Below are 259,636 nucleotides of genomic sequence, written 5' to 3'. Positions count from 1 at the left end.
GGCCCAGGGTCGCCCCGCTGAGGTGCCGCCGTTCCCGCAGACCCTCGGCTGCTCCGCCCCGACCTCCTACCTTGGCTGGGACGAAGCGCAGCGCTGCCTCCGCTGATGGCTGGAACCCAAATTCACCACCTTTAAGCCCCAAAACGCAGTCCTCGGGGCAGCCCGGTCTGGTTTCCCGTTCAAGCTGGCAGTGCGTGGGTGCCACAAGCCAGCTCACCCCCCGGGACAAGTCCAGCCCTGGTGCCTCCTGGGGGTGCTGGATTAAGCAGCGCTGTGTTGACAAGGGAGATTAAAATAATTTAAGGGAGGGGGAGATCAAGTGTGTTGGTCTTCAACAAATATACCAGACTCCAGTTTTCAATCTGGTGTGACTTTGTACTTTAGACATGAGGAAAATTTGGGGCTGTTTGGGCTTAAGTGGGTAGCCAGGGCATCAGCTGGTCTCAGAGCAGCAGTTTGCACAATACACATGATCCTGGCAAAAAGCTGAACTGAGTCTGGAAAACTGTGGCTTCGAGCCTCAGGTGGTTCAGCAGCAGGGCTGCCCGTGCCTTCCGACATGATGATTTTTGAATGACCCTGAGTTGACATTTTCAAGGCACACTGAAGACAGAGAACTGCTATCCTGCATCCAGAAAATTGCTGTATTTACCAAAGCAGCCAGGCTGCAGGCAGCACGGCCAGGTTGATCCTGAGTAGGGCGAGCACGGTGCTGTCTGTACGCCACCAAGCCAGTCTCTGGTGCTTCATGATTAATTGGGGTGAACATCCCCTATGTGACCTGCAGGGAGCACAAGGCAAAGCCGCCACAGCCGGACCTGGCTTGGCCAGCTCCCACAAGGGCTGGAACTGGCACCAGGAGCGGGGCTGGGCCAGCAGCAGCCTACGTGCAGATTGCCAGAGCTGGAGAAATATCACTTGACATATATATGCCTTTACGGAGGCAGCTCCAAAACCCAGGTCTGACTGGGTTTGGGTTGTCAGGGTATTTAAAAGCCCACCCCACCTTTCTCCCTGAACAGGAGGTCACAGGTTTGGGACTCAGATAATTTTAGTACTTTTTCCCAGTCTTTGACTGGCCTTTGCATAACTGTAAACAGTTTAATTCACTTCTCCTCACCCTGCCATAAAACAGGGATGCTGTGACTCCGGTGGGATCATCCTTCTTTGGAAGGACTCTGCCCTGGGATAGCAAACACAGCCTGGGGTGTGTCATCTCCACACCAGATCCGAATTTTTCTCCCTGCAAACCCCAGCCACCCTCAGTTCAGATTTTTTTCCTGCGCTGTGGGAACACTGTGAGCAGGATCTCTTTAAAAGCAAGTGCGTAGGCGTGTTAAGACAGAGGATAAAAGATCACATGTCCATCCTGAAGGTAAATGTAGGTGTTCAGAGAACTCCCTAGTGAATTGGGCTGAGCTCTGTCCCCAGCACAGGACCCCCAAGCCAAATCAGCCTACTCTGCTCATGGGCTGTGCTTGCAGGAAACATGAGCAAGTTTGGGGAGAAACAAGCAAGTTTAGGGAAAAATAAGCAGGTTGGATGTTGCAGGGGAAAAAAAGCAAGGTGAGTGTTCAGAGGATGTTTGCAGCTGATTTTCTGTCTGCCCTGCAGGTCTTTGCTGCATCTGGCTTGCAACAGAGCAGGGCAGGCTCTCACCCTTACCTCTGCTAGGGAAAGCAGAGCAACACCGTGTCCACTGGTGCCCGTGGCTGCCCGGCTTTCACCTGGCTGAGCTTGTTTCCGCATGCTACCACCACACAACACCTCTGCCTGGGAAATCCCAGTGCTGAGCTCCTGCTTGGGGATGGGCATCATTTCTGTTCCCAAAAAAAGGCTGGCATCACTCCATGTGTCACCTGACCTGCTGCCTACCTGGGCATGGTCACCAGCATCATTGCCACGAGTCCCCAGAAGCCTCACATCCCCGGTATTTAATAACTTCCATGCAAGAAAACCTGCTGAATGTGGGTTCTCAGCCTTGCATCACCCAGGGGACTGCAACTCTTGCTGGGGGGTGTTTGGCTCCTGCTTTGCAATGAAGGTCTCCTGAGAGCTGAGCTGACACGTTGTTGTATTTGGGGCCATCTCCTGCACGCAAACGCGGCAGGGATGCAGGTGACAGCTGTAGGTATGAGATGAGGCTCCTGGTCCCTGTTACTGCTCATTGCAGCTCCTGCCCAGTCATTGCATCACAGCCTCTTTCAATCTCAGCCACCAGCAGCAACGCACCCAACCCTCTCCAGAGCATCCCAGGAGAGGATTTTTGCCCATTGTAACCTCTGAATCACTTCTTCCTCCACCTCAGCAGCCTGGGTCAGGTGCACAGGCTTACCCCTGCCCCTTAAGCTGGGGAGGCAAACCCCCTTCATCCATCCACGCCTGTGCACAAACTCCTCCACGCTCCTTTGCATCCCAAGGTCACCTCCAAATTTGACTTCCAGTTAGCGTAGATGTTTAACTCCCGTCCAGTTTTGCAAGTAATTCTTGTGCATAGCCCCAGCGAGCACAAATTGCAGTGTCAGCTCCTAACTTGGGAGGAATTTATCCTCCGTGTTCCCAAAAGAAACAGCTCCTTGGCCAGAGGAGCTCCAGTTCCTCCCCTTTCCCTCCTGCCCCTAACATGACCAGGACCGCCATGATCCAGCTCTGCTCCTCTCCCGCATTGCTGGTTTGTCATACCCCATCCGTGCTGTGCTTTCGCTGCTCCCCAAACGTGACTCTGCCCAACACCTCCAGGTGCTGTGGGCATACCTGCTGTGTCAGGCTCCCCTCTGGTTTAAGGCGAGGGTAATTACAGCCCTATGCAGGATTTTTAGGAAGGCTGGGAAAACCTGTTTGGTCATTCTTGGCCCCAAGGTCATGTCCCTGTGCTGCCTGAGAGCAACAGGGGAGGAGGGACTCAGCCACTTGGGGAATAAAAGGCAGGTCCAGGGCAAGTCGCTGGGGTGCACCACAGTGCAAATCCCTCAGCGTACCCCCTTAGCCCCTGCCGTCCCTGGGACGGGGTGTAATGCCCAACTGGGGTGGCAGAAGGGGGCTCAGGGTCTGGCCTTGGCAGGGCCTGGATAACAGGGCAACACCTGGAGGCTCCCCAGCCTCCTGCCACCCCCAGCACCCTGCATCTCCCCACTTCCAGGCGAAAGCACTCACCCCATAGCCTCCAGGACAGGAGTCCTGCACACGGGTGGACACACAGTCAGATATATGTGCATACATGCATATATGCACACACAAACACAAATATAAACATACTACTGCACGTGCACACACACATAGAAGCGTATGCCCCACCACACGCCTATACCCCTAGATACACATGCACACGCATGCCCACACACATGCACACATAAACACACACATGTAGCTACACACATACATGCCTGTACGTACACATATATATAAACACATACGTATACACACGCATGCGTGCACACACCCACCCCGCCTACACAACCCTACATATACATATGCACATATACAGATGTGCATGCACACATGCACAAACATACATACACACACAGGTACGCACACATACACACACAGGCATGCACGTACACACGAACCTACATATGCACATCTACGGATGCAGGCACACACATGCTCAGAGCCAGAGCGAGAAGCTGCCAGCTCTGCTGCAGCCAAGACGTCCTGGGAACTTGGGGGCACTGGGGGTAGTTTAGCAGGGCCGGGGGGACTGGGGCAGGTTGGCTCCTGGATGCGGCACCCCAGGGCAGCTGGCAGCCCTGTCAGCCCTGCCGCAGGGAGCAGGGCCAGTGATGCCTTTCCCAGAACAGGTTATTTAATAAAGTATTTCAGCACCTAGTGAGTCATTAATTGCACCCCATCCTACAATGCTAATATTACTACTACTAATAATAATAAAAAAAAATTTTACAGCATTCCACACCCTGCACCCGCCCTTGCAGGCATCACGCACCTCCCACCATCCCACTTTGCCCAAATAGCTGCGGCATGGCCCCAGCCATCTGCCCACTGCCAGGCTCCTGCCTCCAGCCACAGATCACTCCGACTGCCTGGAGACCCCTGGGGAATCATAGAATCATTTAGGCAGGAAAAGACCTTAAAAGATCATTGAGTCCAGCTGTAAACCTAACACCGCCAAGTCCACCACTAAACCATGTCCATAAGTGCCACGTCTACACGTCTTTTCAATACCTCCAGGGATGGTGACTCCACTGCCTCTCTGGGCAGCCTGTTCTGATGCCTGAGCAGACTTTCAGTCCAGAAATTTTTCCTACTATCCAATCTAAACCTCCCCTGATGTATCCTGAGGCGATTTCCTATTGTCCTATCACTTGTTACTTGGGGGAAGAGACCAACACCCACCTCACTTCAACCTATTTTTAGGTAGTTGTAGAGAGATAAGGTCTCCCTTCAGCCTCCTTTTCTCCAATTTAAACAACCCCCAGCTCCGTCAGCCACTCCTCACAGGACTTGTGCTCTAGACCTTTCACTAGCCTTGTTCCTTTTCTTTGGACAATCTCTCTTGTAGTGAGGGGCCCAAAACTGAACACAGCATTCGAGGTGCGGCCTCACCAGTGCTGAGCACAGGGGCACGATCACTGCCCTGCTCCTGCTGGCCACACTATTACTGATACAAGCCAGGATGCTGTTGGCCTTCTTGGCCACCTGGGCACACTGCTGGCTCATGTTCAGCCGGCTGTCAGCCAGCACACCCAATATAAAGCAAGTACTGAGAGGATACTGCCTGTGAAAAGTGAAGAAGATCATCTGCACATTGTGAACACCATTACATTAAAAGGTCTTAAAAGGATAGTCCTGTTTTTTCAGTTGTAGCAAGCGCTTGTAATTTCAGCTTAAGTCCTCTGATTCAGAGGAATCCTTCTCCTGACTCCATCCCCAGGAATCCAGGGTTTCCCAGCCCAGGTGAAGCCATTCCCAGGCAGGTTCTCACCAAGGGTGAGGATCCCCAAACTCTGTTTACCAGCATCTTCTCAGCATGACAACCCAGGGCTCCTGCTTTCCCAAGAGGTGCAGATGGATGGCAAGCCAGTATCAATGCACCCATAGGAAAATCCCGCAGCAATACCAGCTATCCAGACACCACCATCAAAATGCAACAGTGGCCTCTTACAAATGGCAGAAGTCCCCAAAATAACATGCATACTTCCTTTAAAACATCTACGTCATGGTAAAGAAACCACAACACAGCCCCTAACTACTGTCATGTAGACAGCCAAGCAACCCAAATACCTGACACTGTGTCCTGCACAGTCAACCCCAAATCCTAGAAGGTCCATGACCACCAACCCTGCAGACCATGCAAATGGAAATCACACGTGGGCACAGATCCTGCCACCCCACACTGACATGAGTTGGTATGACAGTCGGTGCTCAAAATATCTCCCATGAGATAACAGCACTGGTGGGACCAACATGCTGCAGCTGAGTTTTCTTCCCTCTCCATTGGGCTATTTCTGTTTCCATCTCTTCCTCACTTGGTTCACCCATGCTGGTGGAGCAGGGCTGTCTTTTCCCCCGGAATGCAAGGAGTGCCAGGGGTGGTGGTAAACCACTGGTGGGGATCGCTGGTGTCCCGAAAAGGAGGAGTTGTAGAAGAAAAAGGGGGTTGCTGCTCCCCACATTCCCTTAACGCTTGGCAAAACAAAAAGCCTGCTGGTGATTTGCAGACATGGTTCCCACATTTTTTTGTTTCGAGGGGACCCAAGTGCCTTCAGCCTGCCACAGTTGTTTGCAAACAAGGTGCTAGATCCCAGCCCAGCAACCTCCTACCCGCAGGTTCAGACCTTTGAACCTGCTGAGTTGGAGTGTTGGGAGGTGCAGGGCTGCTCAGTGCTGCCTTTCCTAGGAGCATCTCTCAAAAACCCAAGTACCTCCAAACCTCATCCCAGTGCAGCGCTGGTGCCCCCAGCTGCACAGCTCAAACTGCTGTGCACGAGTGCACACCCACACGCACACCTACGAGCACACACATCCTTGCTTCCTCTGCTCCCGTCCCAGGCATGAAGCCACTGGCATCACGCACAGCCAAGCAGGAAGGGGCTGCAGTCAGATGGGGCTGCCGAGCAGGTTTAGCTGTCACATTGACCCCAGCTTGTGCTGCATCCGTCCTCCTTCCACACCTCCTCATCCCACCCCGGGGTCTTCCCACAAATGCCGCTGCTGCAGAAATGCTCCAGTTCAACAGCAGCTGTGAGGAACTAAAACTTGAGCTAAAACCTCAGTATGTCCCCAGGCTTGGCATCACCTATGAATGTCTCATGCTTCCCCACAGGCAAAGCCAGCTCCTGCCTGGGCTCTCCCCACTAGACCTTTGCATCCATCTCTAATGCTCCTTGGCCACCCCATGGCCCCAGCAGGTTTTTTTCCCAAGCTCCCCAAAACTTGATCTCAGCAATAGTGCCTGGAGCAAGGCAGACCTCGCACAGTCCAGCCATGTGAGGAAAGCCATTGCCTGGCCGATCCCTCCCAGCAGCTTTACCTACATTTGATGGGGTTTCTTGCTTCTCCTGGAGAGAGGGAGTTCTGTCCCACCACGGCAGAATCTGCATTTCATTGCAGGATTAAATAGTTCCTCCCTTTGGTTTCTAAAGTACTTTCAAGTGCTTCAAATTCTCACATATTTAAACATGATAGAGTCATTTGTAACTCCCAGACAAAAATAACCTGGTACAAAGAGCAATGGCACAAGAAAGCACTCCAGTAATGTTTGACTGTCCATCCCCAGTAGGGCCATATCACAGAAACGAGTAGCTAATGAGCAATCCTCATGATGGCCAAGAAAGGGGTGCCCTCATCAAAGCAAAGAAATAGGGTAAAATAGATATTTCTAGCCACTGGAGCTCTGAACAAAACCCCAAGGGCTTCACCACCAGCTTGAGGCAGCCATCCAGCATGTTCCTGGCAGCCACTGAAAGAAGTCCTGAGAGAGCTGGAGCTCAGGTCCTGGCTCAGACACTGCCAGCTTCTTGCCCGTGGGGTGGGGTCAGTGGGATGCGAAGGTCCCTCCCAGTGCTCAGGGAGTACCCAGGCAATGCCACTTTGATTAAAACAAGCCTCAGTCATCACTTGTTGCTTGGATGGATGATGGTTTGTCTTACCTGTCTGCATGGGCACGGAGCAGCCACTTGCATCCCCACGCCAGTGGCAGAGCTGACTCTGGAATTTTACAAGGGTAAAGCTGAGGTTCATGGGATGGTATGACAGCTGGAGCCCTCTTTGGTGGGTTGTATGCTGGGAGGGTATTATATGCTCTGCCTTAGGAAAAAAAAAAAAAAGTCTAAAAGGTGAAAAATTCAAAGAGGACTAAACCAATCCATACATATAGGTCAGGGGCAGAGAGGGAGTGACTGATTTTGACTGTCCAAAGTCAGTGGCTCTGGCAGCTTTATCTCAAAACTGTGGCAACCTGAATTACATGAAGAGAACTAATGGGAAGATTATATGCTTTATAATGTGCTAGCAGTGTTTTACCTCCTTTTAAATTACCTATTTGCTTTTTGCATAGATTGTTTTGTGCCCTTATTTTTATTTTCTGGTCGCTTTTGTTTGCTTTCTGCAACAGGCTAGAGAGCAAATTTATCTGATTTCCTGGCTGTTGCTGTGGGCTTTTCACATAGCAACAAGGAAGAGAAAGCTTTTTCTTTCTTTTCTGATAGTAAGAAGCAACCTGCAGCCTCGAAAAATCACACTGGAGACACTGAGGAAGCAGAAAAACTCTGTCCCCTTTTCTCTTGCAATCGTGCGATGTTTTATCAGCAATGATTGGTTCACCTTGTCTGTCCCACCAAAACAGCCCTCAGCAATCTCCCTGCAGCAGAACAGTCCTCTGTTTCCCCCCAAAAAATAAATACTCAGTCTCCAGGGCAGCTCCTGAGACTAGATGGAGTGGAGACAGCCAGGAACATGCAAATGCAGTGTTTATTTATTCATGGCTTAAACCTACGAGCACCAAACTGCCTGGCAATGCAATGCTGTCCCTCCCTCCCTTTGAGCAAAACCCAACCTGTGTGACACTGGGCAAATATCAGCAGAGGTGATGATAATGATGATGATGACTTGATTAATTGAAATCTTCAGGCACAGCTGGCTCAGATCTAACAGCTTTGGACCTTTTTTAATTTGTCCCAGCCCCCCCATCCCAGTGACTCCTCAAGTTAGGTATGGTTCATCCTTGTTCACCTGATGGGGAAACTGAGGCAGAGCAGTGGTGGGGTTTGCCAGGGTGCAGGAAAGCTGAGTCAGAGCTGACATGGGCATTCAGGAAACTCTCTCACAGTTCTCCATTTTGCTCTTGCTTCCCACAGAAACAGAGATTATGCAACTGTGTTGTCTGTCAGATCCCTCCTCGTTGGTGGTTTTTAACCCACGGGGGCAGGTTAACCTCCAGAGGTAGGTGTTTCAAAGATATTTTGTGGAATTAGGCAGCTCAGCTGGGAAGAGAAGAAAGACCTGTCTTATTCCACTGGAGGAAGGTATCAGGGTGCACTGAACTGCATTACTAGCCACCCGAGACTCCACACAAGAGGGTGCTACCAGCAACCAGCTTCAACGCTCTGCCTCTCCAGGAACATCTTGCAAAAATCTTACCCTGTGGGTGTTAAGGCTGTTCTCCTAGGCCTCCTTCTCCACAGAGGTGAGTCCCAAGTGTGTGGTGTCATGCCGCAGGTGCTTTGGGACTGAAAGGACAGAGAGGATGGGGCGGGTTGACCCTGGCTGGACATCAGATGCCAACAAGTTACTCTATCACTCCCCTCCTCAGCAGGACAGGCCAGGGGGAGAAAATGAGATGGGGAAAAAAATCCCGTCGTGGTCCAAGATAAGGGGAGTTTAATAAAAGCAAAAGCAAAGGCCGCACGTGGAAGCAAAAGAACTTTGGTCAGTTTGGGCCAGCTGTCCTTGCTATGTCCCCTCACAAGATCTTGCTCACCCCCAGCCTACTGGTGGTGGTGGAATGTTGGACAGACAGCCTTGATGCTGTGCAAGGACTGCTCAGCAGCAGCCAAAACACTGGTGCGTTATCAAAACCTTTCTAGCTACCAAAAGCACTGCACTATGAGGGCTGCTCTGGGGAAAATTTACTTCATATCAGCTAGACCAAATACAACCTTCACCCCTTATTCCATACCATTTGTGTCATGCTCAGGTCCCACATAATTTAATACATATATATTTTTTTTCTAACCATTCCATTATATTTGATTCTCATTACTGAAATTCCTTCTTACCAACACTTACAACTTAAACTACGTACTCAAACCATATTTATAGCCAACGTACAGGTTTCTACATTTTCATTAACTTCTGTCCCCTGTCCTTTAACATCTCCCATTCCATGGGCTTCCTTCACTCCTCCAGATGTCCACAAACAGGATATGACTTGGGCCACCACTGTCAAGATGTGTGTTCAGGACAGGAGAAGCAGTATGTTTGATTGTTGGGCATCGTTGCACTCCTCTCGTTCCTTGTGAAACTCATTCTTTGTCAGTTCAGATCATTCCTGCTACCTTACTTCCTACAACACACAACTCACATCACAGATTATTTTTTCCCCCAGTTGCTCTGGAACACAAACCAGAGCTGTCATCTGCTGGGGTCAGAGATGGTTTCCCCATCAGGAAAGACCCCTTTGAGGTCTACATGAGGGTCCTTCCACCAGAACAAGAACTAGTCACCAGCTTTGGGGAATCTGGGCAAATCTGCTTTGCTGCTCTTTAGCCTGGTTTGACCTCAAAGGGTAGGAGTAACCTGCCCTTGCTTAGACATCTGCAAGAGACATGCCTTGAGATGAGTCAGTGGAACACCGGGTGAGGCCAGCAGCCTCCTGAAGGCTGCATAGGAATCTGAGGGCTTTGTGCTGTCTAATGTCCACGTGGATCAAAAAAGCCCGAATGCCCAGACCCAGGGGTCACAGGCACGCTTGAAACTCCCAGCTGGATGCTCTCACTTGGATACTCCATCCTGCCCTGCTGTGGCTTACCAGTCATGAGCAGAAGGCTTCCTTGCTCCCCAGGTGATAAGCCTCTGTCCTGAAACAGGCTGGTTATTGCACCCAAGTTTTATAGTGGAGATAAATGACTATGCTGTCATTTGGGATTTCCTTTACTTCCCCTGTGCCTAATGTAGGCGGAAACACAAAGAGACAGAACTCCTAGGCAGCAGATCTTGCAGTCTGGGTGAGGATAGCAGCAGTACCCACAAGAGAAAATACAGGCACGGGACAATTTGTAGTCAACTGGGAGACGTTGGACATCTCACTTTGGGCCATTTTCCTTTGATTTGTCTTTTAAACAGTCTGGGAGGAGGTGCACCCAAGACTCATTGTACTTACTATGAAAGGGATGGAAGCAAAAGGGAAATAACTTTCAGATGGTCATAAGACTATAAGGTCTTTGCATCCATAAAGGGAACAGCTGTTCAGGCTGTTCTGTCCCCAAAAGACATCTACGGGAAATCTTATGGTAGAACCTGTAAAATTACAAAGGGCAGAGTGTGATTGGATAGAAAAGAACCACTCATCATCTTCTCCACCATGAGGATGAGGGCATTAAAAAAACTAGCAAGTGGCAAGATCAAAACAAACCAAAGGAAATGATTCTGTACCCAAACAGGTCATTAGATTGAGCAGCTGTTTGCCACAGGATGTTGCAAATTATTAAAATTTATTCGGCTTCAAAAATAACTAAACAAACTCATGGGAGAGAAATCTACTGAAAACTATTAAATACAAGGTCACCTCTGACTCAGGGAGTCTGAGTCAGAAAAAAAATTTTGGAGGTCAAGGAAATACTCTGGGCAAGAATCACCTGTCCTTATGCCCTTCCAAGGGTGAATTTCCATGAAGAGAGATGCACAGCTGGATGGGCAATTGGGGGCCATTTCTATATTTAAGAATATAGAAGCACCCAGCACTGAAATGTGGTGTCAAACGTGGTAAGTTTGTTACCCACCTGCATGAATCTGCCCCAGGATCTCGCTGCTGTGCTGTGCAAAGCATATCCTGGAGCCATGGGGTGCAAGGGGGGACTTGTGGCACCCAGCAGGTGGGGAAAGGAGATAGTGCCCAGCAGGGCCTGTGCAGGCAGGTTCCTGGAATAGGGTGGCAGTGGGGAAATCGCTCAGTGCAGTACCTTGATAGAGCACCAGCTGCTGGCTCTCAAGCCCAGAAACTAAGCCTGAAGACCATGAGATAAGGCAAGGGAAGAAGGAAGCCAGCCCATGACCTGGCAGTGAGAATTTCCAAATCTTCTTTTTCATTCCTGTGACGCAGGAAAACAAGATAAAAAGGAAACTATTCAAAGCAATTAGTACATACCCTGAGCAGGCACAGCCCAACCTGGCTGCCCCAGACCTGGCTGCAGGGTCAGGCTCTGAAGTTGTGAGCAGGGTATGGCATGTGCAATATCTTCACAGTCTTCATGACCAAGATGCCCTGAGATTTGGATGGTGAAAGCACAAGCAGGAACTGGATTCAGAGACACCTCAGTGGATGGTAGTACTTTTCCATCTTTTGGGCTACTCTCACATCTGTGTCTGTGAAAGAGACAAGTTCATTGCCCCCCAAAACAGCCTCCAAGTCTTCATTACCCCGATATTACCATACATCCACTGAATGGAAAGAATATTATCTTCACACCAAGGGCTTTGCAAAGTGTTACCATCTCTCTGTCTGTGTGCAAAGTGCCTCCTGTTAAACCAGTGTCAGCATTAGCAGTGAGCCTCGAAGTCCTCAGTCTCGCTCTGCAGCCATCTCCAATGTTAACAAAATGCTGCTGGCTGCATCATGCACCAGACACGCACAAAATACATAAGGGAGAAGCCTCTTGTTTTCTCCTGCCTTGCCAAGCCTTTGGAAATACCTCAGCGAATGAGAGCAGCCATGAGTGTCACAGGTTATATGTATTTCCATGTCCTGTGTTCTGATAAAATATTACTTGAATGTTTTTTATTATTTATTAATCATCAGAATATTAAGAGTAACAGAAGCACATGTACAATGAAACGGTATTTCATTGTGCTATTTTATCAAATCCTTCAGCAGCTTTTGCAAATTTTTAGACAGCAAGTACATGTGAAAGAAGCATATATCTATATATATTTCATGTATGTGAAAGAAGTGATGTTGCTGAGTGTAAACAAAAAGGAGTGTAGGGCAGCAGAATCAATGGGACAATATATTTACATATATGAGAACAAAACCAGGAGAACGTCCTATGATCAAGTCAAGCTGAACTGGAGACATCTCTGGAAGGAACAGCTTTACACTGTTAGAGGACGAGCTAGGCATGAAGTTACAAACCCTCCCTTCTAATTTCTTTTGCTCATAAGTGATCAGGTAAATGAAAATATGTCTCACTCTAGGGCAAAACTCTGCATTACTGAAGCTGAGCATGTGTTCTGCTGCCAAGGGAAGGATCTGAGCACCCTGGCAATGCTCACCAGCACTGTACTTAAAGAAAGAAAAAAGAGAAATATATTAAAAATGCATGCTAAGAGAAGAACATTCTTGAGATGGAGAAAAGCTTTTTTCCAAGTTGTGTGGCCTTCACAGTATTTTGGCTGCTTCTTTGCAAAGGGAAGGATTTGCTCCCTGTAAGGTGCTTGCTACTTCCTCCAGTTTCCATTTCACAGCTCCTGCTTCATATATTTTCTCTGTTGAGAGAAATGATTTCAGGCCTCTACTCCATGGGGCTTCCCTGCTTTGCCCTGCTCGCTCGCCTTTCACACCAGAGGGGCAGCTGGAAGAGGGAAATAGCAAAAACTTGCCCTTTTTGGTCCTTCCCAACAGCCAGCAAGTACATTCAGCTTTTCTTCCTCCCCAGGGTGAGAGCAAGGAACAGTCCTTTGATTGTCTCAGAGATACAGAGCATGCAGACCAGACAGGACCAGGCTGCAGCCAGCTTACCCAGCTGGATGCCTGCAGCACCAGTGAATACGTTGCCCTCTCCCGCCCATTTCCCACCCCGTACCAGAGACAATAACAAGAGCATTGACTTGTGTTGGCTTTTAAACTCCTTCCCTCCTACTCTTCCAGACCCTGAGGACATCCATGCAAAGACAAAACAAAAGCATTTGGGATAAAATCCACAGCTGATAATTTGGGCAGCATCAGAGCCTTCTCCACCTTTATAATTGGGAATCTTCTGCAGGGGGTACTGGCCCTGATGCACACCCAGATGCAAGCGTGCAGCCTGCCACTGGCTCCCTTTGCACTCTGCCAGCCCTTGTATCAACAGCCATGGTTCAGAGAAGAGGAAAAATCCATCTACAGGCCAAGCAGAGGATTCTGAGATGTGCTAAATGGCAAAGGCACATGGGATGTACCAAACCCACCATTCATTGAGAGGTTCAAGTTGGTGTGGCCAAGGGGTTTCCTGCAGGATGGAGAAGCATGCGGGTGATAAATGGAAATCTCTTGGCAGGTCAACAAGCCTGGAGGAGACTTACGTGGCCCTGCGGGCAGCTGTAGGTGGGGATCGAGATGGTGGCACAGCAAAGCACTGAGGAACAGCACCTGTAGGGCACAGCCACCCTCTGCCTCATCCACAGCCCCACCAGGGACCCCATTGCAGGGCTGAGCCCTCCAGCCACAGCTACAAAAACTAGGAACAGACGTACGGGGGTTGCCCCTAGGTCTGCAACAGGATGCCGGTGGAGCAAGGAGGACCTGCAAGGGCTGGAGGGAACATGGGTGCAGGGGAGCTGGTAGGGTCCAGGGGCCGACGTTCAACCTCCAGCTATTGCCTAGGTGCCCATCCCTCCACAAGCCTCTGTTCTCCATGACAGTGCATGAGCACTGCTCTCCCACATGGACAATGCTGGAGGCTTTCTGCCTTGTGAGATCAGACCAGTGGTTTTCTGGCTGTTTTTCCCAGACCCCTTAGAAGCTCTTCCCAGATTTCCATGGGATGGCAAGCCCTGGGGTAGAACTGACTGTGCTGCTCCATGCATTCTGGCCCAGGCAGTGAGGCTTCTCCAGACTTGTTCATGTCTGGGAAATTTGCATTAATTACCCTCCTGGTGATTCAGGCTCCTACAGAAAAGTTCAGCCTCCTCCTCACCACACTCAGGTACACAGGGCAGTTTGCAGGGCTGGTAAAATGGTTCTCCACTCTATCCAGCCCAATGATGCTAAGCAGGGCTTCACACCCACCACAGTGTGGTTTCCAGAGCTCATAGCCTACCTGTGCATACAGAGGAGTGAGACACTGCATCTGCCACATGAGCTTTGCAAGCATTTTTGCAGAGGAACATCTCATTTTTAGGACACCCAAGATGGAGGCTGTAAGGGAACGTCTCCCGCCCCAACCCCTCTCTGGACCTTCTCACCCAAGGGAGTCTCTCTGCCATTCAGCCACCGAAGCCTGTTGCCTGTGTCTGGCACTTGGTGCTTACACTGCAGTTTGGTTTCCTTCCTCTGAATCTGTCATATTTACTGTGGGAAGGGTCATGAAAAGGCCAAATTCAGACTCAGCAAAACAAGGTCCAGCTCAACTCACTTGGCCCTCCCTCTGTTTCCTAATGGAAAATCTTCTTTGTGGTCAGTTTTCAAGGCCCTGGGCAGGACGTGAGCTCTGCATCTTCAGCTAAGCCTAATTGGCCATGTATTTTAATTGAGCTACGGGGAGAAGATGACTGCATCGCTGCTGGAGACCAGACCACAGAGACCACCAGAGTTACAGCAGCAAGTAAGAGCACTCGTAAGCTCAGCTAGTAGCGGCTGATAATGTGCTGGAAGTGAAAGGTCTCAGCTCAGCACAGATCATGGTGTTGATGTGCACCCAGTCACTGAACCAGGAGCAATGTGAGACCCTGAGGAGCTTTCTCCTCCCCCTTGCTCTGCAAAATACTGTCACTTCTCACCATGGCTTCTGCCCAAATACAGGGAGCTGGCTGGTCTGAAGGTAAAACCAGGGTCTGATGGAGCCACTCAGGAGTGCACCAGGCAGCTGCTCTGTGGGCTGCAGATCCTTCACCCCGCTGCCAGTGCCTGCCTAACCCAGATGGCTCATCCCCAGGAATAGGGACAGCCAGGAGTCCCTGCTTGATGGTCACCCACTCTCAAGGGAAGGACAGTCCTGCAGAGTAGACAATGCAGCAGAGGTGAAGGTGAGAAGCTGTAGATGTCAGCTTAGGCTGGTGCCTCTCCCAGAGTGCACCCAGGGTCCTATGCCAGCTCATACCAGTGATGCTGGTATGAAACACCATCTCAGCCATGCCATAATGCTCAAGACGGGTGTCTTGTGCCTCAAGAATAACCTAAAATGCCAGTCCTCAAAACAGAAACTACGTCTGGGACCAAAGCCTATGGATATCTCAGTTACATACCCATCAATAAAGCATTATGTCCCCCAGATCACTGCTTTGGAAGGTGACAACAGTCACTTCATGCTTCAACAGAAATCAGTTCAGGAGTCCCTGAGGACCATAGCATTTACCACCACTGCTGTGTGCAGCTGGAGGCCTGTCCCCATAACTGGCAGGTTGAACAGGCTCAGATATTTCTGCTCACTGAGACCAGAACAGGAGGTGTAAGATGACCTGAACAGTTGGTTACACAAACTGTTTGCAAACCACTGTCTGACAGGCATAAAGTCACAGCCGTCACATTCCCAGGCCCTGGAATCACACCTGAAATAGCACAGAGCCATAGAATGTCTTGACTTGGAAGGGACCCACAGGGATCATCGAGTCCAACTCCTGTCCCTACACAGGACAACCCCAAAATTCACACCATGTGTCTGAGGGCATTGTCCAAATTCTTCTTGAATATTGTCAGGCTTGGTGCCGTGACTGCCTCCTGAGGGAGCCTGTTCCAGTGCTCCACCCCACTCTGCGTGAAGAACCTTTTCCTAATATTCAACCTAAACCTCCCCAGGCACATCTTCCTGCCATTCCCTCAGGTCCTATCATCGGTCACCAGAGAGAAGAGATCAGCACCTCCCCTTGTGAGGAAGCTGCAGGCCGTGATGACGTCTGCCCTCAGTCTCCTCTTCTCCAGGCTGAACAAACCAAGTGACTTTAGATGCTCCTCATATGGCTTCCCCTCTAAACCCTTCACAAACTTCGTAGCCCTCCTCTGGACACTCTCTAGTAGCTTTGTATCCTCAGCGTACTGTGGGACCCAAAACTGCACCCAGCACTTGAGGTGAGGCCGCACCAGAGCAGAGCAGAGCGGGACAATCCCCTAGCTCCACTGGCTGCAATGCGGGGCTTGATGCACCCCAGGGCAGTTGGCCCTCTTGGCTACCAGGGCACACTGTTGGCTCATGTTCAACCTGCTGTCGACCAGAACCCCCAGGTCCCTCTCTGCAGAGCTGCTCTCCAGCTTCTTGCTCCCCAGTCTGTATGTACATCCAGGGTTGCTGGGCCCCAGGTGCAAAATCCGGCACTTGCCCTTACTAAACTTCATACGGTTGGTGATTGCCCCGCTCTCCAGTCTGTTCAGATCCCTCTGCATGGCCTCTCTGCCCTCGAGAGTGTCAACAGCTCCTCCCAGTTTTGTGTCATCAGCAAACTTAATTCCTATTCCTTCCAGTCCTGCCTCCAAGCCATTTATGAAGACACTAAAGAATACCCGCCCCAAGATAGATCCCTGCAGAACCCTGCTAGTGACTGGCCACCAGCCCCATGTAACCCCATTTACTACGACCCTTTGAGCCCGGCCCATCAGCCAATTGCTCACCCACTGCGTCACGTGTTTATCCAGCTGTCTGCTGGACATTTTGTCCCGCAGGATACTGTGAGAGACAGTATCGAAAGCTTTACTGAAATCCAAAAAGGTCACATTGACTGGCTTCCCTTGGTCAGCTAGGTGGGTGACCTTGTCATAGAAAGAAATTAAGTTTGTTAAACAGGACTTTCCCCTTGTAAACCCATGCTGGCTGGGACCAATGACTGAGTTGTCTTTCAGGTGTTTTTCAAAAACGCCCAGATTAATCATCTTCGTAATTCTGCCAGGCACAGAAGTGAGACTGATGGGCCTGTAGTTACCGGGGTCATCCATCTTGCCCTTCTTGAAGACTGGGACAACATTTGCCAGCTTCCAGTCAACTGGGACCTCTCCAGATTCCCAAGAGCATTGAAAGGTCATTGAGAGAGGTCTCGCTATGACACCAGACAGCTCTTTAAGTACCCTTGGATGAATCCCATCAGGCCCCATTGACTTACAGGGATCCAGCTGGAACAGCAGTCCTGCACAGGTTCGGGGTTTATTGGGAGTTTATCATTCCCACAGTCATGGTTCTCTAGCCCAGTGTTAAAGACGAAGGCGAAGAAAGTATTAAATGCCTCTGCTTTGTCTGTGTTCCTGCTTGTGAGGCAACCGTTCTTATCAAGCAATGGGCCAATGTTATTTCTGTCCTGCCTTTTGCCATCAATGTGTTTTTAAAAGCCCTTCTTATTGTCCTTCCTTCACAGTACTGGCCAGCTTCAACCCCAACTGAGCTTTAGCCACATGTATTTCCTCCCTACAATGGTGAACAGCATGTCTGTAGTGCTTCCGTGTCATCTGACCTTGTTTCCACTGGCCAAATACTTTCTTTTTTTGCCTTATTTGTAGAAGATCCCTGCACAGCCAAGCCAGCCTTCTTCCTTGCCTGCTTGACTTCCTACACTTTGGGATTGCCTGATCCTGTACTTTTAGGAGGTAGTACTTAAAAAATGACCGGCACTGATGGACTCCAGCACCTTCAGAAATGTTTCCCCAGGGGACCTTAATAACTAGTTCCCTAAGCCACCTGAAGACTGCTCTCCTCATATCCAGGGTCATGCTGGCAGTTTTCCTCCTGTTACAATAGATTTTAAACTTGACTGCTTCATGGTCCCTGTGGCCAAGGCAGCCACCAATCACCACTTCACCTATGAGACTCGCTCTGTTAATAAGGAGCAAATCGAGGAAGGCACCTTTCCTGGTCTGTTCCCTTAATACCTTTACCAAGAAGTCATCGTCCAGATGGCTTAAGAATCTTCTGGACCTGTTTGTCTCACCCGTGTGGTATTCCCAGTTGACATCTGCTAAGTTGAAGTCCCCCATAAGGACAAGGGCAGCTGTCTTAGAGGCATCCTTTAGTTCCTTAGAATAGCTGATCAGTATCATCATCCTGGCTGGGTGGCCTACAGTAGACTCCCATGCCAACACCTGCTTTATTTGTCTGTCCCTTAATCCTTACACAGAGGCTCTCAACTGTGCCACCACCAACTGCAAACTTGGTGCATTCCAGCTCCTCCGCTACATAAAATGCCACCCCACCACCTCACCTGCCCTGCCTGTCCCTCCTGAAAAGCCTGTAACCATCCATCATGGCACAACAGTCACAGGACTCATCCCGCCAGGTTTCACTTATGCCAGTGATGTCATATCTCTGGGACTGGGCCAAGGCTTCCAGCTCCTCTTGCTTGTTTCTCATGCTGCATGCATTTGTGCGGAAACACTTCAAGTGCAGTTCATTGTGCCCATCGCCACATGGAGCAGTCTGAAGAGTCTCACTAGCACGCAGCTCCACAAACTTTGGTGTGCCACCCTGTTGCTCATCACTTACTGGCCTGGTATTTTCCCTTTCCCCCTTCCAGTCTAGTATAAAGGTCTATCAATCAGCCCTGCTAGCTCCTGAGCAAAAAGCCCTTTCCCCTTCTGAGAAAGGTGCATCCCATTGGATGTCAGTAGACCTGGTGACAAATAGACCATCCCAAGAAAAAAACAGTTCTGCTGAACCACCAGCCTTGGAGTCACGTATTGATCAGCTGTGTCTGCCTGTTCCATTCAGTATTCTTCCCTGCTACTGAAAGGTTTGAAGAAAAAATCCTACCCAAGCACCTGATCCTTTAACCAACCACCCCAAGGCTCTGAAATCCCTTTTGATAGCCTTTGGGCTTCTCTTTGCTACCTTTCTCTTCTGACATGAAGAACCAATAGTGGGTAATAATCTGAGAACCTGACTGGAGTAGGGAGTTCCCTAGTGACATCTCTTACCTTGGCACCAGGGACGCAGCAGGCTTCCATGTGGGTTGGGTCCAGACCCTCTGTTCCCCTCAGAAGGGAGTCACCTATGACAACTAAACTTCTTTTTTTCTTAACATGAGTGGTTGTGATACAGGGGGTGGGCTGCCTAGACGACCACTCCATCCCAGAAGGACCTTTGTCCACATCATCAGCTGTCTGCCCATCCAGTTGCAGGGCCTCATACCTGTTGTGTACAGGCACCTGGGAAGGCAAGGCCGGTCTCCTGGGTCCCCTCCTTCTGCCTGGTGGTGAGTGGGTAGGGGCCCTTCGTCTCTTGTGGCATGGTTGGATGGTGCATCTGTGTCAGGAATGGTAGAGTACCGTTCCACCAGTCAATCTCCTTCTCTGACTGCCTGATACTCCTCAGCCTGGATACCTCCTCCTGAAGCTCTGCCACTGGGCTGAGCAGCAACTTTACCTGGGCACATCTCCCCCTCCAGGTGAGCTCAGCATTGCCATCAGATACTGACCTGAAACACAGGCACACCCTGCAGCCCAGGACCTGGATGGCTGCATATTCCCTTGAAAACTCTGTTTGGGTGGCTGCATCAGTTCTTGCAGCTGGAGGGGCCACAAGGGGTGCTGAGGGCACAGCTCTTGGCCAGGTGGGTACCATAGCTCCTGTTGTTCTCAGCTCCTTGCGAGTGTCTTGCAGCCTCCGTTTGAAGTGGTGGGGCCCTCCCTGCATGTCCTGCCTGTGTGAACTGCCACGCCACGCACTGGTTGATGCACCACACCCTGCCTGCCCATCCTGTTCACCACACTCCTGGTCGTCTGTTGCAACGTGCTTACAATTTATTCATCGGCTGAATGACAGCAGCAGGCGGCATTTTGATGGCACTCTTTTATCAAACCCCTGTGATGGACTTCATCCATTTTAAAAGAGCAAACTAGAGTAGAAAGGCAAACAAACAAAAAAGACTACTTTATTCCATTCAAATTTAAACAAGCAAAAAGGGCAAATAAAAATAAGGTTAAAGAATAACATTAAAGGTATTTTTTTCTCTTCATTTTTCTTCTGCTTTGTCCTGAATCTTCCAAATTTTGCATTTCTCTGCTGGTGGCTACTTTGATGGCGTAGGCTTCCTGTAACCCAGATGCTGCCAAATGATGCTCAAAAGCATCTTTTCATCCCTGTGATGACTTCTGCCTGAGGATCACCTTGCCCATTTTTAGGTGAAAGAAAGCCAAAAGGTGAATTTTGGACAGACCTTTTCCTCAGAAATTCACAGTCACTTTCCTTGAGCACTTGGATGCTCTGATCCCCAAATATAGGAACATGCATAGGTGCCAAAGTAAAGGCGAGAACTCTTGTACGCCCACTCTCTTTTTTGGGAGGTGAGGATAACCTTGTGCAGTATTGCTGCATTGATTGCTTGGGCAGCAGAGCAGTGAATTGCACTTTGATTTCCCTCACTGAATGCTTGGGGAGTTTTTTGGGGGAAATCCTTCCTTCGCAACAGGGTATTAGCGCCTGGGCTGAGATCCATCACCATGGTGGTTTTCTGCCCTCTGGTCTAGGACCAAGGTATCTTGTGTAAAAAAGAAGAGTCCCCTCATTCCTCTGTCACTGGTTCCTCCAGTTCTGAGAAACCAGCCTGCAAAGCCCCAAGTGGTGTTTCCCCTCAACCCACAGGCAGCATGTGCAGCTGCAGTGGGAACGATGCGCTGCCAACACCAGTTTGGCCTTGGCTGGAGATTTACATGCAGCATGGGCAATGGCTCTCCAGGAAGAAGATGGAGGAAATAATCCTGGCCCCTCTCTCTGTCTTCCATATCCCCATAGTGGTCCAGACAAGAAGAAATGGGACAACATTCGGGCTGGGGATGCACCTAACAGCAATCTAACAGGGAGGTGAGCTGAGCCCAGAGACACTTTGACTTAGCAAATCTCTACTTTGGGCAGTTTGAAGGACAAATATTGAAGAACTACTTAGGCAAATATGCCTTGGGCTGCTTAGGACAAGCTGATACTGCCTTGGGGCAGGAGGGTGATGAGGTGGACCTCCAGATGTCCTGCTCTGCTTCAGTACAACCCAAGGAACAGCTGTCAGTGGTTTGAGTTACAGGGAGCTTTGGGTGGGGCTGTAAGCACTATAGGAGAGCTGAGCAGGGTTCCTACCCCCTGCCTGATCTTCTCCATCACAGGGGCATCCATCTGATGTGCCAGGGGTTGAGAGATGGTGTTAAAGTCCAGCACAGAGTCCCCCGGATCCCTGCTGATGCCTTGCCAGAGCAGAGGAGCAGGGAGGAGGCAACAGAAGAGGACATGATCATGTCTTTTAGCTCAGGCTAGTCCAGTTTCCTAAAGAAAGGAGCAGATGTCTCACCCTTCGAGACACTCAGGAAACAAATTGGATAAAGCACTGAAGAATATCATGTGAGATGATGATGCCCTAAGAACAGAGTAGCAGAGGTGGGACCTGCCCCATCTTCCCACCTCTTGTCCCCTCTCTCTGGCAGGTCATGGGACAGTAACTCTAATGTGACACTGAGATGGCATTTGCATTTTCAAAGCTTCTGCTGTTGCTAAGCAGAGGAGTTAACTCTCAGTTTGTCGTCCTTCATGAACATGGCTCTTAGGAAGGAGGAAAGAGAAGAGAAAGAGAGATATTAAAAATAGATGATGAGAACAAATCAGAAAGGACTGGAAGAGAAGGTTTCACCTCAGATTTACATAAGGCACTGGTGGCATCTTGAGGTCCAGTTTACAGTGACAAGTTCCACTGCTGTGGGCTTGATTAATGGCACGTGTAGCCTTCTCCTCTCCTGGTGAGAATTTTCCTTCCTGGAGCCACACATTCCTACACCAGACACTATTTCTCATTCTTTGAGCTGAAAGAACAAACTGATTCCTTCAGGTGAAAAAAAAATGGAGATGAAGAGGGAACAATATGGTTTGTGGCAGAGCACACCTGTTGTGGTTTAACCCCAGCTGGCAACTCAGCACTACACAGCTGCTACTCATTCCCTGCCCCGTGGGATGGGGGAGAGAATTGGAAGAGAAAGAGTGAGAAAACACGGGGGCTGAGATAAAGACAGTTTAATAGGTAAAGCAAAAGCCACACATGCAACCAAAGCAAAACAAGGAATTCATTCACTCCTTCCCATGGGCAGGCAGGTGTTCAGCCATCTCCAGGAAAGCAGGGCTCCATCACACATAACAGTTACTTGCGAAGACAAACACCATCACTCTGGACACCTCCCCTCTCCTTCCTTCTTCTTCCCCCAGCTTTATATGCTGAGCATGACATTTTATGGTATGGAATAGCCCTTTGGCCAGTTTGGATCAGCTGTCCTAGCTGTGTCCCCTTCCAGCTTCTTGTGCACCTGGCAGAGCACAGGAAGCTGAAAAAGCCCTTAACTAGCGTAAGCACTACTTAGTAACAACTGAAACATCTCCAAATTTCCAACACTGTTTTTAGACAAGTCCAAAACATAGACCCCTACTATCTACTAAGAAGAAAATTAACCCTGTCCCAGCCAAAACTAGGACAAGACCCCACAGAGAGCCCTGCTTGCAAGCAGGCAGTGACCATCCATGGGAGAGCAGCTAAAGGAGGAAGAGGACAAGGCTTCATCCTTTTATTGCATTATATCAGCCCTGATTAGGGGGGAGAAATGCCATATAGTAAATCAAAAAGTTACATCAGCTGCAGGGCAGCGTGGGCTAGGGGAAGGGGACACCAGGCAGAGTAGCTGAGCCTCTCCAATAGCATGGGTGGAAATGCAGGCGGGAGCCTCGTAGGGGGCAAAGTGCTCTGTTGCTTCAATGGTTTCTATTTTCTGTGAGCAGTGGATGTTTTGGGGGGGGGGGAGGCGGGAAGTTGTGGGGAAAATGACCAATATTATCCCTAAAAGCAAGCCTGATGGAAAAATTTCAGCCAACCCTATTCAATACACCAGGGCTTTCTTGCATGATTACCTCTTTCGTTAACATTTGAGACAGGCAGCAGGTGAAGATAAGTCCTGAATAGTTCCAAACTTTGCTTCTCCCATCTCTCCCAGCGTTAGGCTGGTTCAGGCAAAGCCTGCGCTGGAGGCTAGCTGCAAGGAAAGGTGTTTAGATTACCATGGAGACAGGGGCAGCACAATCCCAAAAGGGCTCAGCTCCCACCTGTTGAATCAACCCAACATTTTCCTCTGAGCCTGGGCAAAGCCATGTATCACCAGTGAGATGGGATGCCACGTTAATGGAGCAGAGCAGGCAGGTCCCTGCTGGCTGGCATCGAAGAGGAAGGTCACAGCATGGCATTCCATGTTGGATGTCTTATTAGACTCATTAGCAATGAAAATGGGGCACATGGGGGGGCAGCTGGAAGTGGGCACTTGGGCTGGGTCATTTGGGAATGATGGTGGCCATGACATTAAACCTGGGTGTTTGGGAGGTGGGGATGGAGGTGTGAATGGGGCTGATAAGGCTTGCTGAGCAATGAAACGTGGGCAGCTGGGACTGGGCTCTTGGCAAGAATTGGGATGAAGCCAAAGACTAACTGCTGACCCCTGTTGTGGGGCTGGGCAGGACACGGTGGGCAGAGGTGGAATGCTCTTTCTCTCCTGGAGGAAGCACTGCTGAAAGCATTGTGTCTGGAACCCTCCCAGATGTGGCTCAGATGTTGAGGTACTGAGAAGGGTGGCCGTACCCAACAGTGACATAAGAACCTGCCACCCAGGAAGCCTGGCACCAAAGCCAGACCTTGGCTCCCACCCACATGCCATGGCAGTCAACTTGATCCTGTATTGCTAAAACATCGTATCTGTCAACCCAAGTCATAAATAAGAAGAACATGGGTCTGAGCTCTGGCTAGAAAACACACTCAGCACGGTACAGCCCAGCTACCAAGAAGTTCTTCCAACAAACAACGTTTTGGCCATGCAAGTGTTTGTGATCCAGCCCTCCAGTGCCCAGGCTGAGGATGTGAGAGCAGAATTAAGCAGCTTTCTGTAAGTCTGAGCTCACTCTAGGGTGGTAAGGAGTGAGCAATGGCAGCTGACCTGTGCCTGTATGTACAGGAACACATGCTTTTTTGCAGCACAGCCAGGCAAGCTGGCAATGGATGAGGGATATTCCTCCAGATTATTCACATCGCAGTGAATGAGAGCTCATCCCAGCTCACAGAAAATCCATGCCAGTCTCCGAAATGACAGTTTCTGGGGTGAGGTGGGGTTTTGCCTGTGCCCCTGACATGTCAAGCTGGAGTATTTAGAGTCATAGAATCATTTAAGTTGGAAAGGACCTTTAAGATCATCCAAGTCCAACCAAGTACAGCCTGGAGGCAGTCACAAGCCCTGGAACTGGTACCAGTGCTGGTTCTGGAGCATCTTTGGAGGGGGTGATGGGGACCTCCTTGGGGAGAGTCTAAGAGGCAGGAGGAGGGCAAGCAGACCAGTCGCAGGGATGAGCAGGAGGATGCCATGCTTACTGCCAGGCTGACACCAAATTTGTCCTGGTAACAGCTGGTGCTTGGGGAAAACTGTCTGCCTCCTGCTCTTCTCCCTGGGCAAGGCTCTGGAGAAGGAGCGGTGGCTGCCAAGTGCCAGGTAGAGACTTCACAGTCCATCTGCAGCACAGGCTGCCCCAGACACACAATTCCCCACTAATGGAAGGAGCCCCTGCTGTTGGTCCTGTGCCTTTAGGAAAGTCCATGGCTCTGGAAAAGGCAGATCGGTCTAACCAACCCAACCTTTGCCCACAGGGCTGTCCTTGGGATGCGAAAGCAGTGCGTGATGATGGAGGCACATGTCCTAGTTTTAGCTGGGATAAAGTTCATTTTCCTCCTAGTAGCTGGCACAGTGCTATGTTTTGGATTTAGTATGAGAATAATGCTGACAACAAACTGTTTTGGTTGTTGCTAAGTCCTGCTTGTACTAGTCAAGGACTTTTCAGCTTTCCATGCTCTGCCGGGTGCACAAGAAGCAGGAGAGGAGGGGACACAGCTGGGACTCCTGACCCAAACTGGCCAAAGGGATATTCCATGCCACAGGACATCCTGCTCAGTGTATGAACTGGGGGGAGTTGGCCGGGGGGCAGCAGTTGCTGCCTGGGGACAGGCTGGGCATCAGTCAGCTGGTGGTGAGCAATTTCATTGTGCATCACTTGCTTTGTATATTATTATTATTATTATTATTATTATTATTATTATTGTTTACTACTACTACTATTTTACTTTTTTTATGACAGTTGTGGTTTAACCCCAGTCAGCAACCAAGACCCACACAGCCGCTCACTCCCTCCCCAAACAGTGGGATGGGGAAGAGAATTGGAAGAGTAAAAGTGAGAAAACTCATGGGTTGAGATAAGAACAGTTTAATAATTGAAGTAAAGTAAAAAACGCACTTGGCAGAGCATGGGAAGCTGGAAAGTCCTTGACTAGTGCAAGCACTAGTTAGCAACAAGGGGCAACAAGGGAGGGGGTCAAGGCTGCACAAGGATGTAGGGATGATGGGACACATCATCCAACCTGTTTGTCCAGGGAGCAGTGGACTAAGCCCTGCCATGTGCAGAAGGATGAAAGAAATGCCAGGAAGAAATGGTTTAAGGTATCTTAAACAGGGGGTGCCCAGCGAATCCCATTCCTTTCTACGTCGTAACTGTGGCACTATTTTAGGGTCTACATAAATGTCCTGCCTCTCTGAATGTCGCTGAGTGGTTGGACAGAGTAGCACCAGGCAGCAGTGAGTCCCACAGTCTAACGAAGTAAGTATTCCCTGTTATTAGTTCCTACTTTCTGGACAGTCCCTGTTGACTCTCCCCTTGTTCTTGCTGTCTGTGATCTCTTTGTTCATTTAATTAGTCTCTAAACACTCCTCAACCCCTCTCTATACAGCAGCACCTCAGGGTCTTTTCCCATTTCATTCCTGGACTCCATGTAATCCAATGCCACAGATTTGTGTTAACACCTTACACAATTTTTGTTTGACCACAAGTCCACAGACAGCAGAAATTTCTTTCAAGTAACTCTGACACTGTGGGGGAGACTTTACAATTAATTCAGAGCTCATCACTGCCGATTAGTTATCTAAATTATTCCTGTTAGAACCACATTAATTCTTTAATTCAATACCTCAGCTTTCCTGCCAGGGCCATTACATCCTTATCGTTTCTCCTCTCCTGGCTGAGGTAAGATGCCCAGCTTGCAAGAGCATCCATGCTGGGGATTGCCCAAGCGGCTGGTGGTCCTGCATGCTGACTGATGGGCAGGAGCATGCATTCGTTTGCTGACATGAAACCCAGAGTTGCACCATCTGGAGCTGTGCTATGCTGTTTGTCCTCCTCCCGGATAATTGCTTTGCTATTTTTCTTACAAATAATATTTGCGTTACTCATTACAGACTTGCTAAGGAGCAGGTGCTTGCTCACATTCACAAGTCGATGTACCCTGCAAACATTTTTCCGACCTAACCAGGTCTGGGAACGGGAGGAGGGATTGAAACTGCCTGTAGCAGCTCGCACATCCACGGAGCCCATGAAAATAACACCCGCGGGGGCGGTATGTGAGGGGTAACCGCCTGTTCCTCTCCTAGCGCCGCTTGGGTGTTGCTGCGGGATTTTTAGGGGACGCTGGGACGCAAGGTGGCTCCTCAAAACCCATCCTTTGTACAAAACCGGCTCTTTTTTGACCGTGGGTGCCGGTCAGCGCAGCGCCGTGGGCCGGCCGTGCCCCCGCCTTCCTCCGACCCACTCGCAACCCAGCACGTGGCCTCTCTCTCCCCCGCCCCACCGAGGGGCTGGCATGCTCACGCTCCCGCCCCGCGCCGTAGCAACACCGCGCTGACGACAGCGGACGCTGCCCTTTTAAGCGCTCCGGTAGGGGCGGGGCGTGCAGCGGGGAGGTCAGGCGGGGCGCGGGTGCGTGGGCGTGGCTTTCCGTGCGGCGGGGCGTGGCGCGGCGTGGCGCGCTGAGGTCAGCGGCGAGCGGGGCGCCGTCACAAAAGGAAGTGGCGGCGGCGGCGGCGGCGGCGGCGGCCGTCAGCGCGGGGAGGGGCGGGGGCCCGCGGGGCAGCGCGGCGGGATCGGGAGCGGCGGGACGGGGACGGGGAGCGGGAGTGGCGGGAGCGGGACCGGCACCGGGAGCGGCGGTGGCGGCGGGGGCCGCGCCGCGCCATGGCCCAGCAGCAGATGAGCAGCTCGCAGAAGGCGCTGATGCTGGAGCTGAAGTCGCTGCAGGAGGAGCCGGTGGAGGGCTTCCGCATCACCCTGGTGGACGAGTCCGACCTCTACAACTGGGAGGTGGCGATTTTCGGGCCCCCGAACACCCTCTACGAGGGCGGGTACTTCAAGGTACGGCCTTTCCCCGCTGGGCCGGGCCTCCCGCCGCCGCCGCGGTCCCGGGGAGCCGCCGTGGGGCCTGCGCCCCCCCACAGCCCCGTTCCCGGCCTGCCGGGCCTCTCCGCAGGCTCTGAGGGGCGCCGGCGGGCGCTGCCAGCCCCCGCCGGAGCGGGAGGGAGGAGTGGGGCTCGGCCCCGCGGGTGGTGCCCCGCGGCTGCCCCTTCTCCCGCTGGGGCTGGCGGGGCCTAGCGGACCCCGCTCCCGGCGGAGAGGGGCTCTGGGGAGAGGGGCCGCCCCTCGTCGGTTGGCCCCGGCCCCGGGGAACGGCGGGTGCCCCGTGGCGGGGCGCAGATCCTGCCTTTCCACCCCACGCCGTCCGCTCGCTCGGGTCTGTTGTAGGTTTAGCCCCACGTAAGGGGCTTCCCAGCCGTCCCTCGATCGCTTCCGTCGGCACACTGGAGCATCCTGAGTAGGATGACTAATTCAGGGTAAAGACTCTGTTTTCCTCAAAGCTGCTAGGTGTTTCAGGGCTGTTTTTCGCGATTTCCTTCCCCACTCCCCATTTTCCTTTTCTTCTTCTCCAAACTTTTAGAGGGCATCCTTTAGAGGGCTACGGCAACGCTTAATTGTTGAAGGTAGATAAATTCTTTCAATTCCTCTCTCAACCTTCCTGTTAATCCAAAAAAACTTTTGTGGTTGTTATTTCCCCTCTTGTAAATACAGTAAGTGACAAATCTAGTGCTGCTGTCCCAGAAAGGAACTGAAGGGAGCAGACTTAAATTCTCAAAACAGCTGGAGGAGTAGGAGGAGGAGGCGTTGCACATTTTGCTTAAAAGAAGCAATTAAGAAAACCTTGGTGCCTGCAGAAGGTATGTCTCATTGGGCATATCCCTTAGCACTTGATGTCTGCTTTCTCTCTGGCAAAATATTGTCCCCTTTGGCTTGCTTCTCCCAGGAGTTAGCGTTTTAGTGGTGGCTCCTGCATCTCCCTCTTCATGCCCTTTGGCTTCTGTCAAACTGAAAAAAAATTTTGGATGATCTCTTTGCTTGGCTAACATGCATCTTTGGTGCCTTTTGGCCTCTCCAGGTCAAGGTTTAAGTGCTTTGTTCCACACAATCAAAATAACCTGTAGCTTGGGGAGTAATAGATTTGAGTCACGTTCTGTTTGGCCTCATTGTTTTGAAGGCAGGGAAGGCTTTGGCACAAGGCTTGCCTTTTGTAATGAGTTGGCGAGCTTACTCATGTAGGTGTGATAGGTATATTCTTAGACTCACCTCCATTACTACTTATTCAGGAAGTTACTCTAGTCTTGGGTTGGTAACTGGGTCATTTTTACATCTGAATGGTTTGGTGACCTCTTCCTGCACTTACATTACTCATCCATTCTTTTTAAAGAAATCACAATGGGTCAAATATTTTTTTGTTTGGTTGGGGAGCTCTCTGGACTGTATGTTTGTAATTGTTCCTCGAAATACGCTGAGGCAGCCTGTGAAATAATCTGGGGATGTGTGTTAACAAGTGTAGATTTAGGCAGCCTTGCAAGCTGCCTTGCCTCTGTGTTATGAATCTTTTTTGGTATTTGATGTTCTTGAGCTGTTGTGTGTTTGTTCTAAATTCTTCTGAAAATCGTGATACATTTTGAGCATGGGAGACTAGGGTTTCATGATGCCTTCACCCTTCCACAGCAGAGGGATTCCCTTCAAGCAGCACGGCTGGAGTCTGCCGTATGTAGCTTCTGTCTCCTCTTTTCCTCATGAGGAGCCATGCATAGTTTTTTTTGTTTTGGTAGTGCTTGATTTTTGGTTATGTATCCTCAGTTCTCAGCTACTGGAATAAATCATCTTAGACCCTCATTCTATCCCAAGGGAGAAGGAGTCCTGTTGTCCTGAGGAGTGATGTTCTTGGCTTTCTTTGTATTGGACCTTCAGGCAAACCTTTAGATGGGTTAGACTTGGCTTACTGAATCATTTAGAGATAAGATTAATACCCCAAACTTTATTTGGTGGGATGACTTCTGTGATATATTCATAGTACATGTAAGGTGAGCTCTAGTTCAAAACAGGATCTGATCTATTTTTCAGGTTTATAGGCCTGATGAAATATCTAGCTTCAACTTGGTTTGTCTTTCTAGTTTTCTCCGATTAGGTAAGTGGGATTAGAAATATGCCATTATAGGATGGAACTTTTTAAAAAACATTGTGGTGATGAGTTTGGCAATTTTCTTTGACTTGAAGTGTGGTTTGAGGAGGAAAAGTACAAAGACTTCTAGTTAAGCTCAGGTATAAATAGTTTGAGGAAAACGTGTGCTTAATGTGACCTTAATAAAGAAAGCATTAATGGTGTTTGTTTGGGAATACAAATGCTTGATTTGTGCTCATGGAGCTCTTGGAGCTGGTAACATCAGCTTTTGGCACTTTGTTTATTCTTGGAGAAATATGACCCTTCTCTCTGGGCTGTTGAACTCGCTGAATAAACTGAAATGAGGAAACTGTTCTTTTTGCACCTCCATGACAGGAGCTACTGCTGTTAAAAGCTGGTTCAACATTTCAGCAGATTCTGGTTTCAGTTGCTCATCCTGTAAGGCTAGCATTTGGTAAACTGAAGCAGAAAAAAAGGTCCCTCTGGATGTTTGTTTAAATGGTAGGTTATCAATACCTTAGTGCTGGCTATAATGAATTCAGGGAGTTCTTAAAAATTCAAGCACAGCATCTAAGCATATTTTATCGACTGATATAACATGCACAGATCTGCTGCAGTACTTCACAGTTTTGGGCCTCCCAGCTAGATGGAAAGGGCAGTGGCCTTCAGAAGCAGCTGCGTTGTGAAGAGCAGCTTGAATCAGCGAAGGATAGGAGCAGTCCTGAACTGCAAGCCCCTGCTGTATGATCAGCTCAAGGTGCGCATCTGTAGTCGAGGTCATATCAACCTTCGCCTTAACTAGTGACTTTACATAGCTATGCAGTATGACAGTGAATGATGTTCAGGGCAACTCTTCACTTAAGTTCCAGATAACGACCCTCAAGGAAGGACTTGAGCTATTCCATGTGCTCTTTATGTCTCATTCCTTGCTGGCAAGGCAAAAGTAGTTCAGGGTCAGTGCCGTTAAGTCTTCCAGAGAGGTCCAGTAATAGGAGCAGATGTTTGACCCTCAGCTGCTGCCAGCAAGAAATTGCCAGTTTGACTAAAGTTTCTGGCAGAATCTGTTGTGTTGGGCTACAGGTATTTGATTGTAATAGGTGAACTTCATTTTTGGTCCCTCACTCATTCGGAGTTTAAGGGTGAAAGGCAGGTAGACCTTGTGTGTTTAAGATGTTGATTTGCTCACAGCTGGTTCAGTCAGTGAGTTTTTTTGAGTGACAAAGGGAATATTTTTTCCTCAGAATGAAATGCACCACGTCCCAGTCTTAGATAGTTCCAGTTGCTTCTTTCTTAGGTCAGCTGGGAAGGATATGGTGTGACAAGACAGGTCTTTAGATCTGACAACACTGGGCTGTGGGGTAGTTCTGAAGAGCTCTGGAAACAACGTGAATGTGTTGGGTTTTTTTCTGGTTTTGCAGGCAGTGCATGAGCAGTAGAGAATGAGATTGTGCTGTAACCTGCAGAACTACGTGCGAGCGGTTCATCGATGCCACCTTTATGCCATAGATATCTTCTGTTCAGCTGAGCGAGTTCTTCGCTACATGGCAGGAGAACGTCACCTTTAATTTTGGCAGCTGATACTTCCATGGGGATCACAGCAACAAAGGTTATTAAGCTGTAACCTGGTGATGATAGGTGCTAGTTGGGATAGATGTCAATGCCTGAGGGTTGTGCATGGTGAAACTTTGCCGATCTCAGTTGACTGTTGATTGGTCTCTCTGTCTGCCCTGAAATCCAGTGTCTTTACTTCTATGCTTGGGCCTTCAGAGCCTGGGTGTTGATAAACCTCTCCTGAATGCTTTGATCAAGTGATGTTTTCAGGATACTCGCAGAACTCTCAGGAAGTGTTTCCTGATGACTTAAAGCTCTGTGTGTTTGTTGCAATTGCACCTTAGTGTCACAGCTTTTGATGGTTTTTAAAAAAGGAATTTTTTCTCATTTTTATAGTTGAAGGGTATTCTTGTGCTGGGAGCCAACCTTTCAGGGAAGGTGAGAGCGAGAAATTATACAAATAACTCCATTATTAAACACATAGTGCTGCCCAGAAGCATGGTTTGACCAAGTATGCTGTGTCAAGAAGTGTATTTAATGTAGTGCAAAAGTCAATATTAAAACTCCTTCTGAGGTAGTTTAGGCTGGGTAGATAAAAATGGATACACCTAACATGAAAGGAAACAAGAAAAATTAACTGCATTGTTAGAGCTGTTATTTGATAGTTCTTAAGGCAACTTAATTTGTAAAGTATTTTGCTACTGAAGAAGCAAGTCTTGACACATAAGGTGGAGGGGGGGAAAGAAAAGCATTATGCGTAGTTTTCTCAAGTAATTTGGGGGCTAAATACTTGTCAAGGCATTGTTTTCCTTGCTTTTTGTAACTCATTAACTGTGTGCTGTTTAGGGCTCTGTATTACTGGATCTCAGCTTCTTCCAAGTGATTTGTTGTGATTTCAAAGCTATTTGCAGCATGTGGGAATAATTTTTTTTCTCAGAGCAGGAAATCCGTATGTTGCTTACTTGCAGGTAACTGATGGCAAGAATGAACCCCATGTTTAAAAGTTAGGTATTGTAGGCTACTTCCCAGAAAGCTTAAAATTAAGCAAATAGAAGTTTCTTAAGCACTTAGAATTATGTAACTGGTAGAACATTTAACTCCACAAAAATATTCCTTGGTGTCAAAAGCTGCCTTCCGCAGGCCTCTGCGTTGCAAGGTGCTACAGAGCTTCTTTCTCAGTGTACTTAATCTTCTATTTTTTCTTGCCTTTAGGTATCATTGATGCTAATAAGCACAGGTTTGATGCTGCAAAGGGATATGGAACTGGGGTGAATAGAGCCTGGAGTTGCTTGCTCTGGGTCTGAAGAGCTCCTGTTCAGAGCAGGCTATTTCCAAAGCAAAAGAGCTGCTAAGCTGTCTGCAGGCAGGGAAGCAAGAAACCTCTTCTGACGTTGGTTCACTGATCGTAAGCATGGTTATGCTCTCTGACTTGCAGGCCTGGGGACTACCTGATTGACCCTCGCTCTGCTGTTGCATATAGTTTTTTGGATGTCTACCTTTATGGGTCCCACAGAACCCCCCCAGACAACTCACCAAGCCTGTAGTCTGTTTTGGACGGCAGTCTGTCCTCAGGAGGAAATGGGCAAGGTACTGATGGTAGCCAACTCCCAGTCCTTTCCCTAGGGCTCCTCAGATCTTATATGACACAGATTATGTTTGCTAAAAGCAGAGATAGTGTTTTTCAGTTCTGATACTGCCTGAAAATACAAGATCATGTGCAATTAGGTCCTGTTCTTGTATGGCAAGAGGAGAGCTGTAGCACAGCCCACCTGTGCCATTAGAATAAAAATGGAAAGCTTTCTACTTGGAAAGATTGAGCACAGTTGGCTTGCATAATTTTTCCATTGTTTGGCTCTATTTTCATGAGTTTGCACAGAATGAACCTTGGATAAGGTAAAATACAACATGCATTTTTTTTCCTTGGGTAACAGTGCAAAGAGCTGTGGCTCCTGAAATGTCTTGCTGATCTAGTTCATATTATAGGAATCAGTGGAAGTTTTTTACTCTACAGTGTTAGAAGGGTGTTGTTCTTTTTTTTGTGTGTGTGTAAATCCTTAAGATCTTCAGTATTGTGATGCTATGCCAGTTACTGAGCGTGGGATCACATCTGTAACTTTTCAAAAGCTCAAACATGTTTTTACCGCTCTGTTTCTGAAGTCATGCTTAGGCTGCCTGCTATTTTACATAGTGATTTATTCATACTGGGTGTCTTCTCTTTAACAGCATTTTAGGTCTACTGTATGATGCTCATTTTGCATCTAGAGGGTAGGAAATGCCAGAAAAATATACTTGCAGAGCCATAACTCTGATCTTTGACTTGAAGCTTGGCTGTGCAGTTTATGGCCATCATCAGTGTTCAGTAGTGAACAGTATGGACTAAAAGGTGGACATGATAGGTTGAAGTGTAGCTGAGTTAAAGTTGGAAATGTAGCAGTGTTACAGCTGGACTGCAGTGTGGATGGGTAGAGGTTATGTGACTCATAATACAGCAGGTCCTTGTACAACTTGGGCTGCACCTGATCAGACATGTGCATACACGTGCATGTGCAAAAAAATAGCTTGCTATTTCCAGAGTGCTACTGCATTTTTAAAACCTTAGTGTTTGATCCAGCATCATGAATTAGAGGAATTGCAGTTAGTCTTACTAAGCTTTTATGGTAGCGACTTACAGAGAATGTCTCATCTCACTGGGCCAGTTTTATAGTAATAACTTTGGCATTGTTTACCCTCCTGTGAAGCACTAGTAGCCAAGATGACCGACCTGATTGATTGTCCATCTCCACACTTGCTGTAATATTTAAAATGCATAAATATTTGCCCAAAGTGGCCTACAAATAGGAGAAAAATTATAAAGCTGCTGAATTGGGGTACATGTAGGATATTATGAAGTCTTGCTTGACTTGAACAAATATAACCTTAAGACTTCCTGGGTGTTTGTCTTTTTTTAATGAAGGCTATCACCTGGAGAGCAAGAGGAACATAAAGGCACTGTCTGAAGTGGGTGAAACTCTCAGATATAATAGTATTAGTGATTAACCATGAGAAGGCTGCCTGGCAGGCAGGCTGTATCTTACTCAAAGTTTTAGCACTAAAGCATGACATGATGTGCTCCCATTGGTCTGTTTTGTTGCCTTAAAATTATGCAAGTAATATAGAAATTCAGGTAAAGAGCTTTTGCTTGGGAGATGAAACTTAAGATGATGGTAGTAGGGACGTGTTTGCAATAGGTATGTGACTCTTCCCCAAGTTAAGGTATGTATCCTAGTTAAAGTATTTAAAACTTATCTTTTAATGTTCATTGTAGCAAAATATTTGGAGGGGTTGAGATGTACAACCCTTTGCCAGAGTGTAAGGACCAGTGTTTAGCCAGTTGTGCCACTTGGGTTAATTCTTGTGCAATAGACACTTGTCCATCGTGCTAAAATTCTTTATTTTAAATTAATCCTTAGACATCTCTGCAGCTAGAAATATTTTGCTGTCAGACCTAGGCAAAGGCTGAAATTATAATCTCTTTTGCAGCACCCTCTTTGTCCTTGTCAAAACAGAAGTCATACGATGGAGTAGCTTAAAATACGTACTGTGAAGAGGCATGTGTTCTTGCATGAAGTCTGCTTGTATAAGCCTCTAATTCATGGATGTAAACTACACTGGTGTGCAAGTGTTTGTTTATCTTGTCTGGAATAACTACCTCTAAAAGCACTCACCTTTGTTTAAAGAATGGGCTTCTTAACAACATATTGAAGAAAACTGAATTTCATCTCAGTGCTTCTCTTGCAGAACAGTAACTGTACCCACACTTAGTAGCTCAATGCCTTTCAGTGGTGCAGTAAGCAGCATAACTTGAGAGGCTAGCGCCTCTTCTGTACCTTTTAAATCTCTTGTAGCTGTTATCTAAATATCTTCTAACTTGTCATTCATGTGGTAACAAAATACCCATACCCAAGTGTTTCAGGTGAAGGTGTGTAGCAGCTTTTGGTTAAGGTGACAGAAAAGGCCTGGTAATTCTTAATGATATTGCCACTTCAGTGGGATCTCTGCCTAATGTAATTTTTTGTTGTGGCCACATTACTCAAAAAGCTAAGCGAAAAAGGCACTGAGGCTCAGCTCTTGTTGAAAACTTAGTGTTCAAATTCAGTGGATGATGGTAATGTTTCTTCTCTTGTATACATCTGTGTCAAGTGGCTCTTTCTTGAGACAACCACAGTCATGTTTAAACAATTCTCTGTAGAGGACCTGTTGTCACTTCTTTGTGTAAAGAACTTTTAAATGAAACTAGGCATTTTATATTGCTGTATGATCTCCATTGGAGCATATAAAAATGAAAGCTTTGAGACCAACGTATGGAATGATTTCCATTTCTCAGTGTCTGCCAGAAACCTGAAAGCTTATGTGCTTCAAAACTTGACTAATATGCTTTCTGTGAAATTTAACTGATTTCTGTCCATACACACACACACCCCCCCCGCCCTGCTGCTGGTAGCAGTATTTGATTTGTGTGGAAGATGCTTGGCTGCCTTTGGCCTGAAATACAGTAATAGCAGCACTTCTCAGGGAAGCTGGATAGGTGGGGTAGACTTCACTGAGGCTGTGAACATTTGGGCTTTTACATCTTCTAATTGGTTGGATTATTTTTGAAAATTTGTTAATACTGAAGTTTGTTTTGACCCTTGGAGGTTTATGGGCAGACTCCTCAGGAGCTGAAGACCAGCCTCAGCAGGGTCATTGTGACACATCACTCTGGAGATCAGTTTTAAACGGCAATAACAGCTGAGTTCATGGTCTTGAACCCATTATCATCCATGGCTATTCTCCAGTTGGAAAGAGCTATATTGGCTGCTACTAAGGAGGGATGGGGTAAGAAGGTTGCTGGTCTTGGCCACTTTCTTCTAGATGTTATGGAGTAAGTCTTGCTTCTGGTTCTGTTAGAGGTGATACTCTGATTTCACTGATTTGAAGCAGTCCACTTAATGTTCAACTTGGACAAATCATTGTTAATTTTAATCCAGTTGTCAGACTTATCCTTTGCCTACTAAGTATGTAGTTGTTCACTTTGGTTCATGTCTGGCATGAGTGATACGCTTATCCTGGGGCTCTTCAACTGGGAACTGTATTTTGTCTGCAAGGGACAACTACGTAACATGCTGGCAAACAACAAAAGCTGTGAAGAGCTGTGCTGCTTAATGGTAATGTCCATGGAGACCACAGTTGGCCTGGCGGCTCTAGGTATGTGGTTCCTACCTTATCCAGGGAGTTGCCTGCTGGGAGTTACAAGTATGTTGTGAAGTGGTTGATCATGTCAGATTGGGGTAAGGTTGTGAGTAACCATCCCAAAGCATGGCATTGCCAGTTTCACAACCTCATGGGGGTGCAGCGACATGTCACATGGGGATATCTTCAGTAATCTTCATTATATGCACCATACATGAGATCTTACCTGCTGTCCAGGTAGGTAATGCTGCTGTGGAGTCAGCTCTCTGCAATGGCAGAGGCATGGAGGAAGGCTCTAGTATGCTTGGCCACAAAAGACCTGTCATTGTTACACTACCAGGTCTGTTCATCTGTCTTGGGGTTTCTGGGAATCCCAGCCTGTCTCAGGTACATCTTTCTTCCTAGCCTGGACTGACTGTACTTTGGGTAATGAATGAGGGCTGACATAGGGTCACCACGTGTGACCTGACTAGAGCTCCTGGTGTCTTAGCCTTGTTCTGTTTCATCTTCCCCTCTGCAGCTATCAGCTTTGAGCACGTGGATGACTTTCACCTATTTCCAAGAGAACAGTGAAGTATTTTTTGACCAGCCTACTCCTAACCAAAATTTCTAAGATGGCTATTTTCTGCTATTAAAACAAAAGTAAGCTTGCTAGGGAGGGCCTGTGAGTTATACTTCAGCAAAGCTCTGGATTGAGGTTAGTGGATACAAAGAAAGCCTGAGCTGTTGGAAGGCTGCATCAGTTCTGTATCTTTAACTCTTTTATGCACCAATTTATTTGTGATCTCTTAGCTGTTTGTTCAGCATGCATTAGTTCATAGCTGGTGGTATAAGTTTTGGGGTTTCTCATCCCTTCTCTTGTTAAGGATAGAGCAGGCTTTCTACTCTAGAAAGAATAGGTGCAGTATGTTTCCTGGAACAAACTCTTCATAAACAGTCGGTTTTGCATTGTTGTCATCTAAACTCTATTGCAGATCTCTTTATAGTAAAAAAAAAAAAATTACTGTGAAGGAAGTGTTTTATGGTAGATGAGCATGATAGCACTGGGAAGGAGATTCCCTATTCTCAGAAGGGACTTCGGTTTTGTTAGACTGAAGTTTTATGTACACAACTCATGCAACTGCAGTAATGCAGGAAAACTGAGGATGACAGAATTTAGGCTGAGCCCAAAGCCTACTATTAACACTTGGTTGGCGTGTTGAATTTGGATCTTAATTTGCAGATTAATAACTAGGTGATGTCAACTTGAAATAAGAGGGTTATGGGAAAACAGCATCTTCCTTCCAAGAAAGGTTTGTGTCTATTTGCCAGATGCTGATATAGTCAACCAAATTCTGTCTTCTGCTAGGTAGCAGCCAACAGGCTCTCTTTGGTACATGTTTAGTTGAGCTTAGTTTGGTAAAGCTGTTAAATATTGCTGCGTCGCATTTACCCTGAACGTTAATTGCTATGATCTGATGTTAGACTGGGTGAAAGGGATGCACAATCCAGAATTCATCATCTGTTAGGCCCTTTGTGTGGGTGAAGCATGGCACTTGTCGAGAATAATCTGTGGATGCTACGCAAACAGGATGAGAGCGCCAATGCAATGCTTTGTTCTAGATCTGTTGGTGAATGTAAGAGGTGCTCAGCTGAAGGACATAGGGCTAAGATTGGAAGAGTCATGTAGACATGTGGGGGCTTTGTACACCTTTGATTAAATGTAAGGTAGGGCCAAGATGTTCTTTGACAACAATAAAAGGCAGTATAATTTACTGAACAAGATAGGGACTAAAAGTCTTATCTGTAATGAGTTTGTATTCATCATCCTGGATAGATTAACATTTTTATATAAAATGGGTATATCTTATAATAGCACTGTTGACTAAATCTGTAGGTAGAAAGCGTTTTGCTTTTTATAAATGGCACATGGGAAAGCTTTCTTCCAAAACAAATTCAACTTGTATGTTTACAAGTACAGTATTTAAATTTGGAATAGCTCAAGAAATTGTCAAGTGAATAGCTTTCAGGCTGCTTAAGCGCAAAAGCAAAAAGATTTTTGGAATAAGAACTTCTGCTTATGTCTGATTTTCAAAAATAAAAACCTGAGCAGTTTCCTGAAGCACTCCAGCATAGATCCTGATGTACTGACAAGTCGCACTCCTCTGCACAGACTTTGTCCATGAGGCAGCTGCGGCAATTCTCTAAGAGCAAAAAATAAAGCTGGGGTTGTGTAACCTGGGGGAGGAGGGGGACATTCCTGGTGTTGAAGAGAAAGCCATCAAGTCAAGGCCTGGATATGTAGGCTTGCTGGGGGAGACATATGCTATGCAGACTTCACAAATAGTTCTCAGAAAGAGAGTATCAGGGACAATCTGAGTAAACTTGCTCATTGGAGGAGGCAAAGCTATGCCTTGGCTGCCTCGCTGTTTGAAATGTCAGAGGGATCTGCGCTGATTTCAGAGCTACCCAGCTTTTTTTACCTCCTACCTCTGGGATTTCTTTCTTGTACCATCTTAATTGCTCCAGCTCTTGTGCTCTTCTACTACAGCCACCACGGGTCTTCTCTCCTGTGCTTTGAAGATTAGGTTCAAAATAAAGCCTCTCAGCATAGTGAAACCAGCATGCAGGATTTGATGTTAAGCATGGAAGTGTGGAATGATTTGCAGCTCCACAGCATGGCCAGGGAGAGAGCCTGGTGTAACGCTTCATGGAGCCAATGCGTTCGTAGGGCAAGATTTAGTTTTATTAAGTTAAGGTGAGGTTTAAAGTATATTACTGACATGCCTCTGAGTTCTGTTGTGCTTGTCACCTGAAGTGCCATTACCCAGGCTATGCCACAACACTGAGCTTAAAACACGTGGGCAGAAAGCCAAACTCTACACTTAGCAAGCACTTTAAATAGAAAACTACAGCACAACTGACCTGCAAGTACCTTTCCTTTTATAAGGGAAGCTGGGGTTCCTAACTGCCAGAGCCTTCTTTGCTTTCATTATAAGTGCATTGATAAATGCCATCATATAATGTTTATTTGCTAAAATGATGTTTGATCACAGCTTAATGTGATTGCCATTTAGAGTTTGAGTTTCAGGCAGAAAGTCTTTTCCTGCCCTAGGTTTGCTAACCTTGTATTAATAGGTATGGTGAAAGGAATACTCAGGGCTTTCTCCCGTGACGCTGTGTCAACATGGCAAACCACCAAAGCTCGCAGTACTAAACTGTTGAGATCATTTTATAGTGTTTAGGTATGTATGCATCGCAGCAATGGCACATGCGACCTGTCTCAGGCACAGTAGTTGTCTGGTAGCAACAGCATGATATTTAACACCAGTTATGAATTGACCCAGCTTAGGAGTTGATTTTGCAGCCCATGCTTAATCCCACATTGCCATGTTTAGACCGCTACCAGTAACTGTGCTAATGGATGCAAAGCTAGTACAGTTGCAGCTGTAAATCTGTGTGAGTCACGCTGTGAGGGCCATGAAGACATGAACTTGGGAAGCTGCTCAAATGGCTTCAAATGCTGACGGTACAAAGACACTGGTAGCTTTGGTGGTGGTAGAATTTAATCAGACCTGGCTTAACTGTTATGTCTTATCCCGTATTCTATAAGATGTAAATTCTGATCAAACCTCCTGTTGTGATTGACATTGTGATGCCTTCTTTTTTGGGTCTAAAATAGATGGATTGGGTGAAGGGGAGTGCTGTGCAGTGTCTTATTTTCCTACTTTTACTGTTGGATAACTCCTAGACTACTAGAAACTCTTTTGTATCTTCTGAGAAGTTTCATTAAGGTTGGAAAAGACCTCTAGGGTCAAGTCCAACCGTCAACCCAACACCACCATGTCTCCTAAACCATGACCTGAAGTGCCATGTCTACATGTTTTTTTGAACACCTCCAGGAATGGTGACTCCACCACCTCTCTGGGCAGCCTGTTCCAATGCCTGACCACTCTTTCAGTGAAGAAATTTTTCCTAGTATCCAATCTAAACCTCCCCTGATGTAACCTGAGGCCGTTTCCTCTCATTCTATTGCTTGTTATTTGGGAGAAGAGACCAACCCCCGCCTCGCTACAACCTCCTTTCAGGTAGTTGTAGAGAGCGATAAGGTGTCCCCTCAGCCTCCTTTTCTCCAGGCTAAACAAACCCAGTTCCCTCAGCTGTTCCTCCTAAGACCTGCTCTCTAGACCCTTCACCAGCTTCGTTGCCCTTCTCTGGACACGCTCCAGCACCTCGATGTCCTTTTTGTAGTGAGGGGCCCAAAACTGAACACAGTATTCAGGGTGCAGCCTCACCAGTGCCGAGTACAGGGCCATGACCACTGCCCTGCTCCTCCTGCCCACACTATTGCTAATACAAGCCAGGATGCTGTTGGCCTTCTTGGTCACCTGGGCACACTGCTGGCTCAAAGTTCAGCTGACTTCGCTGCTTGCAGAGCTCAGCTGAATTGGCCACCAGGTTTCAAGGCTGCCATGGCAGGAGAGTCTGACAGCTTAATCCTCACTTAGTTAAAAACACGCATATACTTATGTGGATTATCCACTTAATAGTTTGTGGGAGTTCTGTGATTTTTTTTTTTTTTAAAAAGACGCATATGGGTGTGCATTTCAAGGCCTAGCTGAGTTTGATAAATATTATAAGAAATATCGAGTCACTCTCTGCTTCTCTTGGTAACAGAAAACAAAATAGAAGGATGGTTCAGTGAGTTACTGAAAGCAACAGCATAGGCATGCATAAACCTGGTATGGATGTATATATCTGTGATTGCATCTTCCCCTTCATCACCTCACTGCCTTGGAATTTAAGCTATCGGACTTCTTCCAGCTTTACAGGAAGCCTTGCTTCTGAGGGTATAATTAAAACAAATCTGTTCCTATGAAAGCAACTTGAGATTCTCAGGACAGAAGATCTCAAAGGCTACTAAAAGTTTAAAAAAAGAGGAAAAAAAAGGAAAATCCAGATTTCAAAATTACTGTTTCTGGCAGCTGATTTCCTAGAAGTCATGGTGAACGGAAGGGAAGCCCAAGATAGATGAGCTGAGGTGCTGGTGTTGATGAAGCAGTTGTCTTGGCAACTGCAGGCACTTAAATATCTCTAGGAAAATAGCTAGCAAATGTTAAGATTGAGAAATGGCGACAGGTTGACAGAGAACCAGGAGCAGCGAGGAGCTTGTGGTTTACACAGGGAATTGATTTGACTACAATAGGAAGTTGCTGTTTTCAGTGGTGGGATTCTTGAGTGATGCAACCCTGATGGTTTTTCTCTTGTAATGACAGTGTGTCTGGCTGCCCTCTTGCTGCATGAAGCAAGATCCTTAGCAAGAAACACTGACCTCAGAGTATATTCATTGCCAGAACAGTGGCAGATGAATGTGGTGTGAATTCAGGTACTACTGGAGCACTTCATTTTGCAGCCCTAGAGTTTGATAGAGTCATACAAATATTGCAGAAAAGCCAGTGCAGAATAAACCCTGCACGCAAGCAGATATACTTGTGAGGATTGTATTCCATGTCAGAGCTAAACTGCAGAAGCTGCAACTGTGTCAGGGATTGTTTTGGGCCCTTGTAGTGCTTATGTGGTGAGAAATTGAGATGCATTACCGTGTGTGTTTTGCTAATCCTGAATGTGCATGCTGTTCTGTGGTTCTGTAGGTAAAACTATAAGTTTTAATCTTTTCCTTTTCTTATGGAGCACTTAATTCTCTTTCATGTTGGCACAAAAAGCAAACTCCAGAGAAAGCCTGACTGAATAAAATGAGCGGAGTTTGAGCCAATTGTTTCCTGCTGCCACAAGCATATTTGTAACTGCCAACTATGACAGGTATTTCTACAAGCACTGAATCTTAAGCAGAACACCAGGTGCTTGGAGAAGTTATGGAAAACTAACTGTTATGTTTTCTGCCTCTCATCTAATAGCTGGTTTCTGAGCTTCTTTTTGTGTAGTAACTTGTGCAAAGTTGTGGTCAGAAGCTTTGTTCAAATGCAAGTGGAAAACCCATAAGCTACTTCTTGCTGCAAAGGGCAGTAAGTGGTGAGAATTGGTGGTAGGATCAGCTTCTTATCACATTTTCCTCTTTTTTTCCTAGGAAGAATCCTAGTCTACATATAGAGGAACCGTTACTATAGATACACATTTTTTTTTTACCTAAACGTTTAAAAGGTAGCTGGCTCTACTGGTAGTGGTCAGGATGCTAGGCAGATTTGATGTTTCTGTGATGGAGACCCACTTTGGTACTTCAGTTATGTCATTCAAAGCTTCAGTCATTTGACCAGCTGTTTCTGCTTAGCCACTTGTTTTAGCACAGGCAAAAATCTTTTCTAACTTTCTGTACTAGCAATGTAAGCCAGTGTTACAATTAATAGTTGATTGGACTTCTGAAGCCTTGCCAAATTAGAGGGAAGTTTTGGTTGGTGAGTGACATCAGCTTCTGCAGTACTGAAATGTTAAAGTGAAAAACTGCGGTCCCTGGTGTAATGCAGATACTGATGGTGGGGTTTTCTATATTTGTGAGTTGCTTTTGCCAAAGGAGCAATGACAAAAATACCTTTTTAGGTCTTTCCCCCTTTCTAACTTATAAACTTTTACCTTGTCTCCCATCTACCTCTGACCCTTTAAGGTGTTCCTACACTGAAAGTTCTTATCTCATACAGGACTTCAGACTTCTTAAGGCTTCTGAAACTTCATCTGACACTGATCAGCAGATTAAGGTTCACAAATAATTTCTGGAAGTAGAGTGATACATTTTCAAAGTATTTCCTATCATGGGCAAAGAATATGTAATTACACAAGTGAGGGAGTATGGGATGAAACCTGGATCACCAGGTGTAAACTCTTCTGTACTTACAGTGGGCTGCTCTGCTGTTTGGATTTGCTGTTCTTTATCAGTATACTTTCAGTATTTTAACAGCAAAAAGTTCCAAAAAGGACTGGTACAATCAAAACCACCTTCTTGTCAAAATGAAGCTTGATATAGGGAGCTTTATAAAGTAGGCACATGAGTAGTCTGGGTTTTCTGAAGAGAACGTATGGTAGCTGACACTTCAGCTGGAGATGACTTGGTAATTACAGCTCCTTTGTCTGAATCCCTCTACCATTTCATGGGGCTAATGGCAAATTAAGCTGCTCTTTGTAGGTGCAAGGAAGGCATGCTGCTAAAAATATTTGGTTTCTGCATATTTTAAATACTCTATCAGACTTGCCCTGGGCCAAAAGCTTGGAGTCTAAGGTGTGAGGTGAAAGTGGTTGGTTAAACTCTTCTAAAATGAGTGAATAGTCCTACCACTGGTGACAGACGTCCTTCTGAATGGAGAAGGCTCTCGATTCTTTGGTTGATCTGTTTTAGGACAGAACAAGACAAGCCTGTTTTTAGAGACTTTTGGTTTTTTTTTTTTTCCTCTAGCTTCAGGTAGTAGCTGGTTACTGAAATCAGCAGAGTTGCTTACTTAAGTATTTCATTGTGGTGGTCTGAGTGTTTCATTGTGATGATTGGTCTTTGAGGGTGTGTCACATCAATTTCAGTGACTTAAATGTCTCAATCCTAGTTTAATGTATTGCAAGCATTTGTAAATATAAATCAGCTAAAGTTTGGCTTGAGTTGCTTTATTCCAAGATAAATGTAATATATAGTTGAACAAACTCACTAGAGAAGCTTGCACCTGAACAAGTGAGATCTAGTCTGATTTTGGTTTTTGTAGGCTGATCCTTGGTGCAATTTAGCTAACAGTTGCTAGAACAAGGGGCATGGTTTCTGCTGCTCTATGCTAAGCAAAACAATCAGAAAGAACAATTCATCTATGCGATAATGGCTGACTCATGCTACAAGGCTTGGTATTCCTTTAATCCTTTTATAAACTGTTTTATCCTAGGTAATGTAATTGTGGATGTTCTTATTGCCCATATAATGCCTAATCCCTTTTGAATTCTGATAAACTGTTGGCCTTAATGTTGCTTAGCAATAATTAGCAAAATACAGGTGGTTTGTGTATTGTTTAATTCTTGAGAAAACCTTTGAAATTTTGTTTGTGCTGACCTATTACGCTTTTATGGTGGTGATACTTCCACTGCTGAGCAGTGAGTGGGAACTCATTCAGATGAATACTTGCATCAGGCTGATTACCAGCCCTGAGCTTGCATCTTTTTCTTAAGCTTGTCTGCAAAACTCTGTGTTGTGTTCCCACTTGACATGGCAGGCTTGAAGAGTGCTTGATAGCCTCCTTCCCAAAGGATGGAGTATTTTGTAGACAGCTTCATATTCAAAGAAAACAAAGTATCTGTGTCCCTTTTTATGCAGATTTGTGAGTTGCAAGTTGTGGATCCCATTCTACTACTCTCAGTTTAACCATGCTCTTCTTACATTTGGCTATGATAAAGGAGGAATGGTAGTTAGCATTCAAACATTTCGGGTGTCTGATCTGGAGGTTGTTTAGCTTTGGTAAGATATGGGAGAGGCCTTCACTTTGTGATTTTGATTCCTTGTTCCTCTTTCCTCTGATGGATTTGTTCTAGGCAAATTTGGTTGTTCAAGGTCAAAGTTCTACTTAAGGAATAATATAGGCTTCTTAAATAAACCCTGCTGTGCTTCTGCTGCAATATTTTTATCCCATATGATATTGCCTTGTAACTCTGTCACAGTTCTAGCGCAATCTGTGGTAAGTAGGGTAAAGAGCTAAAATTGTGCAGAGGTGCCCGAAGTGTCAACAACTTCAGTACAGAGAGTGGTGTTACGGGAAGCCCCAATTATTTTAAGTGTCCAGCTTTGTAGTGGTAGTTGGAGGGGTTCTGCAATGTCTTGTCCAGGGCCTTCCCAAGGGCCTTTGGCTTGTGCAAGAAGTTTAATATATGGCTTAGCCAAAAGTACTGGCCAGCCTCGTCTTAATGCTTGGAGATGGGTTCAGTTCCCTCTTTACCTTGAAGAGACTAAGCCCATATCTCCTGGTTTGTTTTTTTTTGGGGGGTGGTGGTGGTGGGTGGTATTGTAGTCATCAGGCTATGAGTTTACTGAGGAATCCTCCTTTCCCTTGTTGAAACTTTTGCCTCCTGGGCTCTTGGCTGCATAGTGGGGTAGTGCCAAAACCCAGCCAGCAGTGAGGGAACACGCATCTGTAGGCTAAGGTGCTCAGCTGGAAGGAGGGATTGCTCCTGTTTATCAGCTCACTTTCCAGTGTGAAATATTTATAATCCTGACAGCTTTTTCCAAGCTCTGAGCTGTCAGCCTCCTTTTGTTTCTGGCTTGGGCTTTTGCATTCCTGTCTGGGCAGTGGCCTGATGCCAAGGCGAAAGCTGGAGAGCACTGTGCTGAATGCCCTTTAGGGTATGGCATCCACCCAGAAGGTGGAGGATGCAAGTTAAAGTGTCTTTGGGCCAAATGTCCCAGTGCCAGACGACTGAATAAGGTGTCCCAATTTAGCTTTTTTTTTTGAGGAAAATAGGAGAATCACTGAATGCATGGTAAGAGTGGTCATGTACAGGATTTCAGGCTCTGAATCAACCTCGTACACATACCTGCACGTGACTTTGATTTCAGTATTAAATTCCCAGAGTTCAAGACATGTCAAGGCATTTCCTTGTCAGTTCTGTTGGGTAGGTCACCAAGCTCTACTGAGAAGGAACATATGGAGAACGCTGGGTTTAGACCTGCAGTTTCCCAGGGTGGGTCCCTAGTGAGCACTGGCTCCTGAGATGCACTTTGCAAGCACCAGACTTGTCATGCTCACCCATGAAATACTTACCATGTCGCTCCTGTTCTAGCAGAGTCTAGAAAATCAAAAGATAAACTACTTGTAAGTAGCTATTAATTAATCTCTTCTGGAGGGTGCAGGATCCTTTCTTCTTGTTTAAACTTCTGTTCTTATCTTTTTACAGGGCACTTCTGTTACGTATGGATTAAGGAGGTAGCCTCAACCCGTACCTGTTCTGTGCTCGGTGCCTAATCATGTATATATGGGAGAAAATCTTTCAGTGTAACAGGAAGATTACTTTGATCCCTCCTTATAAATGCTTGTCATTGGCTGACTCTTCTTTTGCATATTCTTAGGGTTTTTTCTGGTGGAATTTTCTCATTAGTTTGCTGTAGTCGGTTGTCTTTTGGATGAAGCTGTGATTTTTAAAGACATCATTTCACATTGGAAGCAACTTTAATGTGCTATGATAACACATACAAGAATGTCAGATCAGTCAGGGTTTAATTTGCAAATTAAAAATGTTGCTGTTATGGCTTTTTGTGTTAAACTACTTGACTGTAAGGATAATGAACTAGTGATGCAGATCTCATTAATCCGATATTGCACTAGCTGTGTTTAAAGCTAACTGTTCACAGTAAAAAAGCAAATGAGCTATGTGTTACCTTAGATATAATTAGATATGCTGCCTTGTATGTTTATTTTGGAGATTAGAGCAGAAGCATGAAAAAACCCCTACAATACAGGCTGCAGTGCCCAGTGCAGAAGGATTGCACAATGAATTCAAGCTCTGCAGCACATATGGCTTAGTGCACAGTATGGGTTACCCTGCTTTGGATTTACTGAGAAAATTTGCTTTTTCTTTCCCTGCTGATAGGAGAATGACAGCCTTTTAATGCTGATGGCTGCAGCCAGTAAGATGGCCCTATGTGAAACATGAAATCTGGTGTCCACAGATATAGTACCCTGAAAGGTTGGGCAGCATTGCAGCAGGCACGAAGGAGCTTGTGTTGTGTATGTCATTGCTTGGATATTCCTGAGGTCACTTCCCCAGCATCTGACTCCTCGATTTTCCCTCAGAGGAAGATCGGGACTGTTGAGCCTGAAATGCTGTCCCACTTGCTGTTGTTACAGGCTGTAAACAGCCACTGTCTTCAACCTTTGTAACTCTGCAGGCTTTCTGTCTTGAAAAATGACATGACTTCACTGAGCAACACTAAACGATTATGTAGATATCTTCCAGAGATTTGTTTTGAAACACTCTGAAGCCATAAAATATACTGTATCTGCAGCAAAGCTGCCAGAATATTTGCTTCTAGCATGACAGCTTTCTTGCCAGCAGAACTACTTTTGCCTACAAAGCCTAAATTGTCTCAAAGGGTTTTGGTTGGTTGTTTTTGGTGTGGTGTTTTAAAAGCACCTGAAACTGATGTCGTAGCCAGTGTTGTAGCTGTTTGTTTCAGCAATGATTCTTCTTTTTCTGTTTTCATATGTTGATATTTGCTTTGCGTGATGCCCTGTTGGGAAGAGGCTAACTGAAAATATTGCAGAGTAACTTGAGCAGCAAACAATCTGGTATCAAATAGGCTAGTCTCTGCATGGTGAGAGTGGAGGAGCATACTTTGAAATTTGTCTCCTTTTGCAGAAGGCAATCAGTGCTGTTGGTGTGTTTTAGGGACAAGATATGTGTTACTGCTTGTGTCGTGTCCAGTACAATGAGGCTGCGACTTGCTAGGTGCTTGCAAATGTGCAAAGTGAGTGCAGCCCACAGGTGCAATAAGGGGTTTGTGGATACTAATGAGCTGCAAAAATGATGGGTACTGTACAGCTTGTGGCATGCAAACAGAAGTAAATTAGAGCTCTCTTGAAAGCCCAGTATACTCTGAAGGGTGGCAACAGGTGATTCCCCTCCCCCCCCCCCCCCCCCGCCCCGCTGTAACAAGGCTGTGTAAGAGCTAGTTTCTGGTGAATACTTGCTTCTTCTGCAGTCCCAAAGAGTTGAAGATGGGACTTTAATGACATGGTCTGTAGAAGTACCTGTGCTGCTGAAGCTGTAATTTTAAAATCTACATTGTAAATCAGGTGATCACTAAGTCTGGTCAAAAATTGCTGGCTTGGCTATCTTTATTACTAAACAAGCAAGTAGGTCACTGATTTAACTTGCTTAGATTATTTGTCCCTGCTGCCATTCCCCTGTACTACAGCTGCCGAGATACTGCTTGGGCATTAGGATGGGAAAGGAAGGAAAACCCTAGCTGTGTATTTTTTCTTCCCAGAGTAGAGAAGTACTAATAGAGTATACGTATGCATGTATGTATGCAGTCTTCAGATTATCAGTAGATTATTAACACATCAACCCCCAATTGACAGAATATAAAATTGTCCTGCCGTCAGTTTTCTACTAGGAGAGGTGTTTGTGCAGGATTTCAGCAGTAGCCAAAGGCTCCTGGTTGGGATTTTTCCTGCATGTGCAATCCCACACTTACTGAAACAACCAAGTAGCTGCTTGGTCTAAGTGTGTCCTGCCTCAACTGTTGACACTTAACGCCAGGAATAAATGTCTAAGTGGTCACTTCTCCAAAGTAAAGCATTTAAGTTAAAAATTAGGGACTTTCTGGCTAGTTTGTTACCTGGCTGCACAAATGGTGCTATGGTGCCAGGAGGGGTGGGAGGAGGAACCTCTGCTGTGACTTGTGCTGGTTTGTTCTTTACTTCTTGCTTAGGGCTTATAGTGTTGGCATGCTGAGGCATTTCTTAAGCTATAATACTGAGGATTTATCAGACCCATAGTTCAGTGGTAGGAAACAACAGTTTGTTTTTTTAGTTTTAGGGGGTTCAGATGCTAGTGACAATCAATACTTCTCACACTGTCATTATTCATCTGGTTCTTAGTAATCTGTTCGACATGGTAGTTCTGATTGCCACTTGTGTCCTAATGTGACAACACATTCACTGTGGTGCTTGACTGCGACCTGAGCTGTCCTGCTCAGTGTCCAGCTGTTAGCTGCTCTTACAGTACCTGCTAGCCCTCACTTTTTTTAAAGGCTATAAATCTAAACAAGCTCTTGGACTGTTTTGGCATGGAGCTTCCAGTGCTTTGCTGTTTCCCTTAGTGGTTGGTATACTGCAGCTGTTTGTGCGTAAGCATAGCTGTACATGTGAGCATTGTAATAGCTGCTACTTCAAATGTCTGTAGCGGTGGAGAGAAGGCATGTCGATAATAAGCAAGCTTGATACTGAGGAGATATGTGATGTTCTTCAAAGATAGCTGGGGAGGGAGAGCATATTTATTAATGGGAAAATATAGACACAAGTTCATGTTTCTAGAGATATTTTGAACTTAGTTCAGTAGAACTTTATCAGATAGCGGTGTGGAGACTTTCTATCATCATTTCTCCTGGACAAATGTAACAAGGAAGCTTACAAGGGTGCTGCCTGCTCTTTGCAATACCTTGTTGGAATTGAAAAATCTCTCCAACTGAGAAGTCCAAGCCATATCTTTAATCTCCTTTTAAAACTAGTTTCCATCTGTGTCCACCATCCAGTACTCCTTGAGCTTCCTCAGTGCTTTAATGAGTTCACTGTAACGTTTTCGGTTACATTGAAATGCCTCCTTGCTGTTGACAGGCTCTTCATGCTACAGCACAGCGAAGGTGACTGGATGGAAAATCAGCCTGAAAGAATCTCCAAAACTGGTTTTGGCACTAATATGTGATTGCTTCCAAACAGCTCATATTTTAATCAAGCTCTTGATATTTTAATTTTTGATCCTTCCCAGTACTGATTTATGGACTAAATCACAATTCATTATATCTGCTCAGTCCACTGTTTTGTCCCTCATACTGCCTGGTATGTTCTAATAAAAAACACGTAAGGCAGCTGGACTTGCATTGTGTATTTTGGTGGGGAGGAAGAGAGTGACAAAAAGGCTTTAAATATGATTTGGTCATACCTTGTAAATGTTTATATGCAGTTGTGTGAACAACTACTTTCAGTACCTCATCTGCCTGTGCTGTTAATGTGTAGAGTGGCAGCCTGTTCCCCAAAGGTGTACACTGGAGGCTCGCCTGGGGTCTCTGCAGAGCATTTTGGTTGAGAATACCCAGTACAACTTAGTACTTCTAATCTTTCCTGCTAGCAGGAAGATTATTCTCTGAATTTCTCACTTAATCTTGTAAATCTTATTCACCCACAGCCTTTTTTATTTTGCATTATAACAACTTGGTAAGCACCACTTGGACTGTGTAGCACATAGAAAAATAATGTTGTACTAAATACAGCTTTCTGAAGGCATCCTCTGAGAAGAATCCAGGAGTCTAAATGCTGACTTCTAGAGCGTGGGTAGTCTGTTTCGTGTCTTCTTTGCATCTTTCCTGTACAGATAAACACTTCAAGGCTATGAAGTGGCAGACTAAAACGTCACACATAGTACCTGAAATAATTTTGGATTTTAGACTATTCTAGAAGCCAATGATCTAATAGTTCAGTTGGAGGAGACCAGGGCTGTTAAGACATTGAAATTACAAACTAAACACTACCAGGTAGAAAACCTTCCAAGTGATGCTTTTTGATTACGTTTTAGGGAAGGGCTAAATGTGGTTAAGGAAGTTTTCTTGAGTTAGATGACAAGGAGTTGCTGGGGTCAGTTCCAAGGAAGGGAAACGAGTGATCATCTACCTTGTGATACCCTGGAATCCCAAGCTCCCTTACTTCATTCGGCAGCTCTGCAAGTGAGCTGGGTTTTATATTGATGTGTCTGCAAATCTCACGTAGTAAATGTCTGCTGACCTAACCAAAACATTTCTGAGAGGGGAGTGTCCTGACTCCCCAGACATACTGTGCTTCTGCATGTACAGTTCATGCTCCACATTTTATAGAGGAGCTGCTGCTCTGCTTCATAAACACTACTTAGCAGTTGTAGAAATGCTTGTTATTAGAGCTGGATTGCAGACATTTTTGCCATAGTACACAACTTGAACCAAGCAGCTGCAGCTGGTTTCCTGGGATACCCGAGAAGAAGCCATGAATGTATTAGATGTTGTTCCCCTTTTGCTCTTGGACTCATTGACTATGCTGTCCGTGTCTAATAAACTTACCTCGCAGGTTTGCTTGAAGTGTACAATATTTGGAAAGGATTAGAAAAATCATTATGATGTAGTTTATTTTGTAGCACATGAAGGTGAAGGCTGGTGATGCAGTCAAAAGTAGGCATTGTTATCATTCACTCTGGTTTCTACAGTAGATACAGGTCATCTACTTGTGTAGCTCTCAAGTATCCTGTCAGGAATCCTTCCTAACAATGCTGTGTATTAGTGTAAATACTGTCTGTCTTAAAATGAGGTATGGGGGATAACTTGTTGAGCACTCTGATTTTTGTTTAATATTCAGATGAGTTCTATGAATTCAATACTGATGCTGAAATATAGCAGGCTTTGACCTGAGCACTTAAAATGTTGGAATATCAAAAGGTCTCTTGAAGAAAAGTGATCTTTTTTTAGAGCTTCTCTTTCCACGTAGTGAATACTGAACAATAACCTTCAGAACAAAACTTCCATACTTTGTTACAGGTATTTGTAGGAAATCTCTTGCCGTTTGTATTCTGGTAAATTGCAAACTGTTTGATACAGACCCTTACCTTACTACTAAAACCTAATTTGGTTTGAACACATATACAATGTTGGTGATATTGATAATGGAGCAAGTGAAAAATACTCATGCCCAAGTCATCTCCATTTTACCAGTTGGAGAAAAATGGGCAGCCAATAACAGAAAAATAATGCAAATCAACTCTTGGCTGTGTGACTGGTGCTGTTGCAAGGGTTTTGGCCTTTATGGCAATGGGATATTCCCCAGAAACCATAGCCTGTTAGGGAGGGATGGAATCCACCTGTCTAGAAGGGGCAAGGCAATCTTTGTCAGCAGCTGGCCGACTTGAGGAAGTAGGCTTTAGACTGAAGGACTCGGGGTGGGCAGGGCCCAAAGTGGCAAGGCTAAAGGCAAGACATCCAATAGCGGAATAAGCCAGGCCAACCAGAGCAGTGACAAAGTTGTCTGAGCTGCCTCATGAGATGACAATCAGAAGACCAACCACCTCAAGGGTGTGCATGGCTATGGTGGATCCTTGTGCATCCCTCCAGGGAAACCTGTGTGCTCAAGTACCTCTCTGAAATGCCTGTACACCAATGCACGCAGCATGGGCAATCAACAGGAGGAACTAGAGATCGGTGTGTGGTCTCAGGGCCATGATCTGATTGCAGTTACAGAGGCATGGTGGGATAGCTCACATGACTGGAATGCTGTCATGGATGGGGACATACTTTTTAGGAAAGACAGGCCAGCAAGGCAAGGTGGGGCAGTTGCTCTTTATGTGGGGGAGCAACTGGAATGTATCAAGCTCTGCCTAGGGGTGAAGGAAGAATGAGTCAAGAGCTTATGGGTAAAAATTAAGGGGCAGGCAAACATGGATGATACTGTTGTGGGTGTTTGCTGCAGGCCACCTGATCAGGAAGAGGAAGTTTATGAGGCCTTCTACAGGCAGCTGGAAGTAGCCTCACAATCACAGGTCCTGGTCCTCATGGGGCACTTCAACCACCCTGATATCTGCTGGAAAAGCAACACAGCAAGGCATGCACAATCCAGGACGTTCCTGCAGAGCATCAGGGATAACTTTTTGACACAGGTGGTGGAGGAGCCAATGAGACAAGATGTGCTGCTGGGTCTTACTGATGACTCCTTGGCTCTCCAGTCGACAGATGAGCTCGTGGATGGGAATCAGGGAGTCTCTGTTGGTGTGATATTGCCGCACCACTGTTGTGGTGGCACCTGTTGTTCTTTGACCCTCAGCAACCCCACAACAGAAGGGTCCTTCAAGAGACCGGGCAAGGTAGACAGCTGTTTAATTTCCTCCATCTCCAAGGCAGCTACACCAAAAGCCCACCTGTACCCTTTTGGGTCCTTGAAATACCCTCTCCTGAGGCAGTCTATGCCAAGGATGCACGGAGCCTCTGGGCCAGTCACAGTGGGTTGCTTTTGCCACTCATTCCCAGTTAGGTGCACTTCGGCCTCCAATACAGTTAGCTCTTGGGATCCCCCTGTCACTCCAGCAATGCTGATGGGTTCTGCCCCTATACAGTTTGATGGCATTAGGGTGCATTGTGCACCAGTGTCCACTAAAGCCTTGCACTCCTGTGGGTCTGACGTGCCAGGCCATCGGATCCACACAGTCCAGTAAACCTGGTTTTCCCTTTCCTCCACCTGGCTGGAGGCAGGGCCCCTGGAGTCCTGATCATAGTGTTCATCACTGACTTCCTGTAACTACGAATCACAAGTGTGTCTATTAAGATCAGAGAGGAACTCTGCTTCTGCTCCTCTGTCTGGGGAATTGCTTACTGGAAACTGGAGCAGCAGCTTTTCTGGAGAAACCCCCCGCGGTGATTGTTTTCCCTTGCAGCTCATGTACCCATGCCTCTAGGGTCAAGGTAGGTTTTCCATCCCATTTCTTTGTCTTTTCTGTGGTCATGCAGGTAGTACCATAGGGTGGCTCATGGTGTGCATCCTTTCTTTTGAGCAAAGGGATGCTTACTCCTAATGGCTGAGATACTGGTCCATACTGGTGGGGAGTAGGACATGTCTTCTTTGAGTTGCTGGAACTCTGGGACAGTTTGTCCACAGCAGAGACGAGTGAGGACGAGATATGTGCTTTGTACTCCTGGAGTTTATCAATCAACTCCACCACTGTTCGTGCCTCATCCTCTCTCCAGGACACTACTGCCAATGAGTTTGCATACGAGGATGGTGCAGTCTGTACAAACTTCTGCCACATGGGTCGTGTGCACTGGGCTTCATCTGTGTCTTTGGATGACCGTTGATCGTCCAGGTCACTATAAATCACCTCAAGCATGGCTAGTTCCCTCAGGTACTGGATACCTTTCTCCATGGTCGTCCATTTTCCTAGGTGATATACAATATCTTCTTTGAAGGGGTACCTTTCTCTCACATCTGACAGGAGTCACCTTCAGAGGCTGAGGTCTTGTGTGTCTTTTCCAATTGCTTTGTCAATGCCCCCTTCCCTAGAGTGGTATCCCAGTTGTTTGGCTTCCTTCCCCTCTAATTCCAGGCTACTGGCCCCATTATCCCAGCATTGGAGCAGCAATGTGGCAATGTGCTCACCTGAACGACAGCCAAAATCTTTTCATATATCCTGCAACTCAAGGATAGGGATCGGGTAGTTTCCATTTCTTGTACAAGTTTTTCCTCTTCCTCCTCCTCTTCTTGTGATGGCCCTGGTTCTTCCTCATCTCTTTCTAAATGAGTTCACTTTCTCTTCCAAGATTTCTTCTTGAGTATAGGGGAGACTGATACTGGCACGGGTTGGTCCTCTCATTTAGCTGCAACACTTGTCACCAGGGTTTGAGTAGCTGCAGTGTCTGTCGTGGGGGTTTGAGTGGCTGCAGTGCTTGTCGCTTTCCTTGCCTCTGGATCTAAAAAGACAACGACCTTCTCTTCCCCTTGGGAGTACTGAATAGTGTTAAACAGGCCTCGATAGGCATGGGCCAGGCCCCAGCACATAGCAGTGATTTGTGTATCTCTGGAATTGCCTGGGTGACAGCATACTTCCTCCAAATAGTCTACTAATTTTTCAGGATTCTGCACTCGTTCAGGGGTGAAGTCCCACAACACTGAGGGTGCCCACTGTCTTAGGCATTTGCCCATACTATCCCACATACCCTGCCACGCATAGCTATCGAGCCTTGGGGCAGATCTCTGGATGATATTCTTAAAATCCTTATTAACCTTAGACAGAACTGAAACCATCTGCCAAAGCAATACCAACAGATGTATCTTAACTACCCAAGGACGTTCAAGATATTGAAAAGTTGTTGTAATGAAGGAGGAGACATTATATAACATGGGAGCTAAGGTGCCGTTCTGTATTTCCTCCATAAAAAAACCTCTCGGAGGAGGTAAAATTGCTAATTGTCTCCATGAGGCGGTAGCCGAACTACAGTAACAGCTTCTATGCAAGACTCAAATAACCAATAATGCTTAAGGCCAGGGTTTTAATAACAAATCTCCTAGGCAAAACATGTCTAATCACTGCAGAGCACAGCAAACTACAAAAACCAACAGCAATTTTTAACATGTACTTTATAATCAGCACCAGGACTGGACAAACTAATATTGAGAACAGATGAATCAATGCTGTGGCCAGCAGCTGTTATTATCTCAGACCCTTTGTGCCCCACGTTGGGCGCCAAAATGGACTGCGGTGGTTCAGCCTCAGTCGGCAACTAAACACCTGTGGGACGTGGGGGAGAACTGGAAGAGCAAAAGCACAAAACACCAACAAACTTGTGGGTTGAGATAAGCAGAGTTTAATTACAATAAAAAAGTAATGATTATGATAATAACAATAATGATAATATAATAAAATGGAACAGGGAAAAAAAAACAACAAACACAAACAATACAACCGCTCACTAATGCTGCCTGTCCCTGACCCGCGATTGCTGCCTCCCTCCCCCGGCCAGCCCCTCCCAGTTAACATCCTGGGCATGATGTTACGTGAAATGGAATATCCTTTTGGCCAGTTTGAATCTGCTCTTAGCTGTGCCCCTTCCCCTCCAGGCTTCTTGTGCACCAGGCAGTGCATGGGAAGTACTACCCAGCAACAATGAAAACATCTGTGGGTTATCAACATTGTTTTCATACTAAGTCCAAAGCACAGCACTATGCCAGCTGCACTGAAGAAAATTAACTCTATCCCCGCTAAAACCATGACACCTGGACTTCAGGAGAACTGCCTTTGGCCTCTTCAAAGATGTGCTTGGAGGAATCCCACGGGTTAGGGCTCTAGAAGGTGGGGGAGCCAAGAGAGCTAGTCAACATTTAAGTAACACTTTCTCCAAGATCAGTACATCCTTATGAGGAAGAAGTCAGGCAAAGGAGCCAGGAGACCTGCATGGATGAGCAAAGAGCTTCTAGAAAAAATGGTAGAAGGAGGTTTCCAGTATGTGGAAGAAGGGATTGGCCACTTGGTGAGGCATACAGGAACGTTGTCAGGGTACACAGAGATGCAATGAGGAAGGCCAAGGCCCACTTGGAACTCAGTCTGGCAACGGGTGTCAAGGATAACAAGAAGGGCTTCTCCAAATACATCAGTAGTGAAAGGAAGACTGGGGAAACTGCGGGCCCACTGCTGAATGTGATGGGTGCCCTAGTGAGGCAGGATGCAGAGGAGGCAAAATTACTGAATGCCTTCTTTGCCTTGGTCTTTATTGCTAAGGCTGGCCCTCAGGCATCCCAGCCCCTGGAGGAGAGAGAGACAATCTGGAGAAAGGAAGACCTCCCTTTGAGGAGGATTGAGTTAGAGATCACTTAGGAAAACTGGATCTCCACAAAAATTCATGGGCCCTGATGGGATGCATCCACGAGTGCTGAAGGAGCTGGCAGATGCTGTGGCTAAGCCACTCTCCATCATCTTTGAAAGGTCATGGAGGACAGGAGAGGTGCCCAAGGACTGGAGGGTAGCCAGTGTCACTCCAGTCATCAATAAGGGCAAGAAGGAGGACCTGGGAAATAATCACTTCCATCCCCAGAAAGGTGATGGAGCAGTTCATCCTGGAGGTCACTTCCAGGCATGTAGAGGAAAAGAAGGTTATGAGAAGTAGTCAACGTGGACTCAGCAAGGAGACATCATGCTTGACCAACTTGATAGCCTTCTATGATGGGGTGACTGGCTGGGTCGATGAAGAAAGATCAGTGGATGTGGTTTCCCTCGACTTCAGCAAGGCCTTTGACACTGTCTCCCATAGCATGCTCATAGACAAGCTAAGGAAGAATGGGTTGGATGAGTGGACAGTGAGGTGGATAGAGAACTGGCTCAATGACAGACTCAGAGGGTCGTGGTCAATGGAGCAGAGTCTGATTGGAGGCCCATAACTAGCGGTGTTCCCCAGGGGTCTGTGCTGGGTCCAGTCCTGTTCAACATATTCATCAATGACCTGAACGAAGGGACAGAACATCCCCTCAGCAAGTTTGCTGATGATACCAAGCTGGGAGGAGTGGCTGATACACCAGAAGGCTGTGCTGCCATCCAGTGAGACCTGGACAGGCTGGAGAGCTGGGCCAAGGGGAACCTCATGAAATTAAACAAGAGCAAGTGCAAGGTCCTGCACCTGGGGAGGAACAACCCCAGGCACCAGGACAGGTCGGGGGTGACCTGCTGGAAAACATCTCTGTTGATAAGGCCCCGGGATTGCTGGTGGGCAGCAAGGTGACCATGAGCCAGTACTGCGACCTTGTGGCCAAAAAGGCCAATGGTGTCCTGGGGTGCATTAAAAAGAGTGTGGCCAGCAGGTCAAGGGAGTTTATCCTCCCCTCTACTGCATCCTAGTGAGGCCACATCTGGAGTACTGTGTCCAGTTCTGGGCTCGCCAGTTCAAGAAAGACAGGGAACTACTGGAGAGAGTCCAGCGGAGAGCTACGAAGATGATGAGGGCCCTGGAGCATCTCTCATATGAGGAAAGGCTGGGAGACCTGTGTTTGTCCCGCCTGGAGAAGAGAAGACTGAGGGGGGATCTTATCAATGCTTATAAATATCTGAAGGGTGGGTGTCAAGAGGATGGGGCTGGACTTTTTTCAGTGGTGCCCAATGATAGGACAAGGTACAATGGGCACAAGTTGGAACATGGGAAGTTCTACCTGAGTACGAGGGAAAAACTTCTTTCCTGTGCGGGTGCCAGAGCTGTGGAACAGGCTGCCCAGGGAGGTTGTGATGTCTTTTGAATGGAGACGTTCAAACCCCACCTGGACACAGTCCTGTGCCCCTGCTCTGTGTGTACCTGCTCAAGCAGGGGGGTTGGATGAGATGATTTCCAGAGGTCCCTTCCAACCCCTCCCATTCTGTGAGTCTGTGACTACAGTTAATACGCTATAAAGTCCTTCAGCAGCAGTGTGGCTGAGAGATGAGGAGACTGAACATTGAGAAATCAGTAGCTGAGGGTACCCTGTTTGGGAGAGGGAAATCCTTGTTGAGAAAACGTTTTTCACTTCCTCTGATTCTAAATCTGACTTGAATCAAAACCATATATAATTGATGTTGTAGATACTATGTGTGGATTCTGCTACTTCCTGGGGTGGTAATGGCTTTGATTTCCGCTCCTCGGTTCATATGACAGCGGTTAAGGGAGCTGTCTTGCTCTCTGGCAGATTTCAGAAAGCACCACCTTTTGCTGACCTAAATGATGCCAAAGGTGATAATTAAGCTTTCTAAAAAGCTCTGAAGGCAGTCATATTAGAGTAGGTATTCATGACTGTACTATGGGTGGGTGCAAAGTGGGAGTTAAAAGGGATTCTCTTATATTTGTGTGATTGCTTAGCTACTGTTACACAGTAGCTAACATCTCCCTTTAGTAAGGAGACGTTCATAATACAGGTGTTGGATCTGGGTGTGTTCAGGTGCATTAAAGTGGTGTTTTTGTTTGTTTTTTTTTTTTAACCAGAGGATTGGAGGTTTTATTTTTTTACTCCAAGAATCTTGTCCATTTATAAGAGCAGCTTGAGGATTTTCTTTAACAAGTTCAAGATGGTAGTGCTTGTGTGAACATTAAAATGAATGCTGCTGGTGTTTCTTGTCCATGGGTTTGGTGCATAGGAAGAGATGCTGTGTTAACACGTGTCATTTTGTTGAACTGCTTTGTCCTCTAAAGGTCTGAGGGTTGTTGAGTTCAAGGTGCTTGGCATTAAAAAAAGTAACCTTGAGCTTGTTGGCTTTAAGGTTTGGGTAGCATGGTGTAAACTTCTGCTTCCAGTGGGACAGTTAAAGACTAAGTAGTTTTGGACGTAGTGCAGGACATTCTGTATTGTACCAGCGCTAACAATGTTGGATATAAATCAGCATAATGCTGAGCAGGCATGAATAATTTTAATGGTCAGATAGGCAGAGGTCTTCAGAGGCAGTTGTGCTGCTTGCTTGAGCTCTTCATGTGCTTGATGCAGGAAATGAGCGTGGTGGCATGGCCAAGGTCACTGGCTGTTGATCCTTCCTTGCAAGGGGTGTGTAAGTGTATTTTGCACCTATCACCCAAAACCCTGCCTTGGTGTACTTTATAGGCATTGATGGGGCTGTTCCTAAGAGGTGCATAATTGTTTCACAGGACCTGTTCAGGGTTGGAGGGATATGGAGGCAAACTGTACTTTTCTGGGAAACATGTAACCCTTTTCATACAGCAAGGGAGGCTCTTGGATCTGATACTCAACTTCCCACACTGCCTTCAGTGCCAGCTAAGGTTACTGCTGTTGCAGTCTCTGATGGAGACCATTTTGCTCGGCTGAAAATGCTTTTTGTTAGAGGCTATGAAAACTGGAACAAGATGGGGGTAGGAGTGACTGAGTGATAGTTCTAGTGGATAATGCTGAATGTCCAAGAATGGGAACAAAGGGAACTTAGTGGGTAGGGTTTTTTTTCTGGGAAAGCGCTTGGAATTGGTTCCTGGAGTTGTCCCCCATGCCACCACACTTGTAGTGCAGGTACTTCCTCCACATGTTTCTTGAAACTCCTTGCAGCATGACAGGGTGCATAACCTGATGCGTTTTGGTTTTTTTTGAGCTGTTGTGTTCCATTATTGCCCCTTGTATGGCTAGATACTTTTAAAACTGAAAACATAGGTATAGCAGAAGGCTTTTCTTCCAGCATGTAGCTGCTCCTGTACAGAAACACAGCTGAGAACCGCAGAGTGAAATAGCTAGAAGAAAGCAGTTGACTCCTGTCCGTCACCTTGCAGTGTTCTCCCATGTCAGTCAATGCTGTGATCTCCCCCAAAATCTGCCAGGACCTAGAGAGCTCTTAAGTGCATGTCATTGCATGCTTGCTCCACAGTGGCATCTGGAGAACCCTGGGGTTTTTTTCAGGAAATCAATTCCATGCAGAAATATAATTGGAACCAGGTAAAATTATAGCTATTTAGGCTACAAAGGGGGGCAATAAATTGTGTTTGACTTCCAATAAATTTGTACTAGAATTTTCATCCAGAGATCTAACAGAGCAGCATGGTTCATTACATTTATTTATAATTTAAATAATATTTGATGATGCTTAGCTTTTTATGTAGTATTTATTAGGCAGAGAATGCCTTAAGGTTATACTTCTTATTTTACTATATCCAGGTTTTCTAAAGCAAACCCTGACAAGTGGCAATTACTGTGAATGTACCGATCACATATCGATGGCTTTTAAGTTAGTTTGCAAACAGCTGTATAATTTTTGGTAGTATCTGAACAAGAAATTCAACGTCAATTCTGTTAATGATCTGATTTTGGGGAAATTTTACTCTGCATATGACATGGAGACATAAGGAAGATAGAGACCTATAGTTGTCAGACAAATCTTAAAGCTGCTAAGAAACAAATCTCTTAAATACTTGACAGCGTCTAGTCTGCAATTGTTGCAAAGTACCAAAACATCATCAATTTTTTCAGTGGCCGTACCTTTTAACTACCAATAAAATCTGGTTGTTTTGTTCAGTACCTGATGCCAGATGAGCCTTTAACTCCTTCAGTTCTTTAAGGGGTCTTGCTGGAACCTAAATGGTATGTGTGTGGATGCAAGCAAATCACCAAATGTGGTGTTTCTTTGCTTTTCTCTTGTGCTAGGCTAAAGAAAGCATTACATCAGAAATAATACTTATCAAAAAGTGTAATGCTTCAGGACTTCCTGAAAGAGTGAAGCTAGCTTTCCAGTTTTTATGTGCCTCATTGGTGTGGCTGCAACAGGTTGCAAGATTGGAGAAACTGCATAGTTAATGATACCTGCTCTTGGGCTTGCCGAATGGAGTGCAAACATAACTACTTCCAGTTGATACTGTCAAACAATGCTCATGCTCTGCGGAAGTCGTTTTCCAGCAGCAGAATGTTCTCCAGTCTTGGTACCTATGGAGGATACTACTCTAATATTTGTGTAAGGTTGTTCAAAGGGTGTGTTTCTGCAGTGCAAATCTTAAATATCCTTGCTTTCTCCGTGCATAGACACAATTTATTTAAAAAGAGTGGTCTACCTGTGTCAGTATGTAACTTGGTGCATAAATCAGGTACAAACACTGCTCCCTGTTCTAGGAGGCTTTCAGAACTCTACTTGGTTTATGTACTAAATGTTATTACCCGCAAGCTGAAGAGGGCAAGAAGCAAGCTGTTTTGTTCCATTATTTGAATCAAAGGAAGGTAAAACTTGTAGGTAGAGCACTATTTAAATTATCTTACTTGGTAAGTGTGTGTGTGTGGTTTTCAAAGGCTGATCACTGGTAACCTGACTAGGACTAATGCATCTGTAGGCTAGGGTGAATACCAGCAAGGCTGTTAGCCTATAGTTGAGCATTTGTTAATTCATAATCGCATCTACTTTATCACCACTAGAGGCTCCTCCAAGTCACACTTTGGGTACGTTTCTGTGTCAGGAAGCAGCTCATGCTTTAAGTAGCATCCAGATGTCTGATTCTGTCAGAGTAACACCTCTTCACAAACAATGAATTAATTTTTAAAATCAAAATAATCAGTTATCTTCTTGATGGTATAGTTAAATCTGAATCATCAATTTGAAATAGGTGCTGGTCATTAAAGGTTGGACTAGACGATCCCAGAGGTCCCTTCCAACCTGTGATTCTGTGATGTGGACGAGAAGCTTGTAGTGTTGCTTGCTAGTAACTGGAAAAAAACAAGCATGAAAATAGTTATAATAATGAGTGTGGTATTTTATCCCAGCATAGATAAGGCTATAATTAGCAACACTTCCATGTATGTCTGGGGTGAGTTTCCCATAACAGGGCTGTTCTTATGCTTGTATTCTCAAAACACTGTCAACTTTGGCTGCAAACTGATTATTACTGCACTGTAAGATGCCTATACCCTATCAAATTACAAAAGGTACAGTATGTCTGAAATACAGGTTCCTATCAAACAGCCTAACAACATTAAGGCGAAGCTTTCAAGAATTAAGGATTGATTAAGAATTAAGACAGGAACAAACATCATCATGGGATTGTGGCTAGCATACAAATAAGGATTCATTTTCTGTTCTTTGCCATTCCTGGGTTCTGGTAGCTTCATCTTATTCCATATACAAGCAAGCAAGTCCTGTGCTCAGGTCTTAAGTTTTTGCAGATGTGTGGGTATCATTTTAGTCCGAATGAACTAAGAGAGAATGCAGCTCCCAAACTGACCATGTGGATGCCACAATTTTTGAGCATGGTAGCATGCTGCAGCACTGGACTGGAGTTATTGGAGACATAGTGTGCATTTTTGTAGATTAAGCGTCAGTGATCTCTGTAGTCACAGATACTTATATGTGATGTTCCTATTATTTAGAAAGTGGGAGAGCTTTTAGATGAGTCTTTGCAGGAAAGCAACATGACTTGTTTCTGTGGAGGCTTCAAAATAACAAAGTGCTGTGGCATACACATGAGGACCTACTGGAAGGTTATTTTTTACTATCTGTTTCTCCAGCATTCAGCTGGTGTTCTTAAACTTCAACACCTCAAAAAGGAAGGGCGAAGCTGAAAAATAGGTTATTCAAAATTCACCAGAGGGTGGATACCGAAACGGTCTAAGTACAAAGTGATGTCTCACTGTAGAAAACTTGTTCTGTCTTGAAGTTCTATACTTTTTTTCTTGAGATATCACCTGTTCCTACAAATCTCTGTAGCTATAGATGCAGCATGTCTTGCAAGAGTTCCTACTGTCAGTCTGCTACGACAGTTTATCCTGTTGCTCAACTTAGACTGCTCTGGGTTTTTTTCCACTGTTGTGTTTGGAGGCTTTTCATCCACATTCCAGTTCTCGCTAAAAGCAGACTGCTGATCTATCATAGATCTTGTCATCTCTTCCCTGGTATGCCACTAATGGGTGGTTGCTTAACTTTAGAAGAAACTTGTGTGACAGATAAGTCAGATATGCCACTTCAAGAGTAATACCTATGACATGCTTAAATATAGGAAGAAAAATGAAGTGAGTTTTAATTTCCCCCCAGTTCGTTCTTCACACTGGTAGGCAATACTGCATATTGCTAGAGCTATTGAAGGGTTCCTTTTAGTTGCACAGTTGTACACGTTTCCTCTGACTTTCCTACAAGATCCAGCTTTCTCTGTCCAAATTAGATCCCTTGCCTGTATTCTTATCTTACCTTGGTCTCATGAAATTTCTATCTTGACCTTGAAATCCTCTTGACCTGCGGTAGCCTGAAGTGGCTCTTCCTAACTACTGCTTTTATCCTGTAGGTCTTCAAACTTAATGTAAATGGCTACGATTAATTAGATACAAGCTTCAATTTCAAGGATTTTCATTCATGTACTGAGCTTGGCTTGATTGCACTCATTCTGCTTTTATCAGAAATATAAAGGGTACCTTAAGTATCTGTGCTGCACTGCAGATGAATCAGCCTGCTTTGCACCCTTTTGCTGGCTCTTTCAGGAGTTATTTCAGCAAACTGAACATTCTGGTTTTATCTAGATGTCATATTGACATGCTGTGTAGTCATTGACATGGCAACTAGTTGGAACATAGGTAGAAATATCAATGCCAGCTTTCACTTCAGTGTTGTACTTTCTCTTGCATATCTATCTGGCCTGAAAGATGTCATTTTAAGTACCTGTTTATTAATGATGATCAGAAACGACTATTTTGTAGGTGGTTCTAGTCTAGCCATGTGTAATTAGCATTTTAAATGGAGCATGGTCGTACAGCAGGGAGATGACTTCCTGGTGATCTGCGGGAGATGAGGACTGTATGTGAAGGGACATGTTCTTCAGTAGCTGTTCCTTAGGGTCACGTTGGGAGTGTAAAGTCTATATGGCACCTAACGCAAGGCAACTTGAGATGCGGTTCAAACAACAGTAGTACTTCGGAGCCACTGAAGGCCAAAGCAGTTGAATATACTGTCCTTGTGGCTACAGCAGCAGTGTTGTCTGATCTACTTTTTTTTTTTTTTTTAAGCAGATGTTTAGTCTAAGAGTTAGTCGTCTTCCTGGTGTAATACAGCTGTTAAATGTGTTGGCAGGAGCTGGTACTGTGGCAAATTTGGGCTCTGCACTCACTGCCCAGCCCAGGCAAGAGTAGTTTGTAGTGTGAGAGGTAGCAGCTTAGTACTCAGCAGGCCTCAGTGTTTCCATTTTTGACTTAAGGTGGGTGTCTCTGTTTTGAAGTCATTAAGTGATTTAAACATATCATTTGACGGGGCTCCCTTTCCTTAGTAGGCCAAAGCTCAAATCGAGACTTTAGCACTTCAATAATATTGCAGAATCTGGTGGGGGACACACACACGTTGTCTTATTTTGAAAAACTAAATCTGAGATCTGAGTTAGAATTCGTCTTTCTTTAATTTTGATCTCTTGCAGTGCAGTTTACTGGCAACCAAGTCACTGCTGTTCGTGAGTAAAGCTACACTGATTGTAATGCTGTGAGCTCCAAATCATCTAAAGCATGAGACGGGTGAAAAGAGGTAGAGAGTGACAGAATGCTAAATGTCTCTTGAATTTGGCTCCTCGCTAGCAAAAAAAACACCCAAAACCTGTTATCGTAGAAACAATAACCTTAGGAGCAAGGATAGGTTCTTATTAGAACCCATAGAACTTATTCTAGCTTAAATTTTAAACTTGATTGGTTTGAAGCAGCCTGTGGTAATGGAGCTGATGATCATTATGCAATAATGTGAAAATATGCTTTTGTGCCTCAAATGTAGGCTTCTCACTAGCGAATATCTTCCAACAGAGTGCTGGTTCCAGCAGTGAACTGGTCGGTGAGGCAGCTTGCATAGGTGTATCAGACCTCACTGGCTCACACAGGATTATAGACACTTGCACACTGGGACTATGCATAATACACTGTGTCAGTATAGGATTATAAATCTAGGCTAATACAATGCTGATTGTGTCTCCACACTAGGAGATGGTGCCGCTGTACTTAGCAGTTTGGTTGCAAGCGGTACAGCCCAGCAGACTTGCTTATAACTGCTGAGTAAGTGCTACCCGTGTCTGCCTAGATTTACTGCCTGTGACCAGCTCCAAACAACAGGGCTCACAATCACCGATGCAGTGGCTGAAAAGTAAGTAGCAGGGCTGCATAGGTGCTTAGTTGGCTTCTGTGCGGCAGTCAGCGTAGGTGAGATTTCGACTGCACTTCCTAGGTGCCGCCGTTCAGTTTCTAGAAACCTATATTCCTTGCTTAAATAAAGGCTGTTATGCCAGCTTCAGAAGTCTTGTCAGAAGAACTGCTGCCTGCCGTGCTGAGAAAGGTGGAGTTGTGTAACACTGCAGCACAGTGCTATGGTTTACACTTAAAATGCTATAAATATTCCTTTCCCCTTGCTGCTTATGAAAGAGGTGACTGCATCAAGACCTGCCCAGTGTTTTTAGCAGAACATGTGAGTGGCTGTCCCTTGAGGAGAGCTTTCCTCTTGCATCCTGCCTGGCTTGTACATGAAGAGAATCAAGGCAGTTAGTCATTCACTGACTCATGAATGGTGCTTGTTTAAAGAAGTGTCTAAAAATAGTTAAAACAGGCTGAGGCAAAGGGTGTTTGTATACTGAGCTAGCTTGGACATTTTTTTACTCAGCAGCTGCAAACAGTATGGGTTGCTTCACCGAACAGCGAAGCAATCTGCTGTGTTTTGGTGAGTATGCAAATGGGGGAATGAATAGGTGAGTTCACGGAAACTCTCTCAAGCTTGATGCAAAATGCTATGAAGGTGGGATACGCTTTAGTTGTGTTCATTTGAATTTGAGCAAACTATAAAAATGACCAGGATGAGTTTGAAGTATATCATATCATACACTCACATGCTCTACCATTCCATAGACATGCCTGTATGTAAATCTGCTTCAAACATGTAAATTGCTTACCCAGGAAATGAAAATTTGAAACATGAGACTGAATAGGATGCTGAAGGTGTCATAGGCTAATGGAGTTCTTAATAAAAGGGACAATCTTCTGGTCCCTGAAGCCTAGCAAGTGGAGGCAGGTGCCCAGAGTGTCAACCCCCATACACATGTAACTGGAGGACTTCCACACAGGCTACCAGAGATGCCAGTAATGTAGCATGATATTTTGAATAAGCAGCTTCAAATATTCCCAGTAAACCTGTTATTTTTGCAAATAGAAAGACTTGGAAATTGCTTCTTCTGAAGTGGTCGCAAACTGTTTCTAGAATAACTGCACTAGCATTGAGCTTTACCGCTTCAGGTACCAGCATCCTCAGCTATACCTGGAGGAGGACTACTTCAAGTGCCAGCTTCTCCTCTAAAGCAGAGACATAAGAGGAGATGTATGATTTGGAATAAACTCTAAGTGTAGTATCTCCAAGTATCTTTGGCTCCTTCAGCAAATATTGGACACTATAGGCAGATAAGTTTCACACGTTTGGAATGATTCGTCCTATTTTGCCCAAATGGGGAAGTCAGTGTGTTTGTACAGATATAAATAAGAACTGAGTCATCTCTGTTTCTGCCCGGAAAATAGTCACACAGACTAGCCTCTCTGCATAACACATACCCAGTGAGCCTGATTTCAAGCCATACAACTCATGTAGAGTCTGTGAGCAACCAGAAGCCATCAGATCCAAGAGCTCAGTCTCAACACGAGGCATTCTGTGATGAAGCCTCCTCACATCTGGCCTGTCACAATCTCTAATATATTCAATCTTTATTTTTTTCTCTTAAAATCTGGCCTGATCCTGGAGTGAGGGTTGAGTCGGGGCAGAATCTAGTAATACTTCAGCATGGGAATTCCCAGGAAAATACAGAAACCTCAGTATGATGTTAGCTTTCTTGAATGGGAATCTGAAATTGCTTTACTGCTTGGCTCCTGTGGAACTGGTGGGCTTACCATATGAAAGAGAACAAAGTAGTTCTGTTTGGTGTTAGGCCTTACACAGCTGCTGGTAGTTGCCTTTTCTGTGATGAGATGGCAGACAAATGCAAAAACTGAGTGAAAATGGACAGGTTATAGAAGAAACACTTGGATGGCTCAGGATGCCACCGTTTCCAATTCAGTATCTCTTGCTGGATGCTACACCTCCTGCAGCTGTTGCAGTGATGTTTTCTGTAGCATCCTGTAAAGTCAAACTGATGGTAAAAGTAATGGAAGTGAACCTGGCTGCTGTTGGCCTTATGTAGGTGAGTGGTCCTGTAATCTCCTCCTTCATGTGAGCTCTGGGGGCTTTGCCCTGCAGTTTTGGATCAAAAACAACCTACCCAGAAGCCAATCCTTTTGTTTCTTTTGAGTAATAATGCTAGAGGGAAAGGTTTGGTTTCCAGGCACTGCTTGTTCTAATGTCATTTTTTCAGAGCAGTTTTATTTCTTCAGATCCCTTGAGAGATGGCCCAGGCAATAGGAAAGTGAATGTACAGGATAGCAGAAGCTTGGATGCAAACCAGCTTAACAGGGCAGTAGTGAATCCCCCCTCTTCATTCAGCCTAACCCTGGTTTCATGTCTGTTTTCAGTCCTGATTTCAAATCCAAGGAGCAAAGGTGTAATTTGTAACTTTGACCATTGTATTGCAGGCTTTCTGCTTCGGTCCAGGTTGGGTGACGTAGCAGCAGTCCCAGCTTTATGAGCCTAGCTATATGGACAGAAATATTTAATAACAATTTACTATTAAAAGAAGTTTTGGTAAAAGGAAACCTAGTTTATATCAGAGGAGTCTTCCATTGGAAATGACAGCTTTTAGTGATGCCCTAGATACCTAAATTAGGAAGTGTGTACAAGATATCATTTGGTGTGAAACAAGAATGGGCGCCTGCCTGTCAAACCAGTCTCTGATTTTTCTAAGTTAACCTCACTTCTTGACTTATCTTTGGCCTAATGGCTTGTGGCTGTATTTTCTTGCTTAGAATCTTCATGTCCTTTTTATGAGATCTAGTTCACTCTTCACATTCAGGTCTTTGCAATTAAAATTCCTTATGAAACAGCGTAGGTAAAACAGAATATAAGGGGTTTGCTGCTGTTAGTGTTCATATGGCCATCGCAGCAGCAAGGGATTGTTCAGGACTCGCATGAACTAATTTACCTGGTCACTCATCTTCTAACTTGGATCAGAGATGTGGCCCTAGTTCTCTCAAAGCAGAACGAATCTCAATAAGCATTGATATGTTGATGCTGGGAAATGAGGCCAGAACTGGGGCTAAATCACCAGGCTGGTGCCCAGCTCTGCTGCAAAAAATTACTTGTGTTCTAAGTCATAGTATCTGGAGCTGAAACAGCAATGATGGTCCTGCATTCATTTTTACCTTGTCAAATAGCTGACAGTGCAGTGTGCTTTAGCTTGAATGCTGTCTTACAATTCTGAAGCTGGATGGTATCAAGGTGCTTTAAACCTCATTGGTGTGAGAAACAGGCTGCTAGTACTTACTGCTGACCTCTACTGAATGTGTTTTCCAGCACGTAGTATTTAATTCTGCATATACTAATCCAGGCTTAATGTGGAAGAGGAGAATCCATTAGATGGATTGTATAAACGCTTGATGTGCTAGAAGCAGTAAAGGACTTCTGGGATTAGATAGTAACACTTAAGCCCCAGTAGTGGTCTGCAGTTCCTGTTCTTGTTGGCTTTCCTGTATGTTAAATGTACGGTGTTGTTAGCAGCACGATGGCAGGAGCCATTCATTAGGTGTGCAGCTACGAAAAATGATGATGTGCACAGCGAAGAGCCTGGTTATGCCTCTTTCTAAGAAAAATGAGGAGGCCTTGTGCTGTCTGCAAGAGCTGTAACTGTTACTGGGTCGGGGTGGGTGATCTGTAGGAGACCTTGGTGGTACCTGCACACTGAGTCAGTAGCAGCTTGTCTGTGGTCTGTCTGTAGCAGATAAACTATTTTATGCTTTTTTTTGTAATTAAAAACTTGACCACTTCCTTTGTATCTGATCTTAAATCATAGAGTTTGCAGAGGATGCTTAGTTTCACTGATGCTGTTTTCATAGGGCTTGCATTAAGCTTGTGATGTTTTAAAATAGAAAGTACCTTTAACTGGCACTTCCAGAAACACCGAGCAGCTGCAGTTTGGCCACCATAAAAGCTGCCAGTGTTCCTGATTTCCCCAAATCAGGTCAGCTGTGATGCTGGTGGCTTTCTAGGAAATGTGTGCTCTTCCCCCATTGCCTTTCTGCAGTGGGCAGATAGGATGAATTCACCATTCCTACCCTTGCTGCCTAAAAATCAGGGATCTAGGTTTTGTTGGATTGAGAGGAGTAGAAGAAGTCAGTGTCAGACTATAGAAGTACCGTATTCAGCTAGGCTGGAATAAATACTGAATTTCTAGACAGCTGAAGCTAGGAAGGAGTTCTGCTTGTGGTAGTGCTCCTCATTGAGAGGGAGATGATATTAATATGTAAGCATTGAGTCAAGTATATGGCAAGACCTCCAAAAACAAAGTTACTGTAGTAGTTATTCATAGCAACTGAGTCAGGACTTAATTCAGCAGTTGGTAGAAACATTAGGTTTGTATTTTGATAGCATGGTATTTAGTAAGACTTTATTTTTCTGGCTTACATATATTTCACTATGGCTTTACCTTATCCAAACAGAAGAAAAATAACAAACGTGAAGTGCAGTCACTAATGAGGATGCCAGGGAGCAAGGCAGTAAACTAGGAAACAAATAGACCATACTAGTAGCAATATTCTTAAAATGTGTCGTGGTGTAACTTAGTGATTGAAGTTCTTGTGCAATAGCTGTAAATTACTATAAAGGGCTGGATCTTCTGCCAGGCCGGTCTATTCAGTGTAACATCAGAGGAGTTTATACTTTTTTTAGGGACTATAAGTATGACTAGTTGTAAACTGGGGAAGGGGGGGAATGGGTTGTCTCCACCTTCCTGGCTGTGAGTACATTCAGTGGTGTCCAAGAGCCATGGTGAGCAGGCGCTAAAATCAGGACACTGAAATATGATTGTTTCAGTTCAGTTCAAGCTCAGCTAAGCAAGTCAGACATATGGTGAATGCAGTAATGGTTGGGTGCTTGTAGGTGGGGGACTGAGCTGCATCTTTAGTCCACATAAATTTAGTTTGGCTGTAATCGAGCTAACAACAAGCTGCCCTAACACTCTGCCACTCTCTAGCACCTAACAGTGCTTGGTTGAACTTACTAGGAATATGCTAAGATAACTGATTTGCCTTACATCAGTGAAATGGTAGGGGTGAAGCCTTTCTGAGCTACTGCTTCATTTAGAAAAGTTTATTGCCTAATTTGGTCTTTTTGTCTCTTAACATGTTTAGAATTGGCTTTTCTTGAAAACACTGACCTGTAATCATGGCTGTTGCTGCATCTTTGAAAGCAGTCTTGCAGTTTGTCTTTGGAAATTCTTGGCTTGCTTAATCCACTCAGAAACTTGAATAGCATTCAGTGAGAGCAGAGTGGGTTTACATAATTTCCTGTGATTTCTTTCACAGAAGAGATGCAGAGTAATTCTCTGGGACCTCTGTTTAATGCCCTGGAAGAGCATTTGGTTTCACTTCCAAATTCTGAATGATCTCAGCATAGAGACCTGAAAGTGATGCTTTTGTTTTTGTTTGGAAAAAACCCCTGCCTCTAATGTGGGTTTTCCTAGTTCGGTGGCTTTTGGCTCTGAAATCGGTCTGTAGAGAGGCTTTGCTTGCTGTATGCTCCAGTACAGCACCTCCATGTGCTAAACACTAACAGGTTAGTTAGAAATGGCTTATCAACAAGTAATGTGGCTCTGATTTCTGTAAACATGGGACTGACTACAGGCAAGCTTGGGTCTCAGCTGCTCCCATGTGAGAAGAAAAAGTTTCTGTAATTTCTTTCCAGTTGCATTTCCTGACACTAGAGCTCAAGAAGCATCCTTCATGTGGCAAAACACCAGCTTTAATTCCCTAAGGATTGTTATTGCAGGCAGGTAGCCTTTTTCTATCAAAAGAGTTGTGGCTGCAAAAAAGGATTTAGAAGCCTGAAACAGGCTTCCAGGATCCTGCAGCTTCTGCATCAGAGACCATAACTGGTGCTCCAGGCTCAGCATTTGAAGTGGTCTTCCTGAGACTAAACTCTCAGGGTTAGACAACTTGAGAGCAGAGGGCTTTTACTGAGCGGAATGAGACCTGCTTCCTCAGCTCCTTGACCATGAATGTGGGATATAAACACGGTAGTGCTGGTACACTACTGGCATTATGTTTTTTTGATTGCCTAGAAACTATACCTGTGTAGAATACACAGGTTCTGCCAAGAAATCTTGTAGCTAGCTCAGCCCTGAGTTTTGTTGTCTCTTGCATTTTTAATCTCAGTCCTTGGGCTGTTTTGTGTCTTAGATCTTGTGAAACTGCACGTAAGCACAGGAATGGGCTTTCTTGGGAAAACCCCAGTGGTCCGGGGGAGTCTGCAGCTATGCGATGCAAGCACTTGAGCTGAAGTGAATCTGCTCTGCCCTGGGTAGACCTCTGCTCTGCTCCCAGTGCAGGGTGGCATGATGTAGAGCCACGCGTGTCCTTGCTGCAGTAGCCGCTCTCTTCTGTGACACTGTGGTAACAAGAGGCATTTGCTTGCTCTTCTTGGAGCAGTGCTGTTCGTGTAACTGACCTTAAACCGTGGGTTAAGATTGTTGAAGAGGATCATAAATCTTCTGGTTGTGTGTGTGCCATGGCAAATGACTGTGGGATAAGGACTCGGTGCTGCTGTAATATCCCCACGTACAGTCAGTAACATGAGTGGGCAAGTGCAGAACATAAAGCCACATGAGATGCTGATTTTGTTTCACAAAGGTGAACAGAAAACCTTCTTTTCTTGGCTACCTGGCACTCTGGCCCCGTAAAATTTGGGTTGCAAGGCAAATCTATAAGTAAAACTGTAGCTAGTTACTTAATCACTCAGTAATCCAGTTTGTTTGGTTGCCTGCTTCTGTTTCTGGGAATAAAACTTCACATAGTCTGTCCTGTTGAATGAGGTCAGCACCCCGTGTCCAAGTGTCATGGTCAGATGCTTAAGTGGAAGGGGGGGTGACCTGGGATTCTGCTGTCGCCATGTGCACCTTGCTTTTGGCATCTCTTCTTGCATTATCAGTCTCATATGAGCCCAGCGCTGGTGCAGGGGCCAGGAGATGACCCTCTGAGATCCCATGCTAGACTGGTGGTGGGACTTTCTCAGTGGGTCGGGCAACGTCAAGGGAAGGGCTTGTGCTCCACAGTGCAGCAAGCAATGTGCAAGTCACACTGTTAGAGGGGAGTGTTTTGGTATTTAACCAGTCCAGATTCAGCCATCTTTCCTACCGGCTGGCCTTTCTGACTGCTGTGAATGGCAGGACAGTGCAGAGAAGTTAATAGCCAGTGCTGGGATCTCTGCAGTCTTCCCACAACTGACTCAGCTCTGAGAGCCTTGCCCCACAGCTGGCTGCTGATTTCCGAGGCACTGGAAGGAAATGTTTGCTGTCATTGCCCATTAATATTTGGTTCATCAAGTTGCACTGATGTATTAAACAGACACAGATGGTGTTCAGACTTAGGAAATGCTTGTGGTAGCAAGAAATGTAGTGTTAGTAACACAGGTAGATGGACCAGCTTATATCTTGCACAGAGGGGCAAAAAACCTTCAGATTTCAGTAGGGCAAGTATCTAACAACTTTTTTTTTCTGCACAGAAAGAGTAATTTAAAATATTTGTACTGGCAAATGTAAACCAGATCTCTTCAAATTAGCAGGCATTTTTAGTGTGCTTCTGAACCCAGAAAGACAGCAGCAGTATCTTGAGTTCTGGCTTTTTAAATCTATTTTACCCTGTTTAACAACAGTTGTTGGATAGTGCTTCTAAAATTTGGATGCAGTAGATGCCTTTTGGTTTTCTGAGCATTACCATCCCAGGTCAGTCCTGGTGTTTAGATTTCTCTTGTTCTGTTAGTGTTTTGCTCTGAAGAAATTGTGTAGTGTTATACTGTGGTGCAACATGGGAACTGGTATGTAAAATGAACAATTTAATGGCTTTAATTGCAATAGTTTTTTTCCAGTTTTTCACTGGAATGGTGGCTTGTTGATCTTTTTTTTTTGTTCTGTTTCATAACTAAAATATTTTGCTTTCTTCCAGGCTCACATTAAATTTCCTATTGACTATCCATATTCACCACCTACCTTCAGATTCCTGACCAAAATGTGGCACCCCAACATTTATGAGGTAAGGTGTTTTTCAAATAATAATTTTCTCAGGCATGTGAGAAGGCTTTTTACTTCCTTAAACTTCTGGAAGTACTGAAGGTAGTGAATGTCTCTAGCCATAACTAAAGTGGTTAGCCCTTGATGTTAAATACCAGCTTTATGGTTGAACAGTTAAATCTAAACATTGGCTCCATCCCTGCCTACAAGAACAGCATTTCCTACATCCTCCTCCCTGCAAGTGCAACAGGCAGCTCCAGCTGAAGTGCCATGCCATGAGTGTTGGCAATTTTAGGGTATTCCTGGATCAAGGCTAGTGGGGGGTGTGTCTCTTGCCCTACTGTGATACTTGAGCAACTAGTCATTGTTTGTACACAGTTCAAGTACACTTTAATTTAATTTGAGTATATCCTACGAAACTGTGTGCTGAGACAAGAAATAATGGCAAACAGTCTTCTGCAGCAGTCAGCCTACAAATGAAGGGATTTGGACTTGGGGTGCTCTGCAGAAAGAACCAGAGCTGGGCTGGAGTCCAGCTTCAGGAGTTGTCACCCTGGGACAGAGTGAACAGATAACTCCAGACTTGATGTCTGTTAGCCAGTTTGAAGTAGCCTTTAGTTCAGTGTGTGTATGGGTCACATTCAGAGGGTAGTGCTCTGGGCTGTCAGGTCCATAACTGGGTCATAGTACAACTACATAACAAGTCCAGAAGGGGAATGGTTTTATATAGAAGCAATCTGTTCAAAATTACTAAATTTCATAGAGCTGTATTTGAAAGCTGAAGGCCTGTTTTGGCTCAAAACTTGACTTCTAGTGGAGGCCAGTCAAATCCTTGCTAAATTTCTAGATATCCTAGACAAGTGTCACCCTGCTAGCATTAGTGGTTAAATAGTTTGAGGAGTGTAAAGACCTTTAAAAAGATTCCTGTTGGTGCAGCTCTGTCACCTTACAACAGGTCTTCCTGTGAGAGGCTCTGCAGGTTTCCTTTGGGCCCACTTCAAAACAGGAATATCACTTTTCTTCCTTGCTGTGAACGAACGATGGCTTCGGTTGATGCCTTGTGCTTGGGAGGCCCTTTTCTAATAAGTTGTTGCTCCTAAAGGTCCAGCCTGAAATGAGCGAGCTTCAAATGTCATGGTGAAAACCTGTACTGATGGCTTAGTAATAAACGGCCAAAAGCCTCTCCAAACTTCAGTGCAAAACAGGATGGTAATCAGCTTTAATTACTGGATACGCAGGAGGATTGTCCTAAGCTCAGGGACACCCTGAAATCACTCATCTGGCAGTCTTCCGTCTTGAGTTTTGACTTTGCACAGCATCTTGCACATAGCCAAGGATGGTGTTTCTCTTTAAGGCTCTGTTTCAGTTACATAGGAGTTTGATCTATAAATAAAGACAACTTGGAGACCTGCAGATTATTGCAGATCCATACTGTGGATGTTGATTCTGAATCCAGAAACTCTCATGCAGGAGGAGAGTGGGAAAAGGTTAGCAAAATGATATGTACAAAATGAGTCTTGGAAAGGATGTCTCCCAGTCCTGGTGGGAAAGATGAAAAATTGGCTCTAGAAACAACTGAAGGTAGGAGGAGAAACTAGCACAAAACTTGATGGGTGTATTTTGGGGTTACTCTTCAAATACTCCAGCTCTCAGCTTTGTACTTTGTATTTGTAGCAGTATTTCTTGGAGCTGAGGGAATCTAAAGCAGCTTGCAGGCTGTTTTGGAAACAACACTCAAGCAGTGAAGATGAGGCACTGGGATAACTCCAAACGAAACTGAGAATAAATCAGCAAAGGGCTTGAGGTTTGAGGGTTTGTCAGGAGGAGGGGAAAAAAAAAGTCTTTCACTGTAAAGAAGATGAAAGAAAGTACCAGTCTACAGAATCTGCTGGTGGGACCAGATGGAGAGGTTGGGGCTGATGTTCCAGTTCTGAGCAACAAGACCTGAGTAACTTCTGTGTCTTCTGCATCTCCAGCTTCCTTGGGTCATCTAATTGAATTTTGGTAAAACTGCATTCACTTGGGTTTTATTTTTATTACATAAGTTCCCAGTCCATATATATATAGCCTAATAGTATAGGTTGTTTCCCATTGGCAGGTGAATGCTCCATCCTCCTTGTTTATATCTTTCAAAAACTTATGTAGGGAAAGGCTCTCCCCTTGACTACACTGATCCCTAAAAGTTTGTGATGACCTCATCACACCCCATGACACCTTAACCCTTCCAGACTCTCTAATGCAGTGCTGCCCTGGTTGAATTTCCTAACATGTAACATTTACTGTTGCAAGAGGGAAGCTTCTCACATTCTTGCTTCCCTCTATATTTTCTATTGCCAAGTACCTGCTCGTCCACACACTGCTGACCTGATCAGTCAACAAACTTCACCCAAGTGCTGTGGTGCTCTCTCCTGGCCACCAGCACTGCCTTCTCCCAGGAGATGTGTAAACTCCTGGAAATTACTAATAAAACCAGAATAGGCTGTGAACATTATCTAACATTAGTATGGTTAACTTCACCTTAAAATGATAAATTTCTATGGTGCACAAGCCTGTTGGAGTCCTAAAAAAGAAACTGCCTTGTTACGGCAAACTATTCCAGCAACGTAAGTGCATGCTTTGGTATTCAGCGGCTCCAGGTGCTACGTTGTTGTGCGTAGTTGTGTTCTTGACAAAAGCCTGCTTCAGAATGATGAGGACTTGCTAGATTAGCATACCTGGCAGGGTTGATGAGCCGCTGAAATCTGGATACCGATCACAAGCCTCCAACGTTGAAGTAGAATCTTGTTTGGCTATAAAACAAATGCCTTTGTTAATCAAGGTGAGTTGAAATATTTGGGAGGCCCTTCAGGTGAGTTGCTGCTATCTGTAGCTGTGATCACTGGCTCGGGCTCAAAGGCATGGATGGTATCGCTGTGAGCGGTGCTGCTTTACGCTCTGGCTCCTGTATGTTTAGCAGAGTTGGAGGGTCCTCAGGATGTAGCTGAGACCAGGTGTGTGGGGAGCTGCCAGCCTGCAGTCTCAAACAAAACTGACCTGCTGCTCCTCTCTTGTTCCTGTCATCAACCTGTGCCTTGGATCAGGGTGACAAGGGGTAGTATGAGTGCTGGCCATCAGCTGAGGCTGTGCCACCTGAAGGTGTGCGGCTGCCTCAAGGAGGTTGTAAGTGATCCCAGCAGCCAGCTGCAAGAGGCAGCAAGCCAGCAGGGCCTGGAGAGGCCAGTATCTGCTGGCCAGCCTCAGGCCCCATCTGCACCTTCACCCCATCCTGCAGGAAGGCATTGGGACCCCATGAGTCCCTGGAGTCAACTTCAGTGGAGAATATCAGCTGTGCTGGGTACTGCTACAACATTCCTACAAAGCAATAATGTCAGAGTGCTGTTGCTGATGGAGAATTGGTTTTCCAGGCTTCTTAAAGTGTTTATAAATGGTAGGCATTATGGAACTTTAAATGTATATTCAGGCTGTAATGCTGGTGAGTAAAACACAGATTGAAGATTACATGGCTGTATGGCTTCCATATGCTGCCAAAATATTCTTCCTCTTGCATGCTGGAAGGGATTTTCAGTGAATCCTTCAGAGAGTATCTCCTGGTTTTTCACCTGATATTTCGAGCAGCTCTGTCCTAGGGGAGTGGCGTAAGCCTGCCCTGCTCCATCTGTTCAGCCTGCTTGTGTCCCGGGAGAAGCATTGTTTTGATACCTGAGCTAGCAGAGTGTGCTAAACCCTTCAATTCAAAAATTCCTGTAGCTAACTCAGCTACCTCTGGGAACAAAACTTTTTTTTAACCCTACTTTGGGTCTCCTGTGACCAAAGCTCATTTCTGTCACTGTGACAGTACTTGCTATCGGGAGAGCCATTTAGTTCTGTGTGACTTTATTACTGTTTTTGCTTGCTTTGCTACATTCTTTAAACCTCTTGAGATTATTTTATACTAATATGCAGACTAACTCTGTTTAGCAAGGGAAACTTTTGAACATATACAAACAATTGAGAATGGTTTCCAGTTCTTGCATAGTTTTACCTGAGGTGTTCATATCAACAGGGTTGAACTACTCAGAACATTAGCTAGATCAGTGGATTTGAGTTGTCAGACCTCTACTTCTATTCTCAGCTTTTGTTTCTGTCTTGCAGAATGGAGATGTATGTATTTCAATTCTTCACCCACCTGTAGATGACCCACAAAGTGGAGAGCTGCCATCTGAGAGGTGGAACCCTACCCAAAACGTCAGGTAACAGTGTGAATCCCTGATGCACAACGGTGCCCTCCAATGCCTGTTGTCTCTTTCAAAAACTAAGGCCTGTGTTGGGAGAGGTTTGGAAGGGAATTTAAGACTTTGAGGATTTTAGGGCTTCAGTCAAGTGGGAACCAGACTTATTAAGCTGCATAAAGCTACTGGAGTGCTGTGTGTCCTGATGCTGGGCTAACAATGTGGAGACTGACCTTATTCACAGTGTTTCATGTTCTTAAAGCAAATGTTCTCAAATGTTCTAGCATTTCCCAGTCCCTACTGTCCTACACCTTGGTTTTTCAAACTCCTCCAAGATACCACTAGTGGAAAAGAACGTTTTTGAGTATTCAGGCCCATTCAGGTAGGCATAATTCTACCTACTGCTTGCCTTCAGCAGTGTGCCAGGTGGCATTCTTCCTGCCAAAAAAATGGTTACTAACTGCCAGAGGCATTCAAGGCTAATGTCTCCACTTGTTGAAACACCAGCTGAAATTTCATTCTCATTACAAAACTCATCAAGTAGCAATTCACTCACCTATGCAGCTGGAGTAGTGAGTGACGTAGTGGAAAACCTTTAAAGTAAGGTGTTTCCTGTTCTAACTCCTTATTTGGATAATTAATCAGATTAAAGTTAAAGTAATTGCCTCTAGATTTTTAGCATATCATATGCGGATTATTGCTGCTTTCACAGTGGTTTATTAGATCTTGGTTCCCCAACTTGAAGTCTTAGTTATTTATTGATAAACCCAGTTAGGGATCTCAGCACACATAGAATCATAGAATGGTTAATGTTGGAAAAGACCCTTAAGATCATCAAGTCCAACCGCTAACCTATCACTGCCAAGTCCACCACTAAACCATATCCTCAAGCACCACATCTACCCTTCTTTTAAATACCTCCAGGGATGGAGACTCCACCACCTCCCTGGGCAGCCTGTTCCAATGCCTGACAACCCTTTCGGTGAAGAAGTTTTTCCTAATATCCAACATAAACTTCCCCTGGCGCAGCTTGAGGCCATTTCCTCTCGTCCTATCACTTGGTACTTGGGAGAAGAGACCAACCCCCACCTCACTACAACGTCCTTTCAGGTAGTTGTAGGGAGCGATAAGGTCTCCCATCAGCCTCCTCTTCTCCAGGCTAAACAACCTGGCTCTCTCAGCCGCTCCTCATGAGGGAGTGCAGTGATTTAGAAAAGGTTGTCTGGTAGTTTGACTCGTCTTTCATTTAACTTGGCATCCTGAAATTAATTTGAAAAGGGCCTTTTGTCAAAGCAAAGACCTACAAGGGGGATTTACTGGATTCTTGACCCTTGGAATAGGATTGTAACACACGCACTCTGCAAAGTGCGGAACTAGAGCTAACATGGCAAGAGACTAGGAATTGTAACAGTCAGGAAATTACAAGAAGTGGTGTTCCTCCTGGAATGTGTGCTTCAAGGTTAAAAAGGCTCAAGAGATATGGTATGTCTTACCTGTGTGAGGTCATGAAGGGCTGGGAATCTGACCTTCTGAGCTTGAGGTAAATGTTATCCAATCAATCTGAACCAAGTACAAGAGAGTGGGAAGCAACCTCTCAAAGTTCTAGTTCAGATTTTTTAAAAAATGAAAAAAGCTTAAATACTACTTTAAGCTATGTATTGCTGAGTTATGTTGACCGGTCCCTATGCTGACATGGCTATTAAACTTTTTTTTCATACGTCTGATATGGTTAGGACTAGGTGACAAGCCTCAATAGTTAGGAAACAGCTTGAGGCATTTATTACTTACATCACACAGACATTTTGAATATTGCATTATGTACAACTCTAAAGATTGACATGAAACTTCTCATGGTGCTAGGTCTCTGATTTCTGCTCTCCCTTACCACAGTGCAGTTTTTGGTGCTTACTCTCTTGGAACATGTTGGACTTAAGGGTGACATCTGGGGAGAAAACATTCCTCACCTGTATCAGCAAACAGAAATAAAACTTGTCCTTAACTGATAGCCTGCTACCAGCATCACCCGTTGGGCTAAGTGCCGATAGAAGCGCATCCTGCTGGGACCCCATCTGGCTTTGCAGAGCTCCAGAGTGTCGCATGGGAGGCGGCAGGGCTGAAGGTGTGGGAGGGGAGCATGCCTGTGATGAGCTGGATGTGTAACCTCGGGCTTCTCTTAGGTGCTGAATTTTGTAAATCCTGCTAAGTATTGACTGTTTACTACAGATGACTGTGGTTGATGTGTCTGAAGGGAGGAATGTCATTCTTCAACTTGGAGAGCAGCTGTGGTTCCAGCTCTAACAATGTCAAGCATGCTCATTAATTTTTTTAAACACTGTCAATATGGATTTTCCGATCACTCAGAGCTAGATGAGGCAGGCATAAGTAAATATGGCAGACATCCTGCGAGATGTGAAGGAATGCAGCTGTGATCTGTGTGGCAGAGAATACTGCTTTTCTTACATGTTGAGTCCTATAAAGCTGAGGAATTGGTGGTAGCACCTAGGGTTGAGGCTCTTTGATCATTTTACTTGCCCTTCTCCATATCTCCCATCTCCCTTCAGTCCTTTGAGGTGCACAGGACAGAACTCTGCACAATATCCAAGATGTTGATACACCTGTATCTTGCAAAGATAGGTGATGCCCTGTCTCAATATTGCCTTGTTTCCTGAGGATGCCCATTTTTGTTGGCTTTTTTGGCTGCCTAAAGTCTGGACAGTTTCTGCAACCAGCTTAATGCGCTAACGTGACTGTCAGTACAGCCTAAGCCAAAACTTTTTACTTTATACTGGAGAGCAAAAATATCCTAGGACAAATGTATACCTACCTCTAAAGGTGGCTCTGGGAGGCTACAATATGGGTAGAAGCTGGAACAGAAAAAAAAACAACAAACCTTTTCCAACAAAGTATATAATAGGATGTGCTGGTTGGGAGCCCCAGCCAGCCTTCATAATGTCTGTTTTGGATGAAATACATCTGTGTCTGAGGCTTCTGTTAATACGTGGAGAGAAAAAGGCACTTAACAGGTCTGCTTCCTTGAGCCTCTGCCAGCTGCTCTCCCTTGCTGGTAGAGGGGTGTAGAGAGACTCACTCTGAAGGCAACAGTGCCGTGAACACTTAAAACAGCTCACTGTTCCCCAGAATGTAGTGGGGGATGTAAGAAAGCAGAGGGCAGGCTTGAAATCCCCGCTCTTCATGTAATCAACTCGAATGAAACAACATACTAGAACAACCTTGCCTGAGAGAGAAACACGTCCCTGACAATATTGCAGAAGGTCAGTCTGTATCCAGTCCAGTGCAGTGAGGATGTTTTCAGTCCCACGTAGTTCAACTTTTTGTGATTTTGGTCCCGCCGGAACCCACGTGCTGAGATCCCTTCCTGTTACTGTACCTTGTCCACCTTGCTTACTCACAATAGCAGGGTTTAAGTCAGAGCAGGCTGTCCAGCTCTTAACACATTGGCAGTGATGGAGCTGATCTAACGTGCTGGTTGGGAATGAAGAGTGCACAGAGCCTCACCTCTAATAGACAGTTGCCTTTTGTGTTTAAGTAGCTTTGCAGTGACTTTGGAGTCTGGGTCACCACAGGGAAATCAGCTTCTCCTCATTTTGTTGATGGAAGTGTGGTAAAGTAGATGCTAAATCGAGACACAAATTCCTGTCCTTGACCTTCCCTAGACTTTGCTTGCTCTGATGTAAAGCTGCTGCAATGATGCTGGAGCTGACATGCTGGCTTTGCAGCCTGTTTGCTGAGAATCAGAGGCTTTTAAATGAATTCTTGAGATGAAGTAGAAGACTGTCTCTCTTCTGCCCATCAATCCAGTCTGACCAGTGTTTTCCAAAGCTGCTGCTCTCTTTTCCTACTCAATTATATAATTTGGAAAATAAATTGTGTAAGACTCTCCTGATAGCTGTGCTGAACAGTCTGGCCAGACACAAGTGTTTAGTTTCAAAACCTTTCAAGAAACTGAACATCCAAATGACCAAGCACTTCCTGGAATTGTGTCCTAGATGTATGCTCTGGTAGATGTGCTCAGCATGCGCTGCCCTGAATGTGCCCCTAAATCAATACAAGAACAGCTGGGGCTGTAGTCTTCTTTAATCAAGTTCTGCAAAGCAGTTGCCATATACTGCTGTATTTCAAGACTTATTCCATGTCTCGTCTGATAGGACCAGGACCATCTCGGACATGTGAAGCTATGGTGGTGGTAGCTACAGCCAGGTGGCTGGGTGTGTAGAGCTGCCTGATGTGACGCGCTGTTGGGTTTTGTGCTGGTTGTGGGTCTGTGTGAGGAGCAAAGGGCTGAACCTCTGAAGCACAAAGGGTTGTAGGAAATGCAGAAGGGTCTGGGTGAGGAAGGTGGTATTTGCCCCTGGTAAATGCTAGCAGAGTGGGGCAGCGAGCAGCTCTGTGCTCCTGCTAGAAATCCAGGAAGGCCCTCTGTCTGCTGCAGGTTACATGACTGGCTCATGCTGGCTTTGCTGAATACCAGCAGCCGAATGCTGCTGGACCCTTGGCGCCTTGCCTGGGTTTTGAAAAACATCTGCACTGTCTTCCCCTTGCTGTGCTCATATACTGTTACAGCAGCCTTAGCTGTGCATGGGCTGAGGGGAGACCCAGCCAGAGCTCTAACCTTCTAACAGCCAGCGGGGCAGGGAAGGCAGTGCAGCCTCATCTCATGGTCATGGGTCGTAGTGGTTGCCCTCCCTATGCAGGGGGCAGCCGGAGAGCCTGGCTTTCTGCTGGGGTGTCAAATATCACCAGGAACAGGCTCACCAAGCAGGTTTCCAGCCCTGCACCATCCGCGGGCAGTGTGGACAAGCTGAATTCAGGTCTGATCTGAGCTTTAGCTGCCACCCCTTCACAAGCATGTGCGTGGTCAGATCAGATCCTTGATGTTTGTACTGTGCCACCTTCCCTATGCTGATGGCTGGGATCTGAAGTTCATTTAACCTGCTCTCAATTCAACTGTTATCCTTAGCTATCCTTAGCTTGTTTTGACTTTAAACAAGTTTCTGATGTATCACGTAAAGAAGCTGTCAGCATCCAGAACCTGTGAATGCGTTAGCTCTGACTCTGCTGTTGTGGTTACCTTTTTCAGGACTATCTTATTGAGTGTAATCTCTTTGCTTAATGAGCCCAACACATTCTCTCCTGCTAATGTGGATGCATCAGTCATGTTCAGGAAATGGAGGGACAGTAAAGGAAAAGACAAGGAGTATGCTGAAATCATAAGGTAAGTTTCATAATGTGTGATGCTGTGCTGCCAGCCTCCTGCTTTGAATCCTATAGAACAGGCTGCTTGCAGAATTCGCTGTAACCAGCTTCTTGCTGGAGCTGCTTCTTTGGCAATGAATTTAACCATTTTATTCCAAGTCCACACTTTGGACCCTCTTCTTTTCAGCACACAGAAGCAGTGCACACTTCTGGAGCACGAGGACTGGGCTGATCTGTCTTTAAATTGTTCTTTTTTCAGACTAATCTGGCATGATGTTCTGCAAAACCTATTGACTGTTAGTAAATCCCAGCTGAAGTCCCTGCTTGCCTTTCAGTGCTGCCTGCGTTGCTTGGGATGTGATTGAAACTGACTGCATCCTACTAATTCTGTGCTTAATGCACTCACGAATCATAATCTTGTCCCTCCAATTCGGAGGAATATCAGCAGGATTTGGCAAGCATTTGCAAAGCTGGATTTGATTAGCTGGAAGCAGGGTTCAGTCTTGACTGTCCTTTGCTGAGAAGTTCATGGTTCATCAGGTGCTGTAGGGAGATGATGTAAACTTGAGCCAGGGTTGCTGCAGAGCAGTGGATGGGCAACCCATACTGCAGTGGGATTGCTGTCAGGCTTGGCTGGCAAAGGACCACATCTGCATTGACTCGGCTAGCTGCATGTGCAGGATATACCCCTGGTTGGAGCTACACAGGGTAGTCAGTCTGTCAAAGAGCCTCGCTGGGAGGTTATCTTAGTCCCCTCTGGCTCCCTTGGCCTCCGCGGAGCTGGATGTGCTCCATAAACAGAGTGTGGCAGACTGACAAGCAGGCGGGTGGGAGTGAAGGGGCAGGCTGCCATCTGCTCGCCTCCCGACAGGGAGGCAGCACAGGCCAACAACAGTTCACAGCCTGCGTGCTGCTGAGAGGCAGCAGCCACAGCCTGTCTTGAGGTGGTGGGAAACACTTGTCTCCTGCCAGCCGCAGGCAGCGCTGGGGTTGTCGCTGTGTCTCAGGCTGCAGCCACGTGCTCCAACTGCTCTTACCCTCCAGTGGGAGCTCAGAGCCGCCAAATGTTTGTGGGAATTGCAGTTCTGAGCACGCTGGGGAAGAGTCATCCATGGTGGAGTCAGTAAGTCATCTTAGGAAATCCCTGACCATCTCTTCTGCAGCAAATTTAATGATATTTGCTCTGAGCTCTGGCAGGTCTCTAATGTGCAGGCCTGTAGAACAACAGATTTCATATGTTGCTGAGAGCGCGTGTGCTGCTAACACTGTTGGAGTGCTCCCAAGCCTGGGGCTGCAGGAACTAAATCTGTTTCTAGTGCTGCTGTGGTGCTTCAGCCAAACGTCAGCTCTCCTGAGTCTGAGCTGCCCGAGGGCTGGGCTGGGGCTGGGGCTGGCCAGGAGGTGGGACTTGAGCCACGCTGCTGCTGGCGCGCGGCCCTGCTCACGCTGCTGTGTCCTCCTCCCTGCAGGAAACAGGTTCTGGCTACCAAAGCCGAGGCAGAGAAGGATGGTGTGAAGGTCCCCACTACGCTGGCAGAGTACTGCATCAAAACTAAAGTGCCTTCCAATGACAACAGTTCAGATTTGCTTTATGACGACTTGTACGATGACGACATTGATGATGAAGATGAGGAGGAGGAGGATGCCGACTGTTACGATGACGATGATTCTGGCAACGAGGAGTCGTGACCTGCTCCCTCTATGCCCCTGTACTGCCCTGCCGACTCAGGCCAGAAGGGAGCAGTGGTAACCTAGCAGCAGTCCAGCAAAAAAGTGTGGGGGGGGGATCAAAAAAAACTTTTTGTCTCCTGCTGTCTCCTGTTGTATGGATCTGTTCGCTCCTTTTTTATGGACCTCTTAGAGACCCTCCACAGAATGTCTGAATTCTTGCATTCTTAACCCTTTCATCACTGTATTACGATTTCTTTTTAAAAAAGAAACTCCCCTTTTCACTTCTACGAAACGCTCACAGCGAAACAGGTTTGCTCGCGTTTAGATTCTTGAATTAAATACAGTCTTGCATTGAGGTGTTTATTGTATTTAAAGCTGGAACAAATCCATTGGAAGCTGGGTTTTCAGGAGCTCAAGTGCTGCATTTACTGGGAAGAAAAAAAAATCCACACAAAGCAAATTGCCAAGGTTTAGCTGCTCCATTTAAAATAATAGCGTGTGTACATTCGTTTAGCTTTGTGGTGGTGGCTTTTCCTTTATAAGGTGTGGGGCGGAGAGTGTAAAGCTAATGTGTGTTGAGCTTGATGGGATGTTACTGAAAGGTACAGTATTCCTTTTCAGCCTACTCAAGTTAGGAAATAGCTGGCCCCTGGAGCCCCAGAGGGCACAGCCAGCTTTGTTGCTGAAAAAGGCTTGTGATATGAACCCTAAAATAAACACTTAACACTTCATGTCTGTACAACTGACCCCTGGGTTGCTATTTATTTTTTTTTTTTCAGACTAAGTTGAGGTTGAAAAAGTTCAGTTTAGCCGTGCTGCTGAAATCTGCTGCATGCTGCCCCTCTCCAGCAGGCCAGCATTCCTCCTGAACTGCTGTTTGGCAGTGGGAGAGTCCAATGGCCTCCTGCCCCAGTGCTCAATTCCTGCAGCCCAAATCCAGTACTGGCTTGAGCCCTCTTCCTGTTGGTTTTGTAGGTCACACACTGGTAAATGCAGCTCTGCTGCAGCCCTCTGGGCTCTGCAGGGTTGGCAAAAGTCAAAGCTGCCTTTGGTGCTTACCGGGGGTGGCCAGGCTGACCCTGTGCCCACAGTGGCTGCTGTGGCTGGGGCAGAGGGGGGATGTATGTGAGCCCTGCCTGGCTGGGGCATGGGTGAGTGTGTGCAGCCCCCCAGGAGGGGGTTACTCAGTGCTTTCAGGATGGAAGAGAAGGCCAGGGGCAAGGTTTGACAGGCTGTTGAGCAGCATGCTTCAGCCAGTGCACTGAGCTTACCCTCCTGCATGTTTTTGGCAGCTCTTGGCAGAGCTTAGGGCCTTCCCTTGTGGGCAGGGGGGATCCTGCATGCTTGTCTCTTCAGAACCTTCTTTCTCAGTCCCTCAGTACCCTCACCCTGTTGCAGTGTGCTCTTGTTCAGCTGTGGTGCAGTGGCCCAAATTCATCTTTCGCATGATCCCTTGATCAGCAGCCAGCCCAGCCCTCCTGTGCTGAGCCCTGGCACCTCCAACAGGAGCAGATCTGAGGCGCTGGCCCTGCTTGGGCAAGACCCGCCCCTGCCAGAGGGTACAGAGGCAGTTACCCTGGAAAGAGCTGTGGGCTTGGGCATTTCTTCATGCCTCCCCTTCATATATCTCAGGGCTTTCAATGGTACGTCACCAGCTGTGGTCCCTTGAGGGGTACTTGGTGGGAGTAAAATCTGTTCTGTGATCAGCTCTGTGTCTGTGTCCTGGGGCGAGAAGTGGGATAAGACTGAGCAAGCTTGAACTGTGCTGCCTGGAGGGAGAGGAGGGGAAGGCAGCCCTTGGGACAGGGAGGAAGGCTGGTGGGGCTCTGAAGTGAGCAAGGCAGATGTGTTTTCAAAATGTTGCTTGGCTGGGATTTGCTGGAGCAGGGCCAGTCCCTGCTCCTCTGCCCCAGGGTGTGCTGATGCTGCATCCCTCTGCCCCTGGCAGAGTAAAGGCAGCCCAAGTGGTGATACCTTGTCCCCCAGATCTCCCTCCACTGGTCTGCCCTCCTGCTTGCATGTTAGCTGGGGAGGCAGCTGGACCCCTCCTGAACTGTCCTACATGGGCTGCTTCAGCTCGCCATTCCAGCAAGGACTGACTCAGCCCCTGGCAGCAGGGCTCCCCTGCACCTAGTGATGGCGCGGGGCACCCTGCAGCTTCACTCCAGCCCTGGGAGGGCAGTGCCCTCAGGTGGCACATGGGTCCCTGGGCCTGGGGCTGCGGGACTGGTCTTGGGGCTGCACCAGGACAAGGGCACCAACCCACAGCTTTCAGGGGGCTGTTGGGGGGGGGCTTGAGGAGTAGCAACATCGCAATGCTGGCTGTGCTGATGAGTTGGTTTGAAATGAGGATACTGCATCTTTCAGGATTTCCCTTGTACTTTTGACCGTCTTCACTGTATACTCTCCAGTGACTTGTACTTTCAAGCTTGATGTTGTAAGATGCATTATCATGACTTTTCTGTTACCCTTTTTTAAAGACAAAAGCACCCTATTTTGAGAGCTCCTACAGTAACCAGACTAATTTCTCTTCCCCACTGTCCTGTGCAGTGTCATTGCTTGTTGACTTGCTGGTTTCCTTTTTTTTGAGCTACAAACTGAAGGTATAAGGGTTTTTTTTGAAACTATTTAAGAGATTGCAGGAAAATGTTTACCTGATCTGGGTATTCTGGATTTTTTTCTTAACCTTTTTCTCCTGTCTCAGCCAATATTAGCGTTTACATTTGCAACCACACACCCCTTCCAATGCAGTTTTCAACCATTCTGAAACCAGCAGGGTACACTAGATTTCTTAGTAGTTTTCTTAGCTGAAATCCCAGATGTTTTCCTTTTTTCTTCAGTATAATTTACCAGAAAGAATTAACTGATGCATTTTTGTGTTGTCTTCCCCTTCAGTAGTTATATTTTGTCTTTTCTGCACATCTGTCTACTAATAAAAAATGTGAAATGAAAATATCCCTGTACTGTTACTTCCCTGTTAATTGAGCTGCTTTATTTGCATGGGTTACTTAAAGCTTTGAATAACAGCTATTCACAACTTCTCCAGTATCATTGATGTAGCGGCACTAAGAATATTGGAAAAGAAGGCTGCGGTTTGACAGCAGCCTGCGTGAACCCAAGACTAAAGCGTGAACTGATTTAGAGAAGTGCTTTGGCAAAAGGCTACAGGCTTTGCAGTTATAGTTAGTCTTCATAACTGAGGAAGGGGGAGCTGGTGGGGGGCAAGGCGGTTCCTGGTCTCATGACCACAGCAGGGCTGCAGGACTTGGGCCAGAGCTGCTGCCACTGGGGGCTGGAGGTGCTGTGGGCGGCTGGTTCCCTGGCAGAGCATGAGCACAGCGCTCCTGAAATGGTCAGACAAGGCAGTGGGGGAGCTTGTGGGCTGCGGCAGGGGCTGTGACCTCATGTGGAAGGCTGGCAGAGGAATTGAGGTCCTCACTGCCAAGCCGCCAGGGTGCTTGCCCTGCCTGGCCCATGCTGTTCCCTGCAAGCGCAAGAGTGAGGTTTGTTTTTGCAGCGCTGCAGTCATGCTAAAATTAGCAGGACAAGTGTACAGGAGCTACATTTGGCATCGTTTGCAGCGCAGTGAACTGCTGAGTCAAATGTGGTTGTGGCCTCAATGCTTTGGCTTCACAGCTGTGCTGGAGGAATGCTGACAGTATTTCAGAGCCGCTTTCCCAAAGCAGCCTCCATAGCGGGAGTTGGAGGGTTGGTGATGTTTGGGCCACCTGATGTGGATGAGGAGTGCTTATAGCTCCTGCCTGGCTCCTGCAGGCCCAGGCTGCCCAGAGCAGCTCATAGTGTTTCATCCAGCAGTGTGGTACCAAAGGCAGGACAAATCTGCCAGCCTGTCCTGCACTGGATAAATGTTGTTGCCACTTGTGCAGGATGTATGGTTTTTTTGTTTACACCCCCTCCCCCCTTGGAGCTGCTCTGCAACAAACAAAGGCTCGGGGCTGCTGAGTGCTGGCACCAATGCTCATGTGTTGCCTTTTGCCACTTCCAACTGCTTCTGGACGCAGACATGCAAGCCAGGACTAACCTACCCCTGTGGGGCAGCACTGGGTTTCTATAAACAAGGAACTCGATGTGTGAAGAGGGCTGTGGGGGAAGTTTCTTTTTCAAAGAATAGCTCCTGTGAGGCAGCAGCTCTGACAGCGGGCAAACGAGGGTCCCTTGCTGTGGGCTCAGCTGACTGGTGCAGCCCCTTTACAGGCTGGCAGCAAGTCCCCCACCTGCAGAAACATTTTTGCCCTCCTTGACCTTCAGGCCCCAACGCCAGTGGCAGCAGGACAGCAGCTGCCGAGGGCTTGCAGCAGCAGCTGCTGAAGTCTGACCAGTATCAAAACTTGAGCTGGGGCAGAGGAGGGCCAGCACAGTTCATGTCATGCTACCCAGAGGCAGGGGAAGGGCTGGGTCACACACTGACTTCTTCCAAGCCACCTGGGTCCCAAAGGACCTGAGAGCTGGTAAAAGTGTGACTCTAAGAAAAGTGGTTCTCATGGTAGAAACAGGTATTTTTTTTCTTGTGGGTCTTGAAGCAGAATTGGGAAGTACAAAAAAGGCATTTTGTACTGCTGCATGGATGCAGATGGCTTCACTTTTACCCACCTCTTCTGCTGCTGAGGAGGATGAGGCTGGGACAGGAGCCAGTACTCAGGACTGACCTTCCTCCTGGTGGAGGCCATGGCCCTCATGGGAAAAGCAGGGCAAGGCAGTGCTGCAGCTGTGCTCCCTCCTTACCTCTGCCAGCTGCTCCGCAGGGACCCAGACCACAATGCCAGAGGAGACCAAAGGCAGATGTGATGCTTATGGCAGGAGGCAGGGTGCTGCCCTGGATCTCATCCCCACTGTACTGCTGTGCGCTCACCTTTGCCATGGTTCAGCTTCCCCAGCAGACCCATCTGCCGCTTTTACCCTCCCAGCTGAGCTTTTGTTGCAGGAGCAGGTGGAAAGGGACAGGCTGTAAAAGCAAAATTCTCCTGGAGCCTTTGAAAATGCAGACAAACAGCAGTGATATGCTCAGATCTTTATTAGGTGGGGGGAAGGGCTAGTAAGAAATTAAACTCCTAGAACATTCACTGCACTGGTGCAGGACAAGAAGGACCAGGAGTTGCCTTCAGGGTCTTTGTTTTAGAGTAAAGTTTAAATCCAGTAACTCTGGCTTTCCTGGGTAGGGTGGCTCAGGGCAAAAAGAGGTACAAGACACAGCTTATACTTTTATTTAAGAAACCGCTACATAGTTTTTGTCTCTAATGATGCAAAGGAGGTTCCAGGACACACTGAGCCATCTGAAGTCTCTCGCGAGAGAAACATACAAAGAAAAACCAAACAAACCCCCCCAACCAAAAAAGAAAACCCTGTCTTTTAAAATTTTTTTTATTATTATTCAAAAATTAAAAAACAAAAAGGTGAGGCTGCAGCTCAGGCCCACAGTGACCAAACTGTCCACGAGAGTTCATCTTCTACAGCAAGAGGGAGGGGGGAGACAAAAGAAAGGGGAAGGCCCACAAAACATTTTTTTTCCCCCTCTTTAAAGTAACAGCTATATTGGGGGATGGGGCAGAAATCAAACCAACAGAACACATCTTGATTCTTCTTTTTTTTTTTTTTTTTTGGGGGGGAGGCCTCCTTATTTGCCTGAATTTAGAACTGCATTAAATAAATGGGCTCCAGCTCCAAAAAAAAAAAATGGTGCAGTTTGTCTTTGACAGAGTTATAAAGCCCACAGAGCTTAAAAAACAAAAAGGAAGGATGCCCTGGTGCAAATGGGAAATGATTAATTAGTTTTCCTAAAAAGAAAATAAAACAGGCTGCAAGATGCAGAAAACCACATTTAGGCTCTATTACATTTACAAATACATACATAAATATATTACATACAACAGCAACTCAAAGAGGAAGCGGGCGAGTCACACAGAGGATGGCTGGCTGGCTGCAGTTCTCCCCGCACAGACATTTGGCTGAGCAGTTACTTCTCCTAATAATTCCAAGAATGGGCTTTGTCTTTTCTTCTTTTTCTCTTTTCTTTGTTTCTTTTGGGTTTTGTTTGGTTTTTTTTTTCCCCTCCTCCTCTCCTTTCATTTTCTCCCCCCTCCCCAGTTTCAGATTTAGTTTGTCCAGTATGGAGAAGTGCCATAGGCGGTTTTGGTAGCCTGAGACTTTTGCTGCATGGCGCTGGGTTGGTTGCGTTGGCCAGATCCACCCTAGAAATCAGAAAGGAAGGAGACATGGGCATCAGCAGTCCCAGCAAGATGAGCCCACCTGAACATCATCAGACCTGCTGCCCCCAGGGACAGCCCTGACACCCACCAACATAGCGATGCTCCCCCCTGAATGGATCTGTTTCTGCTCGGCAACGTTTCTGCATCTCACAACAAAGGATGAGCAGCCACTGAGACACCAAGCAGGGGCGTGGGGATGCACCATCCCACCGCCCCCCACCCAAGACAGGTTCACGCGCAAGGAGGGAGAGGCTCAGGATTGGGGACAGCAAAGGAGTTCCCTCAAGGTAAACAGAGGTGGTGCACCAGCCAAGGATGTCACACATTTGGAGAAAGAAGACATTTTCTATTTCTGGACTTTTAAGGCAGAACACTTTTTTTTTCAGGGAATGTTTATAGCGAGGAAGGAAATGCATCAGCTGGTGACACCAAATCAGAAATTGGAGCCAACAAGCAACGTGCAAGGGGATCCTTGATTCTTCCCCCAGAGCTACAGTACAAGTGCTTACACCCTGCTCTCCCACTGCAGCCAGGGGACAGCACCTCCTGCCTTGGCTTCACACATCACAGACAATCTCTCCACACCCCCATCAGGATGGCCTCTTCCCAGAATCACAGGCTGGCCGAGGCTGGCAGCGACCTCTCAAGGTATCTTGTCCAACCTCTCTGCTCAAGCAAGGTCACCTAGAGCCAGCTGCCTAGGACTGTGTCCAGACAGCTCCAAGGATGGACACTCCACAGCTTCCCTGGGCCACCCGTGCCAGTGCTTGGTCACCATCCCAGTAAAGTGTTTTCCTGATGTCTGGAGGGAACTTCTGTGTTTCAGTCTGTGCCAATTCCCTCTGATCCTGTCACTGGGCCTCACTGCAAGGAGCCTGGCTCCGTCCTCCTTGCATCCCCCCTTCAGGTATTTATATACATTAATGAGCTCCCCTCTCAGTCTTCTCTTCTCCAGGCTGAACTGTCCTAGCTTTCTCAGCCCTTCCACACAGGAGAGCTGCTCCAGTCCCTTCATCATCCTTGTGGCCCTCTGTTGGACCCTCCAGTACATTTATATCTCTCTTGTACTGGGGAGTCCAGAACTGGACACAGGACTTGAGCTGTCGCCTCACCAGTGCTGAGCAGACGGGAAGGCTCACCTCCCTTAACCTGCTGGCAGTACTTTGCTTAATGCGGACATGGGTAACACTGGCCGCCTTTGCAGCAAGGCATTGTTGCAGCCTTGTTGGCTCATGGTCAGCTTGGTACCCACCAGGACCCCCAGGGCCTTTTCATCCAAGCTGCTTTGGACCCCAGCATATATTGGTGCATGGGGTTGTTCCTCCCCAGGGGCAGGACTTTGCACGTTCCCTTCCTGAACTCCATATGGTTCCCTCCCCAAGCTGGTCAATGACATCAAGTCTGTCAGTCTGCAATCCTGGTCAAGACCCTTTCCCAGTGAGCAAAGCAAAAACCAGAAGGAAGCAAAAGCCTTCAAGACCCCCCAAGTGTGAGAGTGAGCAATCTGCCCTCAGGCACACTGCAGAGGCAGAAGGGCCCAGCTCACCTGCCCATCCTGCTGGAGATGGTGATGCAGCATCTGGGAATGAGGCTGCTGATGCGCAGGCAGGATATGGAGAAACGGGGCTGGAGCATAACCTGGGGCAGCACCAGGGTTCAGGGGCCCAGTCGATCCAAGAGCAGAGGGCAGGCTGAAAGGAGGTGGTGTGCCAGCGTGGAATCCCTGCTTGTCAAATGTCTGCATGAAAGGTGAGGGGGACAGGATCAGGGACTGGTGTGAGCAGCCCCACGGTGACCAGACAAGAACAAGAGCAGCCCAAACACACATCACCAGAACATTTCACCAACCCCATGAGCAAACCAAGTCACATCTGCAAGCACTTCAGCAGATGAATTTCAGCTCCTGTTTTCACCCATATTTCTGCACTAATGCTTTGATGTTTTATTTCCACAGCTACTGTGTTCCTTTCTTCTCTGACCTGTTTTTATTCAGTGGGACATGGGATGGCAGCAGCTGCCTGAAGACAGTCCATCACACATTGCAGGGCTCAGCCTGGAATTACTCAGCCTACCCAGAGCGGCCCAACCATAATGCAAGAAGAACTTGCAATAAGATTTTCCTGCCCGTGGCCAAAGCTTGATCCCTAATGTTAAGCATGTGGCCGATAACCAGCTTCCTACCTGTAAGCATGGATCACAGCCAGACACTAACTGCCCCAGCTCAGGGTGCAAAGAGGAGAAAACAGGAGCTGGACATCAGCCCAGTGCACACCACAGCTTGTCAAAGCACCTTCTGCTTCCCTGGAGGCTGTATGCTGAGCAACAGCTACAGGAGAGCATGGGATAGGGACCCTCAGGTGACTGGTCTCTCTGGTGAAGAGCAGCCAGCCTCTCAACTTACCTGCTTTGGGAGCTGTTTTGACTAAAATCATCAGCTTGTGTGGAGCAGTGCAGGCAGCCCCAGCAGAGTAGGGTGCTGCACCTACGCCAGCAGCAGCCATCGGGAGCTGACATGGCAGAAATGGTGGGACAGAGGTCAAGACTCCACTCCAACAGCAAACAGAGCCAGTGTGAGAAATGCCACAGCCTCCTGACCCAAGACTGACTGGCCATTGGCCTGATCTCAGGCCATGAAAGAGGAAGGTCCAGTGTTGCTCACCTGAGTCTTGTTATAGACTGAGCCACTGATATCAGGCACACCTGTGTTACTTGAGGTCACAGAAACACCTGGAAAACAAAAAAGCCACTGACAATGAGAAAGTCAACCACCACCCAGCATGAGCCCCATGCTTTGCCCCTGGCACCTCCAATGGCCTCAGTGGATGCACCTTTGTCTGCCGCTGCTGCACACACCACACACCCTGCTGCTGCTGCCTGCCAGCCCAGTGGGGTTCTCTGCGCTGTCAGACCCACAACACTGCCAGAAAAGACTCAATTCCCCAATCCTGCTGCAAAGCAGGAAACAAGCCTACTGGGATAAATCACGCACATCCACGACCCAGTGGTTACTACTTGGATTCAAATGCACTTGACCAGGCAACAGCTGGCTGCACTGAATACTCATTTAAGCTCATGAAAAGCCAGCTTTCCCCTAGGATTAGGGATGCATTTGGCTCCATTGCAGCATTCAAGGGCTTTCCAGCAGTGTACTGAGCAATGAGACTCAGCATCTGCTATACATTTAAGCCCTTGTCCTTTCACATCCTGCAGAAGGGTGAGCTCTGCAGTGCTCCTCTGCCCTGAGAGAATTAATACCATTGATTCAGGCTGGCTTCCATCTGGACCAGCTGGTGCCTCAACAGGCTCAGAAACACTCATTTACCAGTGAGGTGGCTCTCAAACCAGCCACTTATTCACCATCTTATAAAGACTGGCTCTAATAATTTCCCTTGGATGACAGTAAAACCTTTGACCAGTGAATCAGAGGGCTGGACTCAGAGGGTTTGCACTGCTCTAAGGTTGTACCTTTCCTAGGACATTGTTCCTTTTTGGATTGCTCCCCTGGAGAGGAGAGCGTGATCAGTTCTTGGCTGAAGCCAGTCCAGTTGGTGTTTCAAATGCACAGCAAATGCTTGGTATTTGCTTAAGCCCAAGGATGAACTAGTTAGTGCTAAGCAGTTCAGTATATATTTCTCAGGTCTAACCAGCACGTACAGAATAAAGCTTTCATTATAAGCTGTATAAATTCTTCAGCCTTTACAGTCACAAAGGAAACATTTCCAGGCATGAAACAACGCAATGAGTTACAGGGTGTACAAAAGCAGCTGAAACAACAACCCAGAGATATGTGAACTGCCCTGCTTGCCCCTAGCACATGGCTATCTCACGTGCCTACCAAGAAAATCAATATCTTGCCATCTTTTGGCAGAGGACCATTTCACCAGCAGTATGCAACTACTTAGGTTTCAAAAACATGGCATTGCTGCAGGACCACTGTTCTTCAGCAAAGAAAACTTAGGCAGAGGAAACAGCTCACCATTTCTTCCATGTATAATTGTGGACGAAACTGCGCATCAGCCACACAAATCCTTATGCAAAGTTCACCCATGAAGTTTAGAAGGAACACTTGGGCCATTAAAAAAGCATTTTGTATACGGGAGATGGAGAAACAGCTTGGATTGTGACCCTCTTTAGAGCTGGCTGCTGAGTTGACTGCACAGCAGTTTGCCCTACAAAATCGCACTCAAGAGCAACCTCAAGTCTCATGTGTTACCTTTCCCAGGTCCAGTGCCAGCAGATTTGTTTTGTGCTTGAGATGACCCACTGTAGCCTCCTTTGCTGTAATCTCCACCTGCCGTTCCCTGCGTTAAGTCATCATAGCCTGCCGGTGTGTACAAGACAAGGTGTTACAGTGTGCAAGCAGCTCTGCAGACGCTCACATGAAAAGCGCAGTGGCAAGCCTACCTCCTCCATAGCCGTGCTGCCCATAACCACTCGCTTGCTGGAAAGGAGTCGACGCGGTGTTCAGGTTGACTCCATGCTGTTTAGCAGATGCTGGAGGTACCTGGACAAAGGAAGGGAATGGAAGGCCTATTAACTAGGGAAGGACATAAAAAATCCAAGCTCCCTCTGCCATCTAGTGGGGAAGGCACCTTCACCTCACATGAGAAATTTAATCTGGAGTGGGGAGCACTGGGATGGCATAGGAAGTGACACTCACACTTACAGCAGTAACTTGCTGTAGTGGATTTGTGTAAGCCCCAGGTTTTCTGCTAGAGCCACCCCTCTGAATGCAGTACAACCCTCTGTCAGACCAGCCTGTGTATTTCTTTCACACAGTGAATGTAAACTGCAAGTTCTTACCTACAAACCCAAGAAGGAGCAACCACAGTGCTCTCCCTCCAGAATAAAATAAAACATCAATTCCTGCCTGAGGCTGTTTCATAAAACACTGTCCTACAGGGCCCTAAAACAGACTCATCTACCCTTCTGCCTGGAGTATCACCTCTTCCCAAATAACTTTTTTCCTCCTGAGACTACCAGCACTGCTCTCTACCTTAATGGGGTCTGCTCCATCCTCAGAAGGATTTTCTAGGCACTCTCAGCTCACTGACCCAGCTTTGGGTCTCTCCTTGATTCTCCACCCACTGGTAAGGGCTTTCAGGAACACTGATTCCATGAGCTGCAGCTGCCTGCTATTTACAGTAACCTCGGCAAGAGTCCATGAGTTCTGGCCTTTTAAATTCCCTGTTTTCTTGGGAACGAAACTGCAGCTATTTTCTCATGCTTGCACATTGTTGGAGATCCCTTGCAGACTGGGGATGACTCTACTCTTCTCATGCGACCTGACCTGAGCCCAGCTCTGGAGTCCCCAGTATAAGAAACACATGGACCTGTTAGAGCAGGTCCAGATGAGGGCCATAAAAATGATCTGAGGGCTGGAGGACCTCTCCTATGAAGCTGAGAGAGTTGGGGTTTTTCAGCCTAGAGAACAGAAGGTTGCAGGGAGACCTTACTGCTGCCTTTCAATACTTAAAAAGGGGCTTATAAGAAAGATGCAGAAAATCTTTTTACCAGGCCCTGTAGTGACAGGATAAAGGGCAATGGTTTTAAACTGAAAGAGGGTAGGTTTAGATTGGACATAAGGAAGAAATTTTTTATAACGAGGGTAGTGGAACACTGGAACAGGTTGCACAGAGTAGTTGTGAGCGCCCCACTACTGGAAGTGTTCAAGGTCAGGTGGGACAGGGCTTTGAGCACCCTGATCTAGTGAAGGCGTCCCTGCCCATAACAGATGGGTTGGACTAGATGATCTTTGAAGGTCCCTTCCAACCCAAACCATTCTATGACTCCCAGATGTAGAAACTTTGGGCTGAAGAGAGCAAAACCAGAGAGGCATGAAGGGAGGGTTACAGTTCAGGCTGTCACACTTACAAACATGGTTGGCCCATACTGGAATGCACTGGGTACGCCAGGCACACCAGCATAGTAAGGTAACCCAGTGTAGCTGTACCCTGGGGGCAGGGTCGGGTTGAGGAAGGGCTGCTGAGTTGTATGGTGAGTCTGTGTCTGGTTCTGCTGTGGCTGGGCAAGCGTGGTAGCAGGAGCAGGGGAGGCAGAATCCCCACGGCCAAATTTTGTTACATCACCTGCGGAAGAAAGAACTGATCAGAAAAAGCTATCAGAGCTACCCCAAAAGCGGAGGACTCAAAGGATTCAAATCCTCTGAATACAAGTAAACAACTACAGAAGAGAGCACACCCTACACTTGAAAGCCTGCAGTTGTTCATGGGAAGTGCTCTGCTGTTCTCTCTCTTCCTTGATGGCCACAGGGACATTACCTGATCATGGCACAGAACTCCATGCCTTGGCTAATCCATTGATAAAATGGATACCAGTACTTACCTATCTCACACAGTCTGAGGAGACTCATTACTATCAATCATTGCAATAAAATGTGCTAAAAGCAGAATTATGGTAAATAGCCAAAGAGCAAATGGTTGTTGGGTTAAAGTGTGACTCCCCTGGAGGTTAAACTGATTAGCTAAGCTTCATGGGCTGAAAGCAAGTTAGGTTTTACAGGCAGTGATAGGTATATTTTTGTCAATGTCTGTTTATAATCAAGCATGACTAGTTAGATGTCCGGTTCCTCACACCACCAAAGTTCTGGAGACAGTAGCTGAAGGCCAGGAAAGCAAGGCTTGCATCGTGGGCCACCTTATTGAAGAAGTAGGAAGGGAAATTTGGTTATTAAACCAAAAGCAGCCTCCCAGGAGAAGTGATTATGAAGCAGAAAACTCCTGAACACTTGCATTTTCTGGCAACCTACAGAGCATCATATTCACGTGTGTTTTAGGGAGGTGACATACATCAATCACATCTATCTCATTCCCAAGCAGTATTCCTTTTTGTTGGTTACCAATGACAACACTTAATATCATCATTATAGGAATTACAACACCTATGGCTACAGTTTTAAGCTGTAATCTGATGGCAGTGGGTGAAAAACACTGGCTGAAAATCCTGGATGGCATTCATGTCATCTTTGCACAATGACAATGGCAGAGCAAGAGTAGGAATGAGGAAGGGCTTCTTAAACCACACGCTTTGGGAATAAAGACCATTAGATTTGGAAAGGGTGAGGGAGAGCTTGCCAGATGCAGCTCCTGCTGGGAACACACATGTGCAAAAATAGCAGTAACAAAGTATGGGAAGCTGCTGAGAGGGGTCTATTCTGGCACTTACCATCCTTGTCTTTAAATAGCACTCACCTGAGTACGGGTTGTTAGCAAGGCTCCCATCTCTGCCTGTCAAGGTTGCAGGAGCAGGGAATGTAATTCCATAGTAATCCTTGGAAAGAGACAACATTATTAATAGTTGAAACCATAACAGAGCTGGACAGCTCTTATGAATCTTGTATTATACGCATAAGAAAATTTAAAAAGAAGGAACTAAAGGAAGTTTGGGTTGGAACTGACGTTATAGCTTATAGCAGAGCTGAAGATTTACCTCGATCCTCAACTTCAGAATAAACCTACTTTATAGACATCTTTAATGCTATATACAACTACTTAATCCCTTAGTGGTAGGCTAAAGGCAACCACTAAATACCTTCCCTTCCCAGCCCTCAGCTCTGAGCTGTCATCTTCCAGTGAGACTGTACCTGGAAGATTAATAGACCATGAGGGGCCGAAGACCTGGGGTCAGGCCAGGACTGTAATCACAATGTGAATGTAGTCTAAAGGTTTTAACCCTTGTACCATGGCTTGTTTTATAAAAGTGGAAACGTCAGCTAAGAAAACAGCACAAACATTTTAAAAAAACCATGGAGACAAAGAGTTACTTTTGGATGACTGGAAAATGTATTTAAACTATGTTACAGGAGAGCTCAGATCAGTAGTCTCTAAAGTGGGGTGTGCAAGACAATCCATTGGGGTGCATGAAGAAAGTGGTTTTGGTACCATTAATAAATAAAATACACAAAAAAAAGTTTTTGTTTAACCTTTCTCCCAATCTTTTCCAATTTTTATTTTTGTAAATGTTTTATAACATACCTGTTACAACTACAGTAGTATATGTATATAAAATATATTGGAGGTGAGTCCTCACAAAGTTTTTACTGGCGGGGTGTGTGATCAAAAAGGGTGGACACCACTGCCATAGATAATTTTCTAGGTCCTCTAGAGGAAGGTAAGACAGTCCTCACCCTGGAAAGCTTGCACTCTGAGACAACAGGACGTGCCAGCAAAACCAAAGCAGCATTTTGTGTTCAGTTTGGGAGACAAAGAGAAAAGTTTGACCTTCCCTATCTGGGTGAACCCCACATGTGGGGCTGGTACTCTGCTGTGCTGGTTTTGGCTGAGAAGGGGTTAATTCTCCTCACTGTGGGGGTCGGCTACCTTTCCAGCTTCCCGCGCTCTGCCATGTGCCGGGGGGGCTGGGAGGGGCGGGGCCATGGTGGGGGCGGCTGACCCCGACTGGCCAATGGCAGGTTCATTCCGTACCATGTGACACCGTGACCAGTATATTGAGGGGGGGGGCAGTGGCAGCGCGGGGGCGGCGCGGCGTCGGGTCGGCGGGCGGCGAGCAGCTGCGGCGCGGCGGTGCGGTTCATTTCGGCGGTTCATTCCCCCTCTCCCCTCCCTTCCCCCCTCCCCCGGGGCTTTGCACCTCTCGTTGTTCTCCTTTACATTGCATTTCTGTTGTTGTTTCTTTTAATTTTAAATATTAAACTGTTCTTATCCCAACCCACGAGCGTTACCCTTCTGATTCTTTCCCCCATCTACCGGTGGGGGAGTGAGCGAGTGGCTGTGTGGGGCTGAGCTGCCGGCTAAACCACGACATCTGCTAAGCATTTTTCCTCCTAATTCTCATGGTTTACTCCTCACCACTTCCAGTCCGTGAAGAATTAATGCTTTAACCACTAACATATCCATTTCCACACACTCTCCAACAGTGGAAAAACATCATCCATACCCCTCTCTGCAAATTCCCCAGCATTTCAGATGCTTTCTCAGAGTTGATGGGACCTTCCCCCTTGCTGCATTTCTGCGCGTCACCCTGCTGTTTCCTATACCCAGTCCTCCATCACTGAACATGAAATCATTCAGCAAAGATTGAGTATTACAGGTCCTTTCTGTAACTTGAAACAGTGCCATATTTCATCACCCTTTCCATCCCAGGTAATTCCACCTCATCAACTCAGGCATGAATCACTTAACAAAACACAACTGCATTCACATTAGAAGTTTTAGCAGGTTACTCAAAAGCAGTTCTCCTCTCTCCTTCTGAGGAAAATGCCACAAAAATCAGATTTGGAGAAGAGATCTGAACAGGATTCAGTGGATATGAACTGGAACTGACACACTTGCATTTTCCCCTAGACAAACTGAACAAAATAAAACTGAATTCGCAGGAGAACAGCAGCTGAGGATTGCAATTATTCCCACTGTCCCTCGGGAGGGGGAAAACCACATCAACACTGCATATCCCTATGCCATACACCTGTGCATACACACATTCAAAACAAAAACTCAAATACTTTTGTTCTTCAAACAACATGGATATTTCCTGACCTACAGAAGGCATGCAAGAGAAGGTGCTTAAAGTCAAAACTGAAATATCAGGAACAGACTCAAAAAGTGACACAGAATATGACTGAAAAATGGTAAGTGATCTGACATAATAGATTTCAGCTACACCAAGCAGCTTGCTAGGCACCACGCACACCAGCTTAGGCATCTGTAAGATCTCTGCTACACAGGCAGCTTGCAACAGACTATAGAAAAGACAGCATATCCCGATGTAATACACACACCAAAAAAAACCCACAGTGAGAATTTACAGCATCAATATGCACATTAATTCACCGAGTTAAACTAAAAAAGAACCCCCTCCCAAACCTCAGGAGAAAGCCCTATTCTCGCTGTCTCAGCAGCCACCGCTGCTTCTCGCTACTGGAAGCTTCCCAGGAAGCACTGATGTCTTGCACTTGGTACTCTGCCCACTTTCACTTTCTAGATGTAAGCAGACCAGCATGTCAAAGAAATATTCCAACCCACTCCTGCCTCCCAAATACCCAATGTTGCCTAATTTCTACAACAAATTCAAAACACAACAAGAAAACCAAAATCTAAAAATGACAATCATTACATGAAGAGTTGATGAAAAATCCTTCATAACATCGATGCATTTATTTCTAAATATGAACACACCAAGGACAAATAACTCGGGAGGTGGGGGGAATGACAGATGACCCCAAAAATATTCTGCAAGATATTTGCAGAGGGATGAAAAACTTGCACAAAACTTGGAGATGTCACAAAGAGAAAAAAAACCCAAACAACACACCACTAACTGACAAACTAAAAATATTTGTCAATAAGAAATAAAGGAAAACATACATTAACTCATATACAAATAATATCAGAGCATGAAATAAGAAAAATAGATATTGGTAGGCAGAGAAACTTGAAAATAAAAACCAAGAAAGAAAACCCCAAAATGGACAAAATTAAAACTCTGAAATGCAACCCCAGCACAGCTGCCCAGAAACCTCTACCGCCACACTTTCACATCCCCCACTGGACCCTAACAGCACAGGAGCCGGGCTGCCCCTGACAGCAGCCCTGGGAAAGAACCAGCTCCGGTACCCTAGAGCAGGGCTATCTCCCGCTCACACTTAGACAAGCACAACAAAAGCCCTCAGGAGAAAGTAAACGAAAAGCAAAACTGAAAATGGAAATAGGGAAATTCTGTCTAGATGATGATGATGAAAGGAAAGCTGCAGCACCACATAAAGCCCGCCGCCCGGCAGCACCCCAAGCACAGCGCCCACCCGCACCACCACCAAGCCTGAGCGGGCTCCTGCCCAGCACCACCCACGCACCACCCGCAGCCCCGCCATGGCCGCGCCCGCAACCCCACAGCCCCGCCTGCGCCACGGTGCCGCCGTGCTCCTGATCCTCCGCACGGCTCTCGCCACCGCCCTCGCCTGCCACCACCTCCGTCCCCGCGACGCCACCTTCCCCTGGGACAGCACCCACCTCCTCCAGGCCATGGCTCCCAGCCCCACACCGCCCTGCCACCACCTGCACGACCCCTTCCCCTTCCCCGACACCCTCCTCCACACCAACCACCCACAGCAAGCCGCCGCCGCCGCCCACCGCCTCCTCCAGCGCCTCTTCGACACCCTCAGCAGCCCGACCATCCCCCAACACTGGGACGCCCAGGCACGCCACCGCCTCCTCAACAGCCTCCAGCATTACAAACATGACTTGGAGCAATGCCTGACAGCCAGCAGCAAGCTCTTCCAAGGCCAAGGGCTCCGCAAGCTGCTGCTCAATGTCAACAAATACTTTGGGCGCATCCAGGACTTCCTCCGCACCCACAACCACAGCCCCTGCGCCTGGGACCACGTCCGCCTCGAAGCTCGCCTCTGTTTCCAACGTGTGGACATACTCATACGGCAAATGAAGAGCCGAGCCGCTCCTGCCCTCCACCAAAGCCACCCGCACCAAATGCCCATCCTGGGCCAGCGCCGGAAGCTGCTGATGCAGTGGAGGCAGCAGCAGCCGGGGGTGGGATTGCTCAGTGCTGCTCACACCTCTGCCCGTCAGGAGCCTGGGCTGATGGGGAAACGGGCATGACTGCAGCAAGGCTGGGGCCGGGCTGTGGCAGAACCTGCACACCCGCACCGTGGCCACCGCCTCATTGAGAAGGAAGGAGGAGGAATTTGCTTGCACGCTCGCAGACAGCTGTGAGGTGATGGGGAGAGGGCTGGTATTTATTACTCACAGCATTGTGTAGCCCATCAAGACCACAACCTCATCTGATGGAGGGGAAGGTCCCCATGGACACTGCAGGACTGTCACACCAACAACTATTTATCACAGAACTCTATTTATTTATTTATTTATACAGCTAGTTGTTTCTATATTTCTATATTTATTTATTTACTTGTTGGAAATAAAGACTTTTTGCAAAAAAAAAAAACAACCCAATAAGAAGAATAAAAGAAAAGAGGTCGTCATCATGCATATACCTGACAGGCAAGGACACGGCCTCTGTAGGCAGGCAGGGATGGGCCTCCCTCCTACAGCCCATCCCACCGATGCCTCCTGCCCCAGTTGAAGTGTTTGGAAAGCAGGCCACTCTCAGGGACCCACTATGGTCCTTCAAGCCTGTAGGCATCTCCCACTGATGCCAGACCCTCAGAGCACACACTCACCCAGACAACACGATGCCTGGCCTGCATGCTCCTCCTCTACCACCACCCAACCTTTCCCTTCCTAACCCGCTCCCACTGTCAAGACCTGAAAGCCACCTCCAAACAGTGCACGTTGACCTAGCCCTTATTCACCCCAACACATCATTAACAAACAATCATCCTACAAATACCACCACCCAACGTGGTCCAAATCAACCAGCACAGCCCCGCACAGCATACCCCATGAAGGAAACTGCCCATGCACCACCAGCACCAGCTGCTCCTTCATCCTCTATCCAGCACCCCAAAAATATCTGCCCTGGGTGCTTCACCCTCCCCAGGTAAGCCCAAGCAAGACAATACAAACGTTCAACAGCCTCAGCCTCCCCCTGAACAGGACAAAGAGGTTGTCCTCCATTCTCAGTCACATCACCTCCACCAGCACATCGCTACAAAGACACTGCTCTGTGCAAACACAAATGAGGACTACTTCTGCAGCTGGAGAGCAAGAAACCAAGTGGGACCAAATATATTCAGGTACACAGCAGGATCCCTCAAGATGTAACGTGCAGGTTGTACTATTGTCCTCCTGATGTTCCTTCTAACCAGAAATGACCTGTAATGCCAAGCATGGAGGACCTCATAGAATCATAGAATGTCCTGAGTTGGAAGGCACCCACAGGGATCATCGAGTCCAACTCCTGTCCCTGCACAGGACAACCCCAAAATTCACACCATGTGTCTGAGGGCATTGTCCAAATTCTTCTTGAATATTGTCAGGCTTGGTGCCGTGACTGCCTCCTGAGGGAGCCTGTTCCAGTGCTCCACCCCACTCTGCGTGAAGAACCTTTTCCTAATATTCAACCTAAACCTCCCCAGGCACATCTTCCTGCCATTCCCTCAGGTCCTATCACCGGTCACCAGAGAGAAGAGATCAGCACCTCCCCTTGTGAGGAAGCTGCAGGCCGCGATGACGTCTGCCCTCAGTCTCCTCTTCTCCAGGCTGAACAAACCAAGTGACTTTAGATGCTCCTCATATGGCTTCCCCTCTAAACCCTTCACAAACTTCGTAGCCCTCCTCTGGACACTCTCTAGTAGCTTTGTATCCTCAGCGTACTGTGGGACCCAAAACTGCACCCAGCACTTGAGGTGAGGCCGCACCAGAGCAGAGCAGAGCGGGACAATCCCCTAGCTCCACTGGCTGCAATGCGGGGCTTGATGCACCCCAGGGCAGTTGGCCCTCTTGGCTACCAGGGCACACTGTTGGCTCATGTTCAACCTGCTGTCGACCAGAACCCCCAGGTCCCTCTCTGCAGAGCTGCTCTCCAGCTTCTTGCTCCCCAGTCTGTATGTACATCCAGGGTTGCTGGGCCCCAGGTGCAAAATCCGGCACTTGCCCTTACTAAACTTCATACGGTTGGTGATTGCCCCGCTCTCCAGTCTGTTCAGATCCCTCTGCATGGCCTCTCTGCCCTCGAGAGTGTCAACAGCTCCTCCCAGTTTTGTGTCATCAGCAAACTTAATTCCTATTCCTTCCAGTCCTGCCTCCAAGCCATTTATGAAGACACTAAAGAATACCCGCCCCAAGATAGATCCCTGCAGAACCCTGCTAGTGACTGGCCACCAGCCCCATGTAACCCCATTTACTACGACCCTTTGAGCCCGGCCCATCAGCCAATTGCTCACCCACTGCGTCACGTGTTTATCCAGCTGTCTGCTGGACATTTTGTCCCGCAGGATACTGTGAGAGACAGTATCGAAAGCTTTACTGAAATCCAAAAAGGTCACATTGACTGGCTTCCCTTGGTCAGCTAGGTGGGTGACCTTGTCATAGAAAGAAATTAAGTTTGTTAAACAGGACTTTCCCCTTGTAAACCCATGCTGGCTGGGACCAATGACTGAGTTGTCTTTCAGGTGTTTTTCAAAAACGCCCAGATTAATCATCTTCGTAATTCTGCCAGGCACAGAAGTGAGACTGATGGGCCTGTAGTTACCGGGGTCATCCATCTTGCCCTTCTTGAAGACTGGGACAACATTTGCCAGCTTCCAGTCAACTGGGACCTCTCCAGATTCCCAAGAGCATTGAAAGGTCATTGAGAGAGGTCTCGCTATGACACCAGACAGCTCTTTAAGTACCCTTGGATGAATCCCATCAGGCCCCATTGACTTACAGGGATCCAGCTGGAACAGCAGTCCTGCACAGGTTCGGGGTTTATTGGGAGTTTATCATTCCCACAGTCATGGTTCTCTAGCCCAGTGTTGAAGACGAAGGCGAAGAAAGTATTAAATGCCTCTGCTTTGTCTGTGTTCCTGCTTGTGAGGCAACCGTTCTTATCAAGCAATGGGCCAATGTTATTTCTGTCCTGCCTTTTGCCATCAATGTGTTTTAAAAGCCCTTCTTATTGTCCTTCCTTCACAGTACTGGCCAGCTTCAACCCCAACTGAGCTTTAGCCACATGTATTTCCTCCCTACAATGGTGAGCAGCATCCCTATACCCTCCCATGTTGCCTGACCTTGCTTCCACTGGCCATACACTTTCTTTTTTTTGCCTTATTTCAAGAAGGATATCCCTGGTAAGTCAAGCCAGTATTTTGCCTTGCCTGCTTGACTTCCTTCTACACTTTGGAATTACCTGATTCTGTACTTTTAGGAGGCGGTACTTAAAAAGCAAACAGCACTGATGGACCCCAGCACCTTCGAAAGCTTTTTCCCAGGTTACCATGGGAAACCTCATTGGCTCAGTTTTCTCTGAGGTGGCTAAAGAAAGCAAATCCTCTTCAGACATCAACAGAGAAGGAGAGGTAACGACACATGCTAGAACACAGGGAATTAAAACATGAAAGAATAAACACATTGTTATTATCTTTACCACGAAGATGACACAACACCAGAAGAGAGATCGGGGAGGTTTGGAATGTCCATTCCTGGACACCACCTACCATAAGTACCAGACTGCACTTCAGACCTCCAGAGAAAAATAGACCATTGAAAAAAAGTTTAAAAAATTGAAAGAAATTATGCTTAAACAAAGATTAAAAAAAAAGGACAGGAACAAATCAGGAAGTTCCAGTACTTTGAGGGCATAACATAAGACACAACCATTTCACCAGGCAAGTAAGAGAATTGCAAAACTGGAATTCTTTGTACAGGACCTTTTATTCTGCACAACACAATGAGAGAGTATTCACATAAAATATCCAAAAAGGCAAAAAAAGCAAAAATCACTCTAGTAAAAAAAATTCTGGCTACATCTCCTTCATTATTCAATAACCACCAGTATAGAAAAGACTACTTATCCACCATCAGTATGAGGTTCAGACTAAGGAAAGAGAAGCAAAGGGATTGTACAACAGAAGTAAACAACAGAGCTGAAGCATGTACACGCATTGTCACTTCCTTAAATGACAGGGGGACTTAAAGAGCTCCTGAGAAATTAATAATATCACACATCTCCCATATTACATTCAAAAATCATGTATTGATATTAAAAAAAGATTAAAAACATAATGAAAGGAAAATATCCGAAAGCAATAATGGAGTACTACACAATGAAAAGAGATTTGAGCACAAAGAAAAATTTAAAAGAACACAACATGCAAGAGCGGTAACCCGGGAGAAGAAGGAGAAATGAAAAAAAAACCCACAACAACCCGACAAGGACCAAATATATTCCTACCCCAAAGGGGTATTACTTTCACATCCTACATTAAACCCAGAGAACTAACAACCTCCAGAGACACCCCTAGTCTAGGAACAAGAACAATCCATTGGGGGAGGAGGAAAACATCTCCACTCAACACCCACTCCAAGCCCTGCTCCAGACGGGGCTCCGCGCGTCCCGTGCCCACGCTTCTCTTTGCCGCCTCCCCAGGGAGGCCCTTTCCTCGACCTATTCCCACAACCTCTGACAGGGTGTAGCCGTCGTCATCAGGATCATCTCCTCGGCCCTGCTCTCCTCAACATTTTCCACCTTCCGTCCCGCTTTAGACCCACCCCTGACCAGCCCCGGAGCCCTCACTACGAGGGCGACACGGACCTGTTGGCTGGAGCGCGTCCCGAGGAGGGACACAAATACGACCCCAGGGCTGCAACACCCCTCCCACGAGGGAAGGCTGAGAGAGTTGCGCCTGTTCAGCCTGCAGAAGAGAAGGCTCCGGGGAGACCTTCTTGCCGCCTTTCAATACTTTGCAGGGGCTTAGAAGAAAGATGGGGACAGGCTTGCTGACAGGGCCTCTAGCCACGGGACAGGGCGTCGTGGTTTTAAACTCAAAGGCGCTACCATTCAGGCTAGATGCAAGGAAGACTTTTTTTACCCATGAGGGGGGCCAAACACTGCAACATGTTGCCCACAGAGGTGGTCGATGCCCCATCCCTGCAAACACTCACGGTCACGTTGGACGGGGCTCTGAGCCACCTCATCTAGTCCAAGATGCCCCTGCCCGTTCCCTGCGGGGGCTGGCCCAGGTCACCTTTGAAGGTCAACCCAAACCGTTCCATGATTCTACAGAGGAGAGGCACGGCACACATCCTCGCTCGGGTTAGGCTCAGCTCCGCTACTCTTGCCGCTACTTCAGGCATTCTCCACGACAACTCTCTCGGTGCGCTGCTTGAAAACACCTCGCAGCACCAGCCATTCTAGGGCAACGGGGACAAGGTCCAGCCACGGACCTCCAACTGCCTCCTCCAGAGGCAGCACCTAGCTACGCCACGTCATCGTGCACGTGCCAGCACCCCAACCACAGCGCCCACCAGCACAACGCTGACGGACAAGACCACGGCTCCCAGCCCGACACCGACACGCGCACCTTTCCCCCGCTCCAACAGCTTTCGGGAAACACGTGGCAGCATCTCTCACACAAGCAGAACGTGATCCTCGCTGCTGCAACGGACCCGAAAACCTCAGCGCGACTGCAGCCTCCACCTCCTCCTCCTCCCACTCAGTGCTCTACGGCTGCAGCAGCTGGCTCAGCTCCACCGCCAGGCGACTCTTGGACACCCCTCCTCTAGGGCCGCAGGGGCTCACGCCAGCCCAAACGCAACACCCTGCGCTTACGGGGGACATCATCTGCTTTGCTCTCCAGGCACCTCAGGCGAGAAGCCACAGAAAACACAAGACGACCCCTGCCACAGGGGCACGCGCGTGGGACCGCAGCCAGGGACCCAGCGCAGCACCAGCACCAGCACCAGCACCAGCACCAGCACGACGAGCAAAGCTCTTCCCTTCTTCCTCTTCCTTTTCCCTCAAGCCTTGCCGCCTGCCTTTCTTCCCCATTCTCATCAGCTTCTCACGCGGGAGCTGGGGCAGCTCCGTCCACCAACACACCCAATGCCCAAGTGCCCACACCCAGAGCCACCCCCAGGCCCTCGCTCCGGGAGGCGGCTCCCCAGGCTCTGCCAAGTGCCATCGCTTCACAACCCTTCTTCCCAACGCAAAAAGAAAAGACCAGCGGAGATGAAAACAAAGGCGAGCCACAAGCAAAAGGGAAACAGACCACAGCCAACACCAGGGCACTACAGACGGAAAACACGCTTGGGCAGGAAGGGAAACTTCAGCTCCACAAAAGACGCACCACAGCTCACCCTGCAGCACCAACACGGAAACCCTCACGCACCTCCCCGGCACAGCTGCCCCCAAGGGCTCTGCCCCAGCGCTTTCGCATCCCCCAGCCAACCGCTCCCGCCAACCTCCCCCCAACACACCGCCGCCCTCCCCACGCACGGACACCCCACCAACGCGCTTCCCCAACACCACCACAGCCACCAGCCAAAACTGAAAGCCACAGCCGGAAACTCGCTGCGATCAGAAAGCGAGGAAGGGAAGGACGCGGCACCACATAAAGCCCGCCGCCCGGCAGCACCCCAAGCACAGCGCCCACCCGCACCACCACCAAGCCTGAGCGGGCTCCTGCCCAGCACCACCCACGCACCACCCGCAGCCCCGCCATGGCCGCGCCCGCAACCCCACAGCCCCGCCTGCGCCACGGTGCCGCCGTGCTCCTGATCCTCCGCACGGCTCTCGCCACCGCCCTCGCCTGCCACCACCTCCGTCCCCGCGACGCCACCTTCCCCTGGGACAGCACCCACCTCCTCCAGGCCATGGCTCCCAGCCCCGCACCGCCCTGCCACCACCTGCACGACCCCTTCCCCTTCCCCGACACCCTCCTCCACACCAACCACCCACAGCAAGCCGCCGCCGCCGCCCACCGCCTCCTCCAGCGCCTCTTCGACACCCTCAGCAGCCCAACCGTCCCCCAACACTGGGACGCCCAGGCACGCCACCGCCTCCTCAACAGCCTCCAGCACCACAGCCGGCAGCTACAGCGATGCCTGACAGGCAGCGGCACGCTCCTCCAAGGCCGAGGGCTCCGCAAGCTGCTGCTCGACATCGAGATATACTTTGGGCGCATCCAGGACTTCCTCCGCACCCACAACCACAGCCCCTGCGCCTGGGACCACGTCCGCCTCGAAGCTCGCCTCTGCTTCCAACACCTCCAAAACCTAACCCGCACCCTGCGCGGTTAGCCCAGGCACCCCCACCAACCCCCACGGCCCCAACACCACTTCTGCACCACCGCCCCCTCCCCAACTCTCCTCTCCCGCCTCCCCGACCCATGGCAACAGCCGCCCTGCACCCCCAGCCTCCACTCACTGCTCCGCTATGTACACCGCTTACTCTATTTATCGGGACAACTGTAGGACTTACTCTATTTATCGGGACAACTGTAGGACTTACTCTATTTATCGGGACAACTGTAGGACTTACTCTATTTATCGGGACAACTGTAGGACTTACTCTATTTATCGGGACAACTGTAGGACTTACTCTATTTATCGGGACAACTGTAGGACTTACTCTATTTACCGGGACAACTGTAGGACTTACTCTATTTATTGGGACTACGCTGTCTATTTATTCACCTAATTATTCACCAGAAAATAAAGACCTGTTGCAAAAAGCTTGCCACTACCTCTTGTCTCCAAAGCACAGGAACCAGCCATTGGGGTGGGGGGAAGACACCTCCACTCAACACCCACTCCAAGCCCTGCTCCAGACGGGGCTCCGCGCGTCCCGTGCCCACGCTTCTCTTTGCCGCCTCCCCAGGGAGGCCCTTTCCTCGACCTATTCCCACAACCTCTGACAGGGTGTAGCCGTCGTCATCAGGATCATCTCCTCGGCCCTGCTCTCCTCAACATTTTCCACCTTCCGTCCCGCTTTAGACCCACCCCTGACCAGCCCCGGAGCCCTCACTACGAGGGCGACACGGACCTGTTGGCTGGAGCGCGTCCCGAGGAGGGACACAAATACGACCCCAGGGCTGCAACACCCCTCCCACGAGGGAAGGCTGAGAGAGTTGCGCCTGTTCAGCCTGCAGAAGAGAAGGCTCCGGGGAGACCTTCTTGCCGCCTTTCAATACTTTGCAGGGGCTTAGAAGAAAGATGGGGACAGGCTTGCTGACAGGGCCTCTAGCCACGGGACAGGGCGTCGTGGTTTTAAACTCAAAGGCGCTACCATTCAGGCTAGATGCAAGGAAGACTTTTTTTACCCATGAGGGGGGCCAAACACTGCAACATGTTGCCCACAGAGGTGGTCGATGCCCCATCCCTGCAAACACTCACGGTCACGTTGGACGGGGCTCTGAGCCACCTCATCTAGTCCAAGATGCCCCTGCCCGTTCCCTGCGGGGGCTGGCCCAGGTCACCTTTGAAGGTCAACCCAAACCGTTCCATGATTCTACAGAGGAGAGGCACGGCACACATCCTCGCTCGGGTTAGGCTCAGCTCCGCTACTCTTGCCGCTACTTCAGGCATTCTCCACGACAACTCTCTCGGTGCGCTGCTTGAAAACACCTCGCAGCACCAACCATTCTAGGGCAACGGGGACAAGGTCCAGCCACGGACCTCCAACTGCCTCCTCCAGAGGCGGCACCTAGCTACGCCACGTCATCGTGCACGTGCCAGCACCCCAACCACAGCGCCCACCAGCACAACGCTGACGGACAAGACCACGGCTCCCAGCCCGACACCGACACGCGCACCTTTCCCCCGCTCCAACAGCTTTCGGGAAACACGTGGCAGCATCTCTCACACAAGCAGAACGTGATCCTCGCTGCTGCAACGGACCCGAAAACCTCAGCGCGACTGCAGCCTCCACCTCCTCCTCCTCCCACTCAGTGCTCTACGGCTGCAGCAGCTGGCTCAGCTCCACCGCCAGGCGACTCTTGGACACCCCTCCTCTAGGGCCGCAGGGGCTCACGCCAGCCCAAACGCAACACCCTGCACTTACGGGGGACATCATCTGCTTTGCTCTCCAGGCACCTCAGGCGAGAAGCCACAGAAAACACAAGACCACCCCTGCCACAGGGGCACGCGCGTGGGACCGCAGCCAGGGACCCAGCGCAGCACCAGCACCAGCACCAGCACCAGCACGACGAGCAAAGCTCTTCCCTTCTTCCTCTTCCTTTTCCCTCAAGCCTTGCCGCCTGCCTTTCTTCCCCATTCTCATCAGCTTCTCACGCGGGAGCTGGGGCAGCTCCGTCCACCAACACACCCAATGCCCAAGTGCCCACACCCAGAGCCACCCCCAGGCCCTCGCTCCGGGAGGCGGCTCCCCAGGCTCTGCCAAGTGCCATCGCTTCACAACCCTTCTTCCCAACGCAAAAAGAAAAGACCAGCGGAGATGAAAACAAAGGCGAGCCACAAGCAAAAGGGAAACAGACCACAGCCAACACCAGGGCACTACAGACGGAAAACACGCTTGGGCAGGAAGGGAAACTTCAGCTCCACAAAAGACGCACCACAGCTTACCCTGCAGCACCAACACGGAAACCCTCACGCACCTCCCCGGCACAGCTGCCCCCAAGGGCTCTGCCCCAGCGCTTTCGCATCCCCCAGCCAACCGCTCCCGCCAACCTCCCCCCAACACACCGCCGCCCTCCCCACGCACGGACACCCCACCAACGCGCTTCCCCAACACCACCACAGCCACCAGCCAAAACTGAAAGCCACAGCCGGAAACTCGCTGCGATTAGAAAGCGAGGAAGGGAAGGACGCGGCACCACATAAAGCCCGCCGCCCGGCAGCACCCCAAGCACAGCGCCCACCCGCACCACCACCAAGCCTGAGCGGGCTCCTGCCCAGCACCACCCACGCACCACCCGCAGCCCCGCCATGGCCGCGCCCGCAACCCCACAGCCCCGCCTGCGCCACGGTGCCGCCGTGCTCCTGATCCTCCGCACGGCTCTCGCCACCGCCCTCGCCTGCCACCACCTCCGTCCCCGCGACGCCACCTTCCCCTGGGACAGCACCCACCTCCTCCAGGCCATGGCTCCCAGCCCCGCACCGCCCTGCCACCACCTGCACGACCCCTTCCCCTTCCCCGACACCCTCCTCCACACCAACCACCCACAGCAAGCCGCCGCCGCCGCCCACCGCCTCCTCCAGCGCCTCTTCGACACCCTCAGCAGCCCGACCGTCCCCCAACACTGGGACGCCCAGGCACGCCACCGCCTCCTCAACAGCCTCCAGCACCACAGCCGGCAGCTACAGCGATGCCTGACAGGCAGCGGCACGCTCCTCCAAGGCCAAGGGCTCCGCAAGCTGCTGCTCGACATCGAGATATACTTTGGGCGCATCCAGGACTTCCTCCGCACCCACAACCACAGCCCCTGCGCCTGGGACCACGTCCGCCTCGAAGCTCGCCTCTGCTTCCAACGCCTCCAAAACCTAACCCGCACCCTGCGCGGTTAGCCCGGGCACCCCCACCAACCCCCACGGCCCCAACACCACTTCCGCACCACCGCCCCCTCCCCAACTCTCCTCTCCCGCCTCCCCGACCCATGGCAACAGCCGCCCTGCACCCCCAGCCTCCACTCACTGCTCCGCTATGTACACCGCTTACTCTATTTATCGGGACAACTGTAGGACTTACTCTCTTTATCGGGACAACTGTAGGACTTACTCTATTTATCGGGACAACTGTAGGACTTACTCTATTTATCGGGACAACTGTAGGACTTACTCTATTTATCGGGACAACTGTAGGACTTACTCTATTTATCGGGACAACTGTAGGACTTACTCTATTTATCGGGACAACTGTAGGACTTACTCTATTTATCGGGACAACTGTAGGACTTACTCTATTTACCGGGACAACTGTAGGACTTACTCTATTTATTGGGACTACGCTGTCTATTTATTCACCTAATTATTCACCAGAAAATAAAGACCTGTTGCAAAAAGCTTGCCACTACCTCTTGTCTCCAAAGCACAGGAACCAGCCATTGGGGTGGGGGGAAGACACCTCCACTCAACACCCACTCCAAGCCCTGCTCCAGACGGGGCTCCGCGCGTCCCGTGCCCACGCTTCTCTTTGCCGCCTCCCCAGGGAGGCCCTTTCCTCGACCTATTCCCACAACCTCTGACAGGGTGTAGCCGTCGTCATCAGGATCATCTCCTCGGCCCTGCTCTCCTCAACATTTTCCACCTTCCGTCCCGCTTTAGACCCACCCCTGACCAGCCCCGGAGCCCTCACTACGAGGGCGACACGGACCTGTTGGCTGGAGCGCGTCCCGAGGAGGGACACAAATACGACCCCAGGGCTGCAACACCCCTCCCACGAGGGAAGGCTGAGAGAGTTGCGCCTGTTCAGCCTGCAGAAGAGAAGGCTCCGGGGAGACCTTCTTGCCGCCTTTCAATACTTTGCAGGGGCTTAGAAGAAAGATGGGGACAGGCTTGCTGACAGGGCCTCTAGCCACGGGACAGGGCGTCGTGGTTTTAAACTCAAAGGCGCTACCATTCAGGCTAGATGCAAGGAAGACTTTTTTTACCCATGAGGGGGGCCAAACACTGCAACATGTTGCCCACAGAGGTGGTCGATGCCCCATCCCTGCAAACACTCACGGTCACGTTGGACGGGGCTCTGAGCCACCTCATCTAGTCCAAGATGTCCCTGCCCGTTCCCTGCGGGGGCTGGCCCAGGTCACCTTTGAAGGTCAACCCAAACCGTTCCATGATTCTACAGAGGAGAGACACGGCACACATCCTCGCTCGGGTTAGACTCAGCTCCGCTACTCTTGCCGCTACTTCAGGCATTCTCCACGACAACTCTCTCGGTGCGCTGCTTGAAAACACCTCGCAGCACCAACCATTCTAGGGCAACGGGGACAAGGTCCAGCCACGGACCTCCAACTGCCTCCTCCAGAGGCGGCACCTAGCTACGCCACGTCATCGTGCACGTGCCAGCACCCCAACCACAGCGCCCACCAGCACAACGCTGACGGACAAGACCACGGCTCCCAGCCCGACACCGACACGCGCACCTTTCCCCCGCTCCAACAGCTTTCGGGAAACACGTGGCAGCATCTCTCACACAAGCAGAACGTGATCCTCGCTGCTGCAACGGACCCGAAAACCTCAGCGCGACTGCAGCCTCCACCTCCTCCTCCTCCCACTCAGTGCTCTACGGCTGCAGCAGCTGGCTCAGCTCCACCGCCAGGCGACTCTTGGACACCCCTCCTCTAGGGCCGCAGGGGCTCACGCCAGCCCAAACGCAACACCCTGCACTTACGGGGGACATCATCTGCTTTGCTCTCCAGGCACCTCAGGCGAGAAGCCACAGAAAACACAAGACGACCCCTGCCACAGGGGCACGCGCGTGGGACCGCAGCCAGGGACCCAGCGCAGCACCAGCACCAGCACGACGAGCAAAGCTCTTCCCTTCTTCCTCTTCCTTTTCCCTCAAGCCTTGCCGCCTGCCTTTCTTCCCCATTCTCATCAGCTTCTCACGCGGGAGCTGGGGCAGCTCCGTCCACCAACACACCCAATGCCCAGGTGCCCACACCCAGAGCCACCCCCAGGCCCTCGCTCCGGGAGGCGGCTCCCCAGGCTCTGCCAAGTGCCATCGCTTCACAACCCTTCTTCCCAACGCAAAAAGAAAAGACCAGCGGAGATGAAAACAAAGGCGAGCCACAAGCAAAAGGGAAACAGACCACAGCCAACACCAGGGCACTACAGACGGAAAACACGCTTGGGCAGGAAGGGAAACTTCAGCTCCACAAAAGACGCACCACAGCTCACCCTGCAGCACCAACACGGAAACCCTCACGCACCTCCCCGGCACAGCTGCCCCCAAGGGCTCTGCCCCAGCGCTTTCGCATCCCCCAGCCAACCGCTCCCGCCAACCTCCCCCCAACACACCGCCGCCCTCCCCACGCACGGACACCCCACCAACGCGCTTCCCCAACACCACCACAGCCACCAGCCAAAACTGAAAGCCACAGCCGGAAACTCGCTGCGATCAGAAAGCGAGGAAGGGAAGGACGCGGCACCACATAAAGCCCGCCGCCCGGCAGCACCCCAAGCACAGCGCCCACCCGCACCACCACCAAGCCTGAGCGGGCTCCTGCCCAGCACCACCCACGCACCACCCGCAGCCCCGCCATGGCCGCGCCCGCAACCCCACAGCCCCGCCTGCGCCACGGTGCCGCCGTGCTCCTGATCCTCCGCACGGCTCTCGCCACCGCCCTCGCCTGCCACCACCTCCGTCCCCGCGACGCCACCTTCCCCTGGGACAGCACCCACCTCCTCCAGGCCATGGCTCCCAGCCCCGCACCGCCCTGCCACCACCTGCACGACCCCTTCCCCTTCCCCGACACCCTCCTCCACACCAACCACCCACAGCAAGCCGCCGCCGCCGCCCACCGCCTCCTCCAGCGCCTCTTCGACACCCTCAGCAGCCCGACCATCCCCCAACACTGGGACGCCCAGGCATGCCACCGCCTCCTCAACAGCCTCCAGCACCACAGCCGGCAGCTACAGCGATGCCTGACAGGCAGCGGCACGCTCCTCCAAGGCCAAGGGCTCCGCAAGCTGCTGCTCGACATCGAGATATACTTTGGGCGCATCCAGGACTTCCTCCGCACCCACAACCACAGCCCCTGCGCCTGGGACCACGTCCGCCTCGAAGCTCGCCTCTGCTTCCAACGCCTCCAAAACCTAACCCGCACCCTGCGCGGTTAGCCCAGGCACCCCCACCAACCCCCACGGCCCCAACACCACTTCTGCACCACTGCCCCCTCCCCAACTCTCCTCTCCCGCCTCCCCGACCCATGGCAACAGCCGCCCTGCACCCCCAGCCTCCACTCACTGCTCCGCTATGTACACCGCTTACTCTATTTATCGGGACAACTGTAGGACTTACTCTATTTACCGGGACAACTGTAGGACTTACTCTATTTACCGGGACAACTGTAGGACTTACTCTATTTATCGGGACAACTGTAGGACTTACTCTATTTATCGGGACAACTGTAGGACTTACTCTATTTATCGGGACAACTGTAGGACTTACTCTATTTATCGGGACAACTGTAGGACTTACTCTATTTACCGGGACAACTGTAGGACTTACTCTATTTACCGGGACAACTGTAGGACTTACTCTATTTATCGGGACTACGCTGTCTATTTATTCACCTAATTATTCACCAGAAAATAAAGACCTGTTGCAAAAAGCTTGCCACTACCTCTTGTCTCCAAAGCACAGGAACCAGCCATTGGGGTGGGGGGAAGACACCTCCACTCAACACCCACTCCAAGCCCTGCTCCAGACGGGGCTCCGCGCGTCCCGTGCCCACGCTTCTCTTTGCCGCCTCCCCAGGGAGGCCCTTTCCTCGACCTATTCCCACAACCTCTGACAGGGTGTAGCCGTCGTCATCAGGATCATCTCCTCAGCCCTGCTCTCCTCAACATTTTCCACCTTCCGTCCCGCTTTAGACCCACCCCTGACCAGCCCCGGAGCCCTCACTACGACGGCGACACGGACCTGTTGGCTGGAGCGCGTCCCGAGGAGGGACACAAATACGACCCCAGGGCTGCAACACCCCTCCCACGAGGGAAGGCTGAGAGAGTTGCGCCTGTTCAGCCTGCAGAAGAGAAGGCTCCGGGGAGACCTTCTTGCCGCCTTTCAATACTTTGCAGGGGCTTAGAAGAAAGATGGGGACAGGCTTGCTGACAGGGCCTCTAGCCACGGGACAGGGCGTCGTGGTTTTAAACTCAAAGGCGCTACCATTCAGGCTAGATGCAAGGAAGACTTTTTTTACCCATGAGGGGGGCCAAACACTGCAACATGTTGCCCACAGAGGTGGTCGATGCCCCATCCCTGCAAACACTCACGGTCACGTTGGACGGGGCTCTGAGCCACCTCATCTAGTCCAAGATGCCCCTGCCCGTTCCCTGCGGGGGCTGGCCCAGGTCACCTTTGAAGGTCAACCCAAACCGTTCCATGATTCTACAGAGGAGAGGCACGGCACACATCCTCGCTCGGGTTAGGCTCAGCTCCGCTACTCTTGCCGCTACTTCAGGCATTCTCCACGACAACTCTCTCGGTGCGCTGCTTGAAAACACCTCGCAGCACCAACCATTCTAGGGCAACGGGGACAAGGTCCAGCCACGGACCTCCAACTGCCTCCTCCAGAGGCGGCACCTAGCTACGCCATGTCATCGTGCACGTGCCAGCACCCCAACCACAGCGCCCACCAGCACAACGCTGACGGACAAGACCACGGCTCCCAGCCAGACACCGACACGCGCACCTTTCCCCCGCTCCAACAGCTTTCGGGAAACACGTGGCAGCATCTCTCACACAAGCAGAACGTGATCCTCGCTGCTGCAATGGACCCGAAAACCTCAGCACGACTGCAGCCTCCACCTCCTCCTCCTCCCACTCAGTGCTCTACGGCTGCAGCAGCTGGCTCAGCTCCACCGCCAGGCGACTCTTCGACACCCCTCCTCTAGGGCCGCAGGGGCTCACGCCAGCCCAAACGCAACACCCTGCACTTACGGGGGACATCATCTGCTTTGCTCTCCAGGCACCTCAGGCGAGAAGCCACAGAAAACACAAGACGACCCCTGCCACAGGGGCACGCGCGTGGGACCGCAGCCAGGGACCCAGCGCAGCACCAGCACCAGCACCAGCACGACGAGCAAAGCTCTTCCCTTCTTCCTCTTCCTTTTCCCTCAAGCCTTGCCGCCTGCCTTTCTTCCCCATTCTCATCAGCTTCTCACGCGGGAGCTGGGGCAGCTCCGTCCACCAACACACCCAATGCCCAGGTGCCCACACCCAGAGCCACCCCCAGGCCCTCGCTCCGGGAGGCGGCTCCCCAGGCTCTGCCAAGTGCCATCGCTTCACAACCCTTCTTCCCAACGCAAAAAGAAAAGACCAGCGGAGATGAAAACAAAGGCGAGCCACAAGCAAAAGGGAAACAGACCACAGCCAACACCAGGGCACTACAGACGGAAAACACGCTTGGGCAGGAAGGGAAACTTCAGCTCCACAAAAGACGCACCACAGCTCACCCTGCAGCACCAACACGGAAACCCTCACGCACCTCCCCGGCACAGCTGCCCCCAAGGGCTCTGCCCCAGCGCTTTCGCATCCCCCAGCCAACCGCTCCCGCCAACCTCCCCCCAACACACCGCCGCCCTCCCCACGCACGGACACCCCACCAACGCGCTTCCCCAACACCACCACAGCCACCAGCCAAAACTGAAAGCCACAGCCGGAAACTCGCTGCGATCAGAAAGCGAGGAAGGGAAGGACGCGGCACCACATAAAGCCCGCCGCCCGGCAGCACCCCAAGCACAGCGCCCACCCGCACCACCACCAAGCCTGAGCGGGCTCCTGCCCAGCACCACCCACGCACCACCCGCAGCCCCGCCATGGCCGCGCCCGCAACCCCACAGCCCCGCCTGCGCCACGGTGCCGCCGTGCTCCTGATCCTCCGCACGGCTCTCGCCACCGCCCTCGCCTGCCACCACCTCCGTCCCCGCGACGCCACCTTCCCCTGGGACAGCACCCACCTCCTCCAGGCCATGGCTCCCAGCCCCGCACCGCCCTGCCACCACCTGCACGACCCCTTCCCCTTCCCCGACACCCTCCTCCACACCAACCACCCACAGCAAGCCGCCGCCGCCGCCCACCGCCTCCTCCAGCGCCTCTTCGACACCCTCAGCAGCCCGACCGTCCCCCAACACTGGGACGCCCAGGCACGCCACCGCCTCCTCAACAGCCTCCAGCACCACAGCCGGCAGCTACAGCGATGCCTGACAGGCAGCGGCACGCTCCTCCAAGGCCAAGGGCTCCGCAAGCTGCTGCTCGACATCGAGATATACTTTGGGCGCATCCAGGACTTCCTCCGCACCCACAACCACAGCCCCTGCGCCTGGGACCACGTCCGCCTCGAAGCTCGCCTCTGCTTCCAACGCCTCCAAAACCTAACCCGCACCCTGCGCGGTTAGCCCAGGCACCCCCACCAACCCCCACGGCCCCAACACCACTTCTGCACCACCGCCCCCTCCCCAACTCTCCTCTCCCGCCTCCCCGACCCATGGCAACAGCCGCCCTGCACCCCCAGCCTCCACTCACTGCTCCGCTATGTACACCGCTTACTCTATTTATCGGGACAACTGTAGGACTTACTCTATTTATCGGGACAACTGTAGGACTTACTCTATTTATCGGGACAACTGTAGGACTTACTCTATTTATCGGGACAACTGTAGGACTTACTCTATTTATCGGGACAACTGTAGGACTTACTCTATTTATCGGGACAACTGTAGGACTTACTCTATTTATCGGGACAACTGTAGGACTTACTCTATTTATCGGGACTACGCTGTCTATTTATTCACCTAATTATTCACCAGAAAATAAAGACCTGTTGCAAAAAGCTTGCCACTACCTCTTGTCTCCAAAGCACAGGAACCAGCCATTGGGGTGGGGGGAAGACACCTCCACTCAACACCCACTCCAAGCCCTGCTCCAGACGGGGCTCCGCGCGTCCCGTGCCCACGCTTCTCTTTGCCGCCTCCCCAGGGAGGCCCTTTCCTCGACCTATTCCCACAACCTCTGACAGGGTGTAGCCGTCGTCATCAGGATCATCTCCTCGGCCCTGCTCTCCTCAACATTTTCCACCTTCCGTCCCGCTTTAGACCCACCCCTGACCAGCCCCGGAGCCCTCACTACGAGGGCGACACGGACCTGTTGGCTGGAGCGCGTCCCGAGGAGGGACACAAATACGACCCCAGGGCTGCAACACCCCTCCCACGAGGGAAGGCTGAGAGAGTTGCGCCTGTTCAGCCTGCAGAAGAGAAGGCTCCGGGGAGACCTTCTTGCCGCCTTTCAATACTTTGCAGGGGCTTAGAAGAAAGATGGGGACAGGCTTGCTGACAGGGCCTCTAGCCACGGGACAGGGCGTCGTGGTTTTAAACTCAAAGGCGCTACCATTCAGGCTAGATGCAAGGAAGACTTTTTTTACCCATGAGGGGGGCCAAACACTGCAACATGTTGCCCACAGAGGTGGTCGATGCCCCATCCCTGCAAACACTCACGGTCACGTTGGACGGGGCTCTGAGCCACCTCATCTAGTCCAAGATGCCCCTGCCCGTTCCCTGCGGGGGCTGGCCCAGGTCACCTTTGAAGGTCAACCCAAACCGTTCCATGATTCTACAGAGGAGAGGCACGGCACACATCCTCGCTCGGGTTAGGCTCAGCTCCGCTACTCTTGCCGCTACTTCAGGCATTCTCCACGACAACTCTCTCGGTGCGCTGCTTGAAAACACCTCGCAGCACCAACCATTCTAGGGCAACGGGGACAAGGTCCAGCCACGGACCTCCAACTGCCTCCTCCAGAGGCGGCACCTAGCTACGCCATGTCATCGTGCACGTGCCAGCACCCCAACCACAGCGCCCACCAGCACAACGCTGACGGACAAGACCACGGCTCCCAGCCAGACACCGACACGCGCACCTTTCCCCCGCTCCAACAGCTTTCGGGAAACACGTGGCAGCATCTCTCACACAAGCAGAACGTGATCCTCGCTGCTGCAACGGACCCGAAAACCTCAGCACGACTGCAGCCTCCACCTCCTCCTCCTCCCACTCAGTGCTCTACGGCTGCAGCAGCTGGCTCAGCTCCACCGCCAGGCGACTCTTCGACACCCCTCCTCTAGGGCCGCAGGGGCTCACGCCAGCCCAAACGCAACACCCTGCGCTTACGGGGGACATCATCTGCTTTGCTCTCCAGGCACCTCAGGCGAGAAGCCACAGAAAACACAAGACGACCCCTGCCACAGGGGCACGCGCGTGGGACCGCAGCCAGGGACCCAGCGCAGCACCAGCACCAGCACCAGCACGACGAGCAAAGCTCTTCCCTTCTTCCTCTTCCTTTTCCCTCAAGCCTTGCCGCCTGCCTTTCTTCCCCATTCTCATCAGCTTCTCACGCGGGAGCTGGGGCAGCTCCGTCCACCAACACACCCAATGCCCAGGTGCCCACACCCAGAGCCACCCCCAGGCCCTCGCTCCGGGAGGCGGCTCCCCAGGCTCTGCCAAGTGCCATCGCTTCACAACCCTTCTTCCCAACGCAAAAAGAAAAGACCAGCGGAGATGAAAACAAAGGCGAGCCACAAGCAAAAGGGAAACAGACCACAGCCAACACCAGGGCACTACAGACGGAAAACACGCTTGGGCAGGAAGGGAAACTTCAGCTCCACAAAAGACGCACCACAGCTCACCCTGCAGCACCAACACGGAAACCCTCACGCACCTCCCCGGCACAGCTGCCCCCAAGGGCTCTGCCCCAGCGCTTTCGCATCCCCCAGCCAACCGCTCCCGCCAACCTCCCCCCAACACACCGCCGCCCTCCCCACGCACGGACACCCCACCAACGCGCTTCCCCAACACCACCACAGCCACCAGCCAAAACTGAAAGCCACAGCCGGAAACTCGCTGCGATCAGAAAGCGAGGAAGGGAAGGACGCGGCACCACATAAAGCCCGCCGCCCGGCAGCACCCCAAGCACAGCGCCCACCCGCACCACCACCAAGCCTGAGCGGGCTCCTGCCCAGCACCACCCACGCACCACCCGCAGCCCCGCCATGGCCGCGCCCGCAACCCCACAGCCCCGCCTGCGCCACGGTGCCGCCGTGCTCCTGATCCTCCGCACGGCTCTCGCCACCGCCCTCGCCTGCCACCACCTCCGTCCCCGCGACGCCACCTTCCCCTGGGACAGCACCCACCTCCTCCAGGCCATGGCTCCCAGCCCCGCACCGCCCTGCCACCACCTGCACGACCCCTTCCCCTTCCCCGACACCCTCCTCCACACCAACCACCCACAGCAAGCCGCCGCCGCCGCCCACCGCCTCCTCCAGCGCCTCTTCGACACCCTCAGCAGCCCGACCGTCCCCCAACACTGGGACGCCCAGGCACGCCACCGCCTCCTCAACAGCCTCCAGCACCACAGCCGGCAGCTACAGCGATGCCTGACAGGCAGCGGCACGCTCCTCCAAGGCCAAGGGCTCCGCAAGCTGCTGCTCGACATCGAGATATACTTTGGGCGCATCCAGGACTTCCTCCGCACCCACAACCACAGCCCCTGCGCCTGGGACCACGTCCGCCTCGAAGCTCGCCTCTGCTTCCAACACCTCCAAAACCTAACCCGCACCCTGCGCGGTTAGCCCAGGCACCCCCACCAACCCCCACGGCCCCAACACCACTTCTGCACCACCGCCCCCTCCCCAACTCTCCTCTCCCGCCTCCCCGACCCATGGCAACAGCCGCCCTGCACCCCCAGCCTCCACTCACTGCTCCGCTATGTACACCGCTTACTCTATTTATCGGGACAACTGTAGGACTTACTCTATTTATCGGGACAACTGTAGGACTTACTCTATTTATCGGGACAACTGTAGGACTTACTCTATTTATCGGGACAACTGTAGGACTTACTCTATTTATCGGGACAACTGTAGGACTTACTCTATTTATCGGGACAACTGTAGGACTTACTCTATTTATCGGGACAACTGTAGGACTTACTCTATTTATCGGGACAACTGTAGGACTTACTCTATTTATCGGGACAACTGTAGGACTTACTCTATTTATCGGGACAACTGTAGGACTTACTCTATTTATCGGGACAACTGTAGGACTTACTCTATTTATCGGGACAACTGTAGGACTTACTCTATTTATCGGGACTACGCTGTCTATTTATTCACCTAATTATTCACCAGAAAATAAAGACCTGTTGCAAAAAGCTTGCCACTACCTCTTGTCTCCAAAGCACAGGAACCAGCCATTGGGGTGGGGGGAAGACACCTCCACTCAACACCCACTCCAAGCCCTGCTCCAGACGGGGCTCCGCGCGTCCCGTGCCCACGCTTCTCTTTGCCGCCTCCCCAGGGAGGCCCTTTCCTCGACCTATTCCCACAACCTCTGACAGGGTGTAGCCGTCGTCATCAGGATCATCTCCTCGGCCCTGCTCTCCTCAACATTTTCCACCTTCCGTCCCGCTTTAGACCCACCCCTGACCAGCCCCGGAGCCCTCACTACGAGGGCGACACGGACCTGTTGGCTGGAGCGCGTCCCGAGGAGGGACACAAATACGACCCCAGGGCTGCAACACCCCTCCCACGAGGGAAGGCTGAGAGAGTTGCGCCTGTTCAGCCTGCAGAAGAGAAGGCTCCGGGGAGACCTTCTTGCCGCCTTTCAATACTTTGCAGGGGCTTAGAAGAAAGATGGGGACAGGCTTGCTGACAGGGCCTCTAGCCACGGGACAGGGCGTCGTGGTTTTAAACTCAAAGGCGCTACCATTCAGGCTAGATGCAAGGAAGACTTTTTTTACCCATGAGGGGGGCCAAACACTGCAACATGTTGCCCACAGAGGTGGTCGATGCCCCATCCCTGCAAACACTCACGGTCACGTTGGACGGGGCTCTGAGCCACCTCATCTAGTCCAAGATGCCCCTGCCCGTTCCCTGCGGGGGCTGGCCCAGGTCACCTTTGAAGGTCAACCCAAACCGTTCCATGATTCTACAGAGGAGAGGCACGGCACACATCCTCGCTCGGGTTAGGCTCAGCTCCGCTACTCTTGCCGCTACTTCAGGCATTCTCCACGACAACTCTCTCGGTGCGCTGCTTGAAAACACCTCGCAGCACCAACCATTCTAGGGCAACGGGGACAAGGTCCAGCCACGGACCTCCAACTGCCTCCTCCAGAGGCGGCACCTAGCTACGCCATGTCATCGTGCACGTGCCAGCACCCCAACCACAGCGCCCACCAGCACAACGCTGACGGACAAGACCACGGCTCCCAGCCAGACACCGACACGCGCACCTTTCCCCCGCTCCAACAGCTTTCGGGAAACACGTGGCAGCATCTCTCACACAAGCAGAACGTGATCCTCGCTGCTGCAACGGACCCGAAAACCTCAGCACGACTGCAGCCTCCACCTCCTCCTCCTCCCACTCAGTGCTCTACGGCTGCAGCAGCTGGCTCAGCTCCACCGCCAGGCGACTCTTCGACACCCCTCCTCTAGGGCCGCAGGGGCTCACGCCAGCCCAAACGCAACACCCTGCGCTTACGGGGGACATCATCTGCTTTGCTCTCCAGGCACCTCAGGCGAGAAGCCACAGAAAACACAAGACGACCCCTGCCACAGGGGCACGCGCGTGGGACCGCAGCCAGGGACCCAGCGCAGCACCAGCACCAGCACCAGCACCAGCACGACGAGCAAAGCTCTTCCCTTCTTCCTCTTCCTTTTCCCTCAAGCCTTGCCGCCTGCCTTTCTTCCCCATTCTCATCAGCTTCTCACGCGGGAGCTGGGGCAGCTCCGTCCACCAACACACCCAATGCCCAAGTGCCCACACCCAGAGCCACCCCCAGGCCCTCGCTCCGGGAGGCGGCTCCCCAGGCTCTGCCAAGTGCCATCGCTTCACAACCCTTCTTCCCAACGCAAAAAGAAAAGACCAGCGGAGATGAAAACAAAGGCGAGCCACAAGCAAAAGGGAAACAGACCACAGCCAACACCAGGGCACTACAGACGGAAAACACGCTTGGGCAGGAAGGGAAACTTCAGCTCCACAAAAGACGCACCACAGCTCACCCTGCAGCACCAACACGGAAACCCTCACGCACCTCCCCGGCACAGCTGCCCCCAAGGGCTCTGCCCCAGCGCTTTCGCATCCCCCAGCCAACCGCTCCCGCCAACCTCCCCCCAACACACCGCCGCCCTCCCCACGCACGGACACCCCACCAACGCGCTTCCCCAACACCACCACAGCCACCAGCCAAAACTGAAAGCCACAGCCGGAAACTCGCTGCGATCAGAAAGCGAGGAAGGGAAGGACGCGGCACCACATAAAGCCCGCCGCCCGGCAGCACCCCAAGCACAGCGCCCACCCGCACCACCACCAAGCCTGAGCGGGCTCCTGCCCAGCACCACCCACGCACCACCCGCAGCCCCGCCATGGCCGCGCCCGCAACCCCACAGCCCCGCCTGCGCCACGGTGCCGCCGTGCTCCTGATCCTCCGCACGGCTCTCGCCACCGCCCTCGCCTGCCACCACCTCCGTCCCCGCGACGCCACCTTCCCCTGGGACAGCACCCACCTCCTCCAGGCCATGGCTCCCAGCCCCGCACCGCCCTGCCACCACCTGCACGACCCCTTCCCCTTCCCCGACACCCTCCTCCACACCAACCACCCACAGCAAGCCGCCGCCGCCGCCCACCGCCTCCTCCAGCGCCTCTTCGACACCCTCAGCAGCCCGACCGTCCCCCAACACTGGGACGCCCAGGCACGCCACCGCCTCCTCAACAGCCTCCAGCACCACAGCCGGCAGCTACAGCGATGCCTGACAGGCAGCGGCACGCTCCTCCAAGGCCAAGGGCTCCGCAAGCTGCTGCTCGACATCGAGATATACTTTGGGCGCATCCAGGACTTCCTCCGCACCCACAACCACAGCCCCTGCGCCTGGGACCACGTCCGCCTCGAAGCTCGCCTCTGCTTCCAACGCCTCCAAAACCTAACCCGCACCCTGCGCGGTTAGCCCAGGCACCCCCACCAACCCCCACGGCCCCAACACCACTTCTGCACCACCGCCCCCTCCCCAACTCTCCTCTCCCGCCTCCCCGACCCATGGCAACAGCCGCCCTGCACCCCCAGCCTCCACTCACTGCTCCGCTATGTACACCGCTTACTCTATTTATCGGGACAACTGTAGGACTTACTCTATTTATCGGGACAACTGTAGGACTTACTCTATTTATCGGGACAACTGTAGGACTTACTCTATTTATCGGGACAACTGTAGGACTTACTCTATTTATCGGGACAACTGTAGGACTTACTCTATTTATCGGGACAACTGTAGGACTTACTCTATTTATCGGGACAACTGTAGGACTTACTCTATTTATCGGGACAACTGTAGGACTTACTCTATTTATCGGGACAACTGTAGGACTTACTCTATTTATCGGGACTACGCTGTCTATTTATTCACCTAATTATTCACCAGAAAATAAAGACCTGTTGCAAAAAGCTTGCCACTACCTCTTGTCTCCAAAGCACAGGAACCAGCCATTGGGGTGGGGGGAAGACACCTCCACTCAACACCCACTCCAAGCCCTGCTCCAGACGGGGCTCCGCGCGTCCTGTGCCCACGCTTCTCTTTGCCGCCTCCCCAGGGAGGCCCTTTCCTCGACCTATTCCCACAACCTCTGACAGGGTGTAGCCGTCGTCATCAGGATCATCTCCTCGGCCCTGCTCTCCTCAACATTTTCCACCTTCCGTCCCGCTTTAGACCCACCCCTGACCAGCCCCGGAGCCCTCACTACGAGGGCGACACGGACCTGTTGGCTGGAGCGCGTCCCGAGGAGGGACACAAATACGACCCCAGGGCTGCAACACCCCTCCCACGAGGGAAGGCTGAGAGAGTTGCGCCTGTTCAGCCTGCAGAAGAGAAGGCTCCGGGGAGACCTTCTTGCCGCCTTTCAATACTTTGCAGGGGCTTAGAAGAAAGATGGGGACAGGCTTGCTGACAGGGCCTCTAGCCACGGGACAGGGCGTCGTGGTTTTAAACTCAAAGGCGCTACCATTCAGGCTAGATGCAAGGAAGACTTTTTTTACCCATGAGGGGGGCCAAACACTGCAACATGTTGCCCACAGAGGTGGTCGATGCCCCATCCCTGCAAACACTCACGGTCACGTTGGACGGGGCTCTGAGCCACCTCATCTAGTCCAAGATGCCCCTGCCCGTTCCCTGCGGGGGCTGGCCCAGGTCACCTTTGAAGGTCAACCCAAACCGTTCCATGATTCTACAGAGGAGAGGCACGGCACACATCCTCGCTCGGGTTAGGCTCAGCTCCGCTACTCTTGCCGCTACTTCAGGCATTCTCCACGACAACTCTCTCGGTGCGCTGCTTGAAAACACCTCGCAGCACCAACCATTCTAGGGCAACGGGGACAAGGTCCAGCCACGGACCTCCAACTGCCTCCTCCAGAGGCGGCACCTAGCTACGCCATGTCATCGTGCACGTGCCAGCACCCCAACCACAGCGCCCACCAGCACAACGCTGACGGACAAGACCACGGCTCCCAGCCAGACACCGACACGCGCACCTTTCCCCCGCTCCAACAGCTTTCGGGAAACACGTGGCAGCATCTCTCACACAAGCAGAACGTGATCCTCGCTGCTGCAATGGACCCGAAAACCTCAGCACGACTGCAGCCTCCACCTCCTCCTCCTCCCACTCAGTGCTCTACGGCTGCAGCAGCTGGCTCAGCTCCACCGCCAGGCGACTCTTGGACACCCCTCCTCTAGGGCCGCAGGGGCTCACGCCAGCCCAAACGCAACACCCTGCACTTACGGGGGACATCATCTGCTTTGCTCTCCAGGCACCTCAGGCGAGAAGCCACAGAAAACACAAGACGACCCCTGCCACAGGGGCACGCGCGTGGGACCGCAGCCAGGGACCCAGCGCAGCACCAGCACCAGCACGACGAGCAAAGCTCTTCCCTTCTTCCTCTTCCTTTTCCCTCAAGCCTTGCCGCCTGCCTTTCTTCCCCATTCTCATCAGCTTCTCACGCGGGAGCTGGGGCAGCTCCGTCCACCAACACACCCAATGCCCAAGTGCCCACACCCAGAGCCACCCCCAGGCCCTCGCTCCGGGAGGCGGCTCCCCAGGCTCTGCCAAGTGCCATCGCTTCACAACCCTTCTTCCCAACGCAAAAAGAAAAGACCAGCGGAGATGAAAACAAAGGCGAGCCACAAGCAAAAGGGAAACAGACCACAGCCAACACCAGGGCACTACAGACGGAAAACACGCTTGGGCAGGAAGGGAAACTTCAGCTCCACAAAAGACGCACCACAGCTCACCCTGCAGCACCAACACGGAAACCCTCACGCACCTCCCCGGCACAGCTGCCCCCAAGGGCTCTGCCCCAGCGCTTTCGCATCCCCCAGCCAACCGCTCCCGCCAACCTCCCCCCAACACACCGCCGCCCTCCCCACGCACGGACACCCCACCAACGCGCTTCCCCAACACCACCACAGCCACCAGCCAAAACTGAAAGCCACAGCCGGAAACTCGCTGCGATCAGAAAGCGAGGAAGGGAAGGACGCGGCACCACATAAAGCCCGCCGCCCGGCAGCACCCCAAGCACAGCGCCCACCCGCACCACCACCAAGCCTGAGCGGGCTCCTGCCCAGCACCACCCACGCACCACCCGCAGCCCCGCCATGGCCGCGCCCGCAACCCCACAGCCCCGCCTGCGCCACGGTGCCGCCGTGCTCCTGATCCTCCGCACGGCTCTCGCCACCGCCCTCGCCTGCCACCACCTCCGTCCCCGCGACGCCACCTTCCCCTGGGACAGCACCCACCTCCTCCAGGCCATGGCTCCCAGCCCCGCACTGCCCTGCCACCACCTGCACGACCCCTTCCCCTTCCCCGACACCTTCCTCCACACCAACCACCCACAGCAAGCCGCCGCCGCCGCCCACCGCCTCCTCCAGCGCCTCTTCGACACCCTCAGCAGCCCGACCGTCCCCCAACACTGGGACGCCCAGGCACGCCACCGCCTCCTCAACAGCCTCCAGCACCACAGCCGGCAGCTACAGCGATGCCTGACAGGCAGCGGCACGCTCCTCCAAGGCCAAGGGCTCCGCAAGCTGCTGCTCGACATCGAGATATACTTTGGGCGCATCCAGGACTTCCTCCGCACCCACAACCACAGCCCCTGCGCCTGGGACCACGTCCGCCTCGAAGCTCGCCTCTGCTTCCAACGCCTCCAAAACCTAACCCGCACCCTGCGCGGTTAGCCCAGGCACCCCCACCAACCCCCACGGCCCCAACACCACTTCTGCACCACCGCCCCCTCCCCAACTCTCCTCTCCCGCCTCCCCGACCCATGGCAACAGCCGCCCTGCACCCCCAGCCTCCACTCACTGCTCCGCTATGTACACCGCTTACTCTATTTATCGGGACAACTGTAGGACTTACTCTATTTATCGGGACAACTGTAGGACTTACTCTATTTATCGGGACAACTGTAGGACTTACTCTATTTATCGGGACAACTGTAGGACTTACTCTATTTATCGGGACAACTGTAGGACTTACTCTATTTATCGGGACAACTGTAGGACTTACTCTATTTATCGGGACAACTGTAGGACTTACTCTATTTATCGGGACAACTGTAGGACTTACTCTATTTATCGGGACAACTGTAGGACTTACTCTATTTATCGGGACAACTGTAGGACTTACTCTATTTATCGGGACTACGCTGTCTATTTATTCACCTAATTATTCACCAGAAAATAAAGACCTGTTGCAAAAAGCTTGCCACTACCTCTTGTCTCCAAAGCACAGGAACCAGCCATTGGGGTGGGGGGAAGACACCTCCACTCAACACCCACTCCAAGCCCTGCTCCAGACGGGGCTCCGCGCGTCCCGTGCCCACGCTTCTCTTTGCCGCCTCCCCAGGGAGGCCCTTTCCTCGACCTATTCCCACAACCTCTGACAGGGTGTAGCCGTCGTCATCAGGATCATCTCCTCGGCCCTGCTCTCCTCAACATTTTCCACCTTCCGTCCCGCTTTAGACCCACCCCTGACCAGCCCCGGAGCCCTCACTACGAGGGCGACACGGACCTGTTGGCTGGAGCGCGTCCCGAGGAGGGACACAAATACGACCCCAGGGCTGCAACACCCCTCCCACGAGGGAAGGCTGAGAGAGTTGCGCCTGTTCAGCCTGCAGAAGAGAAGGCTCCGGGGAGACCTTCTTGCCGCCTTTCAATACTTTGCAGGGGCTTAGAAGAAAGATGGGGACAGGCTTGCTGACAGGGCCTCTAGCCACGGGACAGGGCGTCGTGGTTTTAAACTCAAAGGCGCTACCATTCAGGCTAGATGCAAGGAAGACTTTTTTTACCCATGAGGGGGGCCAAACACTGCAACATGTTGCCCACAGAGGTGGTCGATGCCCCATCCCTGCAAACACTCACGGTCACGTTGGACGGGGCTCTGAGCCACCTCATCTAGTCCAAGATGCCCCTGCCCGTTCCCTGCGGGGGCTGGCCCAGGTCACCTTTGAAGGTCAACCCAAACCGTTCCATGATTCTACAGAGGAGAGGCACGGCACACATCCTCGCTCGGGTTAGGCTCAGCTCCGCTACTCTTGCCGCTACTTCAGGCATTCTCCACGACAACTCTCTCGGTGCGCTGCTTGAAAACACCTCGCAGCACCAACCATTCTAGGGCAACGGGGACAAGGTCCAGCCACGGACCTCCAACTGCCTCCTCCAGAGGCGGCACCTAGCTACGCCATGTCATCGTGCACGTGCCAGCACCCCAACCACAGCGCCCACCAGCACAACGCTGACGGACAAGACCACGGCTCCCAGCCAGACACCGACACGCGCACCTTTCCCCCGCTCCAACAGCTTTCGGGAAACACGTGGCAGCATCTCTCACACAAGCAGAACGTGATCCTCGCTGCTGCAACGGACCCGAAAACCTCAGCACGACTGCAGCCTCCACCTCCTCCTCCTCCCACTCAGTGCTCTACGGCTGCAGCAGCTGGCTCAGCTCCACCGCCAGGCGACTCTTGGACACCCCTCCTCTAGGGCCGCAGGGGCTCACGCCAGCCCAAACGCAACACCCTGCGCTTACGGGGGACATCATCTGCTTTGCTCTCCAGGCACCTCAGGCGAGAAGCCACAGAAAACACAAGACGACCCCTGCCACAGGGGCACGCGCGTGGGACCGCAGCCAGGGACCCAGCGCAGCACCAGCACCAGCACCAGCACCAGCACGACGAGCAAAGCTCTTCCCTTCTTCCTCTTCCTTTTCCCTCAAGCCTTGCCGCCTGCCTTTCTTCCCCATTCTCATCAGCTTCTCACGCGGGAGCTGGGGCAGCTCCGTCCACCAACACACCCAATGCCCAAGTGCCCACACCCAGAGCCACCCCCAGGCCCTCGCTCCGGGAGGCGGCTCCCCAGGCTCTGCCAAGTGCCATCGCTTCACAACCCTTCTTCCCAACGCAAAAAGAAAAGACCAGCGGAGATGAAAACAAAGGCGAGCCACAAGCAAAAGGGAAACAGACCACAGCCAACACCAGGGCACTACAGACGGAAAACACGCTTGGGCAGGAAGGGAAACTTCAGCTCCACAAAAGACGCACCACAGCTCACCCTGCAGCACCAACACAGAAACCCTCACGCACCTCCCCGGCACAGCTGCCCCCAAGGGCTCTGCCCCAGCGCTTTCGCATCCCCCAGCCAACCGCTCCCGCCAACCTCCCCCCAACACACCGCCGCCCTCCCCACGCACGGACACCCCACCAACGCGCTTCCCCAACACCACCACAGCCACCAGCCAAAACTGAAAGCCACAGCCGGAAACTCGCTGCGATCAGAAAGCGAGGAAGGGAAGGACGCGGCACCACATAAAGCCCGCCGCCCGGCAGCACCCCAAGCACAGCGCCCACCCGCACCACCACCAAGCCTGAGCGGGCTCCTGCCCAGCACCACCCACACACCACCCGCAGCCCCGCCATGGCCGCGCCCGCAACCCCACAGCCCCGCCTGCGCCACGGTGCCGCCGTGCTCCTGATCCTCCGCACGGCTCTCGCCACCGCCCTCGCCTGCCACCACCTCCGTCCCCGCGACGCCACCTTCCCCTGGGACAGCACCCACCTCCTCCAGGCCATGGCTCCCAGCCCCGCACCGCCCTGCCACCACCTGCACGACCCCTTCCCCTTCCCCGACACCCTCCTCCACACCAACCACCCACAGCAAGCCGCCGCCGCCGCCCACCGCCTCCTCCAGCGCCTCTTCGACACCCTCAGCAGCCCGACCGTCCCCCAACACTGGGACGCCCAGGCACGCCACCGCCTCCTCAACAGCCTCCAGCACCACAGCCGGCAGCTACAGCGATGCCTGACAGGCAGCGGCACGCTCCTCCAAGGCCAAGGGCTCCGCAAGCTGCTGCTCGACATCGAGATATACTTTGGGCGCATCCAGGACTTCCTCCGCACCCACAACCACAGCCCCTGCGCCTGGGACCACGTCCGCCTCGAAGCTCGCCTCTGCTTCCAACGCCTCCAAAACCTAACCCGCACCCTGCGCGGTTAGCCCAGGCACCCCCACCAACCCCCACGGCCCCAACACCACTTCTGCACCACCGCCCCCTCCCCAACTCTCCTCTCCCGCCTCCCCGACCCATGGCAACAGCCGCCCTGCACCCCCAGCCTCCACTCACTGCTCCGCTATGTACACCGCTTACTCTATTTATCGGGACAACTGTAGGACTTACTCTATTTATCGGGACAACTGTAGGACTTACTCTATTTATCGGGACAACTGTAGGACTTACTCTATTTATCGGGACAACTGTAGGACTTACTCTATTTATCGGGACAACTGTAGGACTTACTCTATTTATCGGGACAACTGTAGGACTTACTCTATTTATCGGGACAACTGTAGGACTTACTCTATTTATCGGGACAACTGTAGGACTTACTCTATTTATCGGGACAACTGTAGGACTTACTCTATTTATCGGGACAACTGTAGGACTTACTCTATTTATCGGGACAACTGTAGGACTTACTCTATTTATCGGGACAACTGTAGGACTTACTCTATTTATCGGGACTACGCTGTCTATTTATTCACCTAATTATTCACCAGAAAATAAAGACCTGTTGCAAAAAGCTTGCCACTACCTCTTGTCTCCAAAGCACAGGAACCAGCCATTGGGGTGGGGGGAAGACACCTCCACTCAACACCCACTCCAAGCCCTGCTCCAGACGGGGCTCCGCGCGTCCTGTGCCCACGCTTCTCTTTGCCGCCTCCCCAGGGAGGCCCTTTCCTCGACCTATTCCCACAACCTCTGACAGGGTGTAGCCGTCGTCATCAGGATCATCTCCTCGGCCCTGCTCTCCTCAACATTTTCCACCTTCCGTCCCGCTTTAGACCCACCCCTGACCAGCCCCGGAGCCCTCACTACGAGGGCGACACGGACCTGTTGGCTGGAGCGCGTCCCGAGGAGGGACACAAATACGACCCCAGGGCTGCAACACCCCTCCCACGAGGGAAGGCTGAGAGAGTTGCGCCTGTTCAGCCTGCAGAAGAGAAGGCTCCGGGGAGACCTTCTTGCCGCCTTTCAATACTTTGCAGGGGCTTAGAAGAAAGATGGGGACAGGCTTGCTGACAGGGCCTCTAGCCACGGGACAGGGCGTCGTGGTTTTAAACTCAAAGGCGCTACCATTCAGGCTAGATGCAAGGAAGACTTTTTTTACCCATGAGGGGGGCCAAACACTGCAACATGTTGCCCACAGAGGTGGTCGATGCCCCATCCCTGCAAACACTCACGGTCACGTTGGACGGGGCTCTGAGCCACCTCATCTAGTCCAAGATGCCCCTGCCCGTTCCCTGCGGGGGCTGGCCCAGGTCACCTTTGAAGGTCAACCCAAACCGTTCCATGATTCTACAGAGGAGAGGCACGGCACACATCCTCGCTCGGGTTAGGCTCAGCTCCGCTACTCTTGCCGCTACTTCAGGCATTCTCCACGACAACTCTCTCGGTGCGCTGCTTGAAAACACCTCGCAGCACCAACCATTCTAGGGCAACGGGGACAAGGTCCAGCCACGGACCTCCAACTGCCTCCTCCAGAGGCGGCACCTAGCTACGCCACGTCATCGTGCACGTGCCAGCACCCCAACCACAGCGCCCACCAGCACAACGCTGACGGACAAGACCACGGCTCCCAGCCAGACACCGACACGCGCACCTTTCCCCCGCTCCAACAGCTTTCGGGAAACACGTGGCAGCATCTCTCACACAAGCAGAACGTGATCCTCGCTGCTGCAACGGACCCGAAAACCTCAGCGCGACTGCAGCCTCCACCTCCTCCTCCTCCCACTCAGTGCTCTACGGCTGCAGCAGCTGGCTCAGCTCCACCGCCAGGCGACTCTTGGACACCCCTCCTCTAGGGCCGCAGGGGCTCACGCCAGCCCAAACGCAACACCCTGCACTTACGGGGGACATCATCTGCTTTGCTCTCCAGGCACCTCAGGCGAGGAGCCACAGAAAACACAAGACGACCCCTGCCACAGGGGCACGCGCGTGGGACCGCAGCCAGGGACCCAGCGCAGCACCAGCACCAGCACGACGAGCAAAGCTCTTCCCTTCTTCCTCTTCCTTTTCCCTCAAGCCTTGCCGCCTGCCTTTCTTCCCCATTCTCATCAGCTTCTCACGCGGGAGCTGGGGCAGCTCCGTCCACCAACACACCCAATGCCCAGGTGCCCACACCCAGAGCCACCCCCAGGCCCTCGCTCCGGGAGGCGGCTCCCCAGGCTCTGCCAAGTGCCATCGCTTCACAACCCTTCTTCCCAACGCAAAAAGAAAAGACCAGCGGAGATGAAAACAAAGGCGAGCCACAAGCAAAAGGGAAACAGACCACAGCCAACACCAGGGCACTACAGACGGAAAACACGCTTGGGCAGGAAGGGAAACTTCAGCTCCACAAAAGACGCACCACAGCTCACCCTGCAGCACCAACACAGAAACCCTCACGCACCTCCCCGGCACAGCTGCCCCCAAGGGCTCTGCCCCAGCGCTTTCGCATCCCCCAGCCAACCGCTCCCGCCAACCTCCCCCCAACACACCGCCGCCCTCCCCACGCACGGACACCCCACCAACGCGCTTCCCCAACACCACCACAGCCACCAGCCAAAACTGAAAGCCACAGCCGGAAACTCGCTGCGATCAGAAAGCGAGGAAGGGAAGGACGCGGCACCACATAAAGCCCGCCGCCCGGCAGCACCCCAAGCACAGCGCCCACCCGCACCACCACCAAGCCTGAGCGGGCTCCTGCCCAGCACCACCCACGCACCACCCGCAGCCCCGCCATGGCCGCGCCCGCAACCCCACAGCCCCGCCTGCGCCACGGTGCCGCCGTGCTCCTGATCCTCCGCACGGCTCTCGCCACCGCCCTCGCCTGCCACCACCTCCGTCCCCGCGACGCCACCTTCCCCTGGGACAGCACCCACCTCCTCCAGGCCATGGCTCCCAGCCCCGCACTGCCCTGCCACCACCTGCACGACCCCTTCCCCTTCCCCGACACCTTCCTCCACACCAACCACCCACAGCAAGCCGCCGCCGCCGCCCACCGCCTCCTCCAGCGCCTCTTCGACACCCTCAGCAGCCCGACCGTCCCCCAACACTGGGACGCCCAGGCACGCCACCGCCTCCTCAACAGCCTCCAGCACCACAGCCGGCAGCTACAGCGATGCCTGACAGGCAGCGGCACGCTCCTCCAAGGCCAAGGGCTCCGCAAGCTGCTGCTCGACATCGAGATATACTTTGGGCGCATCCAGGACTTCCTCCGCACCCACAACCACAGCCCCTGCGCCTGGGACCACGTCCGCCTCGAAGCTCGCCTCTGCTTCCAACGCCTCCAAAACCTAACCCGCACCCTGCGCGGTTAGCCCAGGCACCCCCACCAACCCCCACGGCCCCAACACCACTTCTGCACCACCGCCCCCTCCCCAACTCTCCTCTCCCGCCTCCCCGACCCATGGCAACAGCCGCCCTGCACCCCCAGCCTCCACTCACTGCTCCGCTATGTACACCGCTTACTCTATTTATCGGGACAACTGTAGGACTTACTCTATTTATCGGGACAACTGTAGGACTTACTCTATTTATCGGGACAACTGTAGGACTTACTCTATTTATCGGGACAACTGTAGGACTTACTCTATTTATCGGGACTACGCTGTCTATTTATTCACCTAATTATTCACCAGAAAATAAAGACCTGTTGCAAAAAGCTTGCCACTACCTCTTGTCTCCAAAGCACAGGAACCAGCCATTGGGGTGGGGGGAAGACACCTCCACTCAACACCCACTCCAAGCCCTGCTCCAGACGGGGCTCCGCGCGTCCCGTGCCCACGCTTCTCTTTGCCGCCTCCCCAGGGAGGCCCTTTCCTCGACCTATTCCCACAACCTCTGACAGGGTGTAGCCGTCGTCATCAGGATCATCTCCTCGGCCCTGCTCTCCTCAACATTTTCCACCTTCCGTCCCGCTTTAGACCCACCCCTGACCAGCCCCGGAGCCCTCACTACGAGGGCGACACGGACCTGTTGGCTGGAGCGCGTCCCGAGGAGGGACACAAATACGACCCCAGGGCTGCAACACCCCTCCCACGAGGGAAGGCTGAGAGAGTTGCGCCTGTTCAGCCTGCAGAAGAGAAGGCTCCGGGGAGACCTTCTTGCCGCCTTTCAATACTTTGCAGGGGCTTAGAAGAAAGATGGGGACAGGCTTGCTGACAGGGCCTCTAGCCACGGGACAGGGCGTCATGGTTTTAAACTCAAAGGCGCTACCATTCAGGCTAGATGCAAGGAAGACTTTTTTTACCCATGAGGGGGGCCAAACACTGCAACATGTTGCCCACAGAGGTGGTCGATGCCCCATCCCTGCAAACACTCACGGTCACGTTGGACGGGGCTCTGAGCCACCTCATCTAGTCCAAGATGCCCCTGCCCGTTCCCTGCGGGGGCTGGCCCAGGTCACCTTTGAAGGTCAACCCAAACCGTTCCATGATTCTACAGAGGAGAGGCACGGCACACATCCTCGCTCGGGTTAGGCTCAGCTCCGCTACTCTTGCCGCTACTTCAGGCATTCTCCACGACAACTCTCTCGGTGCGCTGCTTGAAAACACCTCGCAGCACCAACCATTCTAGGGCAACGGGGACAAGGTCCAGCCACGGACCTCCAACTGCCTCCTCCAGAGGCGGCACCTAGCTACGCCATGTCATCGTGCACGTGCCAGCACCCCAACCACAGCGCCCACCAGCACAACGCTGACGGACAAGACCACGGCTCCCAGCCAGACACCGACACGCGCACCTTTCCCCCGCTCCAACAGCTTTCGGGAAACACGTGGCAGCATCTCTCACACAAGCAGAACGTGATCCTCGCTGCTGCAACGGACCCGAAAACCTCAGCGCGACTGCAGCCTCCACCTCCTCCTCCTCCCACTCAGTGCTCTACGGCTGCAGCAGCTGGCTCAGCTCCACCGCCAGGCGACTCTTGGACACCCCTCCTCTAGGGCCGCAGGGGCTCACGCCAGCCCAAACGCAACACCCTGCACTTACGGGGGACATCATCTGCTTTGCTCTCCAGGCACCTCAGGCGAGAAGCCACAGAAAACACAAGACGACCCCTGCCACAGGGGCACGCGCGTGGGACCGCAGCCAGGGACCCAGCGCAGCACCAGCACCAGCACGACGAGCAAAGCTCTTCCCTTCTTCCTCTTCCTTTTCCCTCAAGCCTTGCCGCCTGCCTTTCTTCCCCATTCTCATCAGCTTCTCACGCGGGAGCTGGGGCAGCTCCGTCCACCAACACACCCAATGCCCAAGTGCCCACACCCAGAGCCACCCCCAGGCCCTCGCTCCGGGAGGCGGCTCCCCAGGCTCTGCCAAGTGCCATCGCTTCACAACCCTTCTTCCCAACGCAAAAAGAAAAGACCAGCGGAGATGAAAACAAAGGCGAGCCACAAGCAAAAGGGAAACAGACCACAGCCAACACCAGGGCACTACAGACGGAAAACACGCTTGGGCAGGAAGGGAAACTTCAGCTCCACAAAAGACGCACCACAGCTCACCCTGCAGCACCAACACGGAAACCCTCACGCACCTCCCCGGCACAGCTGCCCCCAAGGGCTCTGCCCCAGCGCTTTCGCATCCCCCAGCCAACCGCTCCCGCCAACCTCCCCCCAACACACCGCCGCCCTCCCCACGCACGGACACCCCACCAACGCGCTTCCCCAACACCACCACAGCCACCAGCCAAAACTGAAAGCCACAGCCGGAAACTCGCTGCGATCAGAAAGCGAGGAAGGGAAGGACGCGGCACCACATAAAGCCCGCCGCCCGGCAGCACCCCAAGCACAGCGCCCACCCGCACCACCACCAAGCCTGAGCGGGCTCCTGCCCAGCACCACCCACACACCACCCGCAGCCCCGCCATGGCCGCGCCCGCAACCCCACAGCCCCGCCTGCGCCACGGTGCCGCCGTGCTCCTGATCCTCCGCACGGCTCTCGCCACCGCCCTCGCCTGCCACCACCTCCGTCCCCGCGACGCCACCTTCCCCTGGGACAGCACCCACCTCCTCCAGGCCATGGCTCCCAGCCCCGCACTGCCCTGCCACCACCTGCACGACCCCTTCCCCTTCCCCGACACCTTCCTCCACACCAACCACCCACAGCAAGCCGCCGCCGCCGCCCACCGCCTCCTCCAGCGCCTCTTCGACACCCTCAGCAGCCCGACCGTCCCCCAACACTGGGACGCCCAGGCACGCCACCGCCTCCTCAACAGCCTCCAGCACCACAGCCGGCAGCTACAGCGATGCCTGACAGGCAGCGGCACGCTCCTCCAAGGCCAAGGGCTCCGCAAGCTGCTGCTCGACATCGAGATATACTTTGGGCGCATCCAGGACTTCCTCCGCACCCACAACCACAGCCCCTGCGCCTGGGACCACGTCCGCCTCGAAGCTCGCCTCTGCTTCCAACGCCTCCAAAACCTAACCCGCACCCTGCGCGGTTAGCCCGGGCACCCCCACCAACCCCCACGGCCCCAACACCACTTCTGCACCACCGCCCCCTCCCCAACTCTCCTCTCCCGCCTCCCCGACCCATGGCAACAGCCGCCCTGCACCCCCAGCCTCCACTCACTGCTCCGCTATGTACACCGCTTACTCTATTTATCGGGACAACTGTAGGACTTACTCTATTTATCGGGACAACTGTAGGACTTACTCTATTTATCGGGACAACTGTAGGACTTACTCTATTTATCGGGACAACTGTAGGACTTACTCTATTTATCGGGACAACTGTAGGACTTACTCTATTTATCGGGACAACTGTAGGACTTACTCTATTTATCGGGACAACTGTAGGACTTACTCTATTTATCGGGACAACTGTAGGACTTACTCTATTTATCGGGACTACGCTGTCTATTTATTCACCTAATTATTCACCAGAAAATAAAGACCTGTTGCAAAAAGCTTGCCACTACCTCTTGTCTCCAAAGCACAGGAACCAGCCATTGGGGTGGGGGGAAGACACCTCCACTCAACACCCACTCCAAGCCCTGCTCCAGACGGGGCTCCGCGCGTCCCGTGCCCACGCTTCTCTTTGCCGCCTCCCCAGGGAGGCCCTTTCCTCGACCTATTCCCACAACCTCTGACAGGGTGTAGCCGTCGTCATCAGGATCATCTCCTCGGCCCTGCTCTCCTCAACATTTTCCACCTTCCGTCCCGCTTTAGACCCACCCCTGACCAGCCCCGGAGCCCTCACTACGAGGGCGACACGGACCTGTTGGCTGGAGCGCGTCCCGAGGAGGGACACAAATACGACCCCAGGGCTGCAACACCCCTCCCACGAGGGAAGGCTGAGAGAGTTGCGCCTGTTCAGCCTGCAGAAGAGAAGGCTCCGGGGAGACCTTCTTGCCGCCTTTCAATACTTTGCAGGGGCTTAGAAGAAAGATGGGGACAGGCTTGCTGACAGGGCCTCTAGCCACGGGACAGGGCGTCGTGGCTCAAAGGCGCTACCATTCAGGCTAGATGCAAGGAAGACTTTTTTTACCCATGAGGGGGGGCCAAACACTGCAACATGTTGCCACAGAGGTGGTCGATGCCCCATCCCTGCAAACACTCACGGTCACGTTGGACGGGGCTCTGAGCCACCTCATCTAGTCCAAGATGCCCCTGCCCGTTCCCTGCGGGGGCTGGCCCAGGTCACCTTTGAAGGTCAACCCAAACCGTTTCCATGATTCTACAGAGGAGAGGCACGGCACACATCCTCGCTCGGGGTTAGGCTCAGCTCCGCTACTCTTGCCGCTACTTCAGGCATTCTCCACGACAACTCTCTCGGTGCGCTGCTTGAAAACACCTCGCCAGCACCAACCATTCTAGGGCAACGGGGACCAAGGTCCAGCCACGGACCTCCAACTGCCTCCTCCAGAGGCGGCACCTAGCTACGCCATGTCATCGTGCACGTGCCAGCACCCCAACCACAGCGCCCACCAGCACAACGCTGACGGACAAGACCACGGCTCCCAGCCAGACACCGGACACGCGCACCTTTCCCCCGCTCCAACAGCTTTCGGAAACACGTGGCAGCATCTCTCACACAAGCAGAACGTGATCCTCGCTGCTGCAACGGACCCGAAAACCTCAGCACGACTGCAGCCTCCACCTTCCTCCTCCTCCCACTCAGTGCTCTACGGCTGCAGCAGCTGGCTCAGCTCCACCGCCAGGCGACTCTTCGACACCCCTCCTCTAGGGCCGCAGGGGCTCACGCCAGCCCAAACGCAACACCCTGCGCTTACGGGGGGACATCATCTGCTTTGCTCTCCAGGCACCTCAGGCGAGAAGCCACAGAAAACACACAGACGACCCCTGCCACAGGGGCACGCGCGTGGGACCGCAGCCAGGGACCCAGCGCAGCACCAGCACCAGCACCAGCACGACGAGGCAAAGCTCTTCCCTTCTTCCTCTTCCTTTTCCCTCAAGCCTTGCCGCCTGCCTTTCTTCCCCATTCTCATCAGCTTCTCACGCGGGAGCTGGGGCAGCTCCGTCCACCAACACACCCAATGCCCAGGTGCCCACACCCAGAGCCACCCCCAGGCCCTCGCTCCGGGAGGCGGCTCCCCCAGGCTCTGCCAAGTGCCATCGCTTCACAACCCTTCTTCCCAACGCAAAAAGAAAAGACCAGCAGCGGAGATGAAAACAAAGGCGAGCCACAAGCAAAAGGGGAAACAGACCACAGCCAACACCAGGGCACTACAGACGGAAAACACGCTTGGGCAGGAAGGGAAACTTCAGCTCCACAAAAGACGCACCACAGCTCACCCTGCAGCACCAACACGGAAACCCTCACGCACCTCCCCGGCACAGCTGCCCCCAAGGGCTCTGCCCCAGCGCTTTCGCATCCCCCAGCCAACCGCTCCCGCCAACCTCCCCCCAACACACCGCCGCCCTCCCCACGCACGGACACCCCACCAACGCGCTTCCCCAACACCACCACAGCCACCAGCCAAAACTGAAAGCCACAGCCGGAAACTCGCTGCGATCAGAAAGCGAGGAAGGGAAGGACGCGGCACCACATAAAGCCCGCCGCCCGGCAGCACCCCAAGCACAGCGCCCACCCGCACCACCACCAAGCCTGAGCGGGCTCCTGCCCAGCACCACCCACGCACCACCCGCAGCCCCGCCATGGCCGCGCCCGCAACCCCACAGCCCCGCCTGCGCCACGGTGCCGCCGTGCTCCTGATCCTCCGCACGGCTCTCGCCACCGCCCTCGCCTGCCACCACCTCCGTCCCCGCGACGCCACCTTCCCCTGGGACAGCACCCACCTCCTCCAGGCCATGGCTCCCAGCCCCGCACCGCCCTGCCACCACCTGCACGACCCCTTCCCCTTCCCCGACACCCTCCTCCACACCAACCACCCACAGCAAGCCGCCGCCGCCGCCCACCGCCTCCTCCAGCGCCTCTTCGACACCCTCAGCAGCCCGACCGTCCCCCAACACTGGGACGCCCAGGCACGCCACCCGCCTCCTCAACAGCCTCCAGCACCACAGCCGGCAGCTACAGCGATGCCTGACAGGCAGCGGCACGCTCCTCCAAGGCCAAGGGCTCCGCAAGCTGCTGCTCGACATCGAGATATACTTTGGGCGCATCCAGGACTTCCTCCGCACCCACAACCACAGCCCCTGCGCCTGGGACCACGTCCGCCTCGAAGCTCGCCTCTGCTTCCAACGCCTCCAAAACCTAACCCGCACCCTGCGCGGTTAGCCCGGGCACCCCCACCAACCCCCACGGCCCCAACACCACTTCTGCACCACCGCCCCCTCCCCAACTCTCCTCTCCCGCCTCCCCGACCCATGGCAACAGCCGCCCTGCACCCCCAGCCTCCACTCACTGCTCCGCTATGTACACCGCTTACTCTATTTATCGGGACAACTGTAGGACTTACTCTATTTATCGGGACAACTGTAGGACTTACTCTATTTATCGGGACAACTGTAGGACTTACTCTATTTATCGGGACAACTGTAGGACTTACTCTATTTATCGGGACAACTGTAGGACTTACTCTATTTATCGGGACAACTGTAGGACTTACTCTATTTATCGGGACAACTGTAGGACTTACTCTATTTATCGGGACAACTGTAGGACTTACTCTATTTATCGGGACAACTGTAGGACTTACTCTATTTATCGGGACAACTGTAGGACTTACTCTATTTATCGGGACAACTGTAGGACTTACTCTATTTATCGGGACAACTGTAGGACTTACTCTATTTATCGGGACAACTGTAGGACTTACTCTATTTACCGGGACAACTGTAGGACTTACTCTATTTATTGGGACTACGCTGTCTATTTATTCACCTAATTATTCACCAGAAAATAAAGACCTGTTGCAAAAAGCTTGCCACTACCTCTTGTCTCCAAAGCACAGGAACCAGCCATTGGGGTGGGGGGAAGACACCTCCACTCAACACCCACTCCAAGCCCTGCTCCAGACGGGGCTCCGCGCGTCCCGTGCCCACGCTTCTCTTTGCCGCCTCCCCAGGGAGGCCCTTTCCTCGACCTATTCCCACAACCTCTGACAGGGTGTAGCCGTCGTCATCAGGATCATCTCCTCGGCCCTGCTCTCCTCAACATTTTCCACCTTCCGTCCCGCTTTAGACCCACCCCTGACCAGCCCCGGAGCCCTCACTACGAGGGCGACACGGACCTGTTGGCTGGAGCGCGTCCCGAGGAGGAACACAAATACGACCCCAGGGCTGCAACACCCCTCCCACGAGGGAAGGCTGAGAGAGTTGCGCCTGTTCAGCCTGCAGAAGAGAAGGCTCCGGGGAGACCTTCTTGCCGCCTTTCAATACTTTGCAGGGGCTTAGAAGAAAGATGGGGACAGGGTTGCTGACAGGGCCTCTAGCCACGGGACAGGGCGTCGTGGTTTTAAACTCAAAGGCGCTACCATTCAGGCTAGATGCAAGGAAGACTTTTTTTACCCATGAGGGGGGCCAAACACTGCAACATGTTGCCCACAGAGGTGGTCGATGCCCCATCCCTGCAAACACTCACGGTCACGTTGGACGGGGCTCTGAGCCACCTCATCTAGTCCAAGATGTCCCTGCCCATTCCCTGCGGGGGCTGGCCCAGGTCACCTTTGAAGGTCAACCCAAACCGTTCCATGATTCTACAGAGGAGAGGCACGGCACACATCCTCGCTCGGGTTAGGCTCAGCTCCGCTACTCTTGCCGCTACTTCAGGCATTCTCCACGACAACTCTCTCGGTGCGCTGCTTGAAAACACCTCGCAGCACCAACCATTCTAGGGCAACGGGGACAAGGTCCAGCCACGGACCTCCAACTGCCTCCTCCAGAGGCGGCACCTAGCTACGCCACGTCATCGTGCACGTGCCAGCACCCCAACCACAGCGCCCACCAGCACAACGCTGACGGACAAGACCACGGCTCCCAGCCCGACACCGACACGCGCACCTTTCCCCCGCTCCAACAGCTTTCGGGAAACACGTGGCAGCATCTCTCACACAAGCAGAACGTGATCCTCGCTGCTGCAATGGACCCGAAAACCTCAGCGCGACTGCAGCCTCCACCTCCTCCTCCTCCCACTCAGTGCTCTACGGCTGCAGCAGCTGGCTCAGCTCCACCGCCAGGCGACTCTTGGACACCCCTCCTCTAGGGCCGCAGGGGCTCACACCAGCCCAAACGCAACACCCTGCACTTACGGGGGACATCATCTGCTTTGCTCTCCAGGCACCTCAGGCGAGAAGCCACAGAAAACACAAGACCACCCCTGCCACAGGGGCACGCGCGTGGGACCGCAGCCAGGGACCCAGCGCAGCACCAGCACCAGCACCAGCACGACGAGCAAAGCTCTTCCCTTCTTCCTCTTCCTTTTCCCTCAAGCCTTGCCGCCTGCCTTTCTTCCCCATTCTTATCAGCTTCTCACGCGGGAGCTGGGGCAGCTCCGTCCACCAACACACCCAATGCCCAAGTGCCCACACCCAGAGCCACCCCCAGGCCCTCGCTCCGGGAGGCGGCTCCCCAGGCTCTGCCAAGTGCCATCGCTTCACAACCCTTCTTCCCAACGCAAAAAGAAAAGACCAGCGGAGATGAAAACAAAGGCGAGCCACAAGCAAAAGGGAAACAGACCACAGCCAACACCAGGGCACTACAGACGGAAAACACGCTTGGGCAGGAAGGGAAACTTCAGCTCCACAAAAGACGCACCACAGCTCACCCTGCAGCACCAACACAGAAACCCTCACGCACCTCCCCGGCACAGCTGCCCCCAAGGGCTCTGCCCCAGCGCTTTCGCATCCCCCAGCCAACCGCTCCCGCCAACCTCCCCCCAACACACCGCCGCCCTCCCCACGCACGGACACCCCACCAACGCGCTTCCCCAACACCACCACAGCCACCAGCCAAAACTGAAAGCCACAGCCGGAAACTCGCTGCGATTAGAAAGCGAGGAAGGGAAGGACGCGGCACCACATAAAGCCCGCCGCCCGGCAGCACCCCAAGCACAGCGCCCACCCGCACCACCACCAAGCCTGAGCGGGCTCCTGCCCAGCACCACCCACGCACCACCCGCAGCCCCGCCATGGCCGCGCCCGCAACCCCACAGCCCCGCCTGCGCCACGGTGCCGCCGTGCTCCTGATCCTCCGCACGGCTCTCGCCACCGCCCTCGCCTGCCACCACCTCCGTCCCCGCGACGCCACCTTCCCCTGGGACAGCACCCACCTCCTCCAGGCCATGGCTCCCAGCCCCGCACCGCCCTGCCACCACCTGCACGACCCCTTCCCCTTCCCCGACACCCTCCTCCACACCAACCACCCACAGCAAGCCGCCGCCGCCGCCCACCGCCTCCTCCAGCGCCTCTTCGACACCCTCAGCAGCCCGACCGTCCCCCAACACTGGGACGCCCAGGCACGCCACCGCCTCCTCAACAGCCTCCAGCACCACAGCCGGCAGCTACAGCGATGCCTGACAGGCAGCGGCACGCTCCTCCAAGGCCAAGGGCTCCGCAAGCTGCTGCTCGACATCGAGATATACTTTGGGCGCATCCAGGACTTCCTCCGCACCCACAACCACAGCCCCTGCGCCTGGGACCACGTCCGCCTCGAAGCTCGCCTCTGCTTCCAACGCCTCCAAAACCTAACCCGCACCCTGCGCGGTTAGCCCAGGCACCCCCACCAACCCCCACGGCCCCAACACCACTTCTGCACCACCGCCCCCTCCCCAACTCTCCTCTCCCGCCTCCCCGACCCATGGCAACAGCCGCCCTGCACCCCCAGCCTCCACTCACTGCTCCGCTATGTACACCGCTTACTCTATTTACCGGGACAACTGTAGGACTTACTCTATTTACCGGGACAACTGTAGGACTTACTCTATTTACCGGGACAACTGTAGGACTTACTCTATTTATCGGGACAACTGTAGGACTTACTCTATTTACCGGGACAACTGTAGGACTTACTCTATTTACCGGGACAACTGTAGGACTTACTCTATTTACCGGGACAACTGTAGGACTTACTCTATTTATCGGGACAACTGTAGGACTTACTCTATTTATCGGGACAACTGTAGGACTTACTCTATTTATCGGGACAACTGTAGGACTTACTCTATTTACCGGGACAACTGTAGGACTTACTCTATTTATCGGGACAACTCTAGGACTTACTCTATTTACCGGGACAACTGTAGGACTTACTCTCTTTATCGGGACAACTGTAGGACTTACTCTATTTATTGGGACTACGCTGTCTATTTATTCACCTAATTATTCACCAGAAAATAAAGACCTCTTGCAAAAAGCTTGCCACTACCTCTTGTCTCCAAAGCACAGGAACCAGCCATTGGGGTGGGGGGAAGACACCTCCACTCAACACCCACTCCAAGCCCTGCTCCAGACGGGGCTCCGCGCGTCCCGTGCCCACGCTTCTCTTTGCCGCCTCCCCAGGGAGGCCCTTTCCTCGACCTATTCCCACAACCTCTGACAGGGTGTAGCCGTCGTCATCAGGATCATCTCCTCGGCCCTGCTCTCCTCAACATTTTCCACCTTCCGTCCCGCTTTAGACCCACCCCTGACCAGCCCCGGAGCCCTCACTACGAGGGCGACACGGACCTGTTGGCTGGAGCGCGTCCCGAGGAGGGACACAAATACGACCCCAGGGCTGCAACACCCCTCCCACGAGGGAAGGCTGAGAGAGTTGCGCCTGTTCAGCCTGCAGAAGAGAAGGCTCCGGGGAGACCTTCTTGCCGCCTTTCAATACTTTGCAGGGGCTTAGAAGAAAGATGGGGACAGGCTTGCTGACAGGGCCTCTAGCCACGGGACAGGGCGTCGTGGTTTTAAACTCAAAGGCGCTACCATTCAGGCTAGATGCAAGGAAGACTTTTTTTACCCACGAGGGGGGCCAAACACTGCAACATGTTGCCCACAGAGGTGGTCGATGCCCCATCCCTGCAAACACTCACGGTCACGTTGGACGGGGCTCTGAGCCACCTCATCTAGTCCAAGATGCCCCTGCCCGTTCCCTGCGGGGGCTGGCCCAGGTCACCTTTGAAGGTCAACCCAAACCGTTCCATGATTCTACAGAGGAGAGGCACGGCACACATCCTCGCTCGGGTTAGGCTCAGCTCCGCTACTCTTGCCGCTACTTCAGGCATTCTCCACGACAACTCTCTCGGTGCGCTGCTTGAAAACACCTCGCAGCACCAACCATTCTAGGGCAACGGGGACAAGGTCCAGCCACGGACCTCCAACTGCCTCCTCCAGAGGCGGCACCTAGCTACGCCATGTCATCGTGCACGTGCCAGCACCCCAACCACAGCGCCCACCAGCACAACGCTGACGGACAAGACCACGGCTCCCAGCCAGACACCGACACGCGCACCTTTCCCCCGCTCCAACAGCTTTCGGGAAACACGTGGCAGCATCTCTCACACAAGCAGAACGTGATCCTCGCTGCTGCAATGGACCCGAAAACCTCAGCACGACTGCAGCCTCCACCTCCTCCTCCTCCCACTCAGTGCTCTACGGCTGCAGCAGCTGGCTCAGCTCCACCGCCAGGCGACTCTTCGACACCCCTCCTCTAGGGCCGCAGGGGCTCACGCCAGCCCAAACGCAACACCCTGCACTTACGGGGGACATCATCTGCTTTGCTCTCCAGGCACCTCAGGCGAGAAGCCACAGAAAACACAAGACGACCCCTGCCACAGGGGCACGCGCGTGGGACCACAGCCAGGGACCCAGCGCAGCACCAGCACCAGCACGACGAGCAAAGCTCTTCCCTTCTTCCTCTTCCTTTTCCCTCAAGCCTTGCCGCCTGCCTTTCTTCCCCATTCTCATCAGCTTCTCACGCGGGAGCTGGGGCAGCTCCGTCCACCAACACACCCAATGCCCAAGTGCCCACACCCAGAGCCACCCCCAGGCCCTCGCTCCGGGAGGCGGCTCCCCAGGCTCTGCCAAGTGCCATCGCTTCACAACCCTTCTTCCCAACGCAAAAAGAAAAGACCAGCGGAGATGAAAACAAAGGCGAGCCACAAGCAAAAGGGAAACAGACCACAGCCAACACCAGGGCACTACAGACGGAAAACACGCTTGGGCAGGAAGGGAAACTTCAGCTCCACAAAAGACGCACCACAGCTCACCCTGCAGCACCAACACGGAAACCCTCACGCACCTCCCCGGCACAGCTGCCCCCAAGGGCTCTGCCCCAGCGCTTTCGCATCCCCCAGCCAACCGCTCCCGCCAACCTCCCCCCAACACACCGCCGCCCTCCCCACGCATGGACACCCCACCAACGCGCTTCCCCAACACCACCACAGCCACCAGCCAAAACTGAAAGCCACAGCCGGAAACTCGCTGCGATCAGAAAGCGAGGAAGGGAAGGACGCGGCACCACATAAAGCCCGCCGCCCGGCAGCACCCCAAGCACAGCGCCCACCCGCACCACCACCAAGCCTGAGCGGGCTCCTGCCCAGCACCACCCACGCACCACCCGCAGCCCCGCCATGGCCGCGCCCGCAACCCCACAGCCCCGCCTGCGCCACGGTGCCGCCGTGCTCCTGATCCTCCGCACGGCTCTCGCCACCGCCCTCGCCTGCCACCACCTCCGTCCCCGCGACGCCACCTTCCCCTGGGACAGCACCCACCTCCTCCAGGCCATGGCTCCCAGCCCCGCACCGCCCTGCCACCACCTGCACGACCCCTTCCCCTTCCCCGACACCTTCCTCCACACCAACCACCCACAGCAAGCCGCCGCCGCTGCCCACCGCCTCCTCCAGCGCCTCTTCGACACCCTCAGCAGCCCGACCGTCCCCCAACACTGGGACGCCCAGGCACGCCACCGCCTCCTCAACAGCCTCCAGCACCACAGCCGGCAGCTACAGCGATGCCTGACAGGCAGCGGCACGCTCCTCCAAGGCCAAGGGCTCCGCAAGCTGCTGCTCGACATCGAGATATACTTTGGGCGCATCCAGGACTTCCTCCGCACCCACAACCACAGCCCCTGCGCCTGGGACCACGTCCGCCTCGAAGCTCGCCTCTGCTTCCAACGCCTCCAAAACCTAACCCGCACCCTGCGCGGTTAGCCCGGGCACCCCCACCAACCCCCACGGCCCCAACACCACTTCTGCACCACCGCCCCCTCCCCAACTCTCCTCTCCCGCCTCCCCGACCCATGGCAACAGCCGCCCTGCACCCCCAGCCTCCACTCACTGCTCCGCTATGTACACCGCTTACTCTCTTTATCGGGACAACTGTAGGACTTACTCTATTTATCGGGACAACTGTAGGACTTACTCTATTTATCGGGACAACTGTAGGACTTACTCTATTTATCGGGACAACTGTAGGACTTACTCTATTTATCGGGACAACTGTAGGACTTACTCTATTTATCGGGACAACTGTAGGACTTACTCTATTTATCGGGACTACGCTGTCTATTTATTCACCTAATTATTCACCAGAAAATAAAGACCTGTTGCAAAAAGCTTGCCACTACCTCTTGTCTCCAAAGCACAGGAACCAGCCATTGGGGTGGGGGGAAGACACCTCCACTCAACACCCACTCCAAGCCCTGCTCCAGACGGGGCTCCGCGCGTCCCGTGCCCACGCTTCTCTTTGCCGCCTCCCCAGGGAGGCCCTTTCCTCGACCTATTCCCACAACCTCTGACAGGGTGTAGCCGTCGTCATCAGGATCATCTCCTCGGCCCTGCTCTCCTCAACATTTTCCACCTTCCGTCCCGCTTTAGACCCACCCCTGACCAGCCCCGGAGCCCTCACTACGAGGGCGACACAGACCTGTTGGCTGGAGCGCGTCCCGAGGAGGGACACAAATACGACCCCAGGGCTGCAACACCCCTCCCACGAGGGAAGGCTGAGAGAGTTGCGCCTGTTCAGCCTGCAGAAGAGAAGGCTCCGGGGAGACCTTCTTGCCGCCTTTCAATACTTTGCAGGGGCTTAGAAGAAAGATGGGGACAGGGTTGCTGACAGGGCCTCTAGCCACGGGACAGGGCGTCGTGGTTTTAAACTCAAAGGCGCTACCATTCAGGCTAGATGCAAGGAAGACTTTTTTTACCCACGAGGGGGGCCAAACACTACAACACGTTGCCCACAGAGGTGGTCGATGCCCCACCCTGCAAACACTCACGGTCACGTTGGACGGGGCTCTGAGCCACCTCATCTAGTCCAAGATGCCCCTGCCCGTTCCCTGCGGGGGCTGGCCCAGGTCACCTTTGAAGGTCAACCCAAACCATTCCATGATTCTACAGAGGAGAGGCACGGCACACATCCTCGCTCGGGTTAGGCTCAGCTCCGCTACTCTTGCCGCTACTTCAGGCATTCTCCACGACAACTCTCTCGGTGCGCTGCTTGAAAACACCTCGCAGCACCAACCATTCTAGGGCAACGGGGACAAGGTCCAGCCACGGACCTCCAACTGCCTCCTCCAGAGGCGGCACCTAGCTACGCCACGTCATCGTGCACGTGCCAGCACCCCAACCACAGCGCCCACCAGCACAACGCTGACGGACAAGACCACGGCTCCCAGCCCGACACCGACACGCGCACCTTTCCCCCGCTCCAACAGCTTTCGGGAAACACGTGGCAGCATCTCTCACACAAGCAGAACGTGATCCTCGCTGCTGCAACGGACCCGAAAACCTCAGCGCGACTGCAGCCTCCACCTCCTCCTCCTCCCACTCAGTGCTCTACGGCTGCAGCAGCTGGCTCAGCTCCACCGCCAGGCGACTCTTGGACACCCCTCCTCTAGGGCCGCAGGGGCTCACGCCAGCCCAAACGCAACACCCTGCACTTACGGGGGACATCATCTGCTTTGCTCTCCAGGCACCTCAGGCGAGGAGCCACAGAAAACACAAGACGACCCCTGCCACAGGGGCACGCGCGTGGGACCGCAGCCAGGGACCCAGCGCAGCACCAGCACCAGCACGACGAGCAAAGCTCTTCCCTTCTTCCTCTTCCTTTTCCCTCAAGCCTTGCCGCCTGCCTTTCTTCCCCATTCTCATCAGCTTCTCACGCGGGAGCTGGGGCAGCTCCGTCCACCAACACACCCAATGCCCAGGTGCCCACACCCAGAGCCACCCCCAGGCCCTCGCTCCGGGAGGCGGCTCCCCAGGCTCTGCCAAGTGCCATCGCTTCACAACCCTTCTTCCCAACGCAAAAAGAAAAGACCAGCGGAGATGAAAACAAAGGCGAGCCACAAGCAAAAGGGAAACAGACCACAGCCAACACCAGGGCACTACAGACGGAAAACACGCTTGGGCAGGAAGGGAAACTTCAGCTCCACAAAAGACGCACCACAGCTCACCCTGCAGCACCAACACAGAAACCCTCACGCACCTCCCCGGCACAGCTGCCCCCAAGGGCTCTGCCCCAGCGCTTTCGCATCCCCCAGCCAACCGCTCCCGCCAACCTCCCCCCAACACACCGCCGCCCTCCCCACGCACGGACACCCCACCAACGCGCTTCCCCAACACCACCACAGCCACCAGCCAAAACTGAAAGCCACAGCCGGAAACTCGCTGCGATCAGAAAGCGAGGAAGGGAAGGACGCGGCACCACATAAAGCCCGCCGCCCGGCAGCACCCCAAGCACAGCGCCCACCCGCACCACCACCAAGCCTGAGCGGGCTCCTGCCCAGCACCACCCACGCACCACCCGCAGCCCCGCCATGGCCGCGCCCGCAACCCCACAGCCCCGCCTGCGCCACGGTGCCGCCGTGCTCCTGATCCTCCGCACGGCTCTCGCCACCGCCCTCGCCTGCCACCACCTCCGTCCCCGCGACGCCACCTTCCCCTGGGACAGCACCCACCTCCTCCAGGCCATGGCTCCCAGCCCCGCACCGCCCTGCCACCACCTGCACGACCCCTTCCCCTTCCCCGACACCCTCCTCCACACCAACCACCCACAGCAAGCCGCCGCCGCCGCCCACCGCCTCCTCCAGCGCCTCTTCGACACCCTCAGCAGCCCAACCGTCCCCCAACACTGGGACGCCCAGGCACGCCACCGCCTCCTCAACAGCCTCCAGCACCACAGCCGGCAGCTACAGCGATGCCTGACAGGCAGCGGCACGCTCCTCCAAGGCCAAGGGCTCCGCAAGCTGCTGCTCGACATCGAGATATACTTTGGGCGCATCCAGGACTTCCTCCGCACCCACAACCACAGCCCCTGCGCCTGGGACCACGTCCGCCTCGAAGCTCGCCTCTGCTTCCAACGCCTCCAAAACCTAACCCGCACCCTGCGCGGTTAGCCCGGGCACCCCCACCAACCCCCACGGCCCCAACACCACTTCTGCACCACCGCCCCCTCCCCAACTCTCCTCTCCCGCCTCCCCGACCCATGGCAACAGCCGCCCTGCACCCCCAGCCTCCACTCACTGCTCCGCTATGTACACCGCTTACTCTCTTTATCGGGACAACTGTAGGACTTACTCTATTTATCGGGACAACTGTAGGACTTACTCTATTTATCGGGACAACTGTAGGACTTACTCTATTTATCGGGACAACTGTAGGACTTACTCTATTTATCGGGACAACTGTAGGACTTACTCTATTTATCGGGACAACTGTAGGACTTACTCTATTTATCGGGACAACTGTAGGACTTACTCTATTTATCGGGACAACTGTAGGACTTACTCTATTTATCGGGACTACGCTGTCTATTTATTCACCTAATTATTCACCAGAAAATAAAGACCTGTTGCAAAAAGCTTGCCACTACCTCTTGTCTCCAAAGCACAGGAACCAGCCATTGGGGTGGGGGGAAGACACCTCCACTCAACACCCACTCCAAGCCCTGCTCCAGACGGGGCTCCGCGCGTCCCGTGCCCACGCTTCTCTTTGCCGCCTCCCCAGGGAGGCCCTTTCCTCGACCTATTCCCACAACCTCTGACAGGGTGTAGCCGTCGTCATCAGGATCATCTCCTCGGCCCTGCTCTCCTCAACATTTTCCACCTTCCGTCCCGCTTTAGACCCACCCCTGACCAGCCCCGGAGCCCTCACTACGAGGGCGACACAGACCTGTTGGCTGGAGCGCGTCCCGAGGAGGGACACAAATACAACCCCAGGGCTGCAACACCCCTCCCACGAGGGAAGGCTGAGAGAGTTGCACCTGTTCAGCCTGCAGAAGAGAAGGCTCCGGGGAGACCTTCTTGCCGCCTTTCAATACTTTGCAGGGGCTTAGAAGAAAGATGGGGACAGGGTTGCTGACAGGGCCTCTAGCCACGGGACAGGGCGTCGTGGTTTTAAACTCAAAGGCGCTACCATTCAGGCTAGATGCAAGGAAGACTTTTTTTACCCACGAGGGGGGCCAAACACTACAACACGTTGCCCACAGAGGTGGTCGATGCCCCACCCTGCAAACACTCACGGTCACGTTGGACGGGGCTCTGAGCCACCTCATCTAGTCCAAGATGCCCCTGCCCGTTCCCTGCGGGGGCTGGCCCAGGTCACCTTTGAAGGTCAACCCAAACCATTCCATGATTCTACAGAGGAGAGGCACGGCACACATCCTCGCTCGGGTTAGGCTCAGCTCCGCTACTCTTGCCGCTACTTCAGGCATTCTCCACGACAACTCTCTCGGTGCGCTGCTTGAAAACACCTCGCAGCACCAACCATTCTAGGGCAACGGGGACAAGGTCCAGCCACGGACCTCCAACTGCCTCCTCCAGAGGCGGCACCTAGCTACGCCACGTCATCGTGCACGTGCCAGCACCCCAACCACAGCGCCCACCAGCACAACGCTGACGGACAAGACCACGGCTCCCAGCCAGACACCGACACGCGCACCTTTCCCCCGCTCCAACAGCTTTCGGGAAACACGTGGCAGCATCTCTCACACAAGCAGAACGTGATCCTCGCTGCTGCAACGGACCCGAAAACCTCAGCGCGACTGCAGCCTCCACCTCCTCCTCCTCCCACTCAGTGCTCTACGGCTGCAGCAGCTGGCTCAGCTCCACCGCCAGGCGACTCTTGGACACCCCTCCTCTAGGGCCGCAGGGGCTCACGCCAGCCCAAACGCAACACCCTGCACTTACGGGGGACATCATCTGCTTTGCTCTCCAGGCACCTCAGGCGAGGAGCCACAGAAAACACAAGACGACCCCTGCCACAGGGGCACGCGCGTGGGACCGCAGCCAGGGACCCAGCGCAGCACCAGCACCAGCACGACGAGCAAAGCTCTTCCCTTCTTCCTCTTCCTTTTCCCTCAAGCCTTGCCGCCTGCCTTTCTTCCCCATTCTCATCAGCTTCTCACGCGGGAGCTGGGGCAGCTCCGTCCACCAACACACCCAATGCCCAGGTGCCCACACCCAGAGCCACCCCCAGGCCCTCGCTCCGGGAGGCGGCTCCCCAGGCTCTGCCAAGTGCCATCGCTTCACAACCCTTCTTCCCAACGCAAAAAGAAAAGACCAGCGGAGATGAAAACAAAGGCGAGCCACAAGCAAAAGGGAAACAGACCACAGCCAACACCAGGGCACTACAGACGGAAAACACGCTTGGGCAGGAAGGGAAACTTCAGCTCCACAAAAGACGCACCACAGCTCACCCTGCAGCACCAACACAGAAACCCTCACGCACCTCCCCGGCACAGCTGCCCCCAAGGGCTCTGCCCCAGCGCTTTCGCATCCCCCAGCCAACCGCTCCCGCCAACCTCCCCCCAACACACCGCCGCCCTCCCCACGCACGGACACCCCACCAACGCGCTTCCCCAACACCACCACAGCCACCAGCCAAAACTGAAAGCCACAGCCGGAAACTCGCTGCGATCAGAAAGCGAGGAAGGGAAGGACGCGGCACCACATAAAGCCCGCCGCCCGGCAGCACCCCAAGCACAGCGCCCACCCGCACCACCACCAAGCCTGAGCGGGCTCCTGCCCAGCACCACCCACGCACCACCCGCAGCCCCGCCATGGCCGCGCCCGCAACCCCACAGCCCCGCCTGCGCCACGGTGCCGCCGTGCTCCTGATCCTCCGCACGGCTCTCGCCACCGCCCTCGCCTGCCACCACCTCCGTCCCCGCGACGCCACCTTCCCCTGGGACAGCACCCACCTCCTCCAGGCCATGGCTCCCAGCCCCGCACCGCCCTGCCACCACCTGCACGACCCCTTCCCCTTCCCCGACACCTTCCTCCACACCAACCACCCACAGCAAGCCGCCGCCGCCGCCCACCGCCTCCTCCAGCGCCTCTTCGACACCCTCAGCAGCCCGACCGTCCCCCAACACTGGGACGCCCAGGCACGCCACCGCCTCCTCAACAGCCTCCAGCACCACAGCCGGCAGCTACAGCGATGCCTGACAGGCAGCGGCACGCTCCTCCAAGGCCAAGGGCTCCGCAAGCTGCTGCTCGACATCGAGATATACTTTGGGCGCATCCAGGACTTCCTCCGCACCCACAACCACAGCCCCTGCGCCTGGGACCACGTCCGCCTCGAAGCTCGCCTCTGCTTCCAACGCCTCCAAAACCTAACCCGCACCCTGCGCGGTTAGCCCGGGCACCCCCACCAACCCCCACGGCCCCAACACCACTTCTGCACCACCGCCCCCTCCCCAACTCTCCTCTCCCGCCTCCCCGACCCATGGCAACAGCCGCCCTGCACCCCCAGCCTCCACTCACTGCTCCGCTATGTACACCGCTTACTCTCTTTATCGGGACAACTGTAGGACTTACTCTATTTATCGGGACAACTGTAGGACTTACTCTATTTATCGGGACAACTGTAGGACTTACTCTATTTATCGGGACAACTGTAGGACTTACTCTATTTATCGGGACAACTGTAGGACTTACTCTCTTTATCGGGACAACTGTAGGACTTACTCTCTTTATCGGGACAACTGTAGGACTTACTCTATTTATCGGGACTACGCTGTCTATTTATTCACCTAATTATTCACCAGAAAATAAAGACCTGTTGCAAAAAGCTTGCCACTACCTCTTGTCTCCAAAGCACAGGAACCAGCCATTGGGGTGGGGGGAAGACACCTCCACTCAACACCCACTCCAAGCCCTGCTCCAGACGGGGCTCCGCGCGTCCCGTGCCCACGCTTCTCTTTGCCGCCTCCCCAGGGAGGCCCTTTCCTCGACCTATTCCCACAACCTCTGACAGGGTGTAGCCGTCGTCATCAGGATCATCTCCTCGGCCCTGCTCTCCTCAACATTTTCCACCTTCCGTCCCGCTTTAGACCCACCCCTGACCAGCCCCGGAGCCCTCACTACGAGGGCGACACGGACCTGTTGGCTGGAGCGCGTCCCGAGGAGGGACACAAATACGACCCCAGGGCTGCAACACCCCTCCCACGAGGGAAGGCTGAGAGAGTTGCGCCTGTTCAGCCTGCAGAAGAGAAGGCTCCGGGGAGACCTTCTTGCCGCCTTTCAATACTTTGCAGGGGCTTAGAAGAAAGATGGGGACAGGGTTGCTGACAGGGCCTCTAGCCACGGGACAGGGCGTCGTGGTTTTAAACTCAAAGGCGCTACCATTCAGGCTAGATGCAAGGAAGACTTTTTTTACCCACGAGGGGGGCCAAACACTACAACACGTTGCCCACAGAGGTGGTCGATGCCCCACCCTGCAAACACTCACGGTCACGTTGGACGGGGCTCTGAGCCACCTCATCTAGTCCAAGATGCCCCTGCCCGTTCCCTGCGGGGGCTGGCCCAGGTCACCTTTGAAGGTCAACCCAAACCATTCCATGATTCTACAGAGGAGAGGCACGGCACACATCCTCGCTCGGGTTAGGCTCAGCTCCGCTACTCTTGCCGCTACTTCAGGCATTCTCCACGACAACTCTCTCGGTGCGCTGCTTGAAAACACCTCGCAGCACCAACCATTCTAGGGCAACGGGGACAAGGTCCAGCCACGGACCTCCAACTGCCTCCTCCAGAGGCGGCACCTAGCTACGCCACGTCATCGTGCACGTGCCAGCACCCCAACCACAGCGCCCACCAGCACAACGCTGACGGACAAGACCACGGCTCCCAGCCAGACACCGACACGCGCACCTTTCCCCCGCTCCAACAGCTTTCGGGAAACACGTGGCAGCATCTCTCACACAAGCAGAACGTGATCCTCGCTGCTGCAACGGACCCGAAAACCTCAGCGCGACTGCAGCCTCCACCTCCTCCTCCTCCCACTCAGTGCTCTACGGCTGCAGCAGCTGGCTCAGCTCCACCGCCAGGCGACTCTTGGACACCCCTCCTCTAGGGCCGCAGGGGCTCACGCCAGCCCAAACGCAACACCCTGCACTTACGGGGGACATCATCTGCTTTGCTCTCCAGGCACCTCAGGCGAGGAGCCACAGAAAACACAAGACGACCCCTGCCACAGGGGCACGCGCGTGGGACCGCAGCCAGGGACCCAGCGCAGCACCAGCACCAGCACGACGAGCAAAGCTCTTCCCTTCTTCCTCTTCCTTTTCCCTCAAGCCTTGCCGCCTGCCTTTCTTCCCCATTCTCATCAGCTTCTCACGCGGGAGCTGGGGCAGCTCCGTCCACCAACACACCCAATGCCCAGGTGCCCACACCCAGAGCCACCCCCAGGCCCTCGCTCCGGGAGGCGGCTCCCCAGGCTCTGCCAAGTGCCATCGCTTCACAACCCTTCTTCCCAACGCAAAAAGAAAAGACCAGCGGAGATGAAAACAAAGGCGAGCCACAAGCAAAAGGGAAACAGACCACAGCCAACACCAGGGCACTACAGACGGAAAACACGCTTGGGCAGGAAGGGAAACTTCAGCTCCACAAAAGACGCACCACAGCTCACCCTGCAGCACCAACACAGAAACCCTCACGCACCTCCCCGGCACAGCTGCCCCCAAGGGCTCTGCCCCAGCGCTTTCGCATCCCCCAGCCAACCGCTCCCGCCAACCTCCCCCCAACACACCGCCGCCCTCCCCACGCACGGACACCCCACCAACGCGCTTCCCCAACACCACCACAGCCACCAGCCAAAACTGAAAGCCACAGCCGGAAACTCGCTGCGATCAGAAAGCGAGGAAGGGAAGGACGCGGCACCACATAAAGCCCGCCGCCCGGCAGCACCCCAAGCACAGCGCCCACCCGCACCACCACCAAGCCTGAGCGGGCTCCTGCCCAGCACCACCCACGCACCACCCGCAGCCCCGCCATGGCCGCGCCCGCAACCCCACAGCCCCGCCTGCGCCACGGTGCCGCCGTGCTCCTGATCCTCCGCACGGCTCTCGCCACCGCCCTCGCCTGCCACCACCTCCGTCCCCGCGACGCCACCTTCCCCTGGGACAGCACCCACCTCCTCCAGGCCATGGCTCCCAGCCCCGCACCGCCCTGCCACCACCTGCACGACCCCTTCCCCTTCCCCGACACCCTCCTCCACACCAACCACCCACAGCAAGCCGCCGCCGCCGCCCACTGCCTCCTCCAGCGCCTCTTCGACACCCTCAGCAGCCCGACCGTCCCCCAACACTGGGACGCCCAGGCACGCCACCGCCTCCTCAACAGCCTCCAGCACCACAGCCGGCAGCTACAGCGATGCCTGACAGGCAGCGGCACGCTCCTCCAAGGCCAAGGGCTCCGCAAGCTGCTGCTCGACATCGAGATATACTTTGGGCGCATCCAGGACTTCCTCCGCACCCACAACCACAGCCCCTGCGCCTGGGACCACGTCCGCCTCGAAGCTCGCCTCTGCTTCCAACGCCTCCAAAACCTAACCCGCACCCTGCGCGGTTAGCCCGGGCACCCCCACCAACCCCCACGGCCCCAACACCACTTCTGCACCACCGCCCCCTCCCCAACTCTCCTCTCCCGCCTCCCCGACCCATGGCAACAGCCGCCCTGCACCCCCAGCCTCCACTCACTGCTCCGCTATGTACACCGCTTACTCTCTTTATCGGGACAACTGTAGGACTTACTCTCTTTATCGGGACAACTGTAGGACTTACTCTCTTTATCGGGACAACTGTAGGACTTACTCTCTTTATCGGGACAACTGTAGGACTTACTCTCTTTATCGGGACAACTGTAGGACTTACTCTATTTATCGGGACAACTGTAGGACTTACTCTATTTATCGGGACAACTGTAGGACTTACTCTATTTATCGGGACAACTGTAGGACTTACTCTATTTATCGGGACAACTGTAGGACTTACTCTATTTATCGGGACAACTGTAGGACTTACTCTATTTATCGGGACAACTGTAGGACTTACTCTATTTATCGGGACAACTGTAGGACTTACTCTATTTATCGGGACAACTGTAGGACTTACTCTATTTATCGGGACAACTGTAGGACTTACTCTATTTATCGGGACTACGCTGTCTATTTATTCACCTAATTATTCACCAGAAAATAAAGACCTGTTGCAAAAAGCTTGCCACTACCTCTTGTCTCCAAAGCACAGGAACCAGCCATTGGGGTGGGGGGAAGACACCTCCACTCAACACCCACTCCAAGCCCTGCTCCAGACGGGGCTCCGCGCGTCCCGTGCCCACGCTTCTCTTTGCCGCCTCCCCAGGGAGGCCCTTTCCTCGACCTATTCCCACAACCTCTGACAGGGTGTAGCCGTCGTCATCAGGATCATCTCCTCGGCCCTGCTCTCCTCAACATTTTCCACCTTCCGTCCCGCTTTAGACCCACCCCTGACCAGCCCCGGAGCCCTCACTACGAGGGCGACACAGACCTGTTGGCTGGAGCGCGTCCCGAGGAGGGACACAAATACAACCCCAGGGCTGCAACACCCCTCCCACGAGGGAAGGCTGAGAGAGTTGCACCTGTTCAGCCTGCAGAAGAGAAGGCTCCGGGGAGACCTTCTTGCCGCCTTTCAATACTTTGCAGGGGCTTAGAAGAAAGATGGGGACAGGCTTGCTGACAGGGCCTCTAGCCACGGGACAGGGCGTCGTGGTTTTAAACTCAAAGGCGCTACCATTCAGGCTAGATGCAAGGAAGACTTTTTTTACCCATGAGGGGGGCCAAACACTGCAACATGTTGCCCACAGAGGTGGTCGATGCCCCATCCCTGCAAACACTCACGGTCACGTTGGACGGGGCTCTGAGCCACCTCATCTAGTCCAAGATGCCCCTGCCCGTTCCCTGCGGGGGCTGGCCCAGGTCACCTTTGAAGGTCAACCCAAACCGTTCCATGATTCTACAGAGGAGAGGCACGGCACACACCCTCGCTCGGGTTAGGCTCAGCTCCGCTACTCTTGCCGCTACTTCAGGCATTCTCCACGACAACTCTCTCGGTGCGCTGCTTGAAAACACCTCGCAGCACCAACCATTCTAGGGCAACGGGGACAAGGTCCAGCCACGGACCTCCAACTGCCTCCTCCAGAGGCGGCACCTAGCTACGCCATGTCATCGTGCACGTGCCAGCACCCCAACCACAGCGCCCACCAGCACAACGCTGACGGACAAGACCACGGCTCCCAGCCAGACACCGACACGCGCACCTTTCCCCCGCTCCAACAGCTTTCGGGAAACACGTGGCAGCATCTCTCACACAAGCAGAACGTGATCCTCGCTGCTGCAACGGGCCCGAAAACCTCAGCGCGACTGCAGCCTCCACCTCCTCCTCCTCCCACTCAGTGCTCTACGGCTGCAGCAGCTGGCTCAGCTCCACCGCCAGGCGACTCTTGGACACCCCTCCTCTAGGGCCGCAGGGGCTCACGCCAGCCCAAACGCAACACCCTGCGCTTACGGGGGACATCATCTGCTTTGCTCTCCAGGCACCTCAGGCGAGAAGCCACAGAAAACACAAGACGACCCCTGCCACAGGGGCACGCGCGTGGGACCGCAGCCAGGGACCCAGCGCAGCACCAGCACCAGCACCAGCACGACGAGCAAAGCTCTTCCCTTCTTCCTCTTCCTTTTCCCTCAAGCCTTGCCGCCTGCCTTTCTTCCCCATTCTCATCAGCTTCTCACGCGGGAGCTGGGGCAGCTCCGTCCACCAACACACCCAATGCCCAGGTGCCCACACCCAGAGCCACCCCCAGGCCCTCGCTCCGGGAGGCGGCTCCCCAGGCTCTGCCAAGTGCCATCGCTTCACAACCCTTCTTCCCAACGCAAAAAGAAAAGACCAGCGGAGATGAAAACAAAGGCGAGCCACAAGCAAAAGGGAAACAGACCACAGCCAACACCAGGGCACTACAGACGGAAAACACGCTTGGGCAGGAAGGGAAACTTCAGCTCCACAAAAGACGCACCACAGCTCACCCTGCAGCACCAACACGGAAACCCTCACGCACCTCCCCGGCACAGCTGCCCCCAAGGGCTCTGCCCCAGCGCTTTCGCATCCCCCAGCCAACCGCTCCCGCCAACCTCCCCCCAACACACCGCCGCCCTCCCCACGCACGGACACCCCACCAACGCGCTTCCCCAACACCACCACAGCCACCAGCCAAAACTGAAAGCCACAGCCGGAAACTCGCTGCGATCAGAAAGCGAGGAAGGGAAGGACGCGGCACCACATAAAGCCCGCCGCCCGGCAGCACCCCAAGCACAGCGCCCACCCGCACCACCACCAAGCCTGAGCGGGCTCCTGCCCAGCACCACCCACGCACCACCCGCAGCCCCGCCATGGCCGCGCCCGCAACCCCACAGCCCCGCCTGCGCCACGGTGCCGCCGTGCTCCTGATCCTCCGCACGGCTCTCGCCACCGCCCTCGCCTGCCACCACCTCCGTCCCCGCGACGCCACCTTCCCCTGGGACAGCACCCACCTCCTCCAGGCCATGGCTCCCAGCCCCGCACCGCCCTGCCACCACCTGCACGACCCCTTCCCCTTCCCCGACACCCTCCTCCACACCAACCACCCACAGCAAGCCGCCGCCGCCGCCCACCGCCTCCTCCAGCGCCTCTTCGACACCCTCAGCAGCCCGACCGTCCCCCAACACTGGGACGCCCAGGCACGCCACCGCCTCCTCAACAGCCTCCAGCACCACAGCCGGCAGCTACAGCGATGCCTGACAGGCAGCGGCACGCTCCTCCAAGGCCAAGGGCTCCGCAAGCTGCTGCTCGACATCGAGATATACTTTGGGCGCATCCAGGACTTCCTCCGCACCCACAACCACAGCCCCTGCGCCTGGGACCACGTCCGCCTCGAAGCTCGCCTCTGCTTCCAACGCCTCCAAAACCTAACCCGCACCCTGCGCGGTTAGCCCGGGCACCCCACCAACCCCCACAGCCCCAACACCACTTCTGCACCACCGCCCCCTCCCCAACTCTCCTCTCCCGCCTCCCCGACCCATGGCAACAGCCGCCCTGCACCCCCAGCCTCCACTCACTGCTCCGCTATGTACACCGCTTACTCTATTTATCGGGACAACTGTAGGACTTACTCTCTTTATCGGGACAACTGTAGGACTTACTCTCTTTATCGGGACAACTGTAGGACTTACTCTCTTTATCGGGACAACTGTAGGACTTACTCTCTTTATCGGGACAACTGTAGGACTTACTCTCTTTATCGGGACAACTGTAGGACTTACTCTCTTTATCGGGACAACTGTAGGACTTACTCTATTTATCGGGACAACTGTAGGACCTACTCTATTTATCGGGACAACTGTAGGACCTACTCTATTTATCGGGACTACGCTGTCTATTTATTCACCTAATTATTCACCAGAAAATAAAGACCTCTTGCAAAAAGCTTGCCACTACCTCTTGTCTCCAAAGCACAGGAACCAGCCATTGGGGTGGGGGGAAGACACCTCCACTCAACACCCACTCCAAGCCCTGCTCCAGACGGGGCTCCGCGCGTCCCGTGCCCACGCTTCTCTTTGCCGCCTCCCCAGGGAGGCCCTTTCCTCGACCTATTCCCACAACCTCTGACAGGGTGTAGCCGTCGTCATCAGGATCATCTCCTCGGCCCTGCTCTCCTCAACATTTTCCACCTTCCGTCCCGCTTTAGACCCACCCCTGACCAGCCCCGGAGCCCTCACTACGAGGGCGACACAGACCTGTTGGCTGGAGCGCGTCCCGAGGAGGGACACAAATACGACCCCAGGGCTGCAACACCCCTCCCACGAGGGAAGGCTGAGAGAGTTGCACCTGTTCAGCCTGCAGAAGAGAAGGCTCCGGGGAGACCTTCTTGCCGCCTTTCAATACTTTGCAGGGGCTTAGAAGAAAGATGGGGACAGGCTTGCTGACAGGGCCTCTAGCCACGGGACAGGGCGTCGTGGTTTTAAACTCAAAGGCGCTACCATTCAGGCTAGATGCAAGGAAGACTTTTTTTACCCATGAGGGGGGCCAAACACTGCAACATGTTGCCCACAGAGGTGGTCGATGCCCCATCCCTGCAAACACTCACGGTCACGTTGGACGGGGCTCTGAGCCACCTCATCTAGTCCAAGATGCCCCTGCCCGTTCCCTGCGGGGGCTGGCCCAGGTCACCTTTGAAGGTCAACCCAAACCGTTCCATGATTCTACAGAGGAGAGGCACGGCACACATCCTCGCTCGGGTTAGGCTCAGCTCCGCTACTCTTGCCGCTACTTCAGGCATTCTCCACGACAACTCTCTCGGTGCGCTGCTTGAAAACACCTCGCAGCACCAACCATTCTAGGGCAACGGGGACAAGGTCCAGCCACGGACCTCCAACTGCCTCCTCCAGAGGCGGCACCTAGCTACGCCATGTCATCGTGCACGTGCCAGCACCCCAACCACAGCGCCCACCAGCACAACGCTGGCGGACAAGACCACGGCTCCCAGCCAGACACCGACACGCGCACCTTTCCCCCGCTCCAACAGCTTTCGGGAAACACATGGCAGCATCTCTCACACAAGCAGAACGTGATCCTCGCTGCTGCAACGGACCCGAAAACCTCAGCGCGACTGCAACCTCCACCTCCTCCTCCTCCCACTCAGTGCTCTACGGCTGCAGCAGCTGGCTCAGCTCCACCGCCAGGCGACTCTTGGACACCCCTCCTCTAGGGCCGCAGGGGCTCACGCCAGCCCAAACGCAACACCCTGCGCTTACGGGGGACATCATCTGCTTTGCTCTCCAGGCACCTCAGGCGAGAAGCCACAGAAAACACAAGACGACCCCTGCCACAGGGGCACGCGCGTGGGACCGCAGCCAGGGACCCAGCGCAGCACCAGCACCAGCACCAGCACGACGAGCAAAGCTCTTCCCTTCTTCCTCTTCCTTTTCCCTCAAGCCTTGCCGCCTGCCTTTCTTCCCCATTCTCATCAGCTTCTCACGCGGGAGCTGGGGCAGCTCCGTCCACCAACACACCCAATGCCCAAGTGCCCACACCCAGAGCCACCCCCAGGCCCTCGCTCCGGGAGGCGGCTCCCCAGGCTCTGCCAAGTGCCATCGCTTCACAACCCTTCTTCCCAACGCAAAAAGAAAAGACCAGCGGAGATGAAAACAAAGGCGAGCCACAAGCAAAAGGGAAACAGACCACAGCCAACACCAGGGCACTACAGACGGAAAACACGCTTGGGCAGGAAGGGAAACTTCAGCTCCACAAAAGACGCACCACAGCTCACCCTGCAGCACCAACACGGAAACCCTCACGCACCTCCCCGGCACAGCTGCCCCCAAGGGCTCTGCCCCAGCGCTTTCGCATCCCCCAGCCAACCGCTCCCGCCAACCTCCCCCCAACACACCGCCGCCCTCCCCACGCACGGACACCCCACCAACGCGCTTCCCCAACACCACCACAGCCACCAGCCAAAACTGAAAGCCACAGCCGGAAACTCGCTGCGATCAGAAAGCGAGGAAGGGAAGGACGCGGCACCACATAAAGCCCGCCGCCCGGCAGCACCCCAGGCACAGCGCCCACCCGCACCACCACCAAGCCTGAGCGGGCTCCTGCCCAGCACCACCCACGCACCACCCGCAGCCCCACCATGGCAGCGCCCGCAACCCCACAGCCCCGCCTGCGCCACGGTGCCGCCGTGCTCCTGATCCTCCGCACGGCTCTCGCCACCGCCCTCGCCTGCCACCACCTCCGTCCCCGCGACGCCACCTTCCCCTGGGACAGCACCCACCTCCTCCAGGCCATGGCTCCCAGCCCCGCACCGCCCTGCCACCACCTGCACGACCCCCTCCCCTTCCCCGACACCCTCCTCCACACCAACCACCCACAGCAAGCCGCCGCCGCCGCCCACCGCCTCCTCCAGCGCCTCTTCGACACCCTCAGCAGCCCGACCGTCCCCCAACACTGGGACGCCCAGGCACGCCACCGCCTCCTCAACAGCCTCCAGCACCACAGCCGGCAGCTACAGCGATGCCTGACAGGCAGCGGCACGCTCCTCCAAGGCCAAGGGCTCCGCAAGCTGCTGCTCGACATCGAGATATACTTTGGGCGCATCCAGGACTTCCTCCGCACCCACAACCACAGCCCCTGCGCCTGGGACCACGTCCGCCTCGAAGCTCGCCTCTGCTTCCAACGCCTCCAAAACCTAACCTGCACCCTGCGCGGTTAGCCCAGGCACCCCCACCAACCCCCACGGCCCCAACACCACTTCTGCACCACCGCCCCCTCCCCAACTCTCCTCTCCCGCCTCCCCGACCCATGGCAACAGCCGCCCTGCACCCCCAGCCTCCACTCACTGCTCCGCTATGTACACCGCTTACTCTATTTATCGGGACAACTGTAGGACTTACTCTATTTATCAGGACAACTGTAGGACTTACTCTATTTATCGGGACAACTGTAGGACTTACTCTATTTATCGGGACAACTGTAGGACTTACTCTATTTATCGGGACTACGCTGTCTATTTATTCACCTAATTATTCACCAGAAAATAAAGACCTCTTGCAAAAAGCTTGCCACTACCTCTTGTCTCCAAAGCACAGGAACCAGCCATTGGGGTGGGGGGAAGACACCTCCACTCAACACCCACTCCAAGCCCTGCTCCAGACGGGGCTCCGCGCGTCCCGTGCCCACGCTTCTCTTTGCCGCCTCCCCAGGGAGGCCCTTTCCTCGACCTATTCCCACAACCTCTGACAGGGTGTAGCCGTCGTCATCAGGATCATCTCCTCGGCCCTGCTCTCCTCAACATTTTCCACCTTCCGTCCCGCTTTAGACCCACCCCTGACCAGCCCCGGAGCCCTCACTACGAGGGCGACACAGACCTGTTGGCTGGAGCGCGTCCCGAGGAGGGACACAAATACGACCCCAGGGCTGCAACACCCCTCCCACGAGGGAAGGCTGAGAGAGTTGCGCCTGTTCAGCCTGCAGAAGAGAAGGCTCCGGGGAGACCTTCTTGCCGCCTTTCAATACTTTGCAGGGGCTTAGAAGAAAGATGGGGACAGGCTTGCTGACAGGGCCTCTAGCCACGGGACAGGGCGTCGTGGTTTTAAACTCAAAGGCGCTACCATTCAGGCTAGATGCAAGGAAGACTTTTTTTACCCACGAGGGGGGCCAAACACTGCAACACGTTGCCCACAGAGGTGGTCGATGCCCCACCCTGCAAACACTCACGGTCACGTTGGACGGGGCTCTGAGCCACCTCATCTAGTCCAAGATGCCCCTGCCCGTTCCCTGCGGGAGCTGGCCCAGGTCACCTTTGAAGGTCAACCCAAACACAACCCAAACTATTCCATGATTCTACAGAGGAGAGGCACGGCACACATCCTCGCTCGGGTTAGGCTCAGCTCCGCTACTCTTGCCGCTCCACAAAATACACAGTGTAGCCTCTCTACACGCATCACATGAATTTTTACATTTTCTCTTTTTCAGGCTTACCCTTAACGTATAGGGTAATAAGTTTTTTTCTTCTGAGTGTTTTACTGTGATTAATTTTGAATAAATATTTACTTTTTTTTTTTTCCATAATGTCAATAATTCTTAACTAATCAAACCTCAGAACCAGGTCTCCTCATCAACTGCCCTGCAGTTCCGGTGTGTGAATAATAGCTCTCCTGATTAGAGAGCAGTAAAAAACGTGAATGAACACTGGGAAGTAGCGCCTGATGAAAATGGAACAGTACTTCTGGAGAATAATAATCCCCCAGCAACTGTGTACTGGATTTAATGGAAGGGATTTAGTAGTAGAGTATTGTGGATTTGGCTTCTGTGAGAAGCTGCTAGAAGCTTCCCCCATGTCCGACAGAGCCATTGGCAGGCTGCTCCAAAACAGACCTGCTGCTGGTCAAGCCTGAGCCCATCAGCTGCAGTCGCAGCACCAGATGGGATAATGAGTTCAAGAAGGGGAAGAGTGGGGGGAACTGTTGTGTAGTAGCAGCTCCAAATGGGGAGTTACAATATTTGAGAGAAACAACCCTGCAGACACCCAGGTCAGTGAAGAAGGAGGAGGAGGTGGTGCTCCAGGTGCCAAAGCAGAGATCCCCCTGCAGCCTGTGAAGACAACCATGGTTAGGCAGGCTGTCCCCCTGTAGCCCATGGATGTCCATGGTGGAGCAGATATCCACCTGCAGCCCATGGAGGACCTCATACAAGAGCAGCTGGATGCACCAAGGAGGCTGTGACCCCATGGGAAGCCCGCGCTGGAACAGGCTCCTTGCAGGACTTGCAGCCCCATGGAGAGAGGAGCCCACACTGGAGCAGGTTTGCTGGCAGGTCTTGTGACCCCGAAGGGCACCCACGCTGGAGCAGTCTCTTCCTGAGGAACTGCACCCTGTGGGAGTGACCCACGCTGGAGCAGTTCATGAAGAACTGCAGCCTTTGGGTAGGACCCATGTTGGAGAAGTTCATGGAGGACTGTCTCCCATGGAGGGACCCCACCTGGAGCAGTGGAAGAGTGCGAGGAATCCTCCCCCTGAGGAGGAAGGAGTGGCAAAGGCAGTGTGTGATGAACTGACAGCGACCCCTACTCACTGTCCCCCTGCGCCATTGGAGGGGAGGAGGTAGAGAAAATGAGGGGTGAAGTTGGGCCTGGGAAGAAGGGAGGGGTGGGGGGAAGGTGTTTTTAATATTTGTTTTTATTTCTCATTATCCTGCTGTGATTTGATTGGTAATAATATAAATTGATTTCTGCAAGTTGAGTCCATTTTACCCATGACAGTAATTGCGGAGTGATGTCCCTGTCCTTATATCTCGACCCAGAAGCCTGTCATTATATTTTTCTCCCCTGTCCATCTGAGGAGGAGAGGGATAGAGCGGCTTTGGTGGGCACCTGGTGTCCAGCCAGGGTCAACCTGCCACACCATGTCTCTCCTAGCCCCAAAACAGCAAATATTTTGTCATTTTGCTACTCTGAAAATAATCGCCTTCATATGAGTTGACAATTCTTACAAGGATCATGACTTTACCACGTAGTTACAATCTTCATTAATGTGCTCAACTTTTTAATTCAGGATGCACAGCTAGCCAGGATTTTGTTGGGCACATCCCTGTACTCATCTTTGACTATCTGACTCTGGATGTCTCCAGACTCTACATACAGGACCTGGTACTGACTTGGACCTTTATTAATGGCATTCATTCAGTGATACTTCTTTTCCAGATCACTGCTCATTGCTCCATTTCTGCCTCTATAGATACACTGGATCACTTAATCCTGTGACTTTTCTCAGTTACATACTAGCAAACCTCTGCAAGATCCTTATCCCAGTTTTCTGGAAACAAAATTCTTCATCTTCTTGCAATCTAGGCTGAGGCTCTTTGTGAATCTGGCTGGGAACTCTAATCTCTCACAATGTCATTTACATTCTGGATCCAGGTAAAGAAAAAAACTTCATATCCTCTCCCTCCCGCAGCTCACCGTCATTTGTTGCCATGATGCATACACAAAGTTCTCTCCCTATGAGCACCTCCAAAACCTGTCAGATGCACCTACTGGCTGACAATTTGTGTACTTGCTGTTCAACCCTACCTCTTGGTAAAAGAAAACATTAATGCTCAAATTTCAACTAGATTTGACAAGATGTCATACCGTTGCTACAACAATTAACATTTCTCCACTCAAAAGCACAGAGCACACTTCCTTCAATTTACAGAATTTGCAGATGGACGAATGCATGATGCAACAGCTGCTCTATATCAGTTTACACGACCTAAAGGAACTGTTTATGGATATTTTAAAAATCAGATTATAGAACATAAGTATAAGCTCTTAGTCACCATTAAATGAACAAATTTGTGCTGCACAAATGATCAACACTGAATAAAACTTGTTTAAAATTAAATAAACCAAGCCATTTACTTACCATTGGCAGCCTGGATTGAAGCATCTGGAGATCATCATAACCATAAATCTGCTTGAAGACAGATAAAAATACAACATCATTGTAACACTTTTCTCCGATGCTGACCAGTTTGGGGCTTTAAGCAGAATTTGACCTAGGCCCAGTCTATTTTTAAGGTATCAGCTATACGTCGCATCGTGCCATCATGGGGTACTGTAGCTTTTTAAGGCTAGTAGAGCTAAGCTTAAAACAGCTTGTCACTCTGATGTTGTTTCTTCATGACAGCAGTCCTCTGAGGAAAGTTCGACTTCTTCAGAGATACTCAGAAAGTATCTTCAATACTGTTTTCTCAGATACATCTTTCATCGACTCGTGAAAAGTCTACAGGGCATTCAGACTTGGGAGTAAGAGCAACAACGTTCTTTGCTGCAATGATTACTTCTGAGAATAGCGGAACTTAAGATTTGATGACTAGACCACAGAGCAACCTACGGCATCCCCTCGCATAGAGTGTGATGCAAAAAGTTGATTATAATAAAGTTTCTGATCCCAAAAACAGATAACCAAAAATATGTTGATGCTGGTCAAACATGAAAAAGCTATCTGCAATCTTTCAAAGTATAGACAGACAGGACACATGACACATTTGAACCATTACCACAGTAACACAAATGTGAATGAGTAATTTTACTCGAAGGATCTAGAACCTGATATCACTGAAAACCACAGCAACATGCATGTTTAGCTTCAACAGCAGCCACATCAGGTCTGTACCAACAGTTCTGCCGTTTGCTATCAACAATAAAACCCCACTGAATATATTTCATATATTCTTCAGCATTTGGAACAAGAATTCCAGGTGCAACATGTGCCAGCAGAAATGCCTTGGCATAGACAGCAGCAGGTCTGGAGGACCCACTTGCACCAAGAGTTAAGCAATAAGGACAGGAAGAATTAAATTGCTTACTGGGTAGGCAGGCAGAAGTCCTCCAGGTCCCACAATATACTGGTTATGCAACAAGGGCGGTACACCTTGGGGCAGGTTTGGGGGAGCTTTGCCTGTAGAACCAAAATACAGACAATTTAACAAGCCTTTAGAAAGGAAAAGGCTTCAGCATTGAGACAAGATAGCTCACAAACCCTGGTGGCTGCACTGCCATAGCTTATAAAGACTGCTCTTTATAGAGCAGTGCAGTACAGAGCTATGCAGAAAAATTTTGTGCTGGTGGATGAAAACGCTCAAAATAGCCGTAAGAGTTTAACCATGCTTCAAGGAAGGGAAAGCACAGGCTACTTAAGATGGAGAACAGTCTGCTTTTGTCATTTACTTTTCCATGAGGATTACAGGAATTACAGAAACTTCTCCTTTCCTCGGTCTTCTCCTGAAGGTAAAATTTAGGCATTGCTCTCAATCTGAGAGAGCAAATTCTCTCATTTCATTTTCTGCTCTGTTAACGCATTCCGCCTTATCATCAGCAATAGACTGGAAAACACTAAACATTGCCAGCATACTTTTTGAGTGATTTGTTGCAGCTGAGGATAGCTGAGAGAAGAAGACTGAAACCATTTCAGTTGCCTCCACAAAGCAGCACTGGGAAGTAGAAAAGTAAAAGAAAAAAAAAATCACTTCAGCCAGTCATAAGACACTTCATTTAGAAGGTATGGGAATGAAAAATGAGAAATCCTTCTGAAAGTAAGTTTGATCTTAATATTTAAATCATTCACTTCCCTCCATAGGATTTCCTTTTAGCAGTTCAGGTTGATTAGAGAAGCAAGAGAGAATTTAGCATTGCTTCCACTTCAGTACAAGAAGCCTCCCCACCTTCTTTCTCTGAGGACCCTTTTTCTGAAGTGTTGTTTGCTGTGGAATGACCCAGACATCAGATGCTTTTTTTTGTTTCTGTAGATGTGGTAGTAGGGATGTGGCATATGATAGTGAGGACAATGCAGTATATTTTGATACTTCCAAATGAATTCAAGTCACAGAGAAGACTGAAAATAATGTGAACTCACAGCCCAGAGCTGATCACAACCTGGAATACCAACTGGGTGAATCTCCTAGTCCAAAACTTCTAAGTCAGAACTGTTCTGGTGTCTATTTATAAAGGACTTTGGGGATGGAATCTGCTGTGAAAATGCCACATGACACCCTAACAAATATTTCAAATAGAGAAAATCAGGCAACTTTATTTTATAAGCCAGGAAATAAAGCATGCTGAAAATGCTAGTGAAGAGTGTGGATATCTTAACATAGTTATGGCTGATGAGATGTTCAACTGACAGCCCTGCTGACTGAAGTCCTCTTTCTATCCACATGATCTGTCAATATTGCGAACCTGAAGACACTAAAGGAGCTGCCCGTGTTGTAGCAGCTGGTATAGACACACTGGTAACGCTCAGGCCAAGGCTGTTTGTAGTGTTCATACTGCTTGCCATGCTGACAACCGAAGAGGTGGTGCTAGTGGCCGAGGTTGAAGCAGTTGAAAAGGTTGTTGAGGGCTGGAGCGAAGTTGTGTTCTCAACACTAGTGTGCTAGAAAGGAGACAAAAAGAATGACAATCACAGAGCAAATAAACCACAGTGGAAGATGCTGGGGAAAAAAAAAACCCACTCCAACAATTTCTTAAGTAACAGCAGCACATGAAAAAGATATGCATTATCTACATACCAAGCAAGCAATTATGCTGCACACTTGTGATTTTTAAGTATTCAAAGAAAAGTATTATATGAAAGTTAAATTTAAACCACTGTATCACCACAAAATAATACCACAGTAACTCAAATGTCACTCCACTGCATTATTTCTGGCCGTTACTTGTATACTCCCTTAAGCTAGTACTTGTTATGTTAAAAAAACTACATTCTTCAAAAAGATAGTATTTGTTCTCAAAATACAGGACACTGCAATTGTAATTTCCTCAATGCACTTGTGGAATTTAAAAGATTAAAACTGCAGTGCCCCACAACGAAGTCAATGTGGTAAACTCAAACACAGACCAGATGTATTACAGGAACACATGAGCATAAAGGAGTTCCTGGTTTGAAACTAGCACAATACAGTGCCTTAGCTCTAAGCTGGTCACACTTGCAAAACAGTGTCATCAACACACAGAAGCCAAAACAATTCTGACAACAGAAAATAAGGACATTTGGATAAGCATGAATTTTTAAGTTACATATTCAGTAGGGACAGAGCATTACAAACCAAAGTACAAAGAAAAGCAGTAATCTATCTGCACACCCCAACTGGAAATTGTACTAAAGTACCTCATCACAGAACAAGGCAGTGTCTCTGACTTTTGTTTGTGAAACCTCATCTAGAGCACTGCCTACACTACCATCTGCCTTGTTATCTCAAATGCAGTAAGTACACAGGTGACAACAATGCCCCATGGTAAATTCTAAAATCATCTGTCATGAGGCATTTGTCATGACATGCATCATTCCACCAGCCGCATTTTGCTAGCTAATCCCTCCAGTGGAGACTGCTAACAATCCATGTTTTGGAGCAGTTTCAGACAGCCCCTTCTAAATTTTTTTTAAAATACATTTGTTACAAGAAATTCTTTCTTTATGCCATTCCCCCTTGCTGACACAAAGATTTCCTCTGCAGTTGTGTGACTGGCAATTCTCTGTATTATCTATTCCTGACCTAGTACAAATCACAAGTGGTTAAAACTCTTTTTACTAGAGGGCTGGCAGTCCTTCTTCCCCGACATAAGGCTCATTTCAGTTCCTAGTGTACCAGGACACGATGAACTTTTAAGAAAAGGATCCTTCCTATCTTCAGATAAACTGACTATATACCAAACATCTGTTGAAATGCAAATAGGACTTACTGCATGTGATGTGCCTGAAGACAACACTGAGGCAGGGGAGAGGCTGCTTTGATGATTGGAAAGGGAGCTAGAAAGAAATTGCAAAGAATTATGAAATGAACTTTTCCTAGAACTATTTTTAATATATGTAAGTATGTATATCTACACACATATATATACACATACATACAACCACAGAGCAGGTAGTAAGATATTAGTCAAAGAATAAAAATAATAACTACCTCTACACAAATACACATACAAGAAGGATATTAGTTAAAGAAATTCTCTGTAGGGGTGTGTGCATGTGTATACGTGTATACACGCACGTCCCTACAGGTGTTTTTCCTTTAATTAATAGCCAAATAACTTTTAATGAAAAAAACTGTAGTACAGAGACAACTATTACTAACAAGACACATTTAAAACATCATTCATTTGCATTTACCTATTTACTATATTTTTAGAAAAACAATAGCTGCTTCAGCAATTATGTAGCAACAACTCCAAAACAAAGTCCAAAACCAGAAGAAGGTTCACACAATACATGGCTTGTTTCTCATTCTTTTCCTGAACAACTGCTACTGCCTGCCACAGGACACAGGTATTAATTAGGTGAGGCAATACTTTGGTTTGACTCACTATGGTATTTCACACATTTCAACCTGCATAACATTAGTTCAAACACTTAGAACTGCAGGGTATTTGCCCCATAACTCTGCCAAAAGCCCCAACACACTCTGAAAAGACAGGGCTCAGAAAAAGCAGCAAATTAATCACAGAATCCCAGGTTGGAAGGGACCTCAGGGATCATCTAGTCCAACCTTTCTAGGAAGAGCACAGTCCAGACAAGATGGCCCAGCACCCTGTCCAGCCGAATCTTGAAAGTGTCCAACGTGGGCAGAGTCAACCACTTCCCTGGGGAGATTATTCCAATGGGTGACTGTCCTCACTGTGAAAATTTTCCCTCTGGTGTCCCGTCAGAATCTCCCCAAGAGCAATTTGTGTCCATTCCCCCTTGCCGTCTCCATGGGACTCCGTGTAAAAAAGGAATCTCCAACTACCCCTTAAGTACTGGTACACGGTGATGAGATCCCCTCTAAGCCTCCTTTTCTCAAGGCTGAACAAACCCAGCTCTCCCAGCCTATCCTCGTATGGCAGCTTCCCAGTCCTCTGATCATCTTGGTGGCCCTTCTCTGGACCCCTTCCAGCCTGGCCACATCCTTTTTGCATAGTGGGGACCAGAACTGGACACAGTACTCCAGGTGTGGCCTGACAAGCGCTGAGTAGAGCGGGATAATGACTTCTTTATCTCTGCTGGTGATGCCCTTTTTGATGCAACCCAGCATCCTGTTGGCCTTCTTGGCCGCAGCAGCACACTGTTCGCTCATGTTGAGCTTTCTGTCCGCCAGGACCCCCAGGTCCCTTTCCATAGAGCTGCTCTCCAGCCAGGGGGATCCCAGTCTGTGCTGCACTCCTGGATTATGTTTTCCCAGGTGCATGATCTTACACTTCTCCTTGTTGAACTTCATAAGGTTCTTGCTGGCCCACTCTTCCAGCCTATCCAGATCTCCCTGCACAGCAGCTATCCCTTCTGGAGTGCCTACTTCCCCCCTCAATTTGGTGTCATCAGCAAACTTCACCAAGCTACACTTGATGCGGTTATCCAGACCACTTATAAAGATGTTGAATAACATTGGGCCCAATATTGATCCCTGGGGGACTCCACTAGTGACAGGTTGCCACTTGGAAAAGGAGCTATTTACCACCACCCTTTGGGTGCGGCCTGTCAGCCAGTTCCCCACCCACTGCACAGACCACTTGTCTAGGCCATAATGCATTAATTTCTCCAGGAGGAGACTGTGGGGGACCACATCAAAGGCCTTGGAGAAGTCCAGGTAGACAATGTCCACCGCCTGCCCCATGTCAACCAGGCAAGTCACTCTGTGATAGGAGGCCACCAGGTTTATCAAGCACGATCTGCCCTTAGTGAAGCCATGTTGGCTTTTCCGAAGCATGTGCTTCATTTGACTTGTGATGGCCCCCAGGAGGATTTGTTCCATAACTTTCCCAGGGATTGAAGTGAGGCTAATGGGCCTAGTTACCCAGATCCTCCCTCGAGCCTTTCTTGTAGATAGGGGTAACATATGCCTTCCTCCAGTCCGCTGGACATCCCTTGTTTTCCATGACTTCTCAAAGATTACGGAGAGTGGCCTTGCGATGATGTCAGCCAGCTCTCTCAACACCCTCCAGTGGATGGCGTCAGGGCCCATTGATTTGCAGGGGTCAAGCTCCTGTAGTAATTCATGTGCTAACTCTTCCTTCACTGATGGTGGGTTGGTGTTTGGATCAACCAGCAGTTTTGTTCCCAAAGCCTGGGACCCAACAGTGCTGGTGAAGACAGAGGTGAAGAAAGTGTTAAGGACCTCCGCCTTTTTTGCATTGTTGGTGATTGACTCTCCTTTTCCATTTAACAGTGGGCCTATGTTTTCCTTCTTTTTCTGCTTGTGGTTGACATGTCTGAAGAAAACTTTCTTCGTATTTTTCACGTCTACAGACAGTTTCAATTCTAGCTGAGCTTTTGCTTTTCTAACTGCATCTCTGCACACTCTGGCAATGCCCTTGTAGTTCTCGACGGATAATCCTCCACTTCTCCATCTCTGGTGTGCTTCCCTTTTGGATGTGAGTAGACCCAGGAGGTCATGGTTGAGCCAAGGGGGCCTCTTGCTCCGCTTAGTTCCCTTTCCTTTGTAGGGGATAAATTGGCTTTGTGCTCCCAGTAGAGAGTTCTTGAAGAACTCCCAGCACTCACTAGCTCCTTTGTCTTCTGTGGAAGCTTCCCATCGAATCCCTCCCGGCTGAGCCCTGAGTGAACTCAAGTTTGCTCTTCTAAAATCCAGAACCCTTGTCTTAGAGCTGACCTTCAGCACACTCAGCAGGATCCCGAACTCCACAATACTGTGGTCACTGCAGCCAAGGCTATCGCTAACCAAGATACTATAAAGCAGGTTTTCTCAGTTTGTAAATAGCAAGTCCAGCAGTGCCTCATTCCTGGTTGGCACATCTAACATTTGTTTCAGGAAACAGTCCTCTATGCATTCCAGGAACTTGGTGGATGATATGCGACCATCTGCGAAAGCCGTAAAAGTAACCATATAATTATAGAATCTGGCGATCTAATCAAGGCTAGTTCATACCACTACACCCCACCAAAAGCCATTTACTCTTTGAGAAGATGAATCAGAACTATTAGTTTTGTTTTATACATATACTATAAAACATGAAAATTAAGTATCCCCTGCTAAAAACATCTGCAGATAACTTTCATTTTAGGAAGAAACTCTGCTTTAGTGCCACCTTTTTCCTCTAGGTGACCAGGCCTGTGAACTTTTGACAGTAACACTAGCACCAATATTCATCTGTAATCCAAAGATCTTTAAATGTCTCCCTGAAAGGTGACTGAAACTGGTTCTTAAACATTTACACTGACAGAAGTTATACCTTACATTGACAGTCAAGGGCATAACTTACACAGAATGAACACTGAATGAAGGCAAACAAAACAAAGCCATAAAAAATACATATGGTTTGGTGCTCAAAAAGCCCGTCCTCATATGAAATCAGAAGCAAGAGAGATCCTAACCATAAAAAATTTCAGTATTCTGTAAAGAAATAGCAACAAGAAAACAGCAATTTTCATAACAAAGCTTCAGGCTAAATTACATGTCCTAACTTAAGGCCAAACAATTCTAGCAGCTCTTCAATGTGTGGGAGCAGATTTAATCTTGGCCGTTAAACAGATCAATTTTGATTCTTTATAACTGTTCCTCATCTGCAGGAATTACAAACACCACCACTTCAGGTAGCAAGGAAAGAAATAGTTCAGTCCAACATACAGTTTTAAACCACTCCCTTGCCCACCCTCCCCAGCCCTTCTAATAAGCCTTAATTCACCATCTGACCCTATGGTAGAGACACAGACAAGAGCCACCAGCTCTTGTCAACCAAGTCAGACATGCTTGGAATTCAGACACTTATCTTTTCACAGCACTTGGTATCTGCCCAGCAGCATCAACCCTCCAACTAAAATGTCTACCAATACACATAGCTTTTCAAACAAACATTGGCAGGTGATTCTAATGTGAATGGAATAATTCTTGTTATTTGACATAGTTACCATTTTATTCAACAGCAGACACTAGTGTATTAAAAGAGAATCAACCATGTCCTGTGAAACAGGAAATAAAACCTGATAACCCATCAAATTACTTTCTTACATTAACAAATACACTACAAAGGCAAGTATTAAAAATGTAACTTAACCAGAATAGCCTCAGGATGTCACCTGCTTGAGGATGTAGCTCAAGTAACAGGCACTGAGAAAATCAGACAGATAGTGCAAATGAGCAAAGCTGTGCTGAATGTACTTCCAGGAACGCCAATCTGGTATTTCAAAGTGTCTCAAGGAAATATCTTAGAAAAAGAAAAAAACACACTTTCCCTGTGGAATTATTTCTGATTTTTAATTGTAAGAAATACAGGTATAAATGAAACCTAAAATATTTCAAGATTAGCCAGGAAGTAAACTGAATTTTTCAATTTTCAGATTATTTCAAACATACAACACTAAATAAACAGCAGACAATGTGGACAAAGTACAAAAAACAAACTGGGGGAATCAATTTAGCTAATTTCATTGGCATGACTGAAGAGCCCCTTGAAACACAAAGTTGTTTATGTATGACAAAATCTTGAGGGCACCAGCCACTCTATCATTAAGAGGCAGCCCAGAGCTCATACTCTGCAACCAGAAAGACCCTGTTCTCTTCTGAATACCTCTCCTAATTCCAGTTCATGTCAGAAAAGGGACCCTGGTGCCTGATAGCCCCCATACGCAATCACCCTATGTGTGCCCTTTCCCAAAAATTAAGCCCCTTTCAGTTTACCACAACTCCTACTGTACCTGCTTAATTGGGAAAGGGAGCTGCTGGCCAAATCACTGGGCTGAGCCAAGCTGGGCAATGTTGCCACGTGCTGCGATGCTGAAGGCAGAAGCGAAGCAGTGGTGGATACCACATTAGGCAGAGAACCAGCAGAAGGTAGTGAGGGAGAAGGCTCTGTCTTAGGCGCTGGAACTGATGAAGTAGCTGCAACAAGTTAAAAAGAGGCATTCAAAGAAATTCCAGCATACCTGACATCCCAGCCTGGATTAAGGAACGCAGTAGTACTCGCCCCTTGGTTTACAAAAACCTGACCATCAACAATGAGTAACAGTATCAAGAAATCTGGCTATTACGGAAAATTCAAACAACAACAGAAATATAATTTTTCCCTTTAAGCTCTTCACCTACAATAGATTTATAATGTTCACTGCTACACGTGTAGTGAACTACAGTCTTCTGCACTTCACATCCCGCTATCTGGATTACTAGCTTTTGCTCAGAAGTCAATCCTAATTTTAAAATTCCTTGCATTTGGTTCTGCAAACAAAAGTAATTTGTGCTTTTCAAGGCACTGTATAAATCTACTTTTACCTACAGCTCTGCTTCTTCATTCCAACCTACACAGCACCTCTGATGATCACCGCTGAGATTGCTGTAGTACAAGGGCACATGTAACTTATCAGTTTGCAGTACTCAGTCAAATGTGTAATGCAGCAGAATAAAATAAGCTACCATGAAATGCCACAACTGAGCACAGCATTAAGCATTTTTAATGCCTAAAGAGTTGTCAAATATTTACTTACTTTGACCTAGATAACAGAAAGTATTTAGCTTTAATATTACTTTTTAGGCTACACAGAGTAAAACTTTTTTACCACAGATGTGCCTCTTCAAAGGACCACTATACTGTAAGAAGAGACTGAACAACTCTACTGCCCAACTTAATTCCCAGCTATTCCTACACTTATCTCTGGTCCTGCAAAGATAATATAAAGAGTTAGAGGCAATCACCCACCAATCAAACTCAAAGAGAGCTGAGTCCTGCCTTCTGCTGGGCCATGCTTCCACACCACACCAAAGACCACCACCCAAAAGACCATCACTAACTTGCACAGTAGGTGAAGACAGTTTTAGAATGGTCACCAAACAAAAGTCAGATACACACTTGGAAGTTACGCATCACAGTTTGTTCATGTTATTGGTTTGGTTTCCTCACTAAATGACCCAAGTCAGGGTGCTGGATTGGGTGCTACGCAAACAGAATTCAAGAGGTCTTGGCCTTGGCAATGAGAATGAGGGTAAGCGACAACGGAGAAGGAAATTCAAGTGACAAACAGAAACGTAGTTATGAAGGTAGCAACTACATCACCTGAAACCTCCTGGCAAGATTCACAGAAAAATAAGTAAATAGCATTTACAATTCTCAATACGCTTAGAGCAGGGTTCCCTTCTTGAAGTAAAAGTAGATGTCCTCAATACAGGGCACAGAATCACCATCTTCATTAAGAACCCCTACAATATGTCTGAACACACGTACAAGAAAAAGAAAACCAGGAGACAAGTAGGACAGTCAGAATTATAACACACCAGCCATGCTCTGAACTAAGGGTTTAGGAAGCATGAGATCTGGATATTAGAGGACAACAGTAGTAAAGATGAGGGATGAATAACAAAGAATATTATAAGCATGTACGGAAGGGGAAAGGTCAGTACTTTCAAAAGTTAAGAGAATTTCAAAATCGTTTGGATGTATGAAATAGATACATGGAAGAAGACTGACCCCAGTTTATGGGCTTGAGATGCAAAAACCCCAGAAGTGTTCTCAAAACAGAACTGGCATAGAAAAAGGGACCAATAAAGCCTTATAGAATAATTACAAAAATACTAAAAATTCTCAGCTTTTTGTTTTCCATAGCAAAAAGACAAACCCTGCAGTGAATTTCATAAATTGTTTATTAATTCTGTACACAAAAGTTTTCTACTTGAAAAGTTGTCTTTATATATAATAATCTTTTAAGTGGTAACTTTTTGGACATATACGCTCTTCCTGCTCATTTAAATTGAACTTGGCACCAACAAGACACTGTTTACAGGTCTGAACACTCAACTTCTTCCTACTCAGAAGTATAAAAAAAATAAAAAGGCTGCCCCACTAATGATCTAATTGAAGAAATATTTAAGAGGAGGATAGACCAAAAACTGAAGCATTGGGTTTCCAAAAGATGTTAATTCACACTGTTGCCCTTGAAGACTTGCACAGAGGAGCACATAAAGGTCAGAAATGTGAATACTATAGTTATTTTAACTCCAGGAAGAGAGTTGTAGGGGTGCTACAAGTTCAGTACCACATGAGAAACAGGCCAAGATAAAGACAACAGTAACGCCTGCACCAGAGCCAGTACTGGGTTACTGTTACTCCACTGTAATGCAGCAAGCTACCCAGCAGAGGGAGCATGTTAGTCACCCTTATTCTCCACGGGTTTGTAACAGGGCACAGGTAGCACTACACCCGGCGACAGGTGCACTCAAAGAATGTGACTGTTTTATAGCAGCTAAATGCTACTCGCAGCTTCCCAAGTGAGAATTGGAAGAATTGCTAAGAAAATTTATATTAATTTTTCATTTTATATGAAATAATTGTTGGCAGATGAATTCAAAAGGAAAAGCAGCAGCAAAGCAGCTTCTCTAATTCTGCAAATGCTTAGGTTTGTAGATTTAATAGGGCTGCTTTCATACCTCACTTTTAGTCAAGAAGCAAGCAGCATATCCTATACAAGTACAAAATAAACTCAAATGGGTCAGCAAAAAATTAGTCAGGGAGAACAATATAAAACCTTAAACCAGATGTCACTGCTACAGTTGTGTGCACAGCAAGTAGTAAGGAAAGATCAGGAAGTCTTGTGCACAGTCAAGCTTTTTAAACTTACTGTCAAGAGTTGCCTGTGGTCTAACACCACTGTGCCCGTTCTGTAAACAAAGGAGAAATGAATGAATAAATCATCTTAGAGGTATACTAAATTTTCAGACTGAATCACACACTGAACATGCTTCATGCAAAATTCTACATTCATTCTAAATTGAAAGACAAAAAAGGCAGAAAATCAACTTTTTTACTGCCTTTAACAAAACCACATAAGAGTTGTCTTGAGTGCAAAGTGTCTTGAACACATAGAATCCCATACACTGCCCATACTACACCCATCAGCAGGTGACCTTCCCATGTACTGTATGTAACAAACTTCAGGTTCACACCGACATGAAAAAGAATTGCATTAACATACAGGAAATGGTTGTGCTTTTGATCTAATGCAACTCACAATTTTAACTATCCAAGTTACACAGAGACGCCAATTTTTTTCCATTGAAAGATAAGACTTGAGAAGCACCAGTTGTTTTTTGGATAACGCTGGAGTACAGAAGTGGATAGTCTATGCTTGATCCTCACCAGTACATACGAGCTAGTGCAGAAGACAAGTGTGACTGAGCCATTACATAACAAAGGCCAGAAGTAAACCAACTTAAACACTCTCACAATTTCCTTAAACATTTAATAAATTAAGTTCTCTTAAAACAAACATACATTCCACACACAAAGAGAGTAGGTGCTTTTGAATCTCCCAAGAGAGATCCTCTCTGTCCTAGATTCAACCTCTCCCTATGCTTTTTTTAAAATAAAACATGAAACTAATTCCCACTGGTGTTTAAATCCAATAAAAGAGTAATGCTGGAGGGGCCACAAATAGTTTGGGATCCATTTGATAGGTGCCATATAAATTTAGTAAATAATACACCTTTGGATAGAAACTGTCAAGTTATGGCAAAACACCATGACTAACATTTACATACAGAGAGAGATCCTTTTTTAAATAGCTACGGTTCAGGAAAGGAAACTCAAGTAGAATGTTAAGCATTACTAAGAGAAAAGGTCAAACAGCAATTTAGGATGTCAAAACCCATGAAATCAGCAGCTCTTATACCCCAAATACAGTATGGCCAACAATGGCTGTACAATAGGAAAAGCAAAAACAAATAACAGCGTGGCCTTGGGAATCAAAAATACCACTTAGCTTGGTTAAAAGTATTAACATAGTAGGGTTATACAAGTCTAACATGGACAAGAATATTTCACCTTTTTCAAGGTCTTATTTCTGAAATTCACTCACCGTAGCTGCAACAGGCGTTGATTCAGATGGAGCCATGGAGCTTTGGTACGCTATCCTACTATGCACAGAAGTCTGGTCATAGGAGGAAGTTGTTGTTACTGGGCTAGTGCTCTGGGATGAGCAGGTCAGACTGGAAGAGGTGATGGCAGAGGTTGTGTAGGTGGACTCCTGTACTGTATTGGATATTGGCAAAGAGGTATTCAGAGGATCACTGGAAAAAGTAAAAACCACTTATCATCTTGGTAAACAACATCTCAAACACCTACAAGAAAATATCAGCTCCTATACAGTTAGCTAGAACTAACACACAGTCAGATATTAATTATTTATATTAGAAATCTAATTATGGAAAAAATATAATTTTGCTTTAGTCCCTAGTAATCACTTCTTCAAAGCCAGCTGCATTAAACACCATTCACCTTCTTCCTGCCAGCCCAACCAAAACAAGAGTTTACACACAAGCACTTTTCAGTCATGTGATTTCCACCTTCTCAAAGGATAAATTAACGATCATAATCTCTCTTTTTTTAAACAACTAGGATCTATAAAGTCTGGTATACGATAAGAAACACCCAGTCTCTTTTTATAATAGAATTCTAATGTTACAGTAGTAGTCTAAAAGAATGAACTATGCAAAGAGGAAAAAAATACTTTAACACATGCAGGAATGTTTTACTTTCTAAACATCTAAATCATTTATAGAACTATAAATGAATGTGAAAGTTCATTTTCACTAGTATTTCTGAATTAAGCTCAAGAAGCTTTTTATTGAAGCCAATTTTTAAATTAATACGGAATTAAAAAATGAGTTACTAGTACGTTGGCATTTATCTTTGGCTATTTAGCATTTCAGTAAGAGCTTCTGCATACTCAAAGCCTGGCTTCTTTTCTCATCCTACAGGAGCATCAGATCTGTTTACCTGGTGCCAACCTACTAAGACACATACATGGTACAAGGGTCATCTCTCCTGGATCAAAAGCAGAAAAATTTGGACTGAGAGGAACAAACCCTCCAACAAATTTGAAAATCAGGACAATTAGACATGAGAAAGCAATTCTATAAAGGGTAGCTTATTATAAGGTTATTTACACTCATGCTATCTCCAGCTTCACACTGACACATCCAGGAAGATTTTGATTGTAATGAGAAAAGAAATTTCTCCTTTAAGATGCCTTACGAGTCAGCATATTTCCCCCTCCCATTACATGGTAACTGTGCCTTGATATTTTTGGCACAAACCTGACCGCCTAAAGATGACATGTAAAAATGCACAAGGGGAACTCACACGTACTTTATGGATTTTGAGTACAAGCTATTGTTGGTTGCCTGGCTGGTATTCTCACTGCTTGAAGTTGATCCAAAGTCTGGGAGTGCAGGCTCTGATCCAAACTCCAGAGCTCCGAACTGAACATTTAACCCTGTCACATCCGCTGTTCCAGGCATCTCCACTGCAGAGGCAGGAATCTTAAAGGAGGGAAAAAAGGACATAACTCCTTTCCAGACACCATCTCTATTAAAGATACCAATAACTGACACTTTCCCCTCCCTTAACTACAGGCTTCTTCAGTTACTGCCTCAGCCTTTGCTGCTAACTATATCTGCAACAATCCCCCATTTACACCACATAAATTAACTACATTCTTGTAACATGAAATTAATTCATTGATTTTGTGCCCTGATCTGGAGCTGAAAGAGTAATACTATTCTATGCTATCTAAGTGTCATCCATGTCCATACCGCTTCAGCCATTCATCTTGTGGCTACTACAGAATCCAAAATCACCCAGGAACAGTCCTTTTCAACACAGAGTGATCAGATATGTGATTGGAAAAGACAATACCTAAAAAACCATCCAGCGTAGAACTTCCTGCTTTATAAACAAGTAGTATATCATGATCTTTGCTCTCCTTCTCTCTAGCAACCTATCCATAATATAGAATCATAGAATCGTTTAGCTTGGAAAAGACCTCTAAGGTCATTGTGTCCAACTGTTAACCCAGCACTCCCAAGTCCACCACTAAACCATGTCCCTGAGCACCACATATACACATCTTTTAAACACCTCCAGGCATGGTGACTCCACCACCTCTCTGGGCAGCCTGTTCCAGTGCCTGACAACCCTTTCAGAGAAGAATTTTTTCCCAATATCCAATCCAAACCTCCCCTGGTGCAGCTGGAGGCCATTTCCTCTTGTCCTATCACTAGTGACTTGGGAGAAAAGACCGACCCCCACCTTGCTACAACCTCCTGTCAGGTAGTTGTAGAGAGCGATAAGGTCTCCCCTCAGCCTCCTCTTCTCCAGAGTAAACAAACCCAGTTCCCTCAGCTGCTCCTCACAGGACTTACTCTCCAGACTGTTCAACCAGCTTCATTGCCCTTCTCTGGACACACTCCAGCACCTCAATGTCCTTCTTGTAGTGAGCAGACCAACACTGAACACAGTATTCAAGGTGCGGCCTCACCGGTGGCAAGTACAGGGACATGATCACTGCCCTGCTCCTGCTGGCCACACTATTTCTGGCTCAAGCTTTTGTATGTTTTTACATTTACTAAGGACAAGCCACCACTCAATTACCCACCTTGGATGCTGGAGTTATCCTCCGTTTTGGCGGTTTTATCTGTTTCTGCTGGGTTTGATGGGCAGTCACTGCCTGGTTATCCACAGACAGGGAGGGGAGCTGTAACATTTTGCTAACAGCTGTAGAACTGTCTACTGGTGATGGCTCTCGGAGTTTTACCTGGGAGAAGGACTCTAGCCCAGGAGGAGGAACAGACACTGCCTGCATTTGTTGTTGCTGTCGCTGGGTCAGCTGGCTCAGAACTGGGGATGGTTCAGGTTGGGATTTAAAGTCTGGTCAGCATTGGGAAAAATAAATATCAAAATTAAAGCATTAAACTCTGCTCTTCACACTTCTACTCATTATGAAAGAATCTGTGTGACCTGACATACTCAACAGCTATGATTTTATAGCATGTGCAAGTCTCTTTCAGACACCATAAAACTTCCACATTGAACATTACCACTGTAATAGTATGGCCAACATTTGATATTCTCTACTTAAAATAAACAGCTGTGGGCAAGCATTACTGAGCTTCCTTCAAAAACATGAAGATAAACCTATCTATACAGTCACATATTATCATCACACATTAGTCCTCAAAAGCCGTTACAGATTATTTTAATCAAACACTGCAAGTTTCTCTGCAATTAACCATGCCAATAAAATTTTATTACTTCCAGGGCATCTGGAGTTGCAATTTAGAGGTATTATAAGTTAGGATTTCCTGCCCCTACAAAAGAGAAAACTTTCAACAAAAATAGGAAGTCATCTACCATCCCAATCCAGCTGAAAGCAAAGAGTCACTGGACACTGACAGGCTTCTTTTACCCAAGTCTTCCCCTTTCATATTTTTCATACGCTGAAAGCCAGGTACTGGCCAGAGCACTGGTAAGCCACCACCAGGCCCACAGCATCTGCTAATCGAAGGCTTTTTTATTCAGTTGGTAAAGGGCATTAATAAGCGACTTAAAATGTATGTAAAGATTTTTTTCAGAATTGTTCACAGAATCACAGAATCCCAGGTTGGAAGGGACCTCAGGGATCATCTAGTCCAACCATTCTAGGAAGAGCACAGTCCAGACAAGATGGCCCAGCACCCTGTCCAGCCGAATCTTGAAAGTGTCCAACGTGGGCAGAGTCAACCACTTCCCTGGGGAGATTATTCCAATGGGTGACTGTCCTCACTGTGAAAATTTTCCCTCTGGTGTCCCGTCAGAATCTCCCCAAGAGCAATTTGTGTCCATTCCCCCTTGCCGTCTCCATGGGACTCCGTGTAAAAAAGGAATCTCCAACTACCCCTTAAGTACTGGTACACGGTGATGAGATCCCCTCTAAGCCTCCTTTTCTCAAGGCTGAACAAACCCAGCTCTCCCAGCCTATCCTCGTATGGCAGCTTCCCAGTCCTCTGATCATCTTGGTGGCCCTTCTCTGGACCCCTTCCAGCCTGGCCACATCCTTTTTGCATAGTGGGGACCAGAACTGGACACAGTACTCCAGGTGTGGCCTGACAAGCGCTGAGTAGAGCGGGATAATGACTTCTTTATCTCTGCTGGTGATGCCCTTTTTGATGCAACCCAGCATCCTGTTGGTCTTCTTGGCCGCAGCAGCACACTGTTCGCTCATGTTGAGCTTTCTGTCCGCCAGGACCCCCAGGTCCCTTTCCATAGAGCTGCTCTCCAGCCAGGGGGATCCCAGTCTGTGCTGCACTCCTGGATTATGTTTTCCCAGGTGCATGATCTTACACTTCTCCTTGTTGAACTTCATAAGGTTCTTGCTGGCCCACTCTTCCAGCCTATCCAGATCTCCCTGCACAGCAGCTATCCCTTCTGAAGTGCCTACTTCCCCACTCAACTTGGTGTCATCAGCAAACTTCACCAAGCTACACTTGATGCGGTTATCCAGACCACTTATAAAGATGTTGAATAACATTGGGCCCAATATCGATCCCTGGGGGACTCCACTAGTGACAGGTTGCCACTTGGAAAAGGAGCTATTTACCACCACCCTTTGGGTGCGGCCTGTCAGCCAGTTCCTCACCCACTGCACAGACCACTTGTCTAGGCCATAATGCATTAATTTCTCCAGGAGGAGACTGTGGGGGACCCTATCAAAGGCCTTGGAGAAGTCCAACTTTTGTGTTAAAGGTTGTAATGGCTGCCAGATTGGCTGCTTATCTATCTGGAAACACACACCTACGCATGAGATAGATAGAAAAGCTATCATTCTTTACAGTGAGAATACTGCTAGGAACTACAATCCAAAAACCAAGTTAGTGTCATTTTCACTGTTTCTACTAATTTTACTCAATTAAATGAAAAATCCATACAATTATGAATAGACAAACTGGGTAGCCTGCATCATTCTCAGCACACTAGAGAAAGAACACTGAGTTGTGATATACATTATGAAGAAACTATATAGTACTCATTCAAAATTCATGTAGTTGTTAGAAGAGAAAAAAGTGGGGACAGAAGTATAAAATATGGTAAAACCTTATTCTCAGCTAAAAGCAGCACAGGCACTATGAAAATAAGCATTTTCCAGGATTTTTTGAGGAAGTCCCATCGAAGTTCCACTTAGACGTTCAAGCACAGTAAATCAATGATGTCATTACATGAAGGTTCAACAACTTCTAAAGCTGCAATGACATTTATGTATAGGCTTAAGCCTATCAAAACTTAGTTGGTGATATACCCATAATGTCTATTACCAGCAAGTAAGTGTAACTCTTCAAATTTTGTAACCAATTTTTTTATCAGCATTACATTTTTTAGAAAAAGTCTTTTATTAAGGTCATTTTAAACTGTCACTGGCATTAAGAAATCTTACAGGCTAATAGAGAGAGAGAGAGAAAGATACGTCAAAGCACTTACCAAACTGGCTAAGGACTGAGGACTGAGTAATGGGTGGTTTTAGATCCCAGGATGATGTGGCAGCTGTGGTAGTGGTGGTGGAGCTACTGTTGTTTTGTTGAGAGGTAAACTGACCCAGTCCTGGAGATTTCAACTGCTCCAAGATTTGGGATCCAGTAGAGTTGGCCAATTTAGAGGATCCAAGTTCTCCAAAGCCAGAACAAAGAACTGCAGACTACCGAAAGACAAAAAAAAGAGGGGAAGGAGTGGAGTTAAGTATTTAATAAATAAGTTGAACATATCCATAGGGTCAATGCCTACAGCTACTATTTGGCAGCAACTAAAACCTATTCAGCCCTAGATTACCAACAAATAACCAACAAGAAATTCAGCAGTTGTAGCATATGGCCAGATCCTCCCTGATTATCACCAACACAACTTCCACCACTGTGACTGCAATTATACTGGTTTACTTGAATCCATGCATCTCAAAAGAGCATAAGTTTACTAATAGCTGAACAGATTTTCAGAGCATAAATAGAAGTGCCCAATTTCAAGTCCTCACAATTGACTCAGAAATAGGCAAGTTTCCACAAAAAAGTTAGATATGTACTTGGAAATAACAAATCATAGTTTTCTGGCATAGAACTCTTGAACCAGAAATAGTAAATTGACCTGCTCTCTACTCAAAAATTAATACAAGTACTTCAGGTAAACCAAGAAACAACTACTTAGCAAAACCAGAAAAAAGTAGAGAGTGTGCGAGAGTGCGAGAGTGCGAGAGTGCGAGAGAGCGAGAGAGCGAGAGAGCGAGAGAGCGAGAGAGCGAGAGAGCGAGAGAGCGAGAGCGAGAGAGCGAGAGAGCGAGAGAGCGAGAGCGAGAGCGAGAGAGCGAGAGCGAGAGCGAGAGAGCGAGAGCGAGAGAGAGAGAGCGAGAGAGTGAGAGCGAGAGAGTGAGAGCGAGAGAGTGAGAGCGAGAGAGTGAGAGAGAGTGAGAGTGTATGGAAGGAATGGAATCAAGAATTCCATTTCTGCATTTGCAACCTGAATTTCACAAATACTGAAATGACCAGTACTGGAAATGTTGTTTAACCTGAAATATTTACTCATGAACAATATTTAGAAAGCATAAGATAATTTTACCAGACTTTGAGGAGAGTAAGAGTTTACAGCACTGGAGCTGCCAGTTACTGATGCCATCTGGGTGCTGTGCTGAGAATTTGTGAAGACTAGAGCTTGGCCAAAGCTCTGCTGTTGGGGAGCCTCAAATGAGTTGCCTTCTGTCTCTTGGGCAGAAGCCACAGGCTTTTGAAGTAGCGTTACCAAATCAATGCTGTAAGAAAAAGCAAAGTTTGGCTGGAATAAACATGATGATTAAGCTGTGCTGAAACTGAAGAAAGCACTAACAATACTAAAGCTGCCATACCGGCAACAGAATTATTACTGATTAATGGTCTTTTCAAATGTTGCTTGTCTGCCATACAAAAAGAAGTAGAATAGAGGTCTTTGCCAGGAAGTCATATTCTGGTAACTGAAACCTTCCACTACAGTTAAAATATAAATTATCTTTCCACTCTTTTCAAACATTATCAAATTTATGACACCATGTATCACATAAATAACCTATACGATTAATGTGAGCTAGTAACTGGGGGCAAGTCATAAAGGATACACTATGTTTAAGTGGATCCTGCCTGCAAGCCCATTATATATATTAATAATCCACATTCTCTGTATATCACGCTTTAAAAAGAGCAAGGGATCAAAGTCCTACCTCTGTATAGGGTGTGTATGAGGACAGTAAAGAATCAAGTCACATATGCAGTGATTTAGTGAATATGTAAGACATGGTAGTCACAGGAGCAGCAAAAATATAAGTTTCTCAAATAGCAGGCACATATCCAAAATTACTCTACCGCACACAAGATGAGAAACATGAATTCTTCTATTTAGCATGGCTTACTAACCCCTACCACACATTTAGCACAGATTTATTCAAGGAAAAGTAAAGCATTCAGACAATAAAACAAATATAATCCAAAAATTCTGACTTAATTTTATCCTAAATATACTGCAGGCATTGGCTGAAGTGTTTCCAGCACTTTTATTAGCATAGATTTCTTAATGCCCAAACCTTTCTTATGGCAAGTAAAAAAAAACCCAAAGACTAAACAAAACAAAAAAATACCCCCACAAAAAAAAAAAACCACCACAATTTGAGTTGATGAACTAAAATACTTTCTGACATTATTTGAGGGACATCCATTGGAAGAATATTTGCATTAGAACAATGAACATGGGAGCATATCACCTTTAAAAGGAAAGGAATATAAACTGTAGACTAACTGCTACCACACCTCCACCTGATCACATCCACATTATAAGGGAAAATTTTGCTGCAGTCTGGAGTACAGCAGTACAGCTGTATCAGGATGTTTGGGACCCTTAGGCCATCTAGTTTTCAGATCTCATGCTATCCAACTACTGAAGTCTTCACCATGCAACTTCAACCTGCCTTACTGGGACCTAAGGCTAATGCAGGCAACTGATTCCATAACATCATCAGCCAGGCATTTGGTGAAGACGAAGGCAAGCAAAAGGAAGGCAGCAACTGCCAAATTTTTGGTTCTCTATCTACAGTCTGTATCATCAGTTAAGGCAAGTAATTGTGATGCTTACCAGGAAATTCACCTTCTTGCCAACACAACCTTTTCTGTTAATATATTTGTCAAAGCACTACATTCTGAATGCTTTTACATCTGCGGGGACAGGCTTTCCATCTCCTGGACAGCAAAGCCAGAGCTTTCTTTTCAACAGCAGAAAAATTTTCTTCCCAGCTACTTTTGTTTCTGCCTGTAAGCACTCTTAGTGCAGAAGACAAGGTCTTCTCAGTACTATGCCTGTGGATTTGATACTTACGGCTCAGCTCCCGTAGTCAATGATAGGTAACACAGGAACCCAAAAAGCCAATTGTTTGCAAGCAAGGGTTTTGCAGTTTTGAAATTAGCTTGACCGATCTCTGACCTGTCTGAATCTTTGACCAATCGCTGCCCTGTGTCTTTATTCAACACTTCACATATGCAAGCTAACATTGTGTCATGGTTTATCCACTAATAGCAACAAAGCACCACAGAGCTGCTCACTCACCCTCCCCCACCAGTGGGATGGGGGAGAGAATCAGAAGAGTAAGTGAGAAAATTTGTGGGTTGAGATAAGAACAGTTCAATAACTAAATAGTAATAATAATAAGCTGAAATGAAGGAGCAGGCAGGGAGGAAAGAAGGAATGGGGAAGGATAGAGAACCCAGGAAAAACAAGTGATGCAACTGCTCACCACCCGCTGCCCGTCCCCAAGCAGCAATCACTACCCAACCCCCAGCCAACTCCCCCCAGTTTATACACTGAGCAGGACGTCCTGTGGCATGGAATATCCCTTTGGCCAGTTGGGGTCAGTGGTCCTGGCTGTGCCTCCTCCCAGCTTCTTGTGTACCCAGCGAGCACGGGAAGCTGAAAAGTCCTTCACTACTGCAAGCACAACTTAGCAACAACTAAAACATCAGTGTGTTACCAACATTATTCTCATACTAAATCCAAAACACAGCACTGTACCAGCTACTGGGAGGAAAATTAACTCTATCCTAGCTGAAACCAGGGCACATTGTGTCGCCAAGCAGAAGGTTTTTAAGATGTAGGGAAAACATGGAAGAGCAGCCTACCTTTGCCCAGGAGTCACATGATTCTCAGCTGGAGCAGAGGAAGCGGTGAAGACTTTTGTTTCAGAAAGCTGAAAAAGAGACGGGGGAGGAAAAGGTATTTTAATCATACAGATGCTCACACTTGACTGCTGAAACATCTGCAGAAATTCCATCTGGGTCATGCACTTTCAAGACAAAAGTCAGACTGCCACAATAACCAGTTATACTGCAGCTCTGCTTAAAAAGACAAAAAAATTTAGTCAAACTTCAGGAAAGTCTTCCTCACAGAATAAAGTACCAATTTAATTACAGTTTTAGAAAATTTGATCTACTGAAGACAAACAGTGGTATATGAATGTAAGTACATCAGCTTGGGCAATAGTTTAACTGAAAAATATACCAGTAGAAAGTAATTAATGTAACAGCTGGTATATCATCAGTGTAAAGATACCTTGTGCAGACATAATTCAGGACACTCCATAGAACAGCTCTGATAAATCTTGTTGCAGAAGTCTAACACACTGCATCGTTCCCACTCATTTCACGTATCCCTGTGTTTTACATTTCAGCTCATATCACCTGCAGAGGCAGGTTTGCGCTCAGGTACATACAGTGAACCACCATTCACAGTTCCTTTTTGGCATTTCTGCTAGGGGCAGCAATAACATCTTAAACTGATTGCTCTGCGAGCATGAGTCTGAAAGCAGCAATAGAGAGAACCATGTAATTTCTTATACTAGTATAACCAGTCAGACCATCCACAGCAGAAAGCTGTACTGCTTTAACCATGTTGTTATAGTAAAGATAGATACTTGCATGTGTAGCTGTGGGGGGAGAGCTGATTGATTGGGGTTTTATGGGGAAAGGGGGTGATTTTGGTTTGTAGGGGGGTTGTTTCCTGTTTGGTCTTTTGGTCTTTTGCAGTTTTTTTAATGCTTTTATTTTTTTAAAAAAAAAAAGTAGTAGTTAAACAGCTACAGCTTCCTACGGATAATTCATTCGTATTGACTTGCAAATCAGAATAGGTCTTAAGCCAGTACAGGTTAGGTTTAACAAGATAGAGATATGCACATATAATAGCTACATTTTGAATTAAATTTGCACAAAATCACCCTTAACTACTTTGGTTTAGCTTTATATTTAAGCTAAAGAATAACTGACCTATTCAAATACTCACAAAGAATCCCTGTAGAATGTGACATTTGAATACAGCTCTTCCAGGAAAATATGCATTTTTAATTGCATACATTGCTAGCAGCCCGGTTTAAAGGGCATCATGAACACGAGACATTTTAAACTACCATCCCACATGCAGCTCTACTGAAAGCACATATATTCCTGAACACCATCATCTGATTAGGATTCTCCTGTGAAACCCTGTTGATTTAAGCAGGACACAAAAGGGCTGACTGGGAGCAATCGCTTACCACTTGGAGGCAAAGTTTCCTAGCACCCATTTATGTGCAACACACTGTTTCATAAAAAAAATTAGTACCACCACAGTTCCTCCCTCCATTTCCTTCCCTACCCTTGCTGCCAACACAATGAACTTTAATCCCATCTTTCTGGAACAGAACTCTGTCCTACTCATAAAGCTGCGAGCCTGCAACTCTTATGTACTGACCAAAACGAAGAAAGAATATTCAGCTCAAGCATATTTGCAGTTTAAAATGCTGCTTCTCTATTGTTCAGCCCCTTCCCTGCTGTACGTGTTACTTTAGAACAACGTGTACTGTACTTTTTGTAGTGTTATGACACAGTGTTACATGGCACAAAAGCATCAGCTAATGGCACAAGCAGCACCCTATGACCTGCAATTCCTTGGTTAAAGATTAAGTTCTCTGCAATGTCAACAGTTTCTTATGTTCACATAATCCACAATAAGACTGTGGCCAAAACACTGATGAATCCTGAAAAGTAAACAAATCAAGGAGCCTGAGGATGTTTGCAACGACTCAAAAGCACGCTTGACATATGAGAGAAAACGTTCTCTTCAAGGGAACCAGTATGCAAGGTGAAAGTCTCTAGCTACCAGCTCAGCTATACTGAAGTTTACACTACACCCTGTGGCAAACTAATTGCCACAAGCTCCAGTCAAGCACCTAATTCAGAAATCTGCTGGGATTACAGCATTTGTCAAAAAACATATATCACGCAGCAGCCACTGAAAAGTTTTATTACGCAGACTTATTTAGTATTTCTTAAAAGTAGTATTATTGGCTCCTAAGAAAGTTACTTATGGTCACCATACACTACACCCACAAATCATTCACTGAAGCTTTGGCATTATCCCAGAACTGAGTAAACGGTCTTGAACCATTTGCCTCCCACTGGCCTCATAAGGTATTTCCTCCACCTGCAGTGAAATGCCTGTGCTTTTCAGCTCCTATTCCTATTATAAGAATCATTCTTCAGCCACCAAACAAGACAATATATATTTAACAGCTAGCTACCAGCTCCTATGATCAGTTGATAGGTGAGGAGAACAGGAAAACACACTCTAGCATCCTCATAAAAACTCTGCATCAGCAAATCAGAAATAACAAAACCTTATTACTGTTTTAGTATGATGTACTGAAGCTAAAGAAAATAAAGCAAGTTCTCATGCTGCTTCCTGGTAAAGGAAGCACTCCCACTAAAACACTTTTCTTCCTTTCTTATATTTTTTGTTAAGTGTTGCTATCGTTTCAAATGAAAACTACAACTACCAATATTGTAAAGATCATGTTTGCCTTCATCCACTTTCCAGCAATTTGTATGTATTCTATTTATCCCCTTCTGATAGTTTCTGTAGTCAAACTTTATCTTCTTTAGCCAGAACAACATGATCACAATTTGAACAGGAAACCCAGAGCCATCTACAGTACCTCAACATTTGTTTGGTGCTTCATTGTCCATGCCCTGCCGATCCCTTTAACAAAATACGACCTCCTATTTTCACTGCAAGTAGTTTCCACTTTAAGAGCACGCTGACAACCTACTATACTGGCACAATACTCACTACTAAAGACAAATACCAGACAGGACTATTAGATCACAAAAGTCTAATCTTTCTCAGGTCAAACAACAAAATTTCACTCACCTGCTCCTAACTTGTACCTGCCTAGAGAACACCACATTTAAATGAAAATATTCTTCAGAAAAACACCTGGTCTTTATCTGAAGACAGCAAATACATCAGCTTCCTTGGTCATTTTAATCATTAATCAAGAATGATTAAGTGACAGGGAAGAGTGCCTACAGGCAAAAAGACTACAATAGAGTTTTTTTGCCACAGCATCAGCCCTTTAGGAGATCATGCCGAGACATTCTTTTTTTATAATCCACTATGATCCTGAAAGTTTTTCAGTTGCTGCTTTCCAAAAAACAGTCCCTTGTACTGGAGGTGCGCCTTTATTCCTATAAAACCAATGGGCGCTTGGCTATATTAAAGCATTTTTCATTTGAACAAGTCAAGTCTGGCAGAGGTCCATATTTCTCCACATGACTAGCTTACTTTAATTGCCATTGCAATAATTTGGGGATTTCCCACACATTTTATTCAGCAGTGATTTTATTTTTACTTCCAAATCATTGATAAAGACACTAGATGGCATTTGGCCTGGGACTGGATTCCTTTATAGTCCTCCTAGAAATGCCCACGTTTAACAATAGTCCTCCTGCAAAAGATCTATTTGCCAAAATTTGCAATGCAGATTTTAATCCACTTGATGTGTTTTATGATAGCATCTAATTATTTTAAAACAAAAGAGGTAGATCAAATCTCTTACAAGGACATACTCTATCTTCACAGTTGGCTTGTAATTTACTTGAAGACCAAGATCAGGTTTATTTGAAATGGACATATTTCCATAAAATAACACTGAATGGCACAAGCTGTATTCTTACACTTCTATTATTTTTTTTTTAAATCAGATAAATCAAATTTTCCTGTATTATTTTTTCTCCAGGCATGTTTTGGGCTAATGTGTGTCTGCAGCTTGCCGTTTCATTCACTCTTTCTGAATATCAGAACATGAACAACTTTCTCCTAGGTTACACAGATTTTTCCAGGACTCTAAAATTAATTTAAAAATTAATTAAAATTAACAACAGGTTAGAGATTTCATCTGGTGCTCTTTCAAGATTCATGTCCAAATTACTCAGGTTTATTAAAAAAAATTCTATCCCTAGTTGGCATTGCTCAAGCCCCACCCACCCACCCCCCCACTACAAATGCTGTATCGTACCAGCAGCAAACCAGGGTAAGAACAAGGCCAGAAATTTTCACTGTCCTTAGCCCTTAGTTCACCTCTAGCGTCTAGTGCAGAAATAGAGTACAGGTTTAAAAAATATGCCAGCTTTTGATGGCAGTAACTGATACAGAAAACCTAGGAATTTTAGAGTTTCTTTTAATTTTCTCAAAAGAGACAGCCCTCTCATTAGGTAAGGACAGAAATATTCACACGTTTCTAGGGATAACACTGACATGCCACCCCACAGGATGAGGCAAAAGGGATGACTTCCAAGACACTCTCTTATTCCTCTGAAAATAAACTTCAAATAATGGATATTCCTATAAAAGATTAAAAACTTCTTAAAAGTTAAGTTTTCCTTTCCACAGTTCTTGATACCTCATTTGTTTTCTGAACTGCGTAAGGTTTAACACAGTAACTGAAAACTTAAAATCACAAACACGATTTTCACATGTGATGACCACAAATGCCAAATATTTTGCAGACATGAAGACATCTCTTGCCAGGTAAAGAATGAGAACCAAAACTGTTGTAGTACCTTAGGCAACACATCACAATGAAACAACAGAAATGAAGCAATTATCTGCTAACTTTAGCATGCTGCTAGCTCTCGTTTTTAACAGTATGAACAAGAAGTCAACTAAGTGGAAGCACGATGCTTTTTGTTTGAAATCTACATAAAACAGGGAGTCTAAAGTTGATAGTAAGCTTCAGCACTTAATTACATGAAAGTCTTGTGATAATATGGTTTTAAACCCCTACACAACAATAGGGGGAAGTATGCCATTAACTCCAACCAGCATTAAGCGGTGGAGAACTATAATTCACAAATACTTGATTTAGGATAAAACTTAAAATTTTATTATCTATGTATTGTCCACCCAGCAAAATAAATATTTCTTGATTCAATTTCTTTAAAAAATAAGCTTATGTAAATATATATATTTTTTAAACAGGAATTACAGCTAAAAACACAGTAAGAAATATCATTGCATGCATACAGCAAAATCTTACTTTGAACATTTAGTTTTCTAAGACAATACAGAAACACTGAAAAGGGTAAACAATCAATTGGTCTATCCAACAAGGTACACTTACATCTTCATTCCAGTCGTCTGCTGTCCATTCTTCTATGGAGTTTTTCCACGCCCCTATTGTAATTTGGGGAAGCAAAGAAAATGGTTACAAGCTAAAAGCACAGTGTTGTATTTCAACCTTTCTGCCTTATAAGCGAGGAGGTGGTGGTTGGAAACATAGGAAGTCCTCAAAAATTTGTCTGCAGATTTAAAATTTTGGGAGGGTTTGTTTTTTCCCCATTAATTTCTGATTTCAGGAATTTCTTAGCCACTATGGTACCAAACAATTTGCAGGAACACATTTCTGTAACCAGTGATTAATCCCAAACATTGGAAGAACCTCCTCCTATGTCCCCCCCAATGATAGAGTGAGAGGTTACTCCACCCTCCCATGGGATCTCCTACTTTCATGCAAATTCATACAGACCCTGAACCAAACACAACCACAACACCTGCTCCGACACCCATAATCCTGCTTCCAACATACTCAAATTCCAGACCCAAGCTATGCCTCTGGAGGTTCCTTTCCAAACTGTTAACCTGCTCTTCAGAGCAGACCAACCTCAATCCCTTCCCCTGATAGAGCAATTTTATTTTAAAACATAGGTAATGTTTTAATATAATGGCAGCAGAAGAGTCAATAAGCTTCCACTGTAGCTGCAAAACACCTCCTCCCATAACTTGTAGCAGTTTATCTGGCAAACACTGCAGTACAGCGCACAGTCCACAGCACACGGCAATGGGAAAGCTACAGGAAATGATCCTATAGATGCAACAACCTGATCCTTTCCATAGGAAGCAGCAGGCAGAGACACACAAGAGCAATAAACGGACTAAAGCCTTGCCCACCTGCGTAAGCATAGGAAAGGTTATCCCAGCAACAACCAGAGCTTTCATTTAAACTCATAACCATGACTGAAGAAAGCACCAGCAGTAAAGCTCCTGCTACCATCTCCTTTGACCAAGTACAAAAGTAAAAGAACTACTGCTTTATTCATCTCCTTTACTTAACCAGGCACCCTCTGAGACATATTCATCCAGAAACAAGCCCCCTGATGAGAACATCAAATTCAGTTTGTACTAATGATATCTTGAAGAAAATGGAATTTTCTGCTAATAACAATGAACCATGTAAGCCTGGCAAAACAAAATTCGGTGGTCAGAGAAGGGAGCTGAAAGAGAGGGGAAACATTTTTTTTACAACTGTATCCTTGAAGAACAATTGAGAGACTCAGAAAAGGAAACATTCTGCCTAGAAGACGCTGAAAGCTTGGTGATAAAGTATATAGTCAAGGAAGACAACTAATTGGGATATTTATGTATGTTGATAAGAACTAAAACTAAGTGTACTTTAGGTGAACTATCCTCATTATAAGAGTAAAAATCACGCCCATAGGCCAGAAAACCCCCTACTCAAATAAGCCCCGCACTCTCTAAGCATGCATGGTAAATTTAAAGGGAGCTGTACATTTAAGATTAAATGAGAAAGAATCTAACCAATGATCAGCTGAGGGGCAGGCATATTAGCTGTGACTGATATTTAACTGTCTAAATACCTTGTAGTTTCTTGGGGCAGTGTGCTAGCCTTGTAGAGTTACCACCTAGCACCCATCTTTGCGCAAAAATGAAATTAATGGAACACCTCCACTCTGTGAGTATTTTGGTGTTTTGCACACCAGGTGAACGAACCCAGTTTTTCGGGAAAACACTAATGCCACCACTATGTTACTACGTTCTTTTGTACACCTTTACAAAGCAATGTCTGGTCAGGGGAGGGTCGTATGGCACAAATCCAGTGAGTCAAAGAGGCCTACCACAAAGACATACACACCGTCGAAAGAAAACAGATGGGATTTATACCTTGGAATCTAAATTACTTGTCAGGTCTTAAGCAAGGTAACAACCACTCTGTGTTTGCTCTCTGGAGCAATACAAAGTTGCCTGAAACATCTTGTGCTTACATGTTACCATACAGACCCTAACCAGGAGGTTTCTACATGCTGCAAAATACCAAGGCACTTGAAAAATAACTAATAACCATATCCAAGCACAGCAGAATTACTACAATGCCTCAAATTTCTAGGCTAATCTACATATTTCCACAGAAATTTTGGAAAGGAAGAAAAGTCCAATGAGCAAAGGATTTTAGAGAAACAGTTGATTCTCTTTCCCTTCTCCTGACCAACACAGGATCCCTTCCTCTGATATTTCTTCTTTAAAGGAAAAGATCCTAGTAATTGCCCTGCTTATATTTATGTCCCATTAGTCAGAGCGAGGTCTGCCTCTGCAGAAGACAAACCTCATGCTGGCGCCAGAACTCTAACAACAGAGCTCGGAGTCTTCTAAAACAAACACAAAAAGAGCTCAGAGAAATCAGGCCCAACTCTTGAGCATCCCCCACCACCTTTGGGAGACCAAGCCTTTTGGAATAACACTTGGGTAATTTTCCTGACATTCAGTTTAAACATTTATCTGCAGCTCCTACTTATGACCATCGTTCTGTGCGTTTACTCTTTTTAAATACTGAACACAACCTTTCATCCTTTTATTAATTCACCCAAGCTGCTAAGTTTACTGTTGTTGCTTATTAACACTCTACCTTCCCAACTCAATCCTTCCGACCTCAGTTATTTCACTGCTTTTCTCTGCATTAAATCCATTTGCTAATGCCTTGCTCAGATTGATGGAATTCTAATTCTGGTCTTGTCACAAGTGCGCCAATTTCCTTTTAGTCCAAAATCCACCTTGGCATTACTGCAACTCCATATATCCTTTTCCAAACCTTTGCCCCCAAGCCTTGCAAAGCATCACAACTTAAAGAGTTCACTGTTTTCCAACAAAATTGTGCTTTCTGTTTTTAAGGATCCTTGCCACTGCAACTTCAACCTAGATGGCAGTGACTCTTTCCTGTTTTCCTTTGTACCACGTCTAGTTTTAGGAAGTTATAAAACCAATAAAACATATACTATACATTTTTGATAAGTCTTCACCTATTTTCCTCCAATTCCTCACTTCCTGTCACTCTAGTCTTTTCCTTTATCGAATAATCAGCCATAGATATTAGCCCCAGAATGATTTTATGTTGGCCTACCCTAGACTTATGTACTAATCTTTCTCTTCCAGATTACATTCGCATTCTAGAATGAACTGAAGAGATCTGAGAGTGCTTTCAGAGCATGTATGGGGGCAACTACATTTTGGGAATAAACTGTGTATTTCTCTTTAATTGAAAATGTTGATCCTTCCCCAGCACTGGCTTAAAGAGGAAATACTTAGTAAATACTCAGAACTCTACAGAGTTTCTAGTTGCATGATATCTTTAGAAAACATTCTGATACGCAAAACTAGTTTTGTTTCTCCAAGTAGTTGCCCACTTATCTCCTTTTTAATGTAACTGCAGCTGAAAGACACTAATTTTCCAAGTAGCTAGTATGAGCTAATTTTGTTTCCTTTCTTTTTAGATGAAAGAAGAAGTAGGTCTGGGTAATGAGGAATAACGAGAGGGATTTCCATCCTGCCCTTCCTCTGTGCATGCTCTTATTTGACATCCTTCACTAGCCCACTGCAGGCTTTATGGAATTCCATACATTTACATTCCCCTCATTCACATCTTCAGGAACTCCACATTGACAACTTAATACTGGGATTGTTGGTTTGTAACTAACATTACCAGCACTGTAAATTAAGGAAAAAAACACAACTGCATAATAATATTTGTGACTAACAATCCAAATCAACAGCTGAACTTTGTACAACCTGCTTCCAGTCCCACACCTTGCCTTCCCCTTCTTCCTACCCCTGCTTCCATCTAAATTCCCAGCGCTCTCTTTTCTGCTTTAAACTACTACCCCAGCTGCAGCCTCCTCTAATAACTCTCAAAATGCCTTCCATCACAAAGCTGAAAGTGTTTCCCACTTGGACAAAATTAAGTGGTTCAGTTTTAAAGTCTACTCTTTTTAGAGAGATCTTTTTACCTCAGGGACTTACTTCAGACATTCCTATGCCTTGTCTAAAAAAGAAACACTGTAAAATAAAACACACTTCCTGTAGTCACATATATAGACAGACATTTTTGTTTTGTCAGTTATGGTGCCTTTTCCATTTTAAACTAAATTAAGATTAACGGCGAAGAGGTACTGCACACCCAAAAAGAACATTAACACTTAACTAGCTTACTTTAAATTTCCACCAAGCAAATGATTTTGCAGGATCTCAAAACACTGACACTCACTTATTCATAACCCTAAGAACCATTACCCTGATGAGGCACAGGAAAATTCCTAAATGCATTCTCTCACCTTCTTCCCCACGCCATGCTCCCCAACCTCCCTTACATGCATTAGGTTGCATTACTGAAGTTCAGTGCAGTTCTCGGTGATGTGAGCCTCACAACAAAAGCACATTTGGCATCCAAGAAGAAGTTCCACACATCAACTAGTACACTCTGAATTTCCACCAGTGTTTGCTCAGCAGAAAACCCCTCATGTAGACACATTCACACTCTTAGGAGAATCTGTTTAGCCACAGCAAGCTACTCTTATTCCTAGGCAGAATTCTCCCATTACTGAAGACTGAAGACATGCCTACAAGAAGGATCAGAGGTTGCCATAGGGGAGGCACGCTAAGGCTACCCAGAGTCAGCAGGAAGGATCATAAAACATTTGAGCTCACTTGGGAAATGGAGCACAAAAAGTAATTCGTAAGCCACGGCCTTACGGTTGCATTCATTAATAATTAACCAGTGAATTTTCTACCTCTGGTCCAGTCTCCTTGTGCCTTTCTTGTATTTCTTCTTTCTTTAGTTAGTTAACTTTATTGCTTCTGCAATACTTGCGACAACATACCCTGCCCTCTGCTACAATATAGAAAACAACAATATCAGTATTCCTAGGGGAATTTAAGTCATTAGGTGTCCTTCTAACTCATTATCTAATGACTCATTTGAAAAGCTAACATGAATGAAAGTAAAAGGTGCATTTCTGTGCTATAGCACCGAGTAATTTCAAAAGTAATTCCTTGGAAAGATGAAATATTTGGCAGAAGAGCTCCCTTTCAACCACCATTAATATACTCAGTGCCACTCTCCCATGCTGGACTAGAAGGCACTCAGAGTGGCAAGACAGCTACCTAATAAGCCCTCCTAAACTCAAAGCCTGTTTTTGTCTTCTCTGGTTAAGTGGAAAATGGCTTGTATGAAGTTCAGGAAGCTGCATCTCAAGAGGCTCACAGCAGAGCTCAACGGAGCACACCCTGGTCTCCAGTATCAGACTTTTCCTTCCACACTTGACACAGGGGCTGATGAAAAAAATTATCTGAGGAGGCTTCAGAATGAACAGATCAGAAGAGTTACCCTTTGCTGGCATTAAAAAACAAAAATCTCTCCTACCACTCGGTGGTTCCCAAAGGTGGACAATAACATACGCAGATTTCTCCACCCTGACATAGGGTTTCCTTTGTGTTCATCTCCTGTCACGGAATATGGGAAGCAGCAAGGTATCCTGTTTTCACAATCACAGACGAGCAGGTCACATTCTTCATTTCCGAATCACCACAAGACCACTCTTAAGTGGCTCCTTTCCACACTATGTCTGTCTCTTGTCTTTAGCCAGGAGTGTACACTTCACACTTGAAACTTCATACAGAAACAGAGAGCTGCCTCTTTCTTCAGACTGACAGACTGCTCTTTTGGCTTCCGTTCAAGTGCCTACTTGTGCTTTAATTAATAATTCTTCTCTTCAAAGGTGGCAGATCTTGGAACTCTCCTCCACCCCAGAGACTCACATCCTTACATTCCTGTATTGTACAGGTGAGGCTTCCAAACCCACCCCAGAGTCACTGAGTGGATTCATATTTGTAATGAGCTTTTCTTTTTCTTCTTCTACTTAGATATTCACACCCTAATGCCTAAAGCCTGCGGACCAATCACTTTTAGTAGGACATACTCCTTAACTACATTAGATGAGCTCTTAAGCAGTACTTAAGGTATCTAAACAGTTCTTCACACACCAGGTTCTTCCAATAACTCTTCAAATCCCTTTGTCTCTTAAGGGATGTTAGTACTAAAATAAAACACTCATTCTAACCAGAGTGTCACTGAGGCTACAGCATGTGCTCTGCACATTAGTAGCAGTTAAGCTATAAAAAGGGACTAATATCTGTGTAGTGAGATGTATTTTCAGAAGTTAACTGCACACTAACGGAATAGTTATTTTAACTGCAATTTGCTACAGGTCTTCATTCCAATCCTTCCACTTCTTGAAGCATCTTACCAGTTCCATCATCTGCATCATTCTGACCAGTCTCCCAAATCTCTGATTTTGTCCCAAAGCCATCAGTGGCAGAAGGCTCCGTATAGTCTGCAGGGTTAAATGTCCTAGAGTTTTAAAGTTAAGAAATGGAAGAGAACACATGGGTCATTCAATGAACACAAGTGTCATCGTTTTTAGCTGAAGCTGTATTAGATTTAACATCTCGATTTCCACATAATTTATCTTGATAGTTTTGGTTTTAAAAGACATTTTTCCTCCATGAGCAGACATAGATAAAAAGGGAGAAGAGAGAAAAGAAGTAAGGAGAAAAAAAGTGAGGAGACTGGAAAAAAAATTATTGTAGAGAAACTGAACAAAAACAATAATTCCTGAAAGAGCAGTTAACAGCATACCTCCTCGCCAGCCTTATAAAGCATTAGTTTATACACACAACAATAAGCCCCTCTCAGCTGATAGTTTCTCAGCAGGTGGCTGACTGATAAGAAACCAGTATCATATCCTTTCAGAGCACCAGACCTGCGCAGGACGGGAGTCGGATCATCAGTAAGATTATATCAGAACGCACTCCTGACAAAAGTGCCAAAACACACAGATACAGCTAAAAGGTGAAAAAGGATTATTGAAGGAAAACCTCTTCTCCATTTATCATCTAGAAGTATGAACAAGCATTGTTAGAGAAGTAGAAGGAGCCTCATCATGACATCACTGATATTACATGAAATGTCATTAAAAGGCAAACACTGAGTGAAAGTAGTGGAGACTACACTTTTATGAAGCAAGTTATTCCAACAGAACTGAGAACAAGCTTTATAGCTGCTGAGTAACTTTAGTTTCTGTTTTAGGGTCCATGTATGTCCAAAGAGCTAAAGTAGGAAACATCAAAAACAGAAGAAAGTTTACAATCACTAGGCTTTCTGGGTTTATATAGAACTTACACGTTCTACATTACACTGAAACAAATCTGTTTTTAAGTTGTCCTAGGACTCTACGCACCACACAGAACTTTCAGTCTCCAAGGCGCTATGTGGCTGCTACTGATAGGTACAAAAAGTTCTCCAAGTTGGAGATATTAACATTGAGTGAACTTACATTAGGTTTTATAGGTGTCTAGTTAGGAAAACTGGCTTAAGACAAAAATAATCCATTAATCATCTACCAGATTTGAGAATTTTTGCATCCATATTTGTTTATCAAACATACAGCAATATTAATACATACAGTGGCAATACTGTCAATTAATATTGCCACTGAGTTTGATCCTTGCCAAAATCTGTACTCTGCATGTTTCTTACCCCATGCCTTGGGCTGAAAACCTCCCCGCTCCTCTCCCTCTGCCACGTCCAAACCCTAGGAGAGAAAACACCATTTAACAGCAACAGCAGAGGAGCCGCCAATCACTAGTCTGTCACATTAGAAAATACTATGGTTTAAGAAGAAAACTACTGTAGTTAAAGTTAAATATAATTTACTTCCAAAATTTCCTCATAGGAGAATTTGTTTCGCTTATACACACAGTAAGCCACAGTTCATCTAAGACTATGTGTTTTAGTAGGACTTGCCATTCTTTTGCTACCTTTTCTGTAGCTAAGGAAGTAGCTCCAGATGCCAAGGACTTACCTAAAGACCCATTCCATATGAGACTGCTATTGTGAAATCATCAGACATTGTTCTAAGTTTTGGCTCTACTTTCTCACTCCTGCCTAAGATGCTTTAGAATCCCTGCCTCCCTATGTACCCCGATCTCTCAAGAAATTCTCCTCACAGACAAGGAGTGACAGGGAAAGTTTAAATACTCCATTTGTTTCCTTCTCTTACTCAACCCCACCTGTTCACCCCTACCCTCCTGGGCTTCTGCCAACCTGCAACCACACATTCCTTCTGCTTTCCCCTTAATCAGTTACTGACATTGAAAATCACCCAGGTCAAAATACTTAACTTCCCTGTTATCACCCACAAAAAACCTCATTTCCATTTTAAGAACAAATATTTGTAACAATTTGGTTACCAGCCTCAGTTTACAAACTTCTTGATACAGTGAATGGCTTCATTTTAACACATTGCATAGTGCCAACAAGACACAAATGTTTGCATTACTTAACGACCCATAAAGTACATGACTATGTAAACTGTTAGAAACTATTTCTTACATGAGGCATATTTCTATATAGATTTTGCAGGCCCCCCCCCCCCCTTTTTTTTTTTGGACCTCAAAATCTGAGGCTTTTCCAGTTTGTTGGGGTTTTTTTGAGGACAACTATGAATATTATTTTATATTAAAAGAACAAAAGGAGGTCAAGAGCTGCAGACTGAGAACAAAGCAATGTTTATTTTAATAACAAAAGTATGTGGTAATTAAGTCACCAAGCAATTAAAAGTTTATCAAAGCACAGAAGTTATAAACCTAAGTCACCACAACACTGGTTGACCAAACATCAGCATTACCCATCATAGGCTGTTCAAATTCGGATCAGAATTACCCATTATTTTCAGGGGACCATCTAAACTGAGTAAGAGCAGTAGCTCCAGGACACAGTAAAAGCAGTTTAGGAAGTTCTTATTTTAATGATTTTTCCTCTCCTCACCACTCGCTCTTCTCCCTGCCCTAATTCACTGTCCAAGTGTTAAAAGACATTTTTGACCTCTAAAATGTCTACTACGTACATTTTCAAGCACTTCTAAGAAGCATCAAAATAGAAGGATAGCTTTAGCCATATTTTGATGAAAGAGTTTACCGATATCCTATACAAGATGACAACTGCTAGCTACAGAGGAACCATGGAAACTAGCAGAGGAAGGATTCCCATCCAGCAATACACAGTATTTTGGTGGGACAAGAACAGGCCAGGCCTGCTATCTCTACACTTTCCCCTCTTCGCTCTTTTTTCACCATCAGTTGGAGAGAAGACAGACAGAGGTTAGGAAAGAGGCAACAACAGCTGCAACCCACCAATTGCCATCCCTCTTCACCAAGCCCACATGTGAAGCTCTGCTCTTTGCTCTGCATAAACAACAGTGCCCCACACGCAGCTGTACCCAACCGATTGTACACTCAGCCTCTGAACCTCCTTGCTCAACCTACCTATTCTGTTGCTTTTCTCTCCTTCAGCCACATAAAATCCCCAATCTGGGAAGCTGATCCATGCCACAATGCGGTCGCAGCTCTAGGATTCACAGAAGTCAGTGCACTATGGATTATCTTTCTATCCAGTAAATTTTTAAGAGTAGAAACAGCTAAACAAGTTTATATGGGGACACTGTAGGGGACATCTATGTAATGAATTTACTTCCTACACCTACCAATAGAGCATTAAACCCCATTTATTAATGATGCACAGAAGAGAAATCAGCAGTTTTTCAACTAGCTCAGCTACAAGACCGATTGGGATCTGTGAATGACAAAAACAAGTCAAGCAGAAGTATCTCTGAGTGAGGTGGACATCAGGTAAAGGGAGATGAGCTGGAATAGCTATCATGAAAGTACAAATAGATGTTAGAAGAGGAGGTAGGTCTCCCCAGTCTCCCAAGTGCAAAAGCCTGAATGAATAACCTTAGCATATTGAACAGAAGATGAAGTTTTAGCAAGTAAGGCACGTGTAGGATACCTTACCGGCATCAGCACAGCAAACTACTGGCTAAAAACCTGCAGTAAGACCCTCTAACAATTTTAGAAATTGCTAGAAAGAAATCGTGTTGTTCCTGAAGTTCCATGCACAGTTATAGACTGCTAGCCAGCAAGAGCTTTTTTTTTTTTTTTTATAACAGGTCACTTTGAAAATTAATCCTGAACTTGAATTTCAAGTGGATTCCCTAACTTCATAAAGCTGTGTCTATCCTTTTTGTCAGAACTGAAATTAAGTTTAATCAACAAATGCAACTAAAAGCATTCTAATTAAGACAAAAGGGAAGTACCAAACCAGTGGGGTTACAGAAAGCACTAAATTCAAAGCTAGAAAAGACACTTACGAAGAACTAATTCAAAACATGGGACAGGAAGTAGTCACCACTGAAAGACCACCCTGATTCAGACACGGAATCTCATACATCATCGTCATTAATGCAGGATGCCAGTGGGAAGGGCTCATATTCTCTCTGGCACAACCAGATCACTAATATATTCTTAAATTCTCATGCTAAGGAAATCACTTCTCTCAGCCACCAAAATTAAAACATGGCCTTAAAATAATTAGAAGGCACAGCCTTCTAACACAGCAAAGTTAGTCATGAAGCAACTATGAACACCCATCAGGTGTTTGCAAAGGTGCTCTTTAACAGTGTCTAAAAGGTCAGTGAGCAAATGGGGCTTCACCCCACAATTCACAGCAGGGACCCAAATCCTGAACCTGCAATCCCACAGTAGCTTAAACTCATTTAAATCAGAACTACTACAACCAAGGTCTTTCTCACCAGTGATCACAAGCTCTACTCTCTTTCCTGCACTGACAGTCTTGCACGTACCAGTGAGCAAGCACCAAACCACTACCAGAAAACAAAATTATTGGATCACTTTTGGATCAGCTCTCTGAACCAGTTTCCTGCTTGTTACCTGCCAAAAAACCTGTCACCTTTATACCAGGATAAGCCACAAAAAAACGCCTGTCCCCAGCTACCATGCTGCCAGCCCCCTTTTCTTCTTTTTTTGCTTGGTTAGTTTTAAACTTAGATCAATCCTCTGATACAGTTCAAATGCACAGGAGACAAACAGGACCAATTCCTCCCAGCAGTCATGCCAGGTTAAGTTTGTAACATAGAAAGTATGGCTTTAACACTACTCTAAAAAGATGCATATATATTGTTTAGATCACAACAGTCAATATTTACAAAAAAATTTCCTGTGGTAATTCACAATCAGCAATTCTCTAGCAACATTTTTATCTATGCACAAACAAGAACAAGTCGCTTGTCAGTAGTTCAGTAAATCACCTAGCGAGTAAAGGAAAAGCTTTTCTTACAATCAATCAGCATGGGGAGCAGAAAAGCAGGTGACAGACATCAAGCAAAGAATAACATTACTGCCCTGCCTCATAAACCCTCATAACTCTCGTCACATTTCTTCATATTCCTTTACACTTGGATCTACAAACAACAGCCTGAAGTACCAAGGCAGCACTGCTTGCTCATTTCTGTTCCAGGAAACCAGACTGGGGAACTATGATTAAAGTTCATTCTGATCAACATTCCCACCACCACCCCATCATCATCTAAAATGATGACCTCTTTAAAACATGTTTTTGTTTCCTTTAACGTTGTAAGTTTGCAACTGTGTATTTTTGGGGTCTTTTTTTCCTGCTCTCTCAGTTGACTAGGTTCACATTAGTCATCACTTATACAATCTACGTTTTTCTTTTCTGCAATGAATTCTAGATAAGTTAACACTTACATCCAGGCAGGTGGCAAGATTTTGTGTTTCCACTAAAACCCATTGGGAGTTCAATACATTCATAATCACACAATCAAGTTTTCACTCTGGTACCATACACGCATGGAAAAGATCGTTCATCTCATTCACACCATTTCTTAGCCCAAAACAAACGCACACTGCGTGGGAGCATAAGGCAAGTATGTAGTACCACAAATCAGATGGGCCTAGCCCATTAACTTAATAGCCTATTCTGTAGAAAATTCAGTTTGCTGAGCTTGCAGACCTAAAATCTTCCACTGCAACACAGGTGCTTTATTTCAGAACTCATTTTCACAATGACAAGTTTAAATTAAATGAAGACACTTTAAAGTTAAGAAAGAGACCTAAGAACAGCTGAAAGGAAAAGGAAATGCAGACTGCAAAGGCAGGCAACACCGTAGATTTGTGCTAATCACTGACTACACAGTAGCTGAACAGCCCTGGTCTCTGCTCTAGAAATGCAGAGCTAGCCATCATGCCAGCAGACACAGAGGTGACAGAGGCTTAAGCCACATGAAGAGATAAGGAGGTGTCGTGGCTCACCGTCCGTTGGCAACTGAACACCATGCAGCCGCTCGCTCACTCACCTCACCCCTGTGAGAGAATCCAAAAAGCAAAAGCATAAAAAAAAAAAAACCTTGTGGGTTGAGATAAGCACAGTTTAATAGTTACAATAAAAATAATTATAATAATGATTATAATAATAATGATACTATGTGCTGGTTTTGGCTGAGAAGGGGTTAATTCTCCTCACTGTGGGGGTCAGCTACCTTTCCAGCTTCCCGCGCTCTGCCGCGTGGCGGGGGGGGCGGGGGGGGGGGGCTGGGAGGGGCAGGGCCATGGTGGGGGCAGCTGACCCCGACTGGCCAATGGCAGGTTCATTCCGTACCATGTGACACTGTGACCAGTATATTGAGGGGGGGCAGTTTGCGGCTCGGGAGCAGCACGGCGTTGGGTCGGTGGGCGGCGAGCGGCTGCATCGCGTGTGGTTTGTTTCGGCTGTTCGTTCCCTTCCCCCCTCACCCAGGGCTTTGCGCCTCTCGTCGTTCTCCTTTACATTGCATTTCTGCTGTTGTTTCTTTTAATTTTAAATATTAAACTGTTCTTATCCCAACCCACGAGCGTTACCCTTCTGATTCTCTCCCCCATCTACCGGTGGGGGAGTGAGCGAGCGACTGTGTGGGGCTGAGCTGCCGGCTAAACCACGACAGTCTTTTTGGCGCCCAACGTGGGGCTCAAGGGTTGGAGATAACAACAGCTGCTGGTCACAGCACCATGTTGTCCTTTTTGCAGTTGGTGTTAAAGATTCGTGTTGGTTTGTTGAGTCTGCTGTGTTCTGCTGTGATTAGTAACCTTTTGCCTATAAGATTTGTTATACAAACACTTGTTTTCAGCTTTATCTGGGATTTGGGGTTTTTGCTGAAACCGTTACTGTACTTCGGATACCACCTTGTTGAGGCAATTAGCAATTATACCTCCTCCTCGGAGAGGTTTTATATGGAGGAAATACAGAATAGTACCTTTGCAACTTTGTTCTATGATGTCTGTGCCTTTGTTAAAACAACCTTTTTGTATCTTGAACATCCTTCGGTGGTTAAGGTGCACTTATTGTTAGTTTTGGGGCATGTTGTTTTGGTTTTGAATAAGCAACTTAAGAATATCACCCAGAAACCTGCCCCGAGGCTTGATAGTTACGAGTGGCAGGGCATGTGGGATAGCATGGGCAAATACCTAGGGCAGTGGGCACCCCCAGTGTTTTTTTGGAGCTTCACCCCTGAACAAGTGCAGAATCCTGAAAAACTAGTAGAATATTTGGAGAAAGTATGTTGTTACACTGGGAACTCCAGAGAGACACAGATAACTGCAACATGCTGGGGTCTGGCCCATGCATACCGAGCCCTGCTCAACAGTATTCAGTACCCCAAAGTGGAATAGAGTCTCTCTGGATTGAAATGCAAAGTGACTGGCACTGTAGTCACTCCAGCCCTGACAACAGGCACTGCAGCCACACAGTCCCCCACAACAAGTACTGGAAATAGTTCAGAAAATAAACCCGTACCAGTTGCCCCCATACACAAGACGAAATATTGGAAACGGACGTCAACTCGTTTAGAACGAGACAATGAAAAGGCAGGGCCATCACAGGGAGAGGGGAAAGAAGTCATAAATGAAATGGAAACCACCCAATCCTGTCCTTGAGTGAGTTGCGAGATATGCAAAAAGATTTCGGCTGTTGTCTAGGGGAGCAAATTGCCACCTGGCTGCTCCGATGCTGGGATAATGGGGCCAGTAGCCTGGAATTAGAGGGAAAAGAAGCCACAATTGGGATCCCTTTCTGGGGAAGGGGGCACTGACAAACCAACTGGAAAAGGAACACAAGCCCTCAGCCTCTGGAGGCGACTCCTGTCTGGAGTAAAGGAAAGGTATCCCTTCAAAGAAGATGTTACATATCGCCCAGGAAAATGGACAACTATGGAGAAAGGCATCCAGTATCTAAGGGAATTAGCTGTGCTTGAAGTGATTTATGGTGACCTGGACAATCAACGGTCATCCAAAGATCCAGATGAAGCCGAGTGCACACAACCCATGTGGCAGAAGTTTGTACAGAGCGCGGCATCTTCGCATGCAAACTCATTGGCAGTGATGTCCTGGAGAGAGGGCAAGGGACCATCGGTGGCAGAGGTGATTGATAGACTGCGGGATTACGAAACAAATATCTCTTCCTCGCTTGTCTCTGCTGTGGAGAAACTATCCCAAGAGGTGCAGTAACTCAAAGAAGATACGTCCTGCTCCCCACCTCGACAGAGTGGTGTCTCAGCTGTTAGGAATAAGCGTCCTTTGGCTCAAAGGAGGGGATACACACCACGGGCCACCCTATGGTTCTACCTGTGTGACCACGGAGAGGACATGATGAGGTGGGATGGCAAGCCTACTTCGACCCTACAGGCACGAGTACATGAACTGCAAGGAAGAACAGTCACTCAGGGAGGCTCTTCCAGGAAAGCTGCTGCTCCAGTTTCCAGTGAGCAAGTCCCCAGGCAGAGGAGCAGAAGCACTGATTTTATTTCTAAGTGTAATAGAGGGACTCCTGATTCACATTTACAGGAAGTGAGTTGTGACTGCCATGATGAGGACTCCAGGGGCCCTGCCTCCAGCCAGGTGGAGGAAAGGGAAAACCAGGTTTACTGGACTGTGTGGATCCGATGGCCTGGCACGTCAGACCCACAGGAGTATAAAGCCTTAGTGGACACCGGCGCACAGTGCACCTTAATGCCATCAACCTATAAAGGGGCAGAGCCCATCAGCATTGATGGAGTGACAGGGGGATCCCAAGAGCTAACTGTATTGGAGGCCGAAGTGAGCCTAACTGGCAATGAGAGGCAGAAGCACCCCATTGTGACTGGCCCAGAGGCTCTGTGCATCCTTGGCATAGACTGCCTCAGGAGAGGGTATTTCAAGGACCCAAAAGGGTACAGGTGGGCTTTTGGTGTAGCTGCCTTGGAGACGAAGGACACTGAACAGCTGTCTACCTTGCCCGGTCTCTCAAAGGACCCTTCTGTTGTGGGGTTGCTGAGGGTCAAAGAACAACAGGCGCCAATCGCCACCACAACAGTGCACCGGCGGCAATATCGCACCAACAGAGACTCCCTGATTCCCATCCATGAACTCATTCACCAACTGAGGAGCCAAGGAGTCATCAGTAAGACCCACTCACCCTTTAACAGTCCCATATGGCCAGTGCAGAAATCTAATGGAGAATGGAGACTAACAGTAGACTATCGTGGCCTGAATGAAGTCGCTCCACCGTTGAGTGCTGCTGTGCCAGATGTGCTAGAACTTCAATACGAACTGGAGTCAAAGGCAGCCAAGCGGTATGCCACAACTGATATTACTAATGCATTCTTCTCAGTCCCTCTGGCAGCAGAGTGCAGGCCACAGTTTGCTTTCACATGGAGGGGAGTCCAGTACACCTGGAATCGACTGCCCCAGGGCGGATACACAGCCCTACCATTTGCCATGGACTGATTCAGACTGTACTGGAACAGGGAGAAGCTCCAGAACACCTTCAATACATCAATGACATCATCGTGTGGGGCAACACAGCAGAAGAAGTTTTTGAGAAAGGAGAGAAAATAGTCCAAATCCTTCTGAAAGCTGGTTTTGCCATAAAACAAAGTAAGGCCAAGGGACCCGCCACGCAAGAGGTCCAGTTCTTAAGAATCAAATGGCAAGATGGATGTCATCAGATCCCCATGGATGTGATCAACAAAATAGCAGCCATGTCTCCACCAACTAGCAAAAAGGAAACACAAGCTTTCTTGGGCGTTGTGGGTTTCTGGAGAATGCATATTCCACATTACAGTCTGATCGTAAGCCCTCTCTGTCAAGCGACCCGGAAAAAGAATGATTTCAAATGGGGCCCTGAGCAACGACAAGCCTTTGAACACATTAAACGAGAAATAGTTCATGCAGTAGCTCTTGGGCCAGTCCGGGCAGGACAAGATGTAAAGGATGTGCTCTACACTGCAGCTGGGGAGAATGGCCCTACCTGGAGCCTCTGGCAGAAAGCACATGGGGAGACCCGGGGTCGACCCCTAGGGTTTTGGAGTCGGGGATACAGAGGGTCCAAAGCCTGCTACGCTCCAGCTGAAAAAGAGATATTGGCAGCATATGAAGGGGTTTGACCTGCTTCAGAAGTGGTTGGTGCTGAGGCACAGTTGCTCCTGGCACCCAGCTGCCAGTGCTGGGCTGGATGCTCAAAGGAAACGTCCCCTCTACACACCATGCAGCTGATGCTACGTGGAGTAAATGGGTTGCACTGATCACCCAGCGGGCTCGAGTAGGAAACCCCAGTCGCCCAGGAATCTTGGAAGTGATCATGAACTGGCCAGAAAGCAAAGACTTTGGAATATCACCAGAGGAGGTGACACGTGCTGAAGAAGCCCCACTCTATAACAAAGTGCCAGAAAATGAGAAGCAATATGCCCTGTTCACTGATGGGTCCTGTCGCCTTGTGGGAAAGTACCGGAGATGGAAGGCTGCTGTATGGAGTCCTACATGACAAGTCGCAGAAACCACTGAAGGAGAAGGTGAATCGAGCCAGTTTGCAGAGGTAAAGGCCATCCAGCTGGCCTTAGACATCACTGAATGGGAAAAGCGGCCAGTGCTCTATCTCTATACTGACTCCTGGATGGTGGCAAATGCCCTATGGGGGTGGCTGCAGCAGTGGAAGCAAAGCAACTGGCAGCGCAGAGGCAAACCCATCTGGGCTGTCACATTGTGGCAAGATATTGCTGCCCAGGTAGAGAAACTGGTTGTAAAGGTACGTCATGTGGATGCTCACGTCCCCAAGAGTCGGGCCGCTGAAGAACATCAAAACAACTAGCAGGTGGATCAGGCTGCCAAGATTGAAGTGGCTGAGGTGGATCTGGACTGGCAGCAAAAGGCTGAACTATTTCTAGCTCGGTGGGCCCATGACACCTCAGGCCATCAAGGGAGAGATGCAACATACAGGTGGGCTCGTGATCGAGGGGTGGACTTGACCATGGATGTTATTGCACAGGTTATCCACGAATGTGACACATGTGCTGCAATCAAGCAAGCGAAGCGGGTAAAGCCTCTGTGGTGTGGGGGACGATGGCTGAAATATAAATATGGGGAGGCCTGGCAAATTGACTATATCACGCTCCCACAGACCCGCCAAGGCAAGCGCCATGCGCTTACAATGGTAGAAACAACGACTGGCTGGCTGGAAACATATCCTGTCCCCCACACCACTGCCCAGAACACTATCCTGGGTCTTGAGAAACAAGTCCTGTGGTGACATGGCACCCCAGAGAGAATTGAGTCAGACAACGGGACTCATTTCCGAAATAGCCTCATAAACACCTGGGCCAAAGAGCACGGCACTGAGTGGGTGTATCACATCCCCTATCACGCACCAGCCTCTGGGAAAATTGAACGGTACAATGGACTGTTAAAAAGTACACAGAGCAATAGGGGGTGGGACGTTCAAGCACTGGAATACATATTTAGCAAAGGCCACGTGGTTAGTCAACACAAGGGGATCTGCCCATCGAGCTGGCCCTGCCCAGTCAGAAATCCTACATACTGTGGAAGGGGACTGAGTCCCTGTAGTGCACACAAAGTATGCTGGGCAAAACAGTCTGGGTTCTTCCTGCCTCCGGCAAAGGCAAACCCATTCGTGGGATTGCTTTTGCTCGAGGACCTGGGCGCACTTGGTGGGTGATGCGGGAGGATGGAGAAATCCAATGTGTGCCTCAAGGGGACTTGATTCTGGGCGAAAACAGTTAATGAACTGAATGGCACAATGCAAACTGCTATATAATATTGTGTACAACACAGAGGTGACATCAATGATATCATAGTACAAACCTCCTAATCCATGGAAGATAAACTCTGATGAAACAAGCAAAATGCAGCAGTGATGGAACAATGACTGACTCGGTATGCAGCAACCCAACACCACATATACCATCTCTCCCACCCTGAAAGACTGATACGACAGATGGAGCCCAGAGCCATGGACTGGGTGAACTCAATGGACATTTTAGTGGACATTTTACAGGGAAGGTCTATAAACTAAGGGAATGATGTCTGTGTATTATGTCAAAGGATGGGAAGGAGAGGGGTGTTGGTTGGTAAGGGTATATTGGATGGTATGGGACCTGGGCATGGTGTAAATGGTATGGAATAATGGGTGAAGAATGTGCTGGTTTTGGCTGAGAAGGGGTTAATTCTCCTCACTGTGGGGGTCAGCTACCTTTCCAGCTTCCCGCGCTCTGCCGCGTGGCGGGGGGGGCGGGGGGGGGGGGCTGGGAGGGGCAGGGCCATGGTGGGGGCGGCTGACCCCGACTGGCCAATGGCAGGTTCATTCCGTACCACGTGACACCGTGACCAGTATATTGAGGGGGGGCAGTTTGCGGCTCGGGAGCAGCACGGCGTTGGGTCGGTGGGCGGTGAGTGGCTGCATCACGTGTCGTTTGTTTCAGCTGTTTGTTCCCCTCCGCCTCCCTTCCCCCCTCCCCTGGGGCTTTGCGCCTCTCATTGTTCTTGTTTACATTGCGTTTCTGTTGTTGTTTCTTTTAATTTTAATTATTAAACTGTTCTTATCCCAACCTAGGAGCGTTACCCTTCTGATTCTCTCCCCCATCTACCTGTCGGGAATGAGCGAGCGACTGTGTGGGGCTGAGCTGCCGGCTAAACCACGACATACTATAATAAAATGTAAAAGGAAAAAGGGAAAAAAAACCCAGAAACACAAACAATACAACTGCTCACCACCTGCCAACTGATGCTGCCCATCTCCGAGCCACAATTGCTGCATCCCTCCCCCAGCCACCTTCTCCCAGGTAACATACTGGGCATGACACTACATGATATGGAATATCCCTTTGGCCAGTTTGAATCCACCCTCTCAGTTGTGCCCACTCACCTCCCGGCTTCTTGTGCACCAGGCAGAGCACGGGAAGCTAGAAAAGTCCTGGACTAGTACAAGGACTACCCAGCTGCAGTGAAGAAAATTAACTCTATCCCAGCTAAAACAATGACAGGAGGCTAAGTATAGAGTTTGTATTCTAGGTATTCCATGCTACCAAAACAAACACTGAAGTTATATTTAATAATTCAAATCACTTTTGTCTTCTTAGTCACCATAAAGCTAGAAGAATTGTATCAGTTTTATATACCACATGTACTCTAGTAACTGTTTTTAGAAGGATGTGCAGAAAGCTTTCAACTCTAAAGCTATGTTTATAAGAAAATAAATAACTTACGTTAAAGCTAAGTTCTGGTTAACCTGAAAACCCAAAATTTTACTTAACACACAGCTTCTTAACCAATGCAGAACCAACCACAGCAAATCTAAACAGACTTCAGATGGTGACCTCCAGAAGGTCTGCTCTACATTAGTGTTTTAGCAAAAAAACAACATCCTTACTAGTTTTGGCAAACGAAAACCAAAATATATCCTGTGCCAACTGAGCCAATCTTTTAAAACAAGAAAATGCTTAGACATGCAATTCTGGTTACAGAAGCTCAATTTTTTCAAGGATAGCATATTTCTAATCTAAAAAAGGTTGAAAAAAGATCAAGAACGCAAAGCTGGACTGTAGTCACATATTTACAAAAAGGGTAAGCTACTTCGCTTGCTTCCAGAGCCAAGAGAAAACAAACAAGAGTTTGGAAGGTTCCTTGTCATGCTCTTTAAGTCCAAAATTAAAACACAGTTCTTCCCTTTTATTTTTATTTCTGTTTTGGTAGAAGAAAATTCCCTGTCAGCATTCACATTTATGGCATGCTCACGTTGCTCTGGAAGAATGAAGAGGAAGAGAATAGAGGAACAGAAGTAAAAGCGACGTTTTCCCTTTGCAAAACAGGAGAATTGCTACACGTGAATCAGTACCAATTGCTATGATGAGTCAGGTCCAAAAGTTCATCTACCTGCTATCCCATTACCAGCTATGGTCAATTAGATATCTAGGGAAGAGTATACAAACTGAAAACACAGTGCAGTTTCTCTGAACACTCTCCTCATCTTCAACCATTTGTAGTTCAGACTTCCTCAGCCAAAGACAATTTACGTACATCAAAACCCTCAGTGGTTTTTCCTTTTCTTGCTGTCATTCTTTTTTAGGGTGAAATTGTTAAGTCTCTCTCTATGTAAATTTTCAGCACGCACAACATCTTACTGAAAGGAGTTCCTCAAGTTAACTACATGTATGAAGAACAAGTCCCATAAGTTCATTTTCAACCTGTAACCTACTGATTTCATTTAATATTCCCTCATTTGCATAGTTGCTTGGAGTGATCGATTTCCCTAGAGAACCCTCTCCCTAGAAATTTTACAGATCTCTGCCATACACCCATTCCACCCCCTCTTTTCAGGCGGAGAAGTCCTGGTCTGCTTGCACCTCACACCCCATAAATGCCATCTTCATAGTACCTTCAAAAGCCTTTTCTAGGCTTTTCAACGTGGGATGGAGAACAGTGGGAGAACCACTGCACTTAGAGTTGAAGATGTGCAAACGGTAAAAACAGCAGCATTAAACAAAATGTGCTTTTAAAGTTTATCAATTTGTATGTAACACTGCAGGTGGTTAAAACACAAATAAGGACACATTTCTAGAGCTGACAATCCTAAAGACATAACCATCTTCCTCCATAATTCCTTCATGAAATTCCATTCCAGACAGTTACAAATCCTTGCAACACTGACACACAAATACAATTACTTTGATACAATTACTATTCGTCACCATTATGGTAATTTTTACATCTAAATTAAGCTCATTCAAGAAATTCGGTTCTGAAAAGACAGACAGATGGGAAGGTGATCGCAAAAAAAGAACTAACTTTACTCCTTTCCAAGCCAAAGTTTATACCCTCAGTTTAGCAAGCAAAAATTAAGGGCAGAGCAACTTCAGCTCCACTGTGTCCTGAAACAGATCCTGTGATGCATTTCGCTTTCTCTTAATCAGTCAATACTTCAAATCCCTGATCTCCTGCATACCAGCAACCAGTGGTGTTTGTACACTGTATACCTCCTACCCTATAAAGTTGCAAGGAATGTCACACAGTCATTAACAGAAGATCCACTGCACAAGGAAGCTAGTGCCTACAGCACCAAGGCTGAAATCCTCAGTATCATGGTTTTTCCCCTTCAATAAAGAGCACATTATCACCCCAGTGTCAATTCCATTTCTACTAATTTCAGTGAATATAATTTCTTAAAATTAGGTTATTCTACAGTGAAGCAGTAATATGATGGCCCAGCAAATCTTCCCCTAGAAAGCTGCCAGTAAGATAACCCCAGCCTGAGAAGGTAGCTTAAAATAGAGAATGCGTTGCTTAGATATCAGCTGACCCCTGATTTTGTATCCAATGCCTAGATTCCTACACACACACCCCTTGCATGAAACACTTCTAAAAAAGGGTTCTGTGGTGATTACCAGAAATCTGTTTACTTTCAGCTGAAGCACTTCATCCCACATTTGACTATTCTGTGTAACAGAAAGGAAGGCTACTGAATGAAATGGCATGAAGCTTGAAACTATTTCTGCTAATACCCAAAGAAAGAACGTCATGCATCCCTGAAATACTGAGAAGTGAATTACACAGCTTTATACAACTCCCTGCAGATTTCAAGGACTTGCATTATAAAATTAAATTAGGCACTTCCTGCCACAGAATACAGAGTCTTGAAATATAACGATCCTGAAGCTGTTCAACAGGTTTATCACAGACAGTTGAGAACACTTCATTAAGATACTCTGTTCACATAATGTACAGTCTAAACTATTTGGTAGAGAGATACAGTAATACTCTGTACCCCGAGCCAGGAACTTCAACCAATTTCTGTTTCCTATTTCTTCAATCCAATATGTCAGTTTGCTCTGATGATTAAGTGCTTTGGCTTGAGACATATGATATTCATCTAGAGAGCTACAGTGTTGACAACAGAAGCAGTGTATTGTTCATAAGGTTACAGAGCAAAAAATAGACTGCATTTGAAATTAACCTCTAAGTTTCACTCAATAATTTTTAAAAAATCCTGCCTTTGAGTATAAAGGATTATTTTATAAAAATACTGGAAGACTTACTTCCACCTGTTAACAGTGCTATCGTACCAAAAACCGTACTGTGAACTATACCACACCCTCCTTTGCAAAGCTACCTCTCTGCACACACCGTTTGATATTTGCTGATTCACAGGCAAAACCCCAGTCATTCTCGCAACCCTCTGAAGTTACATATCTTTGCATCTTTCTACTCCTTCAGGATGCAGACCAGGAGACAATTTAGTTGGATGTGTCTGTCTTTGAATGCCTCATTACTGGATATTCCAAAAAGAAAGGAGTCCTTTGAAGGCAGAATCTTTTGCAAGCCAGACATCACTTAAGAACATTTCTGTTTTATCAGTTTAATTCATTTAGTACCCACTTGACTTGCCTACACAACCTGCACTGTACCTAGGTTTCTCATTTTCATTCTTCCTGTTTTAAGAAAACACAAGTCTCTTGCCGCTTCAACCTGTGAAAACCCAAAACAACTACACATCCCTTATTCCACATCAAATCCATTGTCAAAATCTTTCCTATCTCTTCTACAGGATAGGATCAGAGACTAAGACTCCACAGTATTCTTTTTCCACAGTTCTCATCAGCTCTCCTAAGCCAACTTCCTTCTCATACCAAAAAGTCACTAAGGTGGCTCATACTTTCTCCTCTACCGAAAACAGAAGGCAAGCCTGACAACCAGATCCTCCCCAAAGAAACAGCAGAAGTAGGCATAAAATCCCTCCCCAAGAGCCCTACAGATGGAATCTTTTCCTCTCCTGCTGCCAAGGTACATTCTGAGGACCCCAGTGCATTCCCACTCACAGGCAGCTGGCATGAGTTGAACTGGGTAAACAGCTCTCCACAGCCAGAGCACACCTGCCTGCTACACAGGAAATTACCATAAAGGTGATTTGTGTCAATTCTTTTAAGTTGTTCCGAGACCAAGACATGACAAGGGGTAAGGGAGGTAGACGTACCTAAATTAAAGGCAGCTTAAATACTTATGGAATCAAAGGATAACAAACAAGTGCTTAAAAAGACATGTTTAAAGAAATAAATGGGAGAGTTCCATTTCAGGACAGTGCCAGTCCCACACCAATGCCACCATCTCACCTCTCCCACGGCCACGTTTCCCACGCTCTGAAGGCCTGTCTCCTTGATTGTTCTCCACTCCATTCTCTTCAGCTCTAACTGTGGAGAGAGGACACTTAAGAGAAGTTTTAGAGACTCATACATGAGACAACATAGCCATCTGCTTAACCCGAACCCCAAAAGAAAAGGCAAGATTTTAAAGTGAGCTGGCCAACATCTCAGTCACCTCTCTTCTTTGGGGGCCTAGCTGCAAGCAAGTTATACTTAATTTGCACCAGGCAGTTAGGAAGCAAAATATCTAATAAGAGGGAAATGTCCCTCAATATACACACTTCTATTTTCTTTTTGGGTTTTGGTTTTAGTTTTTATGTTTTTTGGTTGGTTTGGGGGGTTTTGGTGTGGTTTGGTTTTTTTGAGGGGGGGGCGGGGGGTGGTTTGGTGGGGAGGGGCAGGAAGTGCAGTGTTTTGCAGCCTACACTATTAAATTAATTATGGCCTCTTTAAGGAGGTAGGAAATACAGCCACCTCATACTGTGCTTCCTTGATAATGCACTGGGTGGCTACAGTGAAAGAATAAGGGGTAACCAAGAACACCAGCTATTCTCCTGTCTGCCCATACCACATCCCTGTACAAACAGGGAAACTTAAACGAACTCTCCCCTGTATTTCAAGTCAGAGGGATGACAACTGGGTGATGGTGAGGCATTAGAAAAGCACTGCAACTTAATTATTTGTGGGAAAATCCTGAGGAGGTACTCTGAAAGATGGCTGGCTCCTTGATTGGCCACTTAAAACACTGCTAAGATTCTGCACTGCACGACTTCTCCTAATGGAAGCGCCAAAATCCTTACTGCTTGGACATAAAGCTGGGAAGAAAATATCAAGATTTGGTAACCATCTGAAAAATCTAATTCTAGTGTACAAAAAGAGACATGCAGCATCTGGCTCTGGCAAAAGTTTTGCCTCTCACTTTCATTTTGATGGATAAGATTTCAATTTGTTCTAAGCACAGCCACCAGTTTTTATTAATATTTTTTCCTATCTTGACATTACACTATTCCACAAAGATTCACGGTGTCGTCATTGGCACAATGTTTGAATATGTACCAATAACAAATTAGGAGAGCTGGCTAATATTGTAAATATTTTCCCTGCCTTTAAGTGAAAAGGTGAATTTACTGTATTCCTTCTGGTTTCTCTGCTCATCTATCAGTGTTGTGTATGGCCCTTAGAGGCAATGTATACAGCTTTGATACTGCTGACAAAACTTGGAGAAAAAAGCAACATGTATCCAATGGTGACCTAATGTGATTCTACCTAACTTCGAAGCATCAGCTTGCTTTTGTACATGTATTATTGCACCTGTATAAACTGTAGCAAGTTTTTAAATGTTTCAACTCACAAAGAATTTTCTCTATTGCAGAAACTCACCTCTGGTTGGCTTACGTGAGTAATATACACTAGAGATTACTACTGATCCCAGTCTTTTCACTCCCCTTATGAGAAGATGAGACCATCTTCAGGTTCTCCCACTCATAAAAGGAGATGGGAGTCAAAGCTGGATAATTTTTTCATTAAAAGAAACAAAAAAGTCTACCAGCTGTGCCGTGACATACTTGTCGTCAAGCAGCCTTACAAAGGCTCAAGTCTAAAACTTAAGAACAGAAATTTGTACAAGATCAATTAGTCAAAAAGGACAGAAATTTAAGTTCAGTTGAGTGCCTGTGAACAAGTGCAGACCATCCCAAAACCAAGTCACATAGACAGATCAAGTATACCTGTCACACAAACAAGTTATGATCCCTTCAGCACTGAGCTATAGCTCTAGACTTTACTCCATTAAGCATTTGTTCTGAACTCAGCCAGTTTCAGCTGCAAGAAAAGTGTCTGAATCTTTAAAAACAAACCCCTATACATACACTCTCGGCCACGGCTGCCTCCTCTTCCCCGTCTGTTGGAACTTCCCCGTCCACGACTCACTTCTCTGTCTCCTCGTTTTTCTCTGTTCTCTTTGTTTTCTGAACTTTCCTTTCCAAGGCTTTTCTTCTTTCCCCCTACAGTCTCCCAAGAAGTCTATTTGGGTAGAATAGATTTAGATACAAAAGTCAAAAAGAGAGAGCTCTGAATGCATACTTCCACCTCACACCCCTCCGGTTCGTAATAAGACACAGGTATTTGCATAATGTCACATATGTAAAACCTTGCAAAACACATTGATACAAATGTAAACACAGGCTGTATTTTTGGGAAGAGATGAGAAAGAAGCAAGTTGTAGAAGTTAGATTGTTCTACAGAATGTGAGAATACCAAATATTTCTGGCTATAATGACTTTTACTAGTTACAGGAAGCCTAGATATGACTGCAACACAGAATCTGTGAAGTAAGCAACAGTTCTCTCTCAGCTACCGCCATAAATCTAGCAAGGGAGCACACACAGAGCTATCTTTCTCCCAAGGAAATGAAAATATGCTTATAAGCATCACTGAACACAAGACTGATAACAAGTACGTGGCTTAAGGGAAAAAAAAAAAAAGAAAAAAAACCTTTATCCAGACATATTAGAATTCAAGCACCAACAAACAGAATGGCAGAACAACAACTTGAGAAAGCTGGGGCCATGATAAACCAGAACATCCTCTCTTAACAGCTACACAGCTCATCACACACAGAATTCAGGAAAAACAAGACAAAGGACCAGGGTCCAAGTATCAGACTTCAGCTTCAATATTAAGCTTCATCTTTAAAATAAACTCAGGGATCATACCGGCTCCGTAGGAGCCTGTATGTATAGGAACTCTGTAGGAGTTGAAAATAAAATGACTAAAACACTTGCTAAGAATAGCACAGCACCTCATACATTATGCAATCACATGGTTAGTCTATTGAGCCATAGTTGCAAAGTAAAGAAGGAAGTTATTATTTGCAAACCATTAAGATGGCAGATAGGTTTGTATATAGGTCCCCATCTCTAGGAGCTTATAGACTAGGTAAGGTATTTAAGCATGAAATTTGCATATGCAAATAAGGTGAAATCAGCTGTGAAGCACTAATGACATAACCTCTGACAGGCACCTGCACCAAACACAACAGGTTGGTTATCAGTACTTCTAGGTTCTGTCTTATCTCTTCTCAATTCAGACAACAGCAGCTCCAAAGCCCTTGGGAGGCAATGACACTTGTCCAAGCTGCCCAGAACTGAGAAAACTAATGCTATTGAGAAAGCAGGTAATGAAGCAGTTTACAAGTATAAACTCAGTGTTTTAGTGTCTCCTTTGAGACAGCAAGTACTAAGAGAATGAATGGTTACTCTCTCATTCTTTGACACGGTGTAGGTGAGAAAGAAGTCTGAATCACCTTCCCATTTCATCTCCAGTATACAAGACCACACTGCCATAAGCCAACCTAGGCCAAGTGCAGACAGTGCAGATTAAAAGTACAGAACTACATGTTTGAGCAAAACCGTGTTAGTTGTGCAACAGAAAACTCTTCCCTCCAGTAACTATCAAATGGCATCACCTGCCATACCCTGTGTAACTGCATTACACACTAGAACACTCTCATAGCTTTAGAGACGCTTCACAGGAAAAAAAATAACTGCACTGAGAACTGAAGAACCAAACCTACATATGCACTACAATCTCACTGATGGGCATGGTGCCAAAAGACCTTGGACCATTTTAAGAAATACCCAAAACTGGATGACCCTGCAAAGTTTAACAGTAAGCAGCCTCTCCTTAGTAAGGTTTTACATGACTTGGGAAGGATCGGTAAAAGGATGACTATGAAAGCATCAGATTAATGCTTTCCCACAAAATAATTCTGAGGAAAGCCTTGAGAAGTTTGGCATGTCCTTTGAGATAGAGGATGATGCTACCTCTGGGCTTGGGAATCCATCACAGACTATCTAAGCTACCTGCTTTTGCAAGGGAGCTAATTGATTACAGTTTCAGCTGGAAATGCCTGAGGCAACTGAAATGACAGTTGTGGGCGTGACCTTCAAAAAACATGTAACAGAAGCCTTCTTGCAGGCCTGATCTTAGACAGAGAGAAGAATAATCTGAAAGGTCCCCTTTGTCCTATCTTCAGAGGTTTAGGAATTAAAACGTGGTCAGGCATAAAATAGATCTTACGCCTGTAGGAAGTTAAATGAATAGAAGTCTTAGGCAACGAAATATGCCCTTCTCTACTCATCCAACAAGCTTCTGTCTATCAAAAGCCACTGTCAAAACTGTTGCAAACAAGAAGTCTTCATAACAACTAAGTCACACAGCATAAAGCCTTAAAGAGCACAGCATTAGAAAAGGACAAAACTGACAGAGTACTGAAGAAATTATAAATGGACGTTCTAGCTATCGCTCCTTCCTCTTCTCATTCCTCCAATGGGATTAGACACATCTCCCAAATGAGGTAAAAAAAATTTCTAGGGCAAAGCAGAACAAAACTAGAAAAAGGGATTTGGTAATCGTCATTCAGAACTAGTAGTACCTCTTACAACAAACCAATGGTTAAACTGTCCTAGAGCATAATGCCCTTAAAACAAAGCCTTCAAGTTGAAGGCTCATAATAGATTTCTTCACGCTCTAATGAAGACTCCTAACTAATACTCCTTCCTCTTTGAGCCCTTAAAGTTCTCTGTGTTTGAGCTGCATTTTGTTTACAGAGAGCTGTGAGTTCAAAGGGACTTGTCAAAAGAGCAGAACATAGACATATGTTGCTTCTAACCAATAAATGAGTTCAGAAAGTTTCTTCCGTGTCATGATCACTTATAAGAACTTGCTAAACTAGGAAAGCATTTAACATTCTGTATCAACCAGAAAACTATTTTCAACTAGAAAACAGCAAATACAAATACAAGAGAACACAAACCCAGCACATTACCAAGACAGATTTAATCAAGGTGAGATGCTCTCTTCTACTCCCAACTTGCCAGCTCACTCAGTATTATACTTGTGCATTTTAGATTACCTCAACTCTTACAAATGAATAGGGGATAGAAAAGAACAGTTTGTGCCCTAGATTTAGGGTGTGTGGGGGGCTGAGTTTCCTCATTAACAACAAGCCAGAGTACGCATCCTGACAAATCACAGGAAATTCTGTATGTTCAGCATTAGGAAAGGAAATCCAGGTTTCTTTCCCAATTTAGATAACACAGAATCTAGTTTACTGTCTCAGTTAAACTGTAAGAAGTCCCTCCAGCAAAAACTTCAACCACAGCAAGACATATTTTGCCAGATATCTCCTGGGATAAAAATTGCTCCATGTAACATTATAAGCAACATTATTTGTTGTTTCATGCACATTGTTTAGCCCCCTCTTTCTGTTTTTCAGTAAAGTCATGCAAGTAAGCAGCACAGTAAAAGGAGCCACTACTTTTATTCTCTTCTGCCATTAGTAGCATTGTCAATGCAGCTTTCAGATGTGGAAACCTCTTCCAATTCAGTACTGGCAATGCAAACCTACAGAAGTTGCATGACTTAAAATTCCTGTCTACCCTTTAGGTTTATAAAGATTGCCCTTTGTGGCAAACACTTAGGTCCCAGGGTTGTGGAGGTGCTACAGACAAACTACAAAATTGCAGCAAAAAACAGGCCTGGGTCTGACAGAGCACCGAGTTCTGCTGCAGAGTTAAAATTGCAGCATGTAAATGAAAGCCAGAAGACTCTGCAAGAGACCAGTTGAACACCCACAACATTTTCAAGGTTCAGCCTACTCTAAGGTATGCATGCAGTAGAGAAGCTGCCCAGGTCTCCATCTCCTTCAAAAGAATTTGAATGGAAACATGGAAATCAAAAGCTCCCGAAACGTGACTTTCCCAATCACTTTCGAAAGTAGAAAGACACAGCAAACAGAGTGGTTTAGTAAGAATGTAAAACCTTACCGTGTCTGAACTTCCTTCCAGCAGTATGTTGATTGCTCTGTTCACGTCCCCATTACAATCATGTAGTGCCACTATGCACTCATCCTGGTTCTTCCCCGTCACTTCCATAAGCTGGCAGTAAAAGTCAGACATGTTAAAATATCTAAATTATTTTAAGGAAGTAAGAGTTAGTACCACCACAGATTCCAAGAACGCACATAGCTACTGTGACAAAGCAAACTAAAGTCCTAAATAAAGGTATCTGCATTTTACAGATCTGCTTGGGATTTAGACGAAAGACAGGATGAAACACGAATTAAATGGTAATCAAGAAAACACTCTTTCACACCTCTTTTTCCTTTTTGGTTGCAGCAAATGCTGTCACCCCAGAGACAGCAGTATAAGAGGCTCAAGACCAGGATAGCTCCAACATCTTCCTCTCTCCCTCCCCAACAAACATCCCCCTCTTAATCTCACTGTGTGAGAACAGACATGAGGTAAAGCCATGGCAGAGAACAGATCCATCTGGAAAAACATCCAGACTAAGAAAAAGGTTATTTTTCAGCCAGATCAGCTCCCTCAATCCATTTCAGCATAAGGCCACACAAAAGGCATAAGCAATGTCTGCTTAAGGAGACCCAGTACTAAATCATACTCCACAGACCTATGGTGTGCATCCTGAGGAGCATGGGATGGAAATAATCAGTCACTCATGGGATACCCAGCAACTTCCCTCCAAGAAAAAAAAACACTACATGAGCTAGAAATATATATGCAGAGTGTAAAATATTGGAGATTTGCTATGCAGAGCTTAATACTTAATACTTATCCTTCCCACCAGCAGAGCTACAGGTACAATTGATGAGGGTCCTTCAGGAAGTACAAGACTTCACTTCTGGCGCACAACAGAACAAGTTTATAACAAGAACAAAAAGCACTTCATAATGCTTCAGAGGAGGTTTTACAAAGGAAAAGAAATCAAGAAATCTGCTCCTCTGCTGCATTAATGCTTTAATGCTATTTGTTCTCTCCTTCTGGGTGCACTCCTAGACTCTGTGAGTTGTGATGTGTTCACTAGGACAAAATCACTGAAACCCACAGCAGAACAGGGACACAGATTCTTGGTATTGCTCGAATTAATGGTCTCAGCTATAAATGGGTGGCGGAAGCTTAAACATCTATACCCAAAACTCAGCACGGCAGAGGAAAAACGGTGTGAGATTTCATTTTCATTGTGTAATTCTATCATTTTAATGCACACACAGATCTGGGAGGTCAGATTTTTTTTTAAACAACACCTTAATTCACCTTTAAGCTATGATTAGATTTTTACTTTCCCTGAAGAAGAGCCAAGACACTAGCAAACCCAGTTTACACAGGTGACATTTTTCCCATGGGCATGTACATGTGGACAAGCTGAATGCACTCTTTATTCTGACAATCATTAAGCATCAGGACCACACTAGAGAGATACAGTCTGGAAGAGACACCAGCACAGAGGAGTTCTGGCTTAAAGGCTTGTCTACAAAGGAAAATACACCGGTGTAACTATACAGCCAGAGCCAGATTGCCACACAATTTATTGTAAACAGACTTTACAGTGCAATAAGAGCACCTTTTCATAGCTAAACTTAAGTCCTTCTGAAAAAGGTTTCATCTAAATCAGAAACAGATGTGCTAGCTTCAAAATGTAAGCCAGCTTGGGAGCACCTTATTGCAGGGCATAAAACACTCTGTACCATAGGAAACATACTTGTTTCACTTTATCTTCAAAATCTGCGTCGTTCTTATCGTAGATCATCTGAGCAAGGCGAATCTGTTCTGCTGTTGCCTAAAAAATGCAAACATCCAATAAAGTACACAAAAGGTAACAATATGTTTTTTAAAAGTATCTCTATTGTCACCATATTTTTTTTCTCCAGATTCTCAAAAAGAAAATACACAACAAGCACAGAGATGCTATGGGGAAGGGATTAACATCTCCAATATGCCTGTTTTACAGTTAAAAAGTTAACTGGGACAGAAGCAATTTCAATACGTCTAACTGTGGTTCAGACACATTCAAAGGTCACCACATAGACAAGACAACCATATAATAAAACAGAATTTAGCACAAAAGCCTACACTTTGATATTATTACTTCTACTTTTATTTAGTATCTACCACTCTAGAGTCAGAGTTTTATCCTAACACACTGGCAACAGTATTTCTAAATTAACCACATCTCTGATGATTCCTGCTCACATCACCTTCCACAACTCTCCCAACAACCTGACTCTAGTTCTATGAGCATTTAAAGAGAGAGTGAGTCATGCCTCAAGATTTTGCCCATGAACAGCTGCGTTTATTTTCTTTATAAGTGAATACTGGTCTCTGAAAACTGCTAAAGGTTCTTGCTATTGATGAAATATTTGGTGCTTCTGTAATGTTTCTGGACCACAAATCCCTGCTGGCAACTTCAGTAAAAGCTGAAAGGCTGAAACAAATGGATGCAGTAAAATGCCGTAAATCTGAATAGGCTATGGCTTCCCCAGAAAGAAAGCAATTCAAGAACACGAATGTCACATCATACAGGTCACTCTTCGTAGTGTGGCATTTACAGTCTACTTGAACTGCACTCCCATTAAAATACTAAAGGTAACTCTGTGCTACATGATCCTGGGCCTAATTTGATTTCTGCTCAAACAGAAGAGGCTTCCATCTCATGCAAGAGAAGGCTGATAATGAAGAGAGCCAGGACCCAAAATGCAAGTTGATGTGCAACAGAAGACTTCTTCATGATAAGGGGCACCACCTCAATCACTGATGTTCTTGAGGGAAAGGATTCATCCTAAGCAGCCGGTTGAATCTCACAGGATACCCACATGAAATTCTGTACCTTATGAGTTCAGACTTAATCAGCATCAAACTTCTTCGCTTTTGGAGCTTACCACAAATACAAGCTCTAGGGGAGGTCACCAAGTGTAAATGCTGAGAAGAGTCTAAAAATTACTCCGCCATGCACTACCAGCTGCTTATTTTCTGTGAAGTTACTGCAGCTGTGCCAGTTCCTTGAGGGAAGTGACATTTGCTGTGCTCAGACACAACGTTTCAAGACAGTTAGTGTTTGTAATGGAGTTCGGTACTCTGCACTACTTCACATTTTCAAAGTGTCATGCTGACAGCTTCATACATCAGTCGGTACACAGATGAGAGCCTGCTCAAGAATTCCCCACACCAGCCCTGGTGCCACCCTCCGCAAAAGCCTCCCAGTCAGTGCAGTGCTCTGTGTGAAGGAGCTTGCTCTTGGTGTCTGCCGAGAGCTTATCAGAGAGCAAAAACAGGTTTCAGGAATTAAGCCTTGCAGAGCCACCTTCTCACTCTGACTTCAGCCTTCTCAGCCCACTGCAACTTTTAAGCTAGTGAAGAGATTTGCTTTAATGATATCCAGAGTAAAAACATTCAGACAATGTAATTTCTGTAGACATGAGGGCATATTTGACCAGAAACAGGAACCCAATAAGATTCACTTTTTATGAAAACCAACTTTTTTCAAGTCCAAGTTAGAAGACAAAAATATACCAATTTTGTAACTATTAAATGTGTGACAGTATCTTGCTTTCCTGTGTAAGCAGAGAGCTTAGAAACACAAGTAGGTGCAACATCACTTATATATGCCAGAGGATTACACCCAGATAAAATTGAAGATTCAGAAGAAAAAACCAACAACAAAACCCCTAAGATGTGTTTACTAGACAAACACCAAATCACTGTCACAAAATTTTTGGATTTTTCCCAGCAAGTAGTCGTTCTTTATTTTTAAGGCACCATCATTACAAATAACACTGGGATATCCTATAAAAGAGTATAATTAAGTTTTAATTGCGACTAAGAAAATAATAGTATCCCAAGACAGCTAAAACTTTACTCAACCTTACAAGATATATTATATTTGCAGCATAACAGAGTGAAGGAAATTTTTAACTATAACTTCAAGCTACCAGAAAACAGAAGTGTGCAAAACACATAATTAAGTGACAGTAATAGGCCCAGATCTTATAATAAAATAGTATTTTTTTTCCCCTCTAGAAGCAATGCAAAAGAACTGCAATGTTGTTTCTTAAATAACTTAAACTATGACCAATGTGACATTATGACAATGAAATCTCCATTTGGGAAAGCAACATTATTCTACACTCAGAAACATCAGTCAGTGGTGATTAAACAGTAAAAATCCACGCATTTCTGTTGATGTGTAAAGCCTGACTAAGCAGGAAGCTCCATGTGATATCTAAACAATAAAAAAACCATGGTGCACTAAAACATAATTGCTGTATATTAAATAACCATCTTTTCCACTGAATTGACCAAACAAGTATCTATTATGCAAAAAGTAGAATAAGCAGACAAAATACACCAAAAGGTCAGCAAGTCTTAATTCTGAAAATCAATGAATCATGTGGGTTGGAAAGGTCCGCCAGTGGTACTCAGTGCAACCTCCCCCTGAGAGCATGTCCCATCAGAGGAGCTGCTTGGGGCCAGAGAGAGATTGCACAACCTCTCTCATCCATGGTAAACAATATTTTTCCTTTTAACAGCGGGAATTTCCAACTTGTGCCATTGTCTCTCTGAGAGGAGCCCAGCTTCACCTTTTCTGTACCCTCTCAAGGGGTATCTGAATAGAAGACACAACCCTTGCCTTGCCTTCTTAGGGCTAAACAAATCCAGTTCCCAGAGTCACCCCTCATTCACCCTGTGCTCCAGCCTCTCTTCGCAGCTCTTCACTGGACTTGCTCTCATCTGCCAATGTCTGTCTTGTGCCAGGGAACCCAAAACCGGGCAGAGTATTCCACTGCTGTCTTGCAAATACCAAAAGGGGGAAAATGCCACTTCAGTCAACTTGTTTGCTACACTCCTGCAGCCTTACTTGTTACAAAACAAAAACAAATTCAACTTTTGTTGAAAGTCACTTTCTAAAACCACACATCAGCATGAATCACAACTACGCAAAGCGCTGCAGCACAAGGAGGTGATAAAGGCTTGAGCTCACATAATTAATAACACACAAAACAGAACAAAAGCCCCTCCATGTTAAAGATCAGTCTATAAAACAGTAAGACACAATTTCCCAGGTGAACACCTCCAGATTGATGTACTCTCTGCCAGCAGAGAACCGAGGCAATTCTTGAATTGAGTCCAATCTGAGAAGTGCCCGACAAGAGAATAATGAGTTGCCAGGAGCAGAAACATTCTGCACTCTAACCCAGACAAGCACAAAACTACTCTGCTGCTGAGAATCAAGACAATGGGGTAAGAGCTTAATTTCACCTCACAGGCACTCAAAACAGTTTTAGTCCGCTAGCAGGCAACTGTCTTCATTTCACTTTGTGAGGACACTGCACAAGAATTTTAGTATTTTGTGACTTGCAGATATGCTGAATCATGCTGCAGAACACAGCATGCATCTAATGAAGCTTTTCCCACCCACCCAAATTCCTCTACCAAGCAGAGATCTTCTAGCATCATGAAGTTGGCATATGGAAGAGCTGAGATGTGAAGACACTGAGGTCACAGGACAGAAATCCTGACACAGGCATAGGCATAGAATTCCTCACTGAAGGGAAATGTTGCTGAAGAACACAAAGCTCCTTTAGAGGTGAAAATACACGAACAACTTAATGCTGTGCTGGATTACTGAGCAATTAAAGTGAGATATCAAACATACTCTTCCAATATACACAGTGATTTTTTTCTCCCCATCTTTTCTCACTTTTTACTGACTTAGAAAAGAAATGCACATCATTACATGCCCACTTTCAACTCAAAGAAGATTACATAGCAGCACGTACCTGTACAACTTGTTTCTGTGGTTGTGTTGGCTGTGTGGTTGAAATTTGTGTTTTGTCCCGAGTGCCCCTGGTACGTTCACTGCCCACTGAAGTCATCATATACAGTATATACAAAACAACGTATGTACAAAATAGAAAATCTGAAAAGGGAAAAAAAGAGCATGAGTTAAATAAAGCAGGGTACTGATTCAATACCCAGATAATACACAAAAGTAGTAGCTCAAACTCTTCCTGCCTTTACTACTAACTCTATACAGAGACTCCTGAGAAAGCAGCTTTAATACACTATTATTGGATTTATTGCAATCTTCACAGTAAGGGGGGGAAATGCCATGGATAAAAAGCATTTTTGTCAGCTGATTGGGATCTGTCTAGATCTGTATTTCTACACGACACCTAAATCTCATAGCTTTTTCCAGTTAACATACAGGCTTTTCTACGTGCTACTGTGCTGAAACCTCTGCTCCAGCTGTATCATTCCTGGAATTTCTGTAATACCTGCTGTCTTGTTTTGGTGCCTGGAGTTTAACTACTCCAATACGCACTCAGAACACTAATGCAAAAGTCACATTCACACACTAGGCAGTTCCTCTCTTCCCTATCATCAAGCTGCTTTCCTGCACATATAAGGAAGTTGTGTCCAACACCCACTCTCCTCCTCACCTCTCCTTTATAAGAGAAATGATGATGCTTGCCTTTAAGTCCAGCCATTGTAGCCAATATCTGTTTTGTTCTCTCTCATACTTACAGATATTATTTACCAAACACGTATTACTCTGCTTTAAACATACCTTTGTTGTATGGCAATAAAGAAACCCAAAAGAAAACCCCAACCCTCCACACACATCAGTACTATCCCATTTGTGGCACTTGGCTTTCATTCTCATTCATCCTCTAGCATTAAAATTGCTCTGAAACAAGAAACTTATTCCCCCTGTGTTTGTACAGCATCAAACACAAGGATAATTGATGAGTATGGGTTATAGTAGCTATGATAACTGGAAACAGATTTCTCAACTGGTTAGAATGGTCACAGTCAACCACCTGGTTTCTGTCCCCATGACACTGGGAAGTAAAACTGCAAATTTAGGGAACTAATGACAACCTGCACATGGTGCACCTGGGCAGGAGATGTGCAAACAAGCAGCAAAGCACTTTTACTGCAGCCCCAATGTACAAACATGGCTCAGCATGCAACTTGTCATGGCAGCAGCTTTGGTGCAAGCTGGCTAACACAGAGTTTGATGCACAATAACGCTCAGATGAAAACTGAGCAAATTGCTGTGATTGCACAGATGAGGATGTGTTCAATACCTAACTACTCATTAGCATTCACAAGTAACGGGTACTCAACAATTAAAGTTGCAATGAGATGCTTCAGTTTAAACATCAATTCACAATGCTCAGGACCCTCATCTAAAATCCAAAAGAAAATTAACTCTTGTTATTATCTAAGTCTTTTCTTCACTTTAGAAATAAAATTTTGTTGGCCAAAATTGAACGCTGACATAGAATTTCTTTATATGCTAGTTACAGCTGTTGTGGTTTAACCCCCACCAGCAACTCAGATCCACAGAAGGAGGCACTCGTTTCCCCCTCCCCAGTGGGATGGGAGGGAACTGGAAGAGTAAAAGTGAGAAGACTTGTGGGTTGAGATAAGACCAGTTTAATAATTGAAATAAAGTAAAATAGAAGTAGTAATAACAACAGCAACAACATGCAAAGCAACTGATGCACTATACAATTGCTCACCACCTGCTGACCAATGTCCATCCCCAGGCAGCAATCACTACCCAACCCCCAGCCAGCTCCCCCCAGTTTATACACTGAGCAGGACGTCCTGTGGCATGGAATATCCCTTTGGCCAGCTGGGGTCAGTGGTCCTGGCTGTGCCCCCTCCCGGTTTCTTGTGCATCCCTCAGAGTATGGGAAAGCTGGAAAGTCCTTGTTTAGTGTAAGCACTACTTAGCAAGAACTGAAACACCGGTGTGTTACCAACATTATTCTCATACTAAATCCACCGTATCACTGTACCAGCTATTGGAAGAAAATTAACTTTATCTCAGCCAAAACCAAGACAAAACACTCAAACTCTGAGGAGAAAGTGTATTTCCATGAACTCTTACATATTTAACAAGAAAAGGCCTGTCTTTACCAGGAACTGATGATAGCATGAGCTGAACTGGAACACTGTGTTTCTCCAGATTTATGAATATATTCACAAAAGCCAGTCTGCCTCCCAGGCTCTTAAGGTAGTCTAAATTTGTTGTCTTCTAGGCCCAAGAACCCACAGGCCTTCAGAGCACTGCACCTGACACCCTAAAAGCTAGATACAGTCAGAACAGAGGTTATTCAAGCTCATGAAAACATTTTCTATGGAAAGCAAAATTTTAAGTACATGTGGAGATGCTCTGAACAGCAAGTTCAACATGTATCACTGACTATCTGGTCACGGCTGTCCACTGATATTTTAAACATGTTATGGACAGCCTTCAGTTGAGTTTGCAGTAGCAATTACTTCTGCTCTTTGTGTAAAAAACTGCTTTAAGCACCTTGCTGACTGGACTGCCAACATCTAAAAACCTAAATTTAATCAGACTAATAATGACCTTTGTGTTGTTTGGGGGGGGGGTGTGGGGGGGTGTGGTGGTTGGTGGTTGTTTTTTTGTTTTGTTTTAAAGTATTGGTCAGCTCATCACAATTTTAACATAGCACAATGAGCAATGAAAAAAAGCCCTGAACAGAGAACATGATAGATAGCACTAACCTCACTGAAAGACAAGCCAATAGTTTCAAATATGATTGTCTGAGGTTAGCCCACTGTGATTTAAGATACATTGAGAAATTATAAGTCCATTGGGTGTCAATTTGTTCATCATTTCTGAATTAACATCACGTTTACAGATTCCAGTACCTAGGAATTCTGACATATATTTCAATGCTATTTTCTCTAATTTCACCAAAGCTACTCAAAATGTTGTGATCCATATTTTGGACATGACAGCAGTATGCGCATTAAAACAGAGTTTTCCCTTTGATTATAAAGCACATGCTGAACTATAGCCTATACTTATGATAGCCGGGCAACTTACGGTACCTGAAGAGCATTTTGTCTTTTCTCCTTCCCCTAACACATATTTTACAGTGTCTCTGTGCCACAGCTGTTTAAGCCATGTTTGTTTTTCAGGATGAAAGGACACTTTAAGGAAAAAGGCAGGCACACAAAAGTTTTCAGCACTCCTGAAGGATGAAGCAGCACAGCAAGATCCACCTGCTGGTGGGAACAGAGCGAAACAACCTCAACAGTGTAACGAGATCTTTAAAGAAGATCCTCCTCTTGCTGACCATGCAGCCCATGAGCAGCACAATTTGGCAACACGTCTGAAGCAGAAAACCAGCGAAGCTAAGAGCCTCTTCCTGGCAGCAGTATGGACTTACACTTGCTTCAGACAAGTGTGGACGCACGCTCTCAGTTTGACATTCCCCACAGAGCAAAGGCAGACACATTATAATCCATTTCAGACACAAACCAGTCATCTTAAAAGCACAATTGCCAGATTGATATAAAAAGAGCTTTCAGGAAGAAGCTATTTTATTTCCCCTTGGTTGGCACCCACTATCTACAGGCAGGGTCCAGACACAGCAGCCAGCCCAGCCCCAGCACGCATAAGGAGCGGCTGAAGGGCCCTGCTCCACTGCTGATGGTGCATGCGCTGACCAGGGAAACACCGCACCTCCCTGGTACCCACCTGTCTTCCCTGGGTAGAGGCTTCACACCCTACCCCATGTACTCTTCAGTGTACTAAAGCAGGAGGCAGAAGGCAGGCAGGTAGCCACTGCCTTCAAATTATCAGAGTGGCTACAATTTTGAGCCGTCAGTGGGATATTATTAACTAATAAGATGGGGCTGAACACTTCTTTACCCGCAAAACAGCTTCTTATTCTCTCCAATTCCTCTTATTAAAGTCTGTTTGGCAGGCTGTTGTCATAGCAATGAGTAGAATATCACAAACTGATGAACTTTTAACTGCAGATCAAATGAGGAAAGATTTGAGACTGGAAGACAACTCTTAATTAAAATCTGTTTAATGAAGATCAAAAAAAAAAATCTTCAGACAAGCAGATGTTTCAGTTTCCATGTCAGGGTCTGGCTCAGTGCTGAAGTCCCTCACCAGCAGTTAATACTCAACCTTGTAGACACACTGCAACTCCAGAAAGCAGCCAAAATAGCTGTGTTTTGAAGAAACAGATACACACTAAGTGAAACAGACCACCATACCACCAGCAAAAAAGGAGGAGAATGCATTAAAGAGACTGGACTCTCCAGAACTGTTGTGTAAAGGTGGTCATACTGCCACTCATAACAATAAAAAAAAGGCACAAGACTGCTATAAACTTTTTTTACACTGATGTAATCTAGTACCTCCAAAGGAATATTGTCTGTATTTCTAGCTTAAAAATGAACAAAAACAAAAAAAGAAAAGAAACTAAACAAATCACCTTGATCAGTAGCTAAGAAAATTGTTCACTTCAAGGAAGTTTAGCTTCTCAGACACTGAAATTCAAGTTTCAGCACTTCCTTATAGCAAATAAATGCCCTTATTTTCTATTTTTAAGTCTAGTTAAGAGTAAAATAATCCCTCATCTTGATGTTCTGCTTGTTTTAGTATTTCTGTCTGCACAGCAATATTAGTCCAGGGACCTACACTACAACAACATATACAGCATTGTATAATAAGCAGTCACCAGACTGGTGATGAAACTGCAACAATTATTCCAGTTTTCAAAAACAGTACCTAAATATTGGTATCTCCACACCTAGCTTTCCTAAACAGACCAAATCCCACCCGCTCCCAAAGTCTCCATGTGTTACGTCTTACTCCACACATTTAGTTGGTTTTTTGCTCTGGATTTTAGAAGGAAAAGAGGAAGACAAAGAATCAAAGAGTAAATGAATGCGTATCAACACAAAAAACAGGTTGTTAAAGCTATCACACTACCTTCTTTTATCTTTTGTTCAACTTTTCTTCAGTAAGAAATCTAGTCCATTTAGACTCAAAGAAGTCAGAAAAGCTGGAGATGCACAGAATACAAATTGGCTTGACAGGGTGTCAAGCCTTGCAAGACACAGCAAATCTATTGCTGATCTTCCAGCGGCAGACCATGCACTGCAATACCATCTGACTTTCAGGAATCTTTCTGAAGTATTCACTTCCACCAGCTGAACAAAACATTGGCAGTTTTAATTCTTTCCCTGAGGCAGTCTCAAGAAAGTTATTTTCTTGACTCTCTGGACAAGGAGCTGTGATAGAGAACATCGTGAGAAATCTCTGTAGACACCTTAAAAACGTGCTTGCTTTTTTGTACTGGAATCACAAAGCTACTCAGTCAAGGATTTCTCACAATGACAAGGCAGGGAAAAGGCTGCAGGACACTGTCTTACAATGGCATGACTACTGTACATGTACAATGAGTCTAGACCTTACTGCCACGGCAGTAGCATGAGTGTGAGGAAAAAGAGCAGAAGAAAACACTTATGTATTTCCCTCAAGTGCTGTTGTCTAAAGAATCTCACTACCTTTACTGCTGCTTGAAAGGGGAAAGGAGTTTGCAGGAGTCAGATGTTCCTCAGGAACAGTGCTGCTTACTCAGAGTGTGTACTGCTCCAAACCAACAATACTGAACCTGAGCTTATGGATCCTGGGGGATTCCCGTCTCATCTTACAGTCTTCTGGAGTAAATAGGAAGAATATTGACGGCAAGGAATAAACCTGCATCACTGGCAGAACACCACAGGAGACATAAGTTCTACTGTCTGCATGCTCCCATGTTTTACCAAGAAAAGAGGATGGCTGGGAGTGGCCAGAGTACCAGCACAAACATATAAACTAACATACACACTTCCAGTTGTGTTAGCAAAATGTACTGAATAAAAAAATTAGTACTCTTCCCATCTTTCTTAAAACCCACTGAGTTATTTGAAATTATTATTCTGCCAATCTGTATCATTACACCAATCTGTAATTAGCTAAGAACACAGCCCAATCTAGAAATATCAGTAATCTCTCACTACCACAAAAAGTAAAGTTAATTTCAAGGACTGGTAATCCTAAACTAATGTTAGACAAAGGAATACAAAGAAATACACAAATAGGTCTCACAAATGAAAGAAAATACAGCATTGTTTTGGAAGAGAAAGAACTGCTCATCTTCAAAAGATCAGAGTTAGGCAATGGCTGGCCACATATCCAGAGCCCCTCTCAAGAGCATGTTGTGGAAGGGGGACTGAACAGTGCATGTTTTCCACTAGTAGAGTGGGTTTCCATCACGAAAGTTAAGCAATATCATTGTCATGGTTTTAGCTGGGATAGAGTTAATTTTCTTCACTCTAGCTGGTATAGTGCTGTGCTTTGAAATTAGCATGGAAAAAAAAAAAACTGTTGAGATAACACACAGATGTTTAGGCTGTTGCTGGTAGCGCTTGTACTAGTCAAGGACATGTCTAGCCTCCCATGCTCTGCCTGGTGCACAAGAAGCTGGGAGGGGAGGGGGCACAGCTAAGAGAGCAGATTCAAACTGACCAAAGGGATATTCCATATCATGTAACGTCATGCCCAGTAAGTTACCTGGGAGGGGCTGGCCGGGGGAGGGAGGGGGCAATCGCAGCTCAGGGACGGGCAGCGTCGGTCGGCGAGCGGTTGTCTCATTCGTGTTTCCGTGGTTTTTTTTCCTCTTTTCCGTTTCCCTTCCTTTTCCATTTTATTATATTAACATTATTGTCATTATTATCATAATCATTTATCATTATCATTTTATTGTAATCATTAAACTGTACTTATCTCAACCCACAAGTTCTTTTGCTCGTCCGATTCTCTTCCCCATCCCACGGGGGGGGTGAGCAAGCGGCTGCGTGGTGTTCAGTTGCCAGCTGAGGCTGAACCACGACATTGTTTTTAAAAAAAACTTCTAATCTTACAATATCCATCTTTGCTCTTATCCCAGTGTCTCTGCTTAACAGACATGTTTTACATTTTAGTATATTCTCGTGGTTATCCTAGCTTTAATCAAAATCTGCCAGCTACACCTAATAAACATTGGTCAGACTTGCCCTCATCATTTTGAAAGGACTAAACCCCTGACAGTCCCCGACTCAGACGTTATTGTAAGCATCCTTGTCCTCTAGTGGTTTCCTCCTTTGCAAAGATAGTGTCAGGTATTTGAAGAATGCAACTTGGTGCCTGATAGGATTAAAAAGACTTGAATAAGCTTGTAAATTCATTGATAACATAGACTCAGGACATCAGTGCCGAGATAAGCACTGGAGGAACTAGTTTAAATCAGCCTCTTGTGAGGTCCAAGGCCAAAGGACTGATTAACTAATTCAATGACTATACTATAGGCAAAGGAAACCCAAAGTTCAACCATCGGACAGGTGAGGAAGACCACCGAGACCACTGGAGGACCCCGGAAGACCACCGAGACCACTGGAGGACCCCGGAAGACCACCGAGACCACTGGAGGACCCCGGAAGACCACCGAGACCACTGGAGGACCCCGGAAGACCACCGAGACCACTGGAGGACCCCGGAAGACCACCGAGACCACTGGAGGACCCCGGAAGACCACCGAGACCACTGGAGGACCCCGGAAGACCACCGAGACCACTGGAGGACCCCGGAAGACCACCGAGACCACTGGAGGACCCCGGAAGACCACCGAGACCACTGGAGGACCCCGGAAGACCACCGAGACCACTGGAGGACCCCGGAAGACCACCGAGACCACTGGAGGACCCCGGAAGACCACCGAGACCACTGGAGGACCCCGGAAGACCACCAAAAAGACAACCATGCATGCAGATTAAACTTTTACATATGTTAATGAATCCTTGGGAACCTTATGACTATGTATGACTTCACAGCATATAATCTTTGGAAGTTTACCAAATCACTGGAGCACTCATGGTGGAGCAATCCCCAGTGCTGCCCAGTGCCGTAATAAAGGATGCCTGCTTAATAGTGACTTTGTTGCTATTGAGTTTTATTTTGGGAACTTTCTGGATACTCTGCTTCCTCTTACGGGGAGGTTCGGACTTTGAAGGATAGTATCCATGAATTTTTGTATCAATTTCTTTATTCAAACTTCAGAGGCAATGAGTGCCCTTATTCACACAGGAATTTTTGAAGGAGGAATCTAAATTTCCCCAGATTCACTGCGTGGAAATATCCACTGGTATTAACAACCAAATGAAAACAGAGGGAAAAAAATTGCACTAAAATTAGAGAATCCTAACTGACTTCCACCTAAGGCTTTATCTGTCACACAACTAAGGCAATGTTCAGACTGCTGAAAACCTGGCTAGCAAAATCCACCCAGCTCTGCTGCTATCAAAAGACAACACTCCTGAGTGATTCTGGACAATCAAAAGGCAGTGAATGTCCTAGAAGATTCAGAGAACCTCATGTTTCAGACATCAGTATCTACAAAGACACTATTCTCATCTTTTGCTGCCTTTCTGCAAGAACAATGCCATTTTAGATAGCAACCAGCTGGACTCCCACATGCAAAAAATAAAGTCCTGTTCCCTGTCCTAAATATTATAAGCCCAATGTCTGCAAAGACATGCAAAACACACTTGTTACCAGCACTTATTGACCGTAATGAAACTTCAAGTAACATACATCCAGTTAGAAAATAACATGCAATTAGTCTAAGCACCAGTCTCAGAACTATCAGAACTACATGATCTTACTAGACTATAATGCAGACCAGACTACAGTCAGTCTGTAGTCTAGAGAAAAAAGCATGAACTAGACAAAAACTAAAGGCTGCACTGGTCCACATAGAAATACAATATACAGAAAATAGGCATTCTCTTTGAGAAGCAGCAATCATGGGGATCCTGTGAGGAATGGGAATACTGAGGAATATCTGAAAAAAAACTCTAGCCTGTCCTGACATTCTAAGACCTGAAGGAAAAAAAGAAATGTGTTCCTGTCACCTTTGATAGAGAGCAAGAAATGAGGTCCTTCCATCATAGGAAAGGCTTTTCTGGTGTGAACCCTCTCTGAAAGCTATCAAAGTAAAATAGATAATGTATTCCCATCACTGGCCACACCATATGCTGTCCCAAACTGACAACTGACTCAGTAGCTCGGCTTAAGAAGCATATGGAGACCACAGTGGCTCAGAGGTGGTTCCTGGTGTTTTCACAGCCATGCACACACTCCACTTCCTCTTGCTATGGGAGGAAAGAAGCACCTCCATTTCCAAGTCCTCTGCACTCACATTTTCTAGCCTAAGGAAAAAAAGAAAATACTAGCTAAGTCAATACACAGTGTACATGGTATTTATTCTATCACACCCATTCTTCACCACTTCAGTGGTAAAGAACCATCAGTATTGCAAATCTCTTCATGCCTGCTGCTCTGGATTTGTCCCCTACCAGAAAAATTGAACAACCAATGAAGAAAAACAGAAAAGGTAAAGCCCTCAGTGTTTTCCCTCCTAAGGTTTCCTGAGCAGCATCCACTGAAAGGACACTACAGTGTCTACAACTTCCAACAGAGCAGCAGCTAGCAGAAGTAGAGCCTAGTCACCCCCTGCAACAAATACTCAGATTGAATTATGCACTGCATTGACTAGGAGGCTTGTGAAAAAACATTAACTAATACTTCACAAAAGAAGAGGTTTACTGCATCTGAGGAAAAAGTGAACTAGCAGGTTTTTCAGGGTTGAATATCATTACCTTCTTCAGGCAGAACTAACACAGCCTTCCTGAAGTCACACACAAGTGGAGGACAGCTGAGCAGAGTTTGAGACCAAAAAAAAAACATGACTAGAGTTTCAGTTCCCATTTGGGACCTGGTTGTATATTCATTCAAACTTCAATCCACAGCGCAGGTAGGACGCAAACAGTCTATTCCACTAAAATCAAGTTTCAGCTCACATGTAATACCACACAGCTATGACCTGTCACCAGAAACAGCATTCCTGCTCCCCTACTCCTTAACCACATAATATTGCTACTTCCCTTCAATCAGACTAACAATCCATCAGCTGCAGAGGAGTTGGTTCAGTGAGCTGACCCAAGAGCAAACTAAACCCTCTGAAACAAAACAGTGAGTTTAATAAGCTTATCCAGTGGAAAACTAACTGACTATACAACTGCTGAATCTGACATGAGGAACAGGGATCAAGTTCACACGGAAAACGGGAATGAACTTGCATTTCAGCAGCCATGCACCATTATAACATAGGTAAAACATGAGGTTTCACATTCTATTTTGCTGGGATCCAGTATAGCAAGACTTGATTCTGGTCAGGCCCTCTGCATGCAACAACAACAAACAAAAAAATCTTATAGGTATTAAAATAAAAAAAAAACCTCCCAAGAAGGGACTCTGCCAGCAAAGTGATCTTGAATGTATCACTATCTTACACCATATATATTCTTTTGATCATGAATGGGAAAATAGAGACTTGTTTCATCTTTACTGAAGAACACTCCTTAATGCCCAGGCTCTTGGATACATGTCAGCATTCAGTAACTTGCAGTGAAGAACACACTTAGAAAAAATTTGAGGTACTTCTATCCAAACAAGAGGATGCTATAATCAACCAACATTAGGACAGCCTGACTAACACAGCTTATGGTAATCTTCAATACAGTCCTTCTCCCCAGCCACAGAAGTCATCTGTCTACATTCAGTTTCAGGCATTAAACTAGACTCAAACTACCCTAAAGCAATTTATCCACCAAAAGCAATCTTTAATGATTTTGTACACACAAATAAATATTGATGCTTTTGCTGGTCATCTTTGAATTTCACTTTCACAGGAATAATACAGTTAAACATCCACCCTTTTCCCGTCAAAAGCCCTGCCTTGAGAAGGCTTGCTCCCTCCTAGCTAATTAAAACTCACAGCAGTCCCTCTGAGGGGGAAAGCAGGAAATCCAGACTGGCTCGTCTGGGAAGACAAGGCTGGGTAACCTGGAAATTCTTCAGGTGACTCTCTCCACCCAAAAAAAAAAAAAAAAAAAATCACAAGGCAAAGCTTCTGCACACTGTAATAATTTGCACGGCTTTCCAGTCTATCCAAGATTAACTCAGGGGTCATCTAGAAACCCAGATGAGTTCAGGGCACAACAACACACACACTCATATATAAGTGAGGAAACAGGTGCAGAGTATGAACTCAACAAGTTATAGATGTTCGCTTCAAAGAATATATGGAAGGACATATAATCTCAGGTCACACTCTGGGTAAGCTATCAATACTACAAGGAAAAAAATATTTAAGCAGCCAAAGTATCCCAGATAAGGCTGAAGTACACCACTAAAGCTGCACAAAGCATATGACTTTCCCATATTAACTGTGACCGACTTGTCTCAAAACCGCTATTCCTCACATCGCTAGTGACAACGTCAGCACGACACTTCCAAAACAATTTAAGCGTGGGCTAAGTCAGTACATACAACACGAGCTACAAGCATACATCACGGACACTTCCGGCTTGTAGTCTGTCAATAGTACCAACCATAAGACAACAGTTAAAAAGAAAAACCAAATCTTCAGTGGGTCAGCCCCCTATAAATCATTACCATTACATTCAACAGCTAGCTGTACCCACAAGATGAGTAATTCATACCACACTAAAAAAAAAGATTTAAAAAGCTGTTAAACAACAAACAAAAAAACTTTTTTAAAAAGTTATCAGGAAAGCTAATCCACATTTCCGGATTAAACCAGTACCAGAACAAAAAAAGAGATACTGAAATGCAACAGGAACCAGGAAAAAGACAAGTATTGGGAACTGTCAGCTTTGGCCATTAAACTGTAGAAAAGCACATTTCAGCTATTGGCTCTGATGCAATGCCCCATATCTAAACAGTCCCTAAAACTAAATACTGTTTACACAGAAAAACAAACCCAGTAAGAAGATTCAAGTTGAAATCCAGGTACTCCAAGTGACAGAAATAAATAGCTAGCACAAACTGTGAGCCATGCAGCCAGACAATACCCAAAAAGGGGAACTCGCTTTGAGTGGGGTTCTTGTGAACAAGGTGGCACACAGGAAGCAGCACTCGACATCGGACTTCTCACTGCCAGATCACAAACATGCTTGGCGCTTGTGCTCTCCCTGCCCCCTCCAGCTCCTTCCTGCGTCACCAAACCGCGCTCTCCTGGAACAGCTTCCAAAGGAATTCTTTGAATAGAAACAGATACAAGGAACAGGACTAAAAATAGCCGAGCAAGAGTGGAGACTTTTCTTACATTCTCACACTGGCGGAAACACACTCAACTGCATCAAAAGTAAAGGGGCATCTAGTTAATTCCGACTAGAATTGACAACAAGGAACAAAGCAGAAAGCGCCACCATAAAAGAAAGTATTGGAAGGGAGGATTAATTCAGACTTGCAACACTCATCAGATCACATTACAACTCTCAACAAAAAGCAATGGTTACATTACAAGCCACATGATATAAAAGCGAATGCACTAAGTAATCTGTAAAGCCATACCTATAAAGTGGGGTAAAAACCTCGTGATATCAGATTTTTTTATTCTAGCTTCAGTGTTTTGGTAGCAACACCAAAAAGCTCAACTATCATTCCTGCACCTGTACAGAGCCCCCAACTCCTTGAACTAGATACTGAGGGAAGACCACCAGTACAGATCACTGCTTGTGATCCGCTCACATATTTAAAAAAGACATAGAAAACCAGCAGTCTTACTGAAGAAAACACCTCTTAAATGAAGCAAGATGTTCTAGAATATCTTTCTATAATTACCCCCAGATGAAGACATTTCTCCAGGCTCATCTTAGGCAAGAGGAGAATCCATCAAAATAAAAAGCTTTTTTTTTTTTTTTCACAGTGACATATATGACTCTGAATATAAAGTTCCAGACGAAGGAAAAGAAACAATAGTTTCTAAGGCAGTATTAAAGATTTCCTTCCTTCATAATCTTATGCTTTTACTGTGCATAAAATCTTGTTAAGACTCTCAGCCATTTGGGTCAGTTTAGCTTTCCAAAGTGAAACAGTGTAAGAAGCTGAGTCCTTTTTCAAACTTATTGTCAGGAGCTCACAGACAAGCAGCCGCAGAAACTGCACCAAGAACTGAAAGCCATAAGAGATCACTTTTATGCCTCTGCCAACTCCGGATTGCTCCTTCTATGGTCATGACTGTTGTTAGCATTTTGTCTAGCTTTAAACAAGGTGGGGTTTATTAGTTTCCTTTGATACTAATCCCCATCTTGACCTCCTTCTGTCAGAAAGCTTGGTTCTACCCCAAGCTTTCCCACTTGAACGTGAGCATTATTTTCCTCATGATAACAACTTCTCAACTTGTGTCACGTATAAATTCACTTACTCTTGTTCCATCATTCCAGAAGTTTTCAGGAAGTCAGCACCAAAATGAAACCAAACTACCCAAAGAGATGAAGGATTAACAATCTTTACAACTTCAGATATACAACACGCTAGAAAAGAGGGGATAAATCAAGAATTCACAGAGAATTCAAACCTAAAAGCAGGAATAAAGTAATCCAGGCTGTTGTTGTGTGTTTAACGTTAAAAAAGCAAAATTAAATTCATCTCCCACTTCTTCGTTAGTTTCTTAACCTTTTTGAAGAAGATACCAAAGAGACAAGCTGCTCACATATGATGTGAAATTGCCCAAAGTTTTACTGCACTTAATTCAGTATTTACTTTCTTTCCAACGTACGTCGGGGGAACCAGACACAGGCTTCTTCTGAGACTCACAGTCGCTGTTCCAGCTTCCCATCTTTACCTTTTTCTGCAAGTCTGGACTAACATAAGTGGTTTTTTGGCTGCCATGCATTTTGTATCTCCAGTAGGAGGTTCTCACTCTCCTCCACAACTTCTTTCCAAGCCAGGCTAGCTTATATCAAAATTGATGAAAAGTGTGAAGAATCTTTTTTTTAAAAAGCTCACGAAATCTGAATAAGCATATTAATGAGTTTTTCTTCAAAACCCCCTTCCTGTTGATGAACTGTTAAGAAATTCCTCTTCATGGAAATTTATTCACATATTTTCTTAAAGTTTATGTTCCCTTTTAAACATATTTTTGTATTCTGCTGGGTTATTCATTACTATGCTGTACTCACCCAACAACCCCTGATGCCACAGAGGCATGGCCAGGTTTATATACCATGCAAGTCAATATTAAAATGCCTAAGTGGAAAACCTGTTTTCTAAAACATCCCAAGAAGACATTAGTCACCTGTCTATTTCACCATCAGTCTGAAAGACCAAGCACTCCACTGCCAAAGTTACCCACATTTGAAAGAAAAGGGACTTGCACTCTTCACATCTTAAGTGTCTGAAACAGTTACCTTATTTATATTAACTGCCATCACCTCACCCTCCATATGCATGTGATTCTGAGATTACACCTGGAATACACATTTTGCCAACAGTGGCGTTCAACTCTAGCAACAGCATTGAAAGTTTACTGGTATTAGCTTTAGAGATCATACCATGCTACAAAAACTTCACTGAATAAACAGCTTGGCAAGGACAATCTTTAAAACCATTTCAGCAGATAGGCTGCAAACATCAATTTTCTCCAAGCAAACCAAAACACTGTATCCACACACAAGTCAAGCAAAGGATGAACACAAAGTATAACCAATATGAAATACTACAAGTTCTAGAAATTGCATTACAAACTTAAGTACACCTTTTTAATCACAATAATACTTTTCAGTCATTTACAGAACGTTATGTAAAAATTCTAGCACAACAGGGGACTGTTAAGCACACTTGCTGTAAAAGCCAAGATGACACTGTAAATAAACTGAGAATTGAGGCAAGTTTAAAATGCAGAACAGTGTGACATTTTATATGTTCTCAATTTAACACACAAAGACTGTTTTTCCAAGTTCAATGAGTACTCTGCCCAAAACACAGCCTTTAGAAAATTAGTGAGAACAACCTGATTCACTAGAACAAGGTGAAAATAAAAATCATAAAAGGAAAAATGCAACTTGTCATCCCACACACTTCCTCCAATAAGAGCTAAATGTCCAAGATACACAGTTAAGAAAGCAGCACTCCCCAAAGCTGTAATCAGCAGAAGGTAAACTGCTAAAAGGCTGCTGTCTCACCTTCAGGGGTTTTAAGTGGTTTCTTGAAAGCATACAAGCCTCATCTAAATAGATATTGCCCTTTTGTCCCCCCATTTTCCCACATCTAAAAGCTGAAAAATTATTCTTACTAACCCTCATGCTGTGCTCTGAAAACTCTAAGGCAGAAGGCATTAGTTTGACCTTATTTTTGATATCCCAAAAGAAACTTGCCATGAAATCTTAGTGTTTGAGATTTATTTTCAAGTAAGTTACTGTGAGATCACTATTACATCAGAAGAATTTCTTTGCAGGATCAAATGCAAGAGACTGATAGAATGGGATATAAAACAGCTCTCAATACACTGCATTTAAACATCACTAAGTATACATGCAACTGGTGAGGACAGCAGCTCTAAGACATAGAATTTTTGCTTCCACTTATTCATGAAAGTCCACTTGAAGAGTTACAAATACATCTAAGAACAACATTTTGTGCCTTTTCCAGAATTTTTGCCAGAGAAAGAAGAAAGGGAAGGAAAAAGCGTAAAGCATATTTAAATAGATTATCTCATTCCCAAAGCCAGAGACATAACTTCCCTTAAAACCATTTTAAGTTCCCAAATGTTAAATACACAATGAATAAAACACAGAAATTCCTAGAACACAAAGCACCAAGAGTAAAGCCTTCCCTATCAGAGATGATCAGTTAGACTTTAATGTATATTCTAATACACAAGCACATGTGAGAACAAAAAACTTGGCTTAACTGAATTATCAGAACTCCTACCAAATCAAAAAAAGGAATACAACAAAGAGCCCAAGGAACACAGTGACATTGAGAAGAAAAACTTTGATTAAAATTGGTAAGTAAAAAAAAAATAATAATCAACCTTATACACTAATGTAGATCACAAAAGGCTGTTACTTTACTTCAGAGGCAACTAAAGATACATAAATGTTGATCTGGAACTCACTTGTCTGTAGAGGCTTTAACATGACTGAAAAGCAAGTTGTTGTTTAAGGTTTAGAAGTGCACCGTCAATCTAAAACTCCTATACTGCAAATAAGTACTTCTTTGGCTGAACTCTTCTGGAGCTTTAGTTAGATATCCAATTGTTGTGACCACTCACACACTCACTCACACACTCACTCACACACTCACTCACACACTCACTCACACACTCACTCACACACTCACTCACACACTCACTCACACACTCACTCACACACTCACTCACACACTCACTCACACACTCACTCACACACTCACTCACACACTCACTCACACACTCACTCACACACTCACTCACACACTCACTCACACACTCACTCACACACTCACTCACACACTCACTCACACAGGTTGGAAAAGACCTTTAATATCATCAAGTCCAACTGCTAACCTATCACTGCCAAGTCTACCACTAAACCATATCCTCAAGCACCACATCTACCCTTCTTTTAAATACCTCCAGGGATGGAGACTCAACCACCTCCCTGGGCAGCCTGTTCCAATGCCTGACAACCCTTTCGGTGAAGAAGTTTTTCCTAATATCCAACATAAAAAACATGTAACAATGTTTTGGTTAACCTTTAGGTTCCTGGAGCTGTGATGTCTTGGGTTTAACTAAAACTGGAAAATATTCAAAACATGTTCTTTAAGACGAGCTTTTGGGGAGCTTTTTTTCTCTTTAATTGGTCTGAAGCTTAAAAAAATCTTAATTTGATACAGTTTTTGTAAAAGCAAATTGAGGGCATCACTCCACTTTTTTCTTTAATTAGAAATTCAGGTCATTTTAAAGATACATACATCTTCTGAAATAGAGGAGTGGAGACTGAATACCATAGGTGGGTATTTCAACAAGCTTTGATGCATCCCAGAAAGTGAAATCCTTGGAAAGCCAATTCACAACAAGCCCTGGAAGAGCTAAGCATGCCACTTCTTCCAAGATTTCAAGAAAGCAGAGCTCCACACCTCTCTAGCTATAAAGATCATACTATTATAAAATATAATAGAGTCATAATAACACAAATGTACATTTGGATAAACCTAGTTTAAAGCTTTATTTTTAGTCTCCTATGTGCTGTCTTCAGCTGAATGCTTTTAGGCTTTAGCTATAATAAAAACAGTAGAGTTCTGATATACATTTTAGCAAAATTTAGCACAGTGTTTGAGCTATGCTTATGTGACATCCTCTTACCAGGTAGAGAAGCTGAGAAGTCTGAAGTTGATTTTTCAGGAAATGTGAGAGGTGGTAACAGTCTCATTTTATACTTAGTCCTTTTGTTGGATATCTCTAAACAGAGCTAACTTTCCCCACCATTACACTGCCAGAAGAGAGAGCTTATCCCCTTTCCCTTCAACATTTCTCCCTTAAAAGAGAACATAAAGATTATCTTAAAAAAAAAAACTTTCACAGTATTTCACAGCATGTCTGTTTATATATAAACTCCTGGGGAAAAATGCAATTCGTCAATACACATGCCCATAAACACAAAACAAAAATGTGTGATAGGAATACCAGGAGAAGTAAGATGCAAAACTCACAGCTTTCCAGATTGCCTTTACATTAACAATACAGCACCAGTTTTAAAAGATTGGAATACATTCACAGTGCCTAAAATTCACGAGCAGATTTAATAGCCAAATGGGATGCAGAAAATAGAGACCCCTTCCCAAGTACTTCAACAGGGCTCATCATTCCTAGTGTTATTTCATTACCTACTTTCAGTGCCACTCATCAAAGCAGGAATTTTGTTTGTTTGTTTGCAAAGACACACCTAAGGTTCCCCAGCCTTAATGCCTTCGTTTCTGCTGCTATAAGCCAGTCTCTGGAAAATGTGAACAAACAAATCAAACTAGCAACCCATCATATCAGTGATCAAGAATACCTAACTCTTTCCCCCCTTCTTCCCCCACACCAAAGCTGTCTTGTAACTGCCCCCAAGCCACATCCTCCTCCTGCTCCTCCACGGGCAACTCATTCCATCCCTCTCCCTCTACATACTGCGTTAGGACCTGCCTGTTGAGTCAAGGAGAGAACGTACCACTAAAAGCACATGCTAACAACTGATCCTAACTTTTCTGCAACACCACAAAGCAACTGGAAGGGGAGGAAGAGTTGCATGCCAGCTTTTCAGTCAGGGTCTCTTGATAAAGGGAACCTACAGCCATAAAACAAGTTCCTGGCCACCCACCACTCCTTAGTAAAGTGCTGGTAAGGAAAACAATGCGAACTCCAGTTGCTAAACTCTCTCATTCATTCTCCCCCACATTCAGCTCTAATCGCAAACAGCTACCTGTTTTTTGGTAGGTAGAAAAAGGTCTTAGTTACCACAGTCTGACTCAAATGTTCAAAACCTGCTTGTTCTGGCCTGCAAGGTAAGTTGCGTCACTCAATATGTTTTTGTGCTCAATTTTTCCTTAGACATTAGTCAACTGGAATGGGATGGTTCTGTGGTCTCTCACCCGTTGTTTTATCTTATTTTGTAATAGGTAGGTCATTTCATAACTAGTGGAACACTTAGGATGACTTCTGTTAATCAGGTATTTTAATGGATTCGTTTATTGAGAAGAAATACAAGTTATACATTTTTGCTTCCCTTTCTCCCATGACTGAAGTACTCAAAAGCATTCCTTAGCTGTCAACAGAATCAGCAAGGGAGGTAAGTTATATAAATATTTGAGGTAGGTTTCCCAGCAGAAACTAAACCTCACTGATGTTTCATTTCAGAGGACTGTACTAACAGAGCCATCCCAGCACTTCTCAGATTCAGTATCCCTAACTACGAAGTAATTTTAACAACCTAACTTTATTTTAATCTCTGTTTGCAGTTGTGGGGGTCCTGGTGATTTGCGGGCAGAAGGCTGGATCTGCAAGAATAAGAAAAATATGCTGTGTAATTCTGCGAAGTTTTGGCTTTAGTCTCATAAAAAGGACTTTTAAAAATAATTTTGATGCACATAGTTTCATAAGATCAACTGCTCAATATGCAGAAGTACAGTAAGCATTCCGCATCACCTCTCCTAAATACTGTATGTACATTAAACCATCATTTACAATCCACACAATTCCTAGACAGAACGTACACAGGACGTGGGCAACTATCACTGTCATACAAATGTTTGACCCGTTTCTTGCCTCACAACACTGCTGAACTATAGTATTCAGTTCAGCTAGAGCTGCGACAGCCAATTACTCCTTATCTGAAAGCACCAAAACTATATGGATTTGAAATATGCATCTTGTTGCATTTTCACAGCACTTGTTCTGAACACGTACCCCACACACACCCACCTCTCCACCTATCAAGATCCACGAATTACTGTTACCACCACCCCTACACTAAATTCAGTCCTTAATCAACCTCCTTCTCAAAGGCATGTAAGAACATACGGACTTGAGTTTGCCTGAAGGACTAAAGATGTGACAATGTCAAGTAGTTTAGCCTAGAGAATATTTTTTTTTTTCCTCTGGGGGTGGGGGGCAGGGAAAGCTGTCCCCTCAATGTATATAAATACCTGAAAGGAAGGTGCACAGAAAGAGCCACTCTTTTAAGCAGTGTCCAGTGTCAGAAGCAGAGGCAACAGGGACAGAGTGGAACACAGGAGGCTCCATTTGAACATTAGGTAACACTTTTCTACTGTGATGGTGACTGAGCACTGGCAAAGGTTGCCCAGGGAGGTAGTGGACTGTGGTTGCTTGGAGTTTTTCAAAAGATGGCCAGACACAGTCCTGGGCAACCAGCTGTAGGTGGCCCTGCTAGAGCACAGGGAGACAAGATGACCTCCAGAGGTCCCTGCCAACCTCAGCCAGTCTGTGATTACATGAAGTAAAGAGGCGATGAAGTCTTATAACAGAAAAGCTGCTATCAAAACTGCCCCATAAGCTTCATTAGGGACAACTCTCAAGCTGTAGCATTTCTGCCCAATCACAAAGAAAAATCTTCAATTAAATCAGGTAGCGCAAAAGTCACTGGAACTTTAAATCGAGCAACATAGACTACTACATCAACAGAAAAATGAAAACTGGAGTACAGGCATAAAGTTGCAAGGAGTTTTGTACTTGCAGTCATAACCGTTTGAGAAGGATAATAAGCAGCTTTTCCTGAGACGCACAGAAAAGTTCCTGGGTTGTAGTGAGGTGGGTGTTGGTCTCTTCTCCCAAGTTAGTAGCAATAGGACAAGAGGAAACAGCCTAAAGCTGCGTTAGGGAAGATTTACATTGGATATTAGGAAAAATGTTTTGACTGAAAGAGTGGTCAGGCATTGGAACAGGCTGCCCAGAGAGGTGGTGGAGTCACCAGCCCTGGGAGTCTTCAAAAAACATATAGATGTGGTACTTCACGACATGGTTTAGGAGACATGGTAGTGCTGGGCTGATGGTTGGACTTGGATGGTCCTAGAGGTTTTTTCCAACCTTAACAGTTCTATGATTCTGTGGCTGCCATCCGGACATCAAGAAGCAGCAAAGAAACCCAACAGGTTGAGGACAGGTATTAGAAGCCACAAGGTTTTCTCAAACACTAAGAAAAACCCCATACTTGTGCATACTCATTCACTTGCCTTCACCAGGCTCATAACACTATTTCAACCCTTCTCTAAACAGACTTTCAGACAGCTCCCCCTTGGCACTCACCCCATGTTCAAAACATACAGAAATTCATTCAGTGGCTAATAAAATAAAGTGAAGCACGACACTGATAAGTGCAGTACTGCTCCCCCTCATTTAATCACCCAAGGTTAACATCAGTAACTTAGGTCCCTCTCACATCAGTCTCAAAATGGATCACAAGTCAGTGATCTGAAGAACGTGTGAGTGAAAGCTGAAATAAAAGTCCAGGAACAGAAGATATCTGCCCCTTGGGGTACAACCCATCAAAAGCATGGACCAGATTTTCTCAGATACAGCGTATTATGTACAGCCCAACAGCAGAGCCAGGTTTGGCACCAGGATTCCTTTCAGATTCACGTTATTGAAACTGCATCTAAGACAACATGCAAATGTGAAAATTAAGGAAGAACATAAATGAAAAATGGAAAAAGAAAATACAAGTGATAGCCTTCAAATACTGGCAAATATGGACAGTGTGGTAATATGAGATATCGGTCAAGTGTTTACCATAAGATAGCCATGATTCAGTTAACGTCAAAACCAAATAGAAAGAGGAAACAAAAACGCTTTCAGAAGCCATATGCTTCGTTCTATATTATTATGTCCACCATCCCCAAAACACTTAACAAAACAAATACAGTAGAAAAAGAAGTTACTTTACTTTGCTCAAAAGCAATCTCAATATGGTCTCTAAAGCATCAACCTACTTCCAGGAACATTATTTTAATCATAAGAAACACGACTGATGCATTCTAGATGAAACTTACGCCACACACAGTAAAACTGCAAAAAGACTTCCTCGCTCTCCAGCTAACCATTAAAAGCATTTAGAAGGATGACCATAGCTACTGATCTCAAATTTTACACCTCCAACCACAGGGCTGCCTAACAGACTAAGACAGACTTCCTCCCCTACTTCTTTAAACCAGGTTAAAAAAAGCACAACCTGATCATTCAAATCTGGAGGTTATGACAGTATCTGCGTTTTCTTCATTTAACTTTGGATTCAAATACTAAATGATTCTGTAACACAAATTATGTTGACCCTGCATCTTTTGCAGATCTGGAACAAATTGTGTTTCCTGTATGATAAAGCAAAAAACCAAAACCATAAAGTTCACCATAGGAGTACTACTTGGGGCAAACTTTAAGTGTCAAGAAAGATCAAAGCTTTCTCAGTATGGGAAACCTTTCATTGTTTTTAATGCAACATACTACACTGAGCCAGATTAAGGACTCCTCCAAGCTCATCTGTTGGCAGACTGATTTAAGAAGCTGGGGATGGAGAGGGGAAAAAAGCTTGACAAGTTAACCTCCAAAAGAAGCCATAGTATCTTGCAGCTTTCACAAAGTCAGCTGAACAAAAAAAAAAAAAAAGAGAATTTCAAGATAGAGTAGAAACAACTCCATTCAGGCAAGAGTGTAAAGCTGTTCACATAACCTATCTTACAAATTGTTTTACCAGAGAACACAAAACAATATGCTCAGCAAAACAGTTATGATGTAGTAAAAGCAAGCTGATCAAGCCATGAGACCTCAGGCATCAGACTGTATCACCTCTAAACTACCTGTCTTTAGTCAGTTTACTCTTTGCAGCATTGAGAAGTAGCAGGGGGAAAAGTGCTGAAGGTACCTCACCTGTGACAGGGACCACTGGAGCCCCAGGTGGGCAGGGAGTTCAGACAAAATGCCAGCATCGATAGCCAAAATTAAAGAGCATGGGCTTTCATGTTAGAGCACAACAGACAAACCCTTTGTGCTATTTTTTGTAAAATACGAACTGTAAGCAATTCCAAAGGAGGTACTCCACAACCTTTCATCCTGCTCTCACTTTAATGAGCACAACCTGTTCAGGTAAGTTCTATGAAAAACAGTACAAGTCCAAACCAGGTCTTCTCCGAAAAGCAAAGAGAATGCAACGGTCCTCAAGTGAAGAGAGTGTACTGGAAGAAAACTAAATTCAACAAAAAGCTCCAGCAGAACAACAACACTGAAGTGGATGCTACTTGTATTTCCTCTAGCACCTTCCATTCAATACTTTTGAAGTATACAAATACAACACAGTTTCTGTAATGTACCATTTTATAAAGGGGACAAGTACTTGGCTTCTCTTTTACCAAGGTGATACAAGGCTGTTGACAACTGAAACATAGGTCTTCAGACTCCTGCTCATGCGCGTTAACTGAATAAGAGACAAAAATAAAGATTAATAAAAGATATAAAGTTGCATTCCTACTCTTTCATGAAGAACCTATTTCAGCTGCCGGTGCTTAACAGTACTGAAATTACAAGTAAAGACTACTATTAATAATTAATATTGATAGTTTTGTAATTAACAGATTTAGCAGTCTATGATACATACATTTCTCAAGCATAATTAATCAGCATACTATTCTGCTGTGATCAGTATCACTATGGGGACACCAGCAACAAATATAAAATTAGCAAAAAATGGCATTCTACAGGGAAAGCCTGACATAAAATAGAAGTCCATGGAAGAAATATAGGACATCAAAAATCTGCTTCTAAGTTCCAAAACAGTAGCTTAAAAATTGGAAAAATTAAGACAAAAAAAATAAAAGCTTCTGGTAACAGAAAAGATTTTTTTTGTTGTTGTGTTTTCTCTTAGCTTCCTTAGATTTTAGTGGGGAGCCTGTAACTCTGAAGTCCCCCTGAGTCGTCACAACTTTTTGCAACTCAGGGCACCAGCAGCTTTTTTGAGGACTGGCTAAAACAATGCAAGTTACAGCCTAAATTTCTGAATTTCCATGCCTTTGTTTTTTATTACTATAAACACTTTTTTCAATCAATATGCTGATAAAACTGCAACTAGAACAAAGCAGGATAGAGCTTGCATGATTCCCACTCCTCCCTCCCTAAAGTTACCAAGATTCTTGAGGTTATAAACACAAAAGCTGGCTCATTTTCCAGACTCTGCATCAAAATTGGTTTACACCAGTTAATCCAGTTTCTACATGTAACCTTCCAGGAGTCCCAAAACATCATTAATGCTGCAAAGTGATTTAGCTTTTCTTGCTTTCAAGTTAACCTAGTGTAAGGTTAAAAATAAATTCTTTAAAGAAGTTAGGTCAAACCACCACAGAGAGATTGCGCCCAGGTATAAATACTGAGTCAGCCAGGTGGGAATCCAAACCCAGATTCCACTAGAGAAGATGATATAACCAAGGGAATTGCTAGAAGGGCCTGGTAAATATTAAAAAAGCAAAGCCTCAGAAGGCTGAGCCACTGCCATTTGTTGTGAAGGGCTCCGTTTCAATGGCAAGCTCTGCTCCTCCAGGCCTGCACATCCTCCCCCCTCCCTTCCCTTCACACACATCCAGCTCCAATTTCTCTACTTGAAAAAAAACAGCTGCTCTCACACCAGGACGGCCCCTCCATTTCACCAGCCACCACTGCCCCAGAGGCTATCGCCTTGATCTGCCACTGTATTATAAGCATTCAGCATCTACTCAAATTGGGATGAATAAGGACCGATTGCTGCTCGGTAGCTAGAGACTGGCTCTCACAAGCCTCCCCTTACATAGCTCCACAGCAAACCTGAAGTTTCGGTTCCACAACACTGCATGGTCCTTTGAACAGAACCAAGAGGGCTCTGCATGTCATGCTCCTGATGTTAACACATCTGTGAGAGAGAAGCTTCAAACATGCTCACCCTGAGCAGCTCCCAGGTGGCATTTAACAGCATTGCAGACATTTCGCATGTATTTTTAAAATCTACTTCACATCACAGAGTTTAGACCCTTGCCATCACACTCAAAGGTGCACTGTGTCCCTTTCCACGTGCAGTTTCTTGCAGAAGGGTTTCTACCAGTTCACCTTCCTGCTGTGATTTTTTTTCCTCAGCAACAAGAGCAAACACACAAGAGCTTTCTTTTTTTTTTGTTGTTTTTAAATGAAACTTAAGCCAGACCAATAGCAAAGCCCTGCCCTGATTTCCAATTTTCAGCAACCACACACAACTGGGGGTGAGGAAGGATTAGGTAGAGAAGGTTAACAGAAAGAACGGTTCATTCATCACCATGTCCTCACATAACCTGCTGTTGCTGCCAGATGTGACTGTCAGTGAACTCTGTAGCTGTGACTGTGACACGGCTGTCCTACCCACCCCTCCACCACCAGTGAGGAAGCATCTGGGAAGGAGATGGGGAAAAACAACATGGAAGTAAAGCCCTACACAAGGCACAGGTCAATAGTTATTCACCCACATGTTCTCTTCCTGTGCAGCCAGTCCTCCTTTGGTCCGACTCGAGATTGAGAAGGGGCCCAGAGGCACGCCCCCCTCCACCCGCCCGGCTTCTCCTCTGGGGGGGTCCAGCACCCTTCCTCACACCCTGCGCCCGCAGAGCCGGGAGACGCACAAACCCGTCAGGGCAGATCCCGCCAGCTCCAAGATGCGAAACAAGGAAAACGGGGCGCAGGACCCACACACAGAGAACAGTAGGGGCCGGAGAACTAACCCATCTCCCGCAGCATACACCGGGGGCCAGATGGGCTCCCCCTCCCGAGGCGAGCCGGGGCTGGAGCCTGCTCCGCGGCACCGACCCGCGCCCGAGGAGGGGAGGGGGAAGGGGGGCGCCAATCTAGGGCAGGGCGACGCTGGCTCCGGGCGGCCGCCGAGAAAAGTAGGGCAGAGCCGCCACCTCCCCCCGCCGCCGCCACCACAGCCCCTCGGCGGGCGGGAACGACCGGCCCTGGCGGGCAGAACCTCCCACAGGGACGGGGACACGGCAACGGGCCGTCCCGGGGCCTCGGGCCTCTGAGGGACCAACGGCCGCCCCCGGACCGCTGGGCGCGAGAGGGCTCCCCCACACCCATATTTGCGCGCGGGGTGGGCGGTGGAGGAGGGGGAGGCGCCCCCCCCACCCCGTCACCCTGCGGGCGCGCGCCAGGCCTCCCAACCCCCCCCGCGCGCGGTACCTGCCCAATGTGCTCACAAAGCAGCAACGGCGGCGCCCACCACCGTCACGTGACCGCCCCGCGTCTCGCTCCCTCCTCTTCCTCCCTCCTGCTCTTCCTCCACGCGCGCGCGCAAGGCCGCTCCCCCACGACGTGACGTGACCGCCCCGCGCTCGCGCTCGCCCCCTCACCCTCACCCCCACCCCCGCGCGCCTCGACCCCCTCACACACCGCCAGCGCGCGCCCATCCACCGGCCCTTCCGCCTACCGCGGCACCACGTGAGCAGGGGCGGTGTGGGGGAAGCCGGTCTCTTCCCCGCCGTGTGACCGGGGCTCCGCCCCGCCCTTTCCGCCGCGCGCGCCCCGGGCGGGGCGGTCCCGCCCAGCGCCCCGCTGAGGGGAGGGGAGGGGAGACGGGACGCTCCCCTCCCTGAGGGGCGGTGGCGGCGGCGGCCGCGGGGCGCCTTTTGTGTTTTTTGGGGTTTTTTTTTTTATTGCTTTAGTTCTTATTCCAAGGCAGCGTTTATTTTCCGCCCTGCTGGGTTTTGGCAGGACTGACCGGTGGTGGTTTGTGTCACAGATCAAAGCCCGTTCGCGTTCCCTGGTCACGTTCATTACCCTTGCTGCCCCAGTCCCAGACGTTCAAGTTGGGCCGACACAAGTTCTGGGCTTTGTAGAGCTCCCTTGACCCTTCTGTACTTAATGCTCTCCTGGGGCTGCATCCCAGACCTCTCTGATAGCCCAACCAGCCGGCGTGACTAGAGAAGCAAAGGCTCCTTCATCTCCTCTCTCCACAGCTGCTGACACCAATGCCTGAGCTGTCGGGAAATCGGAACCAATTCTGCACCAACATTAATTTAAGCGTTACCCTTTTGCCAGGCTGGGCACAGGGAGGCCCCCACTGTATGGGGGATAGCTGCGCCGCAGTAGGAAGGGGGCAAAAAGGGTGTGCTAGGGACTGATGGGGAAAGGCAAAAGGGTGGCACAGCCTCTGCTGTGCTGCGTGCTGCAGCACTCAGCGCGGCTTCTGGCAGCCCACACTGAACACTGGCAGGACAGGTAGCAAGAGTGGAAGGTTGCTTGACCCCCCAAGAAGTGGAGTTTCAGGTTATGAGCCAGGAAACAATAAAAAAAAATAACTTTTTTCCTTTAGGCTTTTTCCTGCTGTGCATTTTTCCCGTTCCATACAGCACCTCTGGTTGCCCAAAATGTAGCAGTTGTACCCTTCTGGCATCCCTTCTCCGTAAGGCTTGTCATTTTAAGGCAGGGCTCACTTAGCCTATGTGGAAACTGGTGCCTGCTTGGAGCTCTGCTGAGGTGGCAGGGTTGGTGAAGGCGATGGGGCAGCAGATAGTAGGCTGTTTGTTCGTGGCCTTACTGCTGTCTGCTCATCCTCTGTCCCTTGAGCCCATACTCTCCACATGAGTAGAAAGGGCATCCAATTTCATTTTATCATAAGCAATAACTGAAAATTATTCAGTGTTGTTCATGCTTCTGTCTTCTCTGCTTAGACAGAGTAGATGGATTTAAGCATTCTGTGTCCTACACTGACCTTAATATTGATTACATAGATGGGCCAGAGCTAGGACAGTTCCTACTGCTCGAAAGCAGCAAGACCTCCCTATTCCCATATTCTCACAGAACCACAGAATGGTAGGGGTTAGAAGAGATCTCCGGAGATCATCTCGTCCAACCCCCCTGCTTGAGCAGGCACACACAGAGCAGGGGCACAGGACTGCGTCCAGGCGGGTTTTGAATATCTGCAGGGAAGGGACTCCACAACCTCCCTGGGCAGCCTGTGCCCCTGCTCTGGCACCCGCACAGGAAAGAAGTTTTTCCTCATGTTTAAGTGGAACTTCCCATCTTCCAACTTGTGCCCATTGCCCCTTGTCCTATCATTGGGCACCACTGAAAAGAGTCTGGCCCCATCCTCCTGACACCCACCCTTCAGATATTTATAAGCATTGATAAGATCCCCCCTCAGTCGTCTTTTCTCCAGGCTGGACAAATCAGGTGTCTCAGCCTTTCCTCATATGAGAGATGCTCCAGGACCCTCATCATCTCAGTAGCTCTCTGCTGGACTTGCTCGAGCAGTTCCCTGTCCTTCTTAAACTGGGGAGCCCAAAACTGGACGCAGCACTCCAGATGTGGCCTCACTAGGGCAGAGTAGAGGGGCAGGATAACCTCCCTCCACTTGCTGGCCACACTCCTTTCAATGCAGCCCAAGATACCGTTGGCCTTCTTGGCCACAAGGGCACAGTGCTGGCTCAGGGTCACCTTGCTGCCCACCAGCACTTCCAGGGCCTTCTCAGCAAAGCCACTTTCCAGCAGGTCACCCCCAACCTGTCCTGGTGCCTGGGGTTGTTCCTCCCCAGGTGCAGGACCTTGTACTTGCTTTTGTTGAATTTCATGTTGTTCCCCTCGGCCCAGCTCTCCAGCCTGTCCAGGCCTCGTTAGATGGCAGCACAGCCTGCTGGTGTCTCAGCCACTCCTCCCAGTTTTGCATCATCAGCAAACTTGCTGAGGTTACACTCTGTCCCTTCGTCCAGGTCGTTATTGAATATGTTGAACAGGACTGGACCCAGAACAGACCCCTGGGGAGCACCGCTAGTTACGGGCCTTCAACCAGACTCTGACTAGTTGATCCCAACCCTCTGAGCTCCCTTGTTGAGCCAGTTCTCTGTCCACCTCACTGTCCTCTCATCTAACCCACACTTCCTAAGCTTGTCCATGAGGAAGTTATGGGAGACAGTATCAAATGCCTTGCTGAAGTCAAGGCAAACCCATCCACTGCTCTCCCTTCATCCACCCAGCCAGTCATGCCATCATAGAAGGCTGTCAGGTTTGTCAAGCATGATCAATAAGGCCCTTTAGAGTTAAATTGAAATTCAGACCAAACAGTGCACAGGTAGTGCACAGGCAGCTGTTGATATTTTAGTTTATTACTACTGTGGGGAGGGAATTCATTACAGCTCTCAACAAAGTTTCATAAGCTTTATGACAAATATGTGGCTCCATAATCTGTGCAGATTTAATCAGTATTATTAGCATTCTTTCATCATGACTGGGCATTCCTTTGCTAATCAAGATGGGTATTTGATGTGCAGCAAGCAACAACAAAGGCTG

The 259,636-nt window shown here is 48.3% G+C and overlaps 21 protein-coding genes across 29 annotated transcripts; 20 read left to right on the top strand and 1 right to left on the bottom strand.

Moving 5' to 3' along the window:
- The first annotated feature begins 26,969 nt into the window (after window positions 1–26,969).
- Window positions 26,970–87,001, top strand: LOC142050652 (ubiquitin-conjugating enzyme E2 R2). Its single transcript, XM_075079587.1, has 5 exons — window positions 26,970–27,287; window positions 72,891–72,977; window positions 77,087–77,184; window positions 82,262–82,396; window positions 83,847–87,001. The coding sequence occupies exons 1-5, from the start codon at window positions 27,111–27,113 to the stop codon at window positions 84,064–84,066; spliced, it is 717 nt and encodes a 238-aa protein (XP_074935688.1). The 5' UTR covers window positions 26,970–27,110; the 3' UTR covers window positions 84,067–87,001.
- A 2,253-nt stretch (window positions 87,002–89,254) lies between these two features.
- UBAP2 (ubiquitin associated protein 2) lies at window positions 89,255–256,856 on the bottom strand. 9 transcript variants are annotated; one of them, XM_075079579.1, is made up of 28 exons: window positions 256,779–256,856; window positions 230,879–231,018; window positions 226,804–226,881; window positions 225,072–225,182; window positions 221,112–221,265; window positions 219,214–219,291; window positions 203,415–203,469; window positions 202,123–202,226; window positions 195,876–195,928; window positions 190,564–190,631; window positions 187,991–188,180; window positions 186,869–187,082; window positions 184,014–184,285; window positions 182,726–182,898; window positions 181,434–181,644; window positions 180,198–180,237; window positions 177,291–177,474; window positions 172,349–172,415; window positions 170,846–171,041; window positions 169,477–169,568; window positions 168,531–168,581; window positions 97,484–97,562; window positions 96,147–96,361; window positions 94,677–94,776; window positions 94,486–94,593; window positions 92,932–92,999; window positions 91,819–92,010; window positions 89,255–90,254 (listed from the first exon to the last, which is right to left on the bottom strand). In XM_075079579.1, exons 2-28 carry the CDS (start codon window positions 230,975–230,977, stop codon window positions 90,159–90,161), a joined length of 3,348 nt encoding a protein of 1,115 aa, XP_074935680.1. In that variant the 5' UTR covers window positions 230,978–231,018; window positions 256,779–256,856; the 3' UTR covers window positions 89,255–90,158. The 9 variants fall into 9 exon arrangements, with proteins under 9 accessions (XP_074935680.1, XP_074935687.1, XP_074935682.1 ...); XM_075079586.1 differs by having other exon boundaries at window positions 256,742–256,845; XM_075079581.1 differs by having other exon boundaries at window positions 168,531–168,578; window positions 256,742–256,822.
- On the top strand, window positions 101,117–101,860 carry LOC142050476 (interferon-like). Its single transcript, XM_075079139.1, has one exon. It carries the CDS (start codon window positions 101,117–101,119, stop codon window positions 101,858–101,860), a length of 744 nt encoding a protein of 247 aa, XP_074935240.1.
- On the top strand, window positions 108,365–108,943 carry LOC142050475 (interferon-like). Its single transcript, XM_075079138.1, has one exon. It carries the CDS (start codon window positions 108,365–108,367, stop codon window positions 108,941–108,943), a length of 579 nt encoding a protein of 192 aa, XP_074935239.1.
- LOC142050473 (interferon-like) lies at window positions 111,590–112,168 on the top strand. The gene has a single exon (XM_075079135.1). The coding sequence runs from the start codon at window positions 111,590–111,592 to the stop codon at window positions 112,166–112,168; it is 579 nt and encodes a 192-aa protein (XP_074935236.1).
- LOC142050471 (interferon-like) lies at window positions 114,863–115,441 on the top strand. Its single transcript, XM_075079134.1, has one exon. The coding sequence runs from the start codon at window positions 114,863–114,865 to the stop codon at window positions 115,439–115,441; it is 579 nt and encodes a 192-aa protein (XP_074935235.1).
- On the top strand, window positions 118,142–118,720 carry LOC142050470 (interferon-like). Its single transcript, XM_075079133.1, has one exon. The coding sequence runs from the start codon at window positions 118,142–118,144 to the stop codon at window positions 118,718–118,720; it is 579 nt and encodes a 192-aa protein (XP_074935234.1).
- LOC142050469 (interferon-like) lies at window positions 121,361–121,939 on the top strand. The gene has a single exon (XM_075079132.1). It carries the CDS (start codon window positions 121,361–121,363, stop codon window positions 121,937–121,939), a length of 579 nt encoding a protein of 192 aa, XP_074935233.1.
- On the top strand, window positions 124,736–125,314 carry LOC142050468 (interferon-like). The gene has a single exon (XM_075079131.1). It carries the CDS (start codon window positions 124,736–124,738, stop codon window positions 125,312–125,314), a length of 579 nt encoding a protein of 192 aa, XP_074935232.1.
- Window positions 128,009–128,587, top strand: LOC142050467 (interferon-like). The gene has a single exon (XM_075079130.1). It carries the CDS (start codon window positions 128,009–128,011, stop codon window positions 128,585–128,587), a length of 579 nt encoding a protein of 192 aa, XP_074935231.1.
- Window positions 131,324–131,902, top strand: LOC142050466 (interferon-like). The gene has a single exon (XM_075079128.1). It carries the CDS (start codon window positions 131,324–131,326, stop codon window positions 131,900–131,902), a length of 579 nt encoding a protein of 192 aa, XP_074935229.1.
- On the top strand, window positions 134,687–135,265 carry LOC142050465 (interferon-like). Its single transcript, XM_075079127.1, has one exon. The coding sequence runs from the start codon at window positions 134,687–134,689 to the stop codon at window positions 135,263–135,265; it is 579 nt and encodes a 192-aa protein (XP_074935228.1).
- Window positions 137,810–138,388, top strand: LOC142050464 (interferon-like). The gene has a single exon (XM_075079126.1). It carries the CDS (start codon window positions 137,810–137,812, stop codon window positions 138,386–138,388), a length of 579 nt encoding a protein of 192 aa, XP_074935227.1.
- LOC142050462 (interferon-like) lies at window positions 141,065–141,644 on the top strand. The gene is given in 2 exon segments (XM_075079125.1): window positions 141,065–141,400; window positions 141,402–141,644. Coding segments are annotated over 2 exon segments (579 nt in total).
- On the top strand, window positions 144,495–145,073 carry LOC142050461 (interferon-like). Its single transcript, XM_075079124.1, has one exon. It carries the CDS (start codon window positions 144,495–144,497, stop codon window positions 145,071–145,073), a length of 579 nt encoding a protein of 192 aa, XP_074935225.1.
- On the top strand, window positions 147,918–148,496 carry LOC142050460 (interferon-like). Its single transcript, XM_075079123.1, has one exon. It carries the CDS (start codon window positions 147,918–147,920, stop codon window positions 148,494–148,496), a length of 579 nt encoding a protein of 192 aa, XP_074935224.1.
- Window positions 151,100–151,678, top strand: LOC142050459 (interferon-like). The gene has a single exon (XM_075079122.1). It carries the CDS (start codon window positions 151,100–151,102, stop codon window positions 151,676–151,678), a length of 579 nt encoding a protein of 192 aa, XP_074935223.1.
- On the top strand, window positions 154,342–154,920 carry LOC142050458 (interferon-like). The gene has a single exon (XM_075079121.1). The coding sequence runs from the start codon at window positions 154,342–154,344 to the stop codon at window positions 154,918–154,920; it is 579 nt and encodes a 192-aa protein (XP_074935222.1).
- Window positions 157,554–158,132, top strand: LOC142050457 (interferon-like). Its single transcript, XM_075079120.1, has one exon. The coding sequence runs from the start codon at window positions 157,554–157,556 to the stop codon at window positions 158,130–158,132; it is 579 nt and encodes a 192-aa protein (XP_074935221.1).
- LOC142050455 (interferon-like) lies at window positions 160,983–161,561 on the top strand. The gene has a single exon (XM_075079119.1). It carries the CDS (start codon window positions 160,983–160,985, stop codon window positions 161,559–161,561), a length of 579 nt encoding a protein of 192 aa, XP_074935220.1.
- LOC142050454 (interferon-like) lies at window positions 164,261–164,839 on the top strand. The gene has a single exon (XM_075079117.1). It carries the CDS (start codon window positions 164,261–164,263, stop codon window positions 164,837–164,839), a length of 579 nt encoding a protein of 192 aa, XP_074935218.1.
- Window positions 256,857–259,636: the final 2,780 nt, after the last annotated feature.

Source organism: Phalacrocorax aristotelis, chromosome Z (genome assembly GCF_949628215.1).
Source record: "Phalacrocorax aristotelis chromosome Z, bGulAri2.1, whole genome shotgun sequence".
NCBI classification, from domain to species: domain Eukaryota; kingdom Metazoa; phylum Chordata; class Aves; order Suliformes; family Phalacrocoracidae; genus Phalacrocorax; species Phalacrocorax aristotelis.
Note: the sequence above shows the minus strand (reverse complement) of the source record. Positions and strands in the feature narration are given on the sequence as shown.

What these genes read in the sequence shown, in the direction of transcription:
- LOC142050652 (XM_075079587.1), top strand. Translation starts at nt 27,111, where the DNA reads ATGGCCCAGCAGCAGATGAGCAGCTCGCAGAAGGCGCTGATGCTGGAG. An exon ending in ACGAGGGCGGGTACTTCAAG is followed by an intron (nt 27,288 to 72,890) that starts GTACGGCCTTTC and finishes GCTTTCTTCCAG; the next exon opens with GCTCACATTAAATTTCCTAT. An exon ending in AACCCTACCCAAAACGTCAG is followed by an intron (nt 77,185 to 82,261) that starts GTAACAGTGTGA and finishes TACCTTTTTCAG; the next exon opens with GACTATCTTATTGAGTGTAA.
- LOC142050476 (XM_075079139.1), top strand. Translation starts at nt 101,117, where the DNA reads ATGGCCGCGCCCGCAACCCCACAGCCCCGCCTGCGCCACGGTGCCGCC.
- LOC142050475 (XM_075079138.1), top strand. Translation starts at nt 108,365, where the DNA reads ATGGCCGCGCCCGCAACCCCACAGCCCCGCCTGCGCCACGGTGCCGCC.
- LOC142050473 (XM_075079135.1), top strand. Translation starts at nt 111,590, where the DNA reads ATGGCCGCGCCCGCAACCCCACAGCCCCGCCTGCGCCACGGTGCCGCC.
- LOC142050471 (XM_075079134.1), top strand. Translation starts at nt 114,863, where the DNA reads ATGGCCGCGCCCGCAACCCCACAGCCCCGCCTGCGCCACGGTGCCGCC.
- LOC142050470 (XM_075079133.1), top strand. Translation starts at nt 118,142, where the DNA reads ATGGCCGCGCCCGCAACCCCACAGCCCCGCCTGCGCCACGGTGCCGCC.
- LOC142050469 (XM_075079132.1), top strand. Translation starts at nt 121,361, where the DNA reads ATGGCCGCGCCCGCAACCCCACAGCCCCGCCTGCGCCACGGTGCCGCC.
- LOC142050468 (XM_075079131.1), top strand. Translation starts at nt 124,736, where the DNA reads ATGGCCGCGCCCGCAACCCCACAGCCCCGCCTGCGCCACGGTGCCGCC.
- LOC142050467 (XM_075079130.1), top strand. Translation starts at nt 128,009, where the DNA reads ATGGCCGCGCCCGCAACCCCACAGCCCCGCCTGCGCCACGGTGCCGCC.
- LOC142050466 (XM_075079128.1), top strand. Translation starts at nt 131,324, where the DNA reads ATGGCCGCGCCCGCAACCCCACAGCCCCGCCTGCGCCACGGTGCCGCC.
- LOC142050465 (XM_075079127.1), top strand. Translation starts at nt 134,687, where the DNA reads ATGGCCGCGCCCGCAACCCCACAGCCCCGCCTGCGCCACGGTGCCGCC.
- LOC142050464 (XM_075079126.1), top strand. Translation starts at nt 137,810, where the DNA reads ATGGCCGCGCCCGCAACCCCACAGCCCCGCCTGCGCCACGGTGCCGCC.
- LOC142050461 (XM_075079124.1), top strand. Translation starts at nt 144,495, where the DNA reads ATGGCCGCGCCCGCAACCCCACAGCCCCGCCTGCGCCACGGTGCCGCC.
- LOC142050460 (XM_075079123.1), top strand. Translation starts at nt 147,918, where the DNA reads ATGGCCGCGCCCGCAACCCCACAGCCCCGCCTGCGCCACGGTGCCGCC.
- LOC142050459 (XM_075079122.1), top strand. Translation starts at nt 151,100, where the DNA reads ATGGCCGCGCCCGCAACCCCACAGCCCCGCCTGCGCCACGGTGCCGCC.
- LOC142050458 (XM_075079121.1), top strand. Translation starts at nt 154,342, where the DNA reads ATGGCCGCGCCCGCAACCCCACAGCCCCGCCTGCGCCACGGTGCCGCC.
- LOC142050457 (XM_075079120.1), top strand. Translation starts at nt 157,554, where the DNA reads ATGGCCGCGCCCGCAACCCCACAGCCCCGCCTGCGCCACGGTGCCGCC.
- LOC142050455 (XM_075079119.1), top strand. Translation starts at nt 160,983, where the DNA reads ATGGCCGCGCCCGCAACCCCACAGCCCCGCCTGCGCCACGGTGCCGCC.
- LOC142050454 (XM_075079117.1), top strand. Translation starts at nt 164,261, where the DNA reads ATGGCAGCGCCCGCAACCCCACAGCCCCGCCTGCGCCACGGTGCCGCC.
- UBAP2 (XM_075079579.1), bottom strand. Translation starts at nt 230,977, where the DNA reads ATGATGACTTCAGTGGGCAGTGAACGTACCAGGGGCACTCGGGACAAA. An exon ending in GAAACGTGGCCGTGGGAGAG is followed by an intron (nt 203,470 to 219,213) that starts GTGAGATGGTGG and finishes TTTCTCTCCTAG; the next exon opens with GGTTTGGACGTGGCAGAGGG. An exon ending in CTTCAGGCACATCACATGCA is followed by an intron (nt 171,042 to 172,348) that starts GTAAGTCCTATT and finishes TCTCCTTTCTAG; the next exon opens with CACACTAGTGTTGAGAACAC.